The sequence below is a fragment of the Mustela putorius genome, unplaced genomic scaffold (assembly GCF_011764305.1).
Source record: "Mustela putorius furo isolate JIRA1106 unplaced genomic scaffold, ASM1176430v1.1 tig00004007_pilon_pilon_pilon, whole genome shotgun sequence".
Lineage (NCBI taxonomy): Eukaryota > Metazoa > Chordata > Mammalia > Carnivora > Mustelidae > Mustela > Mustela putorius.
This window is the reverse complement of record NW_025422145.1, coordinates 14,875,938-15,133,897: the sequence shown is the minus strand read 5'-3', so window position 1 is coordinate 15,133,897 and position 257,960 is coordinate 14,875,938. Positions and strand designations below refer to the sequence as shown.

The 257,960-nt window shown below is 62.5% G+C and overlaps 25 protein-coding genes, 2 long non-coding RNA genes, 1 other non-coding gene and 1 pseudogene across 84 annotated transcripts in view; 17 read left to right on the top strand and 12 right to left on the bottom strand.

Moving 5' to 3' along the window:
* CAPN15 (calpain 15) overlaps window positions 1-14,085 on the top strand; it is a 23,476-nt gene extending 9,391 nt beyond the window's left edge. For 2 of the 3 annotated variants that reach the window (XM_045072100.1, XM_045072098.1), the window contains 11 exons: window positions 6,759-8,220; window positions 9,091-9,299; window positions 9,372-9,555; window positions 9,638-9,861; window positions 10,570-10,695; window positions 10,767-10,919; window positions 11,339-11,500; window positions 11,686-11,918; window positions 12,020-12,186; window positions 12,269-12,447; window positions 12,525-14,085. In XM_045072100.1, coding sequence (XP_044928035.1) covers window positions 6,781-8,220; window positions 9,091-9,299; window positions 9,372-9,555; window positions 9,638-9,861; window positions 10,570-10,695; window positions 10,767-10,919; window positions 11,339-11,500; window positions 11,686-11,918; window positions 12,020-12,186; window positions 12,269-12,447; window positions 12,525-12,702 — 3,255 coding nt within the window. In that variant the 5' untranslated portion in view covers window positions 6,759-6,780 and the 3' untranslated portion in view covers window positions 12,703-14,085. The remainder of the gene's footprint in view (window positions 1-6,758; window positions 8,221-9,090; window positions 9,300-9,371; window positions 9,556-9,637; window positions 9,862-10,569; window positions 10,696-10,766; window positions 10,920-11,338; window positions 11,501-11,685; window positions 11,919-12,019; window positions 12,187-12,268; window positions 12,448-12,524) is intronic. The other variant, XM_045072099.1, reaches the window with a different exon arrangement.
* An 8,882-nt stretch (window positions 14,086-22,967) lies between these two features.
* On the top strand, window positions 22,968-25,189 carry PRR35 (proline rich 35). Its single transcript, XM_004750901.2, has 2 exons — window positions 22,968-24,098; window positions 24,327-25,189. Exons 1-2 carry the CDS (start codon window positions 23,002-23,004, stop codon window positions 24,958-24,960), a joined length of 1,731 nt encoding a protein of 576 aa, XP_004750958.1. The 5' UTR covers window positions 22,968-23,001; the 3' UTR covers window positions 24,961-25,189.
* A 2,514-nt stretch (window positions 25,190-27,703) lies between these two features.
* NHLRC4 (NHL repeat containing 4) lies at window positions 27,704-28,275 on the top strand. The gene is given in 3 exon segments (XM_045071939.1): window positions 27,704-27,951; window positions 28,166-28,204; window positions 28,206-28,275. Coding segments are annotated over 3 exon segments (357 nt in total).
* A 448-nt stretch (window positions 28,276-28,723) lies between these two features.
* Window positions 28,724-42,042, top strand: PIGQ (phosphatidylinositol glycan anchor biosynthesis class Q). 5 transcript variants are annotated; one of them, XM_004750900.3, is made up of 11 exons: window positions 28,724-28,854; window positions 32,922-33,614; window positions 35,250-35,381; window positions 35,510-35,630; window positions 37,464-37,590; window positions 37,732-37,885; window positions 38,007-38,118; window positions 38,801-38,881; window positions 39,367-39,481; window positions 40,952-41,013; window positions 41,752-42,042. In XM_004750900.3, the coding sequence occupies exons 2-11, from the start codon at window positions 32,932-32,934 to the stop codon at window positions 41,902-41,904; spliced, it is 1,740 nt and encodes a 579-aa protein (XP_004750957.1). In that variant the 5' UTR covers window positions 28,724-28,854; window positions 32,922-32,931; the 3' UTR covers window positions 41,905-42,042. The 5 variants fall into 5 exon arrangements, with proteins under 5 accessions (XP_004750957.1, XP_044927932.1, XP_044927934.1 ...); XM_045071997.1 differs by lacking the exon at window positions 28,724-28,854 and adding an exon at window positions 30,077-30,231; XM_045071999.1 differs by lacking the exon at window positions 28,724-28,854 and adding an exon at window positions 30,101-30,231 and having other exon boundaries at window positions 32,501-33,614.
* A 7,298-nt stretch (window positions 42,043-49,340) lies between these two features.
* RAB40C (RAB40C, member RAS oncogene family) lies at window positions 49,341-74,561 on the top strand. The gene is made up of 7 exons (XM_045072292.1): window positions 49,341-49,828; window positions 49,946-50,169; window positions 67,440-67,500; window positions 67,971-68,031; window positions 73,111-73,188; window positions 73,409-73,631; window positions 74,145-74,561. The coding sequence occupies exons 1-7, from the start codon at window positions 49,614-49,616 to the stop codon at window positions 74,420-74,422; spliced, it is 1,140 nt and encodes a 379-aa protein (XP_044928227.1). The 5' UTR covers window positions 49,341-49,613; the 3' UTR covers window positions 74,423-74,561.
* A 162-nt stretch (window positions 74,562-74,723) lies between these two features.
* Window positions 74,724-80,613, top strand: WFIKKN1 (WAP, follistatin/kazal, immunoglobulin, kunitz and netrin domain containing 1). The gene is made up of 2 exons (XM_004750895.3): window positions 74,724-77,986; window positions 78,658-80,613. The coding sequence occupies exons 1-2, from the start codon at window positions 77,816-77,818 to the stop codon at window positions 80,140-80,142; spliced, it is 1,656 nt and encodes a 551-aa protein (XP_004750952.1). The 5' UTR covers window positions 74,724-77,815; the 3' UTR covers window positions 80,143-80,613.
* On the bottom strand, window positions 80,559-82,301 carry METTL26 (methyltransferase like 26). Its single transcript, XM_004750891.3, has 6 exons — window positions 82,011-82,301; window positions 81,745-81,907; window positions 81,505-81,564; window positions 81,046-81,113; window positions 80,863-80,941; window positions 80,559-80,785 (listed from the first exon to the last, which is right to left on the bottom strand). Exons 1-6 carry the CDS (start codon window positions 82,205-82,207, stop codon window positions 80,738-80,740), a joined length of 615 nt encoding a protein of 204 aa, XP_004750948.1. The 5' UTR covers window positions 82,208-82,301; the 3' UTR covers window positions 80,559-80,737.
* A 363-nt stretch (window positions 82,302-82,664) lies between these two features.
* On the bottom strand, window positions 82,665-82,735 carry TRNAG-CCC. Its single transcript has one exon. It is a non-coding gene; the product is annotated as a tRNA-Gly (tRNA).
* A 5,670-nt stretch (window positions 82,736-88,405) lies between these two features.
* Window positions 88,406-93,586, top strand: MCRIP2 (MAPK regulated corepressor interacting protein 2). Of its 6 annotated transcripts, none has more exons than XM_045072294.1 (6): window positions 88,420-88,633; window positions 88,726-88,843; window positions 91,541-91,676; window positions 92,496-92,664; window positions 92,901-92,967; window positions 93,234-93,394. In XM_045072294.1, the coding sequence occupies exons 1-6, from the start codon at window positions 88,582-88,584 to the stop codon at window positions 93,247-93,249; spliced, it is 558 nt and encodes a 185-aa protein (XP_044928229.1). In that variant the 5' UTR covers window positions 88,420-88,581; the 3' UTR covers window positions 93,250-93,394. The 6 variants fall into 6 exon arrangements, with proteins under 6 accessions (XP_044928233.1, XP_044928230.1, XP_044928229.1 ...); XM_045072293.1 differs by having other exon boundaries at window positions 88,440-88,633; window positions 92,901-93,002; window positions 93,234-93,586; XM_045072295.1 differs by lacking the exon at window positions 92,901-92,967 and having other exon boundaries at window positions 88,415-88,633; window positions 93,234-93,586.
* A 946-nt stretch (window positions 93,587-94,532) lies between these two features.
* WDR90 (WD repeat domain 90) lies at window positions 94,533-110,617 on the top strand. 9 transcript variants are annotated; one of them, XM_013055319.2, is made up of 42 exons: window positions 94,533-94,654; window positions 95,040-95,131; window positions 95,292-95,468; window positions 95,571-95,679; window positions 95,843-96,013; window positions 96,257-96,371; window positions 96,459-96,526; window positions 96,865-96,950; window positions 97,057-97,266; window positions 97,677-97,745; window positions 98,320-98,430; window positions 98,511-98,656; window positions 98,729-98,786; window positions 99,202-99,320; window positions 99,433-99,576; window positions 99,661-99,791; window positions 99,866-99,982; window positions 100,202-100,437; window positions 100,613-100,752; window positions 100,955-101,085; window positions 101,491-101,621; window positions 101,976-102,137; window positions 102,333-102,461; window positions 102,723-102,853; window positions 102,931-102,971; window positions 103,122-103,253; window positions 103,373-103,555; window positions 103,886-103,983; window positions 104,602-104,704; window positions 104,820-104,941; window positions 105,116-105,275; window positions 105,372-105,562; window positions 105,651-105,819; window positions 105,918-106,029; window positions 106,175-106,346; window positions 108,506-108,628; window positions 108,779-108,953; window positions 109,049-109,179; window positions 109,289-109,432; window positions 109,505-109,624; window positions 109,711-109,795; window positions 110,237-110,617. In XM_013055319.2, the coding sequence occupies exons 1-42, from the start codon at window positions 94,645-94,647 to the stop codon at window positions 110,434-110,436; spliced, it is 5,454 nt and encodes a 1,817-aa protein (XP_012910773.1). In that variant the 5' UTR covers window positions 94,533-94,644; the 3' UTR covers window positions 110,437-110,617. The 9 variants fall into 9 exon arrangements, 8 of the variants coding, with proteins under 8 accessions (XP_012910773.1, XP_012910769.1, XP_012910774.1 ...); XM_013055315.2 differs by having other exon boundaries at window positions 105,651-105,810; window positions 108,506-108,953; XM_013055320.2 differs by lacking the exon at window positions 109,289-109,432.
* On the top strand, window positions 110,300-115,993 carry RHOT2 (ras homolog family member T2). Of its 5 annotated transcripts, none has more exons than XM_013055325.2 (19): window positions 110,300-110,541; window positions 111,062-111,115; window positions 111,192-111,273; window positions 111,398-111,441; window positions 112,124-112,177; window positions 112,568-112,620; window positions 112,695-112,803; window positions 112,956-113,057; window positions 113,139-113,237; window positions 113,339-113,447; window positions 113,535-113,655; window positions 113,840-113,924; window positions 114,009-114,151; window positions 114,237-114,337; window positions 114,422-114,552; window positions 114,635-114,715; window positions 114,827-114,949; window positions 115,039-115,241; window positions 115,478-115,993. In XM_013055325.2, the coding sequence occupies exons 1-19, from the start codon at window positions 110,446-110,448 to the stop codon at window positions 115,602-115,604; spliced, it is 1,917 nt and encodes a 638-aa protein (XP_012910779.1). In that variant the 5' UTR covers window positions 110,300-110,445; the 3' UTR covers window positions 115,605-115,993. The 5 variants fall into 5 exon arrangements, with proteins under 5 accessions (XP_012910779.1, XP_012910781.1, XP_012910780.1 ...); XM_013055326.2 differs by having other exon boundaries at window positions 110,405-110,541; window positions 111,057-111,115; XM_004750886.3 differs by lacking the exon at window positions 110,300-110,541 and adding an exon at window positions 110,807-110,961 and having other exon boundaries at window positions 111,057-111,115.
* Window positions 115,994-116,111: 118 nt separating this feature from the next.
* On the top strand, window positions 116,112-120,097 carry RHBDL1 (rhomboid like 1). 8 transcript variants are annotated; one of them, XM_045072104.1, is made up of 8 exons: window positions 116,112-117,766; window positions 118,072-118,230; window positions 118,465-118,689; window positions 118,764-118,912; window positions 119,000-119,112; window positions 119,187-119,287; window positions 119,368-119,428; window positions 119,504-120,097. In XM_045072104.1, exons 1-8 carry the CDS (start codon window positions 117,251-117,253, stop codon window positions 119,773-119,775), a joined length of 1,596 nt encoding a protein of 531 aa, XP_044928039.1. In that variant the 5' UTR covers window positions 116,112-117,250; the 3' UTR covers window positions 119,776-120,097. The 8 variants fall into 8 exon arrangements, with proteins under 8 accessions (XP_044928039.1, XP_044928041.1, XP_044928038.1 ...); XM_045072106.1 differs by having other exon boundaries at window positions 118,069-118,230; window positions 119,597-120,097; XM_045072103.1 differs by having other exon boundaries at window positions 118,069-118,230.
* A 1,420-nt stretch (window positions 120,098-121,517) lies between these two features.
* On the top strand, window positions 121,518-123,974 carry STUB1 (STIP1 homology and U-box containing protein 1). Its single transcript, XM_004750846.3, has 7 exons — window positions 121,518-121,825; window positions 122,392-122,590; window positions 122,676-122,841; window positions 123,056-123,143; window positions 123,274-123,330; window positions 123,411-123,527; window positions 123,606-123,974. The coding sequence occupies exons 1-7, from the start codon at window positions 121,667-121,669 to the stop codon at window positions 123,729-123,731; spliced, it is 912 nt and encodes a 303-aa protein (XP_004750903.1). The 5' UTR covers window positions 121,518-121,666; the 3' UTR covers window positions 123,732-123,974.
* JMJD8 (jumonji domain containing 8) lies at window positions 122,913-125,642 on the bottom strand. Its single transcript, XM_045072111.1, has 10 exons — window positions 125,492-125,642; window positions 125,319-125,417; window positions 125,097-125,145; window positions 124,924-125,020; window positions 124,769-124,837; window positions 124,554-124,673; window positions 124,400-124,467; window positions 124,185-124,319; window positions 124,007-124,103; window positions 122,913-123,431 (listed from the first exon to the last, which is right to left on the bottom strand). Exons 1-9 carry the CDS (start codon window positions 125,605-125,607, stop codon window positions 124,023-124,025), a joined length of 834 nt encoding a protein of 277 aa, XP_044928046.1. The 5' UTR covers window positions 125,608-125,642; the 3' UTR covers window positions 122,913-123,431; window positions 124,007-124,022.
* Window positions 125,643-125,828: 186 nt separating this feature from the next.
* On the bottom strand, window positions 125,829-130,954 carry WDR24 (WD repeat domain 24). Of its 2 annotated transcripts, XM_004750847.3 has the most exons (9): window positions 130,558-130,951; window positions 129,850-130,332; window positions 128,683-128,860; window positions 127,867-128,539; window positions 127,211-127,329; window positions 127,012-127,133; window positions 126,811-126,915; window positions 126,391-126,731; window positions 125,829-126,250 (listed from the first exon to the last, which is right to left on the bottom strand). In XM_004750847.3, the coding sequence occupies exons 2-9, from the start codon at window positions 130,328-130,330 to the stop codon at window positions 125,897-125,899; spliced, it is 2,373 nt and encodes a 790-aa protein (XP_004750904.1). In that variant the 5' UTR covers window positions 130,331-130,332; window positions 130,558-130,951; the 3' UTR covers window positions 125,829-125,896. The 2 variants fall into 2 exon arrangements, with proteins under 2 accessions (XP_004750904.1, XP_012910762.1); XM_013055308.2 differs by having other exon boundaries at window positions 126,391-126,473; window positions 129,850-130,954.
* A 1,213-nt stretch (window positions 130,955-132,167) lies between these two features.
* Window positions 132,168-143,649, bottom strand: FBXL16 (F-box and leucine rich repeat protein 16). 3 transcript variants are annotated; one of them, XM_004750850.3, is made up of 7 exons: window positions 143,297-143,649; window positions 139,724-139,847; window positions 136,135-136,793; window positions 134,963-135,471; window positions 134,513-134,597; window positions 134,087-134,150; window positions 132,168-133,871 (listed from the first exon to the last, which is right to left on the bottom strand). In XM_004750850.3, exons 3-7 carry the CDS (start codon window positions 136,777-136,779, stop codon window positions 133,723-133,725), a joined length of 1,452 nt encoding a protein of 483 aa, XP_004750907.1. In that variant the 5' UTR covers window positions 136,780-136,793; window positions 139,724-139,847; window positions 143,297-143,649; the 3' UTR covers window positions 132,168-133,722. The 3 variants fall into 3 exon arrangements, with proteins under 3 accessions (XP_004750907.1, XP_004750908.1, XP_004750906.1); XM_004750851.3 differs by lacking the exon at window positions 139,724-139,847 and having other exon boundaries at window positions 143,292-143,649; XM_004750849.3 differs by lacking the exon at window positions 139,724-139,847 and having other exon boundaries at window positions 143,297-143,648.
* An 11,446-nt stretch (window positions 143,650-155,095) lies between these two features.
* On the top strand, window positions 155,096-156,305 carry ANTKMT (adenine nucleotide translocase lysine methyltransferase). 2 transcript variants are annotated; one of them, XM_045072275.1, is made up of 5 exons: window positions 155,096-155,257; window positions 155,339-155,443; window positions 155,525-155,665; window positions 155,874-155,924; window positions 156,052-156,305. In XM_045072275.1, exons 1-5 carry the CDS (start codon window positions 155,096-155,098, stop codon window positions 156,271-156,273), a joined length of 681 nt encoding a protein of 226 aa, XP_044928210.1. In that variant the 3' UTR covers window positions 156,274-156,305. The 2 variants fall into 2 exon arrangements, with proteins under 2 accessions (XP_044928210.1, XP_044928211.1); XM_045072276.1 differs by lacking the exon at window positions 155,339-155,443.
* Window positions 156,302-160,344, bottom strand: CCDC78 (coiled-coil domain containing 78). Of its 7 annotated transcripts, none has more exons than XM_045072271.1 (15): window positions 160,209-160,344; window positions 159,939-160,050; window positions 159,647-159,733; window positions 159,482-159,568; window positions 159,094-159,252; window positions 158,961-159,017; window positions 158,800-158,861; window positions 158,628-158,706; window positions 158,399-158,524; window positions 157,988-158,175; window positions 157,754-157,922; window positions 157,540-157,580; window positions 156,803-156,869; window positions 156,629-156,729; window positions 156,302-156,546 (listed from the first exon to the last, which is right to left on the bottom strand). In XM_045072271.1, the coding sequence occupies exons 1-15, from the start codon at window positions 160,253-160,255 to the stop codon at window positions 156,444-156,446; spliced, it is 1,485 nt and encodes a 494-aa protein (XP_044928206.1). In that variant the 5' UTR covers window positions 160,256-160,344; the 3' UTR covers window positions 156,302-156,443. The 7 variants fall into 7 exon arrangements, 6 of the variants coding, with proteins under 6 accessions (XP_044928206.1, XP_004750898.1, XP_044928205.1 ...); XM_004750841.3 differs by having other exon boundaries at window positions 160,194-160,331; XM_045072270.1 differs by having other exon boundaries at window positions 159,100-159,252; window positions 160,194-160,331.
* HAGHL (hydroxyacylglutathione hydrolase like) lies at window positions 160,211-163,703 on the top strand. Of its 4 annotated transcripts, none has more exons than XM_013055305.2 (9): window positions 160,211-160,342; window positions 161,068-161,274; window positions 161,637-161,701; window positions 161,791-161,908; window positions 161,985-162,093; window positions 162,171-162,274; window positions 162,502-162,600; window positions 162,927-163,006; window positions 163,265-163,703. In XM_013055305.2, the coding sequence occupies exons 1-9, from the start codon at window positions 160,274-160,276 to the stop codon at window positions 163,431-163,433; spliced, it is 1,020 nt and encodes a 339-aa protein (XP_012910759.1). In that variant the 5' UTR covers window positions 160,211-160,273; the 3' UTR covers window positions 163,434-163,703. The 4 variants fall into 4 exon arrangements, with proteins under 4 accessions (XP_012910759.1, XP_004750901.1, XP_012910760.1 ...); XM_004750844.3 differs by having other exon boundaries at window positions 162,499-162,600; XM_013055306.2 differs by having other exon boundaries at window positions 162,499-162,600; window positions 162,908-163,006.
* A 28-nt stretch (window positions 163,704-163,731) lies between these two features.
* Window positions 163,732-171,370, bottom strand: CIAO3 (cytosolic iron-sulfur assembly component 3). Of its 3 annotated transcripts, none has more exons than XM_004750837.3 (12): window positions 171,224-171,370; window positions 170,052-170,147; window positions 168,456-168,599; window positions 168,046-168,178; window positions 167,462-167,596; window positions 167,051-167,169; window positions 166,741-166,870; window positions 166,006-166,078; window positions 165,430-165,567; window positions 164,818-164,975; window positions 164,430-164,664; window positions 163,732-164,231 (listed from the first exon to the last, which is right to left on the bottom strand). In XM_004750837.3, exons 1-12 carry the CDS (start codon window positions 171,287-171,289, stop codon window positions 163,850-163,852), a joined length of 1,809 nt encoding a protein of 602 aa, XP_004750894.1. In that variant the 5' UTR covers window positions 171,290-171,370; the 3' UTR covers window positions 163,732-163,849. The 3 variants fall into 3 exon arrangements, with proteins under 3 accessions (XP_004750894.1, XP_004750895.1, XP_004750896.1); XM_004750838.3 differs by lacking the exon at window positions 171,224-171,370 and adding an exon at window positions 170,235-171,167; XM_004750839.3 differs by having other exon boundaries at window positions 164,088-164,664.
* Window positions 171,371-171,718: 348 nt separating this feature from the next.
* Window positions 171,719-174,513, top strand: LOC123389733. The gene is made up of 2 exons (XR_006604390.1): window positions 171,719-174,066; window positions 174,386-174,513. It is a non-coding gene; the product is annotated as an uncharacterized LOC123389733 (long non-coding RNA).
* Window positions 174,514-182,693: 8,180 nt separating this feature from the next.
* On the top strand, window positions 182,694-187,561 carry LOC101678227 (mesothelin). 2 transcript variants are annotated; one of them, XM_013055301.1, is made up of 11 exons: window positions 182,694-182,741; window positions 184,495-184,582; window positions 185,099-185,142; window positions 185,251-185,350; window positions 185,609-185,787; window positions 185,871-186,026; window positions 186,133-186,275; window positions 186,352-186,479; window positions 186,761-186,855; window positions 187,098-187,284; window positions 187,357-187,561. In XM_013055301.1, exons 1-11 carry the CDS (start codon window positions 182,709-182,711, stop codon window positions 187,443-187,445), a joined length of 1,242 nt encoding a protein of 413 aa, XP_012910755.1. In that variant the 5' UTR covers window positions 182,694-182,708; the 3' UTR covers window positions 187,446-187,561. The 2 variants fall into 2 exon arrangements, with proteins under 2 accessions (XP_012910755.1, XP_012910756.1); XM_013055302.2 differs by lacking the exon at window positions 182,694-182,741 and adding an exon at window positions 184,303-184,421.
* Window positions 187,562-187,829: 268 nt separating this feature from the next.
* Window positions 187,830-195,671, bottom strand: LOC101677744 (mesothelin-like protein). Of its 3 annotated transcripts, none has more exons than XM_045072159.1 (15): window positions 195,187-195,671; window positions 194,439-194,523; window positions 194,111-194,231; window positions 193,144-193,264; window positions 192,242-192,327; window positions 191,954-192,080; window positions 191,680-191,870; window positions 191,323-191,413; window positions 190,976-191,117; window positions 190,478-190,671; window positions 190,251-190,406; window positions 190,054-190,181; window positions 189,198-189,501; window positions 188,693-188,948; window positions 187,830-188,279 (listed from the first exon to the last, which is right to left on the bottom strand). In XM_045072159.1, exons 2-15 carry the CDS (start codon window positions 194,452-194,454, stop codon window positions 188,026-188,028), a joined length of 2,187 nt encoding a protein of 728 aa, XP_044928094.1. In that variant the 5' UTR covers window positions 194,455-194,523; window positions 195,187-195,671; the 3' UTR covers window positions 187,830-188,025. The 3 variants fall into 3 exon arrangements, with proteins under 3 accessions (XP_044928094.1, XP_012910753.1, XP_012910752.1); XM_013055299.2 differs by lacking the exon at window positions 195,187-195,671 and having other exon boundaries at window positions 189,198-189,292; window positions 189,371-189,501; window positions 194,439-194,637; XM_013055298.2 differs by lacking the exon at window positions 195,187-195,671 and having other exon boundaries at window positions 194,439-194,637.
* A 1,447-nt stretch (window positions 195,672-197,118) lies between these two features.
* On the bottom strand, window positions 197,119-199,478 carry RPUSD1 (RNA pseudouridine synthase domain containing 1). Of its 4 annotated transcripts, none has more exons than XM_004750832.3 (5): window positions 199,297-199,478; window positions 199,078-199,201; window positions 198,844-198,949; window positions 198,630-198,731; window positions 197,119-198,192 (listed from the first exon to the last, which is right to left on the bottom strand). In XM_004750832.3, the coding sequence occupies exons 1-5, from the start codon at window positions 199,476-199,478 to the stop codon at window positions 197,795-197,797; spliced, it is 912 nt and encodes a 303-aa protein (XP_004750889.1). In that variant the 3' UTR covers window positions 197,119-197,794. The 4 variants fall into 4 exon arrangements, with proteins under 4 accessions (XP_004750889.1, XP_004750890.1, XP_044928097.1 ...); XM_004750833.3 differs by having other exon boundaries at window positions 198,844-198,946; XM_045072162.1 differs by having other exon boundaries at window positions 199,078-199,188; window positions 199,297-199,435.
* Window positions 199,479-200,235: 757 nt separating this feature from the next.
* CHTF18 (chromosome transmission fidelity factor 18) lies at window positions 200,236-208,908 on the top strand. Of its 3 annotated transcripts, XM_004750826.2 has the most exons (22): window positions 200,236-200,397; window positions 200,567-200,761; window positions 200,843-200,993; window positions 201,139-201,307; window positions 201,657-201,749; window positions 201,835-201,887; window positions 201,975-202,107; window positions 203,034-203,243; window positions 203,746-203,843; window positions 204,072-204,195; window positions 204,280-204,428; window positions 204,608-204,701; window positions 204,971-205,069; window positions 205,143-205,273; window positions 205,448-205,619; window positions 206,493-206,717; window positions 206,801-206,950; window positions 207,036-207,166; window positions 207,783-207,927; window positions 208,025-208,156; window positions 208,465-208,522; window positions 208,612-208,908. In XM_004750826.2, the coding sequence occupies exons 1-22, from the start codon at window positions 200,307-200,309 to the stop codon at window positions 208,746-208,748; spliced, it is 2,940 nt and encodes a 979-aa protein (XP_004750883.1). In that variant the 5' UTR covers window positions 200,236-200,306; the 3' UTR covers window positions 208,749-208,908. The 3 variants fall into 3 exon arrangements, with proteins under 3 accessions (XP_004750883.1, XP_012910745.1, XP_012910746.1); XM_013055291.2 differs by lacking the exons at window positions 208,025-208,156; window positions 208,465-208,522; window positions 208,612-208,908 and having other exon boundaries at window positions 207,691-207,912; XM_013055292.2 differs by lacking the exons at window positions 208,025-208,156; window positions 208,465-208,522; window positions 208,612-208,908 and having other exon boundaries at window positions 207,671-207,849.
* Window positions 208,909-208,921: 13 nt separating this feature from the next.
* GNG13 (G protein subunit gamma 13) lies at window positions 208,922-211,073 on the bottom strand. 3 transcript variants are annotated; one of them, XM_004750829.3, is made up of 3 exons: window positions 210,945-211,073; window positions 209,257-209,388; window positions 208,922-209,064 (listed from the first exon to the last, which is right to left on the bottom strand). In XM_004750829.3, exons 2-3 carry the CDS (start codon window positions 209,352-209,354, stop codon window positions 208,959-208,961), a joined length of 204 nt encoding a protein of 67 aa, XP_004750886.1. In that variant the 5' UTR covers window positions 209,355-209,388; window positions 210,945-211,073; the 3' UTR covers window positions 208,922-208,958. The 3 variants fall into 3 exon arrangements, with proteins under 3 accessions (XP_004750886.1, XP_004750887.1, XP_044928098.1); XM_004750830.3 differs by having other exon boundaries at window positions 209,257-209,422; window positions 210,945-211,068; XM_045072163.1 differs by lacking the exon at window positions 210,945-211,073 and adding an exon at window positions 210,596-210,639.
* LOC123389723 lies at window positions 210,777-213,634 on the top strand. The gene is made up of 3 exons (XR_006604371.1): window positions 210,777-210,989; window positions 211,711-211,802; window positions 212,451-213,634. It is a non-coding gene; the product is annotated as an uncharacterized LOC123389723 (long non-coding RNA).
* A 59-nt stretch (window positions 213,635-213,693) lies between these two features.
* On the bottom strand, window positions 213,694-218,533 carry LOC101693645 (translation initiation factor IF-2-like). Of its 2 annotated transcripts, none has more exons than XM_013055295.2 (2): window positions 215,986-218,533; window positions 213,694-214,305 (listed from the first exon to the last, which is right to left on the bottom strand). In XM_013055295.2, the coding sequence occupies exons 1-2, from the start codon at window positions 217,085-217,087 to the stop codon at window positions 214,265-214,267; spliced, it is 1,143 nt and encodes a 380-aa protein (XP_012910749.1). In that variant the 5' UTR covers window positions 217,088-218,533; the 3' UTR covers window positions 213,694-214,264. The 2 variants fall into 2 exon arrangements, with proteins under 2 accessions (XP_012910749.1, XP_012910750.1); XM_013055296.2 differs by having other exon boundaries at window positions 216,264-218,533.
* A 21,068-nt stretch (window positions 218,534-239,601) lies between these two features.
* On the bottom strand, window positions 239,602-239,720 carry LOC123389735 (annotated as a pseudogene).
* Window positions 239,721-257,960: the final 18,240 nt, after the last annotated feature.

The following is a 257,960-nucleotide window of genomic DNA, read 5'->3' as shown; positions in this document are numbered from 1 at the left end:
CGGGAGTTCTGGGATGACTGGTGTGGGGCAGCCCCACTGCTCAGGCCTGGGGGTGCTGGGCCCTGACATCCCACCCCTGCCTTTAGCCCCTCCCATGACATTGCTGCAGAGGGGCCCCCGCCACTCAGCACATACTCAGGGTTCCTCTGGCCCCAGGGATAGGCAGTGGCAACGGGCTTGCCCTCTCTCGAAGGCACCTGCTATGGTATGCTTGGCCGCCACTTCCCGTAGACCAAGCGTCCTCATGTAGCACAGTTTTCCTGGTGTCTGGACAGCAGGCAGGGTCCTAATGGGGGTCTCTTCTGGGATGGCGTGGGCCCCAAGGCCTGAGCCAGCAGATAAGGTGCCTGGGAGGCGCCAGAGGAGTCAGCAGGAGGCACTGGGGGCTTCATGGCTGGTGAGGGGCCAGAGCCGGCAACGTGGGTTGTTGGACATTTCCTCTGCTGCCTCATGCCGGCGTCAGTGATGCACTAATGGACGTCTGTGTCTTTCTGAAACAGCTGGCATGAGGTGGGACTTGTGTGCTTTTGTCCCCTGCCCCTGAGCGCATGGCTCTGCGGCTTTGGTCGTGACCACTTCTAGAGTAGCTCACGACCACGTCTCCCCCTGGGCCCCTGCTGTTTGCCTCCCTTCCCCAGGTAGCCACCCTGCCTCTTGCCTGTAGATGTGCCTTTTCTGGAAACGTCCTACGAGGGGAACCCTAGAACACCTTCTGTGCCTGGCCTCTCACAAGGCAAAATACTGTCAGGCCCTAGCCACGGGGGCGGGCGCCCGAGCTTCGTTCCTTTCGTGGCCAAATCATAAATGCCTGTTGTAGGGACAGACCCTGGTCTGTGGCAGCCATCCCTCAGTTAACGGACATTTGGTTGTTTCCACTTGGATTTGATGACCTGTGCTGCTGTGAAAGTATTCACATGTAGGATTTTGTGCGGACTCGTTTTCGCTGAGGCAGGACCCGGAGGCAGCTGCTGCAGTGGAAACCCTCTAAGTTTCTACGACACTGCCAGGCTGTTTTCTGCCGCGGTGCACCACTTCCCGTCCCCACCAGTGCGATAGGGGAGAGCTCTCGTTCCTCCCCGTCCTGGCCAGCACTCAGGGCCATCTGCCTGTGTGATTCTAGACACCCTGGCGGGTGGGGGCCAGCGTCCCCAGGTGGTCTGATTTGTAGCTTCCCATGCCTTCATCTGTCCACATGGTTTTTACAAATTCTCATTATCTCCTTAAGATAAACCGCTAGGAATAGAACTTCTGGGTCCTGGGAGGGGCTCTCCCCACACCGGGAAGCAGCAGGCTGGGTATAGACCCTGCGGGATTTTCCAGGCAGCTCCTTCTGCCCCACACCCAAGGATGCGTGTCACTTTGGATCCTGGCACACACTGCGGAACCCAGTCGAACTTTCTCATTCTCCTGGCCTCCTGCCATGCTCCTACCCCTGGGCTGGGGGACGAGCGGCCCCTTCCCATCACCCTCTGCAGCCGGCCAGACCCAGGGTCAGTCCACATCAGCCACTGGGAGCAGCAGGCGAAGCCGGAGGAGACACTGCAAACGACCTTGAGAAATTCACAGATGTCCAGACTGGGGATGAGAAGACAGTCGGCCGGTGCAGGGAGCTGTGGGGGCAGCTGGGCAAGGCAGATGGCAGGATGGGGGGCAGAAAGGCCAGAGCCACACACAGCCACTGCGACAGGACCCCGCCCCACACGCACACCTGGGCACGTGGTTACAGGCGTACACGTGTGTGGTGCTCTGCCTGGCACGGGGGGCCAGGACGCCCTGTGAAGAAGCCAGCAGCACTGCGGCTCCTGCCCCCACGTCTGGGCTCACTGCCTCCTTGGCTGGAACCACTCCATTGCCCCAAGGAAGCTGGGAGAGCCACGTTGTGGGCGTGTCCCCATAACCCACCGCCAGGCTCGGTAGCTGCTCTCCCTGATCCCTAAGCAATGCACGTGGCTGGCATCGCCTACAACCTGTGGGGACACAGGAGTGAGGAGCATGACACAAGGCTGGCTGAGGGGGCCCCAGAGGGAGGCGCGCGGACGCACCTCACAGCCACAGGGGTCAGAGGTCAGGCAGCCACAGCCATCAGGGCAGCCAGACCTTTGGGTGTGGCGGCTTCACTGAGGTCCTTGTGTGTGGACACCACTCACTGCTCGCCGCTGTCTCTGGGGAGGAGAGGCATCGCCCTGGGACTGAGCCGCCCCCACAGTGGTGACCAGAAGCTTCTGCGTTCTTGCAGGCTTGTGTCCCGGGTGCTAGGGAGACCTGACACTGCCCCGAAAGGGACTCCAGAGCAGTCACCAGATGATGGAGGACACCAATGTGGTGTTGGGGTTTTCTGGACAGCTGCCTCAATTTCCCGTTGACATGGCCTTTCTTTCCCTGGGCAGCTGGTTTCTCCCAGCCGTGACTCAATCTGTGCCTTGGAGGAGGTGGTGTCACGGGGTTTGGACTTGCTTTTCATTGGAGTTGGACTTGGCTCAGGGTTCCCCACGCTGCTATTTCCTCCCAGGCTGGTGGGGTGCTCTGGCCTCTCTGCGTGTCTCCCAAGCCCTCAGCTCCCGCCCTGCATCATGTTGGGTGGACCCCAGGGTTGTGGAGTCAGAAGGGATGCCAAGGGAGATGAAGGTCAGGGGGCATTTCAGGCTCCTCTGGTCATGCATTCACTGACCCTGGAGCCACTTCGCTGTGGGCTGCAGGGTCGGAGAGGAAGCATAGCGCCACCACCACCGCCTGTCCTGGGAGCCCCTGCACCCCTGTGGCAAGCGCCGGAAGCCTTACTCTAACCAGGGGTGCCTCTGTGTCCCCAGGGCGAAATTTGAGTCATAGGCACTGTTTCCGTATAAGCCTTTTAAGATTTTATTTATTTATTTGACAGAGATCACAAATAGGCAGAGAGGCAGGCAGAGAGAGAGGGATGGAAGCAGGTCCCCGGCTGAGCAGAGAGCCCGATGCGGGGCTCGATCCCAGGACCCTGAGATCATGATCCGAGCCAAAGGCAGAGGCTTTAACCAACTGAGCCACCCAGACACCTCTCCCTGATGTGCTTTTATCCACTGTGATGGTTGTGACACCGGCCCTGTCCCACCAGTGTCCCCTGGCCAGCACCCGGGGACACGTGCCTCTTGTGCAGCTGCACCCAGGCCATGGACCGGGCAGCTGGTGGGTTAGGAGGGTAGACAGGCATTGGGCCCCTTCCCTCCCCAGCCTGGCCTTGCTCAGTGCGTCCAGAGTCCCCAGAGCCCTTGAGCCAAGGGCAGGTGTGCCCTAGGAGGGGTGTCCTCCCCTCTCCTGCATGGAGGACGGGCCCTGAGTCTGTTCTCTGGATGCCCCTCCCATGGGCAGATGGCCTGCAGCGTGTCAGACGAGTGGGTATCCCCACTAGGGAACCAGGGTGGAAGCCACTTGTGGGTACCCGCTGTGACCCACATCTTGACTGTGGGCCCTTCCCTGGTCTCCAGGAAGATTTCTTAGGCTTTTCACAGCACAGAAACGAAGGCCAAAGCTGGCCTGCCCCCCCAGCTGGTGCCACACACCCCTGTCGCGCAGCCTAGCATGGCCCCGCCTACTCGCCGTGGCCCATCCGTGGCCAGGCTGTGGGAGCTCGTGGCCCTCGGCCATGCAGGCCGCGAAGGGCCCTGGGCCCTGGGAAGTAATCTTGTTGCTCAGAGAGGTTTTTGGTTTTTTTGTTTTGAAGAGGCAAGTTTTCTTCCTGAGTCAGAAGGGTTTGGTGTAAACCCAGTGTCAGAAGCCAAGGCTTCGTGTCTCGTTAAGAAATTGACATCTCTGCCAGGGAGAGCAGCTGCAGTCCACAGAGATGCTGTCCTGCTGTGGAGACCCCTCCTCGTGCCCGGGGTAGCCCGTGCAGGTCAAGGGGATGGCACCGCCCCCAGACATGGACCCACATCAGGCCGGAGGAGCCAGGAGCACCCACCGGCACTGCCCTCCCGCTGCACTAGATGCGTCCACACACACCCACGCGTGTACATACACACACATACACACGTGCCACAGGCCTAGACAGCCACTTGTGGAGGACCATGTCCCTGTCCTTACCTGGCACGGGTGGGGTGCATGGCCATCCCTTGGGACAAGGGCATGAGGGTCTGCCTGCCCCTGAAGCACAGCTCTGACGTGGGACAGGACCCCCAGGTGGGGCGGGGCACTCTTCCCAGTGTCACGAGTCCTGCAGCCGCCCAGCCCAGGAGGGACTCACTCTCCCAGGCTTGGGTGTTGCCAGCACTTTGGGACAGGTTCCCAGCAGAGGGGTCCCTGCCCTTTCTCCCACCTAGTTTGCCTTTGGACATCCCTTGCCCCAGGTCCCCAGTGATCTCCCTGGGGGGACAGCTCCCTGCTACAGCCGCATGGGACTGCCGGGTGCAAAGCAAGCTTCCCCGCTGGGGCCACCCCAGTGCTGGCGCGTGCTGCTGCAGGACCAGGCACGTAGGGCTCAGCGGTCTGGGTTGGCAGCAGACAGGTAAGTGGAGAGGGCCCGCCCCTCCGGGGACAGCGTGGCCCTCCACGACCCACGTGTGGCCTGGGCTCAGCAGGAATGTGCCCAGTGCGTGGGTCTCCAGCGCTGCTGGATTGCTTTTTTGTGGTCAGATACCAGCCCAGAGGTCCCCAGAAAGACCACACAGGCAGTTGGTTAGGGGATCCAACCGGCAGCCCTGAGTCAGGGTGCCCCTCCCCAATTTGTGCCCTAGCCCTCCCCTCCAGCCCTCACTTTGGTTTTGTTTTTGGTTTTTTTGAGCTGAAGTTCATATGACATGAAAGAACTGTTTCAGAGGGCACGAGGCACATTCACAGTATGCGTCCGTCCCTCTACCCCGTCCCTACATGTCTGTGTCACCTGTGTTCCTTACAGAACTTCCGGGCCCTGGGGCCCACTGGGCTTCACACCGCCTCGGATCCTCTGCCATAAGGGTTCTGTGTGCATGGACTCCTGGAACGTGCAGTCTTTTGTGTCTGGCTTCTCTCACTGAACATGTATCAGAGTCTCGTTATGTGGCTGAATAACGTTCCACATCTCCTTTACCTGTTTGTTTGCTGACAGTGTCTGAGTTGTCGTGCGTGGACCTGCTCTGAGTGTATGTATGCACACCAGGGCACCAGTTCCCGGTCCTTCGGGGTGTGTGCCCAGGAGTGGAATTGCAGGGTGGGGTGGTGACTGTTTATCGGGAGAGGCCGCCAGGCTGCTGGCACAGAGGTGGGGCGGGGGAGAGCTCTGCGGCCCCTGCTGTCCCTTGCCGTCCCCTGCCGTCCCTTGCCGTCCCCTGCCGTCCCTTGCCGTCCCCTGCCGTCCCCTGCCGTCCCCTGCTATTTGGGTGCTCCCCAGCCGCAGCGGGTGTGAAGTGGGGTCTCCCACATCAGGTTTGCGTTTTCCTGGTGGCTAGCAATGCTGAGCACGTTTCCGTCTTCCCACGTGCTTCCACGGCCACTGGTGTGTCCTCTGGAGACATGACTGCTCCGGCCCTTCGCCTGTTTTTCTGAAAAGCGTCCTTGTGGTTGCTCAGTTGCGAGGGTTCTTTATGTTTTCTGGAGCCAGACCTGATTCGTAAATATTTTCTCTTACGAATTCTCGTATTTTTTCAGCTGGGCCCTTTGAAGCGTGGAAGTTCCTCGCCTTGATGAAGTCCAGTTTTTTCCTTTATCTGCCTGTCCTTTTGGTGTCACATCCAATTAGCCATTGTCAAATTCAATGTCACAGAAATTAAGATTTTACTTATTTTGAGAGAGAGAGAGCATGTGTGAGCTGGGGCTGGGCACAGGCGCAGGAGGAGAGAACCTCCAGCAGGCTCCCCACTGAGCACAGAGCCCCGTGTCGGCCTCCATCCCAGGACCTGAGCTGAAGGCAGAGGCTTCACCGACGGAGCCACCCAGGGGCCCCCAGAATTTTTTCTTTTTTCTTGCAAAGATTTTATTTACTTATTTGACAGACAGAGATCACAAGCAGGCAAGGGGGGGGGGAGCAGGCTCCCTGCTGAGCAGAGAGCCCGATGTGGGGCTCAATCCCAGGACCCTGAGATCATGACCTGAGGCTTAACCCACTGAGCCACCCAGGTGCCCCGAGTTTTCTCCTTTTTAAAACGTATCCCTCGGTTATTTTAGATGAAGTCATACTGTTCTTCTAACTTCCTTTCTCTGGGCTGTTGAGCTCTTCGTTGCTGGCGTGGAAAGCACTGATGGTTACGTGTCAGTCTCATGCCATACGATGTCACTGGATTCATTTATTAGCTCTAGTCATTTTTGTTGGTGGACTTTGGGGAATTCTGTGTGTAGGATCACTCCATGTGCAAACAGAGGTAGTTTTACTTCTTCATTTCCAGTTGGATACCTTTCATCTCTTTCCCGCCGAGTTGCTCTGGCTGGGTCTCTGGTCCAGCGCTGACCGGCAGCGCTGAGCTCCTGGTCTTGGGAGGGAGGCACGCAGAGTGTCCACGCTGTGACGTTTGCTGTGGGTTTTTAAGGGCGCCCTTTACCTGTCGAGGAAGTTCACATGGGCGCTTTGCTGGGACTGATCAAAGACCGCCTCCCCAGCAGGGCCCCATGGCCACTAGGACCATGTGGTTCCGCCCCATCCCTCTGCCTCCAGGAGGGGTCTAAGGACAGACCTGTGAGGTCCCCTGGGGGCCCCCCAACTCCTCATGTCCTCAAACCCCTCAGAGCCTGCTTCTTGGGCCTGATCCTGGGACCCCTCGTCCCAGGTGGAGACTTGGGCCCCTTCCTGGGCCTCCACTGACCGGGACCTTCCCTTGCAGCCACACACACTCGCCTGGGTCCATGGCCACAGTTGGGGAGTGGTCATGTGCGCGCTGCACCTTCCTGAACCCGGCTGGCCAGCGCCAGTGCTCCATCTGCGAGGCCCCGCGGCACAAGCCTGACCTTGACCACATCCTCAGGCTCAGTGTGGAGGAGCAGAAATGGCCCTGCGCCCGCTGCACATTCCGGAACTTCCTGGGCAAGGAGACTTGTGAGGTGTGTGGCTTTGCCCCAGAGCCTGTGCCTCGTGCCTCCCTGCTGCCTGTCATCAACGGGGTCCTGGCAGAGCCCAGGGGCAGCTGCAAGGAGGAAGCCGGTCCTGGGAGGACAGTGGGGCTGGTGTCTGCAGAGCCGGCCCGGGGGCAGCCCGACGAAGAGGAGGAGGAGGAGGAGAAGGAGGAGCAGGAGGGGGCGGCCGAGCCCGGGAGCGGCTGGGCCTGCCAACGCTGCACCCTGCACAACACACCTGTGGCCAGCTCCTGCTCCGCCTGTGGGGGTCCCCGGAAACTCTCACTGCCCAGGATCCCTCCTGAGGCCCTGGTGGTCCCCGAGGTCGTGGCCCCCGCTGGCTTCCACGTTATAGCTGCCCCAGCCCAGCCCGGGGAAGGCGCCGAAGCTGACCCTCCCTCTGCCACTGACCAAGAGCCCCCCCGGGCACCCTCCTTCAGCCCCTTCTCGCCCCCCCTGCAGAACAACCCAGTGCCTCGTAGCCGCCGTGAGGTCCCCCCCCAGCTGCAGCCACTGGTGCCTGAGGCTCCCCAGCCTTCTTCCTCTGCCGGCTCCAAGGGGCTCCCCCAGGGCCCGGGGCGGACTGTGGCCGGAGCCTCCCGCCTGGCGGAGCTGCTGTCCAGCAAGCGGCTGGGCATGCTGGAGGAGGAGGCCACTGAGGGCAGCCTGGCACGGCCCCGGTGTGGCTCCTGCTCTGCGCCCGGGCATTCCAGCCCAGTCCGCTGCGAGGCCTGTGGTGCCGCGCCCAGCAGCGACGTCATCGACCTGGCCGGGGACACGGTGCGCTACAAGCCGGCCAGCCCCTCCAGCCCCGACTTCACCACCTGGTCGTGCGCCAAGTGCACGCTCAAGAACCCCACGGCGGCCCCCAGGTGCACAGCGTGCGGCTGCTCTAAGCTGCATGGCTTCCAGGAGCATGGCGAGCCCCCCGGCCGCTGCCCCGACTGCAGTGCCGACAGGTCCGGGCCCTGCACCGCCCACAGGCCTGGCGGCCCCCTCCCCGTGCTGCCCACCGAGCGCCCGAGCCAGTGGGCCTGCCCTGCCTGCACCCTGCTCAACGCGCCGCGGGCCAAGCACTGTGCCGCTTGTCATACGCCCCAGCTCCTGGTGGCCCAGCGCCGGGGCGTGGCGCCCCTGAGGCGCAGGGAGAGCATACACGTGGAGAAGCGGCGGCAGACAGACGAGGGGGAGGCCAAGGCCCTCTGGGAAAACATTGTGGCCTTCTGCCGGGAGGTGAGTGCCCCCAGGACGGTGTCGACGCCCCAAGGCCAGCTCTCCCCTTCCCATGGGCTCCTCTCTGGGCATGTCTTTGGTCCCCCAGTCAGTGCATTCACGCTCTCATCCTTCCCTGGTGTCCCTTCTGTAGGGAGGAGTCTGGGGGGGCTCCTGGTCAGTGGCAGAGGGAAGCCAGAGGAGGCCGGCACCTCTGTCCTCAGGCTTGGAGAAGCAGCCCGGTCCCTGTTCCCCGCGTCTTGCCCCTTCCTTCTCTGTACCCACGAGGGTCCGTGACCCCGTGGTCTGCGCTCCTGACCCTTCTCAGGCGATGTCGCACAGATGGTGAAGCCCCAGGAGGGGAGGATGTGGGTGGAGGCTTCGTCCCAGCAGGCGGGCCCCATGCTTCCTCCTGCTGAAACGGGACGTGACACTCCCTCACACTCTTCTGCTCTTGCGGGTGTTGGGGAGGCCAGAGTCCAGGGCAGCACTGCCCCCAGGGTCAGTTGGAGGGGCTGTCTGTCCCCATTGTCACCGTCAGCCACCCAGCCGGACACTGGAGTCTCAGGTCCTGGCTTTGCATCCAAGCCATGTCCCTGCTTCTCCCACCGGGGCATCCACAGCTGGGGGAGCCATCCGGATTCCTGGCTGCCCATGCACACTGCCCCTGTGGCCTCCGGGCTGGGGCTATGCGGTGTCCCAGGGGCTGCCGTTCCCCAGGCCCACACAGGGTGGCGTGGCCCACACAAGCCCTGGCTGAGCCCTCCACAGCCCTTGGGCTGGCTGCACACCCCCACCCTCTCCCTTCTGGAGCATTTTCGGGCCAGTCTCCCGGGTAGTGGGTCTGGCGCAGCCAGGGGGAGCCTGAATGTGAGGTCACGGCCCCTGCAGAACAGCGTGAACTTCGTGGACGACAGCTTCCCCCCTGGGCCCACATCCGTGGGCTTCCCTGCGGGCGACAGCGTCCAGCAGCGTGTGCGGCAGTGGCTGCGTCCCCACGAGATCAACTGCTCCGTGTCCAGGGACCAGGGCACCTCGTGGTCTGTGTTCCACACCCTCCGGCCCTCGGACATCCTGCAGGGGCTGCTGGGGAACTGCTGGTGAGCTGGGTGCCTGCGGTGGGGCTGGATGGCACGCAGGCCCCCGGTGCTCACCGCCCCGGCTCTGTGCAGGTTCCTGAGTGCACTGGCCGTGCTGGCCGAGCGGCCCGACCTGGTGGAGCGGGTGATGGTCACACGCAGCCTGTGCGCCGAAGGCGCCTACCAGGTGCGGCTGTGCAAGGACGGCACGTGGACGACGGTGCTGGTGGACGACATGCTGCCCTGTGACGAGGCCGGCTTCCTCCTCTTCTCCCAGGTGGCGGGGCGGGCGGGCGGGCGGGGGAGGGACATGGTGGGGCGACAAGCGTCAGGCCTCTCGACTCCAGCCTCTCCCATAGGCTCAGCGGAAGCAGCTATGGGTGGCCCTCATCGAGAAGGCGCTGGCCAAGCTGCACGGCTCCTACTTTGCCCTCCAGGCGGGGCGCGCCATCGAAGGCCTGGCCACACTCACCGGCGCCCCCTGTGAGAGCCTGGCGCTGCAGGTCAGCTCCACTAACCCCCGCGAGGAGCCCGTTGACACTGACCTCATCTGGGCCAAAATGCTGAGTTCTAAGGAGGCTGGGTAAGAGGGGCGGGCGCTGTGGCGGTCAGCAGAGTTGGGAGGAGAGGCGAGGCGAGGGGACAGCCGGGCCGGGGCCTAGAGCGGTGGGACGAGCAGGGCGAGCGGCCTCTGACTCACAGCCTGCGTCTCCAGTGTCACTGGCACCCCTCGCTGCCGGGCCGAGGGTCTGGCCTGCCCAGGTGGCATGGGGGACAGGCAGGACGCTGCCCGTTGGCCTCTGCCTCAGCTGGGCCTGTGGTGACCGCCAGCGCCCGCTTGGAACTGCGTGGAGAGAGCCCCACAGAGGCACCTGGTGGGAGTGGGGTCTGCCCTCTGAGACCTGCCACACGCTGGCCAATGTGTCTGTGGGGAGGGCCCGGAATCTTAAGTCTGGGAGTGACGGCTCCTCAGTGCCAAGACCTTGTGCTTTCGGCTGGTACTGGACACCATTGCTCCCCTTGGAGGGCTGAGGGCCTGCCCAACCCCCAGCCCAAGGCCTCTGAGCTTCGGGACCATAGTGGAGGGGGCTGGGCCAGCACTTCCTGGGTCCCACATCTCTCAGGGGACCCAACAGGCAGAAGGGCCCCCTACCTTCCACTCCCCCTACTCCCCACCTCCTACCCCCCACACGGGTGCAGCACCTCCCCACTGCGGGGAGGGGGGCAGGGCCAGCAGAGGTCGCCGGGTACTGAGGGGCCCCCAGTCAGTGAGGCTGCTCTGCCCACACAGGTTCCTCATGGGTGCCTCCTGTGGGGGGGGCAACATGAAGGTGGATGACGCTGCCTACGAGAGCCTGGGCCTGCGTCCCCGCCACGCCTACTCCATCCTGGACGTCCGCGATGTCCAGGGCTCCAGGTAGGGCCGGGTGGACGTGTGGTGGAGACCGCGGCAGGCATGGTCGTGGCCCTGAGCCCTGTGGTCCACAGGCTCCTGCGCCTCCGGAACCCGTGGGGCCGCTTCTCCTGGAATGGCAGCTGGTCAGACGAGTGGCCACACTGGCCGGGGCACCTGCGCAGCGAGCTTATGCCGCACGGCAGCAGCGAGGGCGTCTTCTGGATGGAGTACAGCGACTTCATCAGGTAGCTGGGCACTGCGGGCTGCGGGTGTACGGTGCCTGCCCCGTGGCCATCCCCTTGTTCCTGCCACCTTCCCCTTGGCTGCTCCCCTCGTCCCAGCGTGTGGTGCCCTGCCCTGGGGAGCCCACCTGTACCTCTCTGAATCCAGCTCAGCACAGGGGCGGGGCGGGGGTGTGTGGGGGGGTGGAGTGGAGGGCTTCGACACCCCGGGCTCACCAGCCTCACTAGCCCTCCCATCAGACTTGGGACCGGGTGCCCCCTGGTGGTGTCCTCGGGCAAGAGCCAGCACCCGGGCTTCCCAGACGCGGGTCCCTGGAGATTGGGAGGGCGCCCTGGGGCAGGGAGTGGAGCGGGGACAGGAAGTAACCTGGGCCTGAGCTGGGATGCGAGCTGCCCAGTGGGGCTGCCCTCTCGCTGTGTAGGTACTTCGACTCCGTGGACATCTGCAAGGTGCACTCGGACTGGCAGGAGGCGCGTGTGCAGGGCTGCTTTCCCAGCTCTGCCAGCGGGCCGGTGGGGGTAACTGCTCTCACGGTGCTGGAGCGCGCGTCCCTGGAGTTCGCCCTCTTCCAGGAGGGCAGCAGGTGGGCGGGGCGGGGTAGGGGCTGGGTGGGAGGGGGTAGGCTGGTGAGCGGGGCAGGGCGGGGCTACGCTGGGGGCGGGCTAGGATGGTGAGCTCCAGCGGGCGAGTGCCTGGTCGGGGTGTGAGGGGCGCGCACGGCCGAGCTGCGCAGCCCCTGCGCTGACCGCCTTCGTCCCCGGACCGCAGGCGCGCAGACTCGGTGGACAGCCACCTCCTGGACCTGTGCGTCCTGGTGTTCCGTGCGTCGTTCGGCAGTGGGGGCCGCCTGAGCCTGGGCCGCCTGCTGGCCCACAGCAAGCGCGCCGTCAAGAAGTTCGTCAACTGCGACGTGATGCTGGAGCCCGGCGAGTACGCCGTGGTGTGCTGTGCCTTCAACCACTGGAGCCCCGCCGCGCCGGGCCCCCCGGCCAGCACGCAGGGTAACCGCGCACCCGCGCACCCCGCCCCGCCGCACCGAGCGCTGCGCGTGCCCGCCTGCGCTCACACGCCCGCCCCCCGCCTCCTCCGCCCCTCCCCGCAGCCTCCAGCCCCTCGGCAGGGGTCCCGCGCTGCAGCCCGCAGCCGCCCGGCCATGTGCTGGCCGTGTACAGCTCGAGGCTGGTCATGGTGGAGCCCGTGGAGGCCCAGCCAACCACGCTGGCCGACGCCATCATCCTGCTCACCGAGAGCCGGGGCGAGCGGCACGAGGTGGGCGGCCGGCAGGATCCCGGGGGAGGGGGACGGGGAAGGAGCCGCCGCCCCAGCCCATTCCTGCTCGGTCTATGGCCAGGGACGCGAGGGCATGACCTGCTACTACCTGACGCACGGCTGGGCGGGCCTCATCGTGGTGGTGGAGAACCGGCACCCCAAGTCCTACCTGCATGTGCAGTGCGACTGCTCCGACAGCTTCAACGTGGTGTCCACACGCGGCAGCCTGCGCACGCAGGACAGCGTGCCCCCGCTGCACAGGTGGGCCCCGCCCCGCCCGGCCCCCGCCCCGCCCCCTCACCTGGCTTCCGCTGGCCCTCACCGGCCCCCTCCCCCAGGCAGGTCCTGGTGATCCTGTCCCAGCTGGAGGGCAACGCGGGCTTCTCCATCACCCACCGCCTGGCGCACCGCAAGGCTGCGCAGGCCTTCCTCAGTGACTGGACAACCTCCAGGGGCACCCACAGCCCCCCTCTCACGCCCGAAGTCGCTGGCCTGCATGGCCCCCGGCCTCTGTGACTACCCCACCTTCCCAGCCCCCCAACGCGCACTTTATGAGGGAGACCCCAACAGAGGACGCTTGAATCAGAATCTCAGGACCCCGCCCAGGGAGCCACTAGCTGTAGTAGCTTCCCCTAGGCCTTCCTCCCCGCCCCTCCCTCCTGCCCAGGGCCTCCCAGCCGCAAGAGCAGAATACCTCCAACCTGCCTGGAGCGGTGGGGCCTGTGTGCCCGGCCGGGCCTGTGTGCCCACCCCTGGGACCAGCCGCCTGCAGGCTGGGTTCAGACGGTCCCAGCCACGGTGAGGCTTCTCTTTCCCTAGGGGCGGGGGGCTTCCTACCTGGAGGAGGCTGCTGGGAGCCTCACTCCTAGAACTGAATCTGGGCAGGTCAGAGGCTGGGACCCCAGAGTGGGAGCAGGGGTCACTCCCTTGCAGGGTTCAGGCTGGACCCCCAGGGTGACAGCAGCCATCTCCTCTGGGATGGAGGCTGGACCCCCAGAGTGAGCAGGGACCACCCCCCATCGGTGGGGGTCAGAGATGGATCCCAGGATGAGAGCAGGGTCCACCCCTTCATGGGACATGACAACAGGAGCCTTCTGTCCTCAGCTTGTCCCCAGAGCACATTTCCCTGCCCCCTGGCCTCCTCAAGGCAAGTGGGGTTCCCTAGAGTCCCAGCAGCGTGTCCCGGGAGGCAGGTGGCTGGCGGCCACGGGCTCAGGGCCGGGATGGGGAAGGTCCCAGCTGCCCCTCTGACGACACTATGCAATTCCTGGACCTCCTGCCAGGAGTGAAGAAGCCATGCCCCAGGGGCTGGAGGCCAGGGACTGTGGGGCAGGGTCTAGCCAGGCCCCGGCCCCGGACTGCTGTGATGTGAGGTGTTTTGTCCTCACACCACCTGACCTCTGCCGGGAGGACCAGGGTCCCACAGCAATCCTGGGCCTCGCTGTCCAGGCAGAGGTAGGCCCCAGCAGCCCCTCCCAGCTCCTCCCCCACCTCAGAAGCCCAGGGAGTCGAGCAGCTCCGTGACTGCTCGGGCGTCCTCCCTGGAGGCTGCTGTCAGGCTGGAGTCCTGCTTCTGCCCTCGGACATCGGAGGCCAGCTTCCTGGGGGCCCACCTGGCCTCAGTGTCCTGTTGTGCCCAGGCCGTGGGCAGCCCTGGAGCGCTTGGGGGCCTTTTACACCTGGAGAAGCATCGGGACGCTTGCCACTCCCTTTCAGGCCTCCTTTGTACCCCTCCTGTTACTCGGAGCTGTGAATATTTTTAACCCTGTACATACGGCCAGCTCTTCTGACCCAGAGGCTATTTTATCACTTGTCAGTCCCCATCCCTGCAGGACGGTTCTCCTTGGGTGTTTCCAGACTCAGGCTCCAACGGACCAAATAAAAACGTTTTGTTTTGTACTGATGCCTCCGGATCTGTCTGCTGCCCCTCCCAGGGTCCCTGGATTCCTGCCTCCCCTGCACAGGCAGGGGCTGTCCCAAGGGCCACCCAAGCCTGCCCTGGGGGGAGCAGGGAGTACCTTGGCGGGCGAGGCTCACCAGCACCAGAGGTGCTCACAGGCAGCCTTGGGGACGCCCGGCTTGTGCCTCACGTGCACCCCTGAAGGCCTGGGTGTCTGGGCAGGGCAGAGGCTTGGGCCAGACCATGCCATAGTCAGCAGGCCAGTCCCCACGCATACAGGACAGCACCCATGCCCGGCTGCTCCCTGTGTGACATCTGCTTTCACGGGCATGGTGGGGGCTGTCTGAATCTCTCAGCTCTATAGGCAGGAGCAGATGGAGCAAGGGGGTGCACAGGAGAGAAGTGGCATGGTAGCTGTCCTCCCACTCGGTCCCCTCCTGCCCACTCTGGGGGGCGCCGACCCCGTCCCACGGGTGGCAGGTGGCATGGTGGCTGTCCTGCTCCTACTCGGTCCCCTCCTGCCCGCTCTGGGGGGCACCGTCCCTGTCCCACGGGTGGCAGGCCTGCTGAGTGCTCCCTGGCTGCAGTTTGCACAGCCTTCCCCACCCCCCGCCCCATGGAGGCTGCAGAGTAGAGGGGTTGCAGAGGCTGGCGCTCGAGCGGGTGTAAGAGGCCTGTCACAGGCCAGCCTATCGAATGTGAAAGCAATTAAAGCCACCAGCAGTGTTCGCTCCGGGCGGGCCTCGGGCAGCGGGGCAGCTGCCACAACACATCTCACGGGCGCCCAGCTCCATCGCGGCTGCGCCGGCCGCACTGGGCCTTGTCCCGTGGGGCAGGGGTGTGTCCACCTGGAGTGGGCAAAGAGCCGGCCCTGTCACCCCCCAGGCGTCCCAGCAGCCTGGACCCATGTCCTTACCTGGAAGCCTCCGGAAGCAAGATGTGGGAATTGTGGATTCCCAGGGTCCTTGTGGTGCCAGGCCAGGCAGGGGTCTCCACTGGGGGTGGGGGCTGTGTGCCCACCCCCTCCCCTTGAACCCTAGCCTGCAGGAGAGGAGGCTCTAGCAGAGAGACAGGAATGGAACGGGGGAAGGTGTCCCCAGCCCCAAAGGGCACACAGTACCCGAGAAGGAGTTGGGGGATCCCCATAGTCCAGAGCCTTCGTTGTGACTTGGGAGCTTATGGAGGGTCCTGGCAAGGGGTGAGGTGGGGCTTGGCCTGGGTTGGGAGCTGGGCCCCTGGAGAGGCGGCTGGTGGGATGGAGAGAAGATGGAGGACCAGCCAGGCTGGCCAGGGCGAGGACTCACCCACCAAGCCCTTGGCTGTGACCAGAGGCACCCAGATCCCAGTGCTACCAAAATGGGGCACAGGCCCAAGGCCAGGGGCTGTCCCCCGCTGTGCTGGGGACCCCAGCTCCCCCTCTCAGCCTGCTCGGTCTCCCACCTTCTGGTTCCTGGGCCCTCCTCCCCGTCTTGGCCCACTGGCCTGGCCTCTCGTTCGGGCTGCCTCACTGCCCACTCGGCATCGGCGGCCTTCTCCAGGCGGGCGGTGCTGTGTTCTCACTTGTGAGGCGTCCCTGTCAGAAGCACTTAGTGTACAAATTAGCCGCGGCCTCCTCCCGGCTGTGGGCGCCAGGCTGACAGGGCCAAGGCTCCCGGCGCTCTCCCGCCTGCCCCGGGCACCCACACAGCCCGCGTGCACCCCTGGCCATCCGCCCACCACCGAGCGGCAGGGCTGTTCCTTGCCTGCCCGCCAACCAGGGCTCCTCTTGGGGCCCCCGACCCTGACCTGGCCAGGGGCTGACCACACGCCAGGGCCAAGCGCTCAGCCAGATAGCGGGGGGCCAGAGCTCAAGGCCCGGCGCTTGGGTCTACCCCAGAGTCTCGGGCCCGATGTCAAGAGAGCCGTGGGGGGACCTGGAGCTGGCACGACGGCTGGGCGACCCCCCTGCCCCGCCCGCTGGCTGGCCTGCCACTCAGGCAGGGAAAATCGTCTGTGACAGGCCCAGCAAGGCTGGGCCCCCGGGGCCAAGCAGCCGGGCACACAGCTCCTCTCCCAACATATGGCTGCTGTCGGCCCCAGGCGCTGCTCGGCCCACACTGGCTCGCAAGCGGGTGGGGGTTCGGGTGGCCTCGGCCCCACATCCCACCCATCTGGCCACTCCGCTGCAAGAGCTCGCATGCCTCCCGTGGCAGGAAGCTCACTCCCGCTGCACCCAGCTCTCCCCGGTCCCTCCAGGGAGCAGCCCGAGGCACATGGAGAGTCTCCCCACAGACCTCACCCCAGAGCGGCCAGGGGCTGGCTTGTCCGGGACAGAGCCGTGGGAAGGGCCATGGGGGCCTCCAGAGGACGGAGCCTGCAGCCGGTTGGGGAGGGCGTGGCAAAGCACGCATGGGCAGACCGAGAGTCACCATCACAGGTCCAGGGAGCTGCTGCCGCAGGGCTTCTCCTGAGGTCCCCTGCCGGGTGCCAGCAGCTTCCCAGCGGGGTCTCCTCCCTTGGGGTGGGCCTGCTCCACCCCACGTCCCTGGGCCTGTTTGGGCCACCGCACAGATTTCCTGAGAATTCCCCAAGCTCTGTATTTGCCTGGCCCTCCCTAGCCCACAGTGGGGACCCACAGGCCTGTGCCCGTCCTTGCCCATTGCTGCTGCCACGGCTTCCCGCACAAGCCGGCCGGGAATCTCCCGTGATCCGCATGGGGCTGGCGGGTCGGCACCCTTGGGCTGGCCTCCGGGTTCCTTGGGTTGGACCCTGCCTCCTTTGGCCCAAGCCCTGGGCCCAGCCCTTCGAGCCAGGACTCCCTGATGCCCTGTCAAAGAGCCAAGAAGGAAGAAGTACACAGGATGCCTCGTGTCCTGGGCACAGGGGGCCCCGTGTGGCGCTCACCTCTCCCAGGGGCTCTTCGACCCTGCCTGGGGGCTCCAGCCCCTCTAGGCATTTGCCCCCCCCCCCCGCACTGCCCGGCAGGGGAGGGTCCCCAGCCATTGTGCCTGTCCTGGAGAGAGCTGCGCGTGGACACTGAAGAGGTGAGACAGGGCCTCTGTGGGCCTGCTCCCCGGCCCCCACCTTCCCTGCCTCCCCCCTGCACGGACACAGCAGCCTGAATGGAGGTGACAGGCGAACTGCCGGGTAAGCCAGGCAGAGGAGGTAAATGGCCAAAGTGAGGCTCTGGCAGGGGTCAGAGGGTGGGGTCGGGGTTCCCCACCTCACCCTGCACCAGGACCCACTGAAGAGACGCTGCTGCCCTAAACCCCGCAGGTGCCTGAAGCACCTGGAAATCAAGTGCCCTCCCATCCCAGTGAGGGGAATGAGGGAGGGGTCTCAGAGCTCAGAGCCAAACGTAACCAAGCCCCAGAGCCATGGGTGGCCCTGTCCTGCTTCAGGGGTCCAGACCCACGCTCTTCCCAATGTGTGGAATGGGTCCCCACCGGGGGTCTTGACCCACCCCCACCCCTGCTCTTGAGTGGAAAGATGTCCTAGTGATGATGGAGCAGATGGGCCTTGGCAGAGGGCACAGGGGACAAGGGGTTGGCATTGACGTCCCAGCCTTGCCCAGCTGCAGGGGGTGGGGACAGTCACCAGTGCTCCTGGGGGCTGGCCAGACCCACACTCCCTTGCAAAGGCCATTGGGCTGCCACCACTCAGTTGGGCTCTGGGGCCCACCCCCACGCAGACCCTCTTGGAAGGCCAGAGATGCATAAGGTCACGCCCCTGGTTGCTGAGCCCCTGGAGGTGCCACCACCTCTCCTCTTCCTCAAACTCAGACTCAAAAGGCCATGCACAGGGGTGGCCTCCTCCGTGTCCCATCACCTGGAGTCCCAGCTTCCTCCCTCCTCTCTGGGCTCACGCGGGCAGGCTCTCTGCACGTGGAAAGGCAGGGTCCCAGCACCCGGGACTCTCTGGCCCATCACTTTCCTTCCCTAAGTGATGGCCACAGCCTCCAGTGAGCCCATCCCCTGGGCTGGCGGCTGCATGACCTCCCAGACTCGGAGGGCTAGGCCGGAGTGGGTAGGGGAGCAAGGAAGTGTCCCTGGGGCCCAGTGGCCAAGGCCTGGGAGCCTGCATCCCACGCCATCTCTGGATGGCCTGTGCCCTTGACCCCCTCTGGTCCTGGCCTGTGACGAGGGACCCAGGCCTGACTGAGCCCATCCAGGGGCCCGTGTGCAGAAGGAACGGGCCTCCTGGCCTCTAACTCTCCACGGGGCTGCTGGCGTGACGGCCACTCAAGCTGTCTCCCAGCCTAGGGCTGCCTGCACGGTCAGCTGGTCAGCTGGGCCAGGCCAGGCGGGCGGAGAGGAGAAGGCTGACACGCTGTGCCACCCAGCCCCCAGCCCTACCCTTCGGACTTGACAAGGAGAAGAAGCGAGTCCCCTCAGGTGGTGTCAGGGAGGGTGGCCCTGGGCCAGGACGGAGACGCTCCCCCTCCAACCAGCCTCTTTGCCCTGGGCACCCCCAGAACCGCAGGGTCCTGCTTGTGATGCCTGTCACAGGTGACCAGAACCCATGTCGGCACGGCGACCGGTGCTGGCATCTGAGCCGCAGCCTGTCACCCTCCTGCACAGATGGGGAAATGGAGGCCAGGTTCATGGAGCCTGGGGGTGTTGGACTCTGCATCCAGGGCCCTCCTCTGGGCGCCCCACTTGAGATGTAATACTCAGAGCCCCTAGAGGATACTTCTCCCTTCCCCCCAAACTGAGTGGAGAGTACCCTGGAGCCTGAACCTCGACCCTCAGGGAGGGTGAAGAAGACCCTCATGGGCCTTCCTTAGCCAGGTCTGGGTGAAGGTACCCTCCCCCCAAACAAAGGCAAGACTCTGCCAGAGAGATCGAGTCTGGTCCTGCCCCCGGCATGTCTGTGTTCACGTCTGGAACAGAACTTGCGGGGCGGATGAATTTCTACCAGCATCTAGCTGAGAAGTGGGATCCGGGACCATTAGATTTTGGCAACTTGAGGAGCAACATGGAATGGGCATCCTTGGGGAGGTGGGCTGGAAACAGGTCTGGCCGTGAGGACAGGAGCAGCAGGGGTTTCTAGGGGGGGTCCCGGACACCCGAGGCTGTCCCTGCCCCTGCCCCTCCTCCACCACAGGTCCTCCCAGAGGCAACGCAGGCCCTTTGCAGGACTGGCAGGCAGAGAGGTGGGCCCCTGTCAGCGTGGTGAGGTAGTGTTTCCAGAAAGGGGAACGTGAGTCCACCGTGATCATCCTTTCCTGAGCCTGGAGCCTGGAGCCATCAGCGGGCAGGGCAGGGGCTTAGGGAGTGCAGATCCATTCAGCCTTCTGTTTGGAGACGAGCTTGGCTGGGGAGCGCTGGTGGGGGAAGGAGACTGGCTCCACCCTGGGTGCCCTGGGCTCTGCTGCCGGGCTCCTCCAGCCCTCCTGGGCTCTGTCTCCTGGCCAGGCTGGGCTCTTGCCCCACCAGAGGCTGGGCTGCAGCCCTCCCCAGGCTGGCTCTGTGCCCCACAGCTCCCCTGTCCCAGGGCTCAGCCCCCAGGCCTTGGCTCCGGAGGGCTGCTGTCAGGGGCCAGAGCCCTGCCCTGACGGATGAGTGCTGACGGCGCCTCTCCCTGCGCCCTCGGCCACTGACACCCCGTCAAACCGCTGTGGGACCCGGGAGACCTGGCCGCCTCCGTGCACCCCCGCAGCAGCCTGCAGGCAACGGAGGCGGGGACGGTGCCGGGCGCCCCTCATTCGGCCGCACACCTGCGTCTCCACTCCCCGCTGGTCCACAGAGCGTCCGTCCCTGCCGGGTGGTGCCACCGGTGTCACCGGCCACTGTTCCACCCAGGACTCGCCAGAGCGGAGGAGAGGGCTGAGCAAGCGTGTCCTGGCGCCCGAGGTGAGTGCGGGCAAGGGGGCGGCTTTGGGCGGGGGAGGGGGGAGCACCGGGGAGACCGCTCCCCGAGCTCGCGAGTCCCCTCCCCCATGAGCCCGGGTCGGAGGTCGCAGCGCCCCCAAGCCCCCGCGCGCCGTAGCGCACGCGCGGCATCCGGCAGCCAACTTCGGTGGGCGCGAGTCGGCGTCGGGGGGACGCGCGCGGTCGGCGGCGGGCGCTCCAGGGACTCGTTGCCGAGTGAGTGACCGCAGACCGCTCGGCGGCCGCTCCCAGCGCAGGGCCTCAGTTTCCCTGCGGGAGTCCGTGTCGCTGCCCCGAGGGCCCGAGCCAGTCCCGTGGGCTCCCGGCTCGCGGCTGGCACCCGGCGGGGCTGGGGCGGGAACTGCCCGCCGCGTCTTGGGGGCCACGCGCAGACTTCCCCGGGCGCCGCGGGCTCCTGTCGGCCAGCGCGCAGGTAGGGCGGGGGCGGGCGGCGGCGCAAAGTTTGGGGGTCGCGCGGGGCCGGGTTAGGCTGGAAGGGCACGGGGGCGGCGGGACTCCGGGAGTGTCCAGGCCCGGCTGGGGCAGCCCCAACCCCCATGTCCCCCTCACTTCTGCTCAGGAGACTCCCTGGGTGCTACCCTGTTCCTGTAGGAGGGCACCCTCCCTCCAGGGGTGGGGTGTGCTGGGGAGGGGGAAGGAGTTGGGGTCTCCACCTCAGCCAAGGAGGAGCCTGGTCACCCCCTCTCTACCAAGCCCTGTGGGGCTCTGGCCAAGTCTCTGAAGGGTGGGGAGGTGGGGGCGGAGGGGGGGGGGTGGGGGTGGGGGGGGGGTGGTGGTGAGCTCCAGTCTCCCTGCTGGCCCATGGTGGCTGCAGGCACAGGGTGCCCTCTCTCCTCTCTGAGGTAGGGCCTCCTTCTCCTGCCTGGACACCAGTTCTCTCCTAGGCAGGGAAGGGCTATCGGGCTCAGGTGTCTGGGCCAGCAGGCTGCCCAAGGACCCTGCACCCAGTCACGCGTAGGGACACGTGTGCAAATGAACGTGCTTTTGTGTATGTGGGGGGTACTTGCTGGTGTCTGGGGGTGTCTTCTGCTTGTGCACAAGCATACTGGGTGGGTGCCAGGCGTCCTCTGGGTCCCCATGGGGTCAGTAGCTGCTAAGATGTTGCCTGAACAAGCCCCCCCCCACCGGCCCCCGCACAACGCACACCCAGGTGACTGATATGAAGAGGGAGCACGGGAAGAGCCCACCACTTCCTGAGTCCAGGGGCCTGACTGGGAGGTGGGTTGGGTGGTGGCACCAGGCAGCACAGCTGTGTGGCTCCCAGGGCTGGGTGATCGATGGCCCCAGTGCAGCCGTCTCTGTCTCCCAAGCACACATGCCCATTTGTCATCTGTATCTTGGGGAGGGTTCGGGAGACAGGGATGGGGCCCACCTCTGCTCCCACCACCAAGTCCAAGAGGGTCTGCTGCCCCTCAGGGAGCCCCAGGCCCTTTCCCGAGCCCAGCCCCCTGCTCCCAACCCCCACGCCCTTCTCCAAGCCCCATCCCCTAAAAGACATGGACACCTACAAACCAGTCAGTTCTCCTCTGTCTGCTTTCTCCACGGCCCCCCGCCCCCATGCTAGTGGTTACGAGGCTGATCTCCCTTTGAAGGGCTCCTTCAGATGCTCTCTCCACCCCTGGCGGGGGGCACCCGGTGTTGTGGGGCAGCAGACAGGACTGCCCGCTGTGTGCAGAGCCTGAAGGCCAGCAGGGAGGACGGCCTGTGCCCCATGGTTGCGCTGCACCCTACCCCTGCCCTGCTCAACCCCCTGGCCAGCGCTGGGTCCTGAGGAACAGGGCAAGTGTGTGCGTATGCACATCTGCAAGCGTGTCTGTTCCCATGTATGTGCCCAGGTGTGTGTGCACGTGCCCGTGCATGTGTCCAGGTGCCTACTTGCCGCCCCGGCTGAGCTCTGAGTCCTTTTGTAGGCACCGCTGCCATGTCCACTCTGAGCAGGGTGTGTGTGTGTGTGTGCATGTGTGCCCGAGTGCCTGGGCCCCGTGTGTTTTGGCAGCGGACTCTCTACCGAGTCGGCCCAGCCATGCAGAGGCTGCCCCTCCAGGCGCGGGGCAAGGGTTCATCTGGAGCCTTGTAACGCTCGTGTGCACACACCCGAAGCCGGTGTGCACACACTCACCATGTGCCCCACGCAGGCGCACACAGGGGCGGTGGATGGCCCAGGTGGCGGCCCAGATGGAGTGCGGAGTGGCTTCTGAGCGAGTGTATGGGGTGTGGGGAGAGGAGGGTCTTGGCTGAGCCTGGCTAAGCCTGGCCGCTGCAGGCCGGGCCACTGACCTGCCTGAAGCCACCCAGATGGCTAGGCTGAGCAGGTGGCTGTGCTGTGGGGCCGTGTCGGGACGTCCCCGCCCCCCTGCCTGGCCCCACACGAGGCTGACCCCCTCCAGTGCCCACCCAGCAGTCTGCGGGAGCAGGGACACATGCACGTACACACGCACACGTACACCGTGCTAGTGAGGCTTGGAGCTGGTCTGGTCTCTCCCGGGGCTGTGTTCATCTTGGCTTTCCTGCACAGAGGAAGGTTCTGGGGGGGAGGGAGACTGGGAAGGGCTGGTGTCCCCAGGAACCGGCCTTGCCACACCTGGCCTGGAGTCACTCAGCCGGTTGGCACAGATGGAATCAGCCCAGAAGGGGGCCTGCTGGGGGCTGGCGGGCGGGGGCCGGCGTGAGCACCAGCGCAGGGTCCACAGATAAAACACAGGACGCCCCGTTGCCCTGGGTTTCGGAGAAGCAGCAGCTTCAGCAGCCATTCCCAGCGCGCGCTGCGACATACCCCCCTGCAGAAGCACTCGCTGTTCCCCCAAGTCACACTGAACTGGGGTCTTTGGCGCTCATCCGCCGTCGGGGCCCTAGCCTCGAGCGCGCGCGCGAAGGAGGAGGTGGGGGAGGGGGCGCGCGGGTGCGGCGCAGGCCACAGGGTGGTGGTGGCGCACGGAGCTGCGCGCGCGGAGGGCAGTGGGGAGCCGGTCGGGGGCGGCCGCTGACCAAGGCCCCCTGTGCGCAGGTGGCCATGGGGCCCGGGCCCGCCCGCTAGCGGCTGCCATGTCCCGCGAGGCGGGCTCCTGCCGCCTGGGCGCCGGGGCGCGGGCGCGGGCGCGGAAGCCCAAGAAGCCGCACTACATCCCGCGGCCGTGGGGCAAACCCTACAACTACAAGTGCTTCCAGTGCCCGTTCACCTGCCTGGAGAAGTCGCACCTGTACAACCACATGAAGTACAGCCTCTGCAAGGACTCCCTTTCGCTGCTGCTCGACTCTCCAGACTGGGCCTGCCGCCGCGCCCCCGCCGCGGCCCGGCCCCACGCGCCCAGCCCCGTAGGCCCCGCGGGCCCAGCACACCCAGGCCGCCAGCCCCAGCCCCGGGAACCCCGGCTCTCAGACACGCCCCCCACGCCTGACCCGGCCCCTCAGGGCCTCTCCCTGCAACGCCGCGTGGGGGGCCCAAAGCTGGGGGCTGACGGGTCCCACGGGGCCCCCTCCCCTGGGGCCCGGGATGCCCAGAAGGAGGTGGGCCCTGGGGGGCTTCTGGCCGAGGCCTGGAAGCTGGGGCCGGGTGGGGGCCGAAGGGGCATAGCCGTGGTGGACGCGGCTGCAGCTGGCCCTGAGAGCGGGGGTGTCCCCTGCTACCCCCCGCCCACCCTCAGCGAGTTCCCTGAGGCCCAGAGCCTCCATCTGTCCCTGCTAGGTGTCAACTGTCCTCTGGGCCCTGGTCTCTTCTCCTACCTGGGACCCTCCCTGGCCGCCGCAGCCCACATGCCCTTTCTGGCCTCTGCCAGCCCCCTGTTGCCCCCGACCTCTGCTTTCCCCTCCCCACAGGCCCCTGAGCGCCCTGCCCTGGTCCCCCGCTTGTACTACCCCCTGCTGCTGGAGCATACGCTGGGGCTGCCGCCCAGCAAGTCTGCCCCTGCCAAGCCCCTAGCCGCCCCAAAGGGGCCCCCTGGGACCCTGGCCCCAGGGCTGCTGAAGGTCCCAGTACCCGGGCTGGGCAGGCCCTGGCCCGGTGGAGCCCCCAGGGACTCAGGGCAGGAGGTGGAGCTGGACCAGGCTGCCCAGAGTGACCCCAAGAGGAAGCCGCCCCTGGGAAGCAGGTTGGAGCCCCAGAAGGGCCCCTCTGGCACAGTGAAGGTCAACGCCCAGAGCAGGTAGGTGTCTGGGCCCCTGGTCACGGGGGTGGGGAGGGGAGGGAGGCAAGCTGGCCTGGGTGGCTGGGCCCCATTCTTCAATCCACAGGGGGGAAACCAAGGCCAGGGAGCCATACTCTACCATTCTGGGATCCCAAGGCCCTCAGGCAGCCTGCAAAGATGTTCCCGGTGGAGGGGGCAGGGACAGGGGACACGGGTGCAGCTTCTTGACTGGCTTCTACCCCCTAGCCTTCGGACAGGCCCCTCCATGATGCTCTGGCCTGAGGACAAAGAGCCAGGCAACACCGAGACCCCGAGCACTGAGGCGCCCCTGCACCAGCAACTCCTGGGCCTGGTGCCAGGCGGCCCCGGGCACGTGGGCGATGACCTGACCCGGGCCCTCGGGGACTACGCCAGGGTGGAGCAGCGCCTGGGGCAGCTGGTGCCTGCGGGGGGCCTGGCCCCACGGCCTCTGCGGGAGCAGCTGGGCAAGATTCGCCAGGAGTTGCTCACCATCCACCAGGCCTTGGAGCGGGCTGTGCGGCCCCCAGATGCCCCCCTCGACCTCTCTGTGAAGCGGGCGCCCAACAAGGGGCCCAAGGGGCCTGTGGGGACCTGGCCGCAGCTGGAGCTGGGCCCCACGCTGGCCCGGGGAACCCCTGAGCCCCCGCGCATGCTGGGCCCCACAATAGCTGAGTCTTTCTCTAGCCACACCACAAAATGTGAGGCTGACTCCAGCGTCCCACCCCCAGGCCTGCCCCTTCAGGCCCCAGAGGACCCTGTCGTTCCTGGCAGCAGCTGGGGGGCCCGTGGTGGCCCTGGGGGCTCCTGGCTCCCTGAGGCTGTCCCCAGCCTCCAGAGCCCCCCTGGTGCAGAGGTGTGACCACAGCGTCTGCTGCTTCCTCTGTTTTTAGCAGACAGGGCCCCTCCACCCCGTGTCCGACGCCCGGCCCCCCACCTGCCCCAGTCCCCCCAGAGCCTGTCCAGCATGCCCATGGGCTGACGTCTGGGCCGCAGCCCTGGCTTGGGTCTTTGGGGCCCCAAGGGACAGCAGAGAGTCATAGCTCCTTATCGATCACTATTGTGAGTGTTTGAATAGAAACCATCTTCACATACCCGGTCTGGGTCTCCTTCTTCCCCTGCTGTTCCGGCATCAGCCCCAGGATGTTCCCCGCCAAGGAAATGTCCCTGGTCTCAGCATCTGAGTGGGCAGCATCCCGGCCCAGCCTGCTGGGTATCCACCGCTGGGCCCCCCTGGGTAGGGGAATAGAATGGGGGGCCTTCTTTCAAGGGGGTTGAGCCGGGAGAGGCGGGGGGTGGGCAGGTGTGTCTGGTCTGGGAGCTAGTCCAGCCTGTGTGTGGGCACCTTGCTGGGGGACTCAGATCCCTGGGCCTGCCTCCAGCCCGTGGGTCTGGCCAGGGCATCTCGGATGTCAGAGCCTGGCTGTGGTTAAGCAGTGCCCCCACATTCTGTGGCCCAGGGCTGTTTGCCCGGTGTGGACTTAGCTGGGCCCCAGCCAGCCCCTGCAGCCATGATAGGCATCGGGCGGCCTTCACAGCTCACTGCCTCCCTTCCTGCTCGGCCACACTGGGCCCTTCCCACAGGCAGGGGCAGCCAGGGAGGGGAGCCTGGGGGACCCTTGTACCTAGCTAATCACTCCTGTCCCCCGGAGCTGGCCATACCTCTGTACTCACCTGGGAATGGCCCCAGGGAGGGCAGTTCCTACCTGTGCCTGGCTCCCCAAGCTGGACCAGCCGGGCTGGGGCCAGTCGGAGCAGGACCTAAGGCTGCCCCATTAATTGTGCTAAGGCAGCAGATAGCATCGGCCGTCCGCCCCACGATGGGGCATTGAGAGGCCAAGTCCAGAGCCGGGGTGTGGGCCAGCCTGGTGGGAAGTGCTCTGGGTCATCCATAGGGGCTGACCCCCTCCCTTCCTGGAGATTCCCGGAGAGTCCAAGGGAGACCCGCTCTGCCTTGGTCCTCCACTGACACCCCCTGTGTCTCTGCTCCCAGATTTCTCATCACCCGCCAGGCAGACGTGAGCTTGGGGGCATCAGCTCAGTTTCACAGGTGTAGAAGCAGGACCCAACCCTGCCAGTTTGGGGGAGGGCCAGGATGAACCCCTGAGATTCCCCACCCCAGACCCTGGTGATTGACCCAGCCCACGTGCAAGGGGTACAGCTCCTTTCCCCGCTTTCCTGAGGGCCTGACCCCGTGGTCCTACTGGGGGAGTGTGGGTGAGGCTGCCTCACATGGATGTTTGCTCGGGGCCTCTGAGGGATGCTAGCCCCAGGCAGGGCCCCCCCCCCCACCTCTCTGAGCAGGAGCACATAGAGAGGCCTTGGAAAGCCCCGCAGCCTCACCCTGCAGGGGTTGGAAGTCTCCAGCGGCTTCATGGGGGCAATGGCCAGAGCCTTGGGCTGCCCCCAAGAAGGGTTACTTTCCTTGGCTGAAAGAAGGTAGAGTTCCCTGGGCAGAGAGGAGTTTGAGAAACACTGCCCCTCTGTCACCGTCTTCCGACCCCCAGCCTCTCCCCCAACCCCGACACACCTTGAGACCTCCCAATCCCCGGGGGCTCATGGAGGCCTCAGAGCAAAACCTGCAGCAGCCTTCACAGGTCCCATATTCCCCAGAATTGTGTTCCAGGGGCCATATCTGGAAAAAGGAGACCTGGATCCATGGCTGCTTGCTGAGCTTATAGATGGGGCCAGCACTCAGGACCTGGTGGAACTAGGTTTGAAGCCTGCTCCCCACCCCCGTGCCTCAGTTTCCTCAAGTGTGAAATGGTAGTACACCAGCACTCCTAGAAGAGCGGGGGGACAGGGGTCACCTCTGCTTGGCCCATACTGACACCATTTCTCTCACAGCCCTGCACTGGGCCCAGCCTCAAGACCTCGGCTCAGAGCAGCTGACACTGTGCACTGTGACCCCTAGCCACACACCAGTCTGTCTTCTGGTCTCCTGAGCCTCCCCAACCCACTGGCAGGCTCATGGCCTGCTCTGTGAGATGGACCCACCCAGAAACCCTGCTCGCTCCTACCGGCCCTCACTGCTTGGGCAGATCCTGGTGACTTCAGGGACTGCAGGAGGACCCCGGGATCTGTCTTGCTCCCTGGACAGCCTGCCTTTTTTTTTTTTTTTAAGAATTTATTTATTTATTTGAGAGACAGAGAATACAAGGAGGCAGAGAGGCAGGCAGAGAGAGAGGGGGAAGCAGGCTCCCTGCTGAGCAGAGAGCCCAACGCAGGGCTCGATCCCAGGACCCTGAGATCATGACCTGAACCAAAGGCAGAGGCTTTAATCCACTGAGCCACCCAGGTGCCCGACGGCCTGCTTTTCATGACAGCTGGGGTGTGCCTGTGCCCTGAGCCCGCATGATGGACCTCGAAGGACAGTCCATCTGCCACCTGCCAGGGGCCAGAGCCTTCGTGCCAGAGGATGTGGCTCTGATAGTTCTGGGCTCATAGTGGTCAGCAACCTTGTCCGTGGGGCTGTCCACGCACTTCAGCACACTGCCCAAGCCCCCCAGGGCCACTGGGTCACGGTGGGCGCCTTCCCAGCCCCCAGGGGGCTGGCTGCGGAGGCTGCTGGCCACCTTCTGATGAAAGACTCCATGCCCGGGGCCATGCACTGTGTCCCGCTGAGTCCTGCCTTGCAGCCACGAGCCCCAGTCTCCACATTGGGGCTGGAGGGTCCCCACTGGGTGGGCCCGGGGCCCGATAGGGGCCGTACCATGAGCAAGGAGTTCAGGGATGTACGGTTGGTGGGCAGTGCCTGCCAGCCCCTGGGCTCCCTGGGGGCTCTGACAGGGCACGACTTTGGCAACCCTGGGGGTGTGTGCACTGATGTGGATGGCAGCGTGACCCTCTTCCCTTTTTTTTTTTTTTTTAAGATTTTATTATTTATTTGACAGAGAGATCACAAGTAGGCAGAGAGGCAGGCAGAGAGAGAGAGGAGGAAGCAGGCTCCCCGCTGAGCAGAGCCCAATGTGGGACTCGATCCCAGGACCCTGAGATCATGACCTGAGCGGAAGGCAGCGGCTTAACCCACTGAGCCACCCAGGAGCCCCGTGACCCTCTTCCCTAAGGTCCATGCCCATCTGCCTGGTGTCCGAGGGGCTGAGGCACTGTGGTTTGTATGCCCCAGGGCCAGCTCGTGGTTGCAGGTGTGGGGGATGGTGCCATCAAAGTGTACTAGTACTGCTCGAGGCTGGCCTGGCCCGTGGGCTCCCATCTGAGCCTGGTGCACCCCCCGGGGCCCCAGGGCCACTGTGGGAGAGACACTGGGGGTTGGCTGCGCCCCCCGGACTGCTGGCCACCCCTCCCTGAACTGGAGCTCCTGCTCGCCCAGGTGCCAGCTGCCTTCTGCCTTCATCCTGGAGTTGGTTCAGACTTCACTGGCAGCCACCAACCAGCTGCCTCCCAGCCTCCAAAGCTGGGCCCTCTGCACACCCCAGGTTAGAGTGCCCGAGCACTCACGGCCCCCATGTCCACTCAAGCCATGGCCCTGCTGGTCCAGGGCCCAGAAGGCCCGAGCTTTGGGCCCAGCCCCTGAAGCCTGCCAACCTTGCGCTGGGCCGGCTGCCAGCATTCCCCCAGGCAACGAGTCTGGCCAGGTGCCCCGGTCCCAGCGTCCTAATCAGGCAGAAGCAGGCAGGGCGGGGGAAACTGGGCTGGGCTGGGCAGGGCAGGGCAGGGAAGCAGCCCCTCACTATCCCCCATCTTCAGAGGCACCCCAGGTGCCAAGCCTCTTGCAGCTTCTCTGGGCCTACCTGAGGTAAGGCAATGCAGAAGAGGGGCAGCCCCAGAGGCACCCTGGGGTGGCACATGGCTGGACTGGGAGCCTCCACACCCCTGATCCACTTCTCCAGGGTGAGACCCTCTCTCAGGCTGAACCTGCGTTTTCTTCTCTGCAAACCAGGAACAAAGGGCTCCCAGCTCATGGGTGGAGCATGCTGGGAAGGTTCCAGGTGGCGGTTAAGCCAGAAGAGCCTCCCTTTGAGGAAGGACTCCTGTTACTTAGGATCCATGAGCAAATGGGGCTCCAATGGGGTGGGGACATGAGGGTGGGACTCTGCGTTTGGGGCCCAGACAGGATCCTAGTTCCAGTGTGAGGTCTCAGTGGGAAGGGGACAATGCCTGGTCCACCTGTCACCAGAACATTGCCTCTGACAAGGTCCCCTGCATATGAACCAGCCCGTGTGGGTGGTGGGATCTCAGTGGTCAGCATAAGGAGGCACAAACACTGCGTGCTCCATGAGTGCTGTTTTTGCTCCTGGTCACGGGGATATTGTTTCCTGGAGCGGGAGGGGCTAGGGACCCCTCTGGCGACCAAACCAGATGACTGCAGCCTCTGGGCTTACCCACGGGGGTCCAGCCTTCCTAGCCCACTGGGCCCTGGGGGGACCTGGGGGCGTCTCTTTGCAGAGACCGTTGTTGGAGGTGGCCGGTCTGGAGCTGGGGAGGCAGCTCCTCTGGAACCCTACACAGGGCTTGGGGGTCCTTTCACCCTGGGAGGGTGGTGGCAAGGTGAGGTCAGGGACCCTCAAAGCCAGGTCCACCAGGTCCCTCAGATGAGGAAATGGGGGATGGGGGAGGTTTGGCAGCTAAGAGAAGGTGGGGGACTGGAAGGCGGGAGTGCTGGGGACACTGCAGGGGGACTGGAGGAGGTACAAGAGTTCTGTGGAGGACAAGGACACCGAGGAGGGCAAGGACACTGAGGGTGTGAGACAAGAACAGTGCGGGGGGGGGGCGAGGACGCTGGAGGGGATAGTGGGGGGCAAGGACAGTACTGGTGGGAGACAGGGACGCTGGTGGGGCACAAGGACACGGGGGTGGGGGACAGGGACACTGAGGGGCAAGGGCCTGCTGGGCGGAAGGACAAGGACGCTGCGCGCACCGGGCAGACGCCGGAGACTGGAACGTTGCCTGCGCGGAACGCTCGGGCGGGGTCCGCGGGCTGCTCGGGCGCCTTTGGGGAACGGACCGTCGCGCGGCAACACCGGGAGCCGGCGGAAATGGGGCTCGGGTCCCGCGGCGCGGCAGCGGCGGGGCTGGGGGCGGCGAGTGCCGCGGTCCGTCCAGGCCCGCCCGACGCGGTCCGCCACCCCGTCCCGACCCCGCCGCCCAAGGGCGCGGCCCGGGCGAGCAGCCGGTGAGAACTGCGGGGCGCGGGCCGGCGTCCGTGCGGGCGACCTTGGGGCGCCGCCCCCGGCTCCGGAGCCTCCTTTTCCTCCTCCGCGAAGCGGCGGCGCGGCCGGCCGCGGGCCCCGGGGTCGGGGTGTCGGGGTGCTGCCCGCGGCCGGCCCGCGGCGGACCGGGAAGGGCGGTCAGCGGGGCACGAGGCCGGGGCGGGGAGTTCGCGCCCCCGGGGGCGGGGGCCCGTCGGAGGAGCCGAAGTCGCGACCGCGCTCCTGGGTCCGCGGGACCAGCCGCAGGCGACCCGGGTGCGGGCGGGGTCGGGTGAGCGAGCCGGTGACGGGGGCGGGGGCGGTCTGCAGTGCCCGGGGAGCACGGCCTCCCTGCCCAGCGTCTGCGGCCCCGGGGTCCGGAGCGGGGCTGCCCGCCGCGGGGACCGTCGGGAGGGGCCCGGCGCCCCGACACACCCGGCCTCACCAGCCCGCGCCGTGGCTTTGGATCGCGGTGCTCGACGCTGGCGGGTGCACGAGCCCCGCCCCCCGTTCTTCCCCGCCCTCCTCCCCCCCCCCGCCCCCGGCTCCCCGCGTCTCCCGCTCCCCCTTCCCCTCCCTCCCCCCCGCTCCCCCGCCCCCCGCTATCGATCGCGCGCGCTTTCTTCTCTCCCTGGGCGTCGGGTCGGAGCCGCAGTCTCTGTGATCCGGCTCCGGAGGCTGCGGCGGGGCGAGTCGGATCGCCCCCCCGCCCCGCCGAGACAGCGGCAGCTCCTGGGCTCCTCCGCCTCCGCAGGCACAGGACGGCCGCGGCCGCTTCTTCTCGCGGAGGACTTTGTAGATGAAGCGCCGGGCGCACAAAGAGAGGCGCGGCCGGCGCACCCGCTCGCTCTTGGGCTGTTCTTCTTGCCTCGGCTGCTGGGAAAGGGGCCCCAGGTGGGCTGAGCCGCTGTGTGTCCGGCGCGAGGGGCGGTGTGCCGCCCGGTCCCCCGCGGTGGTCCGCGAGCCGGGAGCCCCAGGTCCCTCGCAGCACAATGGCCGGGCCGTCTCACCTCGCCCCTGCCGGGAGGGTTGGTTAGGAAAGTGGACCCCTGTGACGGCTACAGCAGCTTCGCCGGGGCGGCTGTGGGGCTCCAGGTTCTCCACGGCGAACGCCTGCTGCCGCTTGCCCTCTCTAGTGTCTGGCAGGGAGGGACCTTTGGGAGGGATCCGCTTCAGCTGGAATCCCCAGCTGTGAGAGGCCTCCAACTCCCAGCCCCGTCTGGCCTCCCTGCATGGAGGGAGGGCAGCTGGACCCGTGACCTCTTTTTTTTTTTTAAGATTTTATTTATTTATTTGACAGAGAGATCACAAGTAGGCAGAGAGGCAGGCAGAGAGAGGGGGAAGCAGGCCCCCTGCTGAGCGGAGAGCCCGATGCGATGCGGGCTCAATCCCAGGACCCTGAGATCATGATCTGAGCCGAAGGCAGAGTCTGAACCCACTGAGCCACTCAGGTGCCCCAGACCAGTGACCTCTTAAGCCTGGGGCCTTTGTGTCTGTGTAAGGCCCCTCCCAGAACCCCCCAGCCGACAGGACATTGGTGACATGTCCCACCATCACAACATGTGTGTCCCCACAGGCCTGGGGAGCAGTGGGGCCTGGAGGTCTCAGGTACCATCCAAGGCTTGTGTCTCTCCTGAGGGACCTGTGGGCTCCAGCTTGAGGGTCTTAGCTCAGGGTGGCTGCTGCATCCTTTGTGCCAACAAGGTGGGGACAGCCAGCATCTGAGAAAGCTTGCTCAGGCCTTGGCTGAAGGACGGCTTGCTGCCCTCCATCTTGAGGGGCTTGGCTTGGTGCTTGCTGAGGAGCCTGCATGTGACCTGACCTCCGGGTAGGGCGGGGTGCAGGGTCCCACAGAAATTGGGCCGGTCTTGCTGCTGAGAGGTCACATGAAGGTTGTGAGAGGTGGGGAAGGTTCATGGCCCTCAGCCTGAGAGAAGGCTGTGGGGAGCTTGCTGTCCTCCAGGGTCGCTGTGTTTGGACAGCTGCCCAGCTCCAGTGTGACGAGAGAAGTCGGGCCCTGCTGGGAACCCAGCCCAGAAATGGCGCATGGGCACAGCCCAAGGCTGGGGGGGGGTCCACGCGAGCCCCGAGACTCCTGCGGGGACTCAACGGACAGGGGGTGGGCGTGGGGCGCAGGCACGTCTCCCGGTATGTGCTGGAGCTCTTGCACAGCGTCCACGGAGACCAGCAGCATGCCTGGTTTCCCTCAGCGCAGCAGCGATCCACTTAGGTTTCGGTCGTTCCCCTCGCTAGCTTAGTAAGGAAATCGAGGTTCCTCAGACTCCATGTGCACTGCTCTAATTGTTAATGGGACCGTGTGTGTTTCCACGTGGTACACGTAGCAAGCTCTCACCGGTTTCCTTGGAAACAAGAACAAAGCCCTCACGTTCAGCCCCGCACCCCCTCGTGAGTGGTCCGGGGGGTCAGGCCTGTCTCCTCACCCTGTTTTAGGGGGAAGTGTTGGCCAGCCTGGGGTGGGGGTGGGGCCATGCCCACATGAGATGTGCCACTGGGGTCCTGCCAGCCTCTGTGATCAAACCCAAGGCTGGGTGCTGGAGACTCTGTGAGGGCCCAACCCGTGGGCCCCATGGCCCTGGGCCGTGGAGGCGGCGGCAGCAGTGGTGGCAGCGGCGGCGGCAGCGCCCCTGGACTGATACTCTCCCCTCTCTTGCAGCCCGCACGGCATGGTGGTCAAGGCCTTCTTCCCCACATGCTGCGCCTCGGCCGACAGCGGCCTGCTGGTAGGACGGTGGGTCCCGGAGCAGAGCAGCGCCGTGGTCCTGGCCGTGGTGCACTTTCCCTTCATCCCCATCCAGGTGAAGGAGCTGCTGGCCCAGGTGCATCAGGCCGGCCGTGTGGGGCTGGCTGTGCTGGGCACCTGGTGCCACCGACGCCAGGAGGCTGAGGAGCGCCTGGGGCCCTTCCTGGAGGGCCTGGGCGCCATCTTCTCCCACGAGCCCTGGCTGCAGCTGTGCCGGGAGCGGACCAGTGGGCTCTGGAGCTGCAAGGCCACCCGCCAGCAGGGGCCCACCCGCCCTGGCGTCAAGGACCAGGTCATGCTCGTGTTCTACGACCAGCGCCAGGTGCTGCTGTCCCAGCTGCACCCGCCCGCAGCGCTGCCCGACCGCCAGGCGGGGGACGCCACGGCCAGCGCTGAGGGCTTGGCTGCCGTCTTCGACACGGTGGCGCGCAGTGAGGCGCTCTTCCGGAGCGACTGCTTTGACGAGGGCCCTGTGCGGCTGAGCCACTGGCAGTCGGAGGGCGTGGAGGCGAGCATCCTTGCGGAGCTGGCAAAGCGGGCCTCGGGGCCGGTCTGCCTGCTGCTGGCCTGCCTGCTGTCACTCATCTCAGCGGCCCGCACCTGCCGGTACATGCCCCTGGGGCCGGGGCGGGAGGAGGGGGCTGCTGAGCGGGAGGCCCACCACTCAGGGTGTGGAGCCGTGGAGGCCCAGATGCGCCCTGCCGAGTCTCCCACTTCCATCTCCTGTTCCCTCCCCCGATATCCACAGGGGTGTCTGGGGGGTGTTGCTCCCCAGGCACAGCAGACTCCCTTGGCCGCCTCCGCGTTTACATGGGACCCAGCGGGTAGCCATCCAGTGGACTCCAGGTGGCTCAGTCCCCTGCAGGGTGAATGAGACCGTGAACAGACGCAGGGTGTTGCCGACCAATGGCTGGTGCCTGCACGGCCCGGTGCCTGGGAGCTGTCCTCCTAAAGGCGTGCAGGTCCCTCCTGCTTCCCTGGCCCTGGTGGGCCCGTGTCCCCTGGAATACCCCGGGGGTAGTCCTTGAGGGCCCAGGGAATGCTGGGGTGGCACCGGCTGTTCCGGCCTCAGGGCCCCTCCCTCTGTAGAGAAGCCGGCTCCCCGATGGTGCCCCTACTTAGGTCCTGGGGTTCCAGCTGTCCAGTTTGGGGACTGGCCTCGCCTGCTGACCTGGGGCTGTGGAGCACTCTGGCCTGTCTTGGCAGAGCCCCTGGGCAGCTATTTATGGACGGTGCCTTGGGTTGAGGGCTGCAGGGAACCTGGACATGAACTGTGGGTTTGGGATCGTCACAACCCCCTGGACTGAGTTACAGGAAAGTGAGCGTCAGCCGAAGTGCAGTCTTGGGGCTGGTCCTTAGCTGTTACACCTTCCGAGGACTTGAGAAAGGTTAGCGATGCTGGTGTGGCCCTGACCCTGATCGGCTCATCGGCTCGAGCCGTGGGGAGAACGCAGCGGCAGTCGTGTGTGGCATCGCCATTGCTGTGCAGGAGAGAAGCCCCCTGGCCCTCTAGGGCAACCCCAGGGATGCTATTGGGCCCTGCTACCCTGGGCTGGTTGGAGCCTCAGGGACCCTGCCGTGCGGATGGGGGTTAAGGGCTCGGTGCAGACAGTGCAGGGCTGCCTTCCACTTGACTGGCGTTTGGGATGGCTGTGCGGACTGTGTCTCCTTCCTGGAGCTGGCTCAGAGCTGCTTGAAGGCTTCCTCCTTCCTCCCGAGCGTCTGAGCGCCTGGCCGGGTGGCCGCTCTGCATTGGGCTCGGGCCCTGCAGATCCCTGCCTGTGGCAGCAAGGCTCTATAGGCATGTGGAACCGGGAGCCAAGAGGGCCTTCCTTACCTTTGCCTGCACACACCTCCTCTCAGTGCCGGAACATGTGCAGAAGCGTCTTGGTGCTTCCTTTGCCTCGGGAGACATCAGTCCCATGGGGCAGCCCGATTGGCTCGCAGACCCCCGAAGAGCATCGCCCACCCAGCAGGGCAAGGCGCTAGCTGGCGGGACAGTGCGTTCTCTTCTCTCCTGGGGCGAGGCCTCAGCTCGTGACTTTGGGGGTGCCTCGAGTCACTGCTGGTGTCGCCCTGCCCCCATGGTGTCCCTGTCCCGCTGAGCTTGGGAGCGTGGCCTCCAGGGTCTTGAGGTGGGCCTGCGAAGGAGTGTTGGCGCCAGCTGAGGGGCCCCTGCTCCCTGGCAGGCAGGGGAACCGCTGCATGACCCACACGGCCACCTCTCTTGGCCCATCACAGGGTGTTCAAGCTGCGGCCGCTGTCCTTCATCTGGAGCAAGCTATCTGTGTGTGGGCAGCTCGGGCACCGGCTGGAGCAGCTCGCGCTCGTCTTCAGCACCCAGAAGGCTGAGAGCCCCGCCCAGCTGATGAGGTGCAGGGTCTGCCTGCTTTTGTCGCGGCCAGGGGCGTCCCCCAACTTCCTCGCACCACGCTTACCCACGCAGATCCCCTCTGGCCAAGCCCCCCTCACACTCACTCCCATCGGCCCCTTCCTTCCAGGAAAGCCAACGTGCTTGTCTCTGTGCTTCTCGATGTGGCCCTCGGCCTTGCGCTGCTGTCCTGGCTTCATGGGAAGGACCGCATCGGGCAGCTGGCGGAGGCTCTCGTCCCTGTGGCTGATGTGAGTTGTTTGGGTGGAGTCTGGTCCCGATTGGAGCACCTGTGTCCCGGGGGTGGGGGTAGGGTGGGGCCCTTTCTGGGGGCAGCAGAAGCCCCTCAGCTGGCCAGAGCTGCACGCCCCTTTCCTTCTGTTGGACCAGGGGAGCAGCCCTCATCCCTGACCCCAGACAGGTCCTCAGGGCAGCGCAGCCTTGGCTTACCAGGTGCCCGCCTGCCCCCCAGGGTCACATCTTAGCTCCTGGCCTCTACTTTCCATTCCTGAAGGTGGTCATGTCTGGCGGTGGAGCCCACCCACCTCCATCAGGCCCAGTGTCCCTGGCTCCAGGCTCTTTAGGGCATTGGCTCTGGGCTTGGCTGTCGCACAGCAAGCTGCACAGAAACCTCCTGTGGGTCCAGGGCTTTTTGTGTGATCAGGCTCCTCCCACTGCTGACTCTGCAGTCCCCCGCTGAGTGCTGGCAGTTCGCCTGCAGGGCTCCCCCACTCCCTCTGTGATCCTTCCCCCGGTTTCCAGGATTTCCAGCTTGTTGCTCTTCCCTGCCGGGGCCAGGCCTTTGGCTTCTCTGCCTCCCTTCCTCAGAGCCGTAGGGCTTGTCTCTCCTGTTGCGAGCTTGTCTTCCCTCTTGGAGCAGTCCCTCTGGCCCCTGGGGCCTCGCCTAGGCCTCCACCAGTGGCATCCTGGTCCCGGAGTGCTCGAGGGGCTGAGGCCTGGCTGGGTGGTCTTGCGCTTGCTGCCTCTGGCGCAGCCATCAACGTCTAGCTGCAGACGTGCCCTGGGCCTGCTCGTGGACAGGACCCCTCACGGGCCGAGAGCCCCCATCCTTCTTGGGGAGACCTGGTCCAGGAGGAGGGTGGGCCTGGAGGCCAGGAAGGGGCTTAGCTGCTGTACTTTGCTAACCCACGTTCTGCCTTTTGGCCGGCTTTGTCTTCAATCTCTCTTTTGCAGAACTGTGCAGAAATATAAATATTTAATTTAAAAATGAAAGCCTCTTCCTTCTGCTCAGCTCTTATCCTTTAAATATTAGATAAACTCTGTTTATAAAGAATGTTATGTTCCTCTCTTCACTGCCGTGGCCCACACGGTGGGCAGTGGGGGATGGCAGGCGTCTGACTTGGGGGGCAGGGCTGTCATGGCCACCGCCTCCGCATTGCTGATGAGGCTGGGGCCTCGAGGGCCTGTGCGCTGGGACTGGCACAGTGCCCGGCCACCCGCCTTCGTCCCTGGGTCGCCAGGGTGCTGTTCACCTCCCCTGCTTGCTTGTGAGAGCCCCTGAGCTGTCTCTGGCCCTCTCTGGACGCTGCTTCTGATGCAGACCCCATCTGTGCTTCCCTCTACAAAGCCCTCCAGCTCTCCCCCTGCTCCATGGGCCCCTGATGGGCTCAACACCCTCAGGGTCTCCTGGGGTCACCCACCCAGCTCAGGCCCTCGGTGGTGCCATGCCAGGTGGTGGGGTGTGGTCCTCAGCCGAGGGGCTCCCTCTATAAGATTCATGGTAAACTGGGGTCTGTCCCACCTCTGGGCATGTGGGACCCAGCACGCCTGTGGGTCCAGTGGTGAGAGGATTGAGGTGGAGGAAAGGTGATGCCCTTCAGGGCTCTTGTGGCCTGAGGACCGGGGCAGACTGTCAGCCTCGTGGGCTCTGTCTCTCAGGCCCAGGTCCCAGAGCCTCTGTGAAGAGAGGTTCCTTGGCCAGATGAGTGAAGGAGACCTCATGTGCTCAGCACATTAGGAGACACCTGGGGTGGGGGGGCCCAGACTCTCTTTGCCCTGTGCAGATGGGCTGGCTGTGCTGGGGCCCAGGCTGTGGGCTTCCTGTCCCTCCTGTGTCTCTGTAGCACGTGGCCGAGGCGCTCCAGCACCTGCTGCAGTGGCTGATGGGAGCGCCCGCTGGGCTGAAGATGAACCGGGCGCTGGACCAGGTGCTGGGCCGCTTCTTCCTGTACCACCTGCACCTGTGGATTAGTGAGTGCCCTCTGCACCGTCCCCCTCCCCCCGCCCCATCCTTGCTCTGCCGGCTGGCTGCTCACGTTTCTGGAAATGAGGGACTGGGGAGGGGCAGGACCTCCCCCCACTGCTCCCTCAGGGCCAACCCTGTCCCTCCAGGCTATGTCCACCTCCTTTCCCCCTTCATCGAGCACATCCTGTGGCATGTGGGCCTCTCGGCCTGCCTGGGGCTGACGGTCGCCCTGTCCACCCTGTCCGACATCATCGCCTTGCTCACCTTCCACATCTACTGCTTCTACGTCTACGGGGCCAGGTGGGTGAGCATGCCCCCCGTGCAGCCGGTCCATGGCGGCCCCCAGCCCTGAGTGTGCGGGGGGCGGGGGGGGGCTCGTGCTGGGGGTAGGTGCAGCCCTGACGCTGCCTGTGGCCCGCAGGCTGTACTGCCTGAAGATCTGCGGTCTGTCCTCGCTCTGGCGCCTCTTCCGGGGGAAGAAGTGGAACGTGCTGCGCCAGCGCGTGGACTCGTGCTCCTATGACCTTGACCAGGTTCGCGGTCGGAGGGCAGGGGAGATGGCACCGCAGCCCCAGGGAGCCTGTGGGACCCACGGGTGACTGGCCCCATGCTCCTATCCGCCTGCTCCCTCTCCATGAGCCTGGCCAGGACGGCTGCTCAGCTTGTGACTCGGCAGCCAGAGGGCTGAGCCTGGGGCCCGGGAGTGGTCTGCAGGGGGCCAGGTGCTTGAGGAGCCCTCAGAGTGCAGGACCTTGCCCCAGGTGGGAGGTGGGCCCTGGTGTGAGGAGGATGCTGGGCCCCTGGCAGCTTCTGGCCCGTGGGGTGTGGACGTGACCTATGCACAAGACCTGGCTCTGACTTTTTCCCTAGCATGTGCAGACCTTGTCTGCAGGGTAGACCCCGCGTGCTGCCCTGGGAGGCACGCCCTTCCTGCCGCGGGTCACAGCCCTCCCGCCTTCAGTGCACAGGCCAAACCCTGCTGGTGGTTCTGTGTCCCTGAGTGTCTCCCGTGCTGGAGACAGCTGTCGTGAGCGGGTGTTCCTGAGTGTCTCAGGAAGCCCAGGTGTTCTGCTGGCAGACAGCCCGCTTCTGCCTGGTTGTCGGGGGTGGGGGTGTGTGTGGTGGGGCGGCCGCAGAGATGTGGCTCACGCTGCCCTGGGGCTGGCCCCGGCATGGGCTCCTGCCGGCGCTGACACGGTGCCGCTGTCCCTGCAGCTGTTCATCGGGACTCTGCTCTTCACCGTCCTGCTCTTCCTGTTGCCTACCACAGCCCTGTACTACCTGGTGTTCACCTTGGTGAGCCGAGAGACACACAGCGCGGCTGGTATTGCACGTGGCCCTGGGTGATCTGGCTGATGGCCCTCGTCTACAGTGCTTAGAGTGCCAGCTGTGTGCTTGGTCTGCCGGCCCAGCGGCCATGGACAGGCCACCCATGGGGCATGGCTGTTCCAGACTCTGGGTGCTGTGTGCTGGGCCCTAGAGCATGCAGGGGTCCTACCCTAGGGGGATGCCGCCCACCAGTCTGGGACACACAGTTGGGTACACGGGGGACAGGATGCAAGGGGCCAGTGGCATGCTTCCCGGGGGTCAGCTTTCCCTGCCCACTTCTCCCCTGTCCCTTCACAGCTGGGCCTCAGCGTTGGGGTGGGAGCTGTGCCCTCCTGGGATGAGTCCGGGCCCTCCCCAGGGGATTGAGCCCCTGCTCCCCCTCCGCTGTGGCCCAGGACCCTCTGGGCTGCTGTGCTCTCGGGCATGTGGCTGAGTGCTGTCTGTTGCTGCAGCTCCGGCTGCTGGTGGTGGCCGTGCAGGGCCTGATCCATCTGCTCGTGGACCTCGTCAACTCCCTGCCGCTCTACTCGCTTGGCCTCCGGCTCTGCCGGCCCTACAGGCTCGCGGGTAGGTCTGTGTGTGTGGTAGGCGCGGGTGCCCCCGAGGCCCTGCCTGGAAGCCATGGTGTGCAGGGCATGGGGAGTGGGGGCGGGCAGAAACCGCCAGGTGTCCCCTGGGCCGGCTGCCTGCAGTGAGCTGGAGGGTCCGGAGGCGACAGGCAGCCCTTCCTGTCTCACCTGCTTTTGTGATGAGTGTGGACCTTTACCCTGACACATGTCTGCGGTGGTGTAGGTGGTACCTAAATGTGGCTCCAAGAAGCGTCCCTGTGAGCTCATGTGGGACTGGGTGTGTGGCTGGTGCCCCTCAGCCTTGGATGGGACAGGCCGGCCTGGAGGGTGCTAGAGAGCAGCTTCCCACCCCCACCCCACACTACTGCACGGGGACAGCGCCCCCCCTCACTGCCCCTGGCTGTCCCCCTCTGCAGGTGGCTGCTCCTGTTTTCATGCTGACACCAACCACTAGGTCAGCCAGATGCCCCTGAGGGGAGATCATCCCCACTGAAGGGGTGGGGGTGCTGACCTAACTGGTCCCAGCATTGTGAGTCAGCCCATTCTCGTTCAGGGGTTTTGAACACATCAGGGAACGCAGGTGTTCTTGGTACAGATCCCACCCAGCGGCTGCCCAGCCCTCATGCCAGAGCTCCCGGCAGCTGCTTCCAGCCCGCAGAGAGCCAGGGGACTTGAACCTGCGTGCTCAGTGTGCTTTGGGCCAAGTCTGCCTACCGGTGCTCTTAAATTCCCTTTGCAGGCCACGTCCCCTGCAGGCCCCCAGGTGGCCCATGCCAGGGACCCCAGCCTCTGTCCTCACTAGGGAATGCCAGGAGCAGGCAGGCAGAGAGCCCGAGACGCAGCCCCTCCCCAACCCAGCCCGAAGCCCACGGTCAGAGCAGAGTTGTTTCAGCTTCACAGCCGAGTCCACAGATGCGTCCGCCTCCTCCCAACTTTGCCCTGGGGGCTCTTCATGAATTGATAATTAGCTCCTGCTTCTCTCTTCAAGAACTTTCTGCCTCGGAAATTCCCAAGCTTGGGAGCCCCAGCTGCAGGCCAGGGGCACAGTCAACTCCGCTGGCCCGGAGTTTGGCATTAGGATGCCAGCAGGGCAGCCGCGCCCCTCCAAGTACCCTGTCCATTCTGGGGGAAGAGCCCCGTCCCCCCTTGCAGAGCAGCGCAGCCCGCGTCCCCAAGGCCCAACCGACTCTTCTCCTCCTCCCAGACATGCAGCTTCTGTCTCCGTGAAGTCTGTGGAGGCTTTGATCCTGGCCCGGCAGACAGCTCAGAGAGGCAGCCGGGAAGGAGGGGGAGGTGCGGGGGGAGGCGAGCCTGGGGTGCGGCCTCCTGAGCTCAGCTCAGACACCTGGCCTCTGCTGCCACAGCCCCGGTGCCCAGCCCTGCCTCTGCAGGCACACGGGGCGGGAGGCCCAGGAGGCTATCTGCCGAGGGCCCCGTGTGCCTCACGGGCACCTTGCCGTCCTCGCAGCGGGTGTGAAGTTCCGAGTCCTGGAGCACGAGGCCGGCAGGCCCCTCCGCCTCCTGATGCAGGTGAGGCCCCTGTGTGCCTCTCGTACCGGTGCACATGGATGGACCCCTCTCCCGGCCGCGGTGATGTTGCCTGTGTTCTGGGGCAGCTGGGATCCGGTCCCTCCGTGCTGCTCTGGGGGAGGACTACATGGGCGCGGTAGAGTTGACGGGTGGGGCCCCAAGGGAAGGCTCCCTCCTCACCCCCAAGACCTCTGGGCACCGTGACCCCTCCAGCCGGAACCTCCCTCAGCAGGATCCGGACAGGATCCCCTGTGCTGTGTCTAAAACCTTCAGCCAGCCCGGGCTCTTGCCCTGAGCCCCACAGGCTCTCATTCCAGGAGGAAGAGCACAGGCTTGGCCAAGGCCTCAGGACACACTCTTGCTCTGAGAAAGTCCTTCTGGGCTGTGGGGGTGCGCAGGCGGGTCCCCGGGTGACTCTCTGGGGGCTGCTGGGGTTGGCCGGGGGACCACATCTCCGGGAGAGAGGAGATGCTGAGCTGGCTGGGGCCCTGCGTGGTTTTCTCAGGGGTGTGGCCCCTGGGTGGCTGGTCCTGCAGCCTCGCCTGCCTGCAGCCTGCCGGGAGGAGAGCACACCTGAGCTTGGCCCCAGCGCTCCCTCTCCAGCTGCTTAGCCTGCCCCTTGGGGACCTATAGCAGATAGCCCAGGGACCCCCAGTGAGGGACCACTAGGACCGACAAGCTGGAGCCTCAGGGATTTGGGGGGTGTAGCCCAACTGACCACTGCCCTTGTGCTTCCAGATCAACCCCCTGCCTTACGGTCGTGTGGTGCACGCCTACCGCCTGCCCAGCTGCGGCTGCCACCCCACGCACTCCTGGGGCTCCCTGTGCCGCAAGCTGTTCTTCGGGGAGCTCATCTACCCCTGGAGGCAGAGAGGGGACAAGCAGGACTGAGAGGCCCCGGTGGCCAGCCTGCCCAGCACCACTGTGTGGCCTCACTCTGCCCAGCACCACTGTGTGGCCTCACTCCGCCCTCATTCTCACCGGGGGTGTGGACCGTCAGGATGGCACGCATCCCTGGTCTTGGCCGTCTCTGCCCCCAGTTGTTCGAGACCTCTGTGTCTCCTCCTGGCTCTGAGGTGGTGGTAGGGGCGGCTGGCCAGGCCACCTGGCCTGTAATCCGTCACTAGCGTGTCTGCCTCGGGACCCCCCTCCTGACCTCTTCTGATGGCACTGGCCACCCGGTACCTACCAGCCCCCCAAGGCCTGCCCAGCAGTCCCCCCACCCCTGATCACACCCAGAGCTCCCGCCTCCGCCCACCATGCCCACTCCCGGGGGTGATCTGGCGGGTCTCCCTGGTGCTCCCAGCAGCCCCACCCTGCCATGGGGTGGAGGGACCCCTCCCCGGACGCACTTAGCAGTTCCTGAGGCTGACCCCCCAGCATCTCCTTGCTTGGGGCTATACTTCTGTGTCCCTGGCCGGAGCCAGCAGCCCCAATGACACAGGGCCCTCTGGGAAGCTGGCTGGGTGGCAGCGAGCTCAGCCTGGAGCATATGGGGTTTGCATGATGCCCCCTGGGGAGACTGCTTTGCAGCAGAAATGCCCCCAGGGCCTTCAGGCCTCCCTGTGTGAAGCCAGGCCACATGGGGTGCCCGGAACTGCCTCGCTGAAGACTGAGCACCCGTCCACCTTCCTGTCCACCTTGCTGCCCCGCGCCCATGCAGGAAGAGGCCCTCACTGGCTTCCTGCAGAAGCAGGCAGCTCCCGGGCAGTAGTGTCTATTGCCTCCCACGTGCGGAGGGGGCGTCCTAGCGTTCAGGGCATGGAGTCCAGCTGGGGGTGTGAGCCCCAGCATGCCCAGGGGAGGAGGCCTGTGTGACCAGATGGCATCCTACGTGTTGAGACCTTTTGGAGCGGGAAATGTTTGTGTGTAGCGTGCACTCTCTGACTGCGGGCCGCGGTGGGGAGCCCATGGAGGCGGCCCCCGCCCAGCCCGGCGTCTCGTCTCATGGGCCAGGTCTTAGCTCGGCCTTTTTCTGCAGTGACAATAAAACCTCCCACCTGTTTGGAGTGTGCCCTCTGCCTTCCCGCTGCTGCCTGGGCAGTGGGTCTGAGGAGGCCCCACACCTCTGTCCTAACCTTGGTGGGGGTGTGTTGAGGCTCTCCTTTTCCTGGGGTCATGGGACAGCTGGCCCCCATTGTTTGTCTAGAGGTGTCTACGATGCCTGTTTTCTTGTTTGATGCCCAGCCGGGAGGCACTGGACACACTGTCCCCTGGAGTGGGCCTCCCTGCAAGTCTGACCCCTTGAATGTGTTCTGGCATGTGTGGACGGAGCCAGGGCCACTTGCTGTCTGGTTTTGGCCTTGCCCTGGTTGGGGGACAGGGCCAAGGGCAGGGGCATACGTTCCCCTATGCCAGCTGTCCTGGCTCTGGTGACTCTGTCCCCCGAAACCTGTGGGCTCCACGCAGGGCAGAGGCGCTGCCTGCCTGAATTCCCCCTCGTGTAGCTCCAGGGACCCTCGGGTGGCCACCTGTGCGCCTGGCATCCTGGCTTTGTAGGGAAGGGCTGGGGTCCAGAGAGATCAGCCTCTACTAAAGGGCCAGCAGCGGCCGGATGGGGAGCCATGGAGGGTCACTGTGGCTTCCTTGGTGCCTCTGGTGTAAGGCAGGGAGGGGAGAGGTCAGAGGGGATCCGAGGAGTGCAGGGACCCCCGCAGGGGACCAGAAGTCCCTAAGGAGAATGTGCCCAGGCCTGCCCCCAGGCCCCTAGAGCCTGCTAAGAGCGGCCTCCACTGCCTGTCTTTCTGGGGCTGCCTCCCCCATCAGCAGATGTCACCCCTCCGCTTGGGGCTCTGCCCAGCCCACAGGGCAGTAGTGGCCGTGTCCCAGGCTTCGCGTGGCAGCTGTCACCCTCCATGCTGGTCGGCCATTCCGTCTCCTGAGGGCAACACCAGTCACTCCAGTAGCTCTTGCCACAAGAGACATTATCAGCACCTCCCAGGCCACTCTCAGCTTCTCAGGAATAACCTACCTCGTTGGGCCCTCTTGTCCCCAGCCCAGGTCTCTGACTGCCTCTGCTGTGCTGGCCTGAGCAGGACCTTGAGGCTGGACCTCAGGTCACCCCAAGAAGTAGACGTTTCCTTTGCAGTTGGGGCCACCACTTCCCACTCAGGTTCTCACAGCTGCTGGAAGAGAGCAGCCTCATAAACATCCAGGAGGTGAGCTCAGAGAGGGATGGGGACTAGTCGAAGGCCACAGAGCAGGCAGGTCTGAGCCCTACCACGCACTCCCCACCAGCCACCCCGCCCCTGTGTTTGAAAGGTTTCTACTTTGACAATTTTCTGACGCACGAAAGTCGCGCATGGCCCTGACCCATGTTCCCTTTTGTTCTCATTTTGCCACATTCGCTTTTTCATATTTCTGCTCTATTTTTTTCTAACTCGTTTGATCACTAGTTACCCTGAATTCTACCCCTCACATGCCCGCTGCATCCCACAAGGCTGAAGGACGGACTGAGCAGCCACGGCATGGTGCAGGGAATTGGGTTAGCATGCGTGGGGCCCCTTGCCGTGTGCTCCAGTGACCTCCACAGAGCCTGCCACCAGGTGGCCCGTCCTGGCCACAGCCTGGTGCTAGTGTCCTGGCCTGCTTGCCTTGCACAATGTGGATGTGGAAGATACAGCCAGTCACTCGGTCGGCTGTGTCTCTGCGGGGCTCATCTGAGGACTCTTACCGGGAGTGAGACTCTCTTGCCACCAAGAGCACGTCAGTGCCATGGTGTCCTTCCGAGGGCATCACCCTGAGAGCCTTGAAGTGTCCCACTGTCTGTCCTGGTGATGTGCACCAGATCACCAGGTTCTCCCCTTTATTTTACTATTTTTTTTAAGATTTTATTTGTTTATTTGACAGATCACAAGTAGGCAGAGAGGCAGGCGGGGTGGGGGAGTAGGCACCCCACTGAGCAGAGAGTCGGGTGTAGGGCTCGATCCCAGGACCCCAGGACCATGACCTGAGCCGAAGGCAGACCCTTAACCCACTGAGTCACCAGGCGCCCCAGCCACTAATGCTTTCATGAGTAATTTATACAGAGGTATCTGGGACCATGTGCCTGTCTGCCCATCCCCACACTCTGTGCATGGGCTGCGGCATCTACCACTGGTCCTTCCTGGGCACACATAGGTTTCTGGCTCCCTCCGTCCGTCGTTGACGGGACTGGACCTTTCCCTGGCACCTGTCTTGAGCTTGGGCACAGAGCTTTCAGAGCCAAGTTCTGTTTGCCCCAAGGGGTAAAGCCTGGACCCTGCTTGGAGAGCAGGGCTTGGGGTTCAGCGTAGAGGCCAGTGGCCATCCTGGGGGGGAGGGCAGAGACCACTTCAGACCACTTCCTTTGTTCCCCACTCCCTGCCTGGACAGGAGCCGGGTCTGCAGGCCTAGCCCCCATCCTTTCCCAGAGACAACAGGTGTGGTGGATTCTTGACTAGACACTCCCTCAGTCTCCTGGGCAGGGGGCACCCAGAATTACCCTTGAACTGCTGTGTGGGCACTTCAGCAGGGTTGACCCAGGACTTGCCGGCAGAGGGCTGCTCTGTGCTGCTTCATTGTTAGCCTGAGGTCCCTCAGAAGCGGGGAGGCTGTCCTGTTCCTTCCTCAGTCCCCAGGGCCAGGCTGGGCACTTACTGGGTCCCAGAATGGCTTTGCAGAAGCACACGCATCAATGTGGGAGGGCATCTCCTCTGCCCACAAGGCCTCTTGGAGCCCAGGGAGGGGCACCCCTCGGGCCATCCCCCATCCCACGCACTGGGCCCTGCAGCCCCAGACCCTGTGGGTTCCTGAGGTACTTCTCTGGTCTGAGCAGGGAGGGGAGAGGTCAGGGGGGATGCGAGCAGTGCAGGGACCCCGCAGAGGACCAGAAGCCCCTGAGGAGAGCATGCCCAGGCCTGTCCCCGGGATCACCCCCCCACCCCCGCACAAGCCGCTCACCTACCAAGCAGGGCTGGTCCACCCTCTACACAGGCTGCATTAGGAAAGGCTCAGTCAGGGCGCCTGGGTGGCTCAGTGGGTTAAGGAAAGGCTCAGTCAGAAAACACATGTGCTGAGCCCGACTCCTCTCTTTGTCCTGGATGATGGGAGAGCAGGCAGCAGGGCCTAACGCTGTTGGAGTCCCTTCAGGGGAAGCCCTGAGAGGAGTGAAGAGGACGTGTCTCATTTAAGTTCTCTGGAAAGGGGATTGATAACTTCTCATCCGTCACCCCCTGCAGGCAGCCTCAGAAACCGAGAAGGAAATTACTCACCTCACAGTGCTTCTGATCCCTGGACCAGGGTCTGGGTCCTTCAGCCCTGCTGAAGTGCCCACACAGCAGTTCAAGGGTAATTCTGGGTGCCCCCTGCCCCTTCAGAGCAGGGAGCAGGCAGTGCTGGGGCAGAGCCACAGTGATCTCCGTGGAAGAGGTCCAGTCCCATCACCCCAAGAGCCTTCCCTGACCTAACACGTTGAGGTGCAGGGGTGGGCAGGTGGAAGCGGAGCCTGTCAGTATGTGGTCCCTGGCCCCTCTGGGGGTTTGGCCCCCTGCCTCCCAACAGGACCCTGCCCGACGGCTGTTTCTGTAACAGAAACAGTGTGTTGCGGGTGGATGTGCCCTCTCTCTAAACAGGCTGGAGGTTGTGTCTGCTGTGACTCAGCATCTGGGGAATGATGGTTCCCCAGGAAGACGCAGCCTGAGCAAAGGTACAAGCAGGAACATCAGGGCCTCTCTGTGGATTACGTGTGAGCCAAGTGGCCCTGCCCATCCTCAGCCACCCTCTGCCCTCCCACGTCCCAGCTCCATGCTTCCCTAGAGGACCAGGAAGACAGAGGAGAGCCCCTCTCTGAAGGCAGGCGAGCAGGCCCAGGTGCTGCTCACCCAGCTGAGGAACCAGCTCATCGGGAAGCTCCCCAGGCACCGGGCTGAAATGAACTGGCCCCATGCGTGTGGGCAGCTTCCCAGCAGAGGCTGTCTGCAGCCTGCGGGGTTGGGGTCACTCGGTGTGGTGCCTCTCGTGCTGGGGTCTGCTCTCTGAAAGCCACCTGCTGCTGGACCCGAGGCCCAGGTTCAGTGACCCCTTAGGAAGAAAGTTCTTGCAACCTAACCTGTTCCTTACCTGCTGGGAAGGTCCTCAATGAGGACTGCTGGGCTGTCCTCAGTGCTGTACACTGGGTCCGGTGGTTTTGACACGCTGCCTCCACACAGGCCTGCTCTGTAGGGAGTCCTGCCTCTCTGTGGCCTCTTTGCCCACATAGCACTCAGCACCTGGCCTGGTAAGGGCTATGCTGGGCTCAGGTTGGACACCTAATTCTTTTCACTTAGTTTTTTTTTTTAAACATGGGAGCACTTTTTTCTTTTCTTCTTCTTTTTTTTTTTTTAAAAGATTTTATTTATTTGACAGAGAGGGGTCACAAGTAGGCAGAGAGGCAGTCAGAGAGGAGGAAGCAGGCTCCCCACTGAGCAGAAAGCCCCAGCTCAATCCCAGGACCTCAGGATCATGACCTGAGCCGAAGGCAGAGGCTTTAACTCACTGAGCCACCCAGGCGCCCCTCTTTTCACTTACTTTTTAACAGCTTTATTTAAAAAAAAATTTTTTTTTTTTTTAAATTTGACACAGAGAGAGAGCACAAGCAAGGGTGGCAAAGGGAGAGGGAGAAGCAGTCCCCAATGGGGGCTCAACCTCAGGACCGTGGGATCATGACCTGAGCATAAGGCCTAAACTAAGCCACCCAGGTGCTCCTGTTAACAGCTTTGTTGAGGCATATTTTACATATTATAAAATTCACTCATTTTGTGTACACAATTCAGTGACTTTTGTTTTATGGTGGAAAAAAAGTGTTTTTATCATAGCTTGGGGACAGGACCGTGGGCAGAGAGAGCTGCCGAGTGGATCATTTTTAGTAATTTTCCCGAGCAGTATGGCCGTCACCAGCTTCGCATCACCCCAGAAAGAAACCCCGTGCCAAATACGCAGTCACTGACCATGTCCGCAACCGGGGACATGGGGCCCTGGGGCCCTGCAACCACTAATTTGCTTTATGGATTTGCCTGTTCTGGGGGTTTCACCCAAGTGGAACGTGGTGCGTACCAGCACGTCTTCCTTTTGGGGGACCGCGCCCACTGTGCGTTCGCCCACGGGTCTTCGACCTCTCGCCGCGGTGAAGGGTGCTGCCGGGACGACTCGGGTCAGAGAGTGTGCGGGACGAAAGCCCCGTCTCCCCGGCAGCCGAGACCCCGCGCCGGCCGGCATTCTCAACCCGAACCCCCCGAGTCGCTCGTTACCGGGCGTCCTACGTTCGCACGTCCTCGTCGGACAGAAGCGAGCAGGAGAAAGTACGCCGGTGCGTGCGGAGAGCGCCCCTCCGGACCTCTCCGACGCGCCCGCGTTGCTCGGGACCCGAACCCCCGCGGGACCCCTGCGGGAGCGTGGACACCGAGACCCGCCCGGGCCCAGCGCGCGGCCGCGTGCGCTCCGGCTTCCAGCGTCCGTGCGAGCGCGAGCCAGGCTACGCGCGGGCTCCGGCAGGCTGCTCCCCGCGGGCGGCCGGTGCTGCCAGCCGCACTGGGGAGTCGCCGTCCGGAGGGGGCGAGGGCGCCCTCGGCCGTGTGCGCGGCTCTTCCGGAATCGCTGCCCTCCACGAACGACAGCCCATTGCTCCTGGGAACCACCGCGGAGCCGCCGCTCCCGGGACCCCCGCTCCGCCTGCCCTGACCCGGGGGGACCGCGGGCCGCTGCCACGATCCCAATGGGGACCGAGCTGGGCAGCCCTCCGCCCCGAGCGCCGCCGACACCGAGCACGGTGGGCCTTGGCGACCACGCGCCGCAAGCTAGGGTCCCGGGCGGGCGGCCGCCCGAGCCCGCTGCCGCACTCGCTCGGACTCCCGCTCCCGGGACCGCTCCGAGCGTTTCGCCAGCGGCCCCGCACCCGCCGGGAGCGGAAGTCCCGCCCCCGGGCCTCTCCGAGCGCTGATTGGCCGGCCCCAGCCCGACAGGCCCGGTCCCCGCCCCACCGCGGGGAGGGCGGCTCCCGAGAGCGTAGTTCCAGGCTCCTCGCCACCCTCGCGGGGGTCTCTGCGGGAGCAGCGGCCGCAGCTTGCTAGGGGCCTTCGTCCTCCGGGACCCATCCCCGTCACCTCCTTGGCGGGATAGTGAGACACAGGCACCACCCGCTCCCGTCCGCGGGAAGGGGGCGTATGCAAACAACCCGAAATCCCAAGCTCCTGATTGGTGAGCGTGTAGGGAGAGGGGCGGGAAGCACCGGGCGAGGGGCGGGCTTAGAGGGGTCATGATCGACGTACTGGCGGACCAGTGGCTCCGGGAGGATCGGCAGCGGTGGCCAATGGCGACGGGGAGGGGGCGGGCAAGGGCCGAGCGGTTGCCGGGGGCAGAGGGCAGGGTTGCTGGTGACTCCGGGTACCCTGCGGGGAGCGCCGGGGATGGCAGAGGTGCTGGCGGACGTGCTGGCGGACCAGCGGCTCCGGGAAGCCCGGAGGCGAGTGGCCAATGGCGACGGCGACTAGGCGAGACGGCCAGAATCTCCCCTGCAACCAAAGTTGAGTGGGGCGTGGTGGGGGCGGACAGTCGTGACGGACGGGCGTACGGGCCAATGACCACGGGAAAGCGGCGGCGGGCGACCAATGGCGACGGCATGGAGGCGGGGCGACCGGGGGCTTAACGGTGGAGTGTGGGAAACGGCGGGGTCGGGGGCGGACGGTCGTGACGGACGTGCGCACCGACCAATGGGCCTGCGCGGCCGGGGGGGCAGCCAATGGCGGCGCTCGGGCCGGGGGCGGGGCGGCGGGGCTGCGCGGAGCAGTGCGGGAAGCGGCGGGGCGGCGGCAGCGGTGCTGAGGTGAGGCTGGCGGCGGCGGGTGGGCGGGCGGGGAGGGCGGCGCGGGCGGGGCCTGGCCCTCGCCGCCGGCCCGGGCCTCGCCGGCCGGCCCCACTCACGCGCGCCCCGGCCCCGCAGGTCGGTCCGAGGCCTCCTCCCCGCCCTGCTCCCGCGGCCGGCGCGGCGGGCATGCGGGCGCGGCCCGCGCGCGCGTGAGAGGATGGGGACGCAGGGCAGCCCGGTCAAGAGCTACGACTACCTGCTCAAGTTCCTGCTGGTGGGCGACAGCGACGTGGGCAAGGGCGAGATCCTGGAGAGCCTGCAGGACGGCGCGGCCGAGTCCCCGTACGCCTACAGCAACGGTAAGGCCGCGGCGCGGGGTCGCCGCCCTCCCTGCCGCCGGCGCGCATCTGCGGGGCGCGTGCCCCCCAGCCGGGGTCGTCCGGCGGGGGCCGGAGCCCGGGGCGGGGCGGGGGCGGTGGCGGCTGAGCCGCGAGCTCGCAGTCCGCGTGCCCGGGCCGGGTCAGCTGGGGGCCTTTACCGAGGCGAGCGGCTCCGCAGTGGACTCCGGGGTCCAGCAGCGCCGCGCCGCGTGGGCACCCGCCATCCCAGCCCCGGAGGGTGCGTAAGAGTGGGGGTGTTGCGGAGCCCGGGGAGGACGTCCCCGGCGTCCAGCGGCGGCGGCTCCAGCGCGGCTGGCCGGCGTTCGGGGCAGGCAGAGTGGAGAAGCTGGGACAGGTGTGCCAGGTGTGGCCGGGGCTTCCCCGTGACCCCGTGGTGTCTGCGCGCAGACGGGGTTCCTCCGATCCAGGCTGTCCCCCTGGGACGTGACTCGGGGCTCGGTGGATGGAGACGCCCACCCCTCCCTTCGCGGCATCGTTACAGCCGCAGCTAATGCAGTTTCCGCACTCAGTTCGCCACTTTACATCTTTCCCTTAAAATAACAGCTGAGGCGCGCGGGAATCAGTGTGGTCAGTACTGCTCTGTGATGGGACCCTGTCCCCCGCCACATGGAGGGTGCTTCGAGGGGGACCAGGAAATCTGTGGAGAGCATGACAGGAGCTCAGTGTTCGAGAGACCTTCATCTAATTTTACTTCTTTGGGCCTTTGTTCTCCAAACCCTTTGTTACTTTGTTTCTTGGATTCTGGTCGGTCCTGTCTGACTGCTCCTGGCATCTGCAGTTGGCTAAGTTGTTGCCTATAGGCGGCTGACTGTGTGGACCGGCTTTTCCGACCCTTTCATTTTAGGGCTGGTCCAGGTTGTTGGATCACCTGCACTGGCGAGACGTCCTTCCTGCTGGAGCAGCTTTGGCCATAGGCAGCTGTGCTGGATTTGCCTGGGGCCGCCTCCTAAGCCCCGAGCTCTCAGCCCCACCTTAGAGGAGACAGCAAGAAGGGGGGGGTAGCACACAGGATTTTTTAGGGGAGGGAGAGCCTCTGCTGCGTCCTCAACAGGCCCCTTTATCTGTTACTGCCGCCTCAGTGGATGCTGGGCAGTGACGGTCAGAGGTGTCTGTCCTGCCTCAGACAGTGAGTGGTTGAGCTGCTTTTCCAGTGGTGGCATCGCTTCCTGGAGCCCTCGTTCTGGGTGGCTGGTGGCATGGCTTTGGAGGAGCCTGGGAAGGCTAGACTTTGTCTGGGACAGTGGTGGTTTCCTGGAACGTTGCTGTACACTTCTGAGGATCAGGTGGTCCAGTGGGGTGCAGCAATCTCTCAGGAACACAGAGCCCCTGGAGAGATGGGGCCCACCCCCTGTGCTCTCTGTTGGGTGGTGATGTTTGCCGAAGTTCCTGTGACACGTTGACTGAGCTGGGGCTGGTAGTGAGGAAAACGTGGTGATCTGCCTGAGGCAGCGGAGCTGTCAGTGTCACAGTGAGCTGGTCCAGCGCGATGGCCATCTGCCAGAGGTGGTGAGTAGAGGTGCACTCACGGGTCCCTGTCATCACCCCGGCATCGAGCAGAAAGGGCAGAGTGCCACCCTGGGTCTAGGCTCCTTGAGGTTAAGATGTGCTCGGAACGAGGGGGGCTGCGTGTGGTCGGGGTTGAGCTCACTGACCCAGCGGCCAGGGCTCTGTACCGGGGGAAGCTGGCAGCTGTGTGAGCACTTGCTTCTGTCCCTCTAGAGGCTTCCTGAGGGATAGTCTTGAGGGCTTTGGAAGCTCTGGGGCAGCTGGTTCTCAGGATTCCCCATTGCCTGAGTTGTACATTTCTGATTCTCTTACTAAGGATGTACTTGTAGTTCTCCTTTGTCTTCATTGTGACAAGCCCTCAGCATGTTTCCAGGCATGTTTTCTGCCTGGCCCTCCAGGGTCTCACAGGAGCAGATGACCCGTGGCAGGGAAATTCCTACTTCGTGAAGGACATGTAATCGAAGTCTTCCCCTCGGGCCGGTCTGCTTACTCACCTGCGGCCCAGGCTGGTCTAGATCATTCTTCAGACAGGTCCGTGAGCTCGCATTGTCTTCCCTGCTCTGCAAACACACGAATCATCGAGTGGCCTTTCCTCGGGCCAACACTGGAGCAGTGACAGCCGCTTTTGACGGTGTGCCCACACCTGGGGGAGCCTGCAGCAGGCCCTGGGGGTCTGGTAACGCTGTGCTGTGTTCACAGGTCTCTAGATCTAGAAGCCTTCCTTTCAGGAGGTTTGAGTTTTCTCTTTCCGGGATACACAGCAGTGGTTCAGAGGAGGCCCCTGCTCTCCTGGGGAGGCAACAGGACACTTTGCACGGAGGTTCCGCCTGGGCCCTCCGCGGGGGTGTTGGGGAGCCCTGGTTGTGAAAGCTGGCAGCAAGGAGGTGCCCGTGCTTTGTGAGGAGCTGATACCCTGGAGGGCGTCCCTAGGTCAGCCGCTCTGGGGTGGTGGGCAGTGTGTCTCTGCTGGCCCCAAGGCAGCATGCTGGGTACTCCTGGATACTCCCAGGAGCCCAGGAAGCGTCCTGCTATGGTGCACAGGCCTGTTCCCACTTTTTTGGGGGTAGTGAACACTTAGGGCAATGATCTGCTGAGCACCTTGGTTCCCACAGACCTTCACGTTGAGGAGAATAAGCCGTGGTTGATAGGCCTGTGTCCCAGAAGAGTCAAGAGTGGACGTAAGTCCATTTCTCTCTATCTGCTCCTCTGGGGTCCATGTGGGTGGGAGCTGCTGAGTGTTTTCTGAGCCCTGCGTCCAGGGAGCAGGAAAGGGGGGAGGAGTGTGGTGTTTGTGACAGGTATGGACAAAGCCAGGCAAGCGTGATGTCTCTGTGAGTGTCGGGGCCTGCTGGCTGTTGGTGTTCGTAGGACCAAACAGTGCCTACCGTGCCTGCGTGGGACCAGTCCAGAGCGTGGCTTCAGCCCACTTCAGCAACCCAATGGCTGGGCCGTTGGTCACCATGTCCCCCCATGGTTTTTCATGGGACGGTTCCAGACAGTTGGAAGTTGTTTCTATCCTCAGTGCCAATCCAAGGAGAGACTGCCTCTCTAGATGCCCCACTGTGCTGTTTTCCTGAGTCAGGACGGTCTCCGGACAGTATGCCTATGGCGTCTCATCTGCTGTCTCGTCCCCAGTGTTGGCATGAGAGGTGTACCCCGGAGGTGATAACTGGTGTGTGTCCCAGAGGAGTGAGCAGCCTGTGTGCGGCGTCACTGTGTTGACAGAAACCTGGTGTTGGTTGCTTGGTCACTGGACAGCCCTTCGTCGTCCCTTTGCTTCCTCTGTGTGTGGTTGGTGCTTGTCTTTGGACTCTGGCCATTTTTCTGGATGATTTACTGGGATTTGCCTTTTTCTGTCAGATGCTAGGTTCCCAAAAGGGATACTTGCCTAGAGTATGATGTGAGCCCGGCAGGGTCACAGTGCTGGGCTCCCCCGGTGCTCTTGCCATCCTCTAGTCCTCTCTGTCGTCCTGTGACGGAGGCACCGTCAGTGCCGCGTTTGGCACGTGAGGAGCTGAGGCTCGGGCGAGCTGAGAGTGTGGCTGTTGTGGGCGGCATAGGGCCTGACGCCCCTTGTCTCCCCAGACACTGGCTGCCGGACCCCCTTCCCCTGGGCCTTGGCAGCTGGTCACTGAGTTCCTGGTCGCCGCTTCTCTAGAGACTCTGTCAGTCAGAGTCTGGCCACTGGGCACCTGGTGTTGATTGGCAGGGGTGACCCACTTCTCACCACAGACCCTCCCCAGTCCTGGGGCTGCCTCCTCCCTCTGCTCTGGGGCCTGGGACAGTCACTGAGGCCCATTTGTTCTCCCTCCACTGAGCTGCTCCAGCTCTCCCTGGCTCCCTCCTGGCCGCGACCAGCAGAGCAGAGCCCAGACAGCTCCCAGGGTCAGCTGCTGATCCGGGCAGCAAACCCCAAGTTTCCAGAGAATTTTCGCGAAGGCCTCAGAGTGCCACATATACACCTGTCCGTGGGGGGCTGGATTCCTAGTGCCCCATTGGCCAGGGTGTTCACCTGCTGCTTGTGTGGCACAAAGATCGGCCTCCCCCAATCTGACCAGGAGGCAGGCGGGGAGATGCAGACTTCTATGCCTGCTTCAGATGAAGCTCCTTAGGCTGGTTGGCTGTTGAGGAGGCATGGCCCTGCCCAAGTTGTCCTAGAGTAGGCAGTTACAGCGTCTGAAGCTTGAGCAGTCTCCATAAGCTCGGGTGGGCAGAGAACAGGGGCCTCAGTGGCTGGCACAGAGCCACGCCAAGTGGCCTCTCTGCCAGGGCTTTGCTGTGTCACGGTCCCATTCACAAGAGTGTGGCTCGCTGGATGAAGTAAACAGAAGTGTGTTTCAGGAAGGAGACCCCAACAAGGACCCAAGGAAGTAGGTGGGCAGGGTGCGTCAGGTACTTCACCTCCTGCTGTATCTGACCTGTTCCTGGTCTGGGGCCCATGGCCAGTGAGGAGGAGGAGGAGAAGGCAGAGGATGGAGTTGGAGCCAGGCCTAGGCAGTGGGCGGCACCTGGTGTGGGTGTCGTGGGGTCTGAGGCCACATGGCTCAGGGTATTGCCATCTCCCCTTTGGAGAAAGTCGGGTAAGGTGTCTGTGTCCAGCACCCAGGCTTGGAGCAAGGTGGCCCATGGGGCTGGGTTTGGTGCCCTGCGCACATAGGGGAAGGAGACTGGGAGTGGGAGACTGGGAAGACTGGGTGTATGGGGTCACCTTTGGATGCAGGGACATGGGCCCCTTAAGTCCTTTGGGAATGAGAATAAATACAAGCGAGCATGAGGTGTAACGAGGTTTGCTTCTCATGGTTGTGCTCCTGTAGGCCCAGTAATGACCGGCTGTCTCATATCATGCCAAGACTGCAGTGTCGAGTGCCTTGTTGACTCTGGGCATGCGCCCTCTGGAGGGTGGGGGAGGGACGGGGGCAGAGGTGGCCAGGTAAACCTGGCAGCAGCGGGTGTGGCAGGGACCCAAGGACACCAGACGAGCTTTGGCCCTTCAAGGTGCTGGGTGTTTGTGGAGCAGAGGGGTCTGGCCCTTTGGCTAGAATTTGTAGGGCACTGGGATCTGTGCGGGTTGGGTGGGCACTGCTCAGATAGGCAGGGCTGCAGGATGGCGAAGAGGGAGGGAAGGTCGAGAGGGGTCTCACTAAGAAGGGGTGCGGAGGGGGTCGGAGGCTGGCATCTCGGAGCGAGAACAGAGAGCTCTGGGAGCAGGTAGGGACTGGACGGATTTTGAGAAGTGTCACAGTGCAGACATCCAGCTGCCAGATTTCTGGGCAGGTGAGTCCACATGGACCCTGGAAGAGATCCCGGCTGGTGGTATACACGTCTGTGAGCCCAGGACGCCGTGTGGGTGGGGCCGAACAGAGTGCTGTGGTTCCCGGATGGGCAGTGGTGCTGTGATCGAGACGGGCCTGCACTCCATCTAGTAGTTTTTGGGGTCGCGACCTGGGTCTTTGCCCGTCTGCCCCTTCCCGGGCAGCTGAGGTCAGGTGAGTGCCTAGTAAGCGGGTCTGTGAGGATGGCTAGTGGGCTAAGTGACGTTGTTCAGACTTGAAACACTGTGCACGGCCTTGAGTGGCTGCAGGGACATGGGGACCTCTCATGGGGTGGTCTGGTCATTTCTGGGTCTGATGTTGGCAGGAAGATGTCAGGAGCTGGGTCTGGTTTTCTTATGGATACGGCTTGGACAGGGAGGAGTATGTCCCTGAGCACAGGTGCCAGGTCCCGGGTCAGCTGCAGAAGCTGCGTGGTCTGAGCTGGGTATCCCGTGGGAGCCAGAGGTCCTGGGGACCGTCAGACTCGCAGCTGTCTTGGTCAGTGGGGCTGGCCATGATTTGATTTAGGTCCAGCAGTGACCAGATTCCTGGGTAAGTGAGGACACCTTGGTGGTTGTAGCCTTTTTAGGAGGATTTTCCTCATTTGAAGACAGTTGAGCACACAGAGTCCTCCAAGAGGGGGTTCTCATGAAAAGCAGACGGAAAGATGTTGAACTTGGGGTGCGTGACAGAGTAAATCTGGTGGCGCACGGCACGGAGAGTGTGCACGGAGAGTGGGCAGTGCTGCAGCAGGTTTGCCGGCTGTGCTCTCCTGAGCCTTCGAGAGTCGGTAGTTGTCTTTCCTGCAGAAGGACAGGGGACACCGCTAAAAACAAGCAAGGTGCTTTTTCTTTTTTTTCCTTTTCTTTTCTTTTATAAGGATAGAAATGAAAAGTCTGAAACCCTCAAGGGTCCAGAGAGGAAATATGGTATATTCATATATAGAGCCTTTAAAGGTGGTGGTTTGGGAATAGTGAGTATCCAAGGGCATGAGGAGAGCTCTGATGCCTTGTTAAGCCACCAGAGTCTAACGACATCATGTACGGATGTGTGTAAAATGAAAGAACTGGGAGCCACACGAAAACAGTAATGGTGACTATCTCTGACTTTCGGGGTTATGGGTAACTTTTGAGTGTTTGTTTTTTAATGTTAAGTGTTCTGAATTTTGCCAAGTTTTGTTCACAGAGCATGCTTGCTCTTCATGAAGGCTTCTGCCCTGCCCTGCCCTGGTCTGGTCTGGTTTATTAGGAAACCCGTTCACAAACTGTCCTAGAGCTTCTCCTGAAACCCAGCGTGGAGTGTATGTAGAAAGGCATTTTGAAATTCATTAGGTAACTTCTGCTTCCTTTTCCGTCCTTCATCAAGCAGTCCCCCCTCCTCATTTCCCCAGCGACAGACGTATGTGGGCCGTGGGGGCAGCCCCAGGCCTGGAGGAAGATGGGAGCTCGTGGCGTGTCCCAGTTCCCACCATGTCTGTGTTCTCAGCGTGCTAGGGGACAGGTGTTTGCGAACAGCTCCCGTCTGCGCAGAATCCCGTGGTCAGAAGACCTATTAACCTAAAATCCACGCAGGTCGATGTCCTGCGGGCTTCCTTTTTAAAAATAAGTTTTATTGAGATATAATTTACATGCAGTGAAGTGGCCCCATCTTGAGTACAGAGTTCAGGGAGCTCTAACAGGCACGTACCTGTATATCCATTGCCTTAATCAGGGTACGGACTGTTTCCAGTTCCCCCTGAAAGTTCTCTCGTGGCTCCTGGAAGTCCAGCCCCCAGCCCCAGCTCTCGGCCTGCTTCGGGTCCCTGTAAGGTTGCTTTTGCCTCTCCAGAACCTCCTATAAATTGAGTCTTGAGTGCTGTTGGTTTGTGTCACTCTAGGATGGTGTGAGACTCACTCACGTGGGGCACACGCATAGCCGTCTGTCCTGTTCCTGAGAAGCGTTCCCTTGCACTCCTGTACCCCTGTCAGCATGGTTCTGGTCACTTGTCATTCCCTGATTTGGACTACTGTGAAGAATGCTGGTATGAACCTTCTTGTAGAAATCTGTACAGTTTGTTTTGTTTTGTTTTTGTTTTTACGATTTTATTTATTTGACAGAGAGAGACACAGCGAGCAAGGGAACACACGCAGGGGGAGTGGGAGAGGGAGAAGCAGGCTTCCCGCCGAGCAGGGAGCCTGATGCGGGGCTTGATCCCAGGACCCCAGGATCATGACCTGAGCCGAAGGCAGATGCTTAGTGACTGAGCCACCCAGGCACCTGAAATATGTACAGTTTTTAAAAATTTTTATTTTTGTGGAGGCCCCTGGCCGGGTCATTCTGAGGTACGTGTGACTCTTGATCTCTGGATCATGAGTTTGTGCCCCAAACTCATTGGGTGCGGACATGACTTCAATAAATAAAACTTTAAAAAGTTTAATTTGGTGGTAAATATGTTTACTGTGCTGACCGTTGATAAGCGTGTGATTTAGTGGCATGAAACCCATTGCTAATTCACAAGTGTGTGCGCACGGAGTTCGCGGGAAATCGGCCAGCTGTGCCCTGCAGTCCTCCGTCATTCTGGACGCCCACCAGCAACATGTGTGCGGTCCACTTGCTTTAGGTCTCTGCCAGAGTGTGATATTGTCAGCCTTTTTTGTTTTTTAAAAAAGATTCATTATTTGAAAGAGAGAAGGCACTAGCAGGGGGAGGGGCAGAGGGAAAGGGAGAAGCAGGCTTCCTGCTCAGTGCAGAGACTGACGCGGGGCTCTATCCCAGGACCCTGAGATCATGACCTCAGCTGAAGGCAGGTGCTTCATGGCCGACCCCTGCAGGCGCCCCTGCCTTGGGTTATTTGTAGTCAGCCCTCGCGGTGTAATTTGTGTCCAGAGCCCTGGTCCAGTTCACACTTGCAGTTCTGAGAGTTTGGACGGGCATGCACACCTGAGAAAGCATCACCACCCTCTGACCCCGTGCTCCCTGCAGACCAGCCTGTGTGCTCCCAGACCGGCAGCTGCCCATGATTCTGTTCCAGACTAGTTGGTGTTTCTCCAGTGTTCCTGGAAGTGGAGTCACACAGGCTCCGTTTTCCGTGAGACACAGCGGTGTGGTCGCGAGCTTGTCACTGCATCCTCGGTGCTGCGCGCCTTCCATCTGTGCGGACTGCAATGTCCTTATCTGTTCTTCTGCACAGAGATTTTTGGGATGTTTTCATGTTTGGGTTTTTTCTGAATAACGTTCCTATGAAAATTCTCATACTTGTTTCTGTTGCCTTATGTGTGCGTTTCTCAGGGACACCCTGAGGAGTGGGGCTGCCGAGTTGTAGGGTCTGTCCAGCCTTAGTAGTCACCACCGGATGGTTTATGGACTGTCCCAAGGCCAGGGCAGGAGAGTTCTGTTCCCTTTGCTCTTATGCTGTTTCTTTAGGACAGTGTTCGGTCCCAGGGCTCACTGCCTGTTGCTCTGCCACCCCCAGTGAGCAGGCTTTACTTTGTGCCCCGTCTGCTAACAGCAGATGCCCTCCCACGGCTCTCCTGCAGCCGCTCTGTGCCTGTTTCTGCTGTAAGACATCACCGTACAGCCCACGCTCTGGCGGTGGGCGCTCCTTTCTGTAGGCTCTCAGGGAGGTCTGTTTCCTTGCTCGTGGCTTTGGCGGTCCATCCCCATGCCTGTGTCTCTGCTGGCTGTGAACTAGGGCTGCCCCACATGCCCACCCACATGGTGGGTGAAGGTGGGTGAGTGAAGCCTCACTTCACCTTCCCTTTTCTCTGTCTTCAAAGTCAGGTCAGGCCCTTCTGGGCTTTGAGTCTCTCCTCTTCCGCCTCCTCTCTGACTCAGCTAGCAAAGAGTCCCCATCTTTAAGGACTGCTGATGACCTCGGGCCCGCCTGGATAACCCAGGACCCTTTCCATCTCAAGGCACATCCCCCAATCACACCTGCAAGGTCCCTTCCCCTTGCAGGATACATTGCCACAGGTTCCAGGGATTAGAGGAAGGACATCTGCAGGGGCGGCTTGGGGCCTTATACTGCCCAGCACACTGTCCTGGGAAGTTGTCTGTGTTGTTCTGGTTTGGGTAGATTTGGGGTGGCTGGTCAGAGGAGTGCATGTTTGCGCTTCTGGTAGACCCCGCCGGTCTTTGTTCTTGCTTTGAATGGAGTGTTGCTGTCCGCCAGTGTTCCCGTCTTCTTACCTAACTTCCCCAGGTGATGGTCAGGGGTGGGCTTTTGGGAAGGGACTGAGTCACGAGGGTGGGGCCTCCGGAATGGGATCAGTGCCCTCGTCAGAGAGACCCAGAGAGCTCTGGCCCCTCCTGCTGTTGGTGACCCAGGACGGGGGCCCTCCCTGGACGCAGGCTCTCCTGGTGCCTTGTCTCCAGCTTCCAGGCCCTGGAGCATGAGAAGTCCATCTCTGTTTTGTGTCAACCGCCCAGATGATGGCACTCTGGCACAGTGGCCCCAAGCCGACTAAGAAATTACTGCAAGATGATGGGCCTAAAGCAGCACCACTTCCCAGCAGTTTCTGTGCGTCAGAAGCCCATCACAGCTCAGCCGGGCCCTCAGGGGTCTCGCTTGGGCTGTGGTCAGGGATCAGCTAGAACAGAAAGAATCTTTTTTTTTTAGATTTTATTATTTATTTATATTATTTATTATTATTTATATTTATTATCTATATTATTTATTTATGTTATTTATTTGCGGGATGGCTGGGTGACTCAGTCATTGGGCATCTGCCTTTGGCTCAGCTCATGGTCCCAGCATCCTGGGATCGAGCCCCGTGTCTGGCTTCCTGCTTGGCGGGGAGCCTGCTACTTCCTCTCCTGCTCCCCCGCTTCTGTTCCCTCTCTTGCTGTCTCTCTCTGTCATAAATAAATGAGATCTTTAAGGAAAGAAACCCAAAAGATTTTATTTATTTGAAAAAGAGGGAGAGTGTGCATGTGCACAGGGGTAAGGGGAGGGGCAGAGGGAGAAGCAGACTCACTGCTCAGGAAGGACCTGAGCCACAGGCAGACACTTAACCCACTGAGCTACCAGGTGACCCAACCTTTTTTTTGGGGAAGATTTCTGTATTTGAGAGAGAGTGTGAGTGCCCATATTTTGGGGGGCAGGGGGGCAGAGTCAGAGGGAGAGAGTATCTCAGGCCAACTCCCCCTAAGCGTGGAGCTCGATCCCACGGCCCTGAGATCATGGCATGAGCCGTAATCGAGAATCCGACACTTGACCAGTTGATCCCGCAGGTGCCCCCAAGAATCCTTTTCAGGGGGCGCCTGGGTGGCTCCGTGGTTTAAGCCTCTGCCTTCAGCTCAGGTCATGGTCTCAGGGTCCTGGGATTGAGCCCCGCATCGGGAGCCTGCTTCCCCGCCCCCCTCTCCCTGGCTCTCTGCCTGCCTGTGATTTTTCTCTCTGTGTGTCAAATAAATAAAATCTTAAAAAAAAAAAAAAAAAAAAAAAAGAATCCTTTTCAGGCTTGTGGGGTTGTTGGCAGTACTACCGGCTTACTTCCCGGCACACAGACTCTGCGTGGGGCAGCTTGCCTCGGAGAGCCAGCAAGGGAGAGAATCTGCCTGGGGGCAGTCCAACATGACGGACCCCAGAGGGACATCTGTCCAAGGGAGCAGGTCTTCGTTCCCACCGACCTCCAGGGGAGGGCTGTACGGTGAACCCAGGGACACGAGTGCTGGGACACGGGACCTCATGCCTACCTCGTCGCCCACGGCTGCCTCCGTCAGCAGGGACATGCGGAGTTCCCTTTCATGTCCCCAAGCATGCTGTGTGGCGTGAGGTGCGTTTCCGGGGCATAGGTGTGTGCTGCAGCCTCCCCCTTGGAGGAGGAAGCCTGAAGGCCGCATGTGTGTGTGCAGGAGGGCTGTCGGGTTGTGGGCTCATTGGGACGACTGCTGTGTCTGTCCCCCTATGTTACGGGGGGCTTTTTCTGCTTCCTGGAAGACCCTGGCATTCCTCCCCTACTTGTCTATCTTTGGGACTAGTGAGAGCTTGTTCTCCCCCCACCCCTGCCCGGCCCCGGTCCCCCAGGGAGGAACATTTGAGAAGCAGTGGCTGCCTTCCCTGGGCTTGGACGTCCTGTTGGATGCACACAGCAGCCTGGCTCAGACAGCCGGCTCCCACTGTCCTTCCTGGGAGGCCGATCTGGGGGTCGCCCACCCATGTGTTGCTGTTGGAGCCTGCTGTGAGCTCAGTGGGTGACCTGCCTCATGGGAGGGGTGGGAGCTGGGGTTCCGCACTCCCCGGGGCACTCTCAGCCGCACTGGGGATCTACTCCCCTGTTGGGAGCCTCTGCAGAGGGAAGAGCCTGTGGGGAAATGGCTTTCTCTCCCTCAAACACCAGCCGGCATTCCAGTTCCAGAGGAGGACACCAGGTAGCACTTGCCGTTTCTCTCTTTCTTTTTATTTTCTCACCTCTTTCTTTCTTTTTAGAAGATTTTATTTATTTGACAGAGCATGAGGCAGGGGAGGGGCAGAGGGAGAGGGAGGCTCCATCCCCGAACCCCAAGATCGTGACTGGAGCAGGGCTGCGGGCCCTGCTGGCTCCGTGGGTGGAGGTGCAGCTCTCCTCCTTGTGAACTCACGCCCCAAGCTGGGTGTAAAACTTACTTTAGGAAAAAAAAAGGCACCTGGGTGGCTCAGTGGGTTAAAGCCTCTGCCTTCGGCTCAGGTCGCGATCTCAGGGTTATGGGATCGAGCCCCGAGTCTGGCTCTCAGCTCAGCGGGGAGCCTTCTTCCCCCTCTCACTCTGCCTGCTTCTCTGCCTATTTGTGATCTCTATCACGTAAATAAAATCTTTAAAAAATAAATGAAAAAAAATAGAAATAGAAAAAAAGCAGTCCTGCTGTGGCCTTTAATCGTGCTGTGAAGTAGCTACGTAATTACACTGCGAGTGTCTGTTTTTTCCGTAAGACAAGCCTGGCACAGAAAGGGGGTGGTGGCGGATGTCCTGTGTGGGCAGGTGACGTCCTTCCTTGCTCTCTCCCTTCAGGAGGGTCTGACAGGCGTGTGGAAAGTGCCCGCACCCAGAGGCCAGCCAGGTTGTGGTAGTGGTCTGCACTCTGAGCAGTGGAACCTTGAGCTCACAGCCTTGATTTACACACCCGGTGAGGCCGATGGGCAGACAGCTGGAGCTGCCATGCTCCTCTTTGTGCGTCCTCCCTGCGAGCAGCATGTCCTTCCAGTAACTGTGGGCTTTCTTGGAGGCCGGTGGTCCTGAGTCCATGCTGACAGGGGGGTGAGCCCTGGTGAAGCCGTGAAGGAGGGAGCGGTGTGGGGAGTGTGACTCGTAGCCTGTCCATCTGCGGACTCCCGACGGGACAGCACGGCTCAGCTCCGGGTCGTCCTTGACCGGCCGGCCATGTGGCCGTGGACGCCTCCCTCCCACAGAGGGGCCGGGAGAGACGGAGGGGAGTGCCCACCCTTCCTCCTGCATGTGCCCACAGCTCTGTTCACGGGTCCTGGGGAGGTGGGTCTCTGCGAGCAGCAGGGGCATCTTGTTGGACCCCCCAAACCACCAGGAACAGGGTGACTGTCAAAAACAGGCATTTCGACAAGTTGAAACTTAAGTGACCTTTTCTGGACCAGTCCTACATCCTCCGCCTCCCGTCTGGCCCGTCTCTTCGGAGAGCATCAGTCAGCAGCTGTGACCACAGGCGCCTTTCCTGCGGCCTCCGTGGTGCCCCTGGGGCGCTGCTGGGTGTGGGGACGTGGCGTCAGGGCGCCAGCAGCGGGTGCTGTCCTCAGCCGCGTCAGGCCCTCTGGGGCCAGTGCTTTCCTGAGAGGCCGTGAGATGGAGGGCACGCTGTCCCTCCCCTCTGCACGTAGAGCTGACATGCATGTGTGCGTGTGTCTGTGATGTGACACATTACATGCGTACATTACAGGACACAGTACGTGTGTGACGTGTGTCCTGAGTCCTCTGTGCTTGGAGCCAGGGACGCTGATGAGGCGACAGACGTGTACCGAGTGCAGGTGTTCCTTGGGGAAGATGTTTTTTTTCCCCCAAAATGAAGAACTCGTGGTAAAATTCGGAAGCAGCGAGACACCCATGGCACTCAAGGTGGTGGCGCCCGCACCGCGTGTGGCGGCAGGTGGGTGACAGGCTCGCACCTGGCACAGGTAGGGTCCAGGCGCAGTGGGGGCCGCCCATGCCTCGCGTGTACCCGTACCCACTGGGTGCCGGAGCTGCCTGTGGGGCTCCAGACTGTTCCGTCGGGCACAGCGGCCATGTGCACGGCCGTTCAGCTGCGGTCCCAGGCCTGTGCCTCCCTGGGCACAGGGATCCCTGTCGCTCTTGGTCCGGGTGTTGCCGCAGGCCTGCCCAAAACAGCGCCTGGTGTCTGGGAGGGAGGGAGGCAGGGGTTCCTGTCCAGGGAATTGCCGCTTCCCTGGGAAACCCGGTCACACCATGGAAAAGACCTTCTTAGGAACTCGTGACTCCCCCCGGAGAGAGAATATGGCTGTGCGGGATGCGGCGCTGCTGCCAAGCCGAGGCGGAGGCCTGAAGCCTGGCTGGGAGGCGCCGGCAGGAACCCTGTGCCCCCGGCCCTGCTGGGACCGCAGCCACCCACGCGGGGACGCGGGAGGTCTGCTCCCTGGGAGGAGCGGGTGTGGTGGAGGCCCCCCGCCGGCCCTGCCGCAGGTGCTCCGGTCGTGTCCGGAGCTGCCCAGAGGCAGCAGCTGGTTCTTGCAGGGACAGCCCCCAGTCCAAGGCAACGAGCTTCCGCAGACCCTGAGGTGCCCAGCCGCTCCGTCGTGAGCCCCTCTTGAGCAGAGTCACCAGAACCGCGGCCGCTCCTGGGGGCCTCTGAGGGGTGGTGGGCATCCTAGCTCCACCACGGTCTGAGAACCTTAACGGTGGGTCATTAGTGTTGCCCGGGAGGCAGAGGCACACATGGTCCAAGAACTAGGGACGGGGCGTCGTTGGGAAGAAGCGTTCAAAGGGCCGAAGAGCCTCTGGGAGCCAGCTTGGAAGGAGCCCTGGAGGGGAGCTGGGCAGGCGAGACTGGCTCCCGGGGCCCGGAGGGAGGCGCCGAGCAGGAAGAACCAGCTGCCGGCTAGGTGTGTGCCGCATCAGCTGAGCTGGTGGAGGGGAGAGCTGGAGTCGCTGAAAGCGACGGGGAGAAGACCCCCAGACCCTGGGCCGGTGCCGGGCTCCAGTAGCTGTCGGAGAAACAGCGGGCGCGGAGGAAGGCTCAGGAATCAGCAGAGCCACTGCTGGCCCAGGGCTGGGGTCGGCTGCCGCGGCGGCCCACCGGCCTCCAGGTGCCCTGTTCCTGTCCAGAGAGTGTGGGGACCTGAGACTGGGTCACCTGGGTGGCCCGCACCCTGCGTGTGCGCTGCCGCCATCAGCTTGGGCGTCGGGCCCGCGGGAGGCCTGGTCAGCCCCATGAGCCTACCCGCCCCCCCGGGCGGTCCGTGTTCCGCACAGGTTTTCAGAGAGGCGCTCAGTGCTACGGACGGGTGGGGTGATGCGGGGGGATGTGACTGCAGTTCTGCAGCAGCAGACTCGAGACTGGGACTCGTTGGCACCGGCGAAGCAGGGACGTTGGGTTGGCCCCCGTCCTTCCTGAGGGCATGGCCTCTCTTTGGACCTGTTGGTCTGTGTGTTCAAAGACTTTATAAAGTGCCCTGTACGGATCTGGGGAGGGGCAGGGTGGGCATGAAGGTATCTGACATTTTGGTGCCCTCGTGAACCTGTCCGCCTGGGGCTCTCCGCCCTGTCAGGGCTCTCGGCCTGTGGCTGGGCCCTGTTGTCCGCTCTCCTCAGTCCCCTTGCACGGGCTGCTCAGCCTTCTGTGGGGGCCGCTCCTGGCAGGGCTGGGGGGCACGGCGCCCTGCCAACTCCGAGGGTAGGGGGGTCCAATCTGCAGACCCCGAGGCGAGCTCCTCGCCATCTGAAATTAGGGAAAGTGTGAGGTGGAAGCTCAGGGTTTTGCCTCTGGTTTTTGTGTCTAGGATGGCCACAGAATGTAGGGGAGGCCTTGTGGGGCCATGGAAGATTTTCCCTCTTTGGGGGTTTTGCACAGCTCCAAATAGTGCTCAGTGAGTTCCTGCTGCTGTGGGACCATGACCACTGACCATCCACAGGGCTTTTCCATTTTCCCAAACCGAAGCTCGTGCCTAGGATTCGCTGACGTCCCACCCACTCCCGCCCCGGGGACCTCCGCTGACCATGGCAGAGGGGATCTGACTGTGGGAGGGGCCTGGAGAAGGGGAAGCCCAGGGAGTTTGTCTCCCTGCGACAGGCTTGTCTGACCGCTGTCCTTGAGGGCGCCCCCACCCCCTGTGGAGCCCGCGCTGGCGGGTCCGCCCGTTCAGGCTGATAGTCCAGTGCACGGACAGACCCCACTGACCCTTGGTCTGCTGATGCACACGCAAGCTGTTCCCACCTTTCAGTGGTTGTGAGCAGTGCCGCGGGCAGTGCAGGTGTGGAACTGCAGCTCTGTGCCTGAGCAACCTGGGGCCACCAGGCCATTTTCCATTTGGCCGCCCCCTTCCCCACCCTCTTGCCAGCACCTGTGATTTTCTGTTTGTTTTTCTTACAATAACTAAACGGTGCTTGGTGGCATCTCACTGTGGCAGTCCCAGTAGGAGTGGGGTTGAGCACCTTTCCACGTGCGAATTGGCCGCGTGTGTATCCTCTTTGGAGAAATGTCTGTTCAGGTCTTTTGCCCATTTTTTAATTGGGTGGTTTTTGTTGTTGAGTTGTGGCATTTCTTTCTGTGTTACGGATAGCAGTCCTTTATCGGATACGTTTTCTCCCGCTCTGTTGGTTCCGTTCTCACGCCATCTGTGTCCTCCCGTGCACGGGAGTCTGGTTTTCACGCGCAGCTGGCTGTTGGCAGAAGGACAGCGAGGGGGTGCTGGGGGCACACGGTGCGTGTGTGAACGACACCTGCATGAAAATGCCCATTTCGGGGGCGCCTGGGTGGTTCGGTCAGGGGAGTGCGTGACTGTGGATCTCAGGGCTGACTGTGGGACGGAGCCCTGCAGTAGGCTCTCTGCTCGGCAGGCGTCTGCGTCTCCCTCTCCCTGCGCTGCTGCCCCTGAGTGTGCTCCGGCTCTCAAATACATGCAGACATACGTACCGGTTTTTAAGAAACACACAAAAAACCATGGGTACCTGGATGGCCCCATCAGGTGAGTGTCTGACTCTTGGTTCCGGCTCAGGTTCTGATCTCAGGGTCATGAGATAGAGCCCCGCGTTGGGCTCCGCGTCAAGGCAGAGCCTGCTGGGGATTCTGTCTCCCTCTGCCTGTTCCGCCCTCTGCTGACACTCTCACTCTCTCAAATACATAAAATCTTAAAATAAAAAAGAAACCTAAAACAAAAGCCCATTCTCAAGCCCTCCTGGGCAAGTGTTACAAAAAGCCGGGAAGCTGATGATCTTAGCAGTAGGGGAGGGAAGACACAGCTTGTGGGAAGTCTCTGGGTGGCCCACAGACCGCTTGAAGATGTTGCACGTCAGCAAAGCGTCCCTACTCCTACCATCTTGTGGACTGACTTCGTCCCGCAAAGGAGTAAAAAAATAAAACCTGGAGCTAGGGCAGGAGTGGCTTCTGCAGAGAGCGCTCCTGAGATGGCATTTAGAGATTACTTGGCCCTTCCTCGTGCTCCCGGCATGCTCCAGTCGTCTGGGCCCGGGGCCTGTGGTGAACCCAAGAACCCAAACACGCTGAACCTCTGGGAGGTTGGTGTCAGGACCCGCACGAAGTAGGTCAGTACGGAGATGAGCCTCCCTCCCTCTGCACCACGTCTGTCAGCACCCAGCATAGGCTCTTGGGGCCACACCGGGGTGGCCCGCTTGGGTTGCTGGGCTGAAGCCACAGGAAGGGTCAGGGTGGAAGGTGGACATGGCCCTCGGCCCTGGACAGGCTCATGAGCCTGTCCCCACGCGTTGCCTGCAGCTGCCTCCTGCTTCCTTCCAGGAATAGACTATAAGACGACCACCATCCTGCTGGACGGACGGCGGGTGAAGCTGGAGCTCTGGTGAGTCAGGCCCTGTGGGGTGAGGTGTCAGGGCAGGGACCGCAGTGTCCCAGGGTCCCTGCATGATGCCCAGGGCGAGTCAGGAGTCCTGTTGACGGGAGCAGCCGTTTGCACAGACCCTGGTTCCCCGTGGAACGGACTCTGAAGAAAACCAGGAGAAACCAGGAGTCTGGGCTGCATGGTCTGACTCTGGCCCATAAACGTCATCTCCTCCATGACCACGGCCCTCGACCCTTGCCCTTCACTGGGCTCCAGAGCAAGCGCTTTCCGGAACCTCAGCGGAAGGTGGGAATTCTCACAGGGTAGGGTTGCCCAGCCCCACAGGGCAAGGTTCCAAGGCCCACAGACCCACGGAGGTCCACCAGGGTGTGCTGTGGACGGGCTGGGGGGGCGGGTGCCTCGCAGGGGGGACACCAGGCATGCATCAGGGGACACCAGGGGCCGCATCCCCCAACCCCTCTGTGTTTCAGGGACACTTCCGGCCAAGGCAGGTTCTGCACCATCTTCAGGTCCTACTCGAGGGGCGCACAGGTAAGCCTAGTGATCGTGTGGTGCCGTGACCTGGGGTGACCCCTGCAGCTGTGCTGTCAGACCCCACTGGAAGTCTAAGCTTGGGTACCCTGTGTGGCCATCAGCTCCTGTGGCTCCTGCTGCAGGAGGCACCAGAGAATGGGTGCCAAGACTCTCGGACATACCGGACATTCCTGGTTCCCTGGGAAGAAGAGGTGACTTCTCTGCATCTCGGGACTGGGATATGCCGATGGAGGGGCTGCCAGGTGGCTCCAGGGCAGGCCGGCCTGGATGGCGGATGAGGACGGCAGGGCTTGAGTCTTGGAGCCGCCATGGAAGGGGCTGCCGCAGGTCCTCAGCGGGGCAGGGCTGGGCAGTGTGCACAGGCATGGACACCCCCCTTTCTGTGTCCTCTGGGCTCCCCACAACATGCTCGCATGCCGGCTGGATGTGTGTGGTTCGAGGCTGGGAGGAGAAAGGAAGGTGGCGGTGTACTCACATCTCTAGGCGCTCACTGCCGCGTCCTTTTTGAGTGGTGTGGACGCAGGAGCAGTCTAGTTTGTGCCGCAGGGCAGGCTGTGACCCACCCCCGCCCAGGGTTTGGAATTGCCAAGGAGAGCCCTGACGTCAGACCTGCTGTGCACAGCAGACTGGGGCCCCTGGCTGTGTGGGGTGCAGGCTGCAGGGGGCTGCCTGGTACCCCGCACACACTCTGGCTGGGGCTGGAGGGGAGCCCCATGGGGATCTGTTTTGCTTTGTGAGCAGTGATTAATGTCCAGCACGCCCCCCTCCCCCCCGCCCATGCCACTCTTTCTGCTCTGTGGGACCTGGGAAGCCAGAGGGACACTTGGTCCGTGATAGAGTCAGCCTGAGACTGAGTAGGTGTTGACAGGAGCAGACGACCCATCCCTTTCTCCAGGGGGAGTCTCTCCAGCGTGCAGAGTGGGTGGAAGAGCCCCAGGCTGGGCTTGCGGGCTCCTGTCCTGGGAGCTGGCACAGAAGTGTGAGCCGTACCGCTGGCTTGGTGATGTCCAAAGTCTCCTCCGCCAGTGTCGGGGGCGCCCTGCAGGGCAGGTGTGTCACTGGCGGTTCCTCTGGGGGCAGCCGCTTCTCTGTGACAGAACACAGTAGGACCTCGGGGTGAGGGGTGCAGCTTGGGGCGCCTGTCAGTGCCCAGTGGCACTGGGGCTAAGGTAAAGTAGCAGGCACAGCTCTTCAGGCGAGTGTGGGGAGAGCTGAGGCACACAGAAGCACAGTGCCTGGGCCCCTCTTCCTTAAGGAGGGGACAGCACTTGTGATTTTATACATGTGAGACAAGACGTGAACGGTGGCGGTCCTTGTCATGCACCTGCCGCTTCTGGGAGCTCAGCTGTGTGCTCCTCTCGCTTTTGAATATTTGTTGGTTTTACTGCAATAAACACATTACTTTTGTCATCGGAAGGAAAGTGAAGAGCTGGGGCTGGCCCCTCAGGTGTGGTACTGCGCCCCTGGCCTCAGCCGAGGGTCAGCCTGGGGCTGACCACAGACATGCACTTCTGAGTGCTGCGGGAGGAAGCAGGAGCCAGCCGGCACGGTTGCCAGATCATGTGTTACCACATCTGTTCTCTCTAGAGCGTCAGCCTGGGTCCTGCTTTGGCTCTGCTGGTTCTAGGGGTTCTCATGGTTCTGGGGCCGGAGGAGCCCATGGCAGATCTCTGGCCCCGGGGTGGGTGGTGGCCGTGAGCACCTGTTGTACTCCCGTCCCACCAAGTTCTGGCAGTGAACAGGTGCAGGGGTCTGCAGGGGGCCCCTACCTGAGTGTGCAATGGATGGTACCAAGAGAGCTGGGGCCTCTCCTTGAGCTTCCTGTCACTCTACTACCCTACTGAAGACCAGAGAGAGGCCTTGCAGGTCCCCGAGGGCCCTGGTCCCAGAAGCCCCTGGCCAGCTCCTGGCTGCTGTCACCTGCCCTGCAACAGGGCTATCTTGGGGCCCTTGCCATGGGTGCTTTCTTCCGTGGCCCATGTTTGCTGTTGCTGGGGTCTGAGGTGGCCACTCACGGCCCTGGGAGGCTGGCACTGCCCACTGGGGTCCCCTGGGCTCAGTGCTAGGAGGGAGCTGGGGCTGGGGGAGGTTCTGTTTCAGGGAAGCTTTGGGCTGAGCACGGCTAGGCACTGGTCTGGTTGGAGAAGGTTTAGTTCATTTCCATGAAAAGGGCTTTTCTGTGGAAAATGGTCCAGGGCTCACAGGTACTGTGAATGGAGTGCTGCTGGGGGCACAGGCTTGCCACCTGTCCCTGCCCAGGTAGGTTGGCACGTGCTGTTTGATAGCTGCTCCCATGGTCAGTGCTTCTTGTGGGGCATAGGTAGAGGCTGTCCCTCACGGCCGCTCCCTGGGAGCTGGACCAGACAAAGTGTTACACGTGCATGCAGTTACATTCCTGGAGATGCCTTCTGCACCTGGGCTGGGGTGCCGCTGGCACAGGCATGTTCATTTGTCCAGACTCACCAGACTGTTCATACTCAAATCCATTCCTCCTCTGAGGGACGGCTGTGGCTCAGAAGGAATGACCTGGGGGTGCCTGGGGGGCTCAGTTAGTTTTGTGTCGGACTCTTGGTTTCAGCTCAGGTCAAGAGCTCAGGGTCATGAGATCGAGCCCCACATTGGGCTCCACACTCAGTGGGGAGTCTGCTGGAGGTTCTCTCCCTCTGCCCCCTGACACACACGTGTGTGCTCTCCTAAGTCAGTAGAAATAACCTGCATAGAATAAGGGCACCAACCCTTGGGCCCACAGTCCCACTTGTAGGGATTTTACCGACCAGGGCCTGGGGGCTCTTTTCATGGGAGAAATGACCTGAGCGCCAGCAGTGGTCCTGCTGCATGAGCCTGGCATGGGGTGCTGGCTGCTGTGGGGCAGGGGCGCCAGGTGGGGGTGGGGCAGGGTGCACTGGGACCCTGTCTGTGTCAGGAATGAGACGGGAACTGGTCATTCCTGGACAGGTGGGGAGGAATTCTGTTGATGTCCTGGGGTACCCGCTCACTTAGAAAGTCTGGGCACGTGTCAGTTTCACTGATGACAAGGACAGAACCTAGTGGCAGTTTACTTTCCCCTCCTCCCTCCGGCCACACGGCCAGCACTGGAACCCCGCGGGGTATCCTGGTCACCGGGAACCTTGCCTGTGCCTGGCCCCACCTGTCCTTCCCTGCCGCATCCATGATCCTTTTTGGTCCCTGCTGCCTACAGTGTGACCCGCTGTGTGTCCTTCCTCCCAGTGACGGGTGTGCGTGGGTATCTCTTCTGTCAGACCCCAAGCTGTCAGACTCGGGCCGCCCCAGAAGGGGGTGGTTGTTGAAGGTTGGTGCCAGCTGGGAGGGGCAGCCAGGGGTTCTCCCGCGGCCGAGGGGTATGGCAGATGCCTGGGCCCGAGGGAGGAGCTTCTGTCCGCTTGTGGGAACCTTTCAGCCTCACACAGGGGAGCAGGAGCCAGAAGAGACACTGCCCGGCCTTCCAGCGTGTGGTTGTGCACGGAAGCTTTCCTCCGTGCGTCGTTGTGTGTTGGTGTCTCTTGGTCTGAGGGGGGTCATCGCTGTGCCGTGTCCGTAGCTTGACTTCCTTTGCAGTCCTGGACGTGGAGGCACAGTCCTTTTTTTTTTTTTTTTTTTTAATTTAAATATTTATTTATTTGACAGAGAGACGGCGAGAGAGGGAACACAAGCAGGGGGAGTGGAAGAGGGAGAGACAGGCTCCTGTTGACCAGGGAGCCCGACTCGGGCTCGATCCCGGGATTCTGGGATCATGACCCGAGCCAAAGGCAGAGGCTTTAACCCACTGAGTCACCCAGGCGGCCCAGGGAGGCACAGTTCTGATGGGAACCTTCTTGGTTATTTCTAGAAGGGCTGTTCCAGGTTGGAGGGCCAGTGGCGTGCCCTCACTGCACTCAAGCTGGAGACTTTGTTCCCTGCGCCCCAGACGGCAGGGTTCACACCCAGCTGCTCTCGGGACCTGTCCAGTCTGACTCCAATGCCCCCCAAATTTGTGTCTTAGCCCTTGACTTCATGTGGGTTGTGGCCGTCTGCCCTGAAGGCTCTCCCTCCCCAGCGAATGTCCCTCCCCATTCGTCCCTCCCTGGTGGGCAGGTGGCTGTGTGCTGCCCTGCTTGAGGCTTTCCAGCCAGAGAGTGGGATTTTGACCTCTGTGCTTACAAGACCTCAGAGCTATACTTGTCTTCCAGAACTGGGAGGACAGATTTGAGAGGAAAGGTTCATTTGAGGTGGAGGGTGCTCTGTTTCTTTGATCTCAGCGGCACTGTCGTGTGTGTGATGGGGGCCCAGGCTGAACAGAGCCTTGCTGGGGCGTGACGGGGTGGGTCCGGGGCCTGCTTGATCATGGCGCCCCAGGGGCAGAGATAGGCAGGGGCCGGCAGCTGCCCTCGCTCAGTGCTGTTGCCGTTCCAAGGCTTGTGATAGGTCTCTGAGACATCTAGGGCAGGGATGCCGGGCGAGCCGTGCAGGTGCACATAGCCCAGACCTGAGCTCCAGCTGATGGGCCTCTGAGGGATGTGATAGGACAACCCCCGTAGCAGATCACCAGCTCAGCGCCCAGGTCCCCAGCCAGAGCCGGCACACAGTGGGAAGGCGTGTTGGGGACCCAGCTGCCGTCTGTCTGCCGCACCTGTAGACCTGCGTGGACTGCCTGTCCCACTCGAGGTTGATGATGATCACAGGTTGATGCTTACAGTGTGTTTGGAACAGAAAAGTTGAAAAAATGCCTTTTGTCCTAGCCAAGTGCCCAAGATGGCGGGGGGGGGGGGCAGCACTGAGCCCCAGGGCTCTGCTTTGCCATGGCCCTACATGCAGGCTGTCTGTGCCCACAGCCTGGCCTCAGTGAGGAGAAGGGTGCAGAGCTGGTACCAGCTGTGCCTCGGAAACGCGGGGGGATCTCATGGCAAGATTTACCACAAGTGACCCACATGGTCGGCTTGAAAGCTGGTGGCTGGAACCAAGTATCTCCTGTGCTGGGAGGGAGCAGCGCTTGGCTGCACCGGGCCACGCTGTGCCCGGAGCAGGACCTCTTCCATCCAGGCACCGCCTGGCCTCTTGACGCCTGCATCTCCCTTGCAGGGTATCCTCCTGGTGTATGACATCACCAACCGCTGGTCCTTTGATGGCATAGACCGGTGGATCAAGGAGATCGATGAGGTAGGTGTGAGCCTGCACAGAGCCCTTCAGGGTCGCCCTTCCCAGGTATACATGCTACCCTCCCCAGCAGGAAGCCTGGAGGACCCAGCTCTGTGTCCCCATAGCACTGGATGGCCAAAGAACAGACAGTGAGGGCCCTGCCCACTTTGGGGCCTGGGAGACAGTGCCAAGAGGGGGTGTCCTGTGTCGTGCCTCTGCTGAGTCTTGTGTCCCCCCCAAGCATGCGCCTGGGGTTCCCCGGATCCTGGTTGGGAACCGGCTGCACCTGGCCTTCAAGCGGCAAGTCCCAACAGAGCAGGCACGTGCCTACGCGGAGAAGAATGGCATGACTTTCTTTGAGGTCAGCCCACTGTGCAATTTCAATGTCATCGAGTCCTTCACCGAGCTGTCCCGCATCGTGCTGATGAGGCACGGAATGGAGAAGATCTGGAGGCCCAACCGAGGTAAGGGGCTGTCCGGGCTGTGGGCCAGAACGTGGAAACAGACGGGGCCTCCAGCTTCCCGCTCAGGGGCCCGCCTCCTGGGTCGCAGGGGAGGCCGGGTCTCCTCCGCGGCTCTCCCAGTGCCTGGGCGGCTGAGCCAGCTCTGTGTGGGGTCCTGGTGTTCCAGGAGGGGACCGTGCAGGATGCCCTGTCTGCACCTGGGGCTTGGGAGGCCGGGCTGTGGGCCTTGTCCCAGAGTGAAAAGAGTGTCTCTGGAGCCTACCCCCTAGAGCCGACCCCAAAATCCATGGCGGTGTGCTTCCCTGTCCCTCAGCCTGAGCCCCGTCCCACCTGAGCTGCCGGAAGGGCCAGGGTGGTCAGCAGCCTCCGTCTCCTGCCAGGGCACTGGCGACTGGGGTGGCGTGCTGGGCGTCCAGGGTGCAGGGCAAGGGAACTCCGAGGGCTTGGCATACCTCCGCGGTCCCTGCCGTCTGACCTCCCTTCTCCCCACTGCGGTCTGACCCCCGCGTGCAGTGTTCAGCCTGCAGGACCTCTGCTGTCGGGCCATCGTGTCCTGCACCCCCGTGCACCTCATCGACAAGCTCCCGCTGCCGGTCACCATCAAGAGCCACCTCAAGTCCTTCTCCATGGCCAATGGCATGAATGCCGTCATGATGCACGGCCGCTCCTACTCGCTGGCCAGCGGGGCGGGGGGCAGCAGCAAGGGCAACAGCCTCAAGAGGTCCAAGTCCATCCGCCCGCCCCAGAGCCCGCCCCAGAACTGCTCCAGGAGCAACTGCAAGATCTCGTAGCGGGCAGGCTGGGCGCCCGCCGTCCGGTGCGCTCTGCGAGGGCTTGCGCTTGGGGAATGCGTCTGGCCGGGCGCCAGGCCGGGCGCCATGTCAGGGAGGGCTGTGGCCACGCCGCCTCCCAGGGAGCGTGGGGGTGCACAGCGCAGCCGGTGGTCACAGCCAGACAGGTTCCATGGGGCCCCATGGTGCGGTATGGCTGGGAGGCATCCCGGGGGCGGCCCGGCCCGGCCCCAGCCTCCCGGGGGCTGCCTGAGGACCCAGGAGCCAGGCGCCCTTCCTTATTTATACGGAAGATGTAAGCCTTTTGTACATTTGTAACGCGCAGGCAGGGCGGCCCCCATGCGACTGCATGGGGAGCCCTGTTGGCGGCGGGGTCGGGGCAGGCTTCGGGACATGGAGAGGGAGGGGGTTTGAGGCAGAGGTCAAGAGGAGGCCTGGTCAGGGCTCCAACCTTGGAATTAACAGACACTTCACGCGGGGGGTGTGCGGGGTGGGGGCACGGAGGGGGGGGGCACGTGGAAGCTGGGGTTGTGTGCTCAGGCCCATGGCTGCCTCCGCCAGCCTTTGAGAGCATGGGGGCCGGGGCGCGGCCCGGCATGGCTGGTGGCGGCTCAGGCCCCAGCGGTTGGCTGGGTGTGGCAGCAGCTTCCTGGGCTCCCACCGGCCCCCCCTAGACACCGTCCTGTGCGTTGTGGACGGACTCAGGGCGGGGTGAGGGCTTGGTTTCTCAGTGGGACTGTTGGTATTTCTCAGAGGAGGTGGGTGGGGCTCTGCAACCCCCTTCCTGTGACACTCCTGTCCCTTGGAGGAGAAGACGCAGAAGACAGTGGGGCTGCAGGGTGCTGTGCTCGTGTACGCCAGCCCTCCTGCTCGTCCCCCGGGCACCCGGACTCTGCTCCCGCCAGCTGCCCTCGGCCAGCCTTGGGTGTGAGCCCACAACTGCTTCTCGTCTGGTGTCGCCCGTCACTAAAACCTGTCTGACACATCTCTTCGTGACGCTGCCGGGACTGATCCCGCAGTGGACCCCGAGCTGCTCCTGGAGACCCCACCAGCCAGCTCCGAGCAGGAGGCCTGGCTCCCTCCTGCCGCCCCCTTGGTGACATAGCCCCCGGTCACACTGGTGCTCAGCTCTACCTCGTCCTCACGGCCCAGCCCTGGGCTCTGGGTCTCTTCTGTGCTGCGTGTCCAGGAGGCAGGATGCAGGCCACAGCCTGTGCGCTGGGGGTCCCCAATGAGGCCTGGCTTTAGCAGGGTCAGGCAGGGGAGGCCACACCTATTCTGTCTCACCTGTGTGGGGGCACCCCTTTCTTTGGACTTTGAACCCAGTCACACAGACTTTGTTTTGAGGATGTGGACAGTCCTTTGTTCACTTTATCAACACTACCCTTCGCTGCTGTCTGACACACCATTCTTGGGCTCGTTTTGGACGGTTTTCCTTTCTTTGTACAGTAAACGTAATTCAGCTCGGCCTGCAGGTTGCGTTTCCTGTCCGTGAGAGCCCCTGGATTTAACTGGCCAAGTGGCAGGTGGAGGTGACGTGGGGACCCCTGCCTCCAGGGCCCGGCCTCACCGGCTGCTCCCGGTCTGGGCTGTGTGGGCGAGCCCGGGCAGCATAGTTCTTGGGGAGCCAGACAGGCAGCCCTCTGCGCACTGGAGAGGGCACCTGGGACGCCCCGAGCCCCCCAACCCCAGATTGTGGAGGCGGGGCCTGACTGTCAAGTTGGCTCTGCTGCCAGAGGGTGGTGGGCACCGAGGACTTGGGGGGTTGCCGCCTGCCGAGACTCAGCACAGCCTCCTGGACCCAGACTCGGGCCTGAGGTGGGAAAGCCGCCCGCTGACAGGGTGTGTGAGGCTCAGTCCTTGGGGTGTGGTGGGTGCTGAAGACTGGGGAACCCTTCTGAACGAGCCTCTCCACCCCCATGCCCCGCCCACACTCCGGGGCCCAGGCCTCTGGACAGCTCCGAGGGACTGTCCTGGATCTGGAACCCACTGCACCCACGGCCCCTTGGTATGCGTCCTCTGTATCCGGGACATCTCTTGGTCCCACTCTGACCACACTCAGCTTTTACTACCCTGCTTCCCAGGTCAGAAGGTCAGATGCAGGACCCTGGGATGGGCTGGTCTCAGAGCAGATGCTCCTCCGGCCCCAGGCCCCTGGGAAGTGTGTGGAAGGGCAGATCCTGGGGCTCTGTCCTGCCGCTGCCTTAGATCTCCTGCCTGTCCTGCCAAGGGGGGCTTCCATTCCCACCCCCGCTCAAGGAGGGCTCCTCCCAGGGCTTGCCCAGGGTACTGTTTAGATGACCTTGGCCTCTCAACGCTGTGTGTGGGGCTTCAGCTACGGAAATTCAGTCGGGCCGAGTAAACACACAGGTCCTTGGTCCCACCAGCCCCATCTCCGGTGTTTGGGGCCTGTGTGACGGGTGGCTGTCCCGGGCCAGTGTGGTTTCCTCCCTGCGGAGCACCCTGGGACTTCACATCTTTGGGACACGCCTGGACCAGGAGCCATGCTGGGTGCCGCTCTGGAAATGCAGTCCTGCCTTGTGTCGGCCTCCCCTAACCCTCAGTTCCCCCATCAGCTGCGGGTCACTGGAGGCCTTCCCACTAGCAGAAAGGGTTTCATTGTGACCCCAAGACCTGTTGGTAGGTCGTAACCCTGAGAAGGATCCCGGAGAAGGTTGAGAGATTTTTTTCTCTAGGGGAACAATGCCTGTTCCTTGCAGGGCCGACACAGACCCCCTGGGCCTCTGTCTTGCTGGACATAATGAATCTCGGGCTGGTCTGGACCTGCTTTGGGGGAGATCCAGGCCCTGGGACAGCTGGGGCAGATTGGGGAGCCAGCAGGGGTTAGCCGGCCCCAGCCCCCTCCTCTGACCTGGACTGGGAAGGTCTGAGAGGAGCTTTGATCCCCTGGCCCTTCCATCCCCAGCCCAGGGCCTAGAGGGAGGAGGGGCTCCAATTACAGAGTCCTCTCCCCTCCCTTCCCCTCCCCTCCCCCGCTGAGCCGGCCCTTCTCTGGCCCTTCTCCGCCCCTCCGTGACCCTCATGGCCAGTGTCTTCCGTGCTCCCGGGCCTCGGCCCCTCCCCACACCCTACCCTGTGCTGACCACAGAGGGGCCAGGCAGGGGAGGGGCCGGCGCCACACACACAGACTCCGAGCTGGGAGAGGCCCTGAACCTACCCAGCCCCTACCCAGCCCCTCACACTGGGAGAGGAAGCCTCTGCTGTGGGCTTGGACCCTGGAGGCCAAGGGGGGAACCCTGGGGACCAGGCGGGGGCCCCAGGGCAGGGCAGTGACCACAGGCCCAGAGAGGTAGATGCCTTCGTCAGGGAGGCTAGGCAGCAACTGAGGAGGGACTGGTGGTCACATCCCCCACCCCCTGGCCCGCGGTCCTCATGCTGGCGCCGAGGCCACTCCTACTGCTGCTCCTCGTGGTCGGGCTGACCCTGGGGGCCAGCCTGCCGCCGGGACCCCGAAGCCATCCAGGCGTGTGCCCCAACCAGCTCAACCCCAGCCTGTGGGTGGATGCCCAGAGCACCTGCGAGCGTGAGTGCGTCGGGGACCAGGTAAGCACCGGCACCGTGTTCAACAGCCCTGCCGGCGCGTTGGACACCATGGGGAACTCGGGGTGCCTCCGAGGCTTCGTGAGTCTAGGGGAACCCCAGACCTTGCCTGCAGGGGGACCCTAGCAGCTTCCCTGTGCCCCCATTCCTGGGAGTCGGCTGCCTCCTCAGGCCCCCCATAGTCCCGCAGCTGGGGTTTTAGGCTGTTCCACATATGCGGGTCCCAGGGAACACCCCCAGTCTTTGCCTTCATGTGTCGCTCCCCAAACCTGCCTACCCCCACCCTGGGACCAGCTGTTCTCAGGGCCAGCAAGGTTGAAAGGCGGGAACCCCATGTGGACATCTGCCCTGTAGCGCCCCCTTGCAGCACCTGCAGTGGCCTTGAACACATTGTCCATGTGCCCCAGCCCCCCACGCACACCCGGGGCCTTGGTCTCCTTGGGTGCCATGACACCCACTCCGGGGAGTGAGGACCCTAGGATCCGGCGGGCTTCGGTGACGCGACACAGCAGACAGTCTGAGGGTGCAAAACACGGGAAGGACGCGTCGGCCACAGGCCGAGCTTTCCGCGGGGTGGGCGGCTGGCAGGGGAGTGGCCGTGGCAGCTCAGCTCCCCTGCACGGCGGCGGACGGGCGGAGCGGGGGCGCCTGCTGAGCTGCTCCCCACCCCCCAGGACTGTGCGGCCCACGAGAAGTGCTGCGCCAATGTGTGCGGGCTGCAGAGCTGCGTGGCTGCGCGCTTCCCCGCCGCCGGCCAGGCTGCACCCCCGCCACCCGCCTCGTGCGAGGGCTTCCCCTGCCCTCAGCAGGGCTCCGCCTGCCACCTATGGGATGGGCAGCCGGCGTGCCGCTGCCGCGACCGCTGCGAGAGGGAGCCGAGCTTCACCTGCGCCTCGGACGGCCTCACCTACTACAACCGCTGCTACATGGACGCTGAGGCCTGCCGGCGCGGGCTGCAGCTGCATGTGGTGCCCTGCAAGCGCATACGCGGCTGGCCACCCGCCAGCCCAGGGCCGCTGGACTCCACGGCCCGCCCCACTCCGGGCCACGCGCCCATGCCGCCTGCGCTCTACAGCAGCCCTCTGCCGCAGGCCGTGTTCGTGGGCGGCACCGCCAGCCTGCACTGCGACGTCAGCGGCCGCCCGACGCCCGCTGTGACCTGGGAGAAGCAGAGCGACCAGCGGGAGACCCTGATCATGCGGCCGGACCAGATGTACGGCAACATGGTGGTCACCAGCATCGGGCAGCTGGTGCTTTACAACGCGCGGCCGGAAGACGCGGGCCTCTACACGTGCACCGCCCGCAACGCCGCCGGCCTGCTGCGCGCCGACTTCCCGCTGTCCGTGCTCCAGCGGGGCTCAGTTGGGGATGGGGACGGGGCGCGTGCCCCCGCCGGCCCTGCCAAGTGCCTGCCTGACCTGCAGGCCTGCGGCAGCGCGCCCTCTGGCCTTGTGTTCTGGCACTTCGACCCCCAGCGTGGGGGCTGCATGACCTTCCCCGCCTGCAGCTGCGACGGCAGCAGCCGGGGCTTCGAGAGCTACGAGGCGTGCCAGCGGGCCTGCGCCAAGGGCCCTGGCGATGCGTGCATGCTGCCAGCCGTGCAGGGGCGCTGCCAGGGCTGGGAGCTGCGCTGGGCCTACAGCCCGCTGCTGCAACAGTGCCACCCCTTCCTGTACGGCGGCTGTGAGGGCAACGGCAACAACTTCGAGAGCCGCGCCAGCTGCGAGGACGCCTGCCCCATGCCACGAACGCCGCCCTGCCGGGCCTGCCGCCTGCGGAGCAAGCTGGCGCTGAGCCTGTGCCGCAGCGACTTTGCCATCGTGGGGCGGCTCACCGAGCTGCTGCAGGAACCCGAGGCGGGGGGCGGCAGCATCGCCCGCGTCGCCCTGGATGAGGTACTCAAGGATGACAAGATGGGCCTCCGGTTCCTGGGCACCAGGTACCTGGAGGTGACGCTGAGCGGCATGGACTGGGCCTGCCCCTGCCCCAACGTGACGGCTGGCGACGGCCCGCTGGTCATCATGGGGGAGGTGCGAGACGGTGTGGCCGTGCTGGACGCCGGCAGCTATGTCCGGGCCGCAAGTGAGAAGCGCATCAAGAAGATCTCGGAGCTGCTGGAGAAGAATGCCTGCGAGCTGCTGAACCGCTTCCAGGACTGACCCCACCCATGCTGCCCCCCCCCCCAAGTCTGCCCACCCTGCCTTCCTGCCCCATGGAATAAAAGCCAGCGTTTCCCCAGAGCTTGTGGACTACACGGGCTGGACCTCCTCAGGGGACCCTTAGCTGGTATCCCTCCTTGCAGCCTCCCATTTCCCTGCAGGAGCACGAGCCATGACCAGCCTGAGACGGGCACCCTCTCCTGTTGTGGGGAAACTCAGCAGCCAGCTCAACCCACGGGGCCCGAGTTCTCCCTCCCTTCCCTGTGCCCTCAGCACAGCAGCACAGTCCAGGAGGCCCCCAAGCCTTGACTCCACAGGCCAGACCCTTCTGTCACTAGTGCAGACCCCTTGAAGACACCGCCCGCCCACTGAGCACCACCAGGAGTGGTCCCAGGAGGCATGGGTGAGACCAGCAGTGAGCAGCAGAAAACACTTTATTCCCAGGTTCTAAGCAGCCCTGTGGCCATCAGCCAAGAGCTCCCAAAGTGGGCAAGGCCAGTCCTCATGGCCCAGCCCTGGGAGGCAGGGGCTGGCATCTGGGTTTGGTCTAGAAGGGGTCTTGGTGGAGACACAAACATGCGAGAGCAGGAGAGAGTTACTCTTTCCGGAATATCAGGCACTTGTTGTTGGCCGGCATGTCCACCTAGGGGAGAGGGGTTGGCTGGAGCGCTGACCTGGTCCCCAGGGAAGTCCCCTGTGTCCCTAGCTCTTCCCACGTACCATCCTCTCTAGCAGCAGGCCACTGGCTTGGCCCAGGTCCTCCAAGAGGGCTGTGTCCCGAAGCCCCCACTCAGGGTTCCTGCAGTGAGGAGGAAGTGGACAAGAAGGTAGATTCATGGCTGGGGTGGTCGCCCAGCCCCTCTGTCCCCCCAGCCAGCCACCCTCCCCCGATCCAGCTCTGACCTGCATCTAAGAGTTAGATCAAAATCCACGTTACTCTGCGGAGTGATCTTCCCATTGATGGCATAAGGCTGCAGAGAGGGGGACACGGCTCTGCCCGCCACCCACAGACGGGGTCAGCCATGCCTCCAACGACGCACAGGCAGTCTTGCATGCTGGCACCCAGAGAATGAAAAGGACGCACCCCTCCCTGCCCCCAAGATGGGGGACAGCTGAGGACCAGCTGGTGAGCTGGGCGGTGGGGGGGGGGGTTGTTGCAGGGAAACTGGCAGGTGACCGGGAGCATGTTCAAGAAAGAAGACTCTGGGTGCTGTTTAATGATGGTGGGTAGTCAGGGGACAAGGCAACTAAAAATACTGACACCAAGAGAACGGAGTGCGGAAAGTAGGACACAGCCCGCGCTGGTTGGGAACAGGGCCTCCCTGCCAGGGGAGGCCCGTGGCCCCCGACGGAAGCACTCACCCCATAGGTGATGAGCAGCGCCTTGGGTTTGAGCAGGTGTCCGGCTGCTCTGAAGAGCCCCTGGGGAGTGAGGATGCAGGGATCAGTGAGGGGCTTTCCCGGCCGGGGCCCGCAGGAGCCCGCGGCTAGAGGCCCCAGTGCCTTCGCTGGGCTGTGGGGCAGACCTGCCGCCCCGCGCCGCCCCGCACCGAGAGGGGGGCCCCGCGGCGCAGGTGGGCGGCTCGCCGCGCACCCACAGACCTCGGTGCAGCTCAAGGGGCTGATGTGGATCATGTTGATGCACAGCAGCAGGTCCAGCGACTGCGGCAGGATCCCGCCCCAATGCTCCCAGTCCCAGGTGACGTCCAGGTACAGCGGGGCCTTCACGTTCGACAGCCCCTGCGCCTGCGTGGTGGCCGAGATGCTGTAGGAGGGCAGCGCACGGTCGCGGGGAGCCGGGCAGCGGGACGGGCCCCGCTCCGCCCCCTCAGCGGCCGGGGTCCCACCTTCCCCGCGCCCCGCCGCACCTGTCCAGGCAGCGCTGGTCCACGTCGGACGGCTGCCACTCGGCGTGGGGGAAGGCCCGCGCGAAGTGAGCCGTGTGCTGGCCCGAGCCCGAGGCCACCTCGAGCACGCGGACGCCGCGCTGGGCCGGGTCCATGTACTGCCGCAGCACGCGCAGGATGGGCTCCTTGTTCCGCTCGGCCGCCGCCGCCACCAGCATCGCAGCAGCTCAGCTGGCCCGCGGGTAGCTGCAGTCCGCAGCCGCCAGGCCCACCGGGAGCCGTAGCCCGACGCCGCGCGGCCCGCCGGGAGTTGTAGTCCGGCGCCGCGCGGCCCGCCGGGAGTGGTAGTCCGGCTTTGCGAGACCGGCTGGGAGTTTAAAGGGCCCGCAGCTGCAGGAGGTGCACCGGGAGCGGCAAACGGGGCGGGGGCACCGGTCGCTTGAGTTGGGATCGCCGGCTTACAGGTGACCGGCAGCTCAGTAGCCAGGGGCCCGCGGCCGCTCCGGCATTTTCCTAGCGCTTGTCAGTCTCGCGTTCCCTGAAATTGCGTTGTCCGGGTTGCTCGCGAGCGGGTGTTCCCTGGTTTCCGGTTTTCTTTCCTGTCGGAAGCACTGTCGTTAGCGAGTGGGGGAAGAATATGAAAGAAAGAAAGAAAAAAAAAAAAAAAAAAAAAGCTGCGCCGCCCGGGAATCGAACCCGGGTCGCAAGAATGGGAATCTTGCATGATACCACTACACCAGCGGCGCTGTTGGCACAAGGGCAGTCCACAAGCCCTAAGAGATTGTGACGCAGCGTTTGCGCGTAGAACAAAATGGCCTACGGGCTGGGGAGCGACCGGCCCCAGCGCCTCCCAGCCGGGTCCGCGTAAAGCGGGGCGCGGGAGGCTCCGGTGTCACTTCGTTCTCCCCCTAGCGCGAGAGCGAACGGAGCGGGACTAAGGGACGCGGGCGGGGGCCGCGATTGACGCTGGCGCCGCTCAGGGCTTTCCCGTGTCGCCGAGACGACCAGCGCCCGCCCCGGGGTCGCGGACGTCGTGAGGGGGTGGGTGACCCCCGAATCCAGCCGGATCCTCCCCTGTGCGGTCCGGGCGCGCTTCCCCGGCCGCTTCCCCGGGCCGCGTCCGCAGTGGGCTCGCTTCTCTCTGTGGCCGCGCGGGTTTGCACGAGAGCACCCCCCACCCCGACGTCCCGCCAGGGCTCGGGAGGTGACCCCGACCCCGGCTTTAGCCTGGGGTTGTCTTGGAGGGGCCGGGCTGTGGGTCGATCCGGCGGAGAGCGCGGGTTCGCCGCCCAGGGTGTCGCGCGGTCTGGGCTGGACAGGCCCCCGGGGCGAGGGGGTCACTCGGAACGGCAGCCCGAGGGCATCCTGCTCGCGACCACCCGTCCTTCCCTCGGCGATCCAGCTCCCAGCCCCGGGCCTCCGCCGCCCGGTTTGTCGGCTGCGCCAGGCGTTCTGTCCCCTTCCATGGCGGGGCCGAAAGGAGCAGCTGCGGGGGCCCCTGACCAGCCCTGGTGCGCCTCACCCGGCTTCACATCACCCAGGGGATTCGAGCAGCTTGGGGGCTGGTGGCCGAGGGCCCCGACGTGGGATTAGAAGGCTGGAGACCAAGCCCATCAGCCCCGAGCCCCCCAAGAACCCGAAATGAAGGGGTGCGGGAGCCTCCGGGCACGTGGGGGTGCCGGCAGGGGGCGGGTGGCCCCGGGGCAGGGGGCAGGGCCTGGAAGCTCCGAGCGCCTTTCGTATCCTCCTGCCTTCTGGGTGTCTTCCTTCGGCTGTTCCCTGGTCCTGTCCTTGACGATGAAGCGGTAACCGAGTAAGGTTACCCTGAGTTCTGTGAGCCGTTCTAGCAAACTGTGGCTGGACAAGGGGGTCTGGAACCCTGACTTACAGCTGGTGACAGACTGGACGTGGGGCGGTCTCCTGGGATCCAGCGGCAGCCTGGGGAGGGGGTCTGCACTCATACCCAGCTGCTAGGTCAGAATTGAGTTAAACTGTAGGACACCGGCATTTTCCTTTACACCAGGTGTTCTGTAAGAGGCAAGAAACCAGACTGACCAGTTTCCCTCCTTCCTCCTGATCCTATGGCCCAGCTTCAGAAGCAGCCAGAATGCCCAGCCGTGTCTTCCATTTAACAGCACTTGACCTTAGGTTGCTATCTGACGTAGGAAACACGTTAGGGTTCGAAGCCAACAGCCAAGAAAGAATCCTGAGACATCTCTGGTGCAAAAATGTTTTATTAAAGCACAGGAACAGGGAACCCGTGGGCAGAAAGATCCACACTGGGGTCATGATGAGTGGCCCATTGTATACTTTTTTTTTAAAAAAAGCTTTATTTGGTAGACAGGGGAGGGGGGAGCACAAGTGGGGGAATAGCAGGCAGAAGGAGGGAGAAGCTGACTCCCGGCCAGGCAGGCCCGATGCAGGGTTCAATCCCAGGACCCCAGGGTCATGACCTGAGCTGAAGGCAAAGGCTTAACCCACTGAGCCCCCTATTGCATACTTTCATGTTGGAAGGGGGTTATGGAGAGCATATAGAAGCAAGCTTTCCAGAACCTTGAGGGGGCTAGCTCTTGTCAGGAAAGGGTCATTTATTACTGTCTAATAAAACCTGAGTCATGAGACTCTTCAGGTGTGTGTCTCAGTGGGCCAGATGCTTGGGGGATGATTGCCAACATGTATCTCAGGAGTAGAGATAAAGGGAGTTTCTATCCAAGCACTAACCAGGCCTGACCCTGCTTAGCTTCGGAGATGAGACAAGAAGAGGGGGTTTCAAGGTGGTATGGCTGCAGACTAAAGGGAGTTTCCATAGGAATTTTTATATGTTAAAGTAGACTTAAGGAATCCTGGCGGTGGGGAGGGCAGTTCAGCTAGGAGTGCCTTTTGTCCTTAGCAAAGTGTCAACATCGAGGGCCGTTGAGGCCCTAGAGGAAGGTCACTGCCTGCTTCAAGGACTTGTCAATGGGCTGCAGGTAGTTAAGGAAATGTAATCATTTCTATGCTGCCTTTAAACCTCCCACATTTGTCCCCCTGGGATGGACACTGTGCGAGACACCCCCTTGTACTCCGTGGCCTATGCTGCAGGGTGTGTGTGTGAGAGTATGTGCACACACGTGTGAATGCCTGTGTATACACGTTTGAACACACATTTTCTGGAAAGTCGTGGTTGTGTGTCAGACTCCGGGAGAGTCCCGGACCCGCAGTGAATGCTGAACAGCGGACCCCTGGACATGTCTGTCCCCGTCCGTGGCCTATGCCTGGTGGGGCCTCCTAGGATTTTGTCTCCTGAGGCAGAGTCCAGTTCCTGGGCAGCCCTCTTGAGCTTGCCACCCGCCAGTATGGGCCACCTTTCGCGGTGAGCGCTTACGTGCACGATGCAATCTCTATTGCGTAGGAAGCCACAAGCAGACAGGAGACCCTGATAGGGTGCAGGCTTCCTCCCCAGCCCTTCGCCAGGCCCCAGGCACGTCCCTTCCTATCCCCTCAGACACCACCACTTGCGCTGATACATGGGCTTCCTAGAGCGGCTGTAACAAATGACCCCCAACTCCAAGGCTTCAAACAACAGATGTTTATCCCCCCATCCTTCTGGAGGCCAGAAGTCTGAGATAAAGACGGTCTGCCCCCCCAGAGGCCCTCCAGGAAGATGGTTTCTCACCGTTTCCAGCTGCCCAGGGGCTGTGGCCACTCTCCCTCCACCTTCACCTAATCTCTCCCTGGTGCCCACATGCTCTTCTCCTTCCTCCCACAGAGACACGTGACTGGATTTAGGGACCACCCCAATCCAGGATGACCTTATCTCGAAACCTTGCCAAACTTCTATCTGCAAAGACCTTTATTCCAAATAAGGTCACATTCTGAGGTTTCCAGGAGACGCAGCTTTTGGAGGACACCACTCAACCCCCTGCACTTAGGTCTGGGAATGGCCAAGCAATACCCGACACTGGGCAGTGGACACAGGAGCACCCACAGCGCCTTTCCGGAGGGGGCCTGCTGGTCGACCTGGCAGAAGCCCATCGTCCACTCTGCATTGGAGAGGGCAGAGGTTTCCGATGGAGAAAGTTTCTGAGAATGACTGAAAACTTTTTTCTCTTTCAGATAAAGTTTTAGTATTGTATTTAGAATCTTTGAAAGAAAACTACTATTTGCTTTTCTTACCACGAGTGGGGTCTGTGAGGTGAAGGCCTTATCTTACCCTGATAGCCACTTTTATCTGCGAGGGAATGAGGCTCCTTCGTCCCGCACCACTGGCTTGGGGACAGTTTCCCAACCTCCCCAACCACAGGGAAGGTGACCGCCCCTCTCTGCAGAGGCTTCCCAGCCGACCTACCTTCCAAGCAAGGTCAGTGAGGCTGGGGCCAGAACTCTGAGCTCCCCAGGTCCCCAGGTCCCATCCCCAACCCCTCCTGAGTGCCCTGGAGCAGTGAGGCTGGCAAGGCCCCTCTGGGGGAGACCAGCCCCCCAACAAGTGCAGAGAATTTCACTGCCTGCCCCCTACCACCTGGCCTTCCTCCTCCATCATCTACCCCGGAGGAACACTGGGCTCTCCATCCCGCCCCCCACCCGCCCCTCCCTGCTGCCCCTGCACCTTCTTCCCTCTCACCTGTCAGGATCATTTCTGCTCAGCCCTTCTCCCCAGAGCTTTGAGGCTTCTGGACCCAACCTTTGACCTCAAACAAGGCCTGTGGGCAGGGCTTGACGGTCAGGGCCTCCAAGCCTTGGTTTTCAGATGGCTTAAGCAAATGCTAGGCCTGTCCGCCCATTAGGAGGAGGAGGGGGCCTTGTCAGTGCAGGGCTGAGGAGTGTGCCCGAGGGAGGGACTTTCAGGGTCTGGGTCCACTTGGGGGCCCATGCTCCCCACACCAGGGCCTCGCTTCCTGTGTCAGGAACACAGCCCCCTCCCCCCAATGCGCTGTCTCCCCAGCATGTGAGTAAGCAGTGTGCTCAAGGCAGGGCAAGCCAGCACTGATGGTGTGTGGGACCATGCTGGCCTTGTCTCTGCTGTGGGGAGGGGGGACAAGGGACAGAGACTGCAAGGGAGGCTGGGCAGGGGCCCACTTGCCTTGGGAGGGAGGGGCATGCTCATGCCTGCAGGGACCCTGCCTCCGCTCTGAGGATCACAGGCCTGACCCAGGCCGGCTTGATTGCCGGGCCTTCGGAGGAGAAAGCTGGGGAGTGGGGGCCCCAGGGACCTAAGCTTCCCTAGGAGCACCTGAGCAGGCCTGGCTCCCTCCAGCAGTCACAACAGCATGGAGGCGGGCACAGCTGGGAAGGGACACTACAGAGCAGGTGGGGAGGGAGTTCCTCCTGCTGTCACTCCCCCACACACCCCAACATATGCTGCCCCCCACCCCTCTCAACGTTGTGCCCTCTGCCTGGGTGGAGAGGCTTCAGGTCTGCTCCCAAAGTGAGGTGTGGGGGACGCTTGAGGAAACCTCGTGGCGCTGCTAAGTCCTATTGCCTCTTGGAGCGGCAGCTCCCGGACAAGGCCCCGGTGCCTGCTGGATCCTGACATCCTCAAATATTTGTGGAGCACCGTGTGAGCCCTGCCATGTCCATACACGCCTCGGGGCAGATTCCAAGACAACTCTGCAGAGTCTTTTCTCTGGTGGGGGGATGCTAAGGGTTGAGCTCAGCCACAGGGAGGACAGGGGAGCCTTATGTGGAGCCCTCCAGGTGGGGAGGCCCACAGAACCCAGAGCGGGCAGCTTCCTCTCCCCTAGCCTTGAGCAGCCCAGCAGCTGGGAGAAAGGAGCACTTCTGTGGAATTCTCAGGAAGGAACCCTGGGGGTCGTTCCAGGCAGGCCGCCTGGATCATGCGGGTCAGGGAGGTAACTGCTCCCCTCCAATGAGGATGAAACAGGCAAACCGGGCATCCTCACACGCCCACCTTCTCTCTCCCTTCTCTCTCCGCAAGATCCCACCCCCACGCTGCTCCTCGACTGAATGGGGTCTCTGGTTCCTGGAGCTGGGGGTACACCTTGGCAAGGGAGGATCATCAGAGACCAGAGTGCACCCACTATTCCTGTCCCGTGGGGTGGAAAGGAGATTCCAGGGGAGCCAAGTTTCTGCCCAAACCCATTTCTGGTCTCTGGTCCTCAGTCCCAACACCCAGGCCAAGAATGACCCTCACGCTGGCCCGGGACCACCCAGGCACCTTGGCTGGAGCTCTCCACCGAGTGGGCACAGCTTTCCTTCCAGGGTCCACACAGAGCGCCCCCAGCGCCTGTCCACAGCCCCCGGCCCGCACCCCCGCCGCTCACCTGGCCGTCCGGCGGTGGAAGGCCGTCCTAGGCCCCAGGACGCTTCCTCTGCCTTGGCCTCGGGCCGTGTGGGGTGGGGCGCCCGTGGCCGCGCGCCGCGGATAGCCTCCTCACCCGCCCGGAGCGCCGCCTCCGCCGCGTGCCCCGAGGCCGGCCGGGACGCGCGGGCCCTTTAAGGGCCGGGGGCGTGTAGCGGCCCGCCCCCTCCCCGCCGTGCCCGGCTGCCCGTTAAAGGGGCCGCGCCCTGGGCCCCCGCCGAGTGCGAGCCCGGGCGGAGGGCAGGGTAGGGCGTGCGTCCCGGGGAGCGCGCGGGCGGCCGGGCCCTCCGCACCATGTACACCATCACCAAGGGGCCCAGCAAGCTGGTCGCGCAGCGCCGCACAGGTGCGCGGGGCGCGGGGCGGGCAGGGCCGGGGGGAGGGTCCGCGCAGTGACGGCCCGGGCGCGGCGGCGGCTGACGCGCCCCGTACCCGCAGGTCCCTCGCAGCAGCAGGTGGAGAGCCGGCTCGGCGAGCTCCTGAAATGCCGGCAGCCCGCGCCGCCGACCCCAGCGCCCCCGCGGGCGCAGCCGCCGGGACCCTGGCCCCTGTCGAGGTGAGACGCTCGGGCCGGGCGGCGGCCGCGGGACGGCGAGGTTGACCTTGGGGAAGGTTCACGGAGACCCGGCCGCGTGCTCGGGGCGGGGGCGGGGCGGGGCGTGTGACCCCGCCCGCGTGGGCGGCTCCGACCTTCGCGCCTCAGCCCTCGGCGCCTCCGCCTCTGCGCCTCACCTGGCACCTGGCGGGGTCGAAGGGGGCCGGGCCGGATGCACACGAACCCCTCGCCCTCTCTGGCCCCGTGGGACCGTGGCGGAGCCCGAGTGGGGAGGAAGCGGACCAGCTCCGGGATCGCAGGAGCTCCACGCGGCTGACTCAGATGCCCCGGGCGACCTTGGGCGGTGAGGCCAAGGTTTGAGGCGAGCTGCCCAGGAAGGCGGGAGCAAAATATCCTAGGGTGCGGGCCCTCGAGGCCTCCTGGCTCCGGCCCGGCCCGGCAGGAGACTGCCAGCCCCGTCCCTGCAGAGCGGGCTGGGGGAGAAAGTACACGTGGTTCCCTCTGGCCCTACCAGGCCCCTGCTCTCTGTTGCCCTTCACCCCAGACACCCTGGCTGGGGACTGGAGGCCTCCCACAGATGCTCAGGCCTTGCCCGAACCTGCAGTTCCTGCCTTTCCTGACCAGCTCTTCCGCCAGTGCCCACCGCCTGCCCCACAGGAATTTGTGTCCTGGCCCATTTGGCCTCCACATGACCTTGACCAGGAGGTCGGATTCCCCCTATGCCCCAGAGCCCTTTCACTTTTTTGTGTCAGCTCTGGACCTTGGGTTTCGTTTATTCTGTGCGTTTTCTGGATCCAGGGCTTTCTTCCAAGCCCACAAAGGCCTGAGGCTTTCTGGGCTAGGCTGTGGGTAGGCACCACAGAGAAACAGGGTGGCTGGCTCAGAGCCCCCCCCCACCTGAGGCAGCTCTAAGGGTGCAGGTGATGGGGGCCTGGCAGGAGGGGGCAACCTGTGGGGGTGTTTCTGGGCTGAGGCCCTTCCCTGCGGGGGGAAGGGGGCTTCTGCTGGGGCCACGTTGACATTTTGAGGCTGCTTCCTAGTGATGGAAACATTCTGGGCTAACCACCGATGTGTCCTGGGGAGGCCGGTAAGCAGGCAGGGCCTTGGGGGCCAGTTCCCGGGACCCAGGCTGTGTTAGAATATTGCCCTGTGACCTCAGCTTTGGTCCTCACAGCCGCCTTACTGCCCAGAGGAGTAAACAAGGTGTACGTGTGTAGCTGCGACTGGTCACCCAGGCAGAGGACCTGGGGGCCGAGTGGTGCCGGGCACCCGGACCCTCTCACCTGGAGAAGCGTGTCACAGTCCCATTGCAGATGAAATCAGGGTACACCTGTGGCAAGGTCGGGGAGTGGTGTGGAGGGAGTTGGGAAAGACGGCAGAGTCCTTACCATACCCCCAGGCCTCACCTTTGCACTTAGCTGGCCCTCAGCCAGTTGGGCACATCCCAGCCTGCTGGGTCAGGAGGGTGCGGACCAGCCTGGCCAGAGGGAGTGCAACACTCGGCCTGCCTCAGAGCTGCACGGCACAGGGTTGGGGGGTTCTGCTGTGTGCCCCGGGGTGGCAGGCTGGCCCCCCTACCCCCTGAGGTCACTCCCTCTGTCAGAGCTGCCCCTTCCTAGTCCCCGTGGCCTTGAAATGACCCAGCTGGGAGGCCAGTGCTACCCATGAGCCATCCCTGCACCCTCTCCTGAACCTTCTGAGGGGGCCGCCTCTGAAAGAGCTCCACTTGCTTTTCTGTCCGTCCTTCCCTGTTTTTTTCTCTGTACTGCCTTTTTATTATCCGGCATCCCTCACCCTGCCTTGCCCATGAAACGGGGGGGATGTCTGGGCCACGGCCACATCCTCCACGCCTGGGGTGCCTTGCATGCGGCCAGTGGCTGACCTGCTGATTCTCCAGGCTGGGGTCCCGGCCCTCCATGGGGCAGTGCCTCTGAGCAGCTCTCACTCCCATTGTGAGACAGACAGCAGAGGACAGGGAAGGTGACATCCGTGGGTGGGAAGAAGATAACGGGGCACCCGGTGACACCCCAGAAGGTCACGCGAGGAGGTCAGGGAGGTGGCCTGGGTTACTGAATCGTGGGCTTTGAGGTCAGGCAGCTGTGCAGTTATGTTCTGGAACTAGCAAGTGCCCATTTGCAGGGTATGAGTTTGGGTGGATCACTTCCCTCTGGAGCCCAGTGCCCAGGGCTGGAAGTAGGGTTGGCAAGGACTGTGAGGACGCCTATGTGAGTTGAGCAGGGACACCAGGGCCGGCCTGTGGGGCGGTGTCCTCAGGAGCAGGTACAACACGTGCACAGCAAGTGCACCCACGCCAGCGCCCTTTTCCCCAGAGGGCCTTTGCAGCACCTTACGTAACAAACTCTAGCAGGGTTGGGGGTGGGTCAGGTGGGTGCCTGCCTCCTAGCACTGTGCTCAGCCCTGGGCAGGCCACTGCTTTGGTCCCCGGGGGCCACAGCCCATGGCTGCAATTCCCTTTCCGGTTTTCCTACTTCGCTGACCAGCCTCCACTTTCCTGGAGTCTGCAGGCTGGTGGGGGTGGGGGTGGCAGGCGAGGGGCTGTCCAGGTTGAGGGAAAACCTTCATAGGTTCTGGTTGGTGCAGCTGAGGCCTGGGAGGAGCCCTGCCCCTGCTACAGTTTCTTCGCTGGCCTGGAGCTGGCGGGACCGGTGCCCCTCAAGACACTCCTCTTTATTTTAGTGCCCCTCTCAGCCAAGGAGGACCCCCGAGCGGCGGTGGGGCACCTGAGCCCAGGAAGGCGAGCAGGCCGGCGGGACCGCGAGTGCCTGGCGGAGTGGCACGTGCAGCCCAGGACTCCCGGCTCCCACCTCCTGCTGTAGGTGCGGGCCCCGCTCCCTCCACAGCCCCATTCAGGGCTTTGTGTGTGCAGGGCTAGGCCAGCTGCTGCCAGCAAGGGCAGCCCATCCATGCCCTGGGCCCTGCTGATCACTGAGCGGGACAGGCCCAGTGGCTCCCTGGATATCCCATGCCTATCAGGCTGAGCTCCAGCGCCTGGGGGCCATCTCCTCCCCCAGCATCCCCACCCCCATGGGCAAGAGTGTTACCTGTCTGGGACCTGCACAGCTGGGCTGGAGTTGAAGTCACAACTTGTTCACTCAGTGCTCTTTGGCCAGAACATCACTTAGGGCTCATCCCCATGGAGCCTGGGACAGCCAGGAAGAGGGAAGGGCCAAGATGGGCTGTTTCTTGTTTGGGTCCTTTCTCTCACACGGGACAGTGGTGAGATGGAGAAGCTTCTGTGGGGGGAGAAGACGGCCGAGAATTACGCCTGGCCAGTTGTGGCTGGGTCGGAGTGATGTGGTGTAGCTTAGGTCCGAACATGGGTTGCTGGAGACCCGACTGGTCCTGGGGAGGTGGGATGCAGGTGGCAGTAGGGGTGCCCCGAGAGACCCCTGGAGGAGTTCCTGTCTGCCTTGAGCACGGAGCCCTATTGGGGGTCTGGGACACAGGACTGGGGACTGCAGGTGTGACTTGAGCTGCTGGGAGCTTGGGCCTGCAGGAGAGAGGCCTCCTCTGCCCCCACTACAGCACAGAGCTACCCTGAAGGTCAAGGAAGTGCCCAGGCTGAGCCTGGCCTGGGGGTGGTGGGTGTGGCCTGCTGCTGCTCCTGGAGCTTTGCCGGGTGTCACCTTAGGGCTTGGGACAGTTGCTGACCGGCTCCTCCCCCCTCTACAGTCCGGGGCCAAGGCTTGTGTTCAATCGGGTGAATGGCCGGCGGCCCCCTGCCACATCTCCATCCCTTGAGGGAACCCAAGAGACCTATACGCTGGCCCATGAGGAAAACGTCCGGTTTGTTTCTGAAGGTAGTGTCAAGGCTGGAGGGTGAGGCCTGGGCCCATGTTCCTCCTGCCCACTGTGACCTGATTTAAAGTACCTAGAGGGCTGGGCTCTTCCTAGACTGTCTCTCCCTGTTCGTCCTGTGACTGTCTGGTGGGCTCCCCATTCCCATTCTTGGCTGGGGTCCAGGGTGGCCACCAAGCCCTGGGTGGGAGACAGGATGCCAGGGGCCTGGTTCAGCCTGACTGCCCTCTCCCCACAGCTTGGCAGCAAGTGGAGCAGCAGCTGGGCAGTGGCCCAGCTGGCGCTAGTGGGCCTAGGCCTGTGCAGTACGTGGAGAAGAACCCCAACCCCCGGCTGCAGAGTGAGCCCTCCCCTGCTCTCAGGGAGTCCCCTCCACTCCCTCCAACCCTGACCTGGGCCCTGCTGGGTTCTAGCCCTAGGGGATTGGGGAGGGCACTTGAATTTGACCTGCTTTCTTCCTAGTGCTTGCTGCATTTGGGTGTGGGGGAGGAGCTTGTGGTCAGTTCTGAGGGAGAGACACTGACTGATCTGGGAGGCAGCTTCACTGCTCAGTCTTCTTTTCTGCCCACAGACTTCGTGCCCATTGACCTGGACGAGTGGTGGGCGCAGCAGTTCCTGGCCAGAATCACAAACTGCTCCTAGCTGCCTTGGAAGGAGTGTCCGGCCCTGCCCCGTGGTGGACCTCGTGCCCCCCCGCCAGGAGAGGACGTCGGAGCCCCTCACCCTGAGTCTGGCCAGGAACCGTCCACACCTGAAGTGCCAGCATTTGGACTTTTGCACCTGGTGACCCCTTGGACCAGCTGTCCTGTGCTGCCAAGGGCCAGGAGCTGAATCTGTCTGACCTCAGTCCTGCTCACTGTGCCCAGGGTCCAGCCCCTGGGGCTGGCAGGGAGGAGCTCCAGGCTAATAAATTTGAGAAATTGCCCTTTTTGAGTGGTCTTTATTTGGTGTGGGGATGGGGTCAGGGTCCTCACATACTAAGTCCAGCCTAACCTTTCCTTGGCCCCACAGCTATAGCTCTACCCAATTCTGGCCCTCCTGTGTCCTGACAGGTGCTGGGGCCCTGGGCCAGCTCATCTTTCTTGGGTGCCGCTGGACCTTACCCAGCACCACCCAGCTTTCTCCCTCTTAGCGGGGGCTTGAGCCCCATCTCACGATCCACAGTCGTTAGCCCTTGGCCAGGAGATAGCGTCCCAGACGCCCAGGAGTAGGGCCGAATTTTCCAATGCTTAGTCCTGTCTTTTTTTTTTTTTTTAAGATTTTATTTATTTGACAGACAGGGGTCACAAGTAGGAAGAGAGGCAAACCCCCCGCCAAGCAGAGAGCCCGATGTGGGGCTCGATCCCAGGACTCTGGGATCATGACCTGAGCTGAAGGCAGAAGATTTAATCCACTGAGCCACCCAGGTGTCCCTTAGTCCTGTGTCTTAACCGCCCGGGGCCGAGTGGCTCTGGGTGACACCGCTTTGCCTCTCGGGAGGGTGGCAGTGCCTGCCGACCAGAGTGGAGCACGCCAGGTGTGGGCGCTAGAGGGCTGCAGGCCGTAGGGTGGAGTCCAGCGGGCGGTCGGGGGTGTGGGCAGCCGCTGTCAAACGCACTCCCATAAACACGGTGCGTGTCCTTCCCCGTACAGACGGGGCCCCAGAGCGCCGCGCACGTGCCTAGTCCCCACCGCGGCCGTGCTAGGGCATCGCCACAGGGTGCTAGGGTACGAGCGGCCGCAGACCCCCCGGGCCGCTACACCGCCCACCCCGAGACCGTCCAGCGTCCTCCCCGGCCGCGGTCACGCGACCCGGCTCTGCGCGAACCGCGGTCACGTGGCTAACGCCGCGCCGTCGCGCTTCCGACCCCGTCGCGGTCACGTGGCGTCGCGCGCAGGACGGCGGGCGTGGCGCCGTTGCCAGGCGGCCGTTGCTAAGCGCGCGCTGCGTGCCCAGCGTGGAGCGCGCGGTGGCCGAGGCGGGAAGTGCGAGCGGCTAAGCCATGGCGAAAGGTACCCGCGCGCTGTGGGCCGGGGCCGGGGGGCCGGGGATAGGGTGTCGGTGCGGAAGGGGGCGGGAAAGGGGCCCGGGGGGGCGAGGGCCGGGGTCGGGGCGGCGGCGCGGCGGAGGCCGGGGGTCCGCGTCGGGAGGACGGGGCTCGGGGCGGGAGGTAGTCCGCGCTGCGGAGGCCGTGGTCGGTGGGAGGACGCGGGATGGCGCGCAGTATCGCTGTAGCCACGCGGAGAGGGGGCGGGTGGAGCCCAGGCCCAGGCTTTGGCCCCTCCCTGGAAGATGTGGAGGCTGGCCACGCGACGCCCCTTCTCGCCAGCGGGGGCCTGGCATCTGGGGACGCGCCTTCCCGCTCGCTGGGGTCCTCACACCTTCCTGGCTCCCTAGTGTGGCAGCACCCGTTCCTCAACGTCTTCAGACACTTCCAGGTGGGCGAGTGGAAGCGCTCCACTAAGGAAGGCGATGTGGCTCCAGTGACCGTAAGTGGGCGGGGGGTGGGGGGGGGACCCGGCAGCCGCCCTCGGGACCCTGTCTAAGCCCTACTGAGAAACCTGTTAGAACCACCCAAGGGTCCCGCCGGTGGTGCCCTTCCTGGCGTCCCTGGGTGGACCGAGCTGCATCCCCTTTCTCTGTCTTCAGGATAAGACTCTGAAGTGCACCGTGTACCGCATCCGGGGTCCTGTCTCTGCGGGCAGTTACATCCAGCTGCCCAGAACCAGCACCCAGTCTCTGGGGCTGACAGGCCGGTTCCTGTACGTGCTCTTCAAGCCCCTGCCAGCCAAGCACTTCATCATCCACCTGGATGTGGCCACCGAGGTGCCGAGCTTGGGGAAGTGGGGTTGGCGGGGGTGCGGGTGCAGGCTCGCAGCACCTCTCGCAGCCCCTCTCGTCTCCTCACGGTCGTGCTCTGCCCTGCAGGACAGCCAGGTCATCCGTGTGTCCTTCTCCAACCTCTTCAAGGAGTTCAAGTCTACGGCCACGTGGCTGCAGTTTCCCTTCATCTGTGAGGCTGGGTTTTCTTTAAAAGGTGATGCCGAAATGGGGCGTGAGTGGAAGCGGTAGCCCTGGAGTGGTGGCCTGAGAGCAGAGAGGGAGGCGGGGGGCATGCCATGGTTGGGGCTGGCCAAGTACAGAGTGCCGTGGGCTGGCTGGTGAGACTGTGGGCGCTGATCTCGGCTCATGCTCTTCAGAGCCGGGCGGTGTCGCTCCCTCTGGTCCCCGGTGGACATGCCTACAGCTGGACTTGCAGGACGTCCTGCTTCTATACCTGAACCGACGCTACAGCCACCTCAAGAGTGTCAGGCTGTGTGCTAGTCTGCTGGTGAAGAGCCTCTACACCAGTGACTTGTGCTTTGAGCCTGGTGAGTGCCGCGCTGATGCCCCCGCCCGTCCTGCTCTTGTTCTCAGCAGGAGGGGCTGACAGCCGGGCTCACGACAGAAACACATATGCTGTGTAATCTTGGAGCACCCCCAGCAACCGAGGCACCTGTCGGGGGCAGGGGGTGGTTGTGGCTGGGCTGGTGGCATCTGGTGTCGAGACTCGCCTGGGCTGGAAGAGGGAGCGGGGTGGGCCTCCTTCCCTGGACTGGTTCTGTCCTCTGTAGCTGTCAGCACTGCTGAGGCGCGGCGGGCGAAGCTGTCTGTCGTACCTGTACCGCGAGAAATGGCATTCCCGGTGCCAAAGGGGGAGAGCTGGTATGACCACTATGTCCACATCCGGTGAGCGGCTCTGCCCATCCTGCGGGAGGCCGGCAAAGGGACGGCGGGCAGGTCGCTGGACGCTGACTTTCTTTCCACCCTGTCAAGGTTTCCCAGAGACAGCTTCAGTGCGTCCTCCAAGCTGGTTCAGAAGAGCTCTTCGCCTCCTGAGGCAGGTGGGCCTGTGAGATCAGCAGGGACTGGGCTCCGGCCTGCAGGCGCGTGGAGTTTCACGGAAGGGGGTGTTGATACTGGGGGTGGGGAACCTGGCAGTGGGGTACCCACAGGGCCCAGGGCTCGCCTCGAGGCTGTCCTGAGATGCCGGCTCCGTGTGGGAGGTGTAGGTGCTTGGTGTTCTCAGCCTTTCCAGGTAGGAGGGTGTTGGGGGGCCCGGGGTAGAAAAGTGGCCTGCGGCTGTGGCTTGGCAGGAGTGGGTGAAGCCCTGGGACCATGCTGTCCCCAGGCCTTTGTGCCCTCTGCTGAGCGGCTCCTGTGGCCTCTGGCTGTATTCCAGACTTCCTGGGGCGTGCGCCGAAGGTTCTCTCTCACCCAGTGGCTTTCAGCAATCCCCTCCAGGACCGCGTGCTCTCTGTGGTGCAGGTGTTTGGCCCCGTAGCCATGAGTGCTCCTGTGTTCTTGGGGGCGGGGCTGGAGGGTGGCAGCCTCGGGGTGCTGACAGGCCCTTGTGCCCCTGCTGTCTTGTCAGGCTCCCTCAGAGCCCAGGCCCCTTCCAGAGGTCAGCGTGTTCTGTGAGCGCTCAGAGCTCCCCAGTGTGAATGGCCCCAGTGACCGTATCCAAGAGCCCTCAGCCGGGCCGGAGGTCACTGGCAAGCATGCAGCCGGCAGGGGTGTTCACGTGCCCACTCCTGAGCGAACTGTGGTGCCCGTGGCCCCAGAGGGTGTGGCCGTGCACGAGGTCAGTGCCTACTCTGGGGAAGGTGAGGGGTAAGCTGTTTCACCATCGTGGGTGAGGCCTAGATGAGGTGTGGGGAAGGTCTGCTGGGTCTCTGAAACCTGTCGTTATCCAGCCTTTCCACGGAAAGCAGCATAGGCAGGAGGTGGCTTTAGACGAGAGTCTCTTCCCACAAAGGGTCCGGAGGCACTAGGTGATCCGTGGATGCCTTGGGCTGCAGGCAGGGGCTGGAGCTGGGCTCCCCAAAGGGTCTGGCACTGAGGCCAGGTCCTGTCTTCCTGCCCCGGTGCAGCTGGCAGAAGCCCCTGGGACTACGTTGCTTCTCGGGAGGGAGGAGCCAGCATGGGCTGGTGCGGCCCCAGTGGGCAGGAGCCTCACCTCCTGGGGTCTCAGTGTGAGTTTGCCTGTTTCAGAGCCTTCTCCCGGATCCCGTCCTGCGGCTCAAGGGAGTCATCGGCTTTGGGGGCCACACCACCAAATGGGTGAGGGGTCCCGTGCTCTTGCTGGGTTGCATGAGTGTCAGTCACACAGAGGGGGCAGTGGGAAAAGCCTGTGTCTCACCAGCGTGGTTACATGGACGTCTAAGCGTCCTCAGGGTATAGAGTCTCTCCCCCCACCCCGCGGATTCCTGGCCTTGCCAGTGTCTGTGCACGGCCCTGCGTTCCCTTGGCAGAAGCACGGGCACCCCATCCCGGTGTCCGTTCCTTCTGTCCGGAGCGCAGGCCGCGTGACCATGGGCCTAGGTGCAAGAGCTTCCCTAGCCCTGAGAGTTCGCACGTGTCCTGTGAGGCTCTGATGCTTGTCTGGTGTGTGGGGCTGGTGTGGACACCGGTTTTGGGTCTGTGGCCCTGTGCTTGCCAGGTCCTTTTAGACGCGGTCTGAGTGTCTGTGGGTCCTGGTGTTTCTCTACCTCGACTCTGGAGTTTCTAATACTGGAGATAGGGTTTGGGGACATCCTGCTTGAGTGTATGCTCCTGACACGTGGGGGTTGTGCTGGGATTGGGGTGGGCGGAGGCTGAGCAGCCTCGGACGTCCGGGTCTGGCCCTTGTGCACAGGCTCTGTGGACCAAGGATGGCGCTGCTGTGGTGTATCCCTGCCACGCGGCCATCGTCGTCCTGCACCTTGACACCCGGAAGCAGCGCTGCTTCCTTGGCCACACGGACAAGGTGGGCGCCCCCCGCCTATCCCAGGGGAGGTTCATACCTGCGGGCCCAGTGCCATTCCCTCAACGTGCTGCCTCCTCCAGGTTTCTGCCCTGGCTCTGGATGGGAGCGGCTTGTTGCTGGCCTCGGCCCAGGCCCGGCCCCCCAGCATGCTGCGCCTCTGGGACTTCCAGACCGGGGAGTGCCTGTCTCTGTTCCAGAGCCCAGCCCATGCCCTCTGTTCCCTCAGGTGGGTGTGGGGCCTCGGCGAGGGGTGGGGGGCCAGCCCCAGCCACGCTCACTGCTTCCTTTCCGTCCGCAGCTTCTCCGACGGTGGGGCGCTGCTCTGCGGCGTTGGCAGGGACTGCCACGGGAGGACGGTAACAGGCCCGGGTTGGGGGCTGGGGTGGCCGTGCCAGGCTGCAGGCAGAGTCCAGGCACTTAGGAAGCAGAGCTCCCCTGCCAAGCCCCTGCCCCTTGTGCTTTCCTGTGCTCTCAGGTCCATGCTCAGAGTCAGTGCTGTGCCCGCTCTCTCCACGGGCCGCATTTGGCATGTCCGCCTTCCTGAGGTCAGGTGTGTCGGAGTGTCCCGTGTTTCAGCACAGGTCCGTCTCTGCTTGGAGCTCAGGATTTTCTCTGTTCCCATAGATGTGCCCAGCCTGAGTGGAGAAGTCCAGGGGGACACTTACAATTCTGGCCACCGAGCACTCTTGCGTGGGAAAGGAGAGCTGAGGCTTGGGGGAGGCCGAGCAGGGTGGGGGTGGGCTGCGGGCGCTCAGTCTGGGCCTCTTGCAGGTGGTGCTGGCCTGGGGCACAGCCCAGGTGGGACGAGGCGGTGAGGCAGTCCTTCTGGCAAAGGCACACACCGGGGTTGACATCCAGGCATTTGAGGTGGCCTCTTTTGACGAAAGCAGGTGATGGTGCTGTCCCTGTGCTGCAGGAAGGAGACCTTGGTGGCCCGTGGGGGCGGAGCCTGCTGCTCCCTGGGTTGGGGACCCCTTGTAGCATCACGTCTGTGCCTCACAGGATGGCATCATGCGGGCAGGGCAGCGTGCGGCTGTGGCGGCTGCGAGGGGGGGAGCTACGTTCCTGCCCTGTGGACTTGGGGGAGCATCGCGTGCTGGAGTTGACTGGTCTGGCCTTTGGACAGGCCCAGGATGGTCATATGCTGTGAGTCCTGCCCTCACTCCCGTGGCTGGCTGGGTTCCCTTCGCACTTGTCCCTTCAGCCCTTACCTGTCACCTCCCGGAGCAGCTATGTGTGCAGTCGTAGCGGCCACATCTTGGAGATCGACCCCCGGCGCATGGCTGTGCGGCACGCACGCCAGCTCCTACCCGCACGGCCCCCTGATGGCCCCGCCTCACAGAAGCAGGCGTTCAGCTCGGGTAGGTGGATTTTCTGCAACATGGGCGGGGGGGAACTGCGCTGATGCTGTGCTCTGACCCTGCCCATTCCCTAGGCCCTGGCATTTCCATCAGCAGCCTCAGCGTTTCCCAGGCCAGATGCGCTGTGGGCTCTGAGGACGGTTACCTGCGCCTCTGGCCGCTGGACTTCTCCTCTGTGCTTCTGGAGGCAGGTGGGACCGTGAAGCCGTCTCGGCGTCAGAGCTACCGTGGGAGGGCCGTGTCCCTGGGTCATCCCCTGGCTAGACTTCAGCCCAGGGTTCCAGGGGGTCGAGTCTTGAGGCCAGGAGTGGTGGTCATCGGGGAGCCTGCCTGTTCCTGGCCCACAGACAGGTGGGTTTGCCTGTGTGGTAGCAGGGGCCCGGGAGCTCACTGAGCCACACTGTGTGCAGAGCACGAGGGCCCAGTCACTTCAGTGTGCATCAGCCCCGATGGTCAGCGTGTGCTGTCCGCCACGTCCTCCGGCCTCCTGGGCTTCCTGGATGTCCCATCCCAGGAGTACAGCGTGCTGGTTCGCTCCCACACCGCTCCGGTGCTGGCCCTGGCCACCGAGGGCAGCCGCAGCCAGCTGGCCACAGTGTCCCAGGACCACACTGTCCGCGTCTGGGACCTGGTGACCTTGCAGCAGGTGGGGTGCGGCCAGAAGGGTGCCATCGCAGAGGGAGGGCCCGAGGGCCAGTGGGCGGGGTGAGGCAGGCGTGGAGCCTTGGGGGCCTGTGGGGCCACCTGGAGAGATGGGCTCTCAGGCTCTTGAAGCCCATGTAGCCCCGTCCCTACCCGGCCTCATGGACCCTGCCCTTCAGCTTTATGACTTGCGGTCCCCTGAGGAGGCCCCGTGTACCGTCACCTTTCACCCCACGCGGCCAGCCTTGTTCTGCGGCTTCAGCAGTGGGGCCGTCCGCTCCTTCAGCCTGGAGGCTGCTGAGGTGCTGGTGGAGCACAGGTGGGTGCCCGTTGGCTCCGGCCTCACAGATCCCCGAGGTGGAAGCTGAGGTGGCACGTGGGCAGCGGGGCTGGGCAAGGAAGGGCCGTGCACAGAAGCTCCAGCCCTCTGCCGCCCCTGGGGTGCCGAGTCAGGAGCAGCTGGGAGAGGTGTGGGTGGTGCGGCATAGGGCCAGGGCAGCGGCTGTCCCTGTGTGGCGTAGGTGTCACCGAGGACCCGTCACTGGCCTGGCCACCAGCCCCGACGGCAGCCTCCTGTTCAGCTCTTGCTCCTCGGGCACCTTGGCCCAGTACCAGTGCGTCAGCGCCCCATGCCGCGTCTTGCGTGTGGCAGGTGAGGCCCCCACGCTGCCCCTTCCAGCCTCCTGACCACGTCCTTGTCCTGTCCGTGTGGGGCAGGGCTGGCCCACTGCCCGCAGCTCCCAGGTTAGCGTGGTTTTAGAACTTAGGGCTCCCCAGCATGAAAGGTCATTGAGGGTCTGTGCCAACCCTGCCGTGGGAGGAGGCGAATGGCCTGACTACTGGGTGGAGGTCGGGTCAGCCGAGCATGTGTGTTCCCTTTTGTGGCCACTTAGTAGTGGCCACTTGGGCCGGTGGTGGTCCCTTTGGCAGCTGGCCGTGGTCCAGGAGGAACCCCAGCTGGTCCAGTGGTAGCTCGTGCCCACTGGTGTCCATTCCCACAGTTGGGGGTAGGTCTGGGTTCCCCCCAGTTGACTCTGTGCCCCCACACTGCCGGCAGCTAACGTGGTGTGCCGGGACGCCCACCCGACCCCCAATGCCCTGGCGGTTAGCGGGGATGGCCGCCTGCTGGCCTTCGTGGGCCCTTCCAAGTACGTGGTGACCGTCATGAACGCAGCCTGCCTAGAGGAGGTGAGCGAGCTGGAGTCTTCTGTGTGTCCATGCTGGCCTGGCCAGCACACTCTGCATGTGTCCCCAGCCGGGGACACGTGGCTCTTCTGGTTCCTTCAGGCTGGAGGGTGGTAGGGAGGGACAGGGCTTCTCCTTGGGCCTGGGTAGAGTGCGAGGGAGTCGAGGGGGCAGGTGGGAGGTCACGCTGACCCCGAGAGGGTCTGATCCTTGCTGCCTGGACTCAGAATGTGTAAGCCGCAGGTGGGCAGGAGTGCCGAGCAGGTGCCTGAGGCGACTCCTTTTCTGTGCTTGGGCTCTGGGGGTGCGTGCTCCACCTGGAGGCCGGGCCAGCGGCAACTAGCTGCCCTCCCCCAGCTGCTGCAAATCCATGTCAGCGCCCTGGACCCGGCCAGCAGCTGCCTAGACTCAGCTGTGGCCATCTGCTTTGACCCTGGACCTCTTGGCCACCTGCTGCTGTCCACATCCTCTCACACAGTCACGGTGCTGGATACCGCGTCGGGCCGTGTGGTCCGGGAGGTGAGCCCGGGGCTGTGGTCAGCGTGTAATCTCTTCTCTCCACACCCCAGCTCTATGCCTGCAAGGGCCGTAAGGAGGGTGGCCCTGGGCCACCTGCTGCTCCTTGGAAGTGGCAGTTCTCACGGAGGGAGACTTCCTTTTGGGGGGTGTCTGTGATTTCTGGTCTCTTCTCACCGACCAGAGTGCTTCTTGCAGCTGCCAGGCGTCCACGCTGTGGCCTGCCCCTCCCTGGCGCTCAGCAGGGATGCCCGCTTCTTGCTGATGGCCGCCGACCGGGCCATCAAGGTGTGGGACTACGTGACGAAGTCCTGCCCCAGCTGCCAGGTGGGGTCCACAGGCAGGTGCCCGGTAGGTGGGTAGGAGGGAGGGCGGACAAGACGCCCCCTGCTCCCCAGTGCCTGCTGGGGCCTGCAGCCCCCGAGAGTCGCCTCCTCCTGTCCCTATCTGGTGGCTCAGGACTGCAGCCGGGCCTGCAGGATACATCGCCCTCCTGCAGTGGGACGCGGTACTTCCACCCGGTGCCAGGGGACCGTGGCGCCGTAGCTGTGCCTCCAGGTCTCTTTGTGTGACTACCTTTGCCCCCAGGTATATATTGGCCACTCAGAGCCCGTACATGCCGTGGGCTTCAGCCCTGACCAGCAGCAGCTTCTCAGCGTGGGGGATGCCATCTTCCTCTGGGACATTCTGGGTCCCCCAGAGAGGTCACCCCCAGGAAGGCAAGTGCCTGCCCTCGAGCTGCGTCTGCTGGCCTTCTGCTACCCTCTTCCTACCCGGTCTCTCATTGCCTCTGCAGTGCTGGAGACTCGCCTGCGGCCACCCCGACCTACAAAACTAGTGAGTGGCCCCACCACAGGGGCAGGCTTTGTGGTTATCTCTGGGACCAGCTCTGCCATCTCTGTGGGTGGTGTAGGGCCCTTTCCTTTCCTGGGGTTCCTAGTGCAGAACTGGGGGTGTGTGGCCCAGGCTGGCTTCTTTTGTGTCCAGGCCTGGATGCAAGGCAGCTGGAGGACACGGTGTGTGGGGCCAACGGGCTCCCCCGGCAGCAGGTGCCTGAGCCATCCCCAGCATCCCCGCTCCAGCCAGGCGTCTGTGTGGGGTCCCTCAAGGGTGACAACGGTAGGGCAGAGAGCCCCGGAGAGAGTGTCGAGCGCATCTCTGCTCCAGGTCGGGGAGGGGTGGGGCGACAGCAGAGTCCTGCCCCTTCCTCTCACGGCTCCCTTCCGCCTTCTCCCCAGGCGCCTTCTCCTTGTCGGATGAAGAAGGAGTCTCTGAAGAGAGCCACAGCCCCACGCGACTCTGTCAGGCCTCATGCCTGCCCATGCTGGTGAAAGAGGCCAGCAGGGCTGGAGATGGGGTCTGGGGGTCTCCAGGGGGCCCCTGGGGCCTCAGCATGGGTCCCCACCCCCATAGCTGGTCCAGTAAGCAGAAGAGGGGCGGCAGGACGGGGTGGGGATACTCGTGATGGACTGCGGTCTTGCGTGGGCTCCTGGTGGCCTGAGGGAGGCCCAGCTGCCGGACGGGCTGAGGTTTACTCTGAGACAAGCTGTGTTCCCTGCAGGGCAAGTAGGCTCGTCTGAGGCCCCAGCTGGGCCGGGCTAGCAGTGGGGTGTGGCCTGCCTGACCCCCTGCGTCTGCTGTGGGTTAGACATGTGTCCTGCCCAGCGGTGCCTGGTGACTGTGTGCAGGGAGGGGTCTCTGAGGGGTTGTGGGTGCTTTGATGTTTCGAGGCCTCTTCCTTCCCCGGTCAGGTGCTCACAGTGTCAGCAAAGCTCAGGTCCACCCCTCTGCTCGCCCAGACTGCTACAGGCACTTCCTGGCACGCTATAAGACCCCCCTGCTGGCCAAGGTCAGTTCGGGTGGGGGGTGTCATTGCAGGCCCTTCCACAAGCAGACGCCCTACGGGCCCAGAGGTGGGGGTGGCATGGCCTGGTAGTTTTCTGGAGTGTCCTTTTCCCCCGGGAAACTCGGTTTCTTGGGGTCTCCCTGGGGTGGCCTCCAAAGCTCATAGCTTTGGTGACAGAGCTTTGATGTAGATCTTAGTGACAGGTTTCCTGCAGGTGACTCCTCTACCCTGTGCCCGCACTCTGGCTTGGCTGGCCAGGGCTCTGGCTGTCCTGAAGACGCCCATAGTGGCCCCGGGTGGTGTCCTGATGAGCCCTCCCTTTGGGCCCTGGCTCCTTCCCATTTCCTCATCCTGTGCCTGTGCCCTCCCCAAGGTCTGCCTTGGGCCTTGCTGCCCTGCCCAGCCTCCCTAGATGCCAGGTGCCTCCCACGTACGCTCTGCCGGCTTCTCGTGTGGGTTCTGGGACCTGTGTTCCTGCCATTTGTCTCCATCTTGGAGCCTGCACCTCCCAAGGCTCCATCCCAAGCTCCAGCTTGATCGGGGAGAGGTCGAACTGGGGATGGGGGGGCAGGTGGCTGGGCACCGTGCCGGCACCCTAGCGTCCTGTCCGTGTCTTTGCAGAGTGCCTCTGTGTCCAACACTGGCGTGGAGCGTCTGCTGCTGAAGGTCGTCGTGGGCTACAACGGGAATGGCCGCGCCAACGTGGTCTGGAAGCCAGATACAGGTGGGGCCGCTGCACACCCTGGCTCCCAGCCCAGCCGCGGCAGGGAGGGCCCAGCTCTGTCGGCCCTGGGACGGGCCCCAGCGGACTGGCTCAGGGGTGCCCTCCCTGCCCACAGGCTTCTTTGCTTATACATGCGGCTGCCTGGTGGTGGTGGAGGACCTGCATTCTGGTGCCCAGCGACACTGGCTCGGCCACCCCGAGGAGATCTCCACCCTGGCCCTCAGCCACGGTGCTCAGGTACCAGCCCTGCATCCTGTCTTCTCCACCCAGGGCTGGGCCTTGAGAACCGCAGCCGGCTCTCCCCTCCAGAGCGGGACGAGGGATGCTGTTCCAGCCTTCCCTCCAGCCAGAACCGCAGTGGGACTGTGGGCCACTCTGTTCTGGTTGACTGCCTGCTCTCCTGCCCGCCAGGTCCTGGCCTCAGCCTCGGGCAGCTGTGGCACTGCCTCCCGCTGCCACATCTGCATCTGGGACGTGCCTGGGGGCTCCTGCCGGTACTTCCTCTCTTACCACAGGACCGCTGTGCAGGCTCTGGCATTTTCGCCAGACGATGAGCTCCTTGTCACACTGGGTCAGTTGGGGTATTGGGAGGACAGTGGCCTCTGGACTTTGCTGCCTGTCCTGAGACTCCTGGGCAGCTGATGCAGCTACCATGTGTCTTCCCCAGGGGACTATGGCGACCGCACTCTGGCCCTGTGGAGCACGGCCACTTATGAGGTCCTGTCTTCCACCCGCCTCCCGGAGCCAGTGCACGGTGTGGCCTTTAATCCCTGGGATGCCAGTGAGCTGGTCTGTGTGGGCCAAGGTGCCGTTAGTCTGTGGCTCCTACAGCGGCGCGGGACCGATGTCAGCCTCCAGGTGCCAGGGTTCAGAGGCTGTTCCAGACGATGGGGTCGGGCTGGGTCCCAGGACACTGCTGACCCCTGCTGCCCTCATGTCCCTTCAGGGACACCGAGTGCCCATCCCCGAGGAGGTGAGGGCGGGTGAGCTGACTTCGCTCTGCTATGGGCCCGTACCTCTGCTGTACTGCGGCTCCAACGCTGGCCAGATCTGTGTCTGGGACACAAGTGCCGGCCGCTGCTTCCTGGCCTGGGAAGCCGACGACGGTGAGATCGGTGGGTGCCCAACAGCGTCCCCACGGCCCCTTCCTAGGAGACATCAACTGGAGCTCTGGGCGCCTGGGGCAGGGCTCATGCCACCTCCTGCCTCCCAGGAGTGCTGCTGTGTTCGGGTGCACGGCTGGTCAGTGGCAGCAACACCAGGCGGCTGCGCCTCTGGGCGGTGGGGGCCGTGGCGGAGCTGCGGTGCGAGGGCTCACGAGCCAGGTGAGCTGCCGGCCGGCTGCAGGGCTGGGGAGGGGGAGGCCGGTGTCTTGCAGCCCAAAGATCAGGGCACATCCCCAGAGCCCCAGGTCCCTGAGCTGTGGCTCCCACCGCCCCTTCAACCCCCTGCCCCCACCCTCCACCCCAGGTCTAGCTCTGTGTTCATGGAGCGTGAGCTGACCTTGGACGGGGCTGTTGTGAGTGCGGTCTTCCACGACAGCATGGACATGGGCGTGGTGGGCACCACGGCAGGCACGCTCTGGTACGTTAGCTGGGCCGAGGGCACCAGCACCCGCCTCATCAGCGGCCACAGGAGCAAGGTGAGGGCATTTCCACCCTGGACAGAGGCAGGGCAGTAAGCCACACGGGCTCTGCTCTGCTCCTCCCTTCCCTGGTTTGCTCCAAGGCCAAGACCAGCAGTCCGGTGGGTTTGTGTAAGTGGCCCAGGCAGTCTCCAGGTGAGGAGAGCCTGGAACTTTGTGCTAACCCTGTCCGCACAGGCCTTGCATGCGTCCCCACCCGGGCCTTTTGGCCTTCTCTGTCCTTCTTAGTTTGTCCTTTTTTTCTCTTAATCTATTTGTTGAAAAAATGAGCTGCTTTGTCCTGGAACCTCCCACCAGTTCAGCTGGACCTGCCTCTAGGCCCTTATGTTCCTGGGGTCCGAGAGCGCTGGAGGCCAGGCCAGGGTCTGGTCCAGGGCTGCTTGCCGTTGGCGCTGTGCTCGTAAAATGGCCCCTGCTAGCAGGGCCTGCTGGGTGACCAGGAGAGACGGCCTCGCAAGCTTGGTTTTTTCCAGGCGGCACCGAGGCGGGAGTGCAGGGTGGGTGAGTTTCTCCCTCCTGGGCCGGGTCTCCTGAGTGCAGGCTTGGTTCCTCGGCCGCCGGTGGGGGTCTGCGAGTTCGTGAGGCTCTGTGCACATTGCTAGGTGGGAATGTGGGTCCAGCTTCCTCGCGGTCACTGCTTCTCATGATGTCCTTCAAGCCCCATTTTTGGCCAGGGGCAGGTTCTTTGAGTTGGTTCCCAAATCCTTTTCCTTTTTTTTAAATCTCGTTTTAATCTTCGTTTGTTCTGACATAATGGTTGTCATCAGAGGAACTTGGATGGGGGAGTGTCGTGTGCTGCTTGTGGATTTTTGGTGGCAGCTCTGTGTTCGGATACGAAGTACACACCATAGCCCTTATCCACTGGGGATCTGTGGTTTTGTTATCTTCAGAGAATTGCACGACCCTCACCACAATCCCATTTTGGGGCATTTCCCCTCCCTAAAAGGAAGCCCCTTACCCTTTAAACCACCCGCCCGCCCCAATTCCCCTGCCCAGCCCTTGGTACTCCCTGGCCGACTCTGTTGCTGTGGATTTAGCTGTTTTAGGCGTTCCTGTCCGTCTGCCCTCTCTCAGCGAGCACGGGGCCCTCCAGGTTGTCTGTAGCACAGCTTGTGTCAGTGCCAGACACGGCTCCATGTCTGTTCACCTGCTGGCACACGGGCCCTTGGGTCCTACAGCCTTGACCGGAGCTGGTGGTCACTGGTGACGTCCCTCTCGTGTGGAAGGACAAGGTGTCCCAGGGTCCCCTCTGCGGCTCCTTGTAGAACCGGACTCGGCTATTCCTTCTCAGAGTCTGGGGGCCCCTCCTGAGGGAAATGGACGTAGGTGTCGTGGTCCAAGTGCCAGAGGGGCCTGCCGCTGCTCAGCCGGACAGCTTGGTTCTTCTTTTTTTTTTGAGATTTTATTTATTTGACAGACAGAGATTACAAGTAGGCAGAAAGGCGGGGTGGGGAGGTGGAAGCAGGCTCCCTGCTGAGCAGAGAGCCCAATGTGGGGCTCGATCCCAGGACCCTGGGATAATGATCTGAGCTGAAGACAGAGGTTTTAACCCACTGAGCCATCCAGGCACCCCCGGTTACTTTTTTCCACATGACGTATTAGGAGCTCGCATTTATCCTTGAAATTCACGTCCGAGTCTAGAGCGTGCTCTTGTCCTTTGTGGACATGTGGCTTTTGTGTCTACTGTTTCCTGTGTTCCTGCCTGGGCTGTCTTCCTCCACCTTCTGTGTGCAGCTCCCGGGGACATGTCCTCACCCATCGTCATATCACCACTTTTTAGGGCCAACCAGAACGGTCCCTTCTGTGCTGTCTTAGCAAGTGAGCCATCAGGTTCCGTCCCACCCAGGTGTCGTGTGGGGATACTTGGGACAGAGGCCAGGACGGGTTCTTGATGCCACGTGGAGGTGGTTGGGGCCAGGCAGGCTTGTGCGAGAGATGGTGCTCTCTTCAGAAAGACCACCTGGGGCATCCGGCGGGCTGGGTCCGATGAGTGTGCGAGTCTTGATCTTGTGGCTATGAGTTTGAGCCTCATGTCGGGAATAGAGTTAGGTTAAAAAATAGAATCTTTTAAAAAAAAAACACCTGGGGCTGCCGTGTCTCTCCTGTGCCTGAGGGCCCTGCAGCCTCAGCGCGGCCGGCTGGCTGGCCCCTTGCAGGTGAATGAGGTGGTCTTCAGTCCCAGCGCGTCCCACTGGGCCACGTGCAGTGATGACGGGAGTGTGAGGGTGTGGTCCCTGGCCAGCATGGAGCTCCTGATCCAGTTCCAGGTGCTGAACCAGGTACCGGGGGCCCTGAGGGCCGAACCAGACCCCCCTCCTAGCCCTGCCTGGTCTCTGTATCCTCCCTCGGTGTCTATCCCAGCCTTGGGGCTGGGCCCGTGTTCCCCACGCCCAGGGGAGTGCCCGTGTCTTCCTCCTGTGGGCCCCCAGAGTTGCCTCTGTCTGGCTTGGAGCCCCCCCTCCTGCAGACGCCCAGAGCAGCAGCAGGTGGCGGCTGGCTACAGTGACGGCACCCTGCGTGTCTTCAGCGTCACCCGCATTGCCATGGAGCTCAAGATGCACCCCCACCGGGCTGCGCTGACGGCCCTGGCCTACTCCGCCGATGGTGAGCAGTGGAGCCCATGGGGCCTCCGTGTGCTCACCCATCTGGGCCGGGGGCCAGGGGCTTGCAGGGTAACGTTGTGGCCCTGTCTGGCCCAGGTCAGACCATCCTCTCTGGAGACAAGGATGGGCTTGTGGCTGTGAGCCGCCCCTGCACAGGGATGACGTTCCACGTCCTGAGTGACCACCAGGGCGCTCTCATCTCCACCATCCAGAGCACAAGCAAAGAGGTGAAGTAGCCTCATGAGCCGGCAGGGCCTGGCCTGGGGGATGTTGGCAGGGGAGGGAGATTGGGTAGGGCAGGGCGGGAGGCACCCACCAGCCCTTCCCCCACCCCAGTATGGAGACTTCGGGTCAGAGGGGGCCGACCTGTGGCTGGCTGCCAGCTCAGACCAGCGCATCAGCATCTGGGCTGCTGACTGGCCGCGGGGCTGCTGCGAGCTCGTGGACTGGCTCAGCTCCCCATCGCCCACGCTCACGGAGGTAAGGGTCCTGGGGGCACAGGGGTGGGGGGTGGTGCCCGCCCATCTGACCAGTGTGTGTGCTCCTCCCCAGGCTCCCAGCCATCCCCCGCCCTGTCTCGTGGCCTTCTGCCCCTGGGACAGGGCGCTGCTGGTGTGCGCGGGCCTCAGCATGCATCCAGAGCTAGTCTTCTACAACCTTCACCAGAAGCAGGCATGTGTACCCCCCACCCCTGTGTGGTGCTGGGAGCCCGAGGGCCCCAGGGCTGGGGAGGGGAGAATCACATTCACTGTCCACAGGTGGTAGAGAGGATCCCGCTGCCATTCTTTGCCGTGTCCCTGAGCCTGTCCCCCGGGGCCCACCTCGTGGCAGTTGGCTTTGCCGGTGAGTCCTGGTGCAGTGGGACTGAGGGGAGCCGAGAGGCTTGCCCGTGCCCCACCTGAGACTGTTCTCACCTCAGTGCCCCAAGTTCCTCATCTCTGCAGTGGGGCGAGGACACACGCCCAGGTGCACTGTAGGGTCAGAAGATGAGGGGTGTGAGGTGCTGACTGTGGGACCCAGACCCAGGGCCTCAGCAGAGGGACTCACTGGCCTAGCTTGGGGCCTTGGAAGCCGATGGGCTCTTCATTAGGTTTGGTGTCCCTGGTCCCAGCTTCAGCGGTCCCTGGGGTGTGGAGGACACAGGGCTTTGAGCACATTTTCTTCCAGAGGCCCCGGCACTGGGACAGGGCGGGGACCCCGGGCCCCAGGAACTACACAGTCACGGGGTGTGGTGGGTGCAGCCCTCTGCCTGCCCAGCCCCAGCCCCATGCTGTTTGCCCCCAGAGCGAGTGCTGAGGCTGGTGGACTGTCAGTCGGGGGCCACACGGGACTTGGCCGGCCATGACGACGTGGTGCAGCTGTGCAGGTTTGCCCCGTCCGCCCAGCTGCTCTTCTCAGTGGCCCACGGTGACATCTTGGTGTGGGAAGTCATGGGCCACCGGGCCTCCGAGCGGGCCTTGAGCTCAGGGCCTCCGCCTGACTGAGAAGCAGGGATGTCCGAGGGCCTCCTGCTGAGCCAAGAAGGCCTGGGTCTGTCCACGCCAGAGGGCCTGGGATTGTCGGTCATCAAGACCTTGAACTTATGGAAGGTGCTTGCTGGGCTCTTCACCTGCGGGCTCTCTTAGGTCTCTACCTTGTAAACTTTAAATAAACGTGGGTGTTGCATTCTGGCGTATGGTCAGCTGGTCACTCCAGGCTTGAGCGTGGCCTCCACCAAAGGCTCCACCTCCTGCTCCCCGTGCAGGAGGGGGCGGGGCGGACCTGCAATACCCAGTGTGTCCGCGCGGTGGCGCTTTCGCACGGCTGGGACGCTCTGGCCCGCTCTGTTCGTTCGTGCGGTTCGGCAGGCGGGGGGCCGGAAGTGCGGGCGGGAGCCGGAAGTGCGGGCGGGCGGGGGATCGCTGGTTGGGGTCGGGACTGGGGTCGTGACTGGGGCTGGGGTCGGGGCCGGGCCCGGGCCCGTGCAGCCGCCATGAAGCGGGACGTGCGCATTTTGCTCCTGGGCGAGGGTAGGCGCCGGGCTGGGGAGCCGGGCGGGGGTCTCGGGGCCGGGGCGGGGGCGCGGCGACCGTGGCCTATGCGCTAACCGCGCCGCCCCGCGCAGCCCAGGTGGGAAAGACGTCGCTGATCCTGTCGCTCGTGGGCGAGGAGTTCCCCGCGGAGGTGAGAGGCACGCGCGGCCGCAGCCCCCGGTGCGGGTCCCGGGCCTCGGGCCGCCCTCACGCCGCGTCCCCTACAGGTCCCTCCCCGCGCCGAGGAGATCACCATCCCCGCAGACGTCACCCCGGAGAGGGTGCCCACGCACATCGTGGACTACTCAGGTGGAGCCGGCCGGCCGCGCTGTGCCCTGGGGGCGGGGTGGGGGCGGGCTTCCAGCCGGTTCCCGGCCGGCTCCCGGCGGGCTCCGCAGCCCCGGTGTCTCCCTCCCTCCCTCCCTCCCCGCAGAAGCCGAGCAGACGCCAGAGGAGCTCCGGGACGAGATTCACAAGGTGCGCTGTGTCCCTGAGGGCTGCGCCCCCGCTGCTGCCTGCGGGGATTAGGCGGAGGAGCTCAGGGGCCCGAGGCCTCGCTAATCCTACCACTTGTCGGGTTCCCTGGGCTCTCCCTGCCGGTCGCTGGAGAGGAGAGGGACTGTGCTACTGCATGGCTGGCCAGCCCGCTGGCTCTGGGGAGAGGTGACCCCTTACCCAGGCCTGTGCCCTGACTGCCTGTGCCACCATCCTGTAGCCCAGGGCACTGCTCTGAGCTGCTGAACTACAGCGGGTGCCCTGAGCCAGGCTCCAGGTCACCGCTACCCACCTGTTACCAGGAGCACCTGCGTCCCGGGGCATCACTGGGCTAGGGTGAAGGCCTCGGCTACCCAGGAGCAGCCGCCTTGTCAGTCCTCCCTTGAGTCTTTGTCTCTTCGTGCCTGCAATGACCCAGGAATGCAGGGCTGCTGCCCGGTGCCCAGTTCCAAGGCTGGAGGCCTGAGCCTTGCGGGAGACCCAGCAGATCTGTCGGCTCCCGAGGAGGGGGCGGGAGGACTTGTCAGGAGGAGCAGCTGACAGTGTCTGGGGGTCCCTGGCTGTGGCCGGGTGCTGAGGGGGGTGGTTCCAAGGCCTCTGGCCCCAGCAGGTGGCGTGGAGCCGGAAGCCTGTGCTCACGCCATGCATCACCCCTTTCCCACAGGCAGATGTGGTGTGTATGGTGTACGACGTGTCTGAGGAGGCCACCATTGAGAAGGTGAGGGTGGGAGCTCCTGCGCCGCACGTCCTTGCCGCTGGCACCCAGCCCCGTGTTCTCTGAATAAACTACAGATGGACACAGCTGACCCAGGCCTTGGGCTCTGGGAGCATGTGGGCAGGAGTTCCTACAGCCCTGCCTTCCCACAGAGCATGTGGGTGGTTAGCAGGACTGTGGCGGGGGCTGCCTCGGGCTGCTGATTCCAGGTTCCTTGGGGGTGTTTGGGGACTGTTAGGATCAAGTGAGGTCCACCTGCCGACTGTTCTCTCCAAGTGGTCACGTTCGCGGTGTCCAGAACTTTGTTCCTCAGCGGGCCTTGACTTCCCCCAGTCCAGGCAGGAGTTCCAGACCAGGGCCTGCCTGTGCTCACGGCTAGGTCTTTCTTCTCAGATACGAACCAAGTGGATCCCACTGGTGAATGGGGAGACCAATAAAGGTTCCAGGTAACGGGCAGGGCCCAGGTGGGTGCAAGCCACTGGTTCCCCCATCCGTGGTGACCGCTGGCCTCTCCCTGCAGAGTCCCCATCATCCTGGCAGGCAACAAGTCAGACCTGCGGCCGGGGGGCTCGATGGGGGCTGTGCTGCCCGTCATGAACCAGTTCCCTGAGATTGAGACATGTGTGCAGGTGAGCGGGCGGCTAGGGCGCGTGCCCGGGTGCTGCCGGCCTCTGGACACCCCAGGCCTCCTGGGAGACAGCCTGTGCCTGCCTCTTGTCGGGGGGCCCTTCGCGTTTGGTGGTATTGGTCACGTCTCTGCGTCTGTCCCCGTGGCCCCCAGTGCTCTGCCAAGAACCTGAGGAACGTCTCGGAGCTGTTCTACTACGCGCAGAAAGCCGTGCTGCACCCCACAGCCCCACTCTACGACCCGGAGGCCAAGCAGGTGGGCAGCAGGCTCTGGGGAGGCGGCCAGGCCGGCGGGAACGGTGGCGCAGGACACACGCTGAGCCAGCTGTCTCTGCAGCTGAGGCCCGCATGTGTCCGAGCCCTCACGCGTATCTTCAGACTCTCGGACCAGGATTTGGACCAGGCGCTCAGTGATGAGGAGCTCAACGCCTTCCAGGTGCGACCCCCCTCTCTGCTGGTGCTGCCCATCCCTGGAGGGCACAGGCAAGCACTCACTGGGAAAACTGGCTAGCTGATGGCGACTTCCCTCGGGGGCAGAAATCCTGCTTTGGGCACCCGCTGGCCCCTCAGGCCTTGGAGGATGTGAAGACAGTGGTGTGCAAGAACGTGGCCGGAGGCGTGCGGGATGACCGGCTGACCCTGGACGGTGAGTCTGGACACCCTGCCATGCCCTGGGAGCAGCAGGGGCCTGCTGTCGCTCAGCGCTACCTGCCGTCTGTCTCTTTCGGAACAGGCTTTCTGTTCTTGAACACGCTCTTTATCCAGCGGGGCCGTCATGAGACCACGTGGACCATCCTACGGCGCTTTGGCTATGGGGACACGCTGGTGCTGACCCCAGACTACCTTGTCCCGCCGTGAGTGGGGGCGGGGCTCCCTGACTGTGGGGAGTTAGGATGGGACAAAGCAGAGGGCCCCTGCCCCGACAGCATCCGGCTGCCTTCCTGCTGCGGTGTTTGGCTGAAGGCTGGTGCGTGGGGAGCATGGTGGGCAAGGGGCTCCCCCGGGACCTGGGTACCGGACTGCCCCGCCTCCCCACAGGCTCCACGTGCCTCCCGGCTGTAGCACCGAGCTCAACCACTTTGGGTACCAGTTCGTGCAGAGGGTGTTTGAGAAGCATGACCGGGTAAGGGTGTCGTGAGTTCTGCCCTGCACCACCGCGATCCCGCCCGCCTCCCGGCCCGTGTCACCGTAGCCCCTTTGCCTGCAGGATCGCGATGGCTGCCTCTCGCCTGCAGAGCTGGACAGCTTCTTCAGCGTGTTCCCCGCTACCCCGTGGGGCCCCCAGCTGCCTCTCGAGGTCTGCACCGAGGAGGGCCGGCTGTCTTTGCATGGGTACCTCTGCCAGTGGACGTGAGTTCAGCCCTCGCCCATGGGAACACTGCCCATGCTGGCTGCTCGGCTTTGACCCTGCGCTGCCCGCCCCTCCCGCCCTCAGCCTGGTGACCTACGTGGACGTCCGGCGTTGCCTCGAGCACCTTGGCTACTTGGGCTACCCCACGCTCTGCGAGCAGGATTCACAGGCCCACGCCATCTCAGGTGGGTGCCCGCCCCCCCCCCAGCCCAGTGCCCCCTCCTGGCACCCCCCCCTCTGTCACACTGCCCCTGATTGTCCATCCGCAGTCACTCGTGAGAAGAGGCTGGACCAGGAGAAGGGGCAGACGCAAAGGAACGTTCTCTTGTGCAAGGTGGTGGGGGCCCACGGAGTGGGCAAGTCCGCATTCCTGCAGGCCTTTCTCGGCCGCAGCCTGGGGGTGAGCATCTGCAGGTGGCGGGCGGGGGCTCTGGGCAGCGTCTGGGCCAGCGAGCTTCAGTCATCTCCCTTCTCCACGCCAGGACACCAGGGAGCCCGTGGAGGGACAAGCTGTCTATGCCATCAACACGGTGCAGGTCAACGGGCAGGAGAAGTACCTGATAGTGAGTACTGGGGTCCCTGGGACAGACCGTGGGTCCACGCTGGGCTGTGCTGTGTCACCATGGCCCACGGGGCTGGCCCTGCACCCCTTCCTGAACCCAGGCTCTGTCTAGCTGTGTGAGGTGAGTGCGGACAGCCTGTTGGCCACTGCGCCCGATGCCACCTGTGACGTGGCCTGCTTAGTGTTCGACGGCAGCGACCCTGGGTCCTTTGCACCATGCGCCAGTGTCTACAAGGCAAGTTCCCCCTGGCAGGTCCCTCTGGGGCAGTCCCCATGCCTCGGCCGCCCGGGGATGGTCCCCTCATGCAGCCTCTCTTTCTGCAGCGCCACTACATGGACGGGCAGACCCCTTGCCTCTTTGTCTCCTCTAAGGCTGACCTGCCTGAAGGCATCTCTCCGCCCGGCCTGTCACCCACAGAGTTCTGCCGCAGACACCGGCTGCCCACCCCGGCCCCGTTCTCGTGTGTGGGTCCAGCTAAGCCCAGCACTGCTGTGTTCACCCGGCTCGCTGCCATGGCCGCTTTCCCGTGTGTACCTGCACGCGGCCCTGGGGTGGGAGGCTGGGCGCCGTCCCGGGGAACCAGTGGTCCCTGTGGCCCGGAAGGCAGGGCTGCTATAGCGTCGAGGCCAGAGTCACTTGGGTGCAGGGTGGGCCCTGTGCCCATGCGGACAGAGAGCAGCCCCAGGAGGCGGGGCGGGGGCTCTGACAGCGGGCATCTGGGCAGCACCCCTGCGGCACCGCCAGCCAGCCTCTTTCTTACAGACACCTGGTCCACGGGGAGCTGCACACCACCTCCTTCTGGCTGCGGGTGACACTGGGGGCCATTGGGGCTGCTGTCACTGCTGTCCTCAGCTTCTCACTCTACAGGGCCCTGGTGAAGAGCCGGTGAGGCCACCAGGATACTGGTGTGGGGGCCACCTGCTCGCGGGGTCTTCCTTCTGTCTCAGCTGGGCTTCTGGGACACTGTCCACTGGCCTTCCTGAGCCCCAAGGACAGGGCCTCCAAGTCTTGGCAGCCTGTGTTCCTACCCAGCTGCAGATACCAAGCACCACCCGGTTGGGGTATCACATGTTGGAGGGACTGGGCGTCCTGGGTGAGGAAGCAGGAACCCCAGACCCACATGTTCTCGGGGTGGCATGAAGGGGGTCAGAACACTCAACTCTGGACCAAAGGTAGGGGCGGGGGAACGACATGGTTGAGCATCTCAGGGCCTCCCTCACTCCTCCTGGAAGACATGAAGCGGGGTCTCCTGATTAAACTTCACTTATATCTTTTGCACCTGGGATCCTGATTTCTGAAGGCGACTTTTCTCGAATCTACAACACGTCTTTTGTCTCAGCGTGAGCTGGAAACCTCACTCCTGAGCCACACACCCTTCTCCAGGCCTGGGTCCCCATTCTGAGGTCTCCCTCAGGGCCCAGCTGTGGTCTGGGAGCTTCTGCATCCATCCAGGCCTGAGCTGGCCTCAGGGTTCTGAGAAGCAAGACCTTCCTGATGGCTGCTTCCACCCCCCGCGAGCTCAGCAGTCTGGCTGGGGTGTGCCGAGGGGTCTAGGACTCTGGGATGGGACTGGGGTGTGCCCAGATACCCTGCTTCTGGTGTGCAGGGTTGGACTGGCCTGGGAAATTACCATTTTTCTTCACACCCTGGCCAGATGCCTTAGCCCCCCTCCTTGGGTGGGGGACAGCCAGAGAGCCCCACCCTGCAGGGCGGGTAAGTGAGAACCTTTGTTGGGCTGAGGAGAGGGCCCAGTGTGGGGCTGGGTCATCTACTTGGTTTGTGTTCTGGGGCTTGGAGCAGAGAGCCTGCGGTGTGGCTGGTCACGCCCTCCTTCCTGGCATAGGGCCCTCTGCAAGGGAGCCTCCCCCAGGCCCCAAGGTGCTGCTGTGGGAGGTGATGCTCCCCAGAGATGCTGCGGCCTGACACAGGTCTGGCTTGACCCTAAAGTCCTTTTTCCACCCACTTCCAGCCCTGCTGGCTTTCGTCCCATGGGCGTGGTTCTCACCTGCCTTCGGGTGGGGCTGGCTGCCAGGAGTGTAGACTGTGGCATCAGGATTGTGAGTGGCCCGTGAGGGGTAGCTCTGACAGCACGTCCCTGTGGTCTTTGTTGCTTCCTTCTATGGAGAACTCTCCTTGCCCTCCCCAGGAAGTAGGGACACTTTCCTAGCCCAGCTGCAGCCCCGCACTGACGTCAGTGGGTCTGCCTGGGTTACCTGTGAATTTGCGGAGCCGGAGATCCCCCTGTCCACCACTGAGCTACAGGAGTGGTCAGGGGTCTCTGGTCCCAGGTGGGTGCAGTGGGTTGGTGTCCGTGGACCAAGTGGAGACAGCTGCGCCAAGCCTCCCCCACCTGCCCCCACTAGTCCGCCCTTTTGCAGGCGGTGGGGCTCGCGGTGGGGCTGCAGTGCGTGCCTGGCAGGGTTCCCTGGCCTGAGAAAGGCGTCCCGGGCAGCCAGGAAGGGGCTTCAGGGGCGCGCGAGGGAGGCATCTGGGTGCTGCCCCGTGACTCAGTTTCCCGGCCGCTCTGCCCGTTTCATGAGCAGCCCCGGCACGGAACGGGAAGGCAGTGAGCGGGGCGGCAAGACCCGAGCTCTGGTCGGGGCCACTCCTTCTCGAGGCGCGTCCGCAAGGGGGGCGCGCGCGTGTCCTGGCCGCGCGTGGCGGGGCGGGCGACGGCAGCGCGCGCGCGGGGGCGGGCGGCTCTGGCTCCGTGACGCGACGCGGGGCGGAGCGGGCGGGCGGGGGCGGAGCGGGCGGGCGGGGGCGGAGCGGAGTCGTCCGCAGAGCAGCCCCTTCCGGCCGCGGCCGCCGACCCCGGCCCCCGGCCCCGCCTGGCTCTATGGACAGGAGCTCGCTGCTGCAGCTTATCCAGGAGCAGGTGCGTGGGGTGGGTGGGGGGCGCCGGCACCGCCCCCGCCGCAGCCCTCCCGCCGCTGGGCTGGGCCGAGGCGACAGAGCTCCCAGAGAGCCGCGGTCCAGTCCCCGCTCCGCGCCTACTCTCTGGCCCCCTCTCCTGCGACCTTGGCCCCCTGCCTGACACCCCAGAAGAGGGTGAGCCAGATCAGGGGTTCTGGGGAGGTATAAGAGGGAGGGAGATCGTTCTCAGACCTCGGCCCTACCCTTCTAGGAGGATGGGCAGGGCAGAAATGAGGTGGGGAGGTCCCTGATTGCTGGAGGAGCTGGAGGCCTGGGACCCAGGCACTGGTCCCTTGGTGGCTCCTGGGACTGTGGCGGTGCAGAGGTCTGGCCCCGAGGTGCTTGGAGCCTGCCTCTCACAGCTGGCCTGGCCCAGCCCTGTAGCCTGGGAGGCCTGACCTACCCTCAAGCCTTGGCCAATGGCCCCCCCACCCCAGCAGCTGGACCCTGAGCACACAGGTTTCATCGGTGCGGACACCTTCACTGGCCTGGTGCACAGCCATGAGCTGCCCCTGGACCCGGCCAAGCTGGACATGCTGGTGGCCTTGGCCCAGAGCAACGAACGGGGCCAAGTCTGCTACCAGGAGCTGGTGGACCTGGTCAGTGCCATAACGGGTGGATAGCAGGGGCAGGGGCCTAGGCCTTGGCAGGCACAGTGCCTGGTCCAAGTGGGGTGGGCAGGCAGCCCCCACTCCCTGTCCTTCCCACCAGGGAGGGGTGTGGACTTGGGGCAGGGACTCCGACTGGACCAGGAGCTGGGCTGGCCAAGGGGCAGGGTGGCTCTGGGGTGGCAGGGAGTATGGTGGCCCACGCTTAGGGCCACCCCCCTCCAGATTAGCAGTAAGCGCTCAAGCAGCTTTAAGCGGGCGATCGCCAACGGACAGAGGGCACTGCCGCGGGACGGGCTGCTGGAGGAGCCAGGCCTGGGTGTCTACAAGCGGTTTGTGCGCTACGTGGCCTACGAGATCCTGCCCCGAGAGGTGGACCGCCACTGGTACTTCTACCGGCACCGCAGCTGCCCACCCCCTGTGTTCATGGCCTCAGTCACCCTTGCCCAGGTGTGCCCACCTGCCTGCCACCCAGCGGCCGCCCACAGGCCTGGCCCCGCCTGGCCCTAACCCTCCCTCCCCAGATCATCGTGTTCCTGTGCTACGGGGCCCGCCTCAACAAGTGGGTGCTGCAGACCTACCACCCCGAGTACATGAAGAGCCCCCTCGTGTACCACCCTGGCCACCGCGCTCGAGCCTGGCGCTTCCTCACCTACATGTTCATGCACGTCGGGTGAGTGGGGGCCCACCTCTGGCATCCGTCCCATCGGGCTGGCAGCCTGACCGCTGACCTCCTGTCTGTTTGCACCCACACGGCCAGCCTGGAGCAACTAGGGTTCAACGCGCTCCTACAGCTCATGATCGGGGTGCCCCTGGAGATGGTGCACGGTCTGCTCCGCATCAGCCTGCTCTACCTGGCCGGCGTGCTGGCAGGTGAGGCAGGCACGGGCCCCCCGGCCGTCTTCCTGGTGAGCCTCACCCTCATGGCTCTCCCTTTGCTCACACAGGCTCCCTGACTGTCTCCATTACCGACATGCGGGCCCCTGTGGTGGGGGGCTCTGGTGGGGTCTACGCCCTGTGCTCGGCACACCTGGCCAACGTCGTCATGGTAACGGGGCAGACTGCGGGGCGGGTGTGGGGAGGGGCCCGCAAGGCCTGCCTCACAGCCTCTGTCTCACGCCCCATCAGAACTGGGCTGGGATGAGGTGTCCCTACAAGCTGCTGAGGATGGTGCTGGCCTTGGTGTGCAGTAAGTAGGGGTCAGGGGGCTGGGGGGCCTCAGCCTACGGCCAGGGCACCCCCCACCTGCCGCCTTTCTCTGCAGTGAGTTCCGAGGTGGGCCGGGCCGTGTGGCTCCGCTTTTCCCCACCACTGCCTGCCTCAGGCCCCCAGCCCAGCTTCATGGCACACCTGGCAGGTGCGGTGGTAGGGGTCAGCATGGGTCTGACCATCCTGCGCAGCTATGAGGAACGCCTGCGGGACCAGTGCGGCTGGTGGGTGGTACTGCTGGCCTATGGCACGTTCCTGCTCTTTGCCATCTTCTGGAACGTCTTCGCCTATGACCTGCTGGGCGCCCACATCCCTCCACCACCCTGATGGGCTCCCCAGGGCTGCACAGGCCAGGGCACAGGCGTATGTGGGCTGGCCATCAGGCGAGCCTGCATGTCTCCCTCTGTGAATGTACATCTTGAGACTGCTTCTCCTCTGTGGGGGCAGGTGTCCCCAGTAGCCCACTAAGTTCAGGCCAAGCCTTACACCAGCCCTGGCCACCCCCTCCCAGGCCTGGGGAGGTAGAGGACTGCCTGGCCAGGCAGTGGAGGTCCCCAGGTGTGGCCCCAACGGAGACCCTGCCCCAGCCTCTCCCCCACGATTTGCGGTCTGAGCCTTTTTGGAGAATGAATAAATATTTTACACAGCAGCAGGCGGCTGTACCAGGGCTCTGGGGGCTGGCCTGGCCTCCCTCCCACTCACTGAGCAGTGTAAGGGCCCTTCCCTCCATGTGGACAACCCGATCTTTCCCCTTGCTTGTGTGCACTGGTGTGAGGGAAGGGTGTGTGTGTGTGTGAGAGAGAGACAGATAGGTGTGGGAAGGAGCTGTGGTCCTCATGGTCAGGTGTGAGTTCTAGCATTTGTTAAGGTCCTGCAGCAGCTAGCCTCCTGCTTGGACAGCCCGCCCTCCAGGGAAACCTGTGGCCTGAGGTTGCGGGCAGGTCAGCAGACCCTGGGTCACAGCCATGTTCAGGCAGCCTGCGCTCTGCACATCTCGGCTGGCGTGGTGTCCTCAGGCATGGCTAGCCTGGGGCTCAGGTCCAGCAGCAGGTTGGGGCACAGCTTCTCCCCCACAGTCCATGTCAGTACTGCTGCCTTGACATGGTGAGGGAGTCCACGGCCCTGAGGGACTGCCTAGGGAGGGCCTAGAGGCCCAGAGACACTGTCCACTCGATCCTCCCGTACAGCTCTGCACACTGCACCCCTGCCTGCCCACGGCCCCTCACCTCTGCTGAGGGCTGCAGCGGGGAGCGCTGGAGGGTGAATTGGGCCACTGTGCGGCGGGACACTAAGGCGCCGCTTCCACAGCCCCTGCAGCCGGACTCATGCCCCACCAGGGCTGGACCAGCTTGACGCAGGGCAGCCCTTCCCAGGGACCCGCAGTGTCATGGACATGGCCATGGGCCCATTTTTCAGGCAAGGACAAGAACCGGCCGGCTGGGCCGCGACCCTGCGGGACACCCTGCTCTCCCGGCCGATCCGGACCCCGGGTGGGTTGGGGGGTCACGGGCGGTGGACTTCGCCAAGCGTTCTCGCCCCACCAGGAAGCTCCGCCCGCGCCGCCAGGCCCCGCCCGCTCGTGGGAAGCCCTCACCGCCGGTTTCCACGCCCGCGGCCGCTCCGGCTCGTTTCGTGTCACGTGCTTCCCCGCTCGGCCCTCGGTGGCCAGGGGTACTCCTCTCGGTGCCTGGGGAAGGGCGATGACGGCGACTCGGGAAACGGGGCTCGTCCGCCCTACCGACCGCCCCTCCCTCCTTCGCCCTACCATCGGTCGGGGATTTCCAGCCGCCCCTGGCGGTCCGCGCGCGCCCACGGCACCTCCCCGTAAGGCGCCAGGACCGCGTCCCTCCGGCTCGAGGCCGGACAGCCGCCATGTTCGCGGGCGGGCGGGGCCCGTGCGGGGCGGGACCTGTGCGGGGCGGGGCCGAGAGTCACTGGCCACCTTCTTGGCGCTGCTCCGGACTTGGACGCCGCGGGTCGCTTTGCTTCAAGCGCATGCTCCCAGCCGGCTCCACCCGCTTTCCCCTCTGCCCGTGGAACGCACGCGCGTCCCCACCCGCCGCGCTGGCCCCGCCCCACGCAGCCGGAACTTCCGGTGGCGGATCGCTGGACCGGGCCCGAGCGGATCGGGGGCTCGGGCTGCGGGCTCGGGCTGCGGGCGCAGGGCGGGCCAGACGCGGAGCCTGGGAGCGAAGCCCAGGCTGTGCCGCGCGGCGCCATGAAGGGCAAGGAGGAGAAGGAGGGTGGCGCGCGGTTGGGCGCCGGCGGCGGAAGCCCCGAAAAGAGCCCGAGCGCGCAGGAGCTCAAGGAGCAGGGCAACCGGCTCTTCGTGGGTCGCAAGTACCCGGAGGCGGCGGCCTGCTACGGCCGCGCCATCGTGAGTGCGCCCGCACCGGGGGAGGGAACCGGCGTCCGGGCCAGGGGAGGGGGCGGGGCCCGGGGTTCGGCCCCGCGTCCTCCCCGGAGCCCCTGCCCGGCCATTCCCGCCGGACCTTCGGAGGCTCTTGGTTCGTACGCGGGGGCGTTGGGGTCCCGAGAGCTCAGTGATGGTCTTGTTTCCGTCGGGTCAGGGCCGCGGCTCTCGAGCCACTGCTGGTTGCCGAAGAAGTACGGTGGGTGGGAGCTTCAGGGTGCTTGAGGCCCCCAGACCGAGGACCAGGGATCCTTGTCTCTTGAGAACCCAGGCCCAAAGCTGGGGCTCTCCCCAGGTCTGGGAAACAGGATTCCAAGATCTACTGGGAGTCAAGAGGGTGGGCTCATGCGGGCCTCAGGACCGGGAGTTCTTCCAGCAGCCCGCAGTACACAGGGGCTTCGAAGCTGAGAAGTTTCTGGTGTTGCAGTTCTAGCCGCGGTCTCTAAACTGGGCCTGGGACAGGGCCTAGGACGGAGAAGGGGGCGCAGAGCTCACTCCCTCATGCTGGCTGGCCTGGCCTTGGTCCCCAGACCCGGAATCCTCTGGTGGCAGTGTACTACACCAACCGGGCCTTGTGCTACCTGAAGATGCAGCAGCACGAGCAGGCCCTGGCTGACTGCCGGCGGGCCTTGGAACTGGACGGGCAGTCTGTGAAGGCACACTTCTTCCTGGGGCAATGCCAGCTAGAGATGGAGAGCTATGATGAGGCCATCGCCAATCTGCAGCGAGGTGGGCCTACAGCTTTCAGGGTTAAGGGGCGCCTGGCACCAGGCGGATGGACTGGCCAGGTGACCTGGAGCCCCTGTTCTTCTAGCCTACAACCTGGCCAAGGAGCAGCGGCTCAACTTCGGCGATGACATCCCTAGTGCTCTGCGCATCGCCAAGAAGAAGCGCTGGAACAGCATCGAGGAGCGGCGCATCCACCAGGAGAACGAGCTGCACTCCTACCTCACCCGGCTCATTGTGGCCGAGCGGGAGAGGTGGGCGGCGCTAGTGGCAGGCTCCAGGGCCCCACCCACCCCCAAGTCAGCACTCCGGGGTTAACGCTGAGTCAAGAACACAGGTGTTTATTGAAGGCCAACACTGGCAAGCAGGAGATGGAGGGAAGTGAGACCTGAATGAGCCCAAGGTTGGGGTGGAGTGAGAGCTCTTCTGGCCAGACCCATTTCTGACTAGCCCCTGGTTGACCCCCAGGGAGCTAGAAGAATGCCAGCGGAACCATGAGGGTGATGAGGATGATGGCCACATCCGGGCCCAGCAGGCCTGCATCGAGGCCAAGCACGTGAGGGTGCCCCAGCCCACGTGTGGATGTGTGCGTGTTTGCGTGCCTGTGACGGGAGGGTGCCCGTGCCTGTGCCTGGGGAAGGGGAATGGGGCATGTGGCCCACGCGTAGCTGCTTGTTTTTTCGCAGGACAAGTACTTAGCAGACATGGATGAGCTTTTCTCCCAGGTGGATGAGAAGAGAAAGGTAAGCTGTCTGTCCTCTGGGTAGCAGGAATTGGAGCACTCTTCTCATCCCGGTGCCTAATGTCACCCCACGTGTTGCAGAAGCGAGATATCCCGGACTACCTGTGTGGCAAGATCAGCTTTGAGCTCATGCGCGAGCCGTGCATCACACCCAGTGGCATCACCTACGACCGCAAGGACATTGAGGAGCACCTGCAGGTGAGGGCCCGTGAGTGCTGGGAGCAGGACCCATAACCACTGAGCACTTTCTGACCCTGTTGTCACTGCACACTGCAGCGCGTGGGCCACTTTGACCCTGTCACCCGGAGCCCCCTGACCCAGGAACAGCTCATCCCCAACCTGGCCATGAAAGAGGTCATTGATGCGTTCATCTCCGAGAACGGCTGGGTGGAGGACTACTGAGGCCAGGCAAGGGCCAGGGCTGCCCACCTTGCCTAGCTCCCAGGAGGAGGGCCTTGGGGCAGTAGCTCCCAGTCCTTGTACATAGTTTGTGTCCCTAGATCTCTGCCCTGGTGTCCCCAACCCCGTCCTCATCAGTTCTGCTGCTGGACCATGAGCCCCACTTCCACCCACATCTGGGCCAGAAACAGCAGGCGAGGGTGGGCTGCTGCCACCGCTGTCCTGTAATAAAATCTGTGAGCACTATAGGGGTGTGTGCTGGTGTGTGCTGGGCTCACCAGCCGCCCAAGCGGGCTAGTTGAGGAAGGTAGAGATGAACACACTGGTGTCCAAGTTGAGTGTAGCATGCCACCATCGGTCAGGGAAATACAGCACCTGGTGGAGGGTAGGGAGGGGTACAGGGATTAGTTGGTGTGGTGCCGGGTCCAGCCTGGCCCCTTTGTGCCACCTACTGACCTCACCAGCCTGGACGGTGCACTCCAGGGGCTTTGCAGATGGTACCAGAGTTGGGTATATATCCTGAAGCCAGGCCAGCGTGGTTTTGTTGGGATGGAACTCTGGTGTCTTCTCCGGGGGGTATAGGAACCAGCGCTGAGAGCGGGAGCAGCAAGGTCACTCTGTTGCAGTCAGTAAGCTCCAAGCCCCAGCCCCCACCCCCATCGTGTGCTAACCTTGCGGCCATAGATGACCTCTGAGAACCCTGGCCCGTGCCAGTGGAAGGGCACCCCAGAACCAGCTCCTGTGGGGTCATATGTGAGCAACTGCTGATGCCACCCAATTTAGAGTTTCTTCTTCCCTCCCAAATCCCCTTTGTAGGGTACCCACCTGCGATTCCAAAGCTGTAAGCGGTAGTGGTACCCAACAGACTAAATGGTGGTGGGGAGTAGTGCTGAAAAAGCGATGCCCATTCGCTAAAATTGTTATCCCCAAAGAAATACAGGGTGTCTGCCAACAAAGAAGAGAGAAGGTGCAGGGATCTTGGCAGCTGGGCACTCCCAGATGCCCCTGTCCCACCCCAGGGCCAACCAGATCAGACTCACCGTTGCCCAGGGTGGTAGGATCCTGGGGATGCAGCAGATGCTCCACGTACTCCTGGAAGGGCAGGTCCACTGCGGGAAAGGGGTTGATGAGGACTAGCCAAGGCCGCGTGCAAGATGCTGGCATGCGGGCTGGGCCGGAGGGTGGGGCAGCTCACCTTTCCGGTAGGAGTAGGTATTGGCAGTGCTCAGGCGAACCATGCTGTCCCCAAACGAGGCCAGGAGCCTTTCTCGGGCGCACAGAGCCCGGAACCTCTGGGGGGTGGGGAAAAGACTCAAGGGCCAGGCCCAGCACGGGTGCCAAGTGGCCAGGAGGGGCGCCCGCACTCACCGAGTTGTCTGTGAGGCCCTGCAGGATGACGGGTCTGGAGAAGGCGTAGCTGGAAGGGCAGAGGCACGGCCAGGTCTCACTCTCTCCCACCCGCCCCAACCCCACCCGCGTTAGCTCAAAAGGGGGTTGCTCTCGGGAGCCGGGGTGGGGGGTCCGCAAGCAGCCGGAGGGCGCGCGCACTGCGGTCTAGGAGGAGTGACCAGTGCGAGGGGGCGCACGTACTGCTGCACGAACTCGGAGTAGCTGAGGTCGGCCCGACGTTCCACCGCGCAGCGCTGCTCCTCGGTCAGGGCCGCCGGCGCCCCGGGCCCGCGCAGCTGCCTGCGGACACAGCGGGTCAGCGGTCCGCCCCACCGCGCGCCGCGCCCCCCCCCCCGCCCGCCGGCGCTGCTCACCACCCTCCGTCGCCCGCTTCCGCGAGGCCGCGCCGGGCCAGAGCCGCCAGCATCCAGACAAGCAGCAGCAAGAGCGGCCGCGCCCCCGGCGCCATGAGCCCGCCGCCGCGAGGCATGTCGGGAGCTCCGTCGTCGTGGCAACGGGGACCACCCCGGAAGCAGTTCCTCGGGCCCTGCCCCGGAAGGGAGGGCACTTTCGGAAGGATGCGCGAAGGCCGCGGGAGAGGAGACGGTGGCTATGGCCGGTACCCATGGCGACGTGCCTCCCACCCCCAGAGTCGCCCGGCGTGGGGCCTGGGCGCGGCGGCGCGACGACGGCGCACAGGCAGCCTCAGACTGCGGCTGCTGCCTCCTTTATTTGCGGCTCCCGCCCCGGCCCGCCCCGGCCGAGCCCGCGCAAGCAGGTCAGGAGTACTCGCACAAGTGGCCGCAGCCCGCGGGGCAGTGCGAGCTGCCCTCCAGCCACTTCATGATGTGCTGCAGGTGGCCGCCGTGGCTGCAGCCCTGGCACCACACGAACAGCCCCTTGACCACGTGGTGGCAGACGGCGCACATGCTGGCGCAGCGGTGGCAGCGGTCACACACCCAGCCGCGGCTGCTCATGGGCCGCTTGCAGTGGCTGCAGTTGACGTGCAGCGTGGTGGACGCCTGGTTGAGGCAGCTGATGGCGCGGCTGGTGCTCAGCTTGACCACCTGGTTGGACACGTTCCAGAGGCAGAAGCGCTGCAGCAGGTCGATGTAGGACGTGTACCAGTGTTCCTGGGGGGACGGGCGGGAGGCCAAGGCCTGGAGGCGGGCACACTGGGGGCTCCCCCCAACCGGGGCGGGGGGTGGGGAAGGCAGGCCTGCGGGGGCAGTCCTGGGGGTGGTGGGGACCCCCCGCCCGCCCAGTCACCCACCTGCGTCTGCTCATCAATGTCCTTGCGCACACGCTCGCCCAGCACGATGAGCACGGACACAGCCATCTGCACGTCTCCCTGCTCTGCATAGAAGCGCAGCATGTCACACACCAGGGCACTGAAGAAGTCAGGGGGCAGGCGGGTGTCATAGAGAGCATGTGACACGGAGATGAGTGAGAAGGAGGAGTCCACGGGCGCCAGGGAAGCTGCATCTGCCTCACTGCCGCTCACGTGCGGGGAGTCCGCCTTGTCCTGTAGGTGCTCCGGGCCCGGGGGCGTGTCCACAATCTCGTGGCGCAGGGGGAAGGCTTCCTGAGGCAGCACATATTCTGGTTCCTCCGCTGTGAGGCAGGGACGGGGAGGGCAAGGTCTGAGCCTCTGGCCCCACCAGCCAGCGCCACTCCCCGAGCCCCGACTCACTGTGTGCATGTTCCGGGTCCAGCAGGTACAGCTCGTCCTCCTCGCCCTCCACGTCACCCAGCAGGTAGTCTGCAGGCACATCGCTGCCCTCTGTCTCTTCGTTATCTGCCCACGATGGAGGCGGGATGCGTTGCACGAGAGCGGATTCTGGGACGCCCTAGCTCCACTCCCCTCAGTGCCCTGTCCGCCCCCCCTGCCTACCCTCATTGGTGATGAGTGTGGTTGAGGAGTCAAGCAGCACTGTGTCGCTCCGTGTGTCTCCCTTGCTACGGTCCAGCCTGGTCTCACTGCCCAACCCTGGGGCCATATCCTTCAGGTTGAAACTGGGGGCAGGGAAGGCCAGTGGGTCGACGGGCTCCAACAGTCCCCACCCTGAGGAGAGCCACCCCCAAACATGTACCTGTTCATAAGTGGCAAGCCGTAAGAGCTGCCCTTGCCCACACTGTGGTTGAGGCTGGCGGCAGACGCCAGGCCAGGGCTAGAGTAGATGATCCGCAGCATGGTCCAGGTCTGCGCTACCTAGGGGCAGGCGCCGGGCACTCACAAAGGGTCTCGGTTCCCGGCACCCCATGCAGACTGCCCCCCTGACTCCTGGACAGAGCCAGACTCAGACTCAGTGTTCAGCTGCCCCAGGCACCCAATGTCCTGGTCCACCCCAGCTGCAGAAATGGACGCCTATGCCAAAGATGCAAATCTGGTCTCTGTCCTACGAGGGCACAGGAAGGATCAGAAATTGGAGGCAGCGAACAAGGAGTGAGCCCGTGGGCTCAGGAAGACAGTGAGAAGCAATGTGGTCCCCTGTGGAGTCAGACACTTTGGGAAATCCAAAAGCAAAGTGAGCCATGAGAGGGGGCTGGGACACCACAACACGCCAGGCCTGCACCCCAGCGGTGGCACTGGCATCTGGCCCACTTCAGGGCACAGGGTACCCTCAGTTACTAAGGGTGGTGGCTGGTGGTGGCCACCACCAGAGCTGAGCGCTGAAACCAGAGTAGGGTCCGAGTATACCAGATGGGGGCACCCCCAAGGCCATGGTCCCTGGACTGCCCCACCTACCTGGTTTCGGCCAAGCTCCCGAGCCACTTTGGCATTGTGGTCACAGAGCTCGGCAAGAGGCCGACCGGCCAGGGCATAACGCTCAGCGGTGTCCACGAACCAGCTCATGCTGCCGCTGCTGGGCTCCATCTCAAAGACACTGAGGGCACTAGACGCAAGGCCCACAAAAGGCTCGGCAGGGTCCAGCTTGCGCTTGAAGAAGATGGGGTGGCGCCGATCACCGGCACAGGGCTTGCGCCCAGACTCGGCAGACACCAGGCTCTCCTTAGCAGCAAAGGCCAGGTCTCCAAAGAGGCCATAGCAGAGGCCCTCAGGGTTGGCACGCTCGACAGGCTGGCTGGCATCGCGGAACAGGTGCTGGCACAGTGTGCTGTCCTTAGAGCCGGAGAGCAGGAAGGAGGGATCGTGTGGGTGGCGCCAGGCAATGCCCGTTGTGACGTCGCGGTGCTCCTCAAACATGGCAGCCGGGACAAAAGGCCGGCGCACGTCCCACACGTAGATGTTATGGTCCACCATCATGGAGCAGGTAGCCAGGTGGTGACGGCACTCAGGCCGCCACTTGACTCGGGCCACCGAGGCGATGGTTTGCACGCAGTGCACCTCCTTGGCGCGGTGCGTTGTCATGTCCCAGACCTTCACCATCTTGTCACGCCCACCCGTGGCCAGCCAGCCCCTATAACAGATCCACGAAGCCCTCAGTGTCCTCGCCAGGGCTGGAAGGGCTCCCCACTCTGTCTCGCAGGTCTGGAGGCAGCCCTCCATAAGCCCACCTGTCCCACCCTGCTGCCTGTGCCCGCACACCACCCCGCCCCACACCTGTCCTCAGGGTGCCAGTCGCAGCAGAAGACAGGACCGTTGTGGGCGGTGAACATCCTCTCGCAGCGGTCGGGCCGCCGGATGTCCCAGAGCTGCACGTTGCCATTCTCGAAGGTGGAGGCGAAGGTGAAGTAGTCCCGGATGCTGAACTGGACGTCCCGCACGCTCTCTGACTGGCCTGTGGGCAGGACATCATTAGAAAAGGTGAGGCTCCAGGACAGAGAGCAGCCAACGCTGGAGCCCTCAGAGAGGCCGTGGACTGCGGCCACGTGCCTGTCTGCAGCCAAAGCGGGGAGGCCTAGAAGAAGGAGTCAACAGCCCTAAGCCTGCCTGGGGCAGACGGTGGCAAGAGAGGCTTCCCACAGAAGAAACGGTAGAGCAAGCCAGGGAGTGGGATGCCAGGCGCCATGTAGTTTTTGAACCAAACCGGCGCACCCCGATTCTCCCCTGGATTGTGCTGACGCCGTCCCTGCACAGAGCTGTGGCGCAGCTCCAGGACTGGCTGTCAGAGCACTGAGCTAACGGGAGCCTTGCCGTGCTGTCAGTATGCGCTCCCCCGAGAGAGGTCCAAGGCGGCCTGCATGAGGGTCCCCCAGTGTCTGCTGCATCCCTTCACCTTGAGCTGGAGCTGCTGGGTCCGCCCTAGGGGACTGGGACCTTAAAGGTCTGTGTCCACCCCCACGGACCACGACCCCAAGAGCCTTCAAGGATGCTCGCGTTTCCACACTGCAGGTAGGTCAGGGTCTTAGGAGGCCCCCAATACTCTGAGGCTACTGAGGATTCTGCCCCATGCTTCGTGTGGTTTCTTCAGGGTGGACATGACCTCGATGGCACAAGGCCAGCTGTCAAGAAGCTGGGCCTGCTGGGAAAAGAACTGGATGGGAGGGCGGGCAGCATACCCCACCCTCTCTCTGTCCGGGAGGGGAGGCCCCAGTGGGCTTCCTGCCATGAAGCGGCCTGGAGCTCGGAAGCAGCAAGACAGACCCTCAGCTCGGCGGCCCAGCTTGGCTGCAGTCCACTCAGGCTGGCCCTCTCCCTGGTCCCATACCCGGCCCCTCCCAGGCTGACCCACACCCACTCTTCTAGTGCTCTCTGGGAGCAGGTGTAAAGACCTCTGATGCCCACCATGCACTTCTCCACCTGCCCTACCCGCCTCCAGGGCCTCACCCGAGAAGGTGCTGACGGAGTCCTTCCTGCGGAGGTCGAAGCACTTCATGAAGCCGTCCTGGGAGCCACTGAGCAGCACGTGGGCCTCGGTGGGGTGGAAGCAGACTTTGTTCACCGTGCGTTTGTGCTCTGTGAACAGCTGGTCCTGCTTGTTGCGGGATGGCCGTCCCAGGTTCCAGGTGACCACCACGCCATTGGTGGCCGCCGTGGCCAGCAGGTTCTCATCCATCTGGTGCCAGACCACATCCGCGCAGCTCAGGTTGAGGGAGGGCTTGCGGCCCACACGGAGGTTCAGCTTCTCCACAAACTGCTCGTCCTCAATGGCGTAGATCTTGAAGATGCTGCGGCCGGCCACAACCACCTGGGCTGCGTCCCGGCACACGCTGATGGCATTGGCCGGCGCGTCCAGGTGGCAGTGCATGGTACGGCCAGTCAGCGCGCTGCCACCCAGGGCTGTGGTCACTCGGGACATCTTCTCCATGTCTGTGCCGGTTGGGGGAACAGGAGGTTGGTGACGAGAGCTGGGCTTATCAGCCCGGTGGGGCCTGTCAGTTCCGACCCTTCACCCTGGTTGGGTCCCCCCAGATGGCTTTGTCCTGGACGGGTCAGTCTTGGCGAGCCCGTCCAGAACAGCGGGCTGCCCCTCAATGAGGAGACATCGCTGTCCCGCAGCTCGGCCGTCCCGTCTGCCTTCCGGGGAGCCCCTACCTGGTCCCTCCCAGCCCGGGCCAGCGCTCCATGCCCCCAGCAGTCGGATCGGGCGATCTCTGGTCTTTCGGTCCGTCAGTCCCCGCAAGGAAGCGAGGGAGTTCCCGTGGTCCACACGGTGCGTCCGGGAGCCTCCGGGGAGGGACAGAGGGGCGCGGGGGACGCACACGGACGCCAAGGACTGAGCCGTTCAGGGAGCCTGAGGGCACTGGCCGGAGGCCGGCGGCGCGCGCGGGGGAGCGGAGGCAGCGGGACGGCGGCCAGGGGGCTTGGAGAAGCCTCTCCCTCCGCGACCACCACGACCCTCTCCTAAACTTGCCGGGCCGGGCCTGGCCGGAACCACCGTGCCGGAAGCAGCCCTTCGCTTTTCTGTCCCCCAGCGCCCGGCTCGCCGGAAGTGTCCCCGTCTTGCCCGCCTCTCACCGGAAGCGGGCCCCCGCGCCGCAAACGTTCCGGGTCAGGGAGCCGAGCTAGTGGAGGCGGAGGCATAGACCTGAACGGAGGTAGAGGCGCTGCCCTGGGCTCCCCCGGTCCCGCCTCAGCGGCCGGTCTCTTTGCCACAGAGTTTGCATGCTAGTGCCCGACTGCGCCGACAAGCCCAGCCCCCCTAACGAGCCTCGCATCCCTCCAGCCGTCTACCCGGGACGCCCGCCTCAGCTGCCGCTCCGGGGCCCGCCCCGCGCCCGGCGAGCTCCGAGGCGCTGCCGCCGCTGCGCGCTGTGCGCTCAGCGCTGCAGGCCTTGGCCTCTCTGGGCCCTCGCATCCAGCAGGGGGTCTCCGCGGCGCTCGGCCGCTGGGTCCTGCTCGTCCGTCCCACGCACGCGGCTGGCCCCTTGCTCAGGCGGGGCTCGCGGCTGCCCGGGTCTCCGCAGACTCCAGGGCCCGGTAGGACCCGCTGCTCCGCGCAGCCGGCGCCACCCCGAGAGCATTTCGGGGCCTCCCTGCCTGGCGTGGAGTCTGTCTGCCCTGCTGCGCTGCGGGCTCCGCGGCGTCCCCGCCCTCTCCGGAGTGAGCTCAGGTCCCCGACGCACGAAGCAGGGCGCATTTTTGTCCATCTGGCGGCCTGGGCTAGGTTTATGGACGTGTTTGAGCGAGAGCGCGCGGGCGTGAGTGGGGCGAGGGGCGTCCATCTCGGGACCCAGAGGCCACGACCCGAGCCAAAGTCAGAAGCTTCACCGACTGAGCCAGCCGGGCGTTTGGAGGTTAATATTACGTGCGATGACTGCAGCATCATTCACTTCCCCCAGAAGCCCTGAAAGGTTAGAGACCTTCTCTTCTGACCACTGCTGTGTTTCCTGTCTGTGGCCCCGGGCCTGTGCGTGTTGAAAGACCCATTAAGTCTGACGAGCAGAGAGGTGCACAAGAGTCCCGAGCCTTGGGGCGCCCCGCGCGGACACACCCTCCCTCGCTGTGGTCTGATGACCTCCAAACTCAAGACACGTGTTTTTACAACTTTTTTAATATATATTTTTATAAACAGGTCACGTGATAAAATAGCACAAGAAACACTTACCAAATATAAGGTTATATCTTCCGCATATACAGGAGAATGAGGTCGTTATGTACAATAAGAAAATGATTTTCGGGGTTGGTTGGTTTTGTTTGTTTTCCTCTCTCCCCTTAATTTTTCCTCCTACAGTCGTTGCAGTTGCAATAATACTTTGGACAAACGGACAGCTGCCTCCTCCCCACTAGGGAGCTGTGCGGAGGAGGGGCTGAAGAAACTGGCTCCTGACCACCTCGGCCCCGGAGCCTCCCGAGGGCACTCCAGGACTGGGAAATCTTTGGGCTGTTGAACTCTTCCTCTGCTTCAACAGCATCTCTCGCTCGCACGCTCTCGCTCTCTCTCGCTCTCTCTCTCTCACTCTCTGGCTCTCTGGAAACTGGTTACTTTCTTCCAACCAGATGGGGGGGGTGTCCCAAGATTGGGTGTGGGCACCGTACTTCCTGGGGCTCAATGTTGGGATGGGTAGGGGTCCCAGCCCCCTCCTCAGCAATTGCCAAGATGTGCCAGCGTCTCCCCAGGGCTTGCATATGTCTTGGGACTGGACAGAACATGGCCAGAGCCCACCCAGGCAGGCAGAGGTTTGGGAAGCTGGGGAGGGGAGGCAGGCAGCTAGAAAGGAGCCCTCCCTCCGCTGGGTGCTGGGGGTGTGTTGGCCACTTGTAAGACTGGACCTGCTGGCTGGGCCTTGGCTGGGGCCCATTTGTCTAGCCTCCACTTGACAGAGACCCACGCAGGATACAGTGTGGCATTGAGGAGGCTGGGCCTGGCTGGCTATAGGGGCTGTGGTTGGGGTCCATCAGGACTGCGTGCAAGGCCTGCCGGGCCTGAGGGTCGCTCAAGGTGGTTGTATCCCCCCACGTCCCCCACCCCTCCGGTTGAGGTAAGCTACAGCCAGCTTGGTTAACGTTGATTATAGCAAGATCAGCTAGTCTGTCCCTCCCTCAAACACAGTTCTTCCCTAGCCTGGCCCAAGGACCTGTAGGCCTGCAGGTGGGGGGTGGGGCAAGCAGGGGGCTGCCTCCTACAGCAGCAAGGAAAAGGGGAGGTCTCTTGGGTCAGGCTGGCATGTCGTGGGGCAAGGGCAGGGGGGACTTGGGCTCCTTGGCGGGCCATGGCTTTGGCGGTGGCCTGTTCCCCCTCGCACCCCTCCGAGGGCTCCAGGCGCGGTGCAGTGGAAGATGCGGGAAGCCCTTGGGGCTCTTCTGGCCCCTGTGTCCTGGGGGACCCAGCTCCCCTCAATCCCTCTGGGCCCTGCCCAAGATGGGGGGGACAGCGGGGGAGACAGAGCAGGGTGTGGTGGGGAAGGCAGTAAGGGGGGCCGTCAGGAGAGCTAAAAGCGCCCCCCAGGACGGAGCCGGCCCCTGCCTATCCCCCAGAGGGTCAACGAAAGATGGAGGCGGCTGTGGTGCGGTGGAGGGCGGGCGTGCAGTGCGGGCACGAGGGGCATGCACAGAGTCCCCGAGTGTGCGTGCGTGCGTGGGACTGGGCCCACCCGCCGCCCCCCCCTTGCCCGGGCGGGGCCAGGAGGGGCGCGGGCGGGGGGCGCTTTCACTGGGTTCGCCCTGCCTCCCGCGCCGGGCCGGGGACGCGAGGGCCGGGAAAAGGCGTCCCCGCCCGGAGCGTGGCGGCTTCCTGCTCCGGGGGTGGGGAGGCCCGCGCTACTCGATGACGAGACAGCGGGGCAGGTGCTGCGAGAAGTACTTGAAGAGCTCGGGGGTGGCCCCGGGGCAGTTGGTCAGCTCCAGCTCCTCCAGCTCCTGCAGCTGCACCAGACCCGACAGGCCCGTGGTGGTCAGCAGCGGGCAGCCTGCAGCGGGCGGGAGGCGGGGCGGCGTCTGAGCGCGCGGGCCCCCCCCCACCACGAGCGCACCGCGGGGGGCGGGGTTCGCCGGGCGTCTCCGTCCGGACCTGGCCATGGGACCCTGGGACAGAGCTCCAGGTGGGATTCACCGCGAGGGGCCCGGCAGGGCTGGCGGAGTCGAGTAAGTTGGGGACGGGGTAGTGGGCTGGTGGGGGTCTCACCTGCCAGAGACAAGAGACGCAAACTCCTCATGGCCAGGAGGTGCTTCAGCCCGAAGTCCTGTACCTGGGCGGGAGGGCGGGGCGCGTTAAGGAGCTCCGCTCGCGCCTGCGGGGGAGCCCACTGCTGGGGACAGGCCTTGGGCCTTGAGGCCGGGAGCTGCTGGAGGGGCAGGTGGCGGGGCTCAAAACGGGGGTTTCTCGGCTTCCGGAGGAGCCAGGAGGCTGCTGGGGAGTGGTGGTGAGGTCTGCGGGGAGTCCGTAAGCCCCGCCTACGTCGCCCGCTGGGTGGGGAGGGATCCTACGCTTCCTCGCAGGATCCGAGGGGGCCGGGAGTAGGTCGGTGGGTTGCCTGGGCGGGGGCTTTGCCCGGGTCTCCCACCTCCCCTTGCCTACTCCCCAGTCTTCGGAGGCGGGGAAGGCCGGTACCTGGCAGCACCATCGCAGGTAGAGGCTGCGGAGGGACGACATGGTGGACAAGTAGCTGAGGCCAGTGTCCGTGATGCGCACACACCTGTGGGGGCGACAGAGGGGCGCTGCCCGCTTTCAGATCACCTTGCGCCGCCCGTCATTTCCGAGCCCTTCCTCCTTTCCCGGGCGTCCCCCCCCCCGCAGGGCTTATGATAGCCTCTCCCTTGCCACGGCCTTGCCCCCGCCAGGCCCCGGCCCCTACCCTGGCGCCTGGTAGTTACAGCGCACTCTGGGCCCCGGGCTTGGGAGGGCCTGCCCCTCAACCCACGCCTCATGGCTCTGCAGCGCCGCTCCCGCTACAGCTCTGCCCATTAATCTAGGCTCCCTGCTTAGACGCTCTCGCCGGCCTTGCCCCGCCCCGCCCCAGTCGTGCCCTCCACCTGTCCCGTGGGTGGGGCACGCGCGCACCTGTCCAGCACCAGCTCCTCCAGGCGGTGCAGGTCGCAGGCCACGTACTCCAGCGCCATGTCGGTGATGCGCGGGCACCACGAAAGGTCAAGGCTGCGCAGCTTGCGCAGGTTTTCGGCCACGAGCTCCACGCCGTCGTCGGTGACCTTGGAGCAGCCAGAGAGGCTGAGCGCAGTGAGATTGGGCAGGCTGTGCACCACGTTGACCACGCCGTGGTTGGTGATCTCCCAGCAGGAGAGCAGGCGCAGCGTGTGCGTGCTGTGGCCCTGGCGTGCTGTGAAGTAGGCCAGCGCCGTGTCCGTCACGTGGTAGGCCTGCAAGCTCAGCTCGGCCAGGTTGGGCAGCAGCTGTGAGATGGCCGCAATGGCGTCGTCGGCCACGTTGATGCAGTCGCTGACGCTCAGTGAGGTGATGCGCGCGCTCAGGCTGGACCACAGCCCTGCCTCAGTGAAATCGTTGCAGCCTGACAGCTCAAGACGCACGACGCCCTGCATCTGCTCCAGCATCACCTGCAGGCAGGCAGGCGGCAGGGTGTGGTGAGGGGGCGGGGCCGCTGGGGGCGGGAAGCAGGGCTCCCGGATGTAGACGTGTGGAACACATCCATCAAGCTGATGTGTGACAGGTGCCCCTTACGGTGGGTTTGTCCCACCACAGCCCCGTTCTAAGAGGCAGAGCACAGGGGACCTGGGAGCTCAGGGCCGCACCAGAGCAGGTGCTGGGGAGCAGCTGGTGTTACTGATTTGAAGCTTAGAATCCTGGCCCTGGGGCAGGGGCTGCCTATGCAGCTGGTGCTCTGACCTGTGCACCTGCTCCCCTGCAGCGTCCCCCTAACCCAAGGGTTTCACAGGCACATAGGCCCTGAGCTTAGAAGAGCCTCCCACTGGATCGACTGATTGCTTTGGTGTGGCTGTCTTGAAATTCTTAATCATCTTTGAACAAGGGTCTTGAAATTTTCATTTTGGACTAGGTCCCCCAAATCACATAACTAGTCTTGCTTCCCCTCCCCCCAGAGCCACAATCTTCAGAGCACCGGTGCTTCCCTCAGCCACTTTGCTCCTCATATGCCCAAGTTCCCTCTGCCCCCCCCCATGCACACACATGCCAGCTCAGTGGCAGCCGCTGGGCCCTGCCCACACCATCCCTGTCCCTTCCAGGCCAACAGTGGGGCGCACCTCCAGGCCGGCATCTGTGATGGTGGAGCGCTTGAGGCTCATGGCCTTGACACCCTTCTTAGAGAGGGCATAGTTGTCGATGAACTCACAGATGTCCAGGTCGGAGACGCCAACCAGGCAGAAACCCTCAAAGCCACGCGCAGCGAAGCCCTGCAGGTTCACAAACTCCTTCTCGCCACTAGGCAGCACGTTGTAGAGCTCCTTGGCATGCAGCACAGGTGTGAGGCCTGCCCAGAATTTGGGCTGGTAGAGCACACGCCGCCAGGCCTTGCACACTTGGGCCAGCACACACTTCTCACAGGCTGAGAAATACCAGAAGAGGCCATTGAGGATCTTTTCATCTGTGGCCAGTGGTGGCCGCTCCACTGGGGGCCCGGGAACAGGGGCTGAGGCTGGTCCACCAAGGGGGAGCCCCGGTGGGGGGCACAGGCCCCCAGCCAGGGCAGCCCGTGGCAGTGGGGAAGCCAGGCTGGGTGGTGGGAGGGTAGGTGGGGGAGGGGGCTGGCAGGGGCGGTTCTTGGCAGCTGGTGTGCCTTTGGTGATACTGGCTGCACCCAGGCCGTTGGGCTGGCCTGGCAGCTTCACCAGGCCATTGCGAGGCAAGCATGGAGGCTTGGGGTCGCCGTCCACACCTGGGCTCGACATCTTCCTCGCTCAATCTGTGGACAAAGGCCGGGAGGCGGTAATGAGTCACTGTGGGAAGAGAGCTGGGCTCCCCATCCCCGGGCATGTCCTCCCATGGCACTCCAAGAACCACCCAACAGGAAGGATCTGAATCCAAGTCACTCTTTCCCTGACCGTGAGCAGCGACAGGAAGTCAGAGCTGTTCATGACCATGACATTCCCTGAGCACCTACTGTGTGCGCTGAGCTCCACCTGTACTCATAGACTTTTTTGACCACATAGGCCCTACAGTTCCAATTTTAGAGATGAGAAAAGAGAGGCAGGCAGAGACAGATGTAGAAAGACACTTGCTCATGACTGCCCCCTTCACCTTTACTACTCCGGTGCCCACTCTTAGTGCCTGCCATGCTGACCTCTACTGGGCAGGGACTGCAAAACTGAAGGAGATGGTTTGGGGTGGTCTCGGGCTCCTCCACTATGGGGTACCATCATGGCTGTCTGGAGTGGTTCTGGTACTTGTCGAAGACTCAGATACCAGACCCTGAGAATCTCGATGGCTATTGGATCTACCCAATAATCTGCCCAAAGAAAGGGCAGACTTTACCATGACGCTAGCACAGTGAGCCTTGGACACGTACTGTCTCTTTAATACTCCATCCAACCCATTGATGGTGATGCTATGATGACTGTGCCCATTGTACAGATGAAGAAAACAAAGCAGCATGAACTATTTGCCCAAGGTCACCATAAGTGGCGGAGCCAAGGCTTGAACCAGAGCTGGCTGTGGAAGCCCATTTGTAGAGAGTTCCTCACAAGGTGGGACTGGACACCCCCCACCACTCTCCTCTCAGGCCTCTGAGAGGGTGGCAGACGGCTTGGAGCACAGACAGCCCTGGAGAGGGGGACAGCCAGACCCTCACCGTGCCACCATCTGCTCCACATTCCAGATCATCTCCTGCCCACCCCAACTCCAGACATTCAGCAAAAAGGCACTGCACCCAGGGGCTCAGGGGCAGTCTCCGGGGTCACACAGCCAGGTTCTGTGGCCTCAGTGAGCCACTTCCTTGCTCCAAGCCTCGTTTTTCCTTACTTTGCAGCCTGAGAAGGGATGATCCACCCCCACAGCACAACATGTGAAAAGAGCTAGGCATAGTGCATGGCTCATAGTGAGTGTTTGGAAAGTGGCACAGAGGCTGCTTCTGAGCCCCATGGCCCACCTTAGGGGAAGGGGTCAGGAGCCACTGGGAGGGAGGGAAACAGGCTGCCCTGCCCTGCTCTACCCAGCACCATGTCCCCCACTGGCTTCAAGCCCTGGACTCAACCCTTGCTGGCATCCGACATCTGGGGAGGGGTGCAGATCTAGGCTGGGACCAGGAATCTACTGGAACAAGGGGCCCTCATGGCTGCCAACCCAGCTTTGGGTCCAAAGGCCTTCCTTCCCTGGCAATCATGAGCCCCCAAGCTGGCAATCTACATCAGGCCAGCCCTCCTTAGGGGAGGCCCCCCCACTCTGACTGTCCCTTTACTGCAGGAGAGTAGCAGCCTCACGCTGGCTGAAACATGACATTCGTAACAACGTTTGCTGAATACCCATTGGGATAATCATGTGTTCCAGCCTCATGGCAGGGGTGTGCGTGCGTGCGCACGCGCGTGTGTGTGTGTATGTTGGGGGCACCACTGTTAACCTCACTTTCAGATTGGGAGCCTGAGGCTCCAAGGAGTTACAGGTGACCCTCAGTGACAGATGGGGTGCAGCTTGACATGAGGGGTGCCCCAGATCTCTTAAAACTAGTACGTGAGGAGGAGACCATGGTGGAATAGCAGTGCCTCCTGGAGGGATGGGAGGAAGCCCACGACAGGTCCCCACTCCAGGGAGCAGGGGAGAGGCTGTCCTGTGGACTCCTTCCTGTCGGCTGAGCTGGGCTCAGGGAGGCAGCCCCAGCGTGAATACCTTCTGCTTCTCGGGATCGGGGTGCCACGATTTCAGGGCTCGGGGCGCGCCGCCCACCCAGCCTCTGCCGCTTCCTGCTAGCTCGGCCGCGGAGCGCAGCACCATGGACAGCGCCCCTCCAGCCGCCGTGCGCGGGCCCGGAGGCCAGGCCCAGGCGCGCTCCACCGCGGACAACGGCTGGTGGGGGCGGGGTGGGGGCCGGGCTCGGCAAACCCAGCTCAGCAGGGAGAGGCCCTGCGGGCGACGGGGCGGGGCGAGAAGCCGCCCGCTCCGCCAGGATCCGGAGGAGGCGGCGGAGGTGGCACCAGGGGAGAAATAACTCCGGAGCAGTGCCGATTTAGGTTAAAGATGCTCCCAGCCACGGGTGTGCACGTGGAGTGCCCGCGTCGGTGGGGGGGGGGCGGGATGCACGTGGATGCCCCGGGCGTCTGCGGGGCTTTTTACCCGCACCCCACCGGAGCTCACATTTGCACACGCCCACAGTCCCATCCCCACTCTTCAGGCCTCAGGGTGGAGCTGGTGAAAACAAGCCAGCCCGCGGAGAGAGCCCGCGGGAGGGAGGGGCCAGGCGGGGGACGGCCTCAGCCCGGGGAAGGGAGGGAGGTGTCCGAGGCCTGGCTGCCCTTTATCCCACACCCACATCCTGGCCGCCAGGCCCTGCCCTGCCAGCCCATCAGCCCTTCTGCTGTGCCCCGGATTGGAACTGCCTCTTCCTGGAGGCAGCCCTGCTTCTCCCTGACCTTGTCCATGGTGCTGCCGGGCTCCCGCGGCACAACCCAGCCTCACTGACCCAGCCTGAGAATCCCTTGCTCCGTGGTTCAAAACTGGCAACAGCCACATCTTGGTCCAGGGGTCAGAGCTTTAGGAGAGAACTGAGCTTGTGGTCAGCGATGGGTCCTCCTGTCAGACAAGAGGTCCCTTGGCAGGGGGTGGGGGGGTGCTGGGACATGTGCTCCTCTGTCTAGTCCCACCCACCCAGGCAGATGGGCTGTGAGACCCCAACCCTTTTGGTACCTGCTACTGCACGCAGTGAGGCTCAGAAGACCTGCCTGGAGTTTCTCGTTAGGATGGGGTAGGGTCAGCTGCCAATCTGATGTGGACTGCCTCCTCCTTTAGAAATAAGCACCAGGAGCTAACGCTAGGAAAAGAGGCGTTTTAAAAAGATGGCCAAACTTGCACTATTCTCAGCCTCAGCCCCGGGTGTTGTGCCTCCGTGTGGAGCGGAATTCTGGAGGAGGTCCTCCTGGGATAGGCTGCGGGGGCTCAAGTCTCCTGGGAGGACTCCAGAACTTGGTGGCTTCCAAGCTGACAGTCTGCAGATGTCCATGCTGAGGCTCTGAAAGGAGCTGCCTCTTTTGCCATCGAGTCACAGGGCCCCGAGCCCTAGCATGTCGACGTTACAGCTTCCTTCACCTCTGGCTCCTCCCCAGCCTTGAACCTACAGCCCAGCCAGACCCCCTGTTCTGTATTCCTGCTCCCCTCTCCCTCTTTGCCTGGGCACATGCTGGTCCCCCTGTTTGCTCAGGAGGCCTCCCTGCTTCTTCACCCTACCAGCTCCTTATCCTCCACCTCAGTGTGATTGCCACCCCTGTCTCCCACTGGGGGACTCCCCAGCACTGAAAAAGCATCTCCAGGGTCTCAGTCATTACTGTCAACCCATCTGTCTCTTCCCTTGGCTGGGGACTTCTTGAAGACAGGCAGTACCACGGCTGAATGGCTTCTTAATGCTTGCCGAATGAATGAATGAATGAATGAATGAATGAGGAATGGCAGTCGCCAGGATCATGCAGAAAGGGGTGTGGCGGCCAGGTGCCCAGGAGGCTTGGTGGAGGACAGGCCAGATTCAGAAGAGGGCAGGTGGATGGTGGTGGTAGTGGGGGGTGTAGCTCAGTTTGTTAATCCTGGTTGTGACAGAGGCCAGTGTCCACAGTGAGTGTGGTCGCTGGGATCTGTGGTAGGCCTTGCAAGTAGTCAGACTCTTGGGAAGAGGATGGCTTACACCTCCTTTCCGGCTGAGTCCCCACTTTGGGAGTTGCACGGTAGGGAGGCTGGCTGCCCATCCACCACAATCTGGCCATATCCAAAGAGGGCACAGGAGCCACCAGAGGAGAGGGAGGAGCTGCCCTGCTTTTTCCAATGCCGCTCTGCTATTGCTGGTCCCCTCACACACGTCCTGATCACAAGTGGGGAAAGGGAGAGTTGGGGACAATTCCAGAGGTCACATAGAGTTGGAATTTGATCCTAGGACCCCCAGTCAGACTCCCAAAGATCAGACTAGGCACTGAGGTGCAGAGGGCAACGCTGGGCCCTTCCCTCCTTTCTGTGCCCTGTTCTACTTGTTTGGTCCCCTGGGTCCTCCCAGCCTGGGACCTTGGGCTGCTGGTCTCTCCCAACACTGTCTCTGCTGTGCCCCTGCTCTCACTCCAGAGGCTGCAAGCTGCATGCCCACCCCCAGAACACCCTCTTTTTGGACTCCTCATGCCTTGGAAACCCCCAAGTCCTCATGGCTTCCAACTCAGAGATCTCTGCCTTCATCTCTGATGCTCTGTCTGACACAGGCTTCCTGGAGTGCTGGAGGGGTTTGGCCCCCGCAGGACCTGCCCTGACCATTTCTCCCTGCCCACTGAGGGCCGTGCGGCTGGGCAGAGCATGGGCAGCCTGAGACATTCACATCAGGTTGATGTGTGGTGACAGCTCCAGGGACGGGGGTGACAACCAAGGTAGCTTGGGACTAGGGACACAGTGCGGGCTGACGAACTCCATGACAAGCCCCATGACTCAGGCACACTCACATCCCTGCCACTTTGCACATGAGCCAGCAAAATGCTCCCTTCCTGCCCCCAGCACAGAGATGTTTCTGGGGTGCAGGCTGCCCCACCCGTGCACCAGGGGCTCCAGGAAGTGAGCACATGGCCTCCAAAGAGACCAGGATTGGCGCTTCATCAGACAGAGTCCTGTGGTCATGCTCAGGACAGTTCAGCCACGTGGAACTGGGCATTTTGGGGAATGGGCTTGGGCTCTAAGCCTCATCTTGGCTCTTCTCCTCTGAAGGATCTGAGCCCCCCCACCCAGTGCCTAGGCTAGGGGCATCTAGTGCCTGCTTCTTTGGGTCACTGCCTTGAACCCTCCCCCTCTTCCCAGCCAAGTGTGGCTGTGTGGCCCAAGCCCACCCTCTGGCTGGTCTGGCCAGGGCTCCTCCTTGTCAGTGGTGGGGAAGGGGCTGCACCACCCACTTAGCCCATGGAGCCTTCCTTCACTGCCACCTCCACTCTTCCCCCTGAGACAAAGCAATGAGAACCCACATGTGACAAGATGGGGCTGCAGGCCACCGAGCAGTGCCCCACCTTGAGGTGAAAGTCTCCCTGGGTGTCAGCGGCACAGGCTTCCCAGGCCCAGGCTGGTAGCCTTGAGGGCCCCAGGTCCCCCGCCCTCAGGGCTGCTTGTTTTCTCAGTGCACTGGGAGAGAGGACTCACTGCAGTGCTCCAGAAGTGGACAGGAGCTGGAGGGGAGCGCCCGTCCAGTGGGCCTGCCTAGCACGACAGGTGCTGAGAGGCCTGCCTGGCCCAAGGAAGAGTGGCAGAGGATGAGTGGAGATGGTGGGCAGCTGAGTCCCGGGGTCCCCTGGGATCCGAACAGGCCACCTGCACTGTCCAGGTTTGTGACAGGGATTTGGATCTCCCTCCTCCCCACAGCTCCTGGTCCAGCCCTAGGGCCACCTCCTACCAGGTCAGCAAGTCTCCATCAGGCCTTGGCCCTCCCAGGGTCCCACCCAGGCCTCTGCTCAAAGGGGTTGGCTGAAAGAAGGGGCCTGGGAGGTGGCGGGTAGCGGTAGGGGACTGACCAAGTGGGCAGGTGAAGCGGCATCCACCATCTGCTCTCTCTTTGGAGGGAAGGGTTCCTGTGCAGAGGCCGGGAGGGGCTAGAGGATTGGCCACTGGGCCCTGGGCTCCCTGAGGCTCCACAGCTAGGCCTTCTTCCCTCTTGGGGCGATGGGTGGGGGCTCTCTTCCCCCCAAATCCCAGGAGGCCAGACCCCTCCCCAGCAAGCCTCAGGGTGCCCAGTTCCCCTCTAACCTTGGCCAAGGCCCGACCCCTCCAGAACCAGGCACATAGCCAGCTCCCACCGGCCCAGGTGTCCAGGGCAGAGAGCCCCCAGCCACGCATCCACATGGCTTGTCCTGGAGTGTAACTGTATCTAACACCTGTCTCACAGGTCCAGGGGCTCATGGTGCTGGGGAGAGGAGCTCAGAGCACGAAGGAAGTCCAGGACCTCAGCCAGCCTGGTGGGCTGGGGGCCTGCAATGCTGCTGCACCAGGGCTGTGGTCAGGGGGCGCCGGGCCCCTGGTCCAGTTACTGGGAGCACCATGCTTCGACCAGGCGGCGCTGGGATCGGGTTCTGTGGGAGGGCCTGTTAGGGCCAGAGGCCCAGTGGCCTCGGCCTGGGAAGGGGCTGCACCGATGTGAGGCCCCCGGGGGTGGTGGCAGCCCTCTCCGAAGCCCCCGCCCCAATCCTCATTGTGGCCGCCGCGATGGCGTGGCCTGGCCCCTTCCCCGCCCCGCCGCCTGGCCCGGTGCACACACCTTACCTCGGCCCGGGTACCTGGCTCATGCCACGCCGTCCGCCGGGCGTCTTCTCGTCATGGGGAGCCCGGCATGGGCGCTGGCGAAGCGGGGAGGCGGCCGAGGTGCTGGCCTGGCCGGCAGGGCCCAGCCGCGCCCCGCGCCCCGGCCTGGCCGGCCCCCTCGGCCGCGCCCGGAGAGGAGCTCCCCGGTGGGAGAGGATCGGCTGCCCCGAGCCTCCCACCGGGGAGGCTGAGGCAGTGCCCAGATAAATAAGGCCGCTTTGCAGGGAGCCGGGGCGGGCGCCTCCTCCCTCCCCTCGCCCTCCTCCCTGCGCTCCTCCGCGGCCGCCGGCGGCGCCGCGCGCGCCCCCCGCCCGGCTCTACGCGCCGCGCCCTCGCGCGCTCCCGACGCCGGGAGCCAATCCGGTTGGCGAGCCCAGGCCGGGGGAGCCGAGGATGCCGAGCCCCGCCCCGCCCGCCGCGCCCTGCCGCGCGCACCGCGCGCTCCCGCCGCGGCGCCCACGGGCACGCTCCGGCCGGGCAGCACCCCCACCCCTTCGCCGCGGGCGCTCGCACAACAACAAACCCGCGCGCACGGCGGGGCGGGGCGGGGCGGGCAGGGCGCGCGGCCGGAGGGCTGGCCGGCGGAGAGCCCTGCCTGTGCGGAGAAGTGGGGTCCCGGAATCCTGCGGGGGGAGAGGACTCGAGCTCTTTGGCGCCGGCGATTGGCCCGGGGGGTGCGCGGTCTTGTGGGGCCGGCGCCGCGCGTCCCGACCCTTGGATGCCACCTGCGGGGGCGAGGGTGGTCCAATCCTCACCCTCCCAGCCCTCCTGCTTAGCGGAGGGGAGCAGCGCCGGCGGCCTTCAGGGCCCTAAAATCTCGGCGCACCTGCTGGCTGCCGGGCCCAGAAACCCCTCAGTGCCCAGGCCCCCGCCAACCCCCAAAACAAGCCAACACCAGACCATCTCAGAGAGTGACAAGTGCTATGAAAGTTCAAGAGGGCCACGTGATGGTGACCTCGGGAGGGTGGTGGTGGTGTGGCTGGACCGGGGAGACTCCTCCGTGTCCAGGCACCAGGCCAAGGAATGCTCCCGGGGAGGGGTGCTTCTGGGGAGGCTATGCCTGTCCTGAGGACAGGACCCTTGACAGGAGACCCCAAGGATGAGAGGATGGGTGAGGTTATCCAGGAAGGAGTGTGCACAGGTCTTTAGGTTTGGAGGTCTTGAGCTGGCGAGTTCCTTCTGGAACCCCTTAGAGGCGGTGGTGGCGGCCACTTTGGAGGGACCAGGCTGGGGGAGAGGTGCTGGGGTTGGGTGTGGAGAAAGGGTGTGCAGGGCTTCCTCCTGGCCCCTGGAGATGCCAGGCTTCCCACAGGCTCAGAGTGGAGAATGGAAGCTAATGGTACCCATCACAGGGTCTCCTGGGAGCAGAGACCGTGGCGGGATCAGGTGTGGGAGAGCAGAGAGGGGTCTTTGCACTAGGGAAAGAGCCTTAAGGAAGGCCCTTGAGAGTGTCTGAGAGAAATGAAAACAGCTGGTGTTGGCAGCATTCTGGTGGGAAACAGGACCCAGTGGGGCTGGCACAAGGCGGGGGCAGCTGCAGGGTGGAGCCTGTTTGGGAGCTGGGGGGCCGGCCTGGCTGCGTGCGGGGCGCTGGATCCAGCTCGTCAAGGCTGGGGTGAAGCTGGCTCTCCGGTAGTGGCTAGGGCTGATTCACAGTCTGGCCCTCGTGCGGACTCCGGTCAAAGCAGGGGTCGGGGCAGTCAGCATGGGAGGCATGAAGACCTTTGGGGTGCCTGGGACAGTGTTGTCCGACCCATACAGTTCCTTCTGGTGTGTGGGTCTAGCAGGCCGGCCTCCACTTCAGCTTCCACACCTGTGGACCAGGGCGTGGACGGTGCGTGACGCTCAGGGCGAGGTTTCACCTCCTGCTTCCGGGGGCTTCCTCCTCTGAACAGGAGCCCGGGCCTCACGTGCTGCCCTCGGTGAGGCTGGAGGAGACCCCACGCCTTGGAAGAATCCAAACAGAGGAAAGCCTTGTTTCAGAGGCGCATGTGGAGCCCTGCCTCCCACGTACCTGGGGCTCTGCTCCCTTCCCCACCTCCTTCACCTGGCCCTGAACCCACGGGCTTCTTTCTCTGCCATGCTGAAGGGCAGCTCACCTCCTCCCCACGGTGCACGGTGTCCGTGCTCCCGGGCTCAGTCCGCTATCAAAGCCTGAGTCTCCTGCACGGCTGGCTGCAGCTTTGCTGACGCCGGGTCCCTTGCTGGAACTTTAGCAACACTGGCTTTCCTCCAGGGCCACGTTCCTCCCTGGAGCACCCCTCCCCGGAAGCACTCCTCATCCTGGTGCCTGGACACAGAGGAGTCTCCCCGGTCCAGACTGCTGGAGGTTTCCAGCTCTTTAGTTACAGGAGGGTGAGAGAGGGAGCTGCTGACACCTCAGGGGCTGCACTGCCCATGATGGGGTCAGGCCTCCTGGCACCTCAGGACCAGGGCAGCGGATCTGGACTTCCTGAGCCTCTTTGCAGGAGGGTCCTGAAGCCGCTGCCCAGGGTACAGGCTGGAGCCACCTGCTTGGCTCAAATCCTCCTTTCTGTGGGGGCGAGGGGTGGGGCTCAGGCAAGTACTTCCCCTCCTGGCAAATAGGTTTGGGGTCCAAGGTGGGGGCCCTGAAGGTCAGCGTGACACTGAGGACAGCACAGGTGCTGAGAGCCTCATGCCTGATTGTAAGCGGCCCACCATGCCCCATCCTGCTAAGGAGGCGCAGGGCCAGAAGAACACGGCAACTCTCCCTGGTGGGGGTTCAGGGAGGACCAGGGTGGGGGGCAGTCAGCTGTCCTCACCGCTCAGCTGCCAGAACGAACAGGCGCCCACAGGAGTGAGAACAGGGAAGCCCGGGCGGCCATGGGGACCACCAGGGGGTGAACCCCTTTGCTGCCTGCCTGCTGCTGGCTCCTGCTCCCAGCCTTTCCTCCTCCCCGACCCAGGCCCGACCTGCCAGGGGCAGAAGGGCAGAGTGGCCAGGATTGAGCAGGACTTGGGCCCAGCTGTCACCACGGCAACCCGGTCGCCTAGCAATCGCGGTCTCCCAGGAGCGGCGGTCTCCTAGCAATGAGATGTTTTCCTGGGCCCTGGCTGGAGCCCACAGTTATTTTTAGCTCAGCTGCAAGTCAGTGTGCAGCTGCGTTTCTGGCTCCTCCAGAAGATGCCAGGTGTGTTGGGGGCGGATCTCTTGTCAAAGGGAAAAACACATCCCCACGACAGGAACCTGGCTGCCACGTGTCTCCAGATACAGCCTCCATAGGTGGGCAAGGCCGGGTTCCATGGAGGGTGAAGGTCAGGGGAACGGGGCACAGCTGAAGGGGAGCCAGAGGGTTCGGCAGACGCAGCCATGGCCCTAATGGGGTCTCTGGGCAGGCTGGTCACTCTGGCCCCTGGGACTCCATGGGTCAAGCTGCGTAGGGACACCCCAGGCCAGTGTTTATGGCCCATCACTGGGCTCCCCTGGGGCTGGCAGGCTCTTGGCACCTCCTGGCATTCAGCTGGGGAGCTATCGCTGCTGTCTGCAGCCCGCAGCCCTGCCCTGGGGGTGCGGCACTCTGGTCTGGGCCAGCTGGAGCGGCACATTCAGGTGGTCCTGGCTGCAAGGGTCTGGGTGGCCACAGGCTCAGCTGGGACCTTGGGCAGGGCTAGCCTCTGTCCAGGCCACACCTTTCCTTCTCCCCTGCTGTTGCTGAAATGAGAGCCCAGGTAGGTCCCGTGCAAGTCAAGAAAAACCGTGACTTCTTTCCCTAGGCTTTCTCACCCTTTCGGCCTTGTTCACTGTCCCTTCCAGGGCAAGTCCAAGCTCTCCCATGGCTGATGGGCCTGGGGCTGGCTCTGCACTCCTCCCACAGGCCATCTCCTGGTTCCTGGTCTGTCCTGGGCTCCATACTGTCCTTGGGACTCTTGCTCTGTTTCTTGGACCTGGAACGTCTTCCTGCCCTCCTCACCCATCAGATCTGCCCCGCTTCCCTGTTGCTCCCCCAGGTCCTTGACCAGCCTGGCACCTGCCTTGGTCATGAGTGCTCCTTCCTTGCGCCCCCAGTACTGCGGGCTTCCTGTCAGGTGCCCTTTGCCGTGTGGGGTCACACCCTGCTGGAGGATGGGGCCAGCTGAGATGATGCTTTCTGTCCCAGCAGCAGCGGTGGCCCCTGCCAAGAACTGGGTTTTGGGTGAGAATGGAGAGAGTCCCCTTTGGAGGGTCAGGACCCTGAAGGGTCTGGAGCTGGGGGCCTGTGAAGGAGCCCCGTAATGAGCATAGACACTGGGGGAGCTGCCGAGATTTGGGATGTCATCCATGCCCCCCTTCACTCACGGGTGCACACACTCCTTGCCCGTGTGTTTGCTGAGCACCTGCAGTGCATCTGGTCACTGCCGACCCAGGGCAGGCGTGGCCTTCTTGGCTCCCTTTCCCATGGCTTTGCTGGTGGGGGGCAGCACCTGTGAAGACAGGGGACCCCGTCCAGGTTTTCTGCAGCTGACAGTTGGGCCCCGGGCAGTAGGCCTGGGCAGGGGAAGCCTAGTGTTGAGGAGATGGGTTGGGGCAGTGTGTGTGCTCCTTCCGGACCACGCCACTGGCCAGGAACCCTTCCCTTGCACGTCAGGCACCGACGCATTCTCGGGGTGGGGGGTTGCTGGAGCTGGCAGGTGGGGAGCCAGGGGCCCCAGGCCCGCCTGCTGGGTCGGCAGCTGAGTCCTCGCACTGCCACCAGAGGGCGCCTGGAACCCACCATCTGCCTCAGAGACCGGGGCAAGGCCTGGGGCCCCAGAGCCTGCACAGAGGTGGGAAAGGGACAGTGTGCCTCTCAGCCCAGGCAGCTGTGGTGCCCACCGAGTGCCCTCTTTCCTCCTCCTGCCACCTCTTTGACCTTGTGCCCCGCACAGTCCCTGTCTACCTCTTGCATTTTTACTTGAGTAAAATGGGTATCCTCACCATTTTAAAAAATATATATATTTCTTTCTTTTTTTTTTTTAAGATTTTACTTATTTGACAGAGAGAGATCACAAGTGGGCAGAGAGGCAGGCAGAGAGAGGGGAAGGGAAGCAGGCTCCCCGCTGAGCAGAGAGCCCGATGCGGGGCTGGATCCCAGGACCCTGAGATCATGACCTGAGCCAAAGGCAGAGGCTTTAACCCACTGAGCCACCCAGGCGCCCCCCCATTTTTTTAAAAGATGTTATTTATTTGACAGACAGAGATCACAAGTAGGCAGAAAGGCAGGCAGAGAGAGAGAGGAGGAAGCAGGCTCCCCGTTGAGCAGAGAGCCGGATGCGGGGCACCCACCACCTACCTTCTGTCTCTGTGAACTTGACGACTCCAGGAACCTTGCAGAAGTGGAATCATATGGTGTTTGTCCTTTTGTGTCTGGCTGATGGTACTCAGCATAACGCCCTCAAAGTTCATCTGGGTTGTACCAGGAGTCTGAATCTTTTTTTAATAGTTTTTTTTTCTTTTTTAGATTTTATTTACACACAAGGGAAAGCACGAGTTAGGGAGAGACACAGAAGGAGAGGGAGAAGCAGACTGCCCACTGAGTGGGGAGCCTGGGATGTGGGGCTCGATCCCAGGACCCTGAGATCACAACCTGAGCTAAAGGAAGACCCTTAACCAACTGAGCCACCCAGGTGCCCCCAGATTTTTTATTTTTATTTCTTTAAAATATTTTATTTATTGGGGTGCCTGGGTGGCTCAGCAGGTTAAGCCTCTGCCTTCGGCTCAGGTCATGATCTCAGGGTCCTGGGATCGAGCCCCGCATTGGGCTCTCTGCTCAGCGGGGAGCCTGCTTCCTCCCTCTCTCTCTGCCTGCCTCTCTGCCTACTTGTGATCTCTCTATATATATATCAAATAAATAAATAAATAAAATCTTTAAAAAATATGCATTGATTTGCCAGAGAGAGAGAGAAAAAGAGGGGACAAGTGGGGGAGTAGCAGGAAGAGGGAGAAGCAGGCTCCCTGCTGAGCCAGGAACACAACATGGGGCTAGACCAGCACCCTGGGCAGATGCTTAACGGACTGAGCCAGCCAGATGTCCCCAGAGCTCCTCCCTCTTTAAGGCAGATTCATAGTCCTCTGTTGGACAGACCACATTTTGTTTCTCCATCTGTTGACAGACACCGAGGCTGCACTTGGCGTTTTGGCTTCTTCTCATTCTCCTTGCCCATAACAAGGGGTCTCTTGTAGCCTGCGGGTGTCTCCCGCTTCCCTCTGGGGCCACCTCCCGCATCTGTCAGCCATGCCCTCAGGCTCAGGAGTAGCTGGAGGGCTGGGGTAGGGCGATGGTGGCACCCATAGGAGGGTTCGCACAAGTCTGTGCTGTTTCCTGCAGACCTTGGTTAAAGCTCTCAGTGACCCCAAGGGTTCCAGTATGTGGTTGGACTCTGGGCTTTGTGCCTAGGGCCTCCGTGATCTGGCCCAGGGTTTTCGCCCTGTTCCTGGCCTTTGCCAAGGCAGTCTGTTCCTCTCCCCTGCCTAGATTCTCCCTAGTCCCTACCTGGCTATCTGTTCCCCACACCCTCCCCCCAGGGAAGTCCTTGCTACTGGGAGATCTTGGGGCTGCAAGCCCACTCAGCTTGTCTGGACCTGCTGGGCGCCTCCTTCTGGGGCTTGGGGAGGTCCTCTGGCTCCCGCCTTTCCATGCTGCCCACGGGGGCCCAGTCTCTGCACACACACACACACACACACACACACCCCGGTCCCTAGGGTATGGTGCCATCTCTTGGGAGGAGCCGGCAGAGCCCGACCGGGGCAGGCTGGGGGCTGGAAGCCCGGGCCCACTCTTGAAAAGGGCCACCCAAGAGGAGCCTCTCTTCCTCCTACCCCGCAGCGAGGTCCCAGTGGGCGTTACTCCTGCCCCAGCCGACGGAGGTCTGAAGGACGAGGGCGCGTACGGCGGCAGGAGGGGGCGGACAGGGCGACGCGGCGCCCGCAGCTCTGACCTCCGCGCCCCGCCGGTGGAGGCTCGGCCGCGCGCCCCCACGAGCGCCTCTGCGATTAGCGGGAAGTTCCTGCGCCGCGCCGCCATTGGCCGCCTCGGCCGCTGCCCCGCCCCCAGGGCCACGGGCCGCGCCGACGTGGGCCGCGGGCCGACGTGGGCCGCGGGCCGACGTGCGCCCCGAGCTCCCGGGCACCGGTGCCCGCTCCTGGGAGGACCGCTGCAGCTGGGACAGCAGGTACGAAGCCCCGCGAGGCTGCCTCTGCCCCTCTGGCGCCCCGGGGTCCGAGAACCAGGTGGACGCGGCCGCCGCTGGCTTCGGGGGAGGGTGGGAGCAAGGGGGCCGCGCCGGGGGAGGATGCGAGCCGCTGCCTCAGCGCCTCCTGCCCTGCCCTGGGCCCAGCGGCCTGACCCAGGCGCCGGGCAGCGTGTGGCCGCCGTCCGTCGCCCGTTCAGAGGTCGTGACTCAGGGGCTGTACCCGGCCGGGGCGCTGCGCCCGACCATGGCCAGCCCTCTTCCTCCAGGCCACCCCGCACCCAGACGGCAGCCGCGCGGCCTCCTCCCGCTCTCTAAGTGCGCCAGAGCGGGTGTCCAGGACCGCCTCCGCATGCCCTCGGGCTTGGTGCTGATGGTGAGGGATGGTGGGGGTGGGGACGCGCCGTCTTCCGCACTGGACAGAGGGAGAAACTGAGGCACGAGAGTGAAGCGGGCTGCTAGTGGTGACACAGGCAGTGAGGACAGGTTGGACAGACAGACAGAGAGAGGCCGGCAGTCCCTCAGGACTCCGCTTAGGAAAGGGCTGGCCAGACTCTAGGTCTTCGAGGGCTGGGAAGAGGGAATGAGGGGACAGAATCAAAGCGTCCAGCTGGAGCTGTCGGGGGCTCCTCGGTCCAGCCAGTCCACACAACAGAAGTCCAGCGGGTGCCTGGTCACCATGGAGACACTGCCTGGCCTCCCTGTAGGGCACCAGGCCCAGCTCTTTACTTTCCTGTAGAACGTGGAGCCTGACCCCACAGGGGATGGGGGTCTTTCTTTTCTGCCTTAGGCCCCAGACCAGAGACCCCAAGGTTCACGATAGCATCCTGCCACCCACCCAGGTTGGGCTGGTGTCTTTGGGCCCAAGGAGGCAGCTCTGGGAAGCCACAGGGGTTTCCGCACGCTGGTGCACACGTGTTAAGGTGGGTGTGTCAGAGCGTGCCTCTGGACACCCTCGGCCTGTGCGTAAGTCGTGCCTGCATGTGGGGCACGGCCCCTAGACCCATGTTTGTGGATGCGTGAACGTGCACGTGTCGGGTGCCCACATGCTCTCTTGGGTCCCCAGGTGCCATTGAGCACCGAGGGGAGGGTCTGGTGGCCTGTCTTGTCCTTCCTGCCTCCAGTGGGGGGAGGACTAGGGTGGTCTAGGAGAGGGCAGGACCTACCCTCACCATGTCCCCTTCATGCCAGGTGCCTACAGGCCCTGCAGTGACCTTGAGCTCCTGCTCGCTGGCCGCCTGCCCCAGCGAATCTTAGCTGTGGGGGCAGTCTGGGGCCCACCCTCCCCTGCATGCCGCTGGCCAGCGTGTCTCCCCACAGTGATCAGTGGAACCACCCGCGGGGTTGCCCACAACACAGAGCTGCAGGAGTCTGTTACGAAGGACAGACCCTACCACTGTTCCCAGTGGGGGAGTCCAGGGGCCGGGTGCAAGCCTCCATTCACACCCTGCTGCACAACGGGGTCTGGGCCCCTTCCTCTCCATGGGCCGGAGCCACCTTGGTGAGGCCTGGCTGGGCTGTGCGCCTCATTTCCAGGAATTCAGCCGTGCCTATGGGGCTGCCCACACCAGCCATCTCCACCCGGGAGGTGGCCCTGGACGGAGGGGCCTGGAAGCAGGGCACTGAGGTGGTGGCTGTTGAAGGAGGGCTGGGGGGCTGCCTCCCGGTGGCACCAGCTGCTTGGGAGGCGAGAGTGATGAGAGTAAGAACCCAGATTTCCTTAGCCAGTGTGGGTGGTGTCCCGTGCCTGAGCTGGCCCTCGGCGGAGTCCCCACCGCACTGTGGGCTGCTCCGATTCCGGCTTCAGAGTAGGACACTGAGGCTCAGGGAAGGGTGCCTTGTCTAAGGCTAACCAGCTAGTGAGTGGGAGAGTGGCCCAGGCCTGTGCCTTGGGGAGGAGCTGCTGCTGCTTGGCTTGGGGGGGAAGCAGGGACCCTCCTCTCCACATGAGCCTCCGCTCGGCCGCTCCTACCTTCATCGCCAGGTGCTGCTGTTGTGCAGAGTAGGAGTGGGAAAAGTAACCACCAAGGTCTAAGGCGGCGGGGTCCCTTGGCGGGGCAGGTGGGCAGACACCACTCCTGGCCTGTGAGGGAAGGGGGTGCAGCCTGGCCGCGGGCTGGACTTCTCGTTGCAGTCCGCTGTTCCTGGCCCTGGCCCGTCCCACTCTCAGGGAAAGATGGGCCCCTCCAGTCGTCCATGCAGAGCATCTCTGTAGAGTTAGGCTTGTTGCTCTTTGCTGGAGCGCAGGGGCATACAGTGGGGTCTCTAAGGACCGTTTTGCCACTGGTCCTATTGTTGCTGGCTCCACCTTCCTCAGCCTCAGCCACACAAAAGGCCAGTGCAGTTTGAGACAAAGCCCAGGGCCCTGAGGCTGAGTGCCCCTTGGGTTGGGGTGTGTGCAGGAGCTCCTGGACTGGAGACAAGTGGACTCTGTTCACCCCAACCCCACAGTTCCCAAGAGAGCCAAAGCTCAGGTTGTGGGTGTGTGTGTTTGTGTAGGCTGATGGGCTGAGTCCAGGAAGCAGCTTCCCGTCCTTCCCTGCCAGTCTACACTGAGGAAGGGTCTGACGGTGAAGGTGGAGGCCAGAGGCTGTGTCATCTTTTGGGCAGAAACTGAGGCAGGGCCCCTTCCTCCAGATTCGGCTGATGATTATGGGTGGGGGAGGTAGGCTCCTGTGGGTTTTTGCCCATCTGACCCTCCTGAGGTTCTCTGCTGCTCCCTTCTTCCCAAACCCCCAACCAGGGGTGCTCCATGCTCTGTGCTCAGGCACTGGACCTCTCCTCCTGGTACTATTCCCGCACTGGAGAGCTGGACCTGACTTGTGCCTTTAAAAACTGACAGGATGCTGATGATCCCACATGTTAATCTCCAGCTTGGACCTCCTTCTTGGACTGCAGATGGTTACCTCCCTGTATGCTCCTGGTCCTCCTCCTCCTGTTGGGAGGTTTTTGCACTGTCCAGATAGGCGCCAAGGATGGCTTCCTCTCTAGGGCTAAGCAGCCCCTCACCGTTGGCCTCTGTCCCTTCTGGTCAGCTCTGCACAACCTTTCACTGGAAGGAGGCTCCTGGCCACACCAGGGGCCACTGTGGACCGCCCTTTGGACCACGTGTCTAAGAAATCGAGGGGCAGCTGCTATGGGGTAAGTTCTTGGTTGGACCGCGGTCTCTATGCACCTGCCCTAGGAAGTGCCTGAGCCTTGCATGCAGTCAGCCTCCTCGAAAGTGCGGAAATGCAGCAAGGGCAGTTGAGGGTGTGGCTAACAGAGCCAGAGGAGCACCAAATCCTGGGTAAGGGGCTTTGTTCCTGCCTGAGGGAAGAGGTCAGAGGGAAACGGTGTGGGTGAGCATGTGTGTGGGGGCCATGGGCTATGGGACCTGGCCTGTGGGGAACCCCCGGGCACGTGCACTCACATGGATACATAACCAGCTGCCCAGTTCCCCTAAGGCAGAGGAGCAGAGTGCGGGACGGTAACACTGGTGTTATGGGGTGTGTACGGAGGAGTCGGGTTAGGTGTGTTCGTTTGGCCAACAAGCTTTTATTTGGTGCTGGCTCTAGGCACCGGCAATAATGCAAGGAATGAAAGACCCAAAGGAGACAGGATGCTGTGAGCCAGGTGCCCCCCCCCCACAGTGCCCAGGTCTTGGGAGCAGGGCACTGGGGTTCCCTGCCACCCAGGGACACCTGTCTTTTGGTAGCTGGGGCCAAGTACAGGCAGGCCTGTGGGGCCGTGTGTAGTTGGGGGTAGGGGCTGACAGTCAGGCCCCTGACCAGGACCCTGGATGGGTACAAGCCCCTCACAGTCCTGAGACGCCCAGCCTCCCAGCCTCGGGTGGGATGAGGGAGTCCAGCCCTACCACCCCACCCAGGCTCTGTCCCCCGCACCTCCCTCTCCCACCGCGGGTTTTGCCAGGTCACCTCTCGAATCTGATTTTGGGTCACTGTTTGGAGAAGGAAGGTGGATTCCCCCTCTTGGGGCCCTTTCTGGCACCCCTGTGTGTGGGCCAGCTCCCCTGCCACCACACACACAGAGAGCCGGCCTCGGTCACCGCGCTCCGGCCCCAGTTGGCCCCGCGTCTCGGCAGAGTGCCCCCTCCACGCCCCGCGCGCGGACCCAGTCTTCGGCTGCGGGGAGGGGGAGCCGGGGGACTGGCCTTTGGGCTGTCCCAGTGGGCAGACACGCGCCGCCCCGAGCTCCACGGCCGCCGGCGCAGGGCCCGCGGGAACCCTTCAGCTGCAGCCGTCCCGTTTCCCTGGCGCGTGTAGCTCTGAGTTCGGCGGCCGTGATGCGTCTCCCTGCGCGGGGACGCGTGGTCCACGGGGTCGCCCCGGGCGTCGGTGGGCTGGCGGCCGCAGGCTTCGAGCGGGACCAGGGCTGGGAAAGGGTGGGGGTAGCAGGCTCCGCGGCCCGGAACGCGCGGGAATGGCCCCGGGCCCCGGCCGGAGCGCCCGTGCACGGCCGCTTCCGGCTCCCGCCGAAGCCTCCGCCCGGCCACTTCCGGCGTGGCCTTCTGGGGCCGAGTGGGCGCGGCGGGGCGTGCTGTGAGCTCCGGGCCGGCGCGGTGGGACGCCCTGGAGCCGCGCGCCAGCGGCCATGGAGCAGGATGACCCGGGCGAGGCGCTGGCGGAGCTGCGCGGGCGGCGGCTGGGCGCGCGGGAGCTGCTGCAGGCGGCGGCGGGCTCGGGCCTGGCCGCCTACGCCGTGTGGGCGCTGCTGCTACAGCCCGGCTTCCGGCGCGTGCCGCTGCGGCTGCAGGTGCGGCGCGGGCGGGGGCGGGGCCGGCGGCGCGGGGGGCGGGTTTCGCGCTAGGGGACCAGCTCCTGCCTACCTGCGCAGGTGCCGTACGTGGGCGCGAGCGCGCGGCAGATGGAGCACGTGCTGTCACTGCTGCGAGGCCGCCCCGGGAAGACGGTCGACTTGGGCTCCGGGGACGGCAGGATTGTAAGCACTGCGTGCGGGGTGGGGGGCCCCTCGCCGGCGCCTGGCCTGCCTTCGCGTCCCCACAGCCTCCTGTGCCCACAGGTGCTGGCCGCCCACAGGTGCGGCCTCCGCCCGGCCGTGGGCTACGAGCTGAACCCCTGGCTGGTGGGGCTGGCCCGGCTGCACGCGTGGAGAGCGGGCTGTGCCGGCAGCGTCTGCTACCGCCGTGAGGACCTCTGGAAGGTAATGCAGGGAGTTCGGAGCCCAAGACCCCACACCCGGACTCCACACTCCGGTGCTGGGTTGGCTGGGGATCTGGCAACCCAACCGCAGGTTCTCTGGCCACCTGCGTGGGCTGGGGCCAGGACTTGGAAGCCGCAGTGGCCCCACGCCCACCAGACCTCCTCCTGGCTGGGGCCCTACTCCCTGCTGGGGTGACTTCTTCTTGCAGGTGGACCTGAGGGACTGCCGCAATGTGTCCGTGTTCCTGGCGCCTAGTGTGGTAGGTCTGGGGCTGCCAGTGGCAGGGGAGGCACAGGACGTCCTCCTGGAACATGTCAGGCCTGGAGGAGCTGGGCAGGGCGGCCGTATTCCATCCTGCACCCCAACCCTCCTGCTCTCTTCCACAGCTCGCACAGCTGGAAGACAAGCTGCAGGCAGAGCTGCCCGAAGGGGCCCGAGTGGTGTCGGGGCGCTTTCCCCTCCCCACATGGCAGCCTGTGGCTGTGATGGGTGAGGGTGTGGACCGTGTCTGGGCGTATGATTTCCCGAGGGGCGGGTTGGCTGGTCAGGCGTCCCCAGGACCCAGTTGTGCCTCAGCCCCTGGGCCCTCCAGTTCTCAGGCTGGCTGACCATTTGCACACAATAAAGACTCGTGGACTCATTCGGACTCTTGTTGGGTGGAGGCTGGGTGGAGTGACACTCCCCAACCCCGCTCCCACCCGAGGGGGTGCTGTGAGGAGGGCTCCATGCTGGCTGTGAAAAAGAGTTCTGCCCTGAATTTGACAGCTGGCTAGCGGCTTCAGGTCCTTGGGTGCCGCTGCTTGATAGGCGGTGTGGTCCCCACTCCCCCAGCGTCCTGTGTACCCATGAGCTTCCTCAGCCTCAGGATCTCCTGTTTGTACCTGCTAGGAGGAGTCTGGGTCAGGCACCGGCCTGGTGGTGCTGTTACCTGGGACTGAGGCCTGCAGGTCACACCCAGCCCACCTGCCGAGGTGCTGGTCCACATACTCCTGTAGCTCAGAAAGTTGCTCCTCAGCCATTGTGGCCCGGACTAGCAACTGTGCCCGCTCACGCTCCAGCTCCACCTGGCATGGGGAGGGCATAAGCCACAGGGCCAGACACAGTGTGAGAAGGGCCCCAGCCAGCCTTGCCTCTTACCTGGGTGCCACAGGAGAAGTCCTGGAGCTTCTGGTGGACCTGGGCCCAGGAGGCAGCTTCCTGGCCCCTGTGAGGAGAGAGAGGCACAGGCAGGAGGGCCAGTGTCCTCTCAGGTGTTGACCGATGACCTTGCTCAAGTTGGGACACTTAGATCCCTGACTTGCCTGCTGGGAGCAAGGTCAGGATAGCATGCGCCCGCCTGTCCACTCAGCCCTGGGCCTTTGAGCCATCCATCGGTACATGGGGGCAGGGCAACCCGGGCCCAGAGGGCCCACCGGCTGCTCACAGAGGGCTAAGCCACATTCTAGGGGTTTATTTCTCAAAATTCTGGGAGATAGGCTGATACAAGTGCTTGCGCATTGCACAGGAACATGGAGGCCCAGAGGCAAGGGCTGTGAAAGTCATCAGGCAACCTGCTTCTGTCCTGTCCCCCCCATCCCGGGCCAGAGCCTCTACTGGCCACCCCCCACACCTCTTCATCCTTAGGTCACCTGGGTCTCACTGAAAGGTCCCTTTCTCCGGGGAGCTCCCTGGCCCTCTGTTCAAGGTTAGCCCTTTTCCTGTTGGGGCCCCCCTTCACCCAGTTATTTGGCTGTCTCCCATACAGACCAAAACCCAAGGGCACAGGTGGGCCACCTGTTCACCACTGCCACCAAAACCCCACCCAGGGCTTAGAGTTGGGGAATAAATGAATGACCCCCTGAAGGTCCCCCCACTACCCACCCCAGGGTACTCACTGCGGGTCTCTGACCCCCAGGGAGGCTTCACTGGGCCCCTTCTGTAGGAACAAGGGTGGCAGCATGAGCCTGGTGAGCTGTGCTAGGTACTCCCAGTCGGCTGAACGAGGCAGGCTCCTCAGGAATTGGGGTCTTTGCTGAGCCTGTGATGGGCCTGGGGTGTGCTCTGGGGTGCTTGCTCCAAGGGCAGTATAGGGCAGCAGGGAACACTCACCTGGGCCTCCAGCTTCCAGAGCTTTGTCTCCTGCCTGGCCTGGTCTTCTGGGTGGCTGAGTTCAGTGACCAGGTGCAGAGACCGGGGCTCCAGGTGTAAGGTGGCTGCATCAAAAGTAGCTTTGGGGGTCCCAGATGCCTCACTGGAGTCTGCCAGCACCTGCTGCACACTAAGCCACATGCCAAGTCACATAGGGCCACCCCACCCCGGTGCCCGGCTCAGGGAGAGGCCCACCTGCGGGTCGCCAGCAGCTCCTCGTGTCTACGGCTCAGATCTGACAGGCGCTTGCGGTAGGCACGAGCAGCCCGGGCCAGCTGCTGCTCACGGCTGCGGTGAGCTGCCCGGATATGCTCCAGCGTGGTCTCCAGGAACGTGCGGAGGGCTGCGGCTGCCGGCTCTTGGCTGGTGCGGTTCGCGTACTCCTGGAGGGGAGGCGGTGGCGCGGGGGTGGGGCCAGGCCTGGGGAGGGCGGGGCTTGCTGGGCACACCCCGCTTCCCATAGCCCCCTCTCGGGAGCTGCCGAGGCAGTGCAGCAGGCAGGGACCCCGAGGTCTCCCGGAAGCAGTCTGGCACGCCCAGGCTAGGCTTGGTCTCCCCAGGACGCGAGGCCTCCCTCACCACAGGGCCACCCCACCCGGTGCTCACAGCCACGGCCCGGGCACATCGCTGCAAGTGGAGGGCATACTCTTCGTTCAGCTTCTTGAGCTGCAGCTGCAGCTGGGCGTTCTCTGCCTCCGCCTGGCGCAGCTGGCCTTGGCAGGCAGACAACACCTGGGGGTGGAGGCGGCCTTGAACCCACACTGCACGAGGTAGGCCTTTGCTGACTGTAGGACGCCATCTGCTAGACATCAACGTGCGGAGGGCCGGGCCTCACCATGGCTTGTATCGCTAGTTGCTGCCCCGCCGTCCGGGCCTCATCTCGGGCTTCCTGCAGCCGCCGGCCCAGGTCTGCCCTGCGGACATGTGTGTGAAGCTTAGCGGGACCCAGGTGCGGGAGCCTGGTGCGGTACTGCGTCCTCCCTGTCTCTCGTGAGGCAGCCACTCACACACGGGTCTCCAGTGCCTGCCTCTGGGCCTTCTGCTCCTCCAGCGTGCGCGTCCATTCTCCCTGCAGGTGCACGGGCTCTGGGTTCCTGGCAAGGCCCAACACCACCCTGGGCTAGGACAGATCCGGACAGGTCCCCAGGCTAGGGGGCTGCGTACTCACGCTGTTTCCCAGCTTCTGCTCTTCATCCTTAGGGCTCAGGAAGTCCTCAGGCTGTGCCTGTAGGAGAGAGCTGGTCCCAACCTCACTCTCTCTGCTGCACCTCTGCTTGGCTCCCACCCAGCCAGGCACTCACGGCGACCTGGGGTCTGTGGTGGATGGAGTGTCCCTGCTCCCAGGCCTTGTGTTGGAGCCCCCGTGCCAGCTCGTGGCGGTGCCCCAAGGCAGCCTCTTGGGGGGCTATGCGATCTCCATGCAGCTCCAGCTCCAGCACCCGGCTCTCCAGCCGTAGGACCTGTAGGGTGACCGGGGTGAGCAGGTGCACTTTCCTGTCAGGCCACCCAGGGTAAGTCAACATCACCAGGGAACATACAGGCACACACAGCACACACGGGAGATGTGAATATCTCAGACACTGCATGAGCGTGTACGATCCTATGAGCATACCTGGACCCCTCACAGCACGGGTCCCAGGTATGCACCCTCCCACCGTGTTCCCCGGGCCGGCCCCTGCCGGCACCCACCTCACTCTTCAGCTCAAAGAGTTCAGCCTCATGCTGCTCCTGCACGTGGTGAGCTGAGATCTGCAGGTCGACCAACTCCTTGGAGATCTGTGGGTGGTCAGGGTAAGAGGCGGTGCCCGGGGGACCTCCCTCCTGCTAGCTGGCCCCCTGGGGCCTCACGCGCACCTGCAGGCGCCGCTGCTCGCTCAGCTCCGGATCCGAGGGAAGCTCTGTCTTGAGGCAGGCTGCCCAGTCCTCTGCTTGGGGCAGAACCTGGGGAGGCATCACCCCCCCATCGTCCACTTGTGTCTTAAGCTTGAGCAGTGGCCTCCACTCCCAAGGAGAGCTCCAGCCATGCATTGCCCTCTCCCCAGTAGCCGCTCCACACGCAGACTGAGGGCAGTTTCTCCTGGCCTCTGAGGGGTTAGGGAGGAACCCCGGCGCATGGCAGAAACAGAAGTGTCCTGGAGAGACTCACATTCTCAGTGGTCCCAGGTGGGGGTCTCGGCCTGGGGGCTGTGGCTGCTGTGTGCTCCATAGGCAGAAAGGACTCTGGCCTCCCCAAGGGCGGTGCCGCCTTGCCAACCCGCCTGTTGCAGCAACACAGTGGCTTGTGTTGCCAAGGCCTCTGCTGGCCCCCTGCTGGTCCCGGGGGTGTCTGGGGCCCCACCCACCAGGGGAGCCAGGGAGGGGCACTCTCGGCTCCTTCCGTATATGGCTACCCATCCTTCACCTGGGAAAGGCAGACCTGCGCCGCAGCGTTGACCCTGGGTCCTGACGGAAGCAGGAGTTCATGAGAAGGCCCAGCACAGAATGGAACGACCATCGCCGTCACTGCTGTCCTCGCGCAAGGTGCCCTGCCTTGCGGTGGGCGTTCGCACGGTAGGCGCCTTCTGTGTGCCCACTGCTGCTGGCTGGGCGCTGGGATGGGCAGGTGAACAAACGACAGATTCCCCGGCCCCCAGCCTGAGGGAAGGGGCCGCGGACGTTTCAGTCGAGGGACTGGGGGACTCAGGAGGACGGGGTCAGCCCCGGCGCCCGGAGGGATCCCTGGAGGCGGCGCCCGAGCGCCGGGCGCTGCGGCCTCTGACGTGCGTCCGGCCCCCATCGGGCACGCGCGCGCACGCGCTCTTCCTACGCCGGGGCACGGGCCATGGCGGTGACCGGGCCGAGCGCCGCGCTTCGTTAAGGCGCCGCGGTCAAAGCCCGAGGCCCGTCTCTGACCAGAAGTCTTTGAGGCGGTCCGCGCAGTCAGCCGGTGCAGCGCCGCTGCGGGAGGGGGGCGGGGCGGGCCCGGGGGCGGGGCTTAGGCGCTACGCGCGGCGCGGCGAAGGGGGCGTGGTTGGAGGGGGCGCGCCGGGCGGTTGCGCCGTCGCGAGGGGCGGGGCCTTCGCGGCTGCGGGCGGCGGTGGCGGCAGTGGTGGCTGCGGTGGCGGCGCTGTCGTTGTGGTCGCTGCCGCTGGCGGGCTGGCGTGCGTACTGGCCGGCCCGGCCTGAGCCTGGGGCGTGGGCTTCCGCACCGGAGTTCCGGGAAGTCCCCGGAGCAGCGAGTGGGCTCCCTCTCCGGCCGCCGATGTGTGTGAGGAGCTGACCCCTCCCTCGCGCAGCCCTGCCTTGGTCTGGAGAGGGGAACCCCCGCCCTGAGGAAGGGGTTCGGAAGCCTGGGGGCCCCTCGACGAGAAGACGCGGGGTGCCAGAGCTCTGCGACCATGAAGGTCAAAGTCATCCCGGTGCTCGAGGATAACTACATGTACCTGGTCATCGAGGAGCACACGCGGGAGGCTGTGGCCGTGGACGTGGCCGTGCCCAAGAGGGTGAGGGCAGCCTGTGGGCGGCGGGGAGCGCCGCTGGGGTCCCCCGACCACCGTGGCTGGAACAGGCCCTTCCCCTGCTCTCTGATCTCTGGGCACAGGGCGATTACGGTTCCCGGATTATCTCGGGGCTGCCCTGAAGTTAGGACCGTCTCCGACCCCCGTTTTTCCCCTCCCTGGTGCCTCACCGTAGTCCTAAACCCTGGACGTTCAGTCATTCATTGTCTGCTGGGTCTCCTGTACCTCCACGCCCCCGGGTCCCCCGGGGCTCTTGTGTACATCACACTTGGCGCCCTAATTGGGGGGCAGAGGGGTGGGGCGGCCACCGGGCTCTTCCAAGCCTCCCTAACTCCCGTCCCTTTCAGCTGCTGGAGATCGTGGGCCGGGAGGGGGTATCACTGACCACCGTGCTGACCACCCACTACCACTGGTGAGCGCGGTCGGGGCGGGCCGAGGCGCGAGGGCGTCGCCCCTGCCCCACCCCGACCCAGGCGTGATCCTGCTCTCACCCGTCCGCAGGGACCACGCGCGGGGCAACGCGGAGCTGGCGCGGCTGCGGCCGGGACTGGCCGTGCTGGGTGCGGATGAGCGCATTTGCGCGCTGACCCGCAAGCTGGTGCACGGCGAGGAGCTGCGGGTGAGCGCGCGCCCGGGAGGGCGGGGAATCGCCTTGGGCCCTCCCGCCTCACCAGCAGCCCGCCCCTCTGCTGCAGTTTGGGGCCATCCACGTGCGCTGTCTCCTGACGCCAGGCCACACCTCCGGCCACATGAGCTACTTTCTGTGGGAAGAAGAGTGTCCGGACCCACCCGCGGTGTTCTCGGGTACTGGCTGCCCCGCCCCACCACCCCCGCCTGCCCGTGACCCTCCTCCACCTTCTCTGACCTGCTGTCCTCCCCAGGGGATGCCCTGTCGGTGGCGGGTTGCGGCTTGCGCCTGGAGAGCACAGCTCAGCAGATGTATGAGAGCCTGACTGTGACCTTGGGCAGCCTGCCCCCCGAGACGGTGAGTGGCCATCCCTTCCCCTCCTGCAGGGTCCTGCCATCCTGCATGCACAACCTGCACACTCTGACCCTGCCGCGGGGGTGCAGAAGGAGCACTCCAGCCAAGGAGAGACCACGCCTGGGGTGAGAGAGTGCGGGGAGGGGCCAGGCAAGCCCAGGTGAGCGCCTCCCCCCATCTCTGCCTGTGGCAGCTCTGTGCACCCCCTGAGTGCCTCCTTTCTTCAGAAGGTGTTCTGTGGCCATGAACACACACTTGGCAACCTTGAGTTTGCACAGAAAGTGGAGCCTGGCAATGACCACGTGAGAGCAAAGCTGTCATGGGCCAAGGTGCGGCCACCCCAGCCTCTCTCCTCCTAGAGGTTTGGAGGGTGGATGGAGGTTGGGGCAGAGGGGGTCTACAGAAGAGTCAGACATGACCAGACCTGGCTTAGCCCGGGATCCACCATTGACTGAGGCTCCTACTGGGTAGGGGGGGGAGTGGATGGCTTTGGAAGGGGACCTGTGCAGGTTGTGGGGTGGCCGTCCTCGAGGACCAGATGAGGCGAGGAAGCCCTTCTTCTGCTCCCGCTCCCAGAGAGGGGCAGGGCTGAGTGAAGCCAAGTTGTTTGGGGCTCTCAAGATAGGGCTGTGACAGGGGCCCATGGTCATTCCAGAAGAGGGACGAGGACGACCTTCCCACAGTGCCATCCACCCTGAGCGAGGAGCTCCTCTACAACCCCTTCCTAAGAGTGGCGTGAGTACTGGTTGGCGTCCCCAGCCTTCTTGTGGGGCCCTGTGCCCACCCCAGGGGCTGTACCCCAGAGCAGGGTATCCCATGGCTGGCCTGCTGTCCTCTGGTCCCCCTTAGCTTCATCTGGGTACTCTAGGAGGTGCCAGGGGAATGGTTATTGGACTGACTGGCACCAGGGAGCAGCTGTTCTTTAAGTGTTTCCTGCCAACACCCCCTGGCAGTTACCCAATAGTCTCTCCATGGCGTCCCCTCTCCCTACAGAGAGGAGCCTGTGCGCAAGTTCACGGGGAAGGCGGCCCCAGCCGAGGTCCTGGAGGCACTCTGCAAGGAGCGGGCAAGCTTCCAGCGGGCGGCTGAGCCACTGCAGCCACAGGCCCGGGCTCTCCTGGCCCTGCAGTGGGGGCTCTTGGGCACACCTCGACAGAAGTGAGCCCCAGGAGGACCGGCTGTGGCGCCAGGCAGCACATCTCTCTTCCTTCACCCCTTGGCCAACTGAGCCCACGGGAGGATTGCCTCTGGCACCTTCCATGGCCCTGCCCAGCTGGCTGTCCAGACTTGGAGAGTGGGCACCCTGGCACTGGACATGTGAGGCTCCTCTCTGGGGTGCATGTGAGCCCTGAGGCCTGGGTGTTTGGGATGCGTGCTGGGGTGCACAGGGCTTCTGAACTTTGAATAAAGCTGTGGAAGGGTTCATTTTTGACGCTGGTGGATGCTCTTGGACTTGGAAGTGTTTTCAGAGATCCCTTTATTAGATGGGGAGCTCTGTGACAACACGCTGGGCGGTCTCACCCCACTCTACCTTCTCCCCCACCCCTGTAAGTGGAGACCCAGCTGTGCAGATGGGACTCAGCACCTGATCTCACGGGGTCTCTCTAACAGAGCCTGCTTCCTGCCCGGAACTGCGCAGAAATGCAAGCTGTCAGGTCCCAGAGACCACGGCGTCTTCAGCGCCCAGTTCCAGGTGGGGCAGGTACGCCACCCCCAGCGTGGGGTGCTGTGGGCTGCACACTCCTCTCTGGCCAGCGTTCCCTGCCGTCCAGGGCCAGAGGGCTCTCCACCAGTCTGGCATGGATGACTCCAGGAATGGGGAGGAGGAATCCCACTTTCGCTCTGCCTTAAGCTGCCCACAGGCCTGGGCCTTACCTGGGTCTCCAGGCAGTAGAGAGAACACTGATCGCAGACCTGGGCCCATGGGGAGGTTCTGGGACCTCGTGGAACCTCTGGCCTCCTACGATGGGGAGTGTGGGTGAGGGCGGGCTGGAGGTCCCCTTGACTGGCTCTGGGTTCAGAGTCCCATTTTTGTGTGGGTTCCAGCCCATCCCTGCAGCTCAGACAGGGTTTTGGGCTGGGGTGTCAGGACACGAGCTTCGTGGGAGTCCCAGTACCGGCTGGGCGGGACCGGCAACCCCGTGACAAGGCAGCCTACCATCTGATGCTGAGGCCAGAGCTGGCCATCTCCACCGCACGGTAGCTGGTGTGCAGCAGGCGGCCAGCCCGCTCTGAGCCCTCGCCCTGCAGCCAGTGCTCGTACAGTTCCTGGACACCAGGCGCATCCTCTGGCACCTGCACCGTCACCGTGTCGTACAGCATCTGCACGTGCTGGAGCAGCTCCTTGCTAGTTGTGCTGGGACCCTTGAGCTGGCCTCCGCCGTTCAAGCAGCCTGTTGCAGAGCCAGGCAGGCGAGAACACGGTCACGGGAGGATGCCTGCACACAGGGTGTACAGCCTAGCCCCTTCCCACACTGGCTCTCCTGAGCCTCCAGTCCGCCCAGACCGGGGAAGAGACAGAGCTCCCCTGCCACCCCTCCAGCTACCTGCGGGGCAGGCCATGACCTCCACGTAATGGTACGGGCAGCGCCCTCGCTTCAGCTTCTGCACCAGGTTCTGGATGTTGCGGAAGCCGTAGGCGGCAGCAAAGTGCAGCAGGATGCGGCCCTCTTTCTCCAGGGTCACCTCCTGGAAGTCCTTGTTCCTGAGGGGAGCACAGGCTGGGCTCCCTCCTACCTCCCACCCCTGCGGGCACATGGGCCACCCCGAACGGCTCCTCCGTGAAGGACGGTGACGGAAGGAAAGGGTGGGAAGCTCACTTCGCTTGGAGTCCCAAACCTCAGGATGGGAACCCCCTCCCTCCTGATGATGGCCACCAACCTGGCGAGGTCAGACAGCCCCGAGCCCCCGGCTATGAAAGAGGGCATTATGTCGGGACAGACCCTGCCAACCATGGTCTCTGGGGGTTCTCGACCGCTGCGACAGGGAGGCAGAGCCCTGGAGAGCACTGGCTGGAGAGGAGGTCTCGCCTCCTGCCTGGTGCCCTGGGTCTTTGCCAAACCCACCCTGCTGTCCTCCAAGCCCACCTCAGCCAGGAGACCTAGGCCGATACCCCAACTGGGCTAACCCGTTCCCAAGCTCCAGCTCTCCTCACTGACCTCAGGGGTCTGTAGGTGACTTCATCCACATGGATCCCAAAGAGCTCCCGGGCTGCATGCCGGAACACATGCTCCAGGTAGCCGCCGGAGCCCCCGCCTCGATGGCTGGTGGGCTCTTGGGCAGATGCACCGTTGCACCTAGGGAGCAGAGCATGGCCTCAGGGGGCAGCAGCAGCTGTTGCCCACAGGGCTCTTGATAGCTTCTGTCTCTTGAGTTTGGAGGAGTTGCTCTCTAAACGGGAAAGGAGTCTGAAACCTGGGGGCTCTGTGTGTCAGGTGGTAGCTCAGGTGGGAGAAAGATTATCTGTCTGTGAGTAACCTGTTTCGGGAGCTCAGGCCTGGGTTGGGTTGGGGTCGGCTGTCCATTGGCTGTCTCGTGAACCTGACCACCTCTGTGCACCCCAAGACAGACCACAGGGCAGACATGGGGCCGACCAGAAGGAAGCTGCGTGGGGAGGAGCAAGGGAGGGGACGCAGACCACCTCCATGCGCTCACTCCTGCTTGTCAAGACATCGGCAGCCCCCAGACCCACAGCATGGCACCGTGACCCCTCTCCACACTAGGAGGCAACTTACAGACTGTCCAAGGGGGCTGGCTCCAGCTCCGAGAGGGAGACCCCTTCTTCCTCTAGCAACTTGAAGACTTCTCCTACAAGAAGACGCCAGCACAGATGCTCTTCAGCTGAGATCGCAGTAAAAACGGTGAGGAAGCCCATGGCACCCGTGCCCCTGGCGAATGGACACCCCGACACCCACCTCCCGGCTTGTGGGTGGATGAGAACCCAGCCACAGGGCAGAAGGAGGACCCACTTCTGAAGCCCTTCAGAAGAGCCAGCCTGCGCCCCAGACCTGCAGCCCGCCCTTGCGCCGACAGAGCTGGGGGGGGGCACACCCATTCCTGGGGCACGCCTGCCGCGGTGTGCTCCCAGCTCCCCACCAGGTGGACCAAGGCGTGTGTTCGTGCAGGGGGACCTTCCCCGCACTGGCTGGGCTCCCAAGCGTTCACCCTTCTGTATTTGAAGCCCTCGGGAGACTCTGAGAGGCTGTTCAACTCAGAAATGGGGTGAGCCACGAAGAGTCAGAGCAGCTGACGGGAATCTCCGCCCACCTCCCCACACAGACAGCCCAGTAGGACAGGGTGGCCCGTTGGCCACAGTTCTCCAGGACAGCGGAAAAGGGTGAAGTATGGCCTGGCTCCCGGGGAGGACTGGGGCTGCCTCGTCCACAGGGGACGGCAGCTCCAGCCATAGCCGACGGGCAGGACTCAGGCAATGCCATCCATGCCCTGCGGTCAGGGCAGCGGGAACCGACCTGTGGTGACCACGCAATCCACATCACGAGTCTGGTGCTCCTGGCTGAAGAAGTCTGGTCTGGAAGCTTCCAACTTTTTGTCATAGCAAGGCATCACCGTCACATGGTAGATCCTGTCAGGGGTCAAATGCTGCCGAGAAATGTGGAAATGTGGAGTCGTGGCCTGACCCAACAGGAAAGGGGCCCATCAGGTAAGGTGGGGGTGACACCAGCCAGCAGCCAGGATGTGACCGTGGTTCTTTGTGTGGGTCTTGGCTTATCTTTCAGGATGATGGCAGTGACTGGTTCATAGCTGGAACGTTCCTGTTACCTGCTGCTGGGCAAAGAAGTCCTTGACCAGGGAGCCCATGACCTGCTGCGGGGACCGCGCTGTGCTAAGGTGAGGGACAAGGAAGCTCCCGTGCGTCTTCTCCGCATAGCAGATCCAGCCTGAGGCCAACACCAGGAAGAAAAGGAGCATCTCACCGGCTGGGCAGCAAGTGACAGGACATTCTGCAGGGGACCGACTCGTGCAAGGAGTTACAGTCCCATTATGGAACATCCCTCGCTCTGCTGTCACTGTCGAGTGCTGCTAGCATCAGTGAGGTCACGGTCACGGTCTCGGGGAACTGAGTGACTCTCAGGGCGCCTTCTTCCACCAAGGAGGCCATCCTGCCAGAAACCTGCGTTGCTCCCCCCACCCCAGCGTTCCTGTTCCCCATGTCGAGCAGTGTGGACACACCTGGACAGGCGGACGTGAGCACAGGCAAGGTCTGTGTGGAGCTGGCCTGTCCTCGGAACCGCTGCACAAATTCTCGCTGGCTCTCGAGGAGACTGAAGTTCCTCGAGAAGGCGGTGTCAAACACGTAGTGCACCCCTGAAAAGCAAGCACCCATCTCACTGCCACAAAGGGCGGCTGAATCACGAGGCACTGCTGGCCACGCCCCAGGAAGCTGTTGCCACCTGGCTTGTCCGGGATCGGCCACGTCCTGGTGGCACCCAGCCCACAGCCTCCCAGCCCAGCTCCTGGCTCACAGAGGCTGACCAAAGTTGATCTGAGCCAGAACCTGGGAAATGGGCCTTGATGACGCTCACTTAAACACAACACGAGAAGCAGGTAAGCTCCAGGCCGGGAGAGCACGGAGACGATTCAGAAGGTCTCTCTTAAAAGGCACAGCTCTTGTGTGTCAAACCAAAACTCTGGCCTGAAGTCAACTTGGAAGGTTCTGGTGTGTTTTGAGTTCAGTGACTCAGAAGCCCGAGGCGCCCTGTCATGGGACCTCCCCCATGCGGAGCTGGAGCACTCGCACGATGTTTGGTACCTACCGATTTTCTTGAAGAATGCAGTCAGCTTCTTGGCAGTGTCTGTAGGAGTCAGCTGAAATCTTGCGGCCAGTGACGCTCTGGATTGGGGTGACACAGAAACCACAACCAGCCTCTGCTGACTGGGGGCTGCCGTCTGCAAAGCAAGGGACACGTGCTCACTCGGCATGTTTCCATACTCATCCCCAGGGGTCCGGTGCTGGTGAGAGCACGCCCTGTCTCCGGGGCATGTCATTTCTATGTGTAGGTGGGGCCCAACACTTCAGTGTTGGAGTAGGACAGGTCACTGACATCCCACTGACACCACTTTGAAAATGAGGGAGTCACCTGGAGATCGGCCCTTGACAGCAAGAGCAAAGGATGCTGCAGTCGATGTCAGGCTAAAAAAATCTCCAAGACCGCCCACCACTTACCTTATTGGCATCTAGAATTTTCCGCAGTTCCTCATGGCTTTGCTGCGTGATGAGGACGGTCTCCGCGGAGGTGACACAGCCACTGCACGCCAGGCAGTCACCTAGCGAGATCTTGGCCTTCTCTAGCTTCTGAGTCCCTCCGTCCTGGAAGCACAGCACACGGTGTTCAACAGGGGCCCCTGCACAAGGACAGGAGCCCTTGGGATAACGGGACCCATGAAACCTTGATTCTCTGGCGACACTGACTACCAGCGTGGTAGCTGGCTGGCTTTGAATGCCACTAAACGTCTAAAAATTAAATATTTGCTGGAGAAGTACATACATTCTATATATAGTCTAGCTTCACGGAATTCTAATCTGGGCACCAGCTCAGCTGGCGCATCACAGGCGCATTAACGAGGCCTGCAGCCTATCATGGGTGGAGCGTGGATGTGCGGTCTGCAGAGCCGCAGGTGACTTGTCAGAGGCTCCTAGTCTACACTCGTGGGGCTGTGCAGAGGGGAAAATGTCAATGGCCAGGCTCCAATGGGAGGATGAGAAAGGCAAGGCTGAGACGAAGAGGGAGAGGGCAGAGTGAGACGGTGGTCTGCTGAGCGAGCTCAACACATGGGCAGCAACAGCTGGACCGCCAAATGGGTGCAGAGCTTGGTGTGGGACGTGGGCCTCCAGGCTGACGTTCTGCAACTTTCCCGAAATGGAAGAGACTCCAGCTGAGCACCTTTACTCCCTCTGTAAACTAAGGAAGGGTCGGGGCCTGTGACCAGCGGGTTGAGGAGACGGGGACCCCCTTCCAGCCCAGCTCATCAGGACGGCGCTTCACAGCGAAGCTGCGATTTGAGCTTAGTGTGTATTTTTAGAGTTGGATGGGCCTAAAGGCCCAGGCTTTGATTTTGTGCCAAGAGACCTATTCCCAACCTCCCTCCACATCAGTCACTGTTGCTTGGTAAGGCAGGGCCCACTGATGCCCCCACCTCTCCTGGATCTCTTCACTTGTGGGATCACCCCCCGCCCCCAACCCTGAGGTGGTGTTTCCTTGTGCTTGGCTAGGCTTGGGCAGGAGCTGTGGTGTGCTGCCGGGTCACACTCCTGGCCTGAGCAAACGTCCAGTTCTCTCCCTGTGAGCGCTTGATCCCCGGTCCAGCCCTGCCCTGTGCCCTCTGAGGCTCCTCCCCTGCCTGGGAGAAGTTCCTGGGCCAGGTACGCCCATGCCCGTGGCCCACGGGACGGCAAAGACACTCTTGAGGGTCCAAACGGCAGATGGTCCTTAAACCACCATCTCGTTATTGCGCGATTATACAGGAAGCAGGGGTTCACTGACAACAAGCTGTCTGAACTGGAAAATCCCACACAGTGAGAACCCACGGAGAGAGGGAAAGGGGAGACAGAGACCACCAGCTCCGCAAGAGGAGCCCCTCTGCAGACCAAGTGAAGCTCCAGGCTCAGCCTCTGTGCCCCTCCACCCCAGCCCCCCGCCCTATCCCCGCTCTCGTGGCCTTGACAGTGAATCTGACCACAGTGAGAGGTCTCCTGGTCACCGTATTTGTGACTGGGAAGAGCGGCATGCACATGCTTCTGGTCATCTGGGCTGGAACTCACCTGCCTGACCTGGAAGTAACTCCCATCTTCTTCAATGTGGATCTTGGCCATGCCACTTCCTGTACTCTTATCCACTTTCATGGGCTTGACGCAGTCCTATACAAGGAAGAGACCCCAAATGGGGGCCTGAGTGCACGCAAGTTCCCCAAGAAGAGGAGCGACCTGGTGGTCACGCCATCACACCTGACTTTCGTCCAGCCACGGAAGCAGTCTTAGCAGAAAGGCGGCTTGCACACGGGGTACATGTTCGAACAGCCAGCCAGCACCAGCGGTCACCCTGCGGCTCACAGCCAGATGAAGGCCCGCGCTGCCAGCCGCACGCTCACGCCCTGCAAGCCTGCCCGCTCTGACCTTGACTCTTGTTCTCAGTACGCGAACTGGACACTGAGAGGACACCCAGGAGCCACCATTTCTGCACCTGGGCAGGAATGCTTTGCTCGGAGGTCACCGCCCTGCCCAGGCCCCAATGAAAGGAGTTTCTTCTTCTCCCCAACTCCCCAAGTTCCTGGGAGTTTCCCTGTCAAAAGAACCTCTCTGGCGGTTGCTTTCCCAGGGATGGTGTGCCCCAGAAAGCCCTGCCCAAGGTGCTGTGGCCAGCCCCGCGCCCAACCCCCCCAACCCCCGGGGCCTGTCCCGCACAGCCGGTGCGCTTGATAGGGAGGGACACCTGATGAGGACGACACTCCCTTGCCAGCGTAGCTGTCCTGCCTCCCTTAGGGGCAAGCTCCGCCAGCGACGACCACACACCCCGACGGACACCGGGTAGTCACAGCAGGTGACGCAATGGGACCAGCTCCTCGGACAGGACAGTCCCACCTCTACCAGAGGGAGTGGATAGGGTCGCCCCGGCCCCAAGCCCAACATTGCCCGGGGGGTGACGCCGGCGGCCCTGCCCGGCTTCCCCCCCCGGCTTCCGGGTGCGCACGGTGACGGGCCACTCGGCACGCCCCCCACCCGCGGCCTTGGCCAAGCTGCGCTCCTCGAAGCCTCGCGGTGCCGTAGCCCTGCTCAGGCCACTGGCATCCCCGGCCGCGGCTTCCCATCGGGAGGAAGCTGGCCAGGGCGCCGGAGGCCCGGCGGGCGCGGGCGGATCCCGTTTCTCAGGGGAAGAAACTGAGCAAGTAGCGGGGCCCCACCCCACACACGGCCGCCGCCCCCGCGGGCCGGCCCACCTGAGAGGGCCCAATGAAGTCATCCAGGTCCGTCAGCTGCAGCGCCCCGCTGAAGGGCGACGCCATGGCTGCCGTACTGTCGCGGGGCTCCCGGCGCAGAAGTCGCCAAAAGGCGCGAAACGGCAAGCGCTTTCCGCCACGCTGCCGGAAAGCGCCCCGCGCGGCGCATGCGCATCTGTCCCCCCCGCCGGGCGCCTGGAAGGCGCACGCCCCCTGCTGGCTGGCCCAATTCCGCCGAGGAACCTGTCGCCTTCCCTGCCTCTTGGGCCGCAACGGAGGGAGCCGAGAGCACCAGAATGACGTCTCCCTCCCCCAGGGCTCCCCTGCCGGCCAGTGTGCGGCCCCACAGTCCTTGACCTGGGAATTTGCAGCGGCAGCGGCTTCGCTGTACTGGGTCCCACAGACGCTCGAGACCCCAGAGGGCGCCCGGCCCTCGTGGGCCCCCAGTCTGGGCGGCGGGGTGAGGAACATGCGGGTGACAGGGACATGGGCGGCTGCTGACCAGGCCGCGACGGGGCGCGGAGCCGCGGGGCTCTGGAGGGCGCTCGCGCGCTGCTGGCCCGGCCTCCGACGCCGCCCTCTGTTACTTGGGGGACCCCATGGAGAAGACTCCGCTCCCCCATGAGATTTCGCAGCGTGTAGCAGGGCTGCTGCCGGCCAGACGCCGATCTCCAGCCGCCGTGAATCGCGTCGAGTCCAGCTCCACGTCAGTGACCCCCTTTTATTAGAGCTCTCCGGAGGACTCCCGGAGCTGGGTCTGGCGTGCGGCGCGAGCAGGGCTGGGCTCAGCTCAGGATGTCCCGGGGAACCTCAGGCTTCAGGGCCCAGCCTCGCCTGGGCTCCCGCTCTTGGGAGTTCCTGCCCCAGTGTGGGCTTGTCCTGGAGATTCCCACACCTGCCTGTGGAGTTTCTTGGCGGTGCAGAGCCCCCCCCCCCCCCGCTGGGGCAGCCTTCCCGTGGGGGCGGGGGTGTAGCGGCTCCTCTTGGCTGCGAGGACAGGAATTTCCGATCCAGCGGCTGGGCCTGGGGCTGGGGGGAGATGGGGAGATGTTTCCCAGCAGCTAACCCAGGTGGACTTCCAGGCCCCACCCATCCCTGTCCAGACAACACCTGACCAGGTCTGCGATAGGATGCCTGAAACTCCACAGTCCCAAGTGGTTCTTAGGAGTAGGGAGCCCCAAACAACCTTGGCTTCCCTGAAATCCCCCAGAGGAGGTTCACAGAAAATACGGAAGCGTAACAGGCAGCGGTGGGCTGGGGCAGGATTGGGATCAGTCAGAAGGAGAGGGCTTCCATGGGAGGGGCTCCGACTCAGGCTGGGGTGCAGGGAGGGTTTTCCCAGCGCAGGAGTGGGGAGCGCACCACGGGGATGCCAGAACCCACGTGGGTGCAGGGCCGGCCTCCACCTCCCTGCCCCCCTGGAACCCAGGTCTGCAGTCTCAAACCAAGTGGAGCAAAGGGTGGGGGGATAAAAGGCGGGAACAGCCCAACTGCCCTTCAGCAGAAGAGTGGTGAAAGGAACTGTGGTCCCTCTCTGCCGCGGAGGAGTACTCAGCTGTAAGGCAGGGCAAGCCAGGGACGCCCACTGCCGTGTGATTGACCCCCCGAGGACACGAGGCTCGGGGAGAGGAGCCCCACAGAACGCCCCGCATCGCTGGACTCCATTTCCAGGACACGCCATGGAGACAGCAAGTAGCTTGGGCCTGGGGCCCTGGGGCCTGGGGAGGAGGTTTCCTGTGTGGTGATGAGAAGCGTTGGAGGAGGAGGTGTGGTTACACCTCCCTGTGAACGCAGCTGAGGCCTGGACTGCGGCACGTGCACGGGGTTCCTGGGGCAAATTCTGTCGCGTACCTGTTGCTACAACTTAAAAATAATGTCACGTATCAAAAACCCCATTGAATTGCACAGTTTAAGTGGGCGGGTTGTATGATATGTGAGTCTGTATCTCGTTGAAAGCAGGGCATCAAGGTGCCTCCAAGAGCGGGACCGTGAGTGAACCTGGGTCCTCCTGGCTTCCAGCCCCCAGCCCCGAACCAGAAGCTGGCCAAAACAGCTTCTGGCTCGGAAACTCCACCTGGGGGTCTCTGATACCACATGCGCATGCACACGCAGGCACACGTGATGAGGGCCCCTGGAGACCCTGAGGCCCCTGAGCCAACACCATGCCTGCCTCCTCTGTGCACCTGCTCTCACACCTGCAGATTGTTTCATCATCATTACTGAGTACTGGCCGTACGCTACCCATGTGCAATGCCAGGGTTTACACACGTGGGGGAAACGGAGGGCCCTGCAGCCAGCCCGGGCCACGGGGTGTGGGCACCCCATTCCCTGAGCTGGGACAGATGCAGAGCTTGGCTTCTGCTCCAGGTGTGCCTGCAGGACCCCCTTTGCCCAAAGCCAGCCAGCAGATCTTTGGGTGGGAACAGGCACGGTTTTCACCAAGATTCATGGAGCTGCCAACCCCTCCTGCAGTCTGGGGGACTGGTCGCAGGGACTGGGCCTGTGTTAGTGTCCAGTGCTCCTGCAACAGGGGTCACACGATGGGGGGTTTATAATAACAAAAGTTTTTTTCTTGGTTCTTGAGGCCACAAGTCTAAGGCCAAGGTGTTGTCAGGACCTTAAAAAGGTTCCCTCCTGCCTGGCACCGCTCCTGGTGGGCCTGGGCAGCCCTGGGCACATGGCTGTGTTCCTCCAGCCCCCACGGCTCCATCGCAGAGCTCCTGTGTGTCTCCCCTGCTGTTCTAAGGACACCCGTCATTGGACTCAGGGCCCAGCCCACTACCCAGCATGATCTCTTCTCAAAACCCTCAACTTACTTACATCTGCGACGACCCTATTTCCAAGTGAGGTCCCATTCACAGGTTTGGGGGACATGTTATTTGAGGGGCACCGTTCAACCCACCATAGCCCTCATGTCGAAGTTCTTTTGGGACTCTCAGGGGTCAGACGACAATTGCATAATGGGATGTGTCTCCCCAGATCAGAGCCCCCCTCCCAAACGGACTGCCCTGAGGGGTGGGCTGGGACGGACCACCCGTGCTTGGCTGTCCCCACAGCCAGGCTTGAGCCACAGGTGTGTCTGGGCGGGCAGAGAGCCCGTGTGCAGTAGGAATACTACAGTCCAGGGTCAGGAAAAGTAAAAGGTGTTTTGTCTTTTCCAAGAAATGTTTAGGGGCTCCTGCCTGGATTAGTCAGAAGGAAGAGCGTGCAGCAACTCTTGATCTTGGGGCAGTGAATTCTAGTCCCATGCTGGGCGTGGAAATTGTTAAGTAAAACACTTTAAAAATGTTTTTAAGTTTTTCTTACACGTGTGGTTTCAAAACATTTGTTACATTTTCCCATGTTACTGTATCATGAGATGCTAGAAAAGTAGAAATGGGCTTTGCTCCCCACCCCCCCTTCCGCATTGGTGTAGGGGGAAGGACAAGTGCTCGGGTGTGGCCCATGTGCTTGTGGTGTCCATCTGCCCTGTGGACCTGCCCAGACACTTGGAGCCCGTGTGGAGGCCCTGGCCCCCACGTTGGACACGGGGTCGGGGTTGGGGGGACAACCAGGATCCACAAGTGGGGGCTTCCTGCTGCATCACAAGCCCCTGTTGGTAGGTCAGTCCGGGTCAGTCACTTAGAACAAGGCTGGCCTCACACCCAAACAAGGACTTGTGGCCGTATGAATGTGTCCCCATGCTTTCTGTAGACCGGGGACTGTCCTGTTCATGAGGGTGACCAGTTAGGGGTCTCCTCACCATGTGAGGGTCTTCAGGCTCAGGGGTTTCTGGGGCAATCAGCCCAGATCCCCGTGGGTGCTGGGTGTCCTTCCCTTTCTACATGGGTGTGGGGCCACAGCCTTCTAGGCCACTCTCTGCAGACTCTTCCACGGCCTGCAGGGACCGTGGGCTGGGGGTGGGGGGTGGAGGGTGAGGGGAGGCCCACACAGGGTGGGTCTATGTCAGGGCGCTCCTGGCATGCCCATTCTCAGAGCCAAGAGAGAAAGCAGCCACTCTTAGGAGGACACACAGGCGCGGGTGGCTGCTGGTCGTGGCCAGAGGTGTCCCCGTCTGAGCCCCCTGGGCCTCCCAAACCCCAGGTGCACCCTGGGCTCCTCGTGAAGCCAGACTCGTCCCTGGGCTCAACAGACACAGCGTTTGATTAGTTGCAGGAAGTCACTGCGGGCAGTGAGCACATCATTAGCAGTCTAATCAGCATGGGGTGCCTTCCCGCGGGGTGCCGCCACAGCTTGTCAACAGGTGTAATCTGGCCACAGCTCTGGGAGGCCTGGCGCAGGCAGCAATTAGCCGCTAATGAGGAGGCCTGCGGTGACCTGCCCCGCCCAGAGAGAGAGCAGCGTGGGCCCCGACTGAGGGAGGTCGGTGGGGTCAGAGCCAGGGCCAGGGCACGGGGGCTTCTGGGGGCTTCTTCCGCCCCCAGCAGTGCAAGAAGCGGCAGAAGGAGCCGGTGGCCAGGAGGCCCTCACCGCGCTGCACACACGTTCACAGGCACGGAAGCCGAGCAGGGCCCGGGGCTGCGTCTGCGGGGGCACGCCAGCAGGTAGGCCAGGAGGAAGGGAGGCAGCCCCCGACTCGTTCGCCTGACTCAGTGCTGAAGGAGAGAGCCGGGAGGGCCCGGGTGCCTGGCAGCACCGGTCTGTCACGGGGTCTGCAGGCCGTGGCCTGGGGAGCATCGGGAGCACACGGAGCGCTCACACGAAGGGCGCCCCACAAGGCTGGTCAGCCCCCCACTCCACAGCACAGGGCAGGGGGCTCTTTAGGCCTGCGTGAGCCCCGTGGTCCTGCCGTGAGGCATGCCAAGGCTAGGCCGGCAGCCCCGTGGTGCCCACACTTTGGATTCAGCCCCCGGGTCGTTCAGGGGGACCCTCTAGGGCATCTGGGAAGGCAAGTGCGGGTGGTGGGACCCTGGGGCTGCTGGCTGGGGCGGGGACCTGTTGGGAGATCCCAGGCTGGACGCCTACTGTTTGCATGCACTGGTGCAGGGCGCTCACCCAGCATGGCGGGGGCTTGGCTTCTGGAGGAACAGTCCCCCTCCACCATCCTTGCCCCCCACCCCGGGTTCAGGGCCAGCTGGGGCTGGGAATCCCTGGTGGGGGCATGGGGGGGCCCCAGTGCGGCTCCCCTGGCAGATGACAGGCTCAGAGACTGGAAGGGCCGCCCATGCAGACCTCCGTGGGGCTGAGGGAGGGTCACACACATGTCCACGTTCACGTCTGGCCCCTTGGCAGCCAGCAGCACCAGGTGGGCCTCTGGAGCACCTGCTTTTTGGGGACATGGGCATTACCCTTGCTCTGCTGCCATGTCTGAGCCGCCTCCTGACTCCCCATCCCTGTGGTTACCCACCTCTGTGGACCCCCCGCTGGCCCTGGGCAGCCCCTCCAATGTGGTCCTGCCTGCCACCTGCCACCTCACCCCCAGCCCCCATGCCTCTGCTCCATGGAGCTCGGGTGGGGCTGGGTCAGCACCCCCGGGAGAGCTCGGGGGGCCTGACTGGCACAGTGACTGGACGGCCATCAGGGCCCACTTGGGGTTCTCTGCATGGTGCTTTCATTGGTTGGCGAAGGTCAAGGCTGGCCTGTTCCCTGCGGCGGGGAGGGTCACCCTATGCACTGGGCCCCAGAGCCGAGCCTGGAAAGATCCCCGCTCAGGAGGTCATGGGTCCTCCTCAGAAGACCCCCACCCAGGCTCCCTTCCCTCCTGCCCTGAACATCTCCTTGGAGGACACTCTCCAGCTCACCTACTTGGTCTGTGGCCGTTGGGAGTAGGCAGGCCCGGGGGGTTTCCCACACTCCGTAGATGAGGTCTCTCTTACGCTGGGGTACTGGGAGGAGGGAGCCAGCTACCTGGGTGCAGACAGGGCTAGGAGCCGCTCAGCAGACTGAAAACCCCATGGCCAGGTTCATGCCACCAGGCCCGAGGAGCAGGTTCAGCTGGGCAAAGGGCCGTTTCATGTCCCCTCAGGACAGCTCCTCATAGACGCCGGTGCACCGGGTCTGGCCCGCCCTCATCTCAGCCAGTGCAGCCAGCTGCGGCAGGGTCAGCAGGGCCCAAGTAGAAACCTGGGGTCTGCTCCGGGATTGCCTCTTCTCCCCGCTATCACTGTGCACAGCTGGGTGTGCTGCCCCCTCCCCCCCGTCTAGCTGAGTGTGAGCCTGCTCTGCTGCTCGGAGAGGGTGTGAAGGCTGCATCTGGGATAGTCATGCTGGGGGAGGAATGATGGCCACGGGGAGGGTCTGAGAACCCAGCAGGCTGCCCAGCACCAGGGGGCCAGGGGGGACACACGTAGGCTCCGAGACATAGCCCAGGCCTTGAAAGGCAGCGGCAGCAGGCCGAAGGGCGCCCAGGTCAACCCTGATCCTGGCCCAAGCCCCACCCAACCCTAGAACCTGGCCCACATGCACCTCCTACTCTGGGTCCTGGCCCACACTCCTCCCCCCAACCCTGGGCCCTGGCCCACACCCCCCACACCGCTGGGCTCTGGCATGGGTTCCTCACCCCAGAAGAAACCATCCTGTCCCTATTGAGGGTGTGGGTTGGGGACGCACAGAGGCCTCTAGCTGGGTGCAGGGAGTGAGCGAGGACAGGAGTCCCTGAGGCCAGGAGGAGAGTCAGTGGCCCTCAGAAGCAGCCCTTGAGGTCAGTGATGGCCATGGTGAGAGCTCTGGCCCCAGTGGAATGTAGCCTCCAAGATGATGGCATAGACCCCTGGGAGGTGGTGGTAGAAAGGCTGGGCAGGGCCCAACCGCGACAGACCCTCTGGTGAGGTCACTCCAGCCCCCCTGCAGCCCTGGGGGTCCACGGCGTACAAGAAGCCCACAGGGCTGGCAGCCTCAGCCATGGCCTCTGCAGACATTCCCAGAATGTCCAAGAAGGCCAGCATGTCTGTCACTGTGGGCAGAAGTCAGGCTAAGCAGGGCATGGGATGTGTCCTGCACCTGGTGATTAGCTGCAGCCACACCAGCCCTCGGATGGGCTCTGCCCGCAGGTCAGCCTCTGGCCAGCCTATTTCACTGATGGCTGCAGTCCCGCAGCCTGGGAACAGAGCAACCTGCCCACCAACCGCACCTAGCCACTTCTGGGGGCCAGGAGGGGGCCCGTCTGACACCCTTGAAGCTGGGGTTTGGTCGCAGGCATTTGCTGAAGTCGGCAAAGCTCTGAAGAAGTGAAGCTGTCCAGCATCCAAAGCCCACTGACAACAGACACCCCACCCTGCACGCTGGTGCCCATTTTACAGAGCTGGAAACCCAGGCTCTAGAACCCGCTCGCAGGGCAGCAGCTGAGCAAGAACATGGCCCCAGGGGCACCTGACACCAGAGCTGTCCCCATGCTCCTCCACCAAAACCAGGGGCCCAGATTCTTGGGTGGGCTCTGGTCAGTCACTGGATCTCTCTGGGCCTCCTTTTTCTTCTCTGTAAAATGGGGATAAAAAGCCATCCCTAGTGGTTCTTCATTTGCAGAATGAATGTCGTGCTCTGGTCTGGCATCATGGAGGAAACCATGGCTCACAGGAGAGGAGCTGACCTCCCAGAGTCAGGAAGGCCGGGCCAGCCAAGGAAGGCTTCCAGGAAGAGGAAAGACCCATGGGTGGCAAAGGGTGCAAAGACCCATGACAGGTCTGCCCCAGGCCAGCAGACTCTGGTCCCCTTTTCTCTTTTTTTCCACTTGGGGACAGATGTTTTAGGAAATCAGGCAGGAGACAGCCTATGGAATTCAGGCAATGGACGCTAGCCCCCACCCCCGAGAACCTGGGTCCTGCTGGGTCTGCTGGCTGGTCATCCCTGGAGTCGGGATGATGAGATTACAGTGAACTATGTCCACACCAACACTCAAACCAGGCGTGACTGGACACCTCCCCTGCCGAGGAACAGGTTTAGCCATGTCAACATGAAAGAAAAAAGGCTTTTTCTTCTTGTGCAGAATAAACAGTCCCAAATTCGTTTTGTTCACCCGGAGAGTGACAGGGCCAGCAACAGCCTGGAGGCAGATACTCCCAGCCCAGGCCTGACGGCAAGCAAGGGCAAACAGAGGTCATGCACCAGGAAGGAGAAGCTGGTGTGCACCTGCGTGCCACCTGTAACAGCCAAGGCGGCGCTGAGGACCGACCCTGGGAGGGAACGCGCCTCCATGTTGCAAAGTTGCCTGGGAGGCCCGTGGGAGCCAGGCGAGGGCTCTGCTCCATGTGTCCACGCCTCTGCTGCTGCTCTGGCCCTCCGAGGGTCATCAGTACCCGCTACCACCCACTCTTCTGATTTCGTGAACCCTCCGTTTGCACCGGGATTTCTGCGGCTGCCGGGCTCCTGATGTCTGCGAGTTCTGGGTGCCCACCGAGCCGGGGGCGCCGTGACGTGTCGCGTTTCACATCTCCCTGTCAGCCACCAAGTGTCTGTTGAACGGGAATCCTGAATTCTGATGAAGCCAAGGTTACCCGCCAATGCCACGTCGTTTCAGTTTGGGTCTGGGCCTTGTTCCTGGGTCAGCTCCTATCCACATGTTCTGCCGTGTGGAAGTCTCTAATGCACTTTGTGTCGGTCTGTCTGATGGAAGCCTGGAAGCCTCAGTCACTGCTGGCAGGCCATGTGACTCTTGATCTTGGGGTCATGAGTTCGAGCCCCATGTTGGGTGTGGACAGGACTTTAAAAAAATAAAATCTTAAGAAAAAACTTTGTGTGATAATTCTAGTAACTGACTCATCGTGGCATTGGCCTCAGTGGTTTCCTTCCCTCTGAGAATGAGTCACAGTTTCCTGGCTCTTCCTCTGCTAAGTAGTTTGGATTTTTTTCTTAAGGGATGTGTAGTGGACACAGTGTTGGATTTTATCATGAACGCTGTGACCATCAGGTTGTGGAGACACTGCATTTTGTTATCTTCCTGTGAAGACACTGGATGCTTTTGTTTTGCGGCAATGAACATACTTAGGCTTGCGCTATGAGGTCTGCACACCCTGAGGGGTTAGAGTTCCATCTCAGTATCCCCTGCATATGCATGACTCAGGGGGCAGCAGGAGTCTTTGGTAGAGTTCAATCACAGAATCTGGGTCCCCTTCTCTGGCACTTTCCCTTCCAGAGTTCTCCACTCATTCTCTGGTGTCTGCTTATCCTGGGTTCTTTCCTCCTTTGCCTGGAAAAATGGGGGGTTGGGAGATTCTCCAGGAGCCTGAGAGCTGGGACCAGTGCCACCTCGCCTCTGGCTGTTTTCAGGGTAAAGCTACACACATGGAAATCTCCTCCTCCAGGCGTCAATTCCCCTTCAAAATCTACTGACTTTTGTTCATTTCCCTGAACCTTCGGGGATTTGTTTATTTTTACGTTTTGTCCAGAATGTTTTAGTCGTTATCTAAGGGTGAGACTTTTTTTTTTTTTAAAGATTTTATTTATTTATCAGAGAGAGAGAGGGGGAGAGAGCGAGCACAGGCAGACAGAATGGCAGGCAGAGGCAGAGGGAGAAGCAGGCTCCCTGCTGAGCAAGGAGCCCGATGTGGGACTCGATCCCAGCATCCTGGGATCATGACCTGAGCCGAAGGCAGCTGCTTAACCAACTGAGCCACCCAGGCGTCCCGGGTGAGACTTTTTTTTAAGGCATATACTCCCCTGCTGACTTCTCAGGGGAGATTTGATTGATAAATTGATTGATAAATTGATTTCTCGTACCAGTCAGCTTTTGAATTCTGTTTGAATTGCCATTTGGCTGGGCTGCGTATAATAGGAAGCCCGGCCCACAGAAGAAGATGAGACCCAGGCATCTGTCTCTGAACGACTTAGCAAACAGAAGCCTTTATAGATATGTAATGCAGAGACAGGCTCTCCACAGGGAATTCTGGTGACAAAATTATTGCAGGAGCTGGAGGGAGAGCAGGGAGCCACGGGGGGACATTGGCTTCAAGGGTGTACTACGAGACTGTGGTCCACCGCTGGCACCCAGTGTGCAGATGCCAGCATCTGGCCAGATCAGAGGCTCATGTTTTCTGTCCTCACTGGCCAGTGCCATGGCCACAAGAAGGTGGCTTCTACCTCCCATCAATACCAGTGTTGGGGGCTGGCAGGTTCCCACTGGCCCCACCACCATGGAGGGCAGTGCTGGGTGCCTGCTGGAGCTCACTCTGATGCGGATTTGCCTTCTGTGACCCCCTGGGCTCACATCCAAGACCCTCCCACTACCAGCGATGTCTGGGTCACGTTGCTGTGAGCCTAGAACTCGCTCCAAGAGCTCCCACTCTGGCCAATGCCCCGGGGAGTCACGCCCTGGCTGGGCAGCCACCACCCAATCTGCTGACCTCGGGCTGGTGGGGTGGCCTGCAGACACCCTGCCCCAGCCCCAGCTGGGACGCCACACCCTTGCTCTGCCTCATGGTCCCGGCCACTCTGCTCCACTGAGTCTCTTTTCTTGGGGGGAGAAATGGGAGTATGCACGCTGGTGAAGGGAGGCCTCGGCTCGCAACGTGTGCCCGGTCCAGGCCCGGCGGGAGCTGCCACCCTAACCGTAGAAAGGCTGGGCTGGGGCAACGCTCAGCCCTGGGCACCCCACCTCCGGGGGCTCCTCGCAGGGTCTCCACCGGCACATTCCTGCAGCCTGGCAAGGCCTCATTGGTCTCCCATACAGACCTGGGGGGCTGCCAGCTTTTGACCACCTCACTTCCAAGCTGAGGCCAAGGCAGGGAGGCTCAGGGTCGGCCCATCACCCTGAAACAGTCACTGACCTGGGGGTACTGGGGGATTGTCCCAGGGGCCTCCGGGGACCCACCCCAGTGTTCAGCATCACGAGGAGCTTACCACGGCTGCCTCCATGTGGGGCAGGGACAACGGCTCATTCGGGGTCTGGCATTCCTGGGGAGGTGAGGGGGTCGTGTCCATCAGCACTCCTGGCACCTCCAACCAAGAAGGTCTGCATGGGAGCAGGGATTAGCCAAGGTTCATCCAGGGACCTACATGGGAGGGACTGGGTCACCCCCCCAGAAGCGGCCCAGGGGGCAACTGTGCCCCGTGCCACCTTAGATGCCCCTCCCTTGGTCCTCATGGACCTTGGGGAGTGCCGAAGACAGCCCCCACCACCCCCTGCCAGCTCTGCTCCCACAGCAGTGCCCTCAGGTCGCCTCTGCCCCAGCCCGGAACGCTTGGCCGTGCTTCGTGACCCTGGGCCGGCTGCAGAGCCTCTCTGTGCTTAGGGCTGACCATATGACCAGGAGGCCAGCACCCTAAGCCAGTCATCTGCTCCCTGCCCACTCTTGCCAGAGGGTCCTGAGCTTGGGAGCGTGGCCTGACTTCCGTCCCTTGAGGGCCAGACCTCAGGGGGTCGGGCTGGGCTGGGCGATTCTGCAGGGGGAGGCCTGCCAGCCTTAGGAGCTCAGGACTCCTGGCTGGGGAAGGAGCCGGCATGACTATCACAGACACAGCCACCTCCACTGCACGCTGCATGCAAGGTAGGCGCAGGCAGGCGGGGGCAGGGCCTGAACCCTTCCAGCACCAGCGCATCCCCCGGGTCTGAGTGATGCCAGCATGCCGCGGGCCCTCAGGAGACCAGGTGGGTGCCAGCCACGGAGGACTTGGGGTGAGAGATGGGACCATCCCTGATGCCTTCTCTATACTGCCCCTGCTGTGATCCACGAACCTGGCTTTTATTTTTTTTTTTACTTACTTATTTGACAGACTGAGAGACCAGAAGCTGGGGAGGGGGTTAGAGGCAGGGGGAGAGGCAAGCTGTCCCCCGAGCAGGGAGCCGATCGAGGGGACTCGATCCCAGAACCCTGAGATCACGACCCGGGTCGAAGGCAGAAGCCCAACCCACAGAGCCCTCCAGGCGCCCCTAAGCTGGCCTTTTTAAGAACCGACACAGGACAGAGAAGGACACCTCCCCGCAGCCGTGACCAATGAGACACAGCGTGGGTTAGTGGCTGTTTCCAGGTCACACGCAAGCGCGGGCTCTCCAGGCTGGTAGAAACAGACTTGAAACGGCAGGTCAGCTGCAGGCCACTTGGGAAGCTGGAGCTGCAGGACAGCTGACCTGCCTCTGTGGCGCCCGCTGGCCCTCCCGGGGGTGGGGAGGTGAAGGATGCAGATTCCATGGCCCACAGTGGCCTGCAGACGCTCCCAGGACGCCCCCACCCGTGGTGCTGGGGGTTCCCTGGTGACATGCGGCTGGGGAGAGGGCTGTGGGGGACCGCAGGGGGAGGCACAGTTCTTGCCTGGCCTCCTCCATCCAGGGGCTGGGGCCTCACCCCGCTGACCCTTCTCTGGTCTGGGGGTCTGGCTTCCTCCCACCTCCTTGGGAGCCTGGTGGGGGAGGGGAGAGGGCTCCTCTGGGGCCACTCCCCTGGACATTCCCTGAGGGCTAGGCTCTCTGCCCAACTGAAAGGAGCTGCCTCCTCGCTTTCTGAGCTGGGTGGAGCTGATACAGGCTTGGGAGGAGGCCTGCAGGGAGGGGATGTCTCCGCTCTACCCAGCCAGGGGCAGCCTCCCAGTCTGGGCCTCCCTGGTAGGGGGGAGTGCAGGGCTGCTGAGGTCTCCTGCAGGCCCCTGCTCTTCCCCGCCCTGCCCTGGGACCATACTCCCTGGAGAGCGGCCCCCTCTGACCACCCCCCCCCCAGCAGCCAGCGAGGCCTCCTAAACTCCACTCCAGAAACGCATGGTGGGAGGGTCTTCCCAGAATGCCTTTCCACCCACTGCCCCGCTCAAGGGACTGACCCGTAGGAAGGGGCGTCCCACTCACGGAGGCCTCTGTTTTGGGAGTGACGTCAGAAGGGAAACCAGGAATGCAGGGGGCCCCACCAGCCTCGTCCACCTGGGCCATGGGAGGGGCAGGATGGGAAGGAGACAATGGCTGTGTCCCAGGGAGTGAGGAGGAGTCACTCAGCCCTGTGCCCAGCCCTGGTGTAAATGGGGAGACTGAGGCCAGCCTAAACCAGAAGTGGCCCTACCTTCTTGCGCCAAACTCTCCCTCCTCGCCCTGCCCTGTGGGCAGAGGGGACAGACACCAGCCACCAGCGGCCCTCCTGGGCTCTCACAGCTGGGGGCCTGGCTGACTCAGTCTCAACACCCGGGCAGGAGGGGCCGGTTTCCCGGAGGCGGCAGGGCGGGCCAGGTAGATTGGTTGGTCTTGAGAGCAGGGCTGGAGGCCCTGTAGACGCCGCCCACAGGGGCCTGAGAAGGTTCCATCCGGGAATCTGACACCCTCTAGCCCCATAAGGCCCTGCACTGGCCCAGGGCAAGTGGGGGCAGGGCGTGGGGTGGGTGCCCCGTCCAAGAGGTAAGGATATCAGACTGGTTCTTCTCCACAGACTATGGCCATGCGAACCGCCCAGCCCGCCTGGGGGTCCTGGGGCACCTCCGCCGGCGGCAGCCTCCTGCTCCTGCTTCTCAGCCTCGGTGAGTAACACGGGTGGGCTGTGGTAAAGTGTTGGGGGCCAGAGAGCATCAGACAGCACCCAAGGGGCCTTAAGGCTCTGCCTGCCCCACACCTCCTCCCTGGAGGCTGGCAGTGCCCACATGCCCACCCCACTCCCAGAAGGCTATTGTTCCAAATCTGGGCAGGTGCCCCGAGTCCCAGGTAGGCTGTCAGCCGTGTCTCTGCTCCCAGAGGTGGCTGCGTTCCTCCCTACCGCACAGCACTGGAAGCTGGGGGGGTGGGGTGGGAGGGTGAGGGGGGCTCAGGCCAAAGGGACAGTGTCCGTGACCTGGGTGTCTGATTGCCCTGAGCAGCGAGGTCTTAGGAGGAGGATGTGAAAAGGATGTAGGAGGCCTGAGCTCCCTGGGGTGGGGAAGGCTGTGACATCATGGGGTGCCGAGTCTGTGAGGGCCAGCTTTGCCTCCTTCCTACCCAGGGTGGGGCACACCCAGGAGTCCCCCATCACCCCGTCAAACTTTGTGCCCCCTCCCCTGCAGGGTGGGCGTTTCCTTCCAGGGCCCAGGCTGCAGACTTGAGACTGGTAAGGTCCCTCCATGAAAAGGGAGGGCGGTGTCTGGTCCCGGGTGGGGGGAGGGGTCCTCGAACCCTGAGCCAGCACGACTCAGCCGCAACCCTGCTCTGTCCTCAGGGTGTCATGACCCCATGGCTGCAGGGTACCTCCCGGGTCTTGTCCTGGTGGCGACCTGAGCTATCTGTCGTCCTCTCGCGGGACCGGAGGGACACAGACAGTAAGCAGGACACCCTGCCCTGCTGGCTGTTGGGAGACGTGGGGCTGGGGGTAGTGTAGTGGGGTCACACTTGCCCACACATCTGGGGCCCTTCCTGGCTGCACGGCTTGCTTGGAGAGTGGACAGAATGACTCCATTTTGCTGATGTGTAAACTGAGGCCTGGAGGGGGTCCTGCGTTCCTCAGGGTCTCGGCGAGGTTTGGGAGGAGGAGGTTGACTAGAGAAGTTCAGCCCCTGATCCCTGGCCTGCTCCTGCAGGCAAGGTCTGCCCGCCCTCGAGGAAGGCCCACGTGATAGATGAAAACCTTGTCTTCTACGAGGAGTGGGAGCTGGAGGCCTGTGTGGATGGGGCCCTGGTGGCCGCTCAGATGGACCGCGTGAACATGGTGCCCTTCACCTACCAGCAGCTGGACGTTTTTAAGCGCAAGCTGGACGAGGTAGCTCAGGCCTGCCCGCCGTGCTGCACTTTCTCGGGCAGTCAGGGCGCAGCCGTGGCCCTCACAGCCGCCGCCCTGGGTAGTTCTACCCACAGGGCTACCCCGAGTCCCTGACCCAGAACCTGAGCTACTTCTTCCTCGAGCTCAGCCCCGCGGACATCCGCAAGTGGAACGTGACATCGTTGGAAACCGTGAAATCTCTTCTTCAAGTCAGCAAAGGGCAGAAGAGGGACGCTCAGGTAGCGGACAGCTGCCCGGGAGGGAGCAGGTGGGGGGATGGGGTGCAGGCCCCTGGGGGACGTCTTTCTCCCAGCCCCGAGACTCCTCCGTGGCCTCCTTCCGCAGGTGGCTGCCCTGATCGCCCGCTATGTGGCGGGAGGGGGCAAGCTGGACCAGGCCACCCTGGACATGCTGGCCACCTTCAGGCCCGCATACCTGTGTTTCCTCAGTCTGGAGCAGCTGCGCTCCGTGCAGCACAGCGTCCTTTGGTGAGTCCCAGGGGCCTGCCGGGAGGGGTGGGCATGCGCTCCCGGCTCACCACCCGGTCCCATGCTGCCTCCCCAGGGCAGCCGGGCCCCAGGACCTGGATGCATGCCACCCTCTGCAGATGGCCGTCCTCTATCCCCGGGCCCGCACTGCCTTCCAGACTGTGAGTGGGCCTGAGTACTTCTCGAGGATCAAGCCCTTCCTGGGTGAGCCAGGGAGAGCCCCTGGGGGGCGAGAGGGCCCAAGCTGCCCACACAGGTACTGCCGGGGTCTTGCCTCACGAGGCTGCTGCTGTTGGTGTGACTGGTGATCAGCATGGCCCCTGCCCTCACACGCATGTGTCGGTTGAGGCCCTGTGAGTCCGAGCCCCCTCCAGCCTCTGCACCCACCCCAGGGAACCTGGGGCCTAGGAATTCCTTAGGGTTGGAGGATAAGACTGGGGGCTGTTGTGAGGTCTCACGCTTGGGGCCCCACTCCCCGTGAGCAGGTGGGGCCTCCACAGAGGACCTGAGGGCTCTCAGTAGTCAGAAGGTGAACATGGACGTGGCCACATTCCAGAAGCTGCAGACAGAAGCTGTGCTGGTACAGCGGGGGGGGGGGGGGGGGGGGGGGGGGGGGGGGGGGGGGGCCCAGGGGCTGGAGGTGGAGCCAAGGTGGGGGTGGGGCACTGCTGCCAGAGTGCCGGGGCTCAACTCGAAGTCTGGAGGGGCCAGGTTGGGTGTTCAAGCCCGGGGAAGTACTGGGAGGTCTGGACACAGCAGAGGTTGGCAGCCTTCTGGGGAAGAGGCCGGGCGACTCTGATGGCCCTCTGGGGACTCTTGCAGCCGCTGACCATTGCCGAGGTGCAAAACCTTCTGGGTCCAAACCTGGTGGGCCTGAAGGCGGAGCAGGAGAGGAGCCCCGTGCGGGACTGGATAGTCCGGCAGCAGCAGGATGACCTGGACAGTCTGGGCTTGGGGCTGCACGGTGGCCTCCCCAATGGCTACCTGGTCATGGACCTCAGGCTCCGAGGTGGGCTGGGGTGCTCCGCTGGGTGGGGCTGGGGCAGAGCCATGCAGGGCGCCTGAGTCACTCTCTCTGCAGAGGCCCTCTCAGGGGGCGCCCGCCTTGTGGGACCCAGAACAGTGCTCACTGCGATCCCCACTCTGCTCCTGGCTCTGATCCCCAAGTGAGGCCACCGTCCTGGATGCAGAACATCCCCCACACCGTGACGGCCTGCCTGGTCCACCCTGCCTGATCCACCCCAAGGGGACTGGAGTTCAATAAAAGGCCCCTGTCCTTCCCTGCAGAGCTGGCCTGTGTTGTTCTGAGGACCAGGAGGGGAGGCCCAGCCCGGAGTTGGAGTTCCTCCTGTTTGCACTTGGGAATGGGGAGGGGAGTGGCCCTCAGGGCCCTCCTACCACTGTTTCCATTCCCAGGGCCTTCCTTCCAAGGCCAGGCGGACACTGAGGGTGGCTTCTGGGGACAGAGGCCAGGAGGTGCAGGTGGAAGTCCTATTCCCTGCTAGGAGGGTCTCTGCCCCTCCTGGGGCTCAGGGCAAAGGGATGCAGGCAGGATTGTCACCTTGTCTTTTATTCAAATCAGTCATCAAGGCCCCCTCCCCCGTACCAGTTCTTCATCCTGAGGGAGGCCAGAGGATTGGGGCAGCATCTCTGCCACCTGTATGGGGCTGGCCACAGCATGGGCCCAGGTCGTCATTCCAGCTCCATGTCCTGGAAGCTGGGTATGAGTGGGGACCAGCCCTGTTGGCCCCTAGGAAGTGGGACATGGCCAGGTCCTCTGGCCCTGGAGCCTGGGTGGGGGCCTGAGCAGGTGTCTAGCTCCACCTTCCAGCCCCAGTTTCTCTGCCTGTGGCGCTGGGCCAGCGCTGTCTTTGGAGGCCTTGGTGCAGGTGCCCTGGGAGCAGTCCTGGCTGGGCCCCGGGATGCCCCAGTACAGCAGCCACAGGAGGCCTGAGGGCAGGGCTGCAGCGAGTAGCCAGTATTGCAGGTGGGCTGGTGCGCTGCCTGTAGGTGGGACGTGGATGAGCACCATCAGGCCCAGCTGGGAGCCCCCCTGGCCTGGGCTGCCTTCCCTGTGTGCTTCCACGGGCAGGAAGGCCAGTGGGGACTGCTCCGAGGCTGCTGCTGCAGGCCCTGAAAGGCATCTCAAAGCTTGTCCCACCCCCACTTTCTGGTGCTCAGCAGGTGTTGGAAGAGGGGACTTGGTCCTTCAGTAACTCAGCAGCCAGTGAGGGCTGAAGCGAGGGTCACCCAGATGTCACCCAAGGAGGCAAAGGGAGGAGAGCTGGCCAACAGAGTAGGAGGTTGGGTGCAAGATGCGGAACTGGGGGCAGTCGGGGGTCTGCAGAGACCCTGGGCAGACGGGGCCAGGCAGAGACAGGGGAGCCCACGATGGGGAGGCCGGGTCTGGGGCATACCGGAAGTGGGGGCGTTGTTCCCCCGCTGGCCCGAGGTGGGGGCTAGATGGGACACCCAGGGAGTGGTGTCCGGGATTCCCGTGGTGGAGCGGGCCGGGCCGGTGGGGCCGGCAGTGTCTGTGTCCAGGCCCAGCTCTCCTAGGGCCGAGGTGTTGAGGCTGCGGAGCCAGGAGCTGATGGTGGGGTGGCTGCGGGCCTTCTGCAGGTCCCCCACATTCTGGCCCAGCAGGGTGGTCACATTGCCGACACTCAGGCTCTGCAGGGGGAGGGGGGGCTGTGGGGGCAGGGCCGGAGGGTCCCTCGGCAGCCGGCTTGGGGGCAGAACCCGGCAGGGCACTACTTAACTGAGGAGCGAGCACAGGGGTGAGGCTTGGCAGAGCAACCTGGGGTTCACCACACACCTCTGACTTTGGGATACTTGGGGCCTGCAGATTGTGACAGCGGCCTCCCCTAGTTTGGCAGCCCCCTGCCCCCATGCCCCAGACAGGCCACCCCGGGGGCACACCTGCAGCACTCGGGGGTTCAGGTTGGTGAAGGTGTCGATATCCATGGAGACGTTGGCCTGGGCCAGGTGCCGCAGCTCCTCCACGGGGGCCCCTCCTGGGGGCAGGCAGCGGTCAGAGGACGGGGCAGGGGGCCTCTGGGACAGGGGGGCCTGCACACAGGGGAGGGTCTCACCGAGGTAGGGGCGCATGAAGCGGTAGTAGCTAGCTGTGTTCCTGGTGCTGCCAAAGGCCTCGCGGGCTTTGGTGTAGAGTGCGTCCTTCCGGCTCTGCGGGCAGGAGGAGATATCCAGGGCCCCAGCCCGCCTGGGGGAGGGGGAGGCTGGTGGGCGGACTGGGCGCCCCTCGTGCTCCTGGCCTGTCCCCACCACAACTTTCCTCTTGCCCTCTGTACCACGCGGAACAGGGTACCCCCAAAACTCACACCTGCCCGAAACCTCAACACAGAGCCTCTCCTATTTGTAGATTTTGTGATGAAGTCGACATTGCAGTGAATTAGTGCGGCCCGAAGTCCAGGAACTGGAGCAGAGAAGGGACTCTGCACCCAGGCACCGAGGGGAAGGCTGTGTGGCCGTGGAGGCCGAGGCTGGGGCGTGCGTCCCCCGGCCCCGGGCAAGGCCGAGGAGTTCCGGCAGCACCCCACGCAGGATGCACCTCCCCTGCAGGTTTCAGAGGGAGCCTGCCCTAGGACCCCTCCATTTCAGGTTCCTGGTGTCTAGAGCGCGGGAGAATTTCTCTTGTTTTAAATCTCTCGGATTGTGGTACCTGGTTGTGCAGCGCTGGGAACCTACCACACCTCAGGCCGAGCCCCTCCCTCCTTGGCTGAGCCGACGATGGGCGCATCCCCGGCTGGCTCACCGGAACTCCACTGGCCTGATGGCCTGGATCTGCCGGGCACTCATCCAGCAGAGACGGGAGCCCCCGATGGCCATGAGCAGGGCGCTGGTGATGGTGCCATTGTGGTCCAGGTATTTCTGTAGGACAGCCTGCAGGCAGGGCCCAGGTCAGCGGGGCCAGGGGCGGCGCACCCCCACTGCCCCCTGTGCTGCCCTCACCTCGGTCTGGTTCTCCAGGGCCACGTCTGAGGCCAGCAGGGCCACGACCGTGTCCCTGGACGTGATGTTCCACTGGCTGATCTCTGAGCGGGAGTAGAGGTAGACCAGCGAGGTGATGAGTCGTAGCTGCTCCTCGGGGACACCGTGTGGGTATACCTGGGTGGGCGGGAGGGTCAGGCCGGGCTGGGCACCTGCCTGCCGCCCCCCGCAGCCGGTCTGTAGCGCACCCGAGCCAGCTTGGCCTTGACGACGCGCTGGCACTCTGCCGGGAGCGGGTGCTGTAGGAGCGGGTCCAGGTTGGCCTGGAGCACGTGGCTCCCCAGGCAGGACTCGAGCTGCATGCAGTCGTAGCGCACCAGGAAGAGGTCGTCGAGGAGTGTGGCCGCCGTGATGTCCCCACGGACGCAGGGTCTCCTTGCATCTGGGGGAGGGGTGTGGGTTTTGAGCTGACCTTTGCTGACTTTGGGCCCGGCCTCACTCCTAACCTCAGCCTGCCCTTGACTCCCTCCTGAGCTTGACCTCTAGCTGAGAACCTGGCTCAGACCAGAGAGTCAAGCCTGCCCTTGACCCTGACCTTGACCCACCCCAGGCTGGATGCAGACCCCCCCGGCCTGCCCAGGAGGTCCAGCAGCAGGTGGGACAGTCTTTTGAGTGCCCACCCCCCAGGGTTAGGAGTCCAGGGCAGGGGAGGGACAGCATTCCCTGGCGCTGGTGGCCACACTGACCTGTGCCCCGCTTGGGTCGAGAGGACACTGACATGGCCTTGGCCTTGAGAAAGCCTGTGACGAAGCGCCTGGCATTGCCCTGGCTGAGCTGCCCAGCTCGGTACGTGGCCACCATGCTGCTGAAGAAGGCCAGGCCCACGGCCTGGCCAGGGGGGCATAGAGACTCCATGCCCAGGGAGGGGCTGCCAGGCGCCGCCTGGTGCCTCGTCCCGTCCCACAGATGGAAACCCTGGGGCAGGGAGGGACTGGGGACACTGGACAGGCTGGCGGAAGGTCGGCTGGATGCCCCTGTCCTTGTGCACAGCCACCTGACACTCCTCCCCCACCCCCACTGCAGAGCTTCCTACCTCCTGCACCTGCACCCACAGGCTGGAGCTGATGTAGCTGGCCAGGGCTCCCAGGGCCTGCAGCCCCTCCAGGTTCCAGGAACCGGGAGGCCTGGTGTGTGGTAAGGGAGCACCGGGTTAGGGTCAGGAGCAGAGCCCAGACCCCTGGAGGCAGCCAGCCCCTCCCTGAGCACCCAGTTTTCAGGGCCTGCCTACTGGGGACACCTCCTACCCCAGGCATGGGGGCAGGGGAACAGGGGGGTCTAGAGGGTGGTGGGACCCTGAGGCTGTGCAAGGTCAGCAGGATGGTAGACATTAGGGGTCTCTAGGTCGTCTCGAGGAGGGGCGGCCTGGGTGGAGGCACCGGACCCAGCCTACCCCAGCACGGTCTTGCCACCGGCCAGCAGCGAGTTGAGGGCAGCTTGCTGGGGGGCTGTCAGCTGGTGGCAGCGCTGCAAGTTCTCCAGCACATGCGGGTCTGCGGTTTCAATGCGGGACGCGTGCATGTCACACACCAGGGCCCCAAGGAGCAGCAGGTCCAAGGCATTGAGCCGTCGGTGGGGTGCTCCCTGCCACACAGCGGGTCAGCATGAGCCGGCCCTGTGCCTGTCTGCCCTCCCCCGTCCCGTCCCAGCCTGCCCGTCATGCCTACCAGACAGGCCAAGGCCGTGTGCTGTAGGGCGGACCTCTGGTCTGGCAGGTTGGCAAGCAGCTCCGTGTCCCCCTGGGCGGCGCGGCGGGTGAAGGCCCGGCAGGTGGCTTCCCTTACCTGTGTCAGGCTGTGGGCAGGTTGGGGGGCTGTTGGGACGGTGGGGGCCACCCAAGGGTCATCCTCCGGGGTGGCCCAGATGTCCCTGGGGAGCTGGGGACCCTGGGACTCCGAAGGAGGCACTCTTAGCCTGTTACACTGGAATGCTGGGGGCTGGGGGGCAGCACTCACTTGTAGAAGAGCAGCAGGTTGGGGGGGTGGAGCTCGAAGTTGTCCTGGAGGCCGTGCCGTGTGGCCAGGTTGGCCAGGCAGCTGAGCTGGGCAAGGCAGTGGCATGTCACAGGCTTGGCCAGACCAGGGCCCACAGCCCCCATCTTTCTGCCGTCTTATCCTCGCCCTTGGCGTGGGGCCCTCCCTGTCTGCCTGGGCTCTGTCCCTGGACGCCCTGTGGTCTGCCCTTCTCAGGAGGCATCAGGGCCAGCCTGAAAGCCCCCCACCCCCCACGGCTCTCCATGGCTCAGTAATTTACCCCAGTGCTACCTCTTGCTTAGACTTTTTGTCTCATTGGACTTACTTTGGGGTTTTCAGATGTATTGCTAATTTCATACTAATTTTAGGACGAGGCAAAATAGTAGCTTTTCTTCCTTTTATTTCTTTAAACTCAGGGGCAGGTCGAGGTGGGCTCAGACCACATGGGAGAGGCCAGGAGGCTGGAAGATCCCCACAGGGCTCCAGAGGACCTGTCCCAGTGTGGGCACCATGTGCCACTAAAGGCAGGAAGCAGCCAGTGCAGGCCTGCTGGACAAGTCCTCATCCGAGCCAAGAATAGAAGTCAGGGGGTCTGCAGGTAATGGGCTGAGAAGTCCTGGAAATGGTCCCAAGTGGGCAGCATCATAGAGTCACCCAAGGGAGGACAAAACCAACCTCTGACAGCCACACTTGTCAGGGTCTATCCAGCAGCTGTGTCTCAGGTGCCCGGGAGGCTGGCCGGGTCTTGCGCCCCATCCCAGTCCCGTGGGCCCCCGCTGACCCCGTGTCCTTTGCTGGGCACGCCCTTCCTCCCCACCTGTCTCCGGCAAGTGTGCCCTCTCCCTCAGCACCCTGGCCCGCTCCCACCAGCCCCAGCTATTTACCTGCCAGGCCCTGAGGGGGACCTGCTGGGACGCCATCCCCTGGATGAGAGTGGAAAGCTGGTCCCGGGACAGCTGGCTGGCCGGCTGGCACCAGAAGCCGTGCAGGAGGGAGGTATTGGTGCTGGGCAGAAAGGGGACAGGCGGTGAGGGGTGGCATCGAGGTCAGCACCGCCAGCTCTGAGGGAGTGAGACACGGGAAGCGTGGCCCGTGGCCCCTGGGCACGTGCAGGACCACAGCTTCATTCTGTGCTCGCCCAGCAGGCACCAGGCTCCCCGTTGTGAGCAGGGCTTGGATGTGGCCTTGGCCTGGACTCGGGGTCCTGGCAGTCTCTGAGCTCAGGCGGGCCCCACTGTCCCTGTGATGGCTGAGGGCATGGAGGAGATGGGGCCTGAGCACCAGCTGGGGCACCGCAGCGGGCCTGGCCTCTGGGTCAGTGCCGCTCTCGGTGTGCCTCTATCTAACAGAGTCTGTGTGTGGGGAGGGCGTCCTCTGGGATGTCAGCCTGGGCCTCTGACTCTGCCTCATCAGTATCCAGATCAATCCATCCCTCGATGCCTCATCAGTGATCTCTAACCCTCCAGGAAAGTGAAGCGTGGCTGAGCCCACATGCGAGGCCCCAGCATAGTGGTTGGGAATGATAGAGTCTCTGGGACCTGGGAGAGCCACCCAGTCTTGGGGCAGAGGAAGAAACTGGAGAGGACTCGGCACAAGAAGTAACCACCCACCGGGCCAGAGAGCAGCAGAAGCTGTGAGGGGCTCGGGGACCCCGTCCAGCACGATGCCTGGGGACCCACTCCTGGCCACTCCTGGCCCACGTGGGTAGGTCTGATGCAGGACTCTGGAAGCTCCCAGCCGTCTCGGGGCAAGGTTGGTGAGTGATGGGGGCCCTGCCTCAGCTGTGCCCAGGCCGTTGGGTGTGGACCCCCCCCCAGAGGATCAGCTGCAGAAGCGTGACCTGGCACTCACCTGCCCCACAGGTCATCCCCGCTGGCCTCCAGCCCTCCCTGGGAGGAGCCCTGGGCCTGGGGACAAGAGCAGTGGGCTGTGAGCCACACGAGGAGGGCGAGGCCTGGGTTCACCTGACCACCTGGAACAAAATGGGCCGTGAGCAGCGTCCGGCCCCCCAGCACAGCTGGGCACCACCTGCTGGGGGCGTCCTTCAAGGGTCGGCCGGGGGCTCCCTGGGTCCTAGGAGAGGCCTAGGATCACAGATGGTCCTGATACCTCCGGGGAGCCTGGCTGTGGGACCCACCCCCCAAGGGTCTAAGATGCCCCTTGGTGAGGGCTGCCTCACCTGCTCGGAGACCCATGGCCGTGCGGTGTGCACTGCTTGTCCTGGCAGAAAGATGTGGGGTCACAGGCGGTGGGTACAGGACAAGCTGGAGAGGAGACAGGAGGTGAGGCCCACCCATCACCATCCCCTATCCTCTGTGGCACAGGGCACAGAGAGGGAGGTGCCGTCCAGGGTCATAGAGGAAGGGCTCCCTGCAGCCCTGTCTCTTGTCTTTGGGGAGGGGCACAAACCCCACAAACAATGCCTCTTCGGAACTAAAGGGAGTGGCAAGAGGAGGGGCTGGGCCAAACCCCGGGGCCTTTCTTATCACGGGTCGGGGCCCCTGGGACCCGTAGCTTCGGTGTCTCCAGTAAACAGATCTCTTGACAGCTACTGGGGGGTGGTGGTGGTCCCAGGAAGTCCCTGCAGGCAGCTGCTGGTGGAGGCCTGGGGGCTCTCCAACCTGCCACCATTCCTGGGTGGCCTGGAAAGTCCTCTTCCCCTCTCAGGGCCTCAGACGCCCAGGCAGACCTGGCCTCCGGCCACAGCCCACACCACAGCCCCGCAGGCGGCCCAGCACAGTCTCCAGCTGGAGGCCTGAACTGTGAGGTGGTGTCCAGGTGCCTGAGGGGCTCTAGACTCTGCATGGGCCAGGATAGTTACTTTCCTCTGCAGGGGACAGAATGGAAGCCCCCCACCCAGGTTCACACCGAGATTGCCCCCTGGGTCCAGGTGGCAGCGGCCCCCCCCCCCGGCCCTCACTTCTCACCGGAGTGTGGAGACCATCTGCTGTGGAGGGAGGCTTCTCCTGTGCCCCGCAGTGGCTGTCCGATGGAGGGGGTGTGGGGGCCTAGGCCAGGTGCCAGGTGCTCCTGAAGACCCCAGTCCGCTGAGTATGTCAGCTGCCGCGGCCATGCAGGGTGGGGGCACCGGCCTTCCTGCTCCCCTCCATGGCTCACTGACACCCGGCCTGCCTGGCAGCCTGCTCCTGCAGCGACTCCTGCAGGGGAGGGTCCAGGTGTCAGGTGAGGCTGTCGTGCCCACCCCTGGGGGCCCCGAGCCCAGCAGACACCTGCTCTCCAGCCCTGGGGGAGCGGGAGGCTGAGCTCACGGTTGGCAGCCGCCCAGTGCACGCCCCTTCCCGCGGGGATGGGTCTGTGCCCCAAGGATCGGATGTGCCTTCGTATGCGTGTGTGTCTGCATCTGTCATGAGTGTTGGTGGTTTCGTGCACACACGTGTGCATCTGGGAGCACCTACTATGTGCATGCCTGATGCATGGTTTCCCTGCGGGATGCCAGTCACACGCGGCTCCAGCGTGGTACCTGGGTTCCGTGCCGCGTGTCCCGGTATCTGCCCTGTGAGCATGCGTGTCCCTACTCGTGTTTGCCAGGGGCTAAGAGGGGTGCAGGCTCCAGGCAGGTGGCCTCAGTGGCAAAGAGCTGTGCTGCACATGCCCTGGGGCCCAGGATGGGGGCAGCTCCAGCAGCGGGGGGTGGGGAGCCCTCTGAGGTCTTGTGGGAGGTGCCCGTCTACGCCAGGCAGGGCCAGGGGCTGGACGGGGCCAGGGGCAGGGCACTGAGTCCTGACTCTCCTCATCTCCTGGGAGGCGCGCAACTGGAGGAACCGAGCCTTGAGCCCAGGGACCCTGGTTTAGCTGCCAGCACCCCAAGTAGGGCTGCACGTGGCCCACAGCCCAGCAGACATGCTGACCAACAGCTGAGGACGGCTCCCCAGCCCTGGATGCCCCCACGGAAGTCCAGCTGGGTGGTACCCCACGAGCACACCTAACCCCCAGAGCTTGCCTGTCACCAGTCAGCCCCACACTGCCACCTGCAGTGTCCGTCTGGCCACACTTGCCTGAGGAAACTCGCCTTGCTGTCCTTGTCCAGGAGACCCTGCTCAGTTCCCACACCTTCCAAACCTTGCTCGCTCACAGCTAGGGTGTGTTTGGGGGCAGACAGGCCCGTGCGCACCCCATGTCTGTCTGGGCTCCACGGTCTCAGCCTAGAGGGCCCCAGGGCACTGGGAGACAGCCAATTGTAGGAAGCAAGAGCTGGGTCCGGCCTGCAGGTGGCTCTCTGGGTCCTGGGGGGCTCAAGGGTCTAAGCAGACATTTCAGGGGGGAGCAACAGGGCTGGGGGAGGGGCACATTCCCCAGCGGGACCTACCCCTATGCACTTTCCTGTCCTGCCTCCCTACCTTGGGGCCACCCATCTGTCCAGTCCTCCAGCTTCCCTGGGGTTTGCTCTGTGGGCCCCACCAGGCCAAGGTATCCAGACCCGTGTCCCCAGCTGGCCACGCCTCCCTCTGCTCTCTCCCAGGGCCACCCCCAGCCAGGAGTGCCCACCCTGCAGGGTAGCTGGTGTTCTCATGGTGGAGGAGCCTAAAGGGATGTGGGACAACAGCTCTAGGGAGGGACCCTGGTGAGAAGATGGGCGCTCCGCTGCTTTTGGCTTAGAGAGCTGGGATTTCTAGGAATGGGGCTGACCAGCTTCTGTCCTCTACCCAGAGCCCAGCGTCCGCACAGGCTGCACGTGCTCGCTGCACGGCGGGGGACGGACACACTAGCCAGGACCACGAGGTTCATCCCGGCTCCTGCTGGGAGGCCTAGGGCAGACACCCGTCCAGTGCAGGAAAGAAGACAGGGGTCTGGGGCCCCCAAAACCTCCCCATCGGATGGATTCACGGTCACTCATGAGGTCAGTCACTGAGTATTTATTCTGAGGCTCTGCAGCTCAGCTACAACTAGGCCGACACGGACATGACATTCGGAATGGAAAAGATGGGTGCTGGCCACCTCTGCCTGCTCCCAGCTGAAGCCTGAGGGCCCGGGAGAGGACCGAGGTGCGTGGCTCAGACCCTCCCCCAGGTGCCGCGTGGGTGGGGAGGCAGGGGCCCACAAGCAGAGTCTTCTAAGAGCAAAGGCATGAGGCAGCAGTGGCTGGGCAGGTGAGTCAGGGCTGCAGGTGGGGAGGACCCAGCCGGGAGCGGCCGACCGACACAGGAGGTCACAGTGGAGTAGAGCGGGGTGCTCAGAGGCCCGGGGCCAGGAGGAGGCGAGGCCCGACTGTGGGCTCTGTCTCTGAGACAGCGACCCTGGGCAGATCCATAAAACAAGAAGAGCGAAGCTTGGAGCCCGGAAGGCAGGCCTCGGTTTCCCCTCCCGGGGAGGGCAGGTGCTTGGGAAGAGCCCACCTCCGAACTCCTGGCGGCCTGGCACCCCCTGCTGGCCCTGCCCGTCTCTCCGGGTCTAGTTGCTGCAGCCAAGGCCTCAGGCTCCATCCACAGCAGCTGCACACAGGGACAGCCCCTACCCAGGATGGGCCCCGCAACCCCGATCGCCCTGGTGGGCCCGGCCTGCCACTCCCAGCTGCTCTCAGTTGTCCGGCTCCAGAGTCCACTCTGACAGCCACTGAAGGCAGGAGGCCCGCTGTGCCTCTGTCTCGGGGGGCTTGCTGGGGGGCATGGGAGGGCTGCAGGGCGCAGGGCTCCCTTCTGTGGGACCAGGGTCAGGAGCAGTCCTCAGGACCTGGACGAGCTGGTCCAGGGACTGCACCAGGGTGTGGGGGCTCCAGCAGGCGTCGAGGGCCGGCACGAAGGGGTCCGGTGTGCAGGCCTCCACGCACTCCGTGTGCGTGGGGATACGCAGATAAAAAGCGTGCAGCATCATGCGAAAGGGCTGGTCTTCTTGGTCCAATGCCTGCCCGTAGGTCAGGTCCCCCACGACGGGATGGCTGAGGGCACTGCAGTGTACACGAAGCTGGTGCGTCCGGCCTGGGTGGGGGGGGGGCAAGGGGATTGGTAGGGTGGGGGTGCCATGCTGGGCCTGTCCCTCACCCACTCACGTCACCCCTAATGCTATCCCCCGTTGCCCTCTTCAAGCCCCACAAAACTCCTAGAAATGGCAGACCCTGATTCCCGTTACAGATAAGAAAGTCCAGAGCTCAGAAGAGGAGTCAGCCTCCAGATCGCTGCCTGTCGGGGAAAAGCCAGGTATGCTACAGACCCCCTGCAGCCTTCTAGGACAGCAAGCCGCAGGACGGGGTGGGGGCGGGTAGAGGGAAGTGGAAATGGTGGAGTGGCCCCAGGCAGGCTGCTGTGCCCCTGCGCCACCGCTTCCCCGAAGTCCCCAGGGGGAAGAGCACGTGGTGGGGTGGGGGAGCAGCCATTAGCAGCCTCAGAGCATCCTGCCTCCCTCGGCCCGGACACACCTGTGAGGGGCCGCAGCAGCACTTTGGAAACAGGGGCGCCGGCGTACAGCCCGTGCTCCAGGACCTCCAGCTCTGTCAGGCTCGGTTTCGGGTTCTCACAGCCTGTGGAAAGCAAGACGAGCTGTGAGGGCGGGCTGGACCTGCGCAGAGCCCAGCCCGCCCCAGCCCAGCTCACTCAGGGCCCCCACTGGGTGACAAGCCCCACCCTGCGTACCCTGAGTGCCCTCAATGCACATGGTGTGAGCACGACCCTCGGTGCTGTTCCTGCCGATGGCGTAGCTGATGGTCATCTGGTTCTCCTGCACGTGTCCCCGCACCTGCTGGGCAGAGACTCTCGATCTGCTCTCAGGGCTACCCACCACCTCCGGTGAGCCCACCTGGCACGGATGGCCTGCCGGAGAGGCTGAGGGTCAGAACTCCCGTCCCAGGGGGGCCAGTCAGGCCTTACCAGAGCTAGATAGGCCTTGGTGACGCGCCGCTCCTTGAAGCACTTGTAAGCGCGGCCGGCTGCCGCTTTGTTCAGGGCCACGCAGAGCGCCCCGCTGGTGGAGAAGTCCAGCTGGTGGCAGAATCTGACATGGGGCAGGGGGTCAGGCTGGCCAGACTGGGGGCGGCCGCTTCCTCCTGCCGCAGCGGCTGGGGGCTGTCGGGGCCCGCCCCCGCGTACCTGAACCCGTAGCAGGTGTCAGGATCCGCGAGCTCGGGGAAGCGGTGGCGTAGCTGCTTCTGGAGGGTGGGCGTCTCGCGCCACATCCGGCTGTCGATGCGCAGGTCCCAGTGCTTGTTCACCACAAGGAAGTCCCGGCTCTGGTACACCACCGACAAGCTCTCCGTGCGGCCCGCATCCATGGCGGTGGCCTGTGGCGCGGGGTCAGCGTGTGCAGTGGGGGCGCGCGGGGAGCCCGGCACCGACTCCTCAGAGTCCCAGGGTCGCGGCCGGCCGGGCACATGGCCCCGCTGTGCGTGCACCGCCAGACCCCGCTGCACGGCCGCCTCCGAGCGGGGACTGTGGCGCTGCCCCCGCCCCCCAGTCGCAGAGGCCGGGCCAGCCGTCCTGCGTCCGCGCCCCCGCTGCGGACCCCCGGGGACAGCGCGCCAACGTGCCGCGGGAGCCTGCGTCGCAGCGGGGAGGGGCAAGACCTTCCGCGCCCCCAGGGCCCGGGTGGGTCAGGTCAGCCGAGTGTGGGGACCCCCCCCGCCCCCTCCCCGAATCCCCGCCCCCGCGTTTGATGGCCACAGGCCGCCTGCCAGGGCCTCCCGCGGCCCCTCCCACTCCGAGACCCACCTACACGCTGGCCGCGCCGCCCGGGCCGCGCGAGGCCGCTGCCGGGCCCTGGCTCCAGCACTCGGTCCCCGCGCCTGGCGACCCGGCGACCCTGGAGCCGCGCCTCACAGGACCCTGCCGGGGCCTGCAGCCCCGCCCACGCCGCGCCCACACCACGGACGGGCGGCCATGTGGGCCAATGGCGAGCGTCTGGGGCCGCCGCACTGGCTCGGCCCCGCCCCGCCTGCGCGCGCAGTTCCGCCCCCGCCCCGCTCTCCCCGTTGGCCAATGGCGAGCGCCGCCGGGCACGCCGGCCAGGGATTGGCGGCGCCGGGACGCAGGGGGCGGGCACGGCGCGGGACTGCGGCGCGGGAGGTTCGGAGCGGGCGGCGGGTCGGCCGGGAGCGAGCGCCATGGGCGACCCGGAGCTCGAGCTGGCTGGTGCCCAGGACGACTTCCACAGCCAGTTCGCCGACGAGCTGGAGGTGCTGGCCGAGCTGGAAGGTGGGCGCGGGCTCTGCCGCAGCCTCATCCCCCGTAGAACGCGAGGACTGCCTGGAGGAGGGGAGGGGAGCGGGGGGCGCGAGGCTGGAACGGCGCCGCGGCGGGAGCCTTGGCCTACAGTGGGGGCGCGCTCATCTGGCGCAGCTGCTGTCAACCTTGTCTCTTGCAGGGACGGCGGCCCTGTCGCCCTCCAGGGACCCCTGGCCCACGGTGGGCCGGGCCCGCCTGCCATTCGAGGAGGCCGCCGCTGGAGGGGGCGCCGCCACTCCCTGCTCTCCGGGGGGACCGCCAGAGAACCGCGGAGGCAGTGCTAGGAAGCGACAGCTGGCCGGCCGCGTCGCGAGGGACAGGGCCTTGCCCCCCAGTATGTCCTCCGGGGCCCCGGGCTCAGGGGTGGGGTGTAAGGCTGGGGAAGAGCCTTCGTTCCTCCCGTCTGCCTCCCCAGCCCCCAGGGTCAAACGGCTTAGGCTGGAAGTTGTCAAGAAGCTGAACTTCAGGCCCGAGGAAATGGAGGAGCCCCCCCTTCCTGACTCCCCTGCGGGGGACATCACTCCCCCACCGAGTCCCGAGGTCCCCAGTGAACCGCGGAGCAAGGGGTGTGTGGCTTGGGGCGCTGGTTTCCAGAGGCCTGCCGCCGAGGGTGGGTGGGTGGGTGGGAGCGATGTGTGGTTGTGCGGATCTGGGTTCCTCTGATGGTGGCAGGAGCTGAGAGGCCCCAAGACAGCCCCTGTCCCTTCCCAGGGCCTTGGACGCCGGTGTCGATGTGGGTCTTCTGCAGGCCTCGCCAGCAGCCCGAAATCCTGTCCTGAGGCGACCCCCTGTCCTGGAGGACTATGTCAGTGTGACCTCCACGGGGGGTAGCCGGGCTTTTCTGGTCCTGCGGGCTGATCCAGTGGGCACAGGGGTGCAGGTGGGTGCTGTGTGGCCATGAGAGAGGTGGGGGGCTCTGTGCTGCCCAGGAGAGTCCTAGACCTCACACCCTCGCTGGGACCCTGGGGACACCTCTGGAAGTTCAGCAGGCCTGTTTCCCTTCCCCTCTCTCCCTCGTACCTCCTTCACCTTTTGTGTGTGTGTCTTCCCTAGAGTCGTGCCCATCCTGGTGTCTTATTCCGTTGGCGTTCTTGGTTAGAGAGGGTTCTTGTCCTGTTGTTGGTCTGTTCGTGCTGCAAAACGCCACCTGCGTCCCTAGCACTGTTGGTAGGGGGTCTGGGGTGGTTATGTCGCGGAAGGGGATGAAGGCTGCCCTCGCTTTCCTGCAGACCCCTTTCCTTGATATCTGGCGGCGAGGCCATGGCCGGCTGGATCTGTTGGGCGTGCCCTTTGCGTCCCTGAAGGAGCAGGTCGACAATGAGGTGGGGCTTGCTGGGAAGAGAAGGGCGGTTCTGGGGGGACTGCATGTCGGAGCCATTCAGATCCCAACCTCTGGTGTTCGCACAGCGGAGGCAGCAGCTGCTTGAGGAGGCCCATCAACTCTCAGACACGCTTCGCAGGTGACACGGTGGGCCCTTCCAGCTCTGACCTCCCTCCCACTTGTAGTCAGTGCCGCGCAGTCCCTCCAAAGGCATGATGTTCTCCAGCCTCAGGTCGGAGGAGGTCCAGCACTTGGCGGCTCCTGAGGAAGAGCTGGCCAGCAACCAAGACGAGTCCCGGCACTGCCTCTGGGTGGACGAATTTGCCCCTCGGTCCTACACGGAGCTGCTCAGTGATGACGTGAGACACTATTCTTGTTCAAGCATGACTGGCTTTTTTGTTGCAAGAAACAGAAGGTGCAGGATTCAGCTAAACCTCATGTTGTCTGCAATGGGAGAGATGCTTTTTGGTTTTTATTTTTTTTTTTTATTTTATTTTTTTTTTTTAAAGATTTTATTTATTTACTTGAGAGAGAGACAGTGAGATAGAGCATTAACGAGGAGAAGGTCAGAGAGAGAAGCAGACTCCCCATGGAGCTGGGAGCCTGATGCGGGACTTGATCCCAGGACTCCAGGATCATGACCTGAGCCGAAGGCAGTCGTCCAACCAACTGAGCCACCCAGGTGTCCCTGCTTTTTGGTTTTTAAAGATTCTGGTTATTTGAGAGAGGGAGCGAGCATGAGGGGGGGATGGGCAGAGGGAGAGAGGAGAAGCAGACGCCCTGCTGAGCAGGGAGCCTGATGCTGGCCTGGATCCCAGAGCTCTGAGATCATGACCTAAGCTAAAGGCAGACGCTTCACTGCCTGGGCACCCCAGGTGCCCCAGAAGAGGTGGTTTTGGTTTGTACGTTTGAGTTGTAGATGGGGACACTGAGGCCCTCATGGGGCTGGCACACTCTGTGTCACTTGTGATCTGCGTTGGGATCTATACCTGCCCCCTGCCCCTGCCACCCGGAATTTGTTTCCTGTTTCCTTTCTTGCTCTCATAAAAGCTGATGTGGGGATGCTCCTGGGGAAGGTGGTGGTGGTGGGGGGCCCTGAACGGGCCAGGGTCGTAGGGATGGAGAGTCTGGAATGAGCCTCCCTCTGTTGCTCACTGGTCACTTGTCGTTTAGTTTCAGCCTCCTTGGGTGTTTCCAGGGCTCACGGCAGCAGGTTGATTCAAGGGCAGGCACAGGGGGTCCTCCGTGCTGGCCGTTCCTCCAGGCCATGCCTCTCTTTCTGCAGTTCACTAATCGCTGCCTCCTCAAGTGGTTAAAGCTGTGGGACCTGGTGGTGTTCGGACGAGAGAGGCCTGCCAGGAGGCCGAGGCCCGGCGTGGAGCTGGCCCGGGGTGGCAAAGAGGCCGCGAGCTCCAGCAAGTGGAGGAGCCATGAGCAAGTGCTGGAGGACATGCTAGAGGCTGAGCTGGACCCAAGCCGGCGGCCCCGGCAGAAGGTGAGGCCCTCCCCTGCACCTCATGGCTGTGCTTTTGGGCATCCGGTGCCTTCACAGCCTCGTGGGGTCCTGAGGCACATTTAGTGCTTCCAGAGTTGGGGCGTTGAGAACACCAGTGTGTCGGCGTGGAATACTAGTGCCGGGAGTCGGACTCTGAGTCTCTTTTCACGGCTCAGTTAAAGCGTGTGCTCTCTGGAGGATCCTGGCCCTTCCCAGGACGCTCATGGTGATGGGGGTTTCTCGGGGTCAGACATGCCAGCAGTGGCTGTGCCTCTTGTGGCACATCCTCGTTCCTCTTCTCACGTGTGACTTTTGCTCTAACGCGTTGTGTGTGAGGCATCAGTATGCTGGGGTCCTTTCTTGGTTAGTCACCACAGAGGGGCTGAGTGTGCATCTCTTTGTAGCACGTCTCCCGTTTCAGGGTTTTCGAGGTGGGTGTGGGGGGTCCCCTCGAGTGGTGACAGGTTGTAGCAGGTGGGCATGTGTGTTGTCTTGGCCTCAGGTGGCGCTGCTCTGTGGGCCCCCGGGGCTTGGCAAGACCACCCTGGCCCACGTGATCGCACGGCATGCTGGGTATTGCGTGGTGGAAATGAACGCCAGGTGAGTGGCAGGGAGGCCAGCCTCCATGGTGACATGGCCCTGAGGCCCCAGTGGGTTGGAGGCAGAGAGGAGCTCTTGCTGCATCAGGGCTCGTTGCGGGGGGGGGTTTGCCTTGAGATGTAGGTGTGGTGGTTCCGCCCTGGGAGGTTGTCTGGTCAGGGACCTTGGTCGCTGTCTTGGCCGAGGCCGTGCCATCCTGACGGCTTTGCCCCGGCCTCATGGTTCCAGTGACGACCGCAGCCCTGAGGCCTTCCGCACGTGCATTGAAGCGGCCACGCAGATGGAGTCAGTGCTGGGTGCCGGCGGGAAGCCCAACTGCCTGGTCATCGACGAGATCGACGGGGCCCCTGTGGTGGGCCTCCTGGGAGCCCCAGTTCAGGGGAGAGGTGGGTGGGCAACGGGCTGGGGCTCACTGCGTCCTTTTCGCATCCCTTAGGCTGCCATCAACGTTCTCCTGAACATTCTGGACCGCAAGGGCCCACAGGACACAGAGTCTGGGGGTCCGGTTCCCCCGAGTGGGGGTCGGCGGCGCCGGGCTGAGGGGGTGCTCCTGATGAGGCCTATCATCTGCATCTGCAATGACCAGTGAGTGCAGTGGGGCAGGGCTTTGGGCGGGGGAGGGGTGTCGGGGGGCCCCTGGCAGGAGGGTAGCAGCCCGGGGAGAGCGCACACCCAGCCCCCCTGGCTGCCTCTGCCCGCTGGGCTGTGGCACACCCGCCACGCCCCTGCCTAGGCAGTGAGCTGCGTGTGGCTATGCCCTGCAGGTTTGTGCCGGCGCTGCGGCAGCTGAGACAGCAGGCCTTCCTGCTGCACTTCCCGCCCATACTGTCATCCAGGCTTGCGCAGCGGCTGCAGGAGGTTGGTGATGGTTGGGGTGGGGGCACGTGAGTAGGGGGCCGTGTGCCTGACTACGGGGTGCGGGGATGTGCCTCCTGTTCAGACCCCCGTTTTCTTCTTCCTTGCCATCCTCTCTCGTATCTAGGGCCCCAAGCCCCAGGTGGCCTCAGGATGTGTTGGGGGAGATGGTTTGAAGCAGGGATATGTGGTGGTCGTTCTGTGTTCTGGGGAAGTGGGGGCCTCGGGGTGGGTTTCTGGGGCGCGGCCGCCCACTCTCCTGCCCCCTGCAGATCTCCCTGCGGCAGGGCATGAGGGCCGACCCGGGCGCGCTGGCCGCTCTGTGTGAGAAGACAGATAACGACATCCGTGCCTGCGTCAACACGCTGCAGGTGGGTGGGGGCGTGGGGGCGGCTGCTCTGGGCGGCCAGGAGGGAGGCCTCTCACCAGCCTGCCTTTGTCCAGTTCCTCCATGGGCGGGGCCGGCGGGAGCTGAGTGTGCACGCTGTGTGGACCACGCGGGTTGGCCTTAAGGACCAACGCAAGGGGCTGTTCTCCGTGTGGCAGGAGGTGTTCCAGCTGCCCAGGGTGCAGAGGTAAGCGGGAGGGCCGCCTCCACCACCACCCTGGGTGCCACACAGGCCCTGAGTGCTCCCGGGTCCCGCAGACCGTCGTCTGTGTGCAGATGCCTGGGCCGCTTCAGGGAGCGCGGCACCATGGCGGGGGACGAGGTGGGGGGCCCCATTCCAGCCTTGACCCCCCCCCTGCAGGCAACGCTGGGGCCGGGACCCGGCCCTGCCCCCACACACGCTCCTGCTCAGTGATGAGCACCTGGGTCTGGGGCCCCGTGCTGCCGAGGTGCCTTTGACCACGGCTTCCCAGCGGTTCTACCACATCCTGCACTTGGCTGCCTCCGCAGGCGAGCATGAGAAGGTGGTCCAGGTAATCTTGCTCTGCCAGTTTGCTAGCACCCGGCCGCGCCTCTGTCCCTGCGACAGGCGATGCTTCAGACAGCGTCATGCTCGTGGAGAAATGGGATGGGAGCGAGGGGTGGCAGAGACAGGGCCTCGGGAAGCTCTCAGAGGTGATGGTGAGCAGGGACAGAGGCCTGGGAGGAGGGACTCGTTGGTGGCAGGGGCGGGGGGGTGGGTGGTGGCAGGCGTGGGCTGACAGGGAGGGGAGGTGGGCTGGGTGCGCAGTGGGGCAGTCATCTGACTGCCGGGGTCACTTCAGTTGCTGGTTGGGACACGTGAGTGGGGCGGGAGAGTCCCCACTCTGGATGTGAGCTGTGGTAATGGACATGTGCGGTAGGGCGGGCGGGGTGAAGTTGGGGCTGGAGCAGGTGGCAGGGGTACCCCCGCCCCCGGGAAGCCTGGTCTAAGCTGTCTGCTTGAGTAAGCTTTGGATTAGCGGCTGTGGATCTGACTAAATCCGGAATCTGCGCCCCGAGAGCATGGGGGTCTCATGGGGAGCGAGAGTGGGGGATCTGTGCCCTCCGTCCTGGCCGCAGAGCTTCCTTCAGGAAGGGGTGGGTCCTGGAGGCTGGGCTCCTTGAGGCAGTCATAGGCCAGGGGTTCTTCTCCTGCAGCTCTCGGGGCTCTGGTCAGAACAGCGGGGGCGGCAGGCTGGGCCTTCCTGGCTCCTCCTTTGGGGCTTCAGGGCCACTTGCTGGTGCTAGTTGCTGTCCCAGAGTCCTTGGACTTGGCAGGGCAGGTGGGAGGTGCAGGGTCCCGGCGGAGGGGGGTGCCTGTATGTGGGCTGGGGACCACAGCTGGGGGTGCTCAGTGGTCCGCCCACCTGCCCGCTTACCCCCAGGGCCTGTTTGAGAACTTCCTGCGCCTGCGGCTGCGGGATTCCAGCCTGGGCACTGTGTGTGCAGCCCTCGACTGGCTGGCCTTCGACGACCTGCTGAGCTGTGCTGCGTACCACGGCCAGAGCTTCCAGCTGCTGCGCTACCTGCCCTTCCTGCTGGTGGCCTTCCACCTGCTCTTTGCGTCCAGCCACGTGCCAAGGATCGCTTTCCCCAGCAGCCAGCAGGAGGTGTGTCTCCCGCACCCTGCCTGGGCCTAGGGTCTGGCCCAGAGATCCTAGATCACCTAGACCCGCTTTATTCTCTACCCCAGGCCCAGAACCGGACGAGCCGGACACAGAACCTTATCCAGACGCTGGTGGCGGGCATTGCACCGGCCACCCGCAGCCGAGCTGCGCCTCAGGCTCTCATCCTAGATGCCCTCTGTCTGATTCTGGACATCCTTGCGCCCAAGTTGCGCCCTGTGAGTGCCTTGTTTGGAGTGCAGAGTGGGGTTGTGGCGGCTGCTGGGGGCGGGCCTTGGCCATGCTCAGCGTCCATGCCCACAGGTGAGCACGCAGTTGTACAGCACTCGTGAGAAGCAGCAGCTGGCCAGCCTCGTGGGCACCATGCTTGCCTACAGCCTAACCTACCGCCAGGAGCGCCTGCCCGACGGGCATTATGTCTACAGGCTAGAGCCGTGAGTCTGCAGCACTTGGGGGGGTTGCCGGGGGCAGGCTGGGCTCTGGGTGCTATGGCAGGCAGGCCAGGAATCTTGGCTGGTGTGAATCACACTTTCCCATCAGTGGGGCAGTGGCAGAGGCTCAGTCCCAGCTCGGGGCTTGCGCAGGTGTGATTGTGGGGGGGGTTGTCCCCCTTATGGGGGGTGATTGCAGAGGGTCTGCCTGCCTCAGTGTCCCTCAGGCACTGCTTCCAGAGGGCCCCAGGCTGAGATGTTCCCCAGGGTCCCACTGCCCAACAAGGGGACCATTGCCATCCCTCTTTGGTCCATTTGCAAGGAGCTGGTAATGGTGACAGTTCTCAGTGCTCAGCCCCGGCTTGAGCCTAGGCCCTGCCCTGTGGTCTCAGTTCTTCATTCTGCAGCCCTGGGACCGTTCCCTTCTCATGCCCACAAGCACTTGGGGAAACAGGCTTGGGGTGGGTAATCCCCTGCTGCTGTGGGTTACGGGCCTTGTATTACCAGGACTGAATCCCACACTGCAGCTCCTGCTTCATGCCGTTTGGGACCGGTGTGGTAGGAAGCACCTGCCTGTCCCTGCTGATGGTCTACGCCTCTTGACCCACCCCGAGAGCAGGAACGTGGAGGAGGTGTGTCGCTTTCCTGAGCTGCCCGCCCGCAAACCTCTCACCTATCAGGCCAAGCAGCTCATCGCTCGAGAGATCGAAATGGAGAAGATGCGGCGGGCGGAGGCCTTGGCCCGGGTTGGGGACAGCCCCCAGGTAAGCCTGCCCTGGGCTCTGGGCGGGGCTGTCGGAAGGGACAGCGTCCCCCGAATGGCCCTGCCCGGTCAGCCCTCACCACACCTTCGGTCTGCAGGTAGACGGGGTTCCCTTAGGGGCCAAGGCTCTGCCAGGGGCTGCTGGGGACAAAAGGGGACGCGGCCGTGAGGAGCAGCAGCTGCAGCAGCGGCTAGAGCGCATCCTGGAGAGAGCTGCCCTGGAGGAGAAGGTATGGGGTGGGGGCGGTTCTTGGCCCCGGGGGGCCTGTTTCTTGTCTGCTGCTTAGCCTGGAGGGTTCCCTGTGGCCTCAGCTTCCCCTGTGGGCAAGAGGGGGCTCTGCTGGTTGTGGTAGGAGGGAGCTGCTGGGTGGGTGATGAGGGACCGGAGGGACACAAGCTGGGTGAGTCTGCTTCAGGGGGCCTGGGGAGGGGAGGTGGGCCTCTATTTCCACAGCCTGGGGCCACTGGCTCCTCCTCCAGGGCAGGGGGTGACCGCCACAGGTCTTTCCTGAGAGCCTGACCAGCTTGCCCCTTTCAGCCCGAGAGGGACTTCTTTGGTCGTGTGGTCATCAAGAGAGCAGCAACCCCGAGTGCAGGTGCTTAGGGTGCGGGAGGGGTGGGAGGGGCTGGAGGGCGGGGGGGGGTAGGAGGGGGAGGCAGGGGAGCAACCATGTGGCCTTCACAGGAGATGCGGCCCCAGAGATGGATGCGGCTGAGCGGCGCATAGGCACGGCGGTGGGCAGGAGTGACGTCTGGTTTCGATTCAAGGAGGGTGTCTCTAATGCTGTGCGGCGCAGTGTCCACATCAGGGACCTGCTGTAGCAGGGGCTGCCCCCGCTGCCAGGAACCCAGGCCGGGTACCTCCACCCGTGCTGGACGCCCCAGGGACCATGCTTGATGCTATCGAATTGAGTTTTCTCCGTTAGGAAATGTATAAAAGCACGGACACTCTCAGAAAGTCCTTATAAAAGTCACACCTTTATTGAGTTGTCCTCCCTACACGAGCAAGAGCCTAGGGGCGGGGCGGGGGCCTCACAGGATGGCACACTTGCCCTTTTCCACCCATGGGTTGTTCTTCATGAGGTCGGGGTTCAGGAACGGGTCCTTGGGGATCCCGTCCTCGATCCACTTGAGGAGCCTGTGGGTGGGCAAGGTGGGGAGGGTGAGGCTGAGCAGGTGGGTGAAGGGCTCCTTAGAAGTGCGCCCAGTGGCTCGGTGCAGGGCCGTGGTTCTGGCTCATGCAAAGGAGTGCAGGGCAGGGAAATGACATGCAGATTGGAGCCAGCCTGGGCTTACTCAGGGACGGACTTACTCAGGGATGGGGACTTACTCAGGGATGGTCTTGGATGACATCTCCCTCTTGAAGGCCAGCTGGTACTTGAGACTCTCCACCTCTTTCTTCATCTGGGGCACATCCCACTCCTCCATGGCGTCGGGGGCTTCGGAAGTGGCCAGCCTGGGGCTGGAGAGCCCAGGAGGGAAAGACAGCCAGGGGGCTGCCAGCCTGCAGTCACCGCCCAGCGGCTCCCTCCCCACCAGACCGATGCCCAGTCTGCTGCTGGGGAGGCCCCCAGGGGCTGTACCACCCCTATCCTGGGGGCCTCAGAGGCACCCACATGGTCCACAGGGTGCTGGGCCTGGAGCTGAGGCCCCACTGATGAGGCCCCGTGTGCCCGCCCCTCCCCCATGGGGTTAATTAACTGCAGAGGAAAGTTTTTGCTCAGCGCTGCGTCCTCCCCTCACACCCCTGTCAGCCTGTCCACAGCCTGGTTTCTTGGAGAGCGAAGGTGCAGTGTTTCGCCAAGAGCAGGACCAGGCACACAGCACAGGGTTCCCAGAAGCCCACCCTCCAACTGCAAGGCCCACTTCCCACTCCCTGTTGCAGAGGGGCACCCCAGACTATCAGGTGAGGGGTGGGGCCGCGCCTGGCCTCCCTGGACCATGGGCTGTCCCTCCGCTTTGCATGGGGAAGCCTACCCAAGGGAAGTTAATCTTGGGGCCTGGAGGATTTGGCTGCAATTTGCATCTCTAGCCAAGGGGATTGGGGGCGGAGTAGGTGCTCAGGGTTATGGGGACACTGGCTGCACAGCTGGTCTGGGACTTGGAGTGCCTACAGCCTTCTGCTGCCCCGTGTTGGCCCCCCACACTAACAAACTGCCTGGCCCAGTTTCTGCCTGTGCACCAGCCTGGCAGAGCGGGCTGCCTCCTGCCTCCCCCACTAAAGCCCATTTCAGCGGCCCAGGGAGTTCCCCACTGGCCCCCAGGCCCTGCTCCCATCATGGGAGGCTGAGAGCCAGGGGACTAGGTTTCTGGATCTTGGGAGGGTGGGCAGGGGGTGGCAGGAGTTTGACCCTGTCTGCACCAGCCTGTGGAGGGGACTCCACGCTGGAAGATCTCCATCTTGGCGGGTGGGGGGGGGTGGGTCCTGCAGGTTGGGGACAGAGCAGCCACACTAGGAGTCCTGGAAGGGTCAGAGCCACAGGAGAGCAGAACCTGCCTTTTGTGGGGAGGCAGCCCATGGGGGGCATGCGGTTGCTCCCCTCCCAGAAACCCCCAGTCCAGCATCCCCACCCCTGGCAGGGACAGTCACGTTGTGGTGGGCTCTCCGCGGCGGGGGCGGGGGCGGCTGCCTCGCCCGCAGCCCCCACCGCCTGCCCTGCCTGCCCTACCTGCGCGCCGCGCCGCCGGAGCCGGCCGCCCGTCCCGCGCGCCCCGCGACGCCCCCGGCCACGGCGCTCGGCGGGCACTGCGGGCGGCGCGCACGGCGCAGGACGCGGCTTCCCTCCCCTTCGGCCGCCCCGCCCCCGCCCCGCCCGCCGGAACACCGAGGGGGTCTTCCCCGCCGGCTGGGTCCGGCCTGTTGGGCCGCGCAGGACTGCTGTCCTCGACTCCAAGACCAACAGGCAGGGGCATCTGGGGGTTAGGATGGTCCAGGTCAGCCCGGTGGGACCCGGGAAAGTCCCACAAGCCCCCGCCTCGGTTTCCTGCTCTGCACGGGGACCCGCTCATTGGACCTACCTTGGACGGTGCCGGCAAGGGCCAAATGACAAGAACCAAGTGATGGTGAGTGACAGCGAGGGCCAAGTGAATGAGTGAGCGAGCTCACAGGCAGCCAGAGCCCAGGCAGGGGCCCCGCCCACTACTGCCACCTGGGGCCAGGCCCCAGCACCACCCCCATCCCCTCTGCCCTCCTCCTCTGGGCCGGGTCTACCCTGGGGACTTGGCCTTACCCAGCAAGCTCCTCAGCCCCCGCGTGTGGGAGAGGCGGGGATGGCAGTGAGGAGTCAGCTCTGGCCGTGGACAGTGGTCTCCCACGGAGGGCTGGCATGGAAGACTTGGAGCCATTAGACTGTACCGTAGCCGTCCGTGCCCTGAGAAGCTAGAGTTGCAGTCCGGGTGGGAGTAACAGGGATGGGGCCAGGACACCATACTCCCAGGGGCCTCAGCAGTGTGTACTGATGGGCTATGGGGCCCTTGACAGGATCCTGCCCTGGAGCTGAGCCACCCGTAGGTGGGAGCCTGTGTCCCCCATTTCCAGGCTGGTGGTGGGCTGATGGGGTAGCTGCCTTGAGGGCTGGGTGTATGTCCATGCTTCCGCTGACCCTGGGCTGGGAATAGCCAGACTTATTCCGTGCCGGCCCCGGGGTACGCTGGGAATGTGCTGCCTCTGGAGGGTGTGTCTGCCTCAGGGGTGCCTGAGGCCAGGCTGAGCAGCATTGGGGGCTCTGGGGAGGGAGGGGGCCTTCCTCCCTGCAGGCCGGTCCCCTCTCTGCCTGCTCCTCAGCTGGCCCATGCTGGGACCCAAGCAGACGCTCACTCTGCCTTCCATCGCTCCAGGACGGACCACATCCTGGTCTCCTCAGCCTGATGCCCCAGGTGTGTCTGGCAGGTCCTGCTGCCCGGCTCTCCGGGGAGTGCTGCCCTTGGGGCCACTGTGTGACGCAGGCACCGGGCTGCCTGCTGGGTGGGGGGCCCCCAAGCAACAACGGCAGCTGCAGAATGCCGGAAGGGCCCTGCTCCCCAACCTCCACCCTGCAGAGGCCGGGACTAGGCCTTCCGCAGGAGTGCTGGTAGCCCCCTCTGGGCTGGCGGCTTGTGACTGGTCGCTGTGTCCTCATCTAGGAGGCAGGATGGGGTGCCACCTGCCTCTTTGGGTTCCTGAGTCCTCCCTGATGTGATTCTTTGAAAGGGGGTCAGCTGGGCCTCCCTGGCCCCTCACGCAGCCACACGGTGATGCCTCTGGAGGCCCTTCTGGAACTGGGGCATGTTAGAAAAATGAGGGATTAATTTTATTATGGATTTATGGGGCGTGGGGGGCTTAGAGCCAGGATCACAGCCTCTGCAGGGCAGATGGCCGGCCGTGCTGGTCTCACTCCGCCTTGCACACCCCTGTGGCCTGGGGGGCTGCTCACACGGGCGGGCGGGCAGCCCAGGGGAGGGCATCATGGTCCTCCAGACTGGAACAGGTTTGGGCTGAGACCTGGGCCAGCTCGACCCTGCCACCCCGTCATGCCTTCTTTTCAGACTGCACAGAACAGGACACCCAGGGCCAAGCTTCGGCTTGACAGCGTCTGGAGGGCCCCGTGGGAGAAGGCCGGGGGTCTGCTCCAGGTCCTGCTTTGTGGGTGCTGTCTGAACACTCTACACCCAGGGGCACCTGAGCACATCGGGGCAGCAGGGCGCGTCGGCAGGATGGCAGGAGCCAGGCCTGCATCCATGAGCTGCGTGGGGCATGGGGTCCTGCACATCTCCAGCTCTGTGCTCTTTCCAGCCTCTGGGCGGCAGCCATGTCTGCTACTGTGTGGACTCTCCAGGCTCCAGGTTCAGACGTGGTCCTCGTGCTGATCGCAGCCCTGAATAACAGAGTCCCCCAATCTGTGTGGTGGGCCCGCTGGTGCATGCCTGCTCTCTGCGACGAGCCAGGATTCTCGGCTTCTTGGGATGCTGGACAGGGGAAGCAGGGACAGCTTGTCCTCCAGCAGACTGCCACCTTGCAGACACCCAGAGTGGCTCCAGAGAGACCAGACTCTGTGCTGAAATTAGCTCCGCTAACTGGGCTGCTGGTGAGACCCAACGTGCTCCCTGTGGCCTAGAAACAGCCGGGCTTCCGACTCATGGGTGGATGGGCACTGTGGGCTGGGCCTCTGCTCTGCAGGAGTAAAGAAATGGTATGTGTTGCCGTGCCCTGATCCCTTCTGGGTGGGGCGCCAAAGAGGGCTCAGGGACGAGGGGGAGGAAAGGTTCCCACCAGACAGGGACCCGCAGTCTAGTGCCATCCCTGACACCACTCTGAGCTGTGGGTTCTCCCCTGGTAGAGGCTAGAGCTGGGGTGTCTGTCACTGGCTCATGAACCTTGGGGCATGCTGGCAACCAGGGCCGCCCCAGCTGCTGTTGGCGCCGTGTGAGGACACGGGCCCACTCGGCTGCTGCTGAGACCAGACTCAGAGAGCAAGACAGCCTGGGGCAGACGGCCAGCCTGTGCACAGGCACAGTGAGGCCCGAGGTGACACCGGCTCTGCTTCAGACTGCCCGGGGAAGAGAGTCAGCCCCCCTAACCCTCCCTGGGCCACCGCCTCATCTGGAGGTGGTGAAGCCTGAGTACATGCGGTCAGTGCTGAGGGCCCGGGCTGGCGGGGCAGGGGTGTCTGCTTGCCATGGCAGGCTTATGACAGGCCCAGTGACCGTGGCCCTAACAGCCCCACGGGAACGTGTCCACTTGTTTCTGCCCCTGCCATGACTGGCAGAGCCAAATACTAGGACAGCAAAATCGGCAAAGAAGCCGTTTATTTACCTTGTTAAACAGAGCTCGTGAAAAAAAGAAGATTGCTCTCACATAATCTTGGAAAGCTTGTGAACGACAGTCAGGGGTAACTGGAGCTCCCTTTGGTGTTACGTCCAAGAAACATAAGACATGACTCCGGGGAGGCCTGGTCCGGCGGGTGGCCGCGGCCAGCAGGACAGCTCGAGTCGGTGTCCAAGAGGCCACTTCGGCGGACTTGGTTGCTTCCAGCAGCCCTGTGGCTAGGGAGCAAGGCCAGGGTGCCCCGGGCAGCGGGCCTGGGGCCTCAAGTTCTCCGCCCCCAGGTGAGAGTGCCCTCAGGCAGCTCCTGAACACCAACCAAAGGGACCTGTGCTTTCCGAAACAGACATGAATGTGCGAAGTTACAGGTGTCCCCGTCTTGTGAAGGTCTGGAGGGGTGTCCCATGATACGCAGCAGGGCGCAAGTGAGGCCAGCTGTTACTGGCTCGCGGAGACTCCTGTCTGCAGGTTCACTGCCCCCTTTTCTACCAGCCCCAGCAGGCCTGGCTGGCAGAGCTACCTCTTCTTGGGGGGATGCTTACTTTGAGATAAGGAAGATGAGCCACTTTGCCCCATCACCTGTGGAGTGAAGAAGAGACAGCTCAGAGCTGCCCCCCTTCCCCCAGGGCCAGCAGCCAAGGCCAGACCCAGGGGACCAGTCCTTGCGAAGGGGTCCTGCTGGGCTGAGACCCTCACACAAGGTTCACATCGTCTCATCTCTGCTGGGAGACAGAACCAGGGGCAGATACCACTTAGTGCCCTAGCCATCCTACCAGACGGGACTGGAGGCTCCCAACGGCCTGTGTGTGGCCTCCAAGTGCAGGGACAGGTGCAGCGGCTTGCACCCAGGCAGGCCTAGGTCTGTCACCTGTGCAGGCTCAGCACGCAGCTGGTTCTGGTCTGGCGGCACCCACAGGCATGTGGGTCACTGGCCGATGAGGCTCATGCAGCTCAGGGGTCCCAGCACATCACTAGTGAGTCTACCGATCTGCACCCCCAAAGACACATACACCACAAAGCAGGGTGGATGTATGCTGTCTGGGCCTCTGGCTCGTAGGGGCCCAGGCTGCTCTGACGGCTCAGCACTCTGCAATGACTAACCAGCTGACCCCCACTGCACTCAGCAGGGGTGGGGGACCCACAGCTGTGGTGTGGATGAGGAACGCAGCCGGGGCTGGGGGTGGACAGAAGGCCCCTTGCTTTCTGTGCTTGGCAGCTGACCACACGCACACCAGGCCCCTGACCAGGCGGAGCAAGGCAGGCCCAGTGTAGAGCTCAGTGAGCTGTTTGTTCGCTGGTTTGGGGAGCAGCTCATTCTCCGCTGCTTCCCCGGAGGAAGCCGGTGCAGGACCACTGTCACTGCATCAGGAGCTGGGGCTGGGAGTGGCCACACATGGTGACAGTGGTCTGATGGCCAAGTCAGCAGGGAGAGCCTTTGGTACCCCAGGTCACGCCCACCGCTGAAGGCAGTTTTATGCCGGAGGCCTTTTAAAAAACAACTTCAGGGCCTACAAGTTCTCCCTACCAGAGCAAACAGAGGAGTCATCTCAGGGGACATCATTCTGTGAGTCTTCCCCCAAAGGCCAGGAAAATGTCTAACAGCTGGGGCAGCATGTGGACAGCAGCCTGCACACAGAGGAGAGGGGCCTCAAGGCCCAGCTGGCAAACAGATGGGAAGAGGTAAGAGGGGGCAGAATGAGTGAGACTGTGTGGAGGGGAGGGGAGCCCTACACAGACTGCCCATCCGGGAGATGAGTCGGGGCAGGGAGGGCTGCCCTTGTATTCCTGCGAGATGTTCTGGCTGTGCACACCGCACGTGTCCAGGCTGCCATGTGTCAGGGAGCCGTTCAGAGATAAGCTGGCCCGCAGCGATGGGGCTGGAATCCAGATGGGCTGTCTGCTGCCCTGGGGCCATGTGTGGGGAAGGGTGGTCCACAGGGCAGGTGGGCAGCTGCACCTGAGGCTGCACCGCTGGGAGTCCAGGAGCACGTGGGTGGTAGCAGCTCACAGGCAAGTTCCCAGCAGATGCAGAGTGGCAGGGTGGACACGGGCTCTCCAGGATGGGGAAGAGCCAGCACAGGCACCTGGTGTTCTGGGACACACAGGATGCTGTTCGGCCCCCCATCTGCAGGGAGCCCTGGCACCCAGGAAGCTGCCTGTTCTGAGGACTCCCCTGTGCACGCCCCATGGCCAAGGCCCCACGTAGCTGCCTGGGGAGGAGACCTCAGACCCGGGGTGGATGTGATGCTGGCTATTTACCGGTGTCGCGACCGAGACAGCCCTCGGCCCCAGGGACGTGGTGGAAGGCGGGCGGAGGCACAGCCCTCGGCGTGACAGTGGCTGCCTGACACCAGCATCCGGGCCTGTCTTGCCCGGGGAACGTGTAGCACTGTTTTATGAACGTGCTCGGGCCCACCCAGCGCTCCAGCGCGGCTGGGGGCCCAGGCAGAGCCCCTGGGGTAACGCCGTCCCGGCGATCCGCTGCAAAACCCTCAGCAGGAGCCCAAACAGAAAAGGCCAAGGCTTGCACCACGTACGGGGAGGCTCCGCCAGGGCGGGTTCCGATCCAAACCGGAGACTCGTCCCCAGCTCCCCGGCTTCCCGGCGTCAGGCCCAAACCGGAGCACACACAGGGGGCACATTCCTGCCCAGGCTGGAGGCCGCTGCAAGTGTAAAGACCGTTCTCAGCGCGAAGGCCGGACAAGACGGGGCGGCCCCGGCTCGGACTGCGGGAGCTGAGAGGGGGGCAGAAGCCGGAGGACGAGGGCGGGAAGGACCCGCTCCTCCGGGGCTGCCCTGGAAGGCCGGCCGGCCCCCATCCCCGCCGTGCGGGGGCGCTTTCAGGCAGTCCGGGGGCCGCGCGGTATCGCGGTCCCGACTTCCCGGCAAACTCCGGACCCACCGAGCCGAGGCCAGCCGCCGCCAGCTCTCCAAGCGCCCGCTTACTTCCGCCTTGGAAGACCACTTCCGGGTAAGCGCCGGAAGGGGCGGGGAAGCCGGAGAGGGAGGGGGCTCGCGTTACGTCACGCATGACGTTGCTGTCCTGGAACACGGCGGCGTGGGAGCGGCGTGGGAGCGGCGTGGGCGCGGCGGCGGGAGTCGTGCGGCGGAGGGAGGAGGGGTGTCGCACGCCGACTTTCCGTTTATTTTCTCGGAGCTCCCTTCCCGGCGTGGGATTCCTCCGCCGGAGGTGCTTTGCAGGCTGTGTTGGGTTTTGGAAGATGACCTTCGAGGGGGCCCGGACACTCCCACCCGCGGCGTGGGTGAGCGAGTCGGGCTGTGCGACCCCGTGTAAACCCGAGCGTTGTAGGAGACACAACAGCGGCGAGCGAGGACTCCGCTCAGGTCCCCCCTCCCCCATCTCCTCATCCAAGTTCCCCCCAGTCCCCCCAGGTCTCTCCCCCTCAGCGTCTCTCACTCAAGTCCCCCCCGCCCAGGTCTACCCCTCAGCATCCCCCGACTCAAGTCTCCCCTGAAGCCCCCCCTCAGTTCTTCTCAGATTTCTCCCCATCAGCATCTCCCCACTTAGTTCCCCCAGCAGGTCTCTCTTAAGCATCTACCTTCAGCATCAGTGTGGGGGGACCTAAGAAGGGAGACGCTGAATGGGGAGACCTGAGGGGGACCTGACTGGGGGGATGCTGAGGAAGAGACTTGAGTGGGGGGGCCTGAGTGGGGAGATGCTGAGCGGGAGAGACCTGGGGTAGACCTGGGTGGGGAGATGCTGAGGGGAGCCCCTTCAGTTCTTAAGCGACTCTCCACTCAGGTTCCCTCCCCCAGGTTTCCCTCCAAGGTGTTCCCCCCCCCCCCCCAGTGCTCTCCTCTGAGCTTCCCCAGGTCTCCCGCACACAGGGACTCCCCCTGCCGTCCCCCAGGTCTGCCCGCTCAGGTCGCGCCCTCCGTGCCGTGCTGTCCGTGGAGAAGGCAGCGGGAGCCCTGCCTTCCAGCCGAGGGACTGCCCCGAGGACCCGAGCACGCCGCCCGCTGAGGGACTGTCGCACGGACCCGAGCACGCCGCAGACTTGCCGTGGCAAAGGCGTCCTTGCGCTCTCGGAACCTGGCGGCGGCCGCTCAAGTGTGTGCGAGTTACAGGCTGGACGGACGCGGGACGGAGGCAAAGCTCGTGTTCCAGCGGGTGCTGTCCCCAGCGGCCAGACGGGGGCTCTGGACCGCGATGAGGGAGGGCGGGAGGGCAGGTGTGCAGGAAGATTGCAGAGGCGCGGCTTGGGGACAGAATGGGGCCCGGGTGGGGAAAGGAGCCGTGATTTTTGGCACCTGCGAAGCCTGGTGTCCCCGGTGACCCCCATCCAGTCTGGTCCCGCCACTGTCTGTCGCGTCTGTGCTGCTGGGTCCGTAGGCAGAGGCCGAGAGAGCTGCCCGACACCGGGGGCCGCCACTGTCCTATGGTGCTGAGTCCCTGAGCTCTGGCCTCGGCTGCTTCTGCAGCTCCCGAGCTCTCCCTCCTCACCAGGCCGAACCGGCTGTGCGCTCAGGTGGGAGAGTCTTGCGTTCTGGGACCCGCTGTCCAGGGTGCGGCTGTGGTAGCCCCAGGACACGGCGGCAGACGCTCCTGCGGAACCTGGAGGACCCCAAGGAAGCCTCGGGCTGACTGCCGACCTGCACCTTGGGAGCGGGCCTTGTCAGGATAGAGTCTCAGGGTACACTGCCCTCATCAGCACCCCAGAAAGGCACTTCTCGGGATCTTTCCACGGGTCCCGTTTAACCCAGAGCACGGAAACCCTGTGCCTCGGCGTGGTGGGTGGCTTGGGTGGGCTCTTCGTCAGTCCTCCGCGTCTGGGCCTGCCCCTGTGTGCGCCACTGCCCGGTCCTCGCCACTAGGTGGAGCCACAGGCGCGCGTGAGCGCCCCCGCGTCCACGGGCTCAGGGCCCCTTCACTCTAACCGGCTTTGAATTCCTGCCCTGCGGTGGCGGCGCGGTGGCGCGGGGGGGGGGGGGGGATATTTATTACCTTAGAAGTGGAGTCAAAGAATATGGTGCGTATGTATTTTTCTTTTATTTATTTATTTTATTTCTTTTATTTTTCTTTTATTTTACAGTATTAAAGTTTATTGCTCATGAACAATAACTGCTTTTAAGCAGTCCCTTTTAAGGAAAAGCAGTGTTATTTTTCTCAAACAAATTTAGAGGCGTTTTTTCCATTTGTGGGATCCTTTCAAGGAAGAGCTGCATTTCCCACTCTGCTTCTGCCTCTAGTCGCCAGCGGCGTTGCCATCAGGGAGCCTCTGGGAGCCCGCAAGGCCCTTCCAGAGAATGCGAGTGGCAGGCAGTTCTTAGCAGTCTGGTGGCAGTTGTGTCCTCCCTTGCAGGCCCCACACCCCAGGACTGCCCTAAAAAGAAGGCGTGGCTGCCTCATGCCCTTGCTGGTGTTCTGTCTCCGTGATTTCCTGCGTTTTGACTCCTGTTGCTAAAGAGAGTCAGACACAAACTGTGTCATAGGATTTTTTAAAAAAAGATTTTATTTATTCATTTGACAGAGATCACAGGGATCAAGCAGGCAGAGAGGCAGGCAGAGAGAGAGGAGGACGCAGGAGGACGCAGGCTCCCTGCTGAGCAGAGAGTCCAATGCGGGGCTCGATCCCAGGACCCTGAGATCATGACCTGAGCCGAAGGCAGAGGCTTAACCCACTGAGCCACCCAGGCGCCCCTGTCATAGGATATTATGGTGAGAAATGAGCTTGTAGCAGTCTGGTTTGCAATCTGGGTTACTCTGGACATGAAGGAGCTCCCCATTCCAGTCCTGCTGAGCCCCAGGTTATTTAGGATTCCCAGAAGACACCGTGTCAAGACACCCGGAGAGGAATTGTAGGTGAGGGGGGCTAATGTGGGATCTGATCCCCAAATCCTGCGGAAATTTGGGGGGGACCGTACATACGTCTGTATCAGGGACTTTGCAGATTAGTCGTGAAGGTCAAGGGCCTTGTACATTTTGGGGGTCTGTAGAGAGACCAAGATGATATGATTATGGAGAGTCTTGGTACTTTCTAAAATAGTTAATAGGGTTCCTTTTTTTTTTTTTTTTTTTTTTAAGGTAGGCTGCACACACGGTGGGGCTCAAACTCATGACCTGGAGAGCAAGAGTTGCATAATCTACCAACTGAGCCAGCCAGGTGCCTTATACTTCCTTTTATTTTTTCATTTTATTTTATTTAATTGACAGACAGTGAGAGAGGGAATACAAACAGAGGGAGTGGGAGAGGGAAAAGCAGGCTTCTACCAAGCAGGGAGCCTGATGCAGGGCTTGATCCCAGGACCCTGGGATCATGACTTAAGCCAAAGGCGGACGTCTAGTGACGGAGCTTCCCAGGCACCCCCCCCCTTTTTTTTTTTAAAGAGAGAGGGAGAAAGATTCTTAAGCAGACCCTGCCCAGTGTGGAGCCTGCGTGGGAATCGATCTCATGACCTTGAGATCATGACGTGAGCAGAAATCAGGAGTCATTTACTTAACTGACTGAGCCAGCCAGGTGCCATTCTGCTTAGAGCAGTTTTAGGTTTCCAAGAAAATAGGGCAGAAAGGACAGAGCTTCCATGTGCTGCTCTGCCCCACACACGGGCCCCACCGATAACCTCTTGTGGCAGGGCGATGTGCTGGGATGTGCCGGTCACAGCTGACGAGCAGCACCAACGCGGGGTTGCTACTGAAGCTGGCGTCCCACTCGCACGTCCTCTGCTGTTACCCGGTGCCTCCATCTGTCTCGGGACCCAGTGGAGTTGGATCCTCCTGTCCTCTTGGACTCTTCTGGGTTGGAACCATAGTGATAGTGTCTCCGGCTTTTCTTAGTTTTGATGGCCTTGACCATCTGAGGTGTGTAGGAGGTCTGTAAGTTGGGGTTTATGAGATGTTTCTCCTGTGGTTAGGTGGGGAAATGGCAACGGCTTCCGCCACTGTGACCTCTCCATGGTCCCCCTTCTCTTCCCCGAGATGGAGAGGAGCTGGGGGGTGGGGAACAGCGGAGAGGGAAGGAGCGGGGAGGGGACAAGCACGTGGCACACCTGTCCGCAGGACCCATCGCAGCCTCTGGCTGGGGGAGCATGTGGTGTCCCAGACGTGGCAACCACAAAGCAGGGCCAAGGGAAATGGGAGCCCGGCATTCTTGAGCACCTGGTGAGAGCATCTGGCTGGGAGCCTCTGGTGGGAAGACCCGGATGGAACAGCTGGTGGGGAGAACCTAATGGGGAGCACCTGGCAGGGGGCCCCCTGCAGCCCTTCCTCACTTCAAGCCTCGTCGCAGGGGGAGCTGCTGGGCTCTGTCTGGGGAGCACCTATCTTCCCGCCTCAGCCTGTCCGTCCCCAGGGACCCTCGGGGCACCCTGGCCCACGGCCATCTCCCTGCTGGGCTTGCCCCTCAGGTGAGCTAATGAGAACATGGGCGCAGGCCGCCGTCTCCCACAGACAGTCTCCCTTTGGCTTTTCTGGAGGCTTTGTTGTGGCTGTGGGGGGTGGTTCTTAGGGCCTTGAGGTGCTGCTTTTACCTGCTTTACCCTTTAGGACGTAGGTGAGGCTTTGAGGACCCCATTTCTGCTGGTGCAGAGGACAGGTGGAGGGCAGCTTGGACCGGTCAAGGCAGCTCTGCTCCCAGCCCGGTGCAGGTTGTGGGTGACCTGCTTCTGCTGACGACCGAGCTCCGCAGGGAAGGGAAAGGTTATGTGTGTGTGCACAAGCCGGACAGAGTGGTGTGCTTCAGGAGCCTGGCAGGTACTCTGGCTTGAGTGGGCTGGTGACAGTGGTGGTGGTGGTAGTGATGGCAGCGATGGTGGTGGTGCTGGAGCTGGGCCGCACGGCCTTGCCTGCACCACGTCCTGGAGCTGCTGCTGACGGCCAGGACACAGCCTGGGGGTTCTGCTCCCCATCTCTCAGAGCAGGTTCTGGCTCCATTCTTTCCAACCATCTGACCTGGGCTATGGAGCACATGCAGGACTGAAATGTGGTAACATCCCACTTCATCTCATTAGAGTTACTTTTCTTAAATTAGAGAAGGAACATGTATCAGGAGTGCAGTAGTGGGCTCTACCTGCAAACCAACAAGATGTGTGCACACGTAAGTAAGTTAGACTATGACCTGAATTACGAAAAGGCTCACTGCTTGGTCCTTTTCAGTGCCCCGGTGCATTCGGAATTGACACAGTCGTTGGTTGCGGACATTTCCAAGCAAAGGTCTTTTGAAGGAAGATAAGAACACCTGTACCTGTTGCTGTTTTTATTTTTGGAAGGGAAGGAGAATTCATTCATCTTATGCCAAGTGGTGGAAACTCCGATGTGCTGGGACGGATGCTTTGACTTTTCTTATTGTCAAAGTAATTTCTTAGGTGCCCTAAACACAATCGTGGTCTTGCTGAAAGAGTAAACCATGGTGAGGTTGGGTGCTGAGGGGAAGGAGTGCGGCAGTGGGCATAAGCAGAGCGCTTCTGTCAGCTGCTCCGGGTCATCTGTGTGGCCAGGCCTCCAGAAAGCTATTGTCTGAGAGGCTTCCATCAGGAGATGTTTTTCTGATCTTTACTTACTTAGGATAGCCTGGACCGTGAGCCCCTGGCCTGGCCAGGGAAACAGAGAGGCTTTGACATATCCACCCTGCCCCCTTCTTCAGCTCTGTCAGTGGCTTCCTGGGGTAAGGACCTGATACAGTCCCTCTCCTCTGCTGCCCGGGGGGCCACAGTCTTTTCTTCACTGGGTCTTCTCAACATCCTCACTTGGGAGATTGAGTGGCCCTTAAAAGAGCTGCTGGCCTGGTCTTAGAGGAAAGAGCAGATGGAATTCACACAAGAGCCACTCTGAGTGGCTCAGGAGGATGTGGTTACAGCTGGGTGATGGTGTGATTGCCTCGTGGTTAAAGGATTTGAAGGGGACTAGGATATGCCACCCCAGAATGTACCACTTTGGCATGAGAATTATTTTGAGCTGAAGGCAGTTGAGAATCAGTAGATGCAGAGGGAATCCTTGTTGGAGCTTTCCTTATCTGAATATAAGAAGCTTTTGGGGAAATAAGACTGCCATAAATTTCTTGTTTGGGGTAGGTCTACTCCCAAAGGGGTTACCACAAATAAAACCTATCCTAACTTCCTTCTACGGGGGAGTTTATGACTCTGAAAGAAGCAGAAAGCCCACTTATTCCTGTATAGACAACTGTTATCACTAACTTCCTTGAACTTCAGTTATTTTCCTGAAACACATTTGTCTTTCATAAAGAAACTATTTGTTCTTTCTTTAAAAAGGATTTTTCTCAGGACGCCTGGGTGGCTCGGTCAGTTAAGGATCCAACTCTTGATTTCAGCCCAGGTCATGATCTCCGGGTTGTGAGATCGAGCCCTGCATTTGGCTCCATGCTCAGCGGGGAGTCTGCTTGTCTCTCTCTCTCTCTGCCCCTTCCCAATTAAATAAATAAATAAGAAAGGATTTTCCTCCCCTTTTCCTTATTCCTACTAAGTTAGGTATACAGACCTCTAACTGAAACTTCTGGGCTAGCTACTTTTCTTGGCTCCCATATACACATAATTGAACTTTTTTCTTCTGTTAATCTGTTGCTTGTCAGTTTAATTGACAGACCCCAGGGACAGAACACAAGAGGTACTTCTGCAGCCTTCTTCACAGAGGCTCCCTAACTTGGCCAGACATGCAGGTGGGTTGAGGGAACGGGGGTGGTAGTGATGTGGGGGGTGGGTGCTGGGACTGAGAACCCGTCCAACCCTCCATCTGCCCATTTTCCCCTTATGTGTGACCGTGTGCTCACAAAACTCAGCAGAATAAGTGGAAGCATCAAGACTGCTCATTGTCTCCTTGGCAGTAGGCATAATGTTATGAAGGTAAGTGAGAAAAGAGGCTCCAGTTGAAGGTGGGTGGGAGCTGATGCAGCAGACCGGAATGGGCTGTTGCATAGGGTAGGTGTCTCGTCATGGCCTTGGGTGGCTATCGGATATCAGAAATTCCCAAAGAACATTTAGTGTTTTTCTTGTGGTTGGTTTAAATTGGGTTCAGAATGTCCCGTGTAAGAAATGAAAGGGGGATTTGCCACATGTCACTACTGTATCCCACACTTGTCAGCTCCTTGGTGCTCAGAGAAAATTGGGAGCCCCTCATTGCCTGCAGCACAGAGACCCCAGCGGCTCAGGCAGCTGCAGCAAGCTTCCAGTCCCAGGAGAAGGGGAGTGGGGCAAGGCTGTGGAGAAGCAGCCAGTGGAAGCTCTGCCTGCAGGCCACACTCCTGCCCTCTTCCCCGGGGGGGTGGGGGTGGGCAGAGGTGTGCTCAAGTGGCTGGGAGCATTTATCAGGAGGAGCTTGCGTGTATGAGTGGTCACACCCATATTTGGACGTCGGTACAGAAGAACATGGTTTCCGTATTTGGGGTAGCTGTGTTTAAATCTCGCCCGGGCTTCAGGGACAGGCACTTCAGAGTGGCAGAAATTTAAAATGCAAAGTGCTGAACATGGCTCTTGGAGTGTCATGCGCTGAGAACGTGTCTGTTGAGGGTTATGTGGCCCTGCTTTCGTGGAAATGAACCCACATCGTCTATCACAGGCAGAGAGCTGAAGGAGCGCGGAGCCCGCTGTGTGGGGGGGCAGAGCTGGTGGCACAGCCTTGATTTTTCGTGGTTGGTGTTCCTCACTCTTTTACGCATAAAAGTGACGTCTGGTATCGCTACATGCTGCCTGTCTGAAGCAAACACCATTTCCCCCTTTGCACGACGGGGAAGTTCAATTCTTTTTTTTTTTTTTTTTAAAGATTTTATTTGACAGACAGAGATCACAAGTAGACAGAGAGGCAGGCAGAGAGAGAGAGAGAGGGAAGCAGGCTCCCCGCTGAGCAGAGAGCCGATGCGGGGCTCGATCCCAGGACCCTGAGATCATGACCTGAGCCGAAGGCAGTGGCTTAACCCACTGAGCCTCCCAGGCGCCCGGGAAGTTCAATTCTTAACTACTTTCCCAGGGTTGCAGGTCGCACTGGGCTTCTGTTCGGCTGGTTTGGATAGTTAATGTCACTCTGGCTCAAGGTGTCAACCTGGCCTCTGGGTTATTGCTCATATAAGTGCTGTGATAATTGGGACCCATTTCTTCCTGGAGCAAGTAAAATATACTGGATGGTAAGATCCTTTGATGGGACACCCAGGAGAACACCGAAAGACTGAGATGGTCCCTCTTGCCTGTTTCCCAGCATTGACCAAAGGCTGCTGTGCCAAGCACAGCCTGTCATTCTCCAGGGCGGACTGTGCTGAGGGTCCCACGAGCCTTACACAAAGTGTCAGGGAGCCCACCTGCACCCAGACCCTGCCCAGAACCCCCTACAATCAGGGGCTTAAGAAAGATGAGCAGAAACAAAATGACAACCCGCTTTAACAGATGCATAGGGGGTTTTAGCAGACACTTCCTCAAAGGAGATATATGGATGGCCAGGAGCCCCCGAAAAGATGCCTAGAAAATATAAATCATAACACTGGATATCCACTAGGGTAATTATAACAAAACGAAATGGAAAATAACAAGTGTCAGTGAGGAGGTGTTGGGACACTTGCACAGTGCGGGCCGGGAGGGAGATGGTGCGGGCCCCCATGAGAAGCAGTCTGGTGGTTCCTCAGAAGGAACCTGACCCTGGAATTCGACTCCTAGGTGCACGTCTGAGAGAACTAAGAACAGGGGCTGAACAGATCCTTGTACACCTGGGTTTGCAGAAGGTCTAGTCACAGCAGCCGAAGATAGAAACAACTGAAATGTCTGTAGATGGGTGGGTAAGCGAAATGTGGCTTGTCCACGTGGCGGGCTTTCTTGTGCCCCTGGAAAGGAACGGAGCTCTGGCACACACCACAGCGTGGGCGAACCTCGAGAACATTCTGCTCAGTGACAATCCAAACCCAAAGGGCTCTGTGTTGTCTGAGTCCACTTACGGGAGATGCTCGGAGCCAGCAGATTGGTGGCGAGAAAATATCAGTGGCCACCAGGGTCTAGGAAGGGGGCCAGGCATGGAGTTTCATTTTGGGGTGATGGGGGAGTCTGATACTAGATAGGGTGCTGGGTGCACAGTAGGAAAGGGTTAAGTTGGGGGCGGGTGGGGATGGCATTGTGGGGGTGGGGGTGGGGGCGGGGATGGGAGGGAGGATGCGGCTTTGGGAGGTAGAGCAGAGGACCGGTCTGTCTTCATTCCGTTCTAGTGCTTGCCGACCAGGGGCTGCCAGTTGCCCGAGACACCCCTCTCCCCAGGGCAGGAGGAGGCTGGGGGGCATAACCACGGGCCCATCTTCGCTTTCAGGGACACAGTGGTCCAGGAGCCACATTACAGCCCAGAGGCTTCCACACATGGCATTTCTTAGGGGGACTTGGGCTGGAGGGAGCTTCGTGTGGCTCTTAGACCCTGTCCCAGCAGAATCCCTGCAGAATTCCCAATTTCAGTCACACTACATTTTTATTAAGAGCTTTCGCTCAGAGATGATGGAATAGATTTTATTGTTGGAAAGAAGCCAGCTAAAATTAGATGCCTCTTGTCTCCCCACCATCCACGCCTCACCTCTCTGTTCTTTTCTGAAGTTTTTGCTTTCATGTCTTGGTTCCTGGCTGTAGGCACCCGGGGGGTGTACTCATGAAAGCAGGGGTGCATGGTCGCGTCCTGGAGCTGGTGCGATCTTGCTTTGCTGTCACTGATTCTGTTCTGAACCAGCTTTGGGCCTTGCGCTCTGTGTTGGGTGTGTGTGTGTGTGTGGTTTCTCTCTCCTTTTCAGGGAAGCTTGTAAGAATTTTGTAGCCGCAAACTGGTAGAATATTTTGCTTCGCATAAGAAGTTCATCTGGTTCCTCACGCCTTGTGTTTTCTCTCCAAGTTCCCGTTCTTGGCAGAGCTAACCTGCTGTGTCATCTGCCGAAACAGAATTGGGTTTGCCTCCCCACAGCCCCTTTTTAGCAGAGCCAGGTTTGATAGTCTGCTGTCTTCTGTTGCCACGTGGGGACACTGACTTCTAAGAACAGCTGTTACTTCTTACCAGTGCAGGCAAGGGAAGGGTATTTTGCGTGAAGACTAGGGCTTCGATCGTCCAGGGCAGCTGATGGCTCATTCCTGGAACACGTCTGGGGCCTGACCACTGAGCTGGTCGCAGGTCGCAGAGGGCACCAGAGCTGCAGGGCTTGGTGCCCTTCATGTGGGTGTTGGTTTCTTTAAATTTAATTCTGTGTAGAATTTAGCAGAGACCTGGAGTGGATTTCGGACAACCTCAGCCTATGGGTCCCAGATCTGACACTGACGGTGTGGGACAGGGTGTCACAGAGCGGGAGCAGCTGCCGGCCGTGAGGCGTCTTCACGCTGCACACGGCCGGTAGCGGACGCCTTTTCCGGGCACGCCTGCTGCAGACGGTCCCCTTGGAAGGAGCCTGTGGCCAGGGGCATGCCATGGTCAGAGGGGCTAGGCATACACACACTGGCTCTCCTAGGGACGAAAGCCTCCTCTGTCATCTCCTTTGCCCACCGGGCTGATGGTGGCTGCGGGTGGTTTTTTTTCTTGTTTCACTTGCCGTTTGTGCAGGGTGCAGTTAGGAGGCGCCAGGCTGCTCACCGCGATGCTGCCGGGCAGCACAGCCACTGCGCCCTGGACGGGCGGCTGGCCTGTGAGACACACCCAGGGGGAAGACTTAGCATGGGTTACTAGACAGCAGATTATTAACTTGTTACATTCATTCCCTGGTGAAATGGTGATGTTTTAGATAGGCCTGTTTAAATGTATCATTAATTTTATGTTTGCGTTCACTTTTCACATACGGGTATGTTATGCCCGGAAAAGTTACAGCTGGAGGAGCAAGGGGCTCTTGGTCTCAAGGTTGCGAGTTCCAGCCTCATATTGGGCATAGAGATTGCTTAAAAATAAAATCTTAAAAAAGTTGAATCTGTAGCTCACATGGTAATTCTTTTCTTTTTAAAAAGATTTTACTTATTTGACAGAGAAATCCCAAGTAGGCAGAGAGGCAGGCAGAGAGAGAGGGAAGAAGGCTCCCCGCTGAGCAGAGAGCCCGATGCGGGGCTCGATCCCAGGACCCCCGAGATCATGACCTGAGCCAAAGGCAGAGGCTTTAACCCACTGAGCCACCCAGGCGCCCCCCACATGGTAATTCTTTTGGATGGAGCCGTGCCACAGCCTACCTTCTTGGAACACACGTGCACATGTGTGCACACACAGCATCACACAAACACGTGTGCAGACACACACGTGCATCTGCACACACATGCAAATGGGACAGAATGTATGTGCAGACACGCGAGCCCTCTGTCACACACAGACACAAGCATGTGTGTGCCTGTAGATACAAACGGAGCGTGGTGCAGTGTGTGCACGGCTGGGAGTGTGGACACACGTGCGTTCCTCTCAGGACGGGCTGGTTTCCAGCTCACACCTGGGCAATGGGGCCTCGAGGCTGCTGGGGGGAAGAGAAGTGACAGACTCACGGCCACAACAGGGAACGTGGGGCTGTCCCCGTCCTGATGATCAGTCACATGTCCAGAGAATGCCACCCTGGACGGTGACTGTGGGTGGGAGCCTCGGACAGTGACTGCAGAGCGGACGTCAGACACACCAGCCCCCCTCACCCCCAGCTCTCCCTGCTGCCACTCTTTCAGGATTCAACACGTATTTTTTTTTAACAGTTTCTTTTTCTTTTTTCAAAAGCGATGAAATGCACATGAAATTAATCACTTAAAATTCAACAATTCGGTGACATTTAGCACATGCGCAGTGTTGTGCACCCACCACCTCCATCGAGTTCCAGAACATTCTTGTCACCTGCCCCATAACCAGCTCCGGACCTAGTAGTGACCCTGTTCCCTGTGCTCTTGGCGCCTATGGGCTCTGGATGTTTCACAGGAGTGGCCTCTCCCCTGTGGGCGGCGGACTTTATTCCTCCGTCCATTTGTGGATGGACGTGTGGGCTGCTGCCGCTTTTGGCTGTTTGTTGTGCTGCTGTGAGGTGGGGCCGGGTCTGAGCCCAGGGGTGGGCTGGGGCCGCTTTTCAGGAAGGGCTCTGACTCCTCTCCCACAGTCCTTTGGGGGACCTCCAGACCTGAATGCCTGGCATCCTGCCTGAGGCTTCGTGAGCCCTCCAGATACCCAGCGAGCCTCTCGCACTGCCCTCAGGCTTCAGGCCCTGATATGGCCAGTTGCGTTTGTTGTGCTAAGATCCACAGCTCAGGCCTCAGGGAACAGAGCTGAATCATTCATTCAAGTCTGTGCCGAAAGAGTCCTTTATATAGGTGCATTGAAACGCCAAGATTTTTATGAGAAAATGGGTCCAGAGTTCATTTCTCAGGCCCCTGGCGGAGAGTGGGGTGGGGGCAGGCCGAGGCCTTGAGCCCTGAGGCCTGTGTTTCCACCTAAACTGGCTGGCGCTCCAGGTCCCCTGGGCTCACCGAGGCAGGTGTAAGTGGGGGCCTGGTTGGTACGTCTGCTCCGGTCCACCTTGGGCTCATCCCCTTGGCTTTTCTGTGGGTGGTGTCGTGTTGGGCGTTCAGCGGGTGTGCTGTGGGGAGCCTGAGGAAGGGTGAGAGGCCACAGGGTGGTGAACGGCAATCTGAGGTGAGGAAGGGTGGGTGGGCTTCGAGCCATCAGGTGAAGGAGCGCGGGTGTCGCCTGCTGCCTGTCTGGTCATCCGGGCCCAGTCCGCTGGGGGGACGGGGCTGCTCAGCCTGGCAGAGGGGTCTCAAGGCTTCTGTACCGAGGTAACACTCATGTGACACACACTTAGTGGCACTTAGGGCATTGACAGGGTTGTGTGACATCACCTCTGTCTAGGCCCAGAGCAAGTCGCCAGCCCCCAGTGAAACCCCGTATCAGCAGGCCCAGTGGCCCGTGGCCCTGGTGCCCACCGTCCACTCCCCACATCTGTGGATTTGACTCCTGCAGGGACCTGTCATAAGAAGAGCCACAGCGCTTCCCGCGACGGCTTGTCTCTCCGAGCACGACGGCCTCAGGGCGTATCCACGTTGGTGCCTGGGTCAGAGTTTCCTCCCTCTGAGGCTGGAGGCTGTTCCATCCTGTGTCTGGGCCACGTCTCGTTCACCCTCCTCTGCGGGGGGACATTTGTGCACAAGTTCTCTCGCGGACTGGGGTGGACATGGTGCCTGCCCAGGGGTGAGACTGCTGGCCACGGGGCGCTTTTGCGTAACCTCCGTGAGGGCCGGGTGGGCGTGCCTGCTTGCCCGCGTCTCCTCCTGGGGCCCCTCTGAGATGGGGGTGGTCTGCCCTCCAGTGTGCCGAGAGGCTGCGGGGGCGCCTGGCCCCGCTTTCCCTGAGCTCACGGCAGGGAGGGCAGACCCGTGTGTCTGCGCACGGGATCTAAGGGGGCCGCTGCCCTCCCCTTCCAGATTAAAAAAGATGTTCACGGACCTCGGCTTTCAAAACGGCCACATGCTGTTTTTCTGATGTCTGTGGGATAGTAAAAAAATGGACATTTAGTTTTCGTCCCTAGCTGCTGGCACCTGTGGAGGGCGAGTGTCTGGCGTGCTACTGAGAGGGGAGCTACTGATCGGAGGGTTGCACCTTGGCTTCGAACCCTGACATTGGTAGAGGAGCAGAGTGACGGGGATCAACCCCGACCGCCATTGACTTAACCAGCACACTTGTTAGGAGGTGCGGTCACAGCCCCGACATGCTGGTGGGCTCGGAGCCGGAGCCGGTGCCGGTGCAAGGAGGGGGCTGCTCCCGGGGAAGGGCCTGGAAGCCCTGAGCCCCTTCCCCACCCCTCACCCTGTAGGTCTCTTCCATCTGCTGAGTTGCGCCCCTTCTAAGCACCCCGCGGACTTTGCGGCCAGCTTGGGCACCAGCATGAGGACCCCGCGGGCCTGGGACCTGGTGCGTGGAGTGGGGGCGTCTCAGGGTCCCGCAGCTTGTGGGACCTCACTAGCGCCCGCAGCGAGTGTCGGAGCGGAGTTCCGTTGCAGGACCTGCTGGGGGTATTCAGAGAGCTTGAGAGCTGGTCTGTGTCCGGAAAGACCCGCACACGTGGCGTCGGAAATGCTGGTAAGAGCGCATCCAGGCCCCAGTGAAATTCCCCTCCACCTGCGCTCTGCCCGCAGGTCTGGCCGTGCCCACTGCCCTTGGTGCACCCTGGGGCTGGGCGGCGGTGTCCTGCAGGCCTGGCCCCTGCCCCGAGGCTGAGCGCCACCCCTCCCTGCGAGCCTCTGCCTGGGCTCCCCGAGGCCTGCTGACTCTGCAGATCAGATAAGCAGGAAGTTCCTGAGAGGAAAACCACAAGCTTTATGTTTATTTAATTCCAGCCATTCTGTGGTTTTTGGAGATGGCCTTTAAAGATTCATTTTGATTATTATCTCAAAGAGAATGCAGAGAAGCCCATGAGTCGGGCTCCAGAGAAAATACACACGAGGAAGAGAAGTGGGTTTGGATCTCACCAGGCAGTTTTGGGGCGAACGGCAGGATGGGGCTGGGCCGCGGCCCCTCAGAGCAGCAGCCTGGCTTGGCCTGCACACGTGGGCCGCAGAGCCTCACTCCCCAGAATCAACATAGGCCATGTAGTTCAGGCCCATGGCCACCTGCACTGGAGGTCAGGCTGTGGGGCGGCCTCCCTTCAAGGTCGCCGGCTCCTTGTCTACCGCAGTGGCCACCGCGAGGCTCCAGGCCTCGGGACCCCGCCCAGCACCCCCAGAACCAGTGCACTGTGAAGCGGCCCCTAGAAACACTGTAATAGGCACCCACGTTGGCTGGGGGAGAGGAGGGGTGTGCTGCGGACGAGGGAAGGTGGACCGTCAGCCCAGGACCCCACCACGTGCCTGCCTTGGCCCCTCGTGATCGTGGGTGCTTGTAGGCCCGCCTGCTGGAGCTCCTCAGGGAGACCTGAGGGCAAGCCTGCTGCCTGGAGCAAGAAAGCCCCTGGGGCCTTTCCTCTGGGTCAGGACCCCCACCTGGAATTTCAGCTCTGTGCCAAGGGGGGTGTCACTCAATTCCTAGGAAAATGCCAAAGCAGAGTCAACGTAAAGGTAATCTCCGCCGTAGGGTCCTCCTGGGAAGGGGATTAGCTGTGGAATACCCTCGAGCCACCACGTGGGGACCTCTTGCGAACGGGGGTGTGTGCGCAGGGTAGGATCTGGGGGGACAGGTTGACGTGTGTCCATCTCCTCGACTGCCTGGTAGGTCCCCCACTTTGAGTCTGCCTCACAACCCCTTGCTGTCAGTGGCAGGTGTGTGCACCCTGGTGCAGGGTTGGCACCTGGCCTATCGCCGGAGGACGGCCTGCTTCCCCCGTGTGGCTCTGTCAGCAAGGAGTCCTCTGGGCCCCTTCCGCCCTCGCAGCCTGGGGACTGTCAGTGGCCTGTTTCCCACCAAACTCTCTTCATCGACTCCTGTGATTGCCTCTTATTTTCACGCTCGAGCTGCCGGGGCCGTGGCCGGTGGGAGTCTGTCTTGGGGGCCCTTGCTTGGTGGCCTTCCTTGCTCTCTGGGACACAGGTGCTGAGATCCCCTGCCCCTCCCCACCGCCACGGTGCCTCAGGATTGAGAAACTCCTGGGTGCACACACTTTGGCAGGCACCTCCTTCTCCAGGCATGTCAGAGCCGTGAGTTCGCTAATGCCCCAGTTCTGCTGTGTCCACGGGCTCATTCGGGTTCTCCGTGTCCGAGCCTGCGAATCTGCCCTGTGCTGCTCAGAGCATGGCAGCTGCCAGTCCCTAGGGAGGAGCCTGCCTTGTCCCATGTCTTCGTGGCTTTAGTGCTGCTCATTCTGGGAAGGACAGAACCACCTATCCTGGGCTCTGCCCGGGGCCAGCAGGGAGTGGGAAGGGACCCCAGCTCCGCCACCAGCTCTGGGGATGGTCCATCTGCCCCATGTCCGCTCAGGGCTGGGGCTGACGATGTGAGCTGTCCTGTTGGAGGCCAGTCAGGGATGTGAGGATGCAGCGGTGCCCCGTGAGCCCTTGCGGCTGGGGTGTGCGTGTGCACGCAGCTGTGGCCCATGTTCGTTTCTGGGACAGCAGAATGAGCAGCGTCTGTCTGTCTGGGCACCTGCTCCTGCCCCTGCAGCTGGGTGGTGGCCACCCTCAGAGGCCACGTGCCTGTGCACCTGTGAGAAGCTCAGGCTGGCACGGCTGCTGCTGTTCCATTGGCTGCAGCCACTGCGGCTACGGGAATGCCTGCCAGTGTGCGTGTGCCTGTCCTCTCTGGCCTGCGGTCAGCAGACCTTCCCCCGCCCCCGGTGCTGCAGGTGGCAGAGCCCTGTCTGTAGTGCCTCTGAGCTTTCCGGGGCCTCCTGCGCGGGCTTATTAGCATTGAAAAGAAGAACCCACATGTGCACCGAATGAGCCAGAGGTGGTTTATCCTTACAGCAGTTGGGACCCTTCCACATCCTGGGACAAGGCCGAGGACAGGAGGGAGGAGGAGGTCTCCAGGGCCAGGGGAGTGTTCATGGCTGCTGTGCCCGCTGTGGACTCAGGCATTTCTGTGTGCTTTCCTTTCCTAGCACTGCCCTAACAAAGCCACAAGCTTAGGGCTCAAACTGCACCCACCCTCCTCTGTCTGCAGGCCGTAAGTCCCAAACTGCGGGGTCAAGGGGCCACGCTGTCTCGGGGGCACCTCCCGCCTCCTCCAGTCTCTGGTGTGGCCGCGATCCTTCTCGTCCCTCACCCTGTCAGTGCCTCTGGGGTCACACGGCACCTCTTTGTGAGGACACGGTCTTGTTGGGTTGTTGGGGTGGGACTGGCTGACTCCAGGAGAGCGACCCCTTTGTACTATTCACACCTGAAATGGCCCTATTTCCGGATAAGGCCCCATTCTGAGATCCTGGGGGTCAGGGCTGAGGCCTGTCATCTTGTGAGACAGTTCAACCCCCTGCAGGGTCCCATCTGTAGCCTCTTGTCTTTGACAGTATTGAAAACCATTCACATTTTAAAAATCAATTTTTAGACAAATGCACAGAGACATGGCTCAGGGCTGCCGGCTCCTGTGGAGAGGTGGCTGGTTGCGAGGCTGGGGGTCCCGGGGACACTGTATGTGTGCAGACGCCTGTGCACCCAGGCGTGCCCTCTGCTCTCCTCCCTCGCCCCGATGATGTGCTGGGGGTTGGTCAGGATCAGTGTGTCTGGAGCAGCCCACCCAGTTCTCGGTGGGTGTGTGAGAAGCGTCCGGGGACTTTCAGGAGGTAATCACCAAGGCCAGAACGAGCAGAGCTTATCCCCCCAGAAGCTGCGCTCCTTGACCAAGCGTGACCGAGTTCCGGCTGGGGAGCACCTGGTCCCAGGACGTAGGCATTTGAAATAAATTCTCTCTTCTGAAATAACCTCTTGTGTAGGGAACAGTTGCAAAAACGGTACAAGAATCCCTGCGTTCCTTCCTGTTGGGTTGCCCAGACGTGAGCATTTTACCACGTTGGCTTTTCCCCTGTCGGGCCTGAAGCGGCCGAGGGGAGGGTTTCAGGGTGTGCTCCCTGTGGGGGGTGTTAGTGGCCACATGGGGATATCATCTCTGCTCTGCAGTCTGTAATCACAGTCCTTTCCCTGTCCCGTAACGACACTTGCACACTTCCTGCTACGGTCACTTGTGAGTGTTTTACCGTCGGTATCCACCATCGGCGGGGTTCCTTGGCTACTCCGCCTGCCCGTGGGTGACTTTGTGCGGACGTGAAGACTTTGGGGGTCTGTGTGTGAGTTTCAGCATTCCTGAGTTCGTGGATTATTTGAGAGGTCCACTCTCTGTTGACGGTCTGGTGCCGTGCTTGCTGCCAGGTCGACAGACCCGTGTGGCTAGGTTCCCGTGTGCAGAAGACGAAAGGAAATGGGACAGACACTCACTACTCAGCCACACGTGCCCCATTTCCCATGCTTAGTGGCTGCATGGCCTGGCTGGATTTGGATGCAGAGGAAGTGAGACACGCTGTCCTCACCGAGAGTCTGGTTAGACATTGTTGTTGCAGGGTTTCCCAGGTTCATTGGTCTCTTTGAACATAACCCCCGCGGGCTCCATTCTTGTGGCCCTGATGCCCTCCCCTGTCAGACGGTGGTGGCTGAGGCCTCTAAGTGGCAGGGCTCACGGGCAGTAGACGTGGTAGGCATGGCCCTCCCCATGCCGCTCCTCAAGTAGGAGTACATCTGCTGCTTCAGTGAGGTGATGGGTTTGCAAAACATGTGTCTGTGTCACTGGTTGGAAAGCAGCAGTCGCTTCCTGTGGCCCTTACTCATTCCGTGTCCATCAGGAAGGGGCCTTACCTTCTGCCCAGGGCTTTATCTGCACCTCTGGGGAGAAGCCTGTGATTTTTCTCCTCCGAACTGCACTAGAGTGACTTTCGCAACTGGATTTCCCTGGCAAAGCTGCCGTGGTGTCTGGGAGCCGGTCTGCCGGGCCATGGTGTCCTCTTCCCACTGTGTGCGGGGCTCTGCTTGGGGCCTCCTGGGAGCCGGGGTCAGGACCCTCACCCCCTACTTCGCCTGGGGCCTCGCGCGGACGGAGCCGGGGTCAGCGCGGCTGCAGGGACTGGCCTCGGGCATCACGGGAGTGGGGTCAGCGCCCCCTGCCCTGCACAGGGTCCAGCGTGTTGCACAGCTTCAGTGATGCAGAGTGATTCAGACGGCTCTGCGACTCTCTGCCCTTGGGGGTGTGCAGTTTGCGGGATCGGCAGGCCTGTTGCCCGTGGGGGCGCGGGTCCTGGGCAGCCTCCTGCTTCCGTGGAGCCTCGGTTCAGCCGTCTCATCTGGATGCTCACGTTTATGTCACTCAGTAGAGAATGCCACCGCCACGGAGGTACTACTCGTCATTTGTCTCCAGTGGGCCACCGCCACCCAGCCGGCAGCCCCAGAGGGAACGCAAACACCCAGGCCCTGCCTTTGCGACCTGGGGAGACCAGTGGGCTCTGCTCGCTTCTGCCTGGGCCTCGCGTGTGTGGCTCCGGGAAGCCGCGGGGCCGCGGAAGTTCCCGGGGAAGGGAGACGTTTGTGCGCACGCGTGGCCGCAGCCCATGGCTGTCAGATGAGCGCCTCTTCTCTCCCTTGTGCAGCCATAAGCTGTGCAAGCTTCCCTGCTCGCGGCTGTGTGTAGGCGCGGCCGCAGGCCCTGGTCGTCACCCCTGCACGCAGCTGCATGTCATCCCCGCGTGTTTCCTTGCTGGCAGCTGCGCCCGGGCATGGTTGCAGGCTGTGCTCCTCACCCCAGCGCGCAGGAGCAGGCCGTCCGCACGTGTCTTCCCCGATAACGGCTGTGCGCAGGCGCGGCTTTTTTTTTTTTATAAGATTTTATTGATTTATTTGACAGACAGAGGTCACAAGTAGGCAGAGAAGCAGGCGGAGAGAGGGGAGGAAGCAGACTCCCTGCGGAGCAGAGAGCCCGACGTGGGGCTCGATCCCAGGACCCTGGGACCATGACTTGAGCTGAATGAAGGCAGAGGCTTTTTTTTTTTTTTTAAAGATTTTATTTATTTATTTATTTGACAGAGAGAAATCACAAGTAGATGGAGAGGCAGGCAGAGAGAGAGGGAAGCAGGCTCCCCGCTGAGCAGAGAGCCCGATGTGGGACTCGATCCCAGGACCCTGGGATCATGACCTGAGCTGAAGGCAGCGGCTTAACCCACTGAGCCACCCAGGCGCCCCTGAAGGCAGAGGCTTTAAACCACTGAGTCACCCAGGTGCCCAGGCGAGGCCGTTCTTAGCGGGCATCCGGGTGCGGATTTCAGGTGTGGGACTGTGAGGGCGCCTCCAGGTTCCCGAGCTGGGGAAGCCGTGGCCGTGGCGGGAATTCGCGGAGTCTTCACGGCCGGACATCGGATGGTCTCGCTGAGAAGACAAATGTGAGTGGGGTCCGCTGGCAGGGTAGTGCGCCCGGAGCCACGGGAGTGGGGACGAGGTGCGCGAGGCCCGGGGTTGGGGGGCGGGCAGCTGGAACCCGGCTGGGGGACGTGCTTTGGGGCGCGCCCGCAGCGAGAGCTGGGGACTGTTAGGGTCCGTGATCAAAGGAACGAGACTGATACAAAGCGAAGGTCAAACAAAACTTTATTTCGCGCCAAGCATCAAGAATCAAACTGACCGGTCAGGGCTATCTCTTATGAAAAGACGAGGACAATGACCCCGACAAGGTCACTCCCAAGAAGGCCACTCTGGACGAGGCTGCTCTAGATGAGGCTGCTCCGCAGATGAGGCCGCTCCATGATCAGAGCCGCTCCCAAGGAGAGGCCACTCCCAAGATGAGGCCGCTGCTCCATGAGGTTGCTCCCCAGACAAGGCCGCTCCCAAGAAGACGCCATTCTGGACAAGACCGCTTCCCGGATGAGGCCACTCCCGACGACGAAGAGGCAACGATGACAGCGACTATGACAAGGAGGACAACCCGGATGACACAGACTCTGCTCCCCACGATGCCACTCTGACAAGGTTGCCACCCAGAGGAAGCCACCGCTGCGGACAAGGCCACTCGTGGCTCGGGGTGGCAAGGCATTTTGCGGCAAGGCTGCTGGTGGCTAGGGGCTGTTGGCATCTCTGGGCCACTGGCGTCTTGGGACCGCTGGCATCCAGGGGCTGCAGGCATCAGGACCGCTGACCGCTGGGCCGTTGGACTGCTGGTGTCTTGGCACCATTGACGTCTAGGGGCTGCAGGCGTGGGGACCGCTGAGCACAGGACTGCTGGACCACTGCTGGTATCTCGGGACTGCTGACCGCTGGGCTGCTGGACCACTGGAGTCTCAGGGCCGCAGGCATTGAGGGACCGCTGACAGCTGGACCGCTGGTGTCTGGGCAGCTCGGGGTTGCTGGAAGCTGCACGCGGCTGAAGGCTGCAGGTGGCTCAGGGCCACCGAAGGCGGGGCCTCAGGGGGCTTGAAGCTGCAGGCGGCTGGAGGCTGCAGGCGGTGGCTCAGGAACCCCGGTGGCTGGAGGCTGCAGGCAGCGGCTCTTGGGGCCGCAGGAGGCAGGACCACCAGAGGCAGGACCGCCAGAGGCAGGACCGCCGGAGGCGGGGCCTCAGGCGGCTGGAAACTGCAGGCGGCGGCTCGGGGGCCGCCAGGGGCAGGACCGCTGGAGGCAGGACCGCAGGCGGTTGGAAGCTGCAGGCGGCTGGGTGCTGCAGGCGGCTGGAAGCTGCAGGCGGCGGCTCTCGGGGCTGCCGGAGGTGGGACCGCTCGCGGCGGTTATAGCTCTTACAAGAGCTGTTATAGCTCCTCCACTCCGCCGACTCTTCGCTCCCGTGGACTCTTCTGCTCCCGTCGCAGCAACCTTTATGCAGTTGGTTGAGTCCCACCCCTATACAGGTGGCCAATCGGATCTCAATCCACCCTAGTGGATATACACTTGCTGCACCGATTGGACATCTCCACCTGGCCTGCCCCACCCCTACATCGGGGTCCACAAGCAAGTTCCTCTGGGAGGGGCAGGCCCTTACATTCCCCCCTTTTCTTTGGAGATTAGTCAAATCCTTGACTTCTCAGATAGTTCTATCTTATATTGAACATATAAGACTAACATTTTATCGCCCCAATTTTCTTTAGTATAGCAACAATAAACTTCTTTAGTATAGCAACAATAAACTTACAACTTTTTAGTCCATGGTCAGCTGGGTCTGTCGGCTGCTGCTCCCATCTGGGGGGCATCCTTACTCGGCTCGTTTGACGTGACCCATATGAACCCAGGCCCTAATGCCTTCTACTTTTCCTGCCGTGGGGGTGGTTAGGATAACAGTAAATTGTCCCTTCCAGCGAGGCTTCAAGTTCCTCACTTGGTAGTGACGTATCCAAATCAAGTCCCTGGGATGTGGTTCCACCACTGTCTCTGTCCCAGTGTGGGCAGTTTGGATCCCTTCTTTTTAAGACAGACTGTAATGCCTGCAGTGACTGGGGTATAGACTGATCAGTCATTTCTCCTAGGGCAACCTCCTGTAGCCTAGGACAGAGCGAGGGAGGGGTCCTCCCAAACATTATTTCAAATGGGGTCACCTTGTTTAAATAGGGTGTACATCGTGCCCTGAGAGCAAAAGGAAGGAGATCCATCCATCCACCGCCAGCCTCCAGAATTAACTTTATCAAGGTCTCTTCAAGAGTCTAGTTCATTCTCTCTCCTTGCTCAGAGCTCTGGGGCCAGTAGGCACACTGTAGTTTCCAATTAGTGTCCGCGGCCTTGGCCATCTGTAGCGCCTTGGTGAATGCAATCAGCTTTGCTTTTCCACCAAGATCCTGTGTGGCAGGGCTGTCGTCCAGAGTCTTGTAGCCCCCGCATACCTCTTTCCATTGACCATGTAACTACTCCCTTCTGTGAACAGAGTCATTTCCGCATCTGGGAGGGGAGTGTCTCTGAGATCCGGCCTTATTCCCGTGACTTGGGTTAGGACCTTCCCGCAGTCGTGTGGGTGGTCAGCCAGCACCTCTGGTAGCAACGTGGCTGGATTTAGCACTGCTGGGGGCCAGAAGATCACTTTTCATTCAGGAGGAGGGCCTGATACCTCGTCACTCGGGCATTTGTCATCCACCAGTCTGGTGGAGTCCGGAGAAGGCCCTCGATAACATGGGTGGTGGTCAATATGAGATTTTGACCCAGAGTCAATTTGCATGCATCCTTGACCAGGAGGGCCATGGCAGCAATTATGCAGAAACAAAGGGGGAACCCAGCTGCTACTGGATCTAGTTTCTTGCTAAGATAGGCCACTGGCCTTCACCGAGGCCCCAGAGTCTGAGTCAAAACTCCTTCAGTCAGCCCTGCCTTTTCATCCACATGCAAGTGGAAGGGCTTGGTAGCATCTGGGATGACCGATGCTTGGGCACACAGTAAGGCTCTTTGTAATTCCCCAAATGCTCCTTCTGCCTCAGCTGTCCACACTCTACCATAGTGAGTCCTCCCTTAGCCAGTTCGTAGAGAGGTGGTGCCATCTCCATGAAGGCAGCATCTACATCCTGCAGTAGCCCACCATCCCAAGAAATTCCCTCTTGGAGATCAAAGCAAAAGCAACCGGTATTCCCTGGAAGTCTTCCATCCAAGTACTAACCAGGCCCGACCCTGCTTAGCTTCCGAGATCAGACAAGATCGGGCACGTTCAGGGTGGTATGGCCGTAGACAATCAAAGGGTTCTTACCCGATATTCTCAGATGAGTGTACGCGACACCCTATGTAACATGGAACCGTCCTTCCCTTGCTGGAGGAAGCTGAACTTTCTCATACCCTACTGTTACCTTAATCTGTCCAGGCTTGGTTAGCTACCATATCTCTCTTGTTCAGTTACGTTGGCCCCTAGCCTTCTTGGGCTACTGATGCCTTGTGGTCATACCCATTCTGTACAAAAGAACAGGTAGTGGAGGGTTTCTAAGTGCTTGGAACAGAATGATGTTTCAGACAGATGGACATGTCGTTCAAAGATGCAGAGGCTGCAGAGAGCCAGCATATTCAGGAACGTGCCAGCAGCTGCACGTGTATCAATTGGGACAGGTCCCTGGCAGCCTCCGATGGCCAAGATTTGAAGCCTTGACTCCCGAGCTCCTCCCATGGGCCCTTGTGTGACCCATCAAGTCCAGACATCAGAGAAGAGGGACGGGCAGCTCATGGAACTTGAGAGTTTTCTTCCCCTTGGAAGATGGCTTCCTAGACTCAAAGTGGACCCTCAGACTCTCGTTTTTCTAGGTCTGAAAGCCAACACAGAGGTTCTGAGGCTCATGGGCATGCATGTTCTAGCATGGGGGTATCGGCCACCTGGCAGCAGGGCTGCCTCACCTGAACCCACACCGCCCACTCCCCAGGCTGTGCTCCCAGGAGCAGCAGTACTCAGCAAGGGGAGGCTACCCGGCCCTGTTGCCGGCTACTGATCCCAAGTTCCTGACGATGGACAAAGGCACGTAGGCACACCTTTGAGCCTACACACCTCTGCTGGGTGCTGAGCCAGAGTCCAAATTCATTGCACAGAATTTCCCCTGTTCCATCTCCCAGATTCTGGGTGGAGGAGCCCAGAGAGAACAGCTGTGGTCTGCTCTGCCATCGGAGCAGGGCTGTCCCTGGATGCCGTCCTGCTCGCATCCCTTGCAGGAACTTAGGAGCGTCTTATCTAAGGTCTGTCCTTATAAACCCTGGACCAGGCTACTCCGTGGAGTAGATGACCGTTATGACATATGACGCCCTGCAAGATTCAGGGTGCAGTCCATTCAGACTCCATAACGGAAGCGGTGGAGCCATAGAGATACATTCACAGTCAGGCACTCTCCAGATTCAAACAGGTTGGACATCCTCCCCTTTGGGTATCCTTGGCTAATGGGAGGTGATCAGTCTCCCCTTCCATTCTTTTATGAATGGATTTAGCTCCGACAGTGGCCTCACAGCTGTTTTTCTCTCTTTTTACATATCTCCTACTTTTTACATACAGAGTTGCTTTTCTCATTTCCATCAGTCTTAATTGCACTTAACAGAATTTTGTACTCTTAGGAATACCTTAACCTCTACTGAAGACAAAACCAATTGTGAGTTGTTACAACAGAATTCTTTAGATGGCAAATTTATCAATCAGTTAAGCACAGAACGTGTTCACCAGCAGATTTCAAAAGTACAAACCCAGTTCCAGCAACCAGCGCCCTAGCATTTCATCCCATTTGGTTAGGATCTAGATGTCCAACAAATTTAACTCCATTTGTCATTCCAGCAACCCTTCACAGTTTCAGGTTACCAAAGACTTCAGAAGCCACTTTAACAATTACTCATTAAACCCTTGAAACAGACAGTTAACCATCAGCCCAGCCATCCCTTCACCAACAGACCTCATGTTCCACCTGGGTCCATTCCACTTCAGATGCCATGCTTTCCCTGCCAGCAAGGAGGAGGGGCTAGGCAGTCCACGTCGGGCCAGAGAAGGCAAGGAATTCCCTGAAACAAAAGAAGTTTCGGCAGCTGCTTGGGAATATTCCTTAAAGTCTCTGTCTCGAGGTCGGTTCATCCCACAGTGCCAGTTCTGCTTACCAAAAGTGGCCCACTAAGCACTCATATTCCACGCCCGGTTCTAATGAGCATCAGCATTGGACACTTCAACCCGGCATTTGACTAACTCCAGGTGGCTCGTTATAACCCTTAACACACAAAATGAGTGAGGGAGAAGCCCCACATCTATTATGAGGAACAGAGAGATGAAAGCCAGCGTCCCCTTACTCTCTGCTTGCCACATTCCTTCAACCACTTGTTTCAGGTTCAGTTTGTTCTCTTCTCAATATTTTTAAGATAGGGTTTGAGGGTTTTTTTTGTTTGTTTGTTTCCTTTAAAAAGGTGCTTACTGCTATAATTTCCCTTTAAGTACTGTTTTAGTGACATTCCATAAGCTTTGGTGTGTTGCATTTTTGTTCTTGTATAGCTCAATGAATTTCCTAATTTGATTTTTCTCTTTGACCTACTGACCAAATTTATGGAGTGCATTAATTTCTACACACTTTTTACTTTACCCAGAGCTAGCCACTGGTGGGAGCTATCTTTATCCCCCAACCGTCTAAGGGGACTTGAACCCCTCAACTGTCTAAAGGGAGGCAGGGGACTTGCACCCCCCGACCGTCTAGGGGGACTTGAACCCCCCGACCGCCCAGGGGGACTCGAACCCCCTGACCACCCAGGGGGACTCGAACCCCCTCAACTGGCAGGGGACTCGAACCCCCTGACCATCCAGGGGGACTCTAACCCCCTTGACTGCACAGGGGGACTCGAACCCCCTGTCGATCTATCAGCAGAGGGATGGGGCGTCCCCGCATCCACTCCAGCCCTGGGGAGCATGGCTGCGTCCAGCTTCTCCCCGGTGGGCTATACCCTGGAGCTCCAACCAGACAGACAGATAGGATCCCAATACCTCAGATCCCAATACCTCTGAACCCAATACCTCTGAACCCAATACCTCAAAACCCAATACCTCCGAACCCAATACCTCCGAAGGCTTTTCCTAAAAATTCTGATGCTGGCTCAGTTCTCGTCGTTTGATCCCGGACGAGCCTCCAAATGTTAGGGTCCATGATCAAAGGAACGAGACTGATACAAAGTGAAGGTCAAACAAAACTTTATTTCACGCCAAGCATCAAGAATCAAACTGACCGGTCAGGGCTATCTCTTATGAAAAGACGAGGACGATGACCCCGACAAGGTCACTCCCAAGAAGGCCGCTCTGGACGAGGCTGCTCTAGATGAGGCTGCTCCGCAGATGAGGCCGCTCCATGATCGGAGCCGCTCCCAAGGAGAGGCCACTCCCAAGATGAGGCCGCTGCTCCATGAGGTTGCTCCCCAGACAAGGCCGCTCCCAAGAAGACGCCATTCTGGACAAGACCGCTTCCCGGATGAGGCCACTCCCGACGACGAAGAGGCAACGATGACAGCGACTATGACAAGGAGGACAACCCGGATGACACAGACTCTGCTCCCCACAATGCCACTCTGACAAGGTTGCCACCCAGAGGAAGCCACCGCTGCGGACAAGGCCGCTCGTGGCTCGGGGTGGCAAGGCATTTTGCGGCAAGGCTGCTGGTGGCTAGGGGCTGTTGGCATCTCTGGGCCACTGGCGTCTCGGGACCAGGGGCTGCTGACCGCTGGGCCGCTGGACTGCTGGTGTCTTGGCACCATTGACGTCTAGGGGCTGCAGGCATGGGGACCACTGAGCACAGGACTGCTGGACCACTGGTATCTCGGGACCGCTGACCGCTGGGCTGCTGGACCACTGGAGTCTCAGGGCCGCAGGCGTCGAGGGACTGCTGACAGCTGGACCGCTGGTGTCTCAGGGCCGCAGATGTCGAGGGACCGCTGACAGCTGGACCGCTGGTGTCTGGGCAGCTCGGGGTTGCTGGAAGCTGCACGCGGCTGAAGGCTGCAGGTGGCTCAGGGCCACCGGAGGCGGGGCCTCAGGGGGCTTGAAGCTGCAGGCGGCTGGAGGCTACAGGCGGTGGCTCAGGACCCCCGGTGGCTGGAGGCTGCAGGCGGCGGTTTTTGGGGCCGCCGGAGGCAGGACCGCCGGAGGTGGGACCGCTCGCGGCGGTTATAGCTCTTACAAGAGCTATTATAGCTCCTCCACTCCCGTGGACTCTTCTGCTCCCTGTTGCAGCTCTCCTGCTCCCGTCGCAGCAACCTTTATGCAGTTGGTTGAGTCCCATTCCTATACAGGTGGCCAATCGGATCTCAATCCACCCTAGTGGATATACACATGCTGCACCGATTGGACATCTCCACCTGGCCTGCCCCACCCCTACATCGGGGTCCACAAGCAAGTTCCTTTGGGAGGGGCAGGCCCTTACAGGGACGGCTGGGGGGCGGCTGTGCAGACGGCTTGGGGGCTGGTGTGTCCGGCGTTTGGGTGGCGGGGCCACTGAGCCGCTGCGGACTCCAGGGTGGGCGGGGGACTCTCTGGGGGCTCACGTGGCTCAGGGAGGCTGTGGCTGGGGGTGCCTGGAACCTGGCCCAGCACGGGGTCTCTGTGTTGTGGGGCAGATGTAGTCCGCCTGGAGGGTAGCTGTGGGCTCTGAGAGGCGCGGTTGTCTGCAGGAGTGTGTGTGTGTGGGGGGGGGGTATGCGGGCTTGGCTCGGTCAGCTGGGGCGCCCCAGGTGGAGTGCGGGCGGGTCCCCCCAGGGAGGCCTGCAGAGTCCCATACACCCTTCCTGCGTGCCCCAGGGGAGCCTGCGCCTGCCCATCCCGGTGGGGCCGCACATCGGTTGTTGGGTTGGTGCTGGTCACCTTCCCATTTTGGAGTGGTCTGGACAGGGCACAGACCCTGGGGTACGGGCTCCTGCTGGCCCGAGTGGCCCCCCGAGCCCGGGTGAGGGGAGGCTCCGCAGAGTCCTGCTGCCTACATGCCCCTCCCATGGCAAGGCGCGGGGTGGGTGGGGCAGCTTGGGGAGAGAAGATGTTTGGGACACCTTTGGAAAAGAGCGCCAAGAGCCCAGGCGGGTTCCTTCTTTCCTTGTGAGCCGCACCAGGACGTGCCCTCGGATGTCTGACATCTGTGTGATTCTATTGTTTTTGCTTTTTGTCTTTTCTGTGTCAAAACTTAAGAGGAACTTTGAGAATGCACTTATAACAGGGACACAGGGCCAGGGCTGTCCCCACCCAGAGGCCTGTGGGTCCAGCCTGAGAACCAGGGCTGCTCTGGCCCAAGGATGATGCAGACTGGCCCCCAAAACTGGACATGAAATGTCCACGGGCTTTGGTTCAGAATCAGATGCGATTCCTCTGCCTTCTGTGGGCTTCTCAACATTGTCTCCCCAGCAGGACTGCCGTGATAATTTAAATAAACAAACAAAAAAACCACAGCAAGGGGCGCATGGGTGGCTCAGTGGGTTGAGCCTCTGCCTTCAGCTCAGGTCGTGGTCTCAGGGTCCTGGGATCGAGCCCTGCATCGGGCTCTCTGCTCAGCGGGGAATCTTCTTGCCCCTCTCTCTCTGCCTGCCTGTGATCTCTGTCAAATAAATAAATAAAATCTTACTTAAAGCAGGTCGCTGGGTTTTTTGAAGCAGCAGCCCCAAGGGGCGAGGCTAGCCCTATGTTGTGCCCCCGGGTATTTAAAGTCAGTGTCTGATACATTGCTAACAGCTGCCACTGCTGGCTCTGGTGGCCGGGCCGGGCCCGGATGCCACAGGTCACTTTCAGGGCAAAGGTGGGGATGTCTGTGGGGACTTGAACGCGCTCCTCTTAAGACGCTGAATGGGTGGCGTGAAGGTAAGTAGCGGTGTGGGAGATGAGAACACTGTCGTCAGCAAGTTCGACTTGCGTTATAAATATTTATGGTTTGGAAGTACGCGTTTACGAGCGAGCGTATCACTGCGTCATGTCGGGGATTCGATGATGTAATTTTGTATCTGAAAATGGATCATTTCAGTTTGTTTATGAGTTGATGCTGGAAACGTAATTAGCTTTCAACAACGGTTCATGAAAAAATTGAGAAAATGAGGGATGGTACACGATTTCTTCAACTCGAAGAGGGTGCAGCAGAGACGCATGTCGGATGCGGGGAGCCTGACAGCCTGAGCTTTCTGCTGTAAGGTTAGGCGTGAGGCCGGCCGCGGGCTGTCGTGGTTCCTGTGTGTCCAGAGGGCCACTGGCCTTGTGTCACTGTTGACTTAAGGTCACGAGGAGCTGCAGTTGAGACCATATACTGACGTGTAAATTCTTAGAAAGATGACTCCGGTGACTGCTTCAGAGGAAGTAGTCTGAGTAGATTTGTAATAAAGAGATTAAATTCATAATTTAAAACTTCCCGCAGAGGAATGCCCAGGCCCAGGTGGCTCCACCATGAGCCTACTAAGTGCTAACGACCCTCAGCCGTGAGCTGGGGCAGCCAGAGGACGTGGCACCGGGTCCAGTTCTGACCTCTGCGCTGCCTGCAGGCCTGGGTGCCTGTCCCTCAGGAGGCCTTGCCAGTAGCCTAGCAGTTCTGTGAGGGAGGGGCAAGGCCTGGAACATTCTCGCTTTTCTCAGAGACAGGATCACCCCAACGCGTCAGAGGGAATGGACTCGCGGGGAGGCAGCCTGGCCAGACCCTACGGCCATAAACCAGTGAGGCGGCGGGCTCCACCTCCGCTGTCACTTGATGGCGGCGCTCCCACTCAGGCGGTGCTGGGTCATCCCTGTTGGGCCCCTCAAGCTGAGAGCTGGCAGAGGACTGCGGATCGGGCACCCGTCACCCCCACACTTCCCTTCCCTGCAGATCGGGCATCATCGAATCTGGGGCGGGAGGCCCACCGGGGGATCTGTGAGTGGAGAGACCGGTCAGAGATCAGAGGCCTTCCCCTCGGAGTGCACGTGAGCACCCTGCATGTGCTGGCATGGAGGCTCTGATAGGCGCAGGGTGGCCAGGGTCTGGCCTGGGGGTGCTTCCCAGGCTGTGGGAATGTGCTGAGGCTGGTAGTGTCTCCCCGTGCCAGGCTGGTTTGCGGATCCTGGTGGGCTGGGTGGTTCCCCCAAAGAGGGGTCCCTAGAGCCTCTGAACATGACCTTGTTTGGAAATTGGGTCTTTGTGGATGTAATTAAGTTCTGGGTGAGGGGCTGGGCTGTGGGGATCCTTGGGGGCTCTGCGGCACCTGGGCCATGACTCAGGTCCTGATGAGGGGACTGACGCCCACAGACACCCCGAGGTCCCCTTCTCTTCTGTTTCTGAAACGATCCCATTGTGATGGCTGGTCAAGAAGCGCACCCTCCTGGGACAGGCTGTGGGTTCTGAGGAAGGGCCGTCGGTAACCCGTGCCTGCCCCGTCGCCCTGCAGACTCCATGCACTCTTGCCCGTCCATCCGTCCCGAGGGCCCCGCCGGTCCTGAAGCTGTGCATATGGGGGATCCATTGGCTGCATTCGTCAGGTTTCTTGGACTCTCTGCGGCGCGTCCCATATCCTTTCCGTCGGCGCGTGATGCTGAAGGGCTGCGGCGGACAGCCGTGCTTGTGCTGGGCCCGACCTGCGAGGAGGGGCCGTCTCCCCTGTGCGCGGGTCGGGTGGGGGGGAGGTTCCCTTCTCATTTGCTGACAGGTAAGAAAACTCCTTTAGTACGAGTAGATGCTGAATTCTGTCTAGGGTATGGTTTTTTGTTTTTTTTGCATCTACGGATAAGGTCGTGTGTGTTTTCTTACTTAGTTGTTAACAGATCTTCCAGTTTTTGTGGTGAGCCCAGCTGGGTCAGTGTGAGTCTTTTCTTTTCTCCTCGTTTATTTAGTTAATTATTTTGAGAGGATGGGAGAACAATCGCGTGCACAGGGCAGGGGTGGGGGGGCCGGGGCACAGGGCAGGGAGGATTGCAAGCAGACTCCCTGCTGAGTGTGGAGCCCGCCTCAGGGCCAGTGGCGTGACCTGGAGACAGAGCTGAGCCGAGGCCAGAAGCCCTGCGCTCACCGGCTGCCGCCCAGGTGCCCGCAGCGCGTGGGCCCGTCCGCCCGGGCACGGGGCTGGCACGTTTCTAGCAGGTTGTCAAGGACTTCTCTGGTTGTGAGGGACGTTGGTCTGTGGTTTTCGTGTGTCGTCTGTCCTGGTTCTGGTCTCGGAGTAATGCTGGCCTGATAAAATGAACCGGGAGGTGTCCCTGTGTTTGTCCTTTCTAGAGGGGCTTGGGGATAATCGGTGCTACTGCTCCTGTAAGCGCTTGGCAGAATTCACAGCTGAACCGCTTGGGCCGACACTTCCCTTTATGTGTGACTGTGAGTCCAGCGTCTTTCGTAGCTACAAGACTGCTCAGTGTCCGTTAATACTTTAGGTGGCTTCGCTGTTCTGTGACTTGGAGGAATTGGTCCGTTTCATGTAAATTCTCTGAGGGAAGGTGTTTCTACTTCTTACTGGGGACATATCTGGGGTCGCCTGAGGTCAGGGGTGAGTCCTCATGAGGCTGAGGGGCAGCTGTACCCCCAGGGCTGACCAGAGAAGTCAGGGGAAGCGTGGGAGTGACGGGTGCCCCTGTTACACCCGCATCACCTCTGGGCTGGTGGCTCTGTTACTGTCCCATGGCTGCCGTAACAACTCACCACAAACTGGGTGGCTGAAAACGATGGAAACGGACTTTCTCACACTTCTGGAGGCTGAAAGTCCGAGAAGAAGGTGCTAGTGGGGCTATGCTCTCTCCAGAGGCTCTGGGGGAGACTCCTTCCTGCCTCTGGAGGCTCTGGGTGTCCCTTGCGTTGTGGCCACATCCCTCCAATCTCTGCCTCCATCTTCGTGTGGCTTCTCAGAGTCTCTCTCTTTTTTTAAAAAAATTTATTTATTCGACAGAGATCACCAGTGGGCAGAGAGGTAGGCAGAGAGAGAGAGAAGCAGGCTCCCTGCTAAGCAGAGAGCCCAATGCGGGACACGATTCCAGGACCCTGAGATCATGACCCGAGCCAAAGGCAGAGGCTCAACCCCACTGAGCCACCCAGGCGCCTTATCCGTGTCTCTTTAAGGACACTTGTCACTGGATTCAGGACCTCTCCTCGTGAGCCAGGATGGTCTCATCTTGAGATCTTTAATTTCATGACAACAGTAAAGATCTGTTTTTCCAAGTGAGGTCACATCTGTAGGTTCTGGGGCTTAGGACGTGGGTCATTTTGGAGTCCCCTACTTAGGCTGAGTCCCTGGCCATGTGGGCTGCACTTGGTATAGCCCCAGGAGTGGGGGCAGGCATCAAGGACATCGGGGCAGGGGTGCATCCCCTCCCTGGCCCTGATCTGGACCCATGGACCACCCACCCGTGGGGTGGGCAGCTTCCAAGCCTACACAGTGACCCACGGATTCTTGGTTCAGAATCCAGGGCCTTGGGATCATCGAGGCAGGAGAATCATTCTAGTCTTCTCAGCTTCTGCCCCGACCTGTGTGTGTGTGAGTGTGTCCCTGCCCCGCAGGCAGGTGAGGACCGTGGTGGGTGCCCTCGTGTCGGCCCGTCTCACGTGTTCAGGGTTCTTTCCTTAGCTTTGCGGGAGTGACAGGGCTGTGCGTGGCTCCCAGCAGGGCGTCCCTCTCAGGAACAGAGCCATGCTCAGTGCTCCCATTCTGTGTGGGGACCCGTGGGCATCGTGGGTCTGGCATTGTCCCGTGCCATCAGCCACAGAGCAGGAGGACACTTTGTTCTCTGGGATCAGAGTCCAGCCTTGTGCGGTCAGCCCGGCTGGGGTCCCTGTGCTCCGACAGGCCGCGGGCTGGCTGCCCTCAGCCCTGGGATGGGCACCGCTCCTCTGTGTGGGGTTTGCCTCTTGCCCCCTGGGGCTGCTCTTCTCCGCACCCAGCTGGAGTGGCAGCTGCGTGCTGGGTGTCTTCGTTTCCTCCCTCCCTGGCAGCCTGTTCCTGGGAGATGATTTGCATTTAAATCTTGTTCCCGAGAAGAGCTGCACCTGGACCCTGAGCCATAGACCCTAGCCCCAGAAAGGTGGGTCCTACTGAGTCCGGGATCCCGGCAGCTTCCTGGGTTCCACACGGCTTCCTTCCAGCACTGGCAGCCCTTGTCCTGGGCCTTAGGGCATGGCTGGGTTGAGGGAAAGCCAATGCCAGGAATGCATGGAGCCCCCTCAGGTGGCCTCCACTGGTCCTAGGGACAAGGGAAGGAAGCCTAGTGGTGACAGAGGTGTCGTCACCTAGAGGTGACAGAGACCGTGGTGTGTCTGTGCTGTTGGCAGGCAGGGCCTCCTGAGGCTTCCAGGGCTGCTGCCTCCACCTGGAGGCCCTCTGTGCTTTGCTGCTCTTCCCCCACCCCAGCACTCATGGATGATAGGGGGTGTCCCCCTTGGTGACTGTGTCTTGCCGCTAAGATCCTGTGACACCAGTGAATGTGGAATGAGCCAGTGGGCTGTGTGCAGTGGTGGCGATGGGCTCCTGCCTGGGCTCATGGCTCATGGCTGCCCTGGGTGGGTCTGGCCAGTGCAGCTGCCGATGGGGCAGGGGGCTGGCGGCCCTGCAGACAGTTACTGTCCTCCTGGCACTTTCCGGGGCTCTCGGAAAGCTGTGGCCAGCACACTGGTGGGCATCCTGAGGGGGCACAGGGGTGGGTCAGCGAGACTGAGGGTGTGGGCGCCGGCGGGCCATGGATGCCCCCACCTCACCCCCGGGCTGGTGGACCTCCCTTTGGAAGGGGCGTCTGAACCCAGAGGGGTTCTTCCTCTGGCATCCCGAAGCTCGTGGGGAGCTCCCTGTAGGGGGAAAGGGCGGCCGATGCCTTGGGCACATGGCTGCCCCTTGGGGCAGATGCCCTCGGCGTGGGCGCCCCCGCCGCAGGCCCCCGGGGCGGACGGTCGGTCTGTGCGGTCACTCCCGGCTGCGGGTGCTCCAGCCGCTCGTGCCATCTGGGACAGTGTGACACTGGCACACGTGGCCGTCGGTGCTGCCGCACATTTGTGTGCACATGTCTGGACGTGGGGGCGTCTCCGCCGCGGCCGCGCTCACGGGCCCTCACCAGTGCCCTCGCTGTCTCTGGGCATCCTTCGCTTTCTCTCCCCAGGGCATGGGCGTCCCTCCTCCTCGGGAAACTCGAGGACACAGGTCAGCCCGCCGCCCCAGTCTGCAGTTCCCAGCCCCACGCTCGGAAACCAGAGGCTTTCTCAGAGGTTTGGCAAGAATCTGCCGCCGGTCTGCCCGGCCTGCATGTGTTCCTCGTGGAAACCTTGAGTGCTGGCGACAGTGCGGCTGCCCGGGCCCCGCCTCTGAGTCCCCAGACTCCCCCAGTCCCCAGTGGCAGGGATGGGAGTGGCTGGGCGAACTCTCCTGCCTCTTCGTGGGTTGGCTTCGCCCGACACCCTGGGCTGGGAAAAGCGGAAGCGGCAGAGTTTCTGGGTCAGGGACCCCGTAGGTGTCCAGCGGCGGGAGCAGTGCTAGGATGGGGACGGGCAGGTCCCCTCCCAGCAGGTAGGTGCGCAGAGCCTGTTTCCCCTTGGCCAGGGCAGAGCCGGTCCTTGGGGTCTTCATCGGGGGAAACGGCGTGTTAAGTCCGTCAGGCAGTCCCCGTACCCCTGAGCCCGCACGGCCGTGGGAGAGCGTGGGTGCTGCCCGTGACTCTGCCTCTTCTGCCTGGTGGGCAGGACTGCGGCGGTGCGTGGGTCTGGGGGCCTCGCCATGCTGTCTGGGGAGGAATTTGCAGAAGAGCTCTGAGGAGTGACTTTCTCTAGACCTGCCCTTGGGTGGGGGCTGGGGGAAGCCGAATCCCACCAGTGCGAGCACCAGGCCTGTGACCCTTGCCCTCTGTAGGTGGAGGCCCCGCCTCCCATGAGTGCCCAGCTGAGGCCGCCAGGAATGCGGTGACCCAGGCATTCCTATGTGTTGACAGTGAGATGCCCGCCCCCGGGTGTGGGTGAAGGGTCTCAGGTGGTTCCTGGCTGGGTGCTTGGGCTTGAAGGGGGCCCAGGACTCACGAGGGCAGGTGGGGTCAGGAGGCCAGACGGTGCTTGGGAGGGCAGCGCCCAGACAGCTGTTGCCCCTGCTTCCCTGCTCCCTGACCTTGGTGGGGCTGCTGTCCCAGGAGGCACCTGGCCCCTGCCCCCCAGGTTGGAAAGGAGGGGAGCTCTGAGTGGCCATCCTGGGTATGCGGGCTCTCTTGGGCCCAGATCTCTGCCTCCACTGTTGCTGGGTGTGTCAATTTCTGGGGACAGGGGATCTGGGGTCGCATGGTCTTCTTTTCCCTGTGCCTGTTTCCTCTTACTACAAGGACCAGACACTGGATTCAGGGCCCGCCCTCCTCCAGCATGACCTCTTCTTAGTTAATTACACCTGCAAAGACTCTTTCTGGAGAGTCATGTTCTGAGGTTCTGAGTTCTGGGGGACATCACTGAACTCCCTACAACTGATGCCTGCCCAGAGATCCCCAGAGGAGGCCAGAGGAGGCCTCCGGGCAGACTTGTGAGCCAAGACCCTGCTCGGGGCGGTGGTCAGCAAGGGAGGCCTCAGCGCTGGTGGCCGTGTGGGGATTGGGGGAGAGCAGCGGGGCTGGTGGCCCCCTGGGCTGGTTGGGGGTGCTGGCTGGCTTGACCCCCAGGGCAGTGCGGGAGCTCTGAACATGCTGTCTACTTCCGTTTGACGGGGCAGTGACAGGCCACGCTGGACGCGGTGCCCGGTGACAACGGACAGACAGAGGGACCGAGCCCAGCCCGGCAGCTTGCTCTGCGCCAGCCCTGCAGCTGCATGATGGCCACAATGGACTGAGGGCCATTGATGGAGACACAGTCGGGCCCTGATAACTCGCTAATGGCGCTCGGTATTTTTTCATGGAGAAGAATTGCGTGAGTGTGAAGACCCGGAGGGGAGATGACGGAGAGCCTTGAGCCCACCCCTTAAAGGAACAAGGCGGTTCCCCCCCTTCCCATGTGGCGCAGACAGCTGGCTCCTTAAATATTAATCGGGGTATTGAGATGCAAATGTGCGCCCAGCACAGAGAGGCCTGCAGCTGCAGGGCTGGCGCGGTGGCCTCCGAGGCCCAGGTGCAGCAACGGCCAGCGCCAGGAGGAGGTGCCTCGCCGGCGACCCTCCCTGAGGACAAAGGCATCAGTTGCCCCTCAACAGGAGGCATCATCTGGTCTTGTTGGCTTTGCCTGTCACTGCTTTCCTGGCTCTCGGTCTTAAACCGAGGTGTCCTTGCAGGTAGACGTGGGTGGGAGCAGGGCGGCTGGCCGGTCCTCGGTGCTGTGTGACGCTTTGTCGGGTTCGCGCGTGTCCCTCTGGTTTTACGCTGCCTCTGGGTAGCTACGTGCACGCTCACGGGGGGACTGAGCCACCGGCCTGGAGCCCTTTCTGGAGAGAGGGGGCACGCGAGGCTTTCCCAGTCCCTGCCGGGGCTGGAGCAGGTCCTGAGGCTGCTTAGAAAGAAGACAGAAGACGCTTTGGAAGAGTGGGAATGGAGGGTGGGGAGGGACGGCAACAAGCCGTGGTGCCGTCAAGACACACAGGAAGACGGGGACTTAAGGACACCGGGACTCAAGGGGACGCACGCATGCATTCTGCTTACACTTTCTTGCGTGTCTGTGAAAAGACCCGCCATGTGGCGCCTGTTGTGGCAAACGTACTGGAAACAAAGCAGGCTCTCATGCTTGACCACGGAAACATGGGTTTTCTTTTAAAAATATTTTCGTAATTGGAACTCACGCAAGAGTCCACAGACCATGTGCTCGCGAGAACTTGACCGAGTGTCCGTTGAACCAAGAGCCAAGAACCAGACCCCTGGTGGCCCCAGCGTCCGTCCGCGTCATCAGCCTGGCTGGGTGGGGCCCCCAGTGCTCCCCGCGCATCTGCGCACGTCAGGACGCCGCCTGCGGCCTGGCACACCCGCGCCACTCACCCCGTCTGCCCGACCTTGCAGACTGTCCTCCTCTCTGCTGGAAGCGATTCCACGAGCGCCAGTCATCCGTCCTGCTCTTGGCGATGAGTTGTTGGCCGTTTTTGTCTTTAGGAGCAGGGCTGCTGTGACCCTCGGTGGCGCCTCCTTGGGGCACCTATCCACGCGTCCACTGTGTACACACGGAGGGTGGGGAGCTGCTGGGCCCCACAGGCATTTCAATTGCTCTGTGTCTCCATCAGCACATGGCATCGCCACTGCGTGTCGGGGATGTTTCAGGGTCTCTTTGTCATCTTTTGTTTTCAGAAACAACTTTTTTGAGGTGCAGGTGGTAGCGTACAGGAGCCAGTGCTGGCCCACACGGCTCAAGAGCTGGCCCCTTAGCCTTCTCTGCTATGCACTGAGTGATGACATGTTGCTTGCTTGAAACCGGGTGCAGTGGGTGTACTTAAGTTGTGGAAATTAAAACACTACAAATCAGAGCTTTGTTTGGAGGGTCCGTTGCAATTTACACAAAATGCACCTACTTTGGGAACCTGAGTGGCTCAGTTGGTTAAGCAACTGCCTTTGGCTCAGGTCATGATCCTGGAGTCTTGAGATCGAGTCCCACATTGGGATCCCTGCTTGGTGGGGAGTCTGCTTCTCCCTCTGACCCTCTCCCCCATGCTCCTTCTCTCTCATTTTCTCTCTCTCAAATAAATAAAATGTAAAAAATGTACCCACTTTAAGTGTACAGCTTCATGGATTTGGCAAGTGTGCACACCATGTTACCCACCATGTGGCTGAGATAGAGTGTTTCCAGCCCCCCACATCCTCCCTTGTTCCTGCTTCCCAGTCAGCCCCTCCCCAGCATGGCCCTAGGTGATCACTGACCTGTTTTCTGTCACTGCAGCTGAGGCTTTTTTTCTTCTTAGAGTTCCACATAAATGGAATCCTTTGGTGCATATTCTTCTGTCTCTGGATTCATTATTAGTTCAGCATGGTTCTGAGGTTCAAATGTGTTAACGCATGTCAATAAAATCTGTCGCCGGTGGATACAACGCAGTGGACTTGTCCCCTCTTCTGCTCATGGACCCTTGGGCTGTTTCTTAGTTCTTGGCTACTCTGAATAAATCTGCTAAAGGCATTGCTCACAGGTCTGTTTCCTCATGTCTCTTGGTAGATATGTAAAATGGCTGGGTCGTATGGTGGAATATGTTTAGTGTTTTCGCTAAACATTTGCACCTTTTCCTGTTCTGACCAGCAGTGCGGGAGTGTTTGGGCTACTTCTCTCCATTAAATGTTGGGTGGAACAGACCGAGTGTGTTTTCTCATCTAAGTCACCCCAGCCTGAAATTTTCTTTGTGAGGTTTTTATTCACAAATTCAATTCATTTCATTGTTATGGGGCTCCTTGGGTTTTGTTTCTTTTGTTGTTGTTGTTTTAAGATTTTATTTATTTGACAGACAAAGATCACAAGCATGCAGAGAGGCAGGCAGAGAGAGAGGGAAGCAGGCTCCCTGCTGAGCAGAGAGCCCAATGCAGGGCTCAATCCTAAGACCCTGGGATCATGACCTGAGCCGAAGGCAGAGGCTTTAACCCACTGAGCCACCCAGGTGCCTCAGTTTTGTTTCTTTGTAACTCAGTTTTAGTAACTTAAATCTTTTGTGGAATTGTTTTCATTTCATCTAGTAAGTGAAATCCATGAGAATGAAGTCGATAATATTCTCATTTCCCTTTCAGTGTCGTAGGACCTGTAGTGATGACTCTGCTTTCCTTCTTGGTACTGATGACCTGTATTTTCACTCCTTTCCCCTTGATTTTGTAGCTAGACGTTTATCTATTTCTCTAGTATTTTCAAAGGACCAGACTGGGTTTCATTGGTTTTGTTCTCAAATGTTTTGGCCCTGAAAGGCTTCTGGTTTTATTCAAAGGCCATTTAAGGAGTCCTACATGTCTTCAGGACAAGGTGGCTCTTTCCCACAGTCTGCTGCCCACCCAGCCAGCTCAGTCCCAGTGGAGCAAGGTGGCCACTCACCTTGGAGAGGTGAGGCAGAACCCCATCTGTGCTAGTGTCGAGCTGATTCCAGGTGAGGGCAGGGCAGGCAGCCTTGGCAGAAAGCTATCTAGACGGCAAAAGGTTTATGTGTCGTGTAAGCATGGCTGCTCTTTACTCAAAATTTCCATAACCAGTCGGTAGCTGCACATCTGTAAGAGAGTTCATGTGTGGTCGTATGTTGGCCCTGAACACCCACTTTCTGTCTCACTGGCTGAGCACCCCCTTATGTTTTGGCCTTAAGAGAATCTAGCCCCGCGCACTTAACACAAGAGAGACAAGTGTTTTATCTGCTTAGCTGCCCTGTACGCCCACTAATTCGTGGCAATGTGAGGTCTCCTGGCCTCTGAGAGAGGGAGACCTAGGGCCTTGGGACACTTAGAAATTTTTTTTGGCTTCTGTTTTATTTTTAAAAATTGAGGTCAAACTGACATTAGCACAGAGTTACTCATTTTTTTTTTAAAGATTTTATTTATTTATTAGACACACAGAGAGAGATCACAAGCAGGCAGAGAGGCAGGCAGAGAGAGAGGGGGAAGCAGGCCCCCCACTGAGCAGAGAGCCTGATATGGGGCTCAATCCCAGGACCTGAGATCATGACCCGAGCTGAAGGCAGAGGCTTAACCCACTGAGCCACCCAGGTGCCCCCAGAGTTACTCGTTTTAACCACCAGTTGGTGGCATTTAGTATATCAGTGTTTGGTCATCACCGTCCCTGTCGAGTTCTAAACTGTTTGATGCCCTCAGAACGAACCCCTCTCCCCATGATTTGGTCATTCTTCCTTATCCCCTCACCCCAGCCTTCGCAATCATTAATTTTTCCGTCTCTACACACTTACCTGTTCTAGATATCTCACATAAATAGAACTGTATGGTAGGTGAGCTTTTGTGTCTGGCTTTTTACTGAGCATAATACTTTCAAGGTTTATCCACATTTTGGGCACCTGGGTGGCTCAGTGGGTCGAGCCTCTGCCTTCGGCTCAGGTCATGATCTCGGGGTCCTGGGGTCAAGCCCCATATTGGGCTCCCTGCTCAGCGGGGAGCATGCTCTCCCCACCCCCGCCTCTATGCTTACTTGTGATCTCTTTCAGATAATTAAAATCTTAAAATAAAAAACAAACCTCAGCCATGCAAGTGGGTGTGGAGTAGTACCTCACTGTGCTTTTCATATATGTGTTATACTGACTAAAGATGCTGAGTATCCTTTTGTGTGCTTTATGGCCACTTGTTTCTCTTCGTTGGAAAAAAGGGCTGATCAAGTCCTTTTTTTAAATTAAAGATTTTATGTATTTGTCAGAGAGAGCAAGCATGCGTGCGGGCGAGCTCAAGCAAGTAGAGCAGCTGGCAGAGGGAGAGAGAGAAGCAGGCTCGATGCTGAGCGGGGAGCCTGATGTGGGGCTCGATCCCGGGAGCCTGAACTGAAGACATAGGCCTAACACACTAAGCCCCCCAGGCGCCCCGATCAAGTCCTTTTGAACTAGGGTTTGTCGTCTTTGATGCTCAGCTGCACAAGTTCCATGTATGTCCTGGATACAAGACTCTTACCAGGTAGATGATGTGCAAATATTTTCTCCCACTCTGTGGCTTGTCTTTTCACTTTCCCGATAATGTCCTCAGGTGCACAAAAGTTTTAAATTTCTTGTTGTCCAGTCTATCTGGTTCTCCTTTTGCTGCTCCTGCTGTTGGTGTCCTCAGAATCCATTGTTAAATTCATGTTTTCTTCTGGGAATTTTATTGTTTAATTATTTTTTTAAAAGATTTTATTTATTTATTTGACAGATCACAAGTAGGCAGAGAGGCAGGCAGAGAGAGAGGAGGAAGCAGGCTCCCTGCTGAACCAGAATCACCCCATGTGGGGCTTGATCCCAGGACCCTGGGGTCACAACCCAAGCTGCAGGCAGAGGCTTTAACCCAGTGAGCCACCCAGGCGCCCCTTTTCTGGGTTGATTTCCGAGCGCCCAGCTCCGTTCTTCAGTACTCTAGCTCTTGCTCTCCCGCCCAACTGCCCTTTTCCCACGAAGCGGTCGTGGCATCCTTGTCAAGAATCATTGACCACTTGAGTGAGGGTTCATGAGGCTTCCGTTCTGTTCCTCTTGTCCACAGGTCGGTGGCCGCGGCAGGACCACACCGTTTCGATGGCTGTAGCTTTGTATTAAGTTTTCAGGTCAGGAAACATGAAGCTTCCACTGTCTTTCTAACAGTTGTTTCTATTATTTGCGGCCCTTTGCGGTTCCCTGTGAACTTGAGCGCTGGCTCCGTTTCTACACAGCAAGGCCGTTGGAGTGTCCGGAGAGGGTTCGCTGGGCCCGCAGATGGCCTTGGCTGGTTCCACGTCTTGTCACTGTTGTCCCCAGCTTGCAGGCATGCGTCTCTCCCCTGCCCTCCGCCTTGTTCACGGCAGGTTTCAGCTGCATCACGTGGCTCTCAGCGTGTAGATGTTTTGCCTCCTTGGTTCAGTCTTTTTTAATTTTTTAAATTTTTTTATTTTTTTAAAAGATTTTATTTATTTGACAGAGATCACAAGTAGGCAGAGAGGCAGGCAGAGAGAGAGAGAGAGTGGAGGAAGCAGGCT

What these genes read in the sequence shown, in the direction of transcription:
- GNG13 (XM_004750829.3), bottom strand. Translation starts at nt 209,354, where the DNA reads ATGGAGGAGTGGGATGTGCCCCAGATGAAGAAAGAGGTGGAGAGTCTC. An exon ending in TCATCCAAGACCATCCCTGA is followed by an intron (nt 209,065 to 209,256) that starts GTAAGTCCCCAT and finishes GCCCACCCACAG; the next exon opens with GCTCCTCAAGTGGATCGAGG.
- LOC101693645 (XM_013055295.2), bottom strand. Translation starts at nt 217,087, where the DNA reads ATGGGGGAGGGGGGACCTGAGCGGAGTCCTCGCTCGCCGCTGTTGTGT. An exon ending in CTGTCTCGGTCGCGACACCG is followed by an intron (nt 214,306 to 215,985) that starts GTAAATAGCCAG and finishes TTCACTCCACAG; the next exon opens with GTGATGGGGCAAAGTGGCTC.
- RHOT2 (XM_013055325.2), top strand. Translation starts at nt 110,446, where the DNA reads ATGTCCGAGGGCCTCCTGCTGAGCCAAGAAGGCCTGGGTCTGTCCACG. An exon ending in AGATTGAGACATGTGTGCAG is followed by an intron (nt 112,804 to 112,955) that starts GTGAGCGGGCGG and finishes CGTGGCCCCCAG; the next exon opens with TGCTCTGCCAAGAACCTGAG. An exon ending in ACAGGCCCACGCCATCTCAG is followed by an intron (nt 114,338 to 114,421) that starts GTGGGTGCCCGC and finishes GTCCATCCGCAG; the next exon opens with TCACTCGTGAGAAGAGGCTG.
- PIGQ (XM_045071997.1), top strand. Translation starts at nt 30,095, where the DNA reads ATGGGGCTCGGGTCCCGCGGCGCGGCAGCGGCGGGGCTGGGGGCGGCG. An exon ending in GCGGCCCGGGCGAGCAGCCG is followed by an intron (nt 30,232 to 32,921) that starts GTGAGAACTGCG and finishes CCTCTCTTGCAG; the next exon opens with CCCGCACGGCATGGTGGTCA. An exon ending in TTCTACGTCTACGGGGCCAG is followed by an intron (nt 37,886 to 38,006) that starts GTGGGTGAGCAT and finishes TGTGGCCCGCAG; the next exon opens with GCTGTACTGCCTGAAGATCT.
- WDR90 (XM_013055313.2), top strand. An exon ending in ACCTGGATGTGGCCACCGAG is followed by an intron (nt 95,469 to 95,570) that starts GTGCCGAGCTTG and finishes TCTGCCCTGCAG; the next exon opens with GACAGCCAGGTCATCCGTGT. An exon ending in GGACCGATGTCAGCCTCCAG is followed by an intron (nt 105,563 to 105,650) that starts GTGCCAGGGTTC and finishes ATGTCCCTTCAG; the next exon opens with GGACACCGAGTGCCCATCCC.
- ANTKMT (XM_045072275.1), top strand. Translation starts at nt 155,096, where the DNA reads ATGGAGCAGGATGACCCGGGCGAGGCGCTGGCGGAGCTGCGCGGGCGG. An exon ending in GCTCCGGGGACGGCAGGATT is followed by an intron (nt 155,444 to 155,524) that starts GTAAGCACTGCG and finishes CTGTGCCCACAG; the next exon opens with GTGCTGGCCGCCCACAGGTG. An exon ending in GCCGTGAGGACCTCTGGAAG is followed by an intron (nt 155,666 to 155,873) that starts GTAATGCAGGGA and finishes TTCTTCTTGCAG; the next exon opens with GTGGACCTGAGGGACTGCCG.
- LOC101678227 (XM_013055301.1), top strand. Translation starts at nt 182,709, where the DNA reads ATGCCAGCATGCCGCGGGCCCTCAGGAGACCAG. An exon ending in GCTCCTGCTTCTCAGCCTCG is followed by an intron (nt 184,583 to 185,098) that starts GTGAGTAACACG and finishes CCTCCCCTGCAG; the next exon opens with GGTGGGCGTTTCCTTCCAGG. An exon ending in GGACCGGAGGGACACAGACA is followed by an intron (nt 185,351 to 185,608) that starts GTAAGCAGGACA and finishes CTGCTCCTGCAG; the next exon opens with GCAAGGTCTGCCCGCCCTCG.
- MCRIP2 (XM_045072293.1), top strand. Translation starts at nt 88,582, where the DNA reads ATGTACACCATCACCAAGGGGCCCAGCAAGCTGGTCGCGCAGCGCCGC. An exon ending in GGACCCTGGCCCCTGTCGAG is followed by an intron (nt 88,844 to 91,540) that starts GTGAGACGCTCG and finishes TCTTTATTTTAG; the next exon opens with TGCCCCTCTCAGCCAAGGAG. An exon ending in CGTCCGGTTTGTTTCTGAAG is followed by an intron (nt 92,665 to 92,900) that starts GTAGTGTCAAGG and finishes CTCTCCCCACAG; the next exon opens with CTTGGCAGCAAGTGGAGCAG.
- PRR35 (XM_004750901.2), top strand. Translation starts at nt 23,002, where the DNA reads ATGTCCCGCGAGGCGGGCTCCTGCCGCCTGGGCGCCGGGGCGCGGGCG. An exon ending in AAGGTCAACGCCCAGAGCAG is followed by an intron (nt 24,099 to 24,326) that starts GTAGGTGTCTGG and finishes TCTACCCCCTAG; the next exon opens with CCTTCGGACAGGCCCCTCCA.
- STUB1 (XM_004750846.3), top strand. Translation starts at nt 121,667, where the DNA reads ATGAAGGGCAAGGAGGAGAAGGAGGGTGGCGCGCGGTTGGGCGCCGGC. An exon ending in ATTGTGGCCGAGCGGGAGAG is followed by an intron (nt 122,842 to 123,055) that starts GTGGGCGGCGCT and finishes GTTGACCCCCAG; the next exon opens with GGAGCTAGAAGAATGCCAGC. An exon ending in CCTGCATCGAGGCCAAGCAC is followed by an intron (nt 123,144 to 123,273) that starts GTGAGGGTGCCC and finishes GTTTTTTCGCAG; the next exon opens with GACAAGTACTTAGCAGACAT.
- RAB40C (XM_045072292.1), top strand. Translation starts at nt 49,614, where the DNA reads ATGGCGACGGCATGGAGGCGGGGCGACCGGGGGCTTAACGGTGGAGTG. An exon ending in CCCGTACGCCTACAGCAACG is followed by an intron (nt 50,170 to 67,439) that starts GTAAGGCCGCGG and finishes GCTTCCTTCCAG; the next exon opens with GAATAGACTATAAGACGACC. An exon ending in CCTACTCGAGGGGCGCACAG is followed by an intron (nt 68,032 to 73,110) that starts GTAAGCCTAGTG and finishes TCTCCCTTGCAG; the next exon opens with GGTATCCTCCTGGTGTATGA.
- FBXL16 (XM_004750851.3), bottom strand. Translation starts at nt 136,779, where the DNA reads ATGTCGAGCCCAGGTGTGGACGGCGACCCCAAGCCTCCATGCTTGCCT. An exon ending in ACCTGCGATGGTGCTGCCAG is followed by an intron (nt 134,151 to 134,512) that starts GTACCGGCCTTC and finishes CCTCCCGCCCAG; the next exon opens with GTACAGGACTTCGGGCTGAA. An exon ending in GCGTCTCTTGTCTCTGGCAG is followed by an intron (nt 133,872 to 134,086) that starts GTGAGACCCCCA and finishes CGCCCGCTGCAG; the next exon opens with GCTGCCCGCTGCTGACCACC.
- JMJD8 (XM_045072111.1), bottom strand. Translation starts at nt 125,607, where the DNA reads ATGCCTCGCGGCGGCGGGCTCATGGCGCCGGGGGCGCGGCCGCTCTTG. An exon ending in GAAGCGGGCGACGGAGGGTG is followed by an intron (nt 125,418 to 125,491) that starts GTGAGCAGCGCC and finishes CTGTGTCCGCAG; the next exon opens with GCAGCTGCGCGGGCCCGGGG. An exon ending in AGGGCCTCACAGACAACTCG is followed by an intron (nt 125,021 to 125,096) that starts GTGAGTGCGGGC and finishes CCCACCCCCCAG; the next exon opens with AGGTTCCGGGCTCTGTGCGC.
- CIAO3 (XM_004750837.3), bottom strand. Translation starts at nt 171,289, where the DNA reads ATGGCGTCGCCCTTCAGCGGGGCGCTGCAGCTGACGGACCTGGATGAC. An exon ending in GGATTGCGTGGTCACCACAG is followed by an intron (nt 166,079 to 166,740) that starts GTCGGTTCCCGC and finishes GTCTTCTTGTAG; the next exon opens with GAGAAGTCTTCAAGTTGCTA. An exon ending in GGTCATGGCCTGCCCCGCAG is followed by an intron (nt 164,665 to 164,817) that starts GTAGCTGGAGGG and finishes GCTCTGCAACAG; the next exon opens with GCTGCTTGAACGGCGGAGGC.
- WDR24 (XM_004750847.3), bottom strand. Translation starts at nt 130,330, where the DNA reads ATGGAGAAGATGTCCCGAGTGACCACAGCCCTGGGTGGCAGCGCGCTG. An exon ending in GGCTTGCCACTTATGAACAG is followed by an intron (nt 127,134 to 127,210) that starts GTACATGTTTGG and finishes CCCTGCCCCCAG; the next exon opens with TTTCAACCTGAAGGATATGG. An exon ending in ACATTGATGAGCAGACGCAG is followed by an intron (nt 126,251 to 126,390) that starts GTGGGTGACTGG and finishes CCGTCCCCCCAG; the next exon opens with GAACACTGGTACACGTCCTA.
- RHBDL1 (XM_045072103.1), top strand. Translation starts at nt 117,251, where the DNA reads ATGAGCAGCCCCGGCACGGAACGGGAAGGCAGTGAGCGGGGCGGCAAG. An exon ending in CCTCAGTCACCCTTGCCCAG is followed by an intron (nt 118,690 to 118,763) that starts GTGTGCCCACCT and finishes CTCCCTCCCCAG; the next exon opens with ATCATCGTGTTCCTGTGCTA. An exon ending in GGTGCTGGCCTTGGTGTGCA is followed by an intron (nt 119,429 to 119,503) that starts GTAAGTAGGGGT and finishes CTTTCTCTGCAG; the next exon opens with TGAGTTCCGAGGTGGGCCGG.
- CCDC78 (XM_004750841.3), bottom strand. Translation starts at nt 160,255, where the DNA reads ATGAACTCCTGCTTCCGTCAGGACCCAGGGTCAACGCTGCGGCGCAGG. An exon ending in CACCTGGGACCACTGAGAAT is followed by an intron (nt 159,734 to 159,938) that starts GTGAGTCTCTCC and finishes ATGCCTCCCCAG; the next exon opens with GTTCTGCCCCAAGCAGAGGA. An exon ending in GATGTGCCCGGGCCGTGGCT is followed by an intron (nt 158,176 to 158,398) that starts GTGAGCACCGGG and finishes CCTCCCCTCCAG; the next exon opens with GAGTACGCGAACCGCACCAG.
- CHTF18 (XM_004750826.2), top strand. Translation starts at nt 200,307, where the DNA reads ATGGGCGACCCGGAGCTCGAGCTGGCTGGTGCCCAGGACGACTTCCAC. An exon ending in TTGCGCAGCGGCTGCAGGAG is followed by an intron (nt 204,702 to 204,970) that starts GTTGGTGATGGT and finishes TGCCCCCTGCAG; the next exon opens with ATCTCCCTGCGGCAGGGCAT. An exon ending in GGGTTGGGGACAGCCCCCAG is followed by an intron (nt 207,928 to 208,024) that starts GTAAGCCTGCCC and finishes TTCGGTCTGCAG; the next exon opens with GTAGACGGGGTTCCCTTAGG.
- RPUSD1 (XM_004750832.3), bottom strand. Translation starts at nt 199,478, where the DNA reads ATGGATGCGGGCCGCACGGAGAGCTTGTCGGTGGTGTACCAGAGCCGG. An exon ending in GACACCTGCTACGGGTTCAG is followed by an intron (nt 199,202 to 199,296) that starts GTACGCGGGGGC and finishes GCCCCATGTCAG; the next exon opens with ATTCTGCCACCAGCTGGACT. An exon ending in CCAAGGCCTATCTAGCTCTG is followed by an intron (nt 198,950 to 199,077) that starts GTAAGGCCTGAC and finishes GTCTCTGCCCAG; the next exon opens with CAGGTGCGGGGACACGTGCA.
- WFIKKN1 (XM_004750895.3), top strand. Translation starts at nt 77,816, where the DNA reads ATGCTGGCGCCGAGGCCACTCCTACTGCTGCTCCTCGTGGTCGGGCTG. An exon ending in GTGAGTGCGTCGGGGACCAG is followed by an intron (nt 77,987 to 78,657) that starts GTAAGCACCGGC and finishes CCCACCCCCCAG; the next exon opens with GACTGTGCGGCCCACGAGAA.
- LOC101677744 (XM_013055298.2), bottom strand. Translation starts at nt 194,562, where the DNA reads ATGGTGATGGGTGGGCCTCACCTCCTGTCTCCTCTCCAGCTTGTCCTG. An exon ending in AACCTGCTGCTCTTCTACAA is followed by an intron (nt 192,081 to 192,241) that starts GTGAGTGCTGCC and finishes ACCTGCCCACAG; the next exon opens with CCTGACACAGGTAAGGGAAG. An exon ending in ATCAGGCCAGTGGAGTTCCG is followed by an intron (nt 189,502 to 190,053) that starts GTGAGCCAGCCG and finishes CCCCTCCCCCAG; the next exon opens with GCGGGCTGGGGCCCTGGATA.
- HAGHL (XM_004750844.3), top strand. Translation starts at nt 160,274, where the DNA reads ATGGAACGACCATCGCCGTCACTGCTGTCCTCGCGCAAGGTGCCCTGC. An exon ending in TTGCGGTGGGCGTTCGCACG is followed by an intron (nt 160,343 to 161,067) that starts GTAGGCGCCTTC and finishes TCCCTCGCGCAG; the next exon opens with CCCTGCCTTGGTCTGGAGAG. An exon ending in ACGTGGCCGTGCCCAAGAGG is followed by an intron (nt 161,275 to 161,636) that starts GTGAGGGCAGCC and finishes CGTCCCTTTCAG; the next exon opens with CTGCTGGAGATCGTGGGCCG.
- METTL26 (XM_004750891.3), bottom strand. Translation starts at nt 82,207, where the DNA reads ATGCTGGTGGCGGCGGCGGCCGAGCGGAACAAGGAGCCCATCCTGCGC. An exon ending in GACCAGCGCTGCCTGGACAG is followed by an intron (nt 81,908 to 82,010) that starts GTGCGGCGGGGC and finishes GCCCTCCTACAG; the next exon opens with CATCTCGGCCACCACGCAGG. An exon ending in GCCTGCTGCTAGAGAGGATG is followed by an intron (nt 80,786 to 80,862) that starts GTACGTGGGAAG and finishes CCTCTCCCCTAG; the next exon opens with GTGGACATGCCGGCCAACAA.